At 38.2% G+C, this 281,935-nt stretch overlaps 18 protein-coding genes across 32 annotated transcripts; 9 read left to right on the top strand and 9 right to left on the bottom strand.

The window, feature by feature from the left end:
- Positions 1-569: 569 nt before the first annotated feature.
- On the bottom strand, positions 570-7,928 carry RB195_000100 (uncharacterized protein; the record flags this gene model as incomplete). Of its 3 annotated transcripts, XM_064196251.1 has the most annotated exons (5): positions 570-676; positions 954-1,050; positions 1,155-1,241; positions 1,830-1,940; positions 2,018-2,020. In XM_064196251.1, the coding sequence occupies 5 exons, from the start codon at positions 2,018-2,020 to the stop codon at positions 570-572; spliced, it is 405 nt and encodes a 134-aa protein (XP_064052132.1). The 3 variants fall into 3 exon arrangements, with proteins under 3 accessions (XP_064052132.1, XP_064052133.1, XP_064052131.1); XM_064196252.1 differs by lacking the exon at positions 1,155-1,241; XM_064196250.1 differs by lacking the exons at positions 570-676; positions 2,018-2,020 and adding an exon at positions 7,896-7,928 and having other exon boundaries at positions 688-1,050.
- On the top strand, positions 5,480-11,544 carry RB195_000099 (uncharacterized protein; the record flags this gene model as incomplete). 2 transcript variants are annotated; one of them, XM_064196249.1, is made up of 10 exons in its annotated part: positions 5,480-5,640; positions 6,650-6,683; positions 8,808-8,927; positions 9,961-10,075; positions 10,138-10,250; positions 10,659-10,750; positions 10,848-10,910; positions 11,045-11,118; positions 11,228-11,323; positions 11,414-11,544. In XM_064196249.1, the coding sequence occupies 10 exons, from the start codon at positions 5,480-5,482 to the stop codon at positions 11,542-11,544; spliced, it is 999 nt and encodes a 332-aa protein (XP_064052129.1). The 2 variants fall into 2 exon arrangements, with proteins under 2 accessions (XP_064052129.1, XP_064052130.1); XM_064196248.1 differs by lacking the exons at positions 5,480-5,640; positions 6,650-6,683 and adding an exon at positions 8,420-8,521.
- Positions 11,545-13,233: 1,689 nt separating this feature from the next.
- RB195_000098 (uncharacterized protein) lies at positions 13,234-13,522 on the bottom strand (the record flags this gene model as incomplete). The annotated part of the gene is made up of 2 exons (XM_064196247.1): positions 13,234-13,392; positions 13,454-13,522. The coding sequence occupies 2 exons, from the start codon at positions 13,520-13,522 to the stop codon at positions 13,234-13,236; spliced, it is 228 nt and encodes a 75-aa protein (XP_064052128.1).
- A 10,854-nt stretch (positions 13,523-24,376) lies between these two features.
- Positions 24,377-55,351, bottom strand: RB195_000097 (uncharacterized protein; the record flags this gene model as incomplete). 2 transcript variants are annotated; one of them, XM_064196246.1, is made up of 9 exons in its annotated part: positions 24,377-24,925; positions 25,024-25,131; positions 26,426-26,632; positions 29,527-29,615; positions 29,861-29,987; positions 35,071-35,210; positions 37,016-37,136; positions 47,133-47,278; positions 55,303-55,351. In XM_064196246.1, 9 exons carry the CDS (start codon positions 55,349-55,351, stop codon positions 24,377-24,379), a joined length of 1,536 nt encoding a protein of 511 aa, XP_064052126.1. The 2 variants fall into 2 exon arrangements, with proteins under 2 accessions (XP_064052126.1, XP_064052127.1); XM_064196245.1 differs by lacking the exons at positions 29,861-29,987; positions 35,071-35,210.
- Positions 55,352-76,249: 20,898 nt separating this feature from the next.
- RB195_000096 (uncharacterized protein) lies at positions 76,250-99,920 on the bottom strand (the record flags this gene model as incomplete). The annotated part of the gene is made up of 10 exons (XM_013443763.2): positions 76,250-76,339; positions 76,401-76,454; positions 76,733-76,950; positions 77,142-77,242; positions 78,450-78,617; positions 78,684-78,793; positions 79,230-79,303; positions 80,862-80,984; positions 82,043-82,184; positions 99,852-99,920. 10 exons carry the CDS (start codon positions 99,918-99,920, stop codon positions 76,250-76,252), a joined length of 1,149 nt encoding a protein of 382 aa, XP_013299217.2.
- A 4,449-nt stretch (positions 99,921-104,369) lies between these two features.
- Positions 104,370-107,350, top strand: RB195_000095 (uncharacterized protein; the record flags this gene model as incomplete). The annotated part of the gene is made up of 6 exons (XM_064196244.1): positions 104,370-104,400; positions 105,586-105,701; positions 106,305-106,382; positions 106,443-106,504; positions 107,061-107,135; positions 107,341-107,350. 6 exons carry the CDS (start codon positions 104,370-104,372, stop codon positions 107,348-107,350), a joined length of 372 nt encoding a protein of 123 aa, XP_064052125.1.
- RB195_000094 (uncharacterized protein) lies at positions 106,379-113,589 on the top strand (the record flags this gene model as incomplete). 3 transcript variants are annotated; one of them, XM_064196241.1, is made up of 12 exons in its annotated part: positions 106,379-106,504; positions 107,061-107,135; positions 107,341-107,574; positions 107,637-107,739; positions 107,834-107,908; positions 109,882-110,015; positions 110,084-110,236; positions 110,290-110,422; positions 110,524-110,614; positions 110,668-110,821; positions 113,100-113,187; positions 113,411-113,523. In XM_064196241.1, 12 exons carry the CDS (start codon positions 106,379-106,381, stop codon positions 113,521-113,523), a joined length of 1,479 nt encoding a protein of 492 aa, XP_064052124.1. The 3 variants fall into 3 exon arrangements, with proteins under 3 accessions (XP_064052124.1, XP_064052122.1, XP_064052123.1); XM_064196243.1 differs by lacking the exons at positions 106,379-106,504; positions 107,061-107,135 and adding an exon at positions 113,529-113,589 and having other exon boundaries at positions 107,545-107,574; positions 110,084-110,145; positions 110,226-110,236; positions 110,306-110,422; positions 113,411-113,459; XM_064196242.1 differs by lacking the exons at positions 106,379-106,504; positions 107,061-107,135 and adding an exon at positions 113,529-113,589 and having other exon boundaries at positions 107,545-107,574; positions 113,411-113,459.
- Positions 113,590-114,293: 704 nt separating this feature from the next.
- RB195_000093 (uncharacterized protein) lies at positions 114,294-119,427 on the bottom strand (the record flags this gene model as incomplete). Its single annotated transcript, XM_064196240.1, has 2 exons — positions 114,294-114,438; positions 119,339-119,427. 2 exons carry the CDS (start codon positions 119,425-119,427, stop codon positions 114,294-114,296), a joined length of 234 nt encoding a protein of 77 aa, XP_064052121.1.
- Positions 119,428-120,879: 1,452 nt separating this feature from the next.
- Positions 120,880-132,970, top strand: RB195_000091 (uncharacterized protein; the record flags this gene model as incomplete). 2 transcript variants are annotated; one of them, XM_064196237.1, is made up of 22 exons in its annotated part: positions 120,880-120,892; positions 123,255-123,389; positions 126,599-126,780; positions 127,576-127,778; positions 127,833-128,000; positions 128,595-128,724; positions 128,783-128,955; positions 129,068-129,240; positions 129,300-129,373; positions 129,440-129,591; positions 129,782-129,890; positions 129,947-130,057; positions 130,122-130,370; positions 130,432-130,562; positions 130,759-130,868; positions 130,934-131,116; positions 131,199-131,298; positions 131,951-132,113; positions 132,193-132,321; positions 132,376-132,567; positions 132,625-132,810; positions 132,932-132,970. In XM_064196237.1, the coding sequence occupies 22 exons, from the start codon at positions 120,880-120,882 to the stop codon at positions 132,968-132,970; spliced, it is 3,105 nt and encodes a 1,034-aa protein (XP_064052118.1). The 2 variants fall into 2 exon arrangements, with proteins under 2 accessions (XP_064052118.1, XP_064052119.1); XM_064196238.1 differs by lacking the exon at positions 120,880-120,892 and having other exon boundaries at positions 123,377-123,389.
- RB195_000092 (uncharacterized protein) lies at positions 121,636-123,357 on the top strand (the record flags this gene model as incomplete). The annotated part of the gene is made up of 5 exons (XM_064196239.1): positions 121,636-121,701; positions 121,998-122,101; positions 122,814-122,848; positions 122,902-122,956; positions 123,255-123,357. 5 exons carry the CDS (start codon positions 121,636-121,638, stop codon positions 123,355-123,357), a joined length of 363 nt encoding a protein of 120 aa, XP_064052120.1.
- Positions 132,971-141,690: 8,720 nt separating the features above from the next.
- Positions 141,691-145,728, bottom strand: RB195_000090 (uncharacterized protein; the record flags this gene model as incomplete). The annotated part of the gene is made up of 7 exons (XM_064196236.1): positions 141,691-141,844; positions 141,922-142,037; positions 142,463-142,584; positions 143,098-143,238; positions 144,929-145,026; positions 145,324-145,481; positions 145,537-145,728. The coding sequence occupies 7 exons, from the start codon at positions 145,726-145,728 to the stop codon at positions 141,691-141,693; spliced, it is 981 nt and encodes a 326-aa protein (XP_064052117.1).
- A 4,255-nt stretch (positions 145,729-149,983) lies between these two features.
- Positions 149,984-155,659, top strand: RB195_000089 (uncharacterized protein; the record flags this gene model as incomplete). Its single annotated transcript, XM_064196235.1, has 2 exons — positions 149,984-150,080; positions 155,547-155,659. The coding sequence occupies 2 exons, from the start codon at positions 149,984-149,986 to the stop codon at positions 155,657-155,659; spliced, it is 210 nt and encodes a 69-aa protein (XP_064052116.1).
- Positions 155,660-165,287: 9,628 nt separating this feature from the next.
- On the top strand, positions 165,288-189,607 carry RB195_000088 (uncharacterized protein; the record flags this gene model as incomplete). The annotated part of the gene is made up of 38 exons (XM_064196234.1): positions 165,288-165,307; positions 165,671-165,833; positions 171,399-171,533; positions 172,648-172,801; positions 173,259-173,286; positions 173,361-173,598; positions 173,693-173,756; positions 173,822-174,030; positions 174,346-174,484; positions 174,562-174,680; positions 174,793-174,895; positions 177,254-177,318; positions 177,570-177,740; positions 178,507-178,637; positions 178,814-178,974; positions 180,258-180,325; positions 180,430-180,554; positions 180,615-180,730; positions 180,795-180,895; positions 181,003-181,109; positions 181,388-181,490; positions 182,145-182,243; positions 182,301-182,375; positions 182,938-183,051; positions 184,353-184,439; positions 184,501-184,646; positions 185,065-185,155; positions 185,224-185,367; positions 185,428-185,594; positions 186,272-186,351; positions 186,485-186,535; positions 186,722-186,857; positions 187,569-187,692; positions 187,769-187,840; positions 188,480-188,676; positions 188,811-188,988; positions 189,053-189,182; positions 189,534-189,607. 38 exons carry the CDS (start codon positions 165,288-165,290, stop codon positions 189,605-189,607), a joined length of 4,485 nt encoding a protein of 1,494 aa, XP_064052115.1.
- A 2,199-nt stretch (positions 189,608-191,806) lies between these two features.
- On the bottom strand, positions 191,807-197,500 carry RB195_000087 (uncharacterized protein; the record flags this gene model as incomplete). Of its 2 annotated transcripts, XM_064196233.1 has the most annotated exons (15): positions 191,807-191,883; positions 191,952-191,973; positions 192,030-192,048; positions 192,197-192,285; positions 192,346-192,407; positions 192,980-193,143; positions 193,197-193,313; positions 194,049-194,139; positions 194,207-194,289; positions 194,385-194,477; positions 195,654-195,832; positions 196,044-196,180; positions 196,966-197,069; positions 197,298-197,351; positions 197,484-197,500. In XM_064196233.1, 15 exons carry the CDS (start codon positions 197,498-197,500, stop codon positions 191,807-191,809), a joined length of 1,308 nt encoding a protein of 435 aa, XP_064052114.1. The 2 variants fall into 2 exon arrangements, with proteins under 2 accessions (XP_064052114.1, XP_013299207.2); XM_013443753.2 differs by lacking the exons at positions 191,807-191,883; positions 191,952-191,973; positions 197,298-197,351; positions 197,484-197,500 and having other exon boundaries at positions 191,976-192,048; positions 196,966-197,068.
- Positions 197,501-197,573: 73 nt separating this feature from the next.
- On the top strand, positions 197,574-208,308 carry RB195_000086 (uncharacterized protein; the record flags this gene model as incomplete). 3 transcript variants are annotated; one of them, XM_064196230.1, is made up of 24 exons in its annotated part: positions 197,960-198,187; positions 199,320-199,402; positions 199,632-199,782; positions 199,843-199,935; positions 199,998-200,059; positions 200,469-200,576; positions 200,634-200,811; positions 201,066-201,146; positions 201,263-201,373; positions 201,672-201,849; positions 201,906-201,997; positions 202,054-202,118; positions 202,176-202,294; positions 203,385-203,484; positions 203,719-203,788; positions 204,428-204,553; positions 204,651-204,725; positions 206,057-206,179; positions 206,230-206,335; positions 206,394-206,557; positions 207,482-207,593; positions 207,827-207,919; positions 208,032-208,102; positions 208,183-208,308. In XM_064196230.1, the coding sequence occupies 24 exons, from the start codon at positions 197,960-197,962 to the stop codon at positions 208,306-208,308; spliced, it is 2,715 nt and encodes a 904-aa protein (XP_064052111.1). The 3 variants fall into 3 exon arrangements, with proteins under 3 accessions (XP_064052113.1, XP_064052111.1, XP_064052112.1); XM_064196232.1 differs by lacking the exons at positions 203,719-203,788; positions 204,428-204,553; positions 204,651-204,725; ... (5 more) ...; positions 208,032-208,102; positions 208,183-208,308 and adding exons at positions 197,574-197,590; positions 200,867-201,010; positions 204,143-204,212; positions 204,271-204,310 and having other exon boundaries at positions 197,953-198,187; positions 203,385-203,480; XM_064196231.1 differs by lacking the exons at positions 197,960-198,187; positions 199,320-199,402; positions 199,632-199,782; ... (10 more) ...; positions 203,385-203,484; positions 203,719-203,788 and adding an exon at positions 204,365-204,367.
- Positions 208,309-208,908: 600 nt separating this feature from the next.
- On the bottom strand, positions 208,909-226,922 carry RB195_000085 (uncharacterized protein; the record flags this gene model as incomplete). Of its 3 annotated transcripts, XM_064196229.1 has the most annotated exons (18): positions 208,909-209,027; positions 210,059-210,132; positions 210,204-210,266; positions 210,414-210,505; positions 210,590-210,643; positions 211,029-211,141; positions 211,398-211,506; positions 211,665-211,781; positions 211,848-211,989; positions 212,165-212,244; positions 216,763-216,854; positions 216,925-217,020; positions 217,823-217,896; positions 217,957-218,019; positions 218,104-218,195; positions 222,853-222,969; positions 223,051-223,192; positions 224,158-224,336. In XM_064196229.1, the coding sequence occupies 18 exons, from the start codon at positions 224,334-224,336 to the stop codon at positions 208,909-208,911; spliced, it is 1,818 nt and encodes a 605-aa protein (XP_064052109.1). The 3 variants fall into 3 exon arrangements, with proteins under 3 accessions (XP_064052109.1, XP_064052110.1, XP_064052108.1); XM_064196228.1 differs by lacking the exons at positions 210,590-210,643; positions 216,763-216,854; positions 216,925-217,020; ... (4 more) ...; positions 223,051-223,192; positions 224,158-224,336 and adding exons at positions 209,110-209,205; positions 213,183-213,241 and having other exon boundaries at positions 212,165-212,263; XM_064196227.1 differs by lacking the exons at positions 208,909-209,027; positions 210,059-210,132; positions 210,204-210,266; ... (5 more) ...; positions 211,848-211,989; positions 212,165-212,244 and adding exons at positions 226,676-226,781; positions 226,832-226,922 and having other exon boundaries at positions 216,736-216,854; positions 224,158-224,250.
- Positions 226,923-242,849: 15,927 nt separating this feature from the next.
- RB195_000084 (uncharacterized protein) lies at positions 242,850-257,293 on the bottom strand (the record flags this gene model as incomplete). 2 transcript variants are annotated; one of them, XM_064196225.1, is made up of 3 exons in its annotated part: positions 242,850-243,023; positions 244,885-245,037; positions 257,129-257,293. In XM_064196225.1, 3 exons carry the CDS (start codon positions 257,291-257,293, stop codon positions 242,850-242,852), a joined length of 492 nt encoding a protein of 163 aa, XP_064052106.1. The 2 variants fall into 2 exon arrangements, with proteins under 2 accessions (XP_064052106.1, XP_064052107.1); XM_064196226.1 differs by lacking the exons at positions 242,850-243,023; positions 244,885-245,037 and adding an exon at positions 256,931-257,065.
- Positions 257,294-270,580: 13,287 nt separating this feature from the next.
- Positions 270,581-278,349, top strand: RB195_000083 (uncharacterized protein; the record flags this gene model as incomplete). 2 transcript variants are annotated; one of them, XM_064196223.1, is made up of 7 exons in its annotated part: positions 270,581-270,748; positions 270,894-271,013; positions 273,179-273,371; positions 274,041-274,152; positions 276,961-277,105; positions 277,175-277,401; positions 278,118-278,349. In XM_064196223.1, 7 exons carry the CDS (start codon positions 270,581-270,583, stop codon positions 278,347-278,349), a joined length of 1,197 nt encoding a protein of 398 aa, XP_064052104.1. The 2 variants fall into 2 exon arrangements, with proteins under 2 accessions (XP_064052104.1, XP_064052105.1); XM_064196224.1 differs by having other exon boundaries at positions 270,593-270,748.
- Positions 278,350-281,935: the final 3,586 nt, after the last annotated feature.

Below are 281,935 nucleotides of genomic sequence, written 5' to 3'. Positions count from 1 at the left end.
TTCCTAATTGCCTTTAAAAAAACGGCCCAGAAGATACGGCTTCAGGCGTACTGGCGCATTTTTTTCTGCAGGGAGTTCGACTGGAGCGCGCCAGCCTTGTGCGGCGCATCATCCCGTATACGAATACTCCACCTGAAATCCGTACCACCTCAGATTCGTGGAGTGATGTCTTTAAATAACAAAAAAAGCCACGAATAGCAATGATAGAAGAGCTACATATGTAATGAGGGAAAGGGGGTAAAAATATGTATACACGATAAGAAAGAAAAATGTGATGGTAGTCTCTCGAATCATCGAATTTCCAGAAATTTTTGTCTTTTTCGTTTTTTTCCGTTTTTTTCCTCAAATTTCGCATCCGAAGTTTGAGTGCGTCGCATTTGTAGAATGTTTAATTATGATTGCATAAACAAGGTTTTGTAGTAGGTTTTGGTACGTTTGCATAACCGTTTTTTTGTAATAATTTTGTTCTCGAAGAAATTTTGCAAAAATTAAAGTATTCGCTTGGGCTCTTAAGATCAAGATGACCACAATAACACATAGAACACTCTCAGTTAAATTTATTTACAATTTCACAACAGATGACAAGATACCGACAAAGACAATCGTTGATTTTTTTTTCTTTTTGGATAAAAAGTTTTCTTTTTTTCTGTGAGGACAACTCGATCCAATATCATCTCTTCAAAAAATCTATTTGTTATAAGTGTATTCATTGCTTTGCGTAGCACAACTTCTAATGGAAGAAGTTTTTTTGTGAAAATTATGCAAATCTTTGGGTTGACGGTATGTCTTATCAGTGAAATTATGGATTTCTGCTTCGCCGTTTGATGGATCCTCACTGTAGTATGTTTCTAATGTTGTACTTAAAAATTTCCTACTATCACCGTCTGGATTTCTTAATCGAGGAGTACGCGCGTATTTCGAATTACTCTCCGCAACTCCAGGTAGAGTGTCACCTTCTGTGAAGAGTACTCTTGATTGGAAGCAGTAATCCGTCAACACGACCTCCTCATCCTCATATTCATCCATGTACGGTTGTAGAACTTCCATTACCTTAAATTTAGAACTCGTAAAGAAGAACTTAACTAATTAATTTAATTTAATTTAAAAGAACTATTTAAGAATTTAAGAAAAGGTGTAATGATTCGAATTCTTACTTTTATAGCTGTGCTTTTGCTTAGATGTAGTACGTAGATAAGAAAATCAACACAACAGAAATCTTTCACCACACAACCCTTTATGTCCTGAAGTTTCGTATAGCTTGTTCTATGGATTAAAAAGTGGAGCGGCGTGGCGTTTTTTTTTTCACCTACTGCAGAAAAACTGTAAGTTACACGAGAAAATATAGGTTCCTGGTGAATATCTGGATATATCATGAGATAAGTGTATTTCCAATGGTTTCAGGGTTTTACTGGACATCAATACCTCCAGAAACTAACATACGTCTTATAGTAATTGTGTAAACACGATTTATATCCTAAGCTTCCGCCTTAACCATTGGTGACTTTATAGAGCGGTCGGCTGTTGAACTTACAAAGGTTCAGCTGTATTTTGTTAATATTGGTAAATTAATACAGTAACCTGCAGCATAACTCAATCTTGGCATAGCGTGACATTTTCTGGAATGAGCGTTTCCCTGCCAATTTATTTCCCGACAAGAAAAAGCGCTCGGAAAAACGCGATGCTTATCAAATGAAAAATTTTCAGGATTATTCCCGATTGTTGTAGTCATTGTGTAGAACATTTAATACGCCCAGTCGAAATCATGGTCAAGGGTAATATTTTTCCCCCGATGTCAACGTTGAATAGGAGATTCCTGGATGATGTCTTACATTGTGTAGCATCCGCTGTTCTTCATCCTGTGTAATAACTCCATTTAATACGCCGGTGACTTCTTCGGCAGTCCATTGCCTGAATGGTTTCTTCAGCACTTCGAGTTCCACCTTGAAAGCTAATTCTTGAGATTTTTTAGAACATTTTTATAGGATTTTGTATGTTCCTATGAAAAATAGTGGGTTACCATAGTGTATATCGAGTAATGAGATTAGTACTTTGTCGAATAAATGACCTTCCCGGAGGCGAGCTGTTTTATTTATACGATTATCACAATCAATATGCATCAATATCAAGTAGGAGAATTTCTTTGGTCACCTCTCAGTCAGTTAGTACAATTTTTTTTCAGTCAGTGTATTCTTGATCTAAGTTATGCAACTAAAGTATAATTAGCATTTTATGTTGTTTACGTGCTTATGTGTACGAATGCATGTGTACGTTGACTCCATAAAAATCCATGCTTTCACATCCTTTTTTTTATTTAGCCCATAACCTCCCATTTTATTGAATCGAATATAAATAGACGAAGATAGCCAATGTTGTCAGAAATAAATGAGTCAACAATTCTTAGCAAAAGCAATCTCAAGGTTGGTTGCTCGTTTGTTCCTCAGGAATTCAAATGCTGCCCAAACTCATTGAGGTATTGGGATGCGTGAAAGAAGGGCTTGAATGTCACAGACAAATAGAGACGAAGTCGAGTGTTGTATTAACTTAACTCCACGAAAATACAATGCATCCACAGAAGTGAAGTGGTGACAGTGTCAGTGGCTCTCATTTCTCAGGAGGAAGGGAGAAGAAATTGGGCAGCTAAACACTAGGAGCTCGTTAGAAACTAAATTTAAATGTAATTGAAATAGATTTCTGAGTAACGGCTCATTTCAGCAACAAAGACGAGGTCAAGCTTGTGTTTTCACGGAAAGATACTGTAGGTGGTGCAATTTATTAAAGAGACTTCGACCATACAACAAAAAGGAAGTGATCGTCACGGAAACCGGCGGCTGTTAGCGAGTGCTCGCGATACAAATGGAAGGCAGATGGTAGCAGAGTAGTAGTCCTTCGACAAAGCGTGCGTGAGTTCTAGCCAAGGTCACCTATTCGGGAAGTGATTTCAGGCTTGGCTCAAATTTCCGTTTTTTCACGACACGTTTTTTTTCCAACATTGGTTTGATTGTTTCAAAAAAGTAAACCATCATCGCTCTCCCTCGTGCCACCGGTACGTTCTACCTCAGTGTGCTTTGCAATTTCAATCGGTATATTCATTCCTAACTGTCGATGCATGAATTCAAGGACAGCACCCTGATTGCTGCTTCAAGGAAATCAATCTTGCTCAGTGGAACTGACTAAAAAAACCGTACTCTCGATTCGCACAGGAAAAGAATTGGTAGAGATAGGATAGACAAATGAACTTTAACGGAGGTGTAGATTGGAATAGCAATCTGAAAAGGAAGAAGTTAAATAAATTTAGAAAAAAAATAAAAATATGTAAGATTCAGTGGTCAAAAGTTGCCCACGGAAGGAACTATGTACATGGAGCTTTTTTTTTCGGATTTTTGATTTAGTCAAAGAAATCATATAAGGGCGATTTAGGCAAACTTCGGCCGAGAAAAATTTTGGTTGTTTTACACCAATAACAGATTGCAGGTGGAAATATTTCACAAAAAATATACAGGAAAGTTGGAGTCTGAGGAATCCTGAGATTCCGCAAGTGTCGGGTAGTTGTCCTCAATAGAAGAGTGATGCTCGTAGTCAAGAGTACACAACATATCCACATATACAAGGATCAAACCACATCCTTCAGTGAAATCACTCACAGCTGTCTATTAATGTTTTTTTCTTTTTTCTTTCTTTCTTTTTCTGGCTTTCTGAACTTCACCCAGCTGAAAGTCAGATATAATCTGTAACTTCTTTTCTTCTATAACTTCGATCCTAAACCTTGAGACCTCGATGTTTTGGAATCCTAAAAAGTCTCTTCCAGCTTTACAATTTACTGAGAAGCTTGGCTAGCAAAATATTTACAAACATGGATCCTTTTTTTCGCTACCATCGCATCAGCTTGGCTATTTCGCCACAATGAGGTCATCGCTAAGTTCGTTCTCGTAGACTCTTGATCCAGAGGCCGATAGCGGTCTCAGGTGCCCTTTAGTACGTTTATACTACAACTCCACTGAAACGTTTTATTAGCGCAATCTATTTTCACACTATTTGCAAATAGAGAACCTTTTTGAAAATCTTTTTATCATTCATGTAATCTCCTGACCTCAAGCTTCTGAAATGAAAGAGAGTTATACTAAAAAAAAAGAAAACTATGCATAGTTGGAACCAAATGAAGCTGTGTAGAAATCTTTCATTCATTGTTTCTGCTGCTCGAGTAGATTTTTTCTTACAAACTTCTGTTTAACATTATTCTCTGAACTTGGTATTTTCTACAGAGCTCACAAAATTTTCTTTGAATTTTTAAGATGTTACCTATGATAACCAGCGCACTCATTTTTTCACTTTTCATTTTTCATTCTAATTTCACTCTTTTTTCAATTTCATTTTTTTTAATCTGACATTCTTTTGTGTATAGTTTTTCAGACGACATCCTGCGCATACTGTAATACTTCTCTAAATAACAAAAATACAATAGGAGATTGTAAATAGTCGCAGTCGGTTTGGATTATTCCCTTTAAAATGAAATTCTGTAAGCGTACGCGCTGTATGTCAAAATACAGTTCCCTTCAAAACCTACCTCACATCAAATGCTGCATTCACATGGATTCTATTCGTCCCGACTTGTATCCGAATCCCATGAGGATCATCGTTGCAAAACAATCGCTACCCTGCTATAATTTAAATTTAAAATTCAAAAAAAATTAAATGAAATCAATTCGAGTAGATATAAGATTTGTATTTTAATTTAAATTTTTGAGGAATTGAAACTAAACGCATAGGTTTACCGAAAATTCTGTACAAAGTTGATTAAAACTGTGTTATCAAAAACCGCAATTAATGAAGTGATGCTTTCTATATGTTCCTGACAGAAATCCTATCCATATCCTGAAGTTACTGCTATTTCCAAAAATTGGAAGTTCGCTGAATTGTTTATAGTAATGTTTACAAATTGACTGTATTGTTTGTATTATTGTTATCATATTCATATTGTTGATTTGCTCGACATTTTTTGGATTATTCGATTTAGGATTTTTCTTTTGGATTTTCGACACTTTTATATATAAAACGGACGGTGTGAACGGTTGAACTGTACGTAATACATTAGGATTTTTTCTCAGATAGCAATTTTCCATCGAATATTGTCATTTTTTCCAATTTGTGGTCATTTACAAGAATTTCTGAGTAATTTAAAAAAATATGCAAGTGAAATTGAAGAAATTCCTATAACTATGGATTTTTTTCTAGCCAACCTATGTCGTATTCATCCAGATTCGCAGTGCTGACAATTGCAGCATGGACGCTCATTCTTATCCTCAATTATTGGTAAATTATTGTAGACTTCATTCAGTACGTACGAAAATTTCAATCCTAAATATTTTTCATTTCAGGTCTCGTGAACGTGATCAAACTGAACTGTAACTATAAATTTTTAATGTTTTAAAATATATGTGCACAATTCCTTAATTTCTGTCCTTCTAGAAGAGTTAAAACAGCAATGGGTCGAGTCAAGTACAGTACACTGGCGGAACGTGTATTTTTTCCCAACTATTTCAAACTGATAACTGCTGCTCAACCCCTACCAGTGCTTGATTTTGTCAACCGGCCAACTTGTGAACAGGTCTACCTTTTTTTATTGAATAAATTGGAAGCATATGTGTATGCACGGGGGGATTGTAGAAGCATTAATATTAGTGAATAAATATATACATCCAGTAGAAACTTCTGAACTTCTCTTGGGTGGATTCGCTGCATTCCGGTTCAACTCTGCTTATAGTGGCTTTGCATGATATTTCTACTCCCGAATCATTCGTGAATTATTGCTCCTACGACTTTCAATAAGGGGCGGGTGTAGTGTAGCGGTTGGAGGTTCCGCTTCCGCTTGCACGATCGATCGGAGGTTCGAATCCGCCCTGGTGCTCATCAAGCCTTTCATCCTTCCGGGGTCGATAAATTGGTACCAGACTTGTCTCGGAGGATAAAACACTGACTTGACATATCGGCTAGCCCCATAAGTCATAGTTTAGGCCAGTTACACGTTCGTAAACCTCAAACGATTCTGAATTAAAGTGAACACGGGGGCGCATCCCAAGCGGATTGATTAACGCCAGAAACTTCAACTTTAAACCACTTTTAATAGACCTCGGAATGGTGATATTTCAGTATTTGCTTCCTTAAATCGAGCACAAAAACGAGCACGATCGAAATCGAGAACACGATGTTGTCCTTTATTATTAATCCTTATTTAATCCTTTATTCGTTCCCAACTTCTCGGCGAAATCGCCCTCCTCAGAACCTGAAATCGAATTTTATTTTATTTTATTTTTTATTTCATCCGATCAAACGATCTATCCTCCGAATTCGTGAACTATGGAAGGAGTACGTGTCTTAGATGCCATCGGTCCCCGTTGACTCCTTTATCAATTAGAGCGGGAAGTGGACTTGAGAAGGAGAAGGACAAATGATCTAACGGCACCTTTAATCTCATGATTTTTTCCTCATTTTGGCAAGAATAAGAGTCTAGACAGCGGCTGAGTTGACCTCTTACTCTACTCTCACCTCTAGTTTGAAAAATATATCAAAGAATTCCCAAATTTGTTTGGATGGGTGCTTCTTTGGAGATCAAGCGCAATCACTCACATCTCATTTGATCTCCGATTCGTTCAAGCGGGCATTACCCGTTCGTTCGTCGCTGTCGTGTGGTTGGTTTTTTTTTTTGTTTTTTTTTTCTCCATCGAGAAATATACGCATCTATATAACATATATTTTTTTAAAGAAATCCATGTGAAGATGCATGACCATGGACCATGGTGGTGGGATTCCCTTTCTTGCTCAAGGGTCTTGTTCAGGGAAAAACGTCAACGGTTCTTCCTTTGGCCTAATATCTCTCATCCCAAATCGTTGAAATTCTAAATCTTCGATCGTAGGATGGAACTTCAAATCTTTTCTTTCAAATCCATAGAACGGGACGGTCGTAATTTTACTCTTTTGAGGCATCGCCCCATGAGTGACTGGATTTTCATAATGCTGGCGAAGTGACCATGGTCCTAAGCCATAGGTTAAACGAGCGAGAACGGTAGTAGTGGAAGAGGGAACATCTGAAAAGAGAATTTAGAGTCCTACCCTATGTGAAGAGTTAGAAAGGTAAACTCAGAGGCGATCCTTTCTCATTTTTTCACTACATCTCTACCAAAAAAAGAGCCTCTGAGATGAATGTTATCCTTGAGAGGTTGTGAGTCTGATTGCCGAGGTGTCGCAGGATCCTATTTCCAAAGACATTGATCGTTCCATTTGGGTGCGCGAGACGGTCGCCATCGTTTTATCTGGGGGGAGGTGGTCGTCTTGATTTACTAGTGAGGACTTTTTATCTCATCGCGGGCTTCTCACGATTTTGGTGAGTTTCTGAGTTCATGCAGCTCCACCTCGTCTCCACAAGTTGCAGCTCCACCTTGTCTCCACCAGCTGCCAGCAGTTCGTGCAGCTCCACAGCGTCATATATGCTGGAGTCTGCTGAGACAGGTGCCTTTCGGCGAGTTCAAGACTCTCAAATTTTCCCGCCAATTTTTTTTTCTGGTGACAACTCTGGCCAATTTTATTTACGCTTTACATGTACATACATCACTCCTAGGCTTTGATGATTGGTTTTTGTGAATTTTTGTATGTGACGTTACTTCAAGGGAGTGTATTTAGGAAAAATTTATACTCTCAGTCCCAGCGAGCCCCTTTTTCGTTAGCACCATCGTCCTGTGATCCTTGGAGTCAGTCAGAGGCAAAGTCTCGTTCTTGCCTCCGTCGAGAATATAACAGAGCAGATCGACGCAATATGTTTGGTGGCATTTGTAAATGACCTCATTCGCTGCTAGCCAGTCTTCCTCAAAGTGACCTTAGTCAACTTATTTGTTCCTTCCTCCTACCTCTCTCTCGTTTGAACGCAATCTTCCTGCCATCTCAGTGTACAGGGAACAATCCTCACAAGTGCAACCGCAACGACGTAAGACATCACCCCACGAATTTGAGGTGGTGCGGTTTTCAGGTGGGTTATGCCTAAACAGGATCGTAGATTATGGGAAGGAGGGTGATTCCGTCCATTTCTTCCTAATTCCCGTAAAAAGTGGCACGGAAGATACGGCTTCGAGCATCCCGCGGCGCTATTTTCCACAACGAGTTCGATTGGAGCGCGCCAGCCTTCTGCACGCGCCGTATCTTCCGGGCCGTTTTTTCAATTAGGAGGGAATGAATGGGGTTACCCTCCTCTCCATAATCTACGACCCCGTATAGTCATATAGTTGGGTCAAAACGACATGAAGCACGGACCGTTGCGCAAGCGGCCGCGCTCGGAAGCGGTGCGGTGGAGACAGCGGTTGGAATCGAGGTGGGACCATGGCGAAATGCAGAGGTGTGTGGCGGTAGCGTGGATCCTTACACGATCCCAACCGGTATGCTCCACCGCTCCGCTTTGAGCGCAGCCGCTTGCGCAAATGCCCTTGCTTCATGTCGTTTTGATCCGACTATAATCCACTTTAAATCCGCGCCATCCCAGGTTCGTATGGTGATGCCTTCAAGGGTGAATGAGCACCACTACGCTCTAAAAGAAGTGCGAGTCAATCTTTTTTTTCTGCACCAGGATTAAGGAGTCCACCTCTTGGATGGACTGGGTTCTCGGAGGTAGCGGTTTTGTTTTGTCCTCAATAGCGATTCTTTGTGACGATAATCGCGAGTTTTCTTAACTTATCAAGAAAAATTACCTCGCAGCCAAGTGACTGGGATCACTCTAATGAGACAAAAGCGTAAAAAAGAAAATCGTTCACTGTTTTTTTCCACTCTAGGTCTTTGCCGATTGGCTTAAGATTGCCCATTCAAACAGCCATCCCGAAAAGCCTCCGAAAGAACTTGCTGAACCTCTACGAAGCGAGTTTCTCTTGAATGGTTACAGCACATTGATTGAGGTACGTTTTGGGAAAAGAAGATGCTTATCATCAGAAAATTATTATATTAATATATATTACATATTGTACATTATATTATTATATATTATTATATTGATATTATATTATATTATTGTCAGAAAACTATTCGAGATTGTCGCGACAAAAGGTCACAAATATTTTGGGTCACACCCTAGGAAAAGGAACTCTGGACTACCGCTATCAATGTTGCCTAAAAAGCGCTTGTACTGATTACCAATCTTTCACGAATTTATTGAAGCTAGGAATATTCCAGATTTTCCTTTCAGAAAGAGTTTGGTTGTGTAAATGGGATCAAAATTCACAGCATTCGAATCTGTCAGTGTATTGTTTATTGATTTTCATCGCACGACAAGAATGGTCATGATCCAAGAATGATCAATCGATTGTCTCACTGCAAAATGAGTTTTATTATTGAGGAGTTCAGCTCGTGGATTTCTCAACAACTAAAATTCTTGACGATCTTAGATTCGTTGATAATTTTCCTGTTTTTTTTTTGTCTTAATCAAACTGTCTTTATTTAAAGAAAGAAAAGAAGACGTGGGAATTTTGTTTTGCAGAATTTTACAGCAATTATTGCAATTTTTAACGGGAACTATGAAAAATCCATGGGTTCTTATGGAGCGGAAGGATCTGGGTTCGTCCAGGGCGAAACTTCACAAAGATGAATTGGAAATTTCAACCTTAAGATTAGTTTTGTTTGCTGAGACATTACGCCTTCTTGGTTTTGTTTATCATCCTGAGAACAAGTGTGATTAAATTTTCTATAATTAGTTGCGATTTTCCCAATTTTTACAAAGGAGCAAAATCAACAGTAGAAGTATTTTAGTGCAAGATTATTTTTAGCACTAATTTTTTTCCAGCAGTTCTTTTCTTGTCCTTTCCTTTCAGTATTCTTCTTCATTTGCAACTATGATCATACGTTATCTTTCTTCATTCTATTTTTCATTTTCATTTTTTTAAATTCCACTTTTTATCTTTAATGGTGACCATTGAAAGCCTTTATTGTGTTGAGGAGTACAGAGACAATCATGCCAAGGGAGTACCCAGCGAATGGAATCAAATCAACGAATGGATGAAGCTAACTGAACCCGAACTGGAAAAAATTAATCCTTACGGTAAACAAGGAAGTGAGTGTTACTACGTAGGACTATTATGGAATTTTTAGAGGGAATGCAAAAATAATTTTTAGTGGCTGTTTACCGTGCTTTGCAAGAATATCCACCGCAAGATATGAAAGGTCTCATTGTAGGATCTATTGAGCCGTGGGTCGAAGTATATGCGCTAAGAAATGGCGCCAAAGAGGTTTTCATTCTGGATTTCTGGATTTATTTGATAATGGGTTTCTCATTGAATGTCCGTTTTAAAATGTATCTAACCATCCAAAAGATCCAAATCCTAATCCATCCCGTGAATAACTATTCATTTATTCTCCAGGATTAAGGGAAATAAAACCTTTTAGGTCTAAGATTTGTCCTCCTTCATTTTCTTCAATACGTTCCCATTTTTCTGATCGATTTTCTATGCCACTTTATTCAAAAATCATTTGTCCATGACTGAGGAATAAGAAAAAAAACAGCCTTTCTCATCGGATAACTCAGTACCTCACTTTATCGTTGAGTTCTGCTTATCTAACGCGAAAAACTCATATTATTTAAAATAGAACATAACCATGGAATTCTAATTACGAAGAAAATTTCCTAATTATTCCAGGTTCTCACTGTCGACTATCAGAATATAACTATTACTGGAACAAATAAGGTTGAATACATCCATCCTCTTGATCTTGTTCATCGATGGCAAGAGTAAGTCGGAATTCTTCTTGAGACAAGAGTAAAAGTATTTTTCAGTCGCTTTTTTTACGAATTTTAGATTAGAATTTTGGATTTAAATAGGTTTTAGATTTGAAGGAGGATTCGATTTTGTCATTTCGTTCTCATCCATCGAGCACAGTGGTCTTGGAAGGTGAATGTTTTTGATTCTGATTTGAAACGATTTTTATGGAAAGTTTCTGAATTTCGCCGCTCTCTCACAATTCACTCGTTAATCCTAGCAATTTCACCTACAATTTTACATATTTCTATTCGTTTACACTTCAGATACGGAGATCCGCTGGATCCAATAGGTGATCTACGCGAGATATGGAAAATCACTTGTTTCCTGAAATCCAAAGGTACTTAGAACGGGGGAAACTAATATCAACACTTCGTGATAAGGATGATTGTTGAAAATCATACGACACAGTTATTTCTGACTTTTTCTGGCAATGATTTCACTTTCAGGATATTTTTATCTTGGAATCCCTCGAGGTCAAGATTCTGTTGTATTTAATCTACATCGTATTTATGGTGTAATGCGATTAGCGATGGTGATGACAGGTCAGATATTCCGCTGCCCTATTTTAAAGCTCTCAAAGGATTTTTAAACATGCTTAATTAATTTAAATTCTAATAATTTTATATATACAGGATTCGAATGGATAGCAACGTACAGAGGCGACTCACCAGTTGCGGTACAACTTACCCAAAACGATTTAGAATACTTCAGTAAAGATATTAGACTGGTACAACAAGATCTTTTTGTGTTAAGAAAACTTTGATTAAAACTCAGGAGTCAGTAGTGAGATAGAAATAGATCAATAGTAAGATGCTCGGTTGTAAAAAAAAACTTGATAATTTTCATGCCAAAAAACATTGTTTATTTGATCATTGTGTGCTGCTGAAATGTATAAAATTGTGAAAAAAAAAATAAATTTTGTGTACGGTTATCAGATGTACGGTACGGATTTCAAGTGGAATATTCGTATACGGGATCGTAGATTATGGAAAGGTGGGCGATTCCGTCCATTTCTTGCTAATTGGCGTAAAAAAATAGCCAGGAAGATGCGACGCGTGCACAAGGCTGGCGCGCTCCAATCAAACTCGTTGTGGGAAATAGCGCGCCGGAACGCTCGAAGCCGCATCTTCCGGGCCATTTTTTACGGAAATTAGGAAGAAATGAACGAAATCATCCTCGTACCCACAATCTACGACCTCGTATAAGTATGACCCACCTGAAACCCGCACTCCCTCCCAGATTCGTGTGGTGCTGCCTCGCAGTGACCCTGTTGATATGAAATGCATTTAGAGGTTTGAGTACACGTTTCGGGTACGGATTCCACCCGAAAAACTAGCGATGGAAATGTGGATTGCCGGATTAGGGGGTGGTTCCGCTCACCTTTCTCTATTTCCCCCTAAAAAACGACGTGGGATCCGCTTTTGTTCCTACGAGGAACATTTGAACGCTCCCTTATATGCGTATGCGTCCTGGTCCCCTCACTAACCTTTTCCTTGGATTCTCTTGGAAAGGGAGTCGTGGAGAACTCCAGCTGGCTGCCGACCGCTGCGCAACCGGATGCGGCGCGTAATTAACATAGATAAACATAAACAAAAACAACAAAAATAGTAGTAAAGGGTATATATACACATACGTTAGGGAATACAAGCGAAAAAACCACTAATTACTTTTTTTCCTTGAGGAATCCGCTTTGTTTACGGTGACTTTTTTACGATGTTTAATAAATACGCATCCTTACGCTATCCGGAAATTCCACATCGACTTCTTTTTTGACACATGAAGTTAGTTTGGGATTATTTGCTGGATATTGTGATGAATTACAATAACACCCCTGCATATCTCAAATTTCTGTGATTGTGTGGTCACGTCAAACCTTATTTGTTATCAGCAAAAGTGCAACACGTGATAGATGACTGCACGAAATACAATGGTATTTGGTACAGGAATTAAGCCATGAAAAAAAAAAATTCCACTGGAAGAAAATTCGAAAATTTCACCCAAACTCCTAAGCCTAAGCACTTCAGAAAATCTTTCCGAGAATAAAAAAATGCCAATTAAACAGTATTCTACTCTAAAGAAAATCTTCTGGAGAAATTCCTCTAAAGAATGAAAGGAATAAAATTGATTTTTGGTGATAAAAAGAAAAGCAACGACAACAATCCGGCGATCGCACTAAACGTCCGGAACGAGCGAAGATTTTTCCATTAAGCAGTGAGGTCACCCTCCGCCGAGCTCAATTATAGATGTAAATAAAAGTTTATGGAAAAAGGATTTTGCAAAAAGAAAAACCATCGTTCCAGGATCTTTTTGCGAAGAAAGCAATAAAATTTTCTGGTTCCTGGTGATAAAAAGGAAAAGAATGATAACAATCCGACACGACCGCACTAAACGTCCGGAACGAGCGAAAGGAGACCACTACGAAGACGTGGAGCCTCGGCAGCACTGTGAGAGATCAATCAGTTCGAGGAATGTTTGATACGTTCGATTCGAAAAGAGTTTGATCGATTTGAGGTTGATCTAGGAGATAATTTACGACGTGTTCCTCTGTTTCAGTGTAAAGGAATGAGTCACACGGGAAAAGTTGGAGGATACCACCGTCCTTCTTGAACTGCTAGATATCCGGAATAATCAGGGAGAAGTTTGACCAGAATTGTGCAGGAGAAAACCCGAACCTGATTGACACCACCTTGATCAATTGATTCCCGTTGTCCTTTTCGAGCCGAAGCCAGTAATTCCTCCATTCGTGCTGATCGCCGGTGAGAGGATTCCGATCCTAATGGTTTCCCCGTTCGCGTGGGCCACGAAGAGCATTAGGTTTTTTTTTCTTTGAAGAACCCAATTCTACCCAGGGTAGGGGGGGGGGGCTGTCGGGTCCATGCCGTAGTTACAGGGAGATGGTTGGAACAGAGTAATTCCATATGACCTTCACTGGAATACACCAGTAGATAGAAAGGAGCCAGTTTGAAAAGTAGCTACATATTTCCGGATGACTGGCGACATTTTTTTTTTTCGCCTGAAATCCACTATGCTACAGGGTTTTTATTTATCATTTGTATTTCTTGGACGAGTGTAGCGAAGTCGGTTTCACCTAAATCTAGTGATTATCCCAATGATGCCGAAAATAAATAAAAAATCTCGCTCATATAGGGTTCGGATATGTGAAATGGGCAGCCTAGTGTTAAGAGGCCCTGAGGCCCTACATACTTCTTCCGCCCGCCCCTGCTTGGAGACTCTCCAAAGCCAAATCTTTAGTCAGATGAAAATCAGAGAAATAAAACAAGGACTTTTTGCTGGTGTTTGCTCAACTTTGTACAATTTTTTTTCTCCTAGCTGAACCCTTTCCTCCTAAATCTTTAGTCCATCCGGGCTTGATAAACCTCGATACTCGAGGTTTCTGCAAGAGAATAAGGACACTCATGGAATATATGGATTGGACCAGGATTCTGCAGACCTCAAATATGCTTACAAGTTTGAGTTAATTCAATTTGAAGCCGGAGATGTTGGTGAATCCCTCCGTGACTGATTGATCATCACCCGAACACTTTATCTGTTTTGTGTTTAAAGACAGTTGGAACAGTTGACGTCATTCCTCTTATAACATTATCAGCACCAGTGCAGAACAGAACAGTAAACAGATTTTCGATTCCCACATGAGACAGAGAAATTAGATTCAAAACATGTACTTTGTAATGCAAAAAAAGGTATTTCTCTTCATTTTTAATTTTAAGGTAATTTAAAAGCACTGACAATATTCCCTCTATAGGCAAATATAGAGATATACGGATTACGAGTTTGAGGGCAACCATGCCATCAGTTCCTCCATAATATCGTGTAAAACGGCAGCGTGGGAAATGGGGTTTCTTCTTACGGAGCACGTGAGAACGGCGTTGCATACGTTGTTTCGCAGTAGCGCGCCATTAGTTCTTTATAATTTTCCAATTTCTCCTTTTTTTTCAATTCTGTTTTATGTTTAAAGGCATCACTCCACGAATCTGAGGTGGTACGGATTTCAGGTGGAGTATTCGTATACGGGATGGGAGACTATGGATTCTAGGGGGTGATTCCGTCCACTTCTTCCTAACTGCCGTAAAAAGCGGCCTGGAAGATACGGCTTCGAGCGTTCTGGCGCACTATTTTCTACAAGGAGGTCGATTGGAGCGCGCCAGCCTTGTGCGGCGCCGCATCTTCCGGTGGAATAACCTCCTCTCCATAATCTACGACCCCGTATAAGAATACTCCACCTGAAATCCGTACCACTTCAGATTCGTAGGTGCCTTTAAGCCTACCTGCAAAGTTAAGAGCCGCGCGGGCGGAGCGGTCTGGCGGATCTGCGGTTTGATGGTTATTGAGCGCGCACGGTTGTGAACACTCATCGAAGAGAAGAGCCGCCGAACCGCGCCGCCCGCGCGGCTCTGAACTCCGCAGGCAGCCTAAAGTCGTGAAAAATATGTCGTAATTTGAGCATTTTTCATATTAATTGTGTATGATCATTTTTTCGTTCAGACCTTACCAAAGAACCCAGAAATTATACAGAAAATCAAGCATTTCACAAAAAAAAAATGAATATCGATTACGAAGTGGTATGCAGTTAAATTCATAGAAAATTCCAAAAAAAAACCACATTCATCTCGATTTATTCATTCTTCGAAATAAATAGGTAATAAATAGAGAAAGGTCAATAGTCTCCAATGAAAGTGAACTAGAATTATCTGACAACCACGCATCCAATTAGAATTTAATCCAAATGTAGTGATTGCTCATTTAATTGTTTATTGTTTATTTGTGATTTATTTATTTCAGTGCTAACTGCAGCATTGCGCGAAAAAATGGTAAAAAATACTTTATTTTTATTTAGGCAAAACTTTTGACGTTATCAAATTAATCGGAGTATAAAATAAAGAAAAACAAGCAGGGCATCCTCCCAAAGACCACAACAACAGGAGGACAGGAGTCACAGCAGGAGTTACCACCACTCAATGGTAAAATGGATCAAGAACTGAACCAGAGGACTGTAGATCTTTAAAATTACCTGTAAATAAATAATAATAGTAAATAATTAAATATGGCTGTGGTGCTAGTGGTATGCAGTGGGAGTAGATTTGTCCCGCTAGTGGAGCGGACCATAGGCATAGATCAAAACTCGTGGATCAGGCTTATGGTGCAGGACCATCCTGTTGTTGATAAAGAAGTACCACGGCTCTTTTCAGTTAATTTATGAGATTTTGGCAGCTATCCAGAATGTTCAGCGAGCTACGATTTCGCGCTTTGCCATGCCGTATGGATGGCCCCTAGGCTGAACACAAGGTAGGCTTCCCAGTTTCTCTGATCTATTATCCTCAAATGCCTGATCAATGATGAGGTAGATTATGGACGAAATCGATCTACGCTCTCCACCGAATGGAAATCGAACAGAAAAATATTGCATATGACTTAAAGTACATTTAAACAAAATAGTAAATTCGAGACGATCGACACCATTTGGAGCTCGTCGCAGCGCGCCCGTGATGACCATCCGTTTGATCCGTAAGCAGTGGATCTCTGCCACCTATGACCTGACCGCGACCACTGCGAGTTTTCAGCAACGGGTTGAGAATTTGTGTGGCACGGATCTTACTAGTAACGGAACTAATATTAGTCAACAGCACGACTATCCGACTACACGATCTTGATGTGGACGCTAATTTAGTGCTCCGGTCCAGTTTCTTTCTTAATTTTTGTGCTAATTAACTTTTTTTTTTGTGATGAGATGCTTGGAAGGATGCGTTGCATGTGCCTCAAGGGCACTCTTCATGGCCTCAGCCTCCTCATTTCCTTCTCCAGGCTCTCAGGAGGAGGATGACACCAAAATGTTCGCTAAAATTAAGAATCATTAACAATCCTTGCCCTCTGCTCCGATGAAAAAAACAATATCCATATTCCATAATTCCATTCCAAATCCATAACAATATTATCCAACTAAAGTCGAACTTTTTCATCCCCATGGGTTCATTGTGATTGTGGATCATTCCGTAAGGATCATCGTAAAAGATCACTGCCCTATGTGTGATCGCTTTCAATCGATGCCAAAGCGTTGAAAACCTTCCTACTCGCACACCTCAGCCAATCTCTGAGCAAACCCGCACGATATCTTGATTTTTCGATTTCGCTGTGCTCTGCTAGCCTTTCTAGGATTTTCCTTGTTTTTCGTAAGGATTTCGGGATTTTCTGAATATTCTAAGCGTCCTCAGCGAACAAACTTATACCTCTTCTTGCTGCAATTTTTTATAATATAGTCCGTCAAATCATTGGATCAAAGATATCCGCACATTGGCGCCAAATTGTCAACTTAACCCCTCTAGCGTTTGGGACGTATATATCCGTATCGTAGGAAAGTTGACGAAATATTAGGTTGGCAACTATGTTCCCGCCGTTTTTTTCTCAAATTTTAATATTCTGCATTGATTTCGTCCAAAATCTACCTCATCAATGGTCAGGCATTTGAGGATAATACGTCAGAGAAGCTGGGAGCGTCGTTAAATATTTGTGGCATAAGGTTTTATGTTAACCTAATACTATGGATAGTGCCGCATTTGTTCGCCTTTGGGGTTTTATATGTGAATTGGCTCCTTTCCAATCGGACCAGTGTACGCGTTCCTGGAGGGTAACATGCACTAATTTTCCTCATCTTTCTATGCACCGGGCACGTGTTTACTCGCACAACATCACAACACAACATAGCGCCACTGTGGAGTGTAGCTTGTGGTCGGGCACGCCGCCGCGCCACTTAAAGGCATCACTCCACGAATCTGAGGTGATCTATGGATTTCAGGTGGAGCACGGACAGTTGCGTAGAGGCGGCTGCACTCGAAGCGGTGTGGTGGAGCGCGTAGCTGTTGGAATTGAGGTGGGACCATGGTGAACTGCAGAGATGGGCGACGGCGGGCGAGGATCCTTACACGATCCGAACCGCTGCGCTCCATCGCGCTGCTTCAGGCGCAGCCGCTTGCGCAACTGCCCGTTGTTCATGTCGTTATGACTGGACTTCACATACTTTGCCACCACCACCACAAGCACATGTCAGAAATTCTACAATATTTAGAAAAATAATTTTTTTTCACGAATTCCGTTACATGTCGTTTTCTTCCCACTATTGAACAAAGTTCCAGCTTTGAGATATTACAACAAAAATAAGAAACACAATCTTTAGATCCAGATTCAGATTGATCATAATCCTTGATCAGTTTATGGTTTATCCGGTGTTTACGTCCGTGGAAGTGACGGTATGAAGGAACGATGATAACTGGAGGTTCATTATTTCATTACTAATCAAGTTTACGTTACTTTATTCCTACTTTCGTAAAGGTGTAAAGAGTCGCAACGTCGGGGAACATCAGGTATTTCGTTCTGATGTTCCTTAACCATCTAATTTCTGGATTTTTTTTGCGAGTGTTTTCCATCTTTGTCCAGAAACTTACATTGGCAAGAACACAACACATCTAAAATTTCTCCGAACATCACCTTCAAAAAATCGACCTTTAAAAAATACAGCCACTTTAAATACTTTAAAAACAAAAAAAAACAACTATACAAAAAACTTTTTTAACTATAAAAAAGAGTAGTAAATGTTAAAAACAAAGCATTCTCGTGCAAGGTATACTAAAGTAAAGTAAATGCACCTTAAACACTATTTTTAATGTCTTACATGAAATCCGATAACATGTTTACTACAATTCTGGACTAATGTTGTAAATATCAAAGGCGAAATGATGTCAAGTGCTTCGACGAGGTATTTAAAGTTGTACTTCTTCAACGATTATTTCAGAGTCATAAAAGAAACATCATCCGAAAGTTTATGTTCAATGGTCACGAAATTGTTCGGTATCAGGAGCGCAGTATTTTTCTCGTTTACTTACCCGAAACAACAATTTTTTCCTCTCAATTTTCAACTCAATTGATTCACTGGTTTTCAAAAGTGCACTTTTTTTGTGAGCCCCATCCGTACACTAACTCGAATAAAAAACTAGTAACGGTAGATCCCATACCAATAACGTAGGAGGAATTGTTATTATGGGAGGGTATTCCATGGGCGTCTCTGTCCCAATGAGAAGGAATGTGTCAAAGGATTGAAAATAATAAGAAATAGTGTTTTTGAAACCCCTTCCTTGCTGAACACCGTAGTTTCCAAGGTATACTTATGATTTCTATCCATTTCTAGTCACTCTTAGAAAAAAGGAGGTCCCTCTACCACCGATAGCTAAGAGAATTACGAGAATTTTCTCAAAACTTCTTGAGCTCTCGCAGTAATTTCTCAACAGTTAACTTCTCTTCCCAAATCATATAGGATGGATGCAGTGTAGTGGTAAAAGGTCGTCACTTCGTCTAATTGATGGTTCGACTGCGGCCATAACCAAATACTACCTCTCATCTCTGCGAGGATAACAAATTGGCACAAAATTTGTCCAGAACGGTAGGTACTTTGAAATAATACATCGGCTGGGCCTCGAAAACCACAACGTGACCCAAGCACGGTCATGAAAGTCATGAGGGCCATTTCGAATTCGAGTTGAAAACTGGATAAATTCGTCAACAACAAACTGTTTATTATTAGTTTATGTTTGAATAGATTGCACTAGAAGATTTAAAAAAAAATCGAAATACAATCTAAGAAGACAAAATGGTGTTTTTTTTTTAAAAAATACTAAGATAGTACACATCTACCTGCCTTACTAATCTACCTTTAATGGTGATGTTCTTAGAGACAAATAAAAATTTTTAATGTTATCCAAATTTTAGCACCCGCTCTGTTTTATACTTTTATTAATTTTGTTATTTTTTATTATATTTATTATATTTTTTTATTTCTTTTTATTTTATAAGAAATTTTTTGTTGCCTCAGCAAAAAAAGAAAAAAGATGCGAAGATTTTTATGAAGTCGTAAAATGTAAATATGTTTGAATCGACTGTAGGCCGAGCTTCGAGAAATTTTTTCGATTTTTTTCCACTTCTAGTCATCGTTGGGCTTCTCTTAGGAAGAAGAGGAACGGAAAAGAATTCTTTCAAAGTGGAGCCAGGAAATCTATGATACACATGAAGTCGTGTGACATGTTCTTCTCATCCGTTCATCGTTTCTTTAATTCATTAGTTATGCAAAATAAGCACATCTACAAAGAGAAAACGTACAAAAATGTCACATCGAAAGCAATTTTCAAATCACGTGTTTTTCGGTCACCCGGAAAGCAGACGAACGTAACATAAAAACCTTCATTTTCTCCGAGGCTTCGTGTATCTCTAAGACATGCACTTATTTTCATTTGTCGTCTTCAAGAACGGCACGTCTTGTAGAAGAAAAAAAAAAAAGAAAATGAAAAAAGGAGAGATTAGGGCTAGACGTGGTGGATATTCGACTCTTTTTTCCCTGAAGCGATTTAAAGCACAGAGAGAATCCATTTTGTTTTGTCGCTATGGTGCTAATTTAGCGAGCATATATTTAAAAAAGAGTAAAATTTTAAATATTATTATAAACAAAAATATTATTAAATATTATTATAAATAAATATTATAATACTAAAAGAGTAAAAATAAGTTAAATAGAACATTTCTACAGGAAATATAAGAAATAGTGCAATGAATGGAATCGGATTCTCCTAACAGCAAAGCGCATTCAACTATTTTATGCCAAATAATATTGTATCATTATGGGACATATCACAATACAATTTAAAGCGTAGGAAAAACTGATGAATTTCCAACTAATATAGACTTTTCTGGAATTTATCACGTTGAATGTATATGAACAGAGATTTTATGAAAACAATACAATGTTCTTGTCAATGTGTTCGCAAATAGACAAACAAAGTTCTTTTTTCCCCCGTTCGATGAAAGATTGTAGTTTAAAACAACAACAACAACATTCGTTTTTTTGTGGCAGAGACAAGGTTCCCTCTGGAATTCTTGAACGATGTTAGGTAACCATTAAAAACAGTAACTAACAGTATGTACAGGGTATTTAGAGCGTTCGAGGGATTATTTTTTTGCATATCGCATACGGTAAGAAGCGATTGTAGGGGAAGGTTCGAGGAGGTTATAACTCTGCCGATGTGGTGGATTCCTACGCGGAATAATCGCTACGGTGCCATTCATCCCGCCCGTAGCGAATAAATTACAATGATACTCAATTGAGAGGATAAATAAATTGACTTGTTATAGCGGTTAGACCCCAGCACATCTTTCCATGGACCGCGTATACGCGTTGGTATAAGGCTTATACATCCTTAAAGGCATCATTCCACCAATCTGAGGTGGTACGGATTTCAGGTGGAGTATGCGGTCGTAGATTATGAAGATCGGGGTGATTCCGCTCATCTTTCCCTGAATCACTGCAAGCAGCCGGCCCCTGAATGCTGTTTTGTACGATGCCTTCTATTGCAGCGCGCCACCCTTGCACGCGCTGCGTCCGTTACCACCTATCAGGGCAGTTCGAATTGATTTTCGACGAATCGCAGGGCGGAGGCGGGGCAAGGGGTGGGGCCACAGCAATAGATGGCGTCTGACACAAAACAGCATTCTGGAGGCGACTATTTGCAGTGATGCAGGGAGAGATGAGCGGAACCACCCCCATCTCCATAATCTACGACCCCGTATACGGATATTCCACCTGAAATCCGTACCACCTCAGATTCGTGGGGTGATGCCATTAAAGTAAAGTCGAATTGTGTCTCGGGAATTGATCGACATCGAACACTTCATCTCCCGTCACAGTTTTCTGTCAGTCTTATTCCCACTCCCACGCCCATCTTGTGATTTCCGTTGGCCTTTTCGAGACTCTGAGACTGTATATAAGGATATTTCTGGATTTACACTGCTTCCAATACCAATCAAACCCCTCAAATATACTTCCAGAATCGTGCAAAGGAGTGCATAGAAATACGGTAAGTAATAGGCATTCAATTTTCATAACAACTTCATACACCACATAAACAAACACTTAAAAAGAATCTTATGACTTCCCCACTCCCACGCCCATCTTGTGATTTCCGTTGTCCTTCTCGAGTTGTTGTTGTTACTAAACAACACAGGAGGGAGAGAGAGGCAAAAGAACATTGTATGTACAGTAAGAAAAAAAAGTAGCTAGTGATGAGATATAATAATAATAATAATAATATAATAATAATAATAATATAATAGTAAAAAATAATATAATAATTAGATATAATAATATAGATATAATAATATAGATATAATAATAATAGATATAATAATATAATCCTGCACATTGTGAACGTATCGAGGATGTATACCCTTCATTTTGTACATACATACATACATCAATATGAACTGTACCCGAACAAAACAGTAATCGTTCAGCAAACATCCGCAAATGTTTTTCCTGTACATATTAAACTCTGCTGATTCCAGTCGATGAACGCGTTTGAAAGTTATTTTCATTCATTCTTCTGGATCATTTCGTTTCATTTCGGGAACATTTACAACATATTTCCTGATAATCCTCATAAGACAAGAGTTTTTTCTACGTTGAAAAAAAGAAAAGTTACAATGATAGGTTTTTTGCCCATGTTCGACTGTCTTTGAATCAAGAAGAGATCAAAAGACGATCAATACCAATCTTGGCTACAGCTCAAGGAAATCAATTAAAACTAAGATATGTTTTTTTTTCCAAACTACGGAGAAAAATCGTACATAAGGGAAAGCCGGGTGAATAAAATTGGAAAGGAAACAAGGAATGATTACTATTGATTGATAATTTCGCGTGGCTGCATTTCTTTGATATCCTGATCCTGGATTTGCTGACAATGCGGAAGTTTGGGGTTTCGGAAAGGTCTCTTCCATCGATCACCTCAGGCTATGCTAACTAGAAACTAGAAATTATCTACTAGATAGATTTTTGGCGACATTTCGCAGTGTTCGTAACAAAATAGCAGATGTTAGAAAAGATTTCAAAGAAACGAGTCCAGTAATTTATGAACTGTTGGGAAAATTTCTGTGCCACATCGTCACTCATCGTCGCCTTCACCATATCCATGGGAAAAGGAAAAAAAGTATAGAAGACTGAAAAATCGCCAACATCTTCGACTTTACCCTTATCAGATTCATCGCGTCTAAATTCATGGACTATGGAAGTGATAAATTTTTATGTGTTTTTTTGTGGTGTGTGGGTTTCATGTAAAAATGATTATTTCGGGAAGTATTGTATTCCTTAACTTCCTTAACTATCATTATAATCGTCTTCTAACAACCGATATTAGTCATTTTTTCCTACCTTGTTTATTATTTTTATTATTTTCCTTCCTGGAACGAATCGCCTTTGCCTTGTAGAGAAAAAATAAGAGACATCACAGCACTGAAACCGTGGATGTACACAGAGTAAACATGACCAGTAGTTCAATTTTTCATAAAACATTTTTGATTTCATCAATTTATTTCTTTACACAATTTGCACAACAGAAAACAACAGATCCCATATATGAATTGAAAAATCAACGACGAATCAAATGGGAAAAGTGTGCACATTCAAAAAAAATCAAATCAAATCAAATCAAGAAGTTTGCTTTGACATGAACAAAAAAAAATTTCTCGAACAGATCGATACGGGGAACGTATGTAGCACGTGCGACGTAGAACGTACGCTGTACGCTGCGTGCTACGTTGCGGTGTACTTTTGTCGATTCTCGATGAGGACGCAACAGCTACTACACAACCGCAAATGCAAATGTTCTCACGGGGACCGCATTGCGTCGAAAGTTGTGTAGATCACATCACAGTCACAAAAATCGAGTACATCCAGAAAAGAATTTTACTTACAATTATTGAACGAGTATTTTCGTTACAACACTACGACTACGGTAACATTTACATACATATATATTCACGTTATCAGAGCTTCAACGAAGCTCATCATTGAAAGGATCAAAAATCGAACAGTTATTACGGGAAACAATGAATTTGCTATGTGTTTATGTAAAGAGAAAAAATATGAAAAGAGAAAAAAAAACAAAAACCTGACTTCGCATTAACAGTTATGAAAGAATGTATTGGAATTCACATCGAAAACACTGGAAAAAAAATGTAGGAAAACGTACACACAAACACACACAAAGCTTTGACCAATAAAGTGACAGCACATCAGGGACGTAAACAAATAATGAAGCCAGTTGTGTGGTGATGAGTTTACATCTAGCTTCTCTAACGCATGGTATACCCGTATATTTAAGAAAAAAAAAACACATACACACATACATATATGTAGGAAGTGATAGAGGCGACCATTTCAATGATGGGCATGAACGGTGATGTCGTCGGTGATGGTTTTTTTGCTTTTTTTTATTTTTACAGAAATGACTGAAAAATTTCTAGACTTATTTCCATGATTGCATCGATATTCCACACTACACCGACCGACACAGCAGTCAAGCGCAAGGACCCTGTGCGCTGCTCTAGTTGTAGTAATCCGTCAACGATGCATCCATGTCCCATCCCATCATTGATCTGGGAAAACCGGGAATTATTCAATCAGGGTCAGAGCAGAAGATATACGGCCAGAAATTATTCTCTGTGCACCCTTTATTATGGTGAACTCATTCGAGTGAGTTGAGCAGCTCTTAAAGACTATGAGAAAAAATTGGCTGCCTGGTTTGTGCGAGTAGTGATTGTATAAGGTCATCCGGGGTGCTTGAGGGAAGTAATGAGTTTTTGGCAGGAGCAGCCAACGCGGCTGCCAATTGTGCCGATTGTTGAGCTCGCAACAACGCTAAAACATCACTGGCACAGGATGTTGGCGGTGGAGCAAGAGCTGGCGCGGCGGCTAATCCCAGCAAACCGGCCAGCGCATTTTGCTGGAGTAGTCCAGCGTTCTGAAGTAGCATACTGGATGGGAGAAGGCTTGCGAGTAGTTGGTCGGCGGTAAGACCGGCACCGAAAGCCGAAGTGGTTGAAGTGGGAGCAACTGGCGCCACAGGCGTCACATTCGACAGATGGTTGAAGAAGTTCGGAGCGGTGACAGCTATTGGACTCGGACGCGGAAGAGTGTTTTGAAGAGGCAGAGTTGGAGCCACGGAAAGTGCTGGGACGGTGGTTGGAGCTGCCGTGGTTGAAACGGATGTCTCAAGTGGGATACTGGAAGGTTCGGTGGGCACTATGGCAGGAGCATCCTGAAATCATGCGTTGATCAGTGTACCACATTTCGATGGAAGTTGTAGCAGTTATCTGCTTTCATATCTTCCTATTTCTAACAAAATAAGTTATTTACCTCTCCAACAAAAACTTTCACAGCCGGGATAGTGGGCAGAAGTATGTAGCGCCCCTTCTTCTCCTTTGCATTCGGAGGTGACACTTTTGGAATTTCTTTAGGTTCATCCTGTAACAAAAAAGGTTTAACTTTCGCGGGATGACATCATGGTATGTTGACAGATACTCGGTGGCTGCCATCTTTTTTTTTGGAATGATTTAATTAGGGAGTCTCACTCACACAGTCTCATGGAATTTGTTTCGTTCCTCTCACAGTTTCTGCGTCTTTTGGCATGACCGAATGCACTGCGCTTGTGACCCTCGTGCTTCCGCGAACACTTTAACATTTCCGATAAGAACATCCTTAGATTTTATTTTTGTTTCTCATCGCAAACAGCACCCTGACACGAAACCTAAGCGAAAGTGTGCAAGGGAGGGAGTGTTGTTATCGTGGACTCTCACCGCTGCTGCTGCCGCCGCCGCCGTCTCGGCAGCAAAGTCCATGAGGAGTTTGCGTAAAGTGCAAAGCGCGTGTGTCTCGTTGGCGCGTCGCGCAGGCGGCTGCAAAAAGCGCCGCGTGCGGCACCGCCCGTCAAGATCAGCGAGTCCACGAAAACACACTGACGGAGTGTGAGGCCTGCGAGGCTGCGGCTGCGACGGCGACAGCGAAAAGTGCGCCGCACGCAAATAGTCGCATAAAAAGTGCACGCACACCACCACATCCACATACACACTTAATCCTAACGTTTTGTTGCCGATGCACTCCTGCATATGAATAGTGTCTCGATAGTCGAGCCACGGGGAAAAAAAAACGTCCTATGAACCCTCGATCGACCCCGGAGAGTCGGACGATTATCGGAATCGGCGACACCATCTGGACTTGAACCCGTTCGAGTGCTACGAGTAGAAAGAAAGAAATGGAAGTGAAGAGTAGCACGAATTGGACAGCTTACAGAATGTCGTCATTTCTTTTCCAGAGCTCCTGGATGCAGGGGACTTTGTTGTAGCGGAAAAAGTTTCTTTTAACAGAGAAAAAGCCAAAACGCTATTTGAAATTAACATTCTGTAGGCGGTGCTCGATGTTGAACGCGTAGCGCTTTTAGGATTTGAGGCCTCCGGCAATTATTGCATTCAGCTTAAGATCTGGATTGGCAAAAGTTGTTGTCGAAAGGAAGATGTTCTACAAGCGATTCGTTCTTGGGGCAAAAAGAAGTTTGCATTCAAAAAAAATTGATGCAACCTACATTTATTACAGTATTTTGATAACAGCATGACGTTTGATCGTCGTAAGTTTCACCCTTTACTTTTTCTAACACCACCTTACAACCCACTCTTTACTGCCTCCACAAGACATATAATTATCTACCGTTATATGAATCCTTGCCGTATTATTTCCGTATTTCAGAAAATGACGTGAAACTTACCCGAGCAACAAACGTATGGGCACGTTTACGAGCTGGCGGCGATGAACTGGGCTGGTCGTCGTCGATTTTCAGCTCACTGCTTTTCCCTTCCGCTTCAAGTCGTTTCTTTTCAGCCGCACATTTAGCTTTCCAAATATCGTACGACATTACGGTCATTGCTCCTAGCGACATGCTACGTCCCTCGAGGCCAGTACGTGTTGAAGAACTCTGAAAACAACAGAGAGATTATTCAAAGGCAAAAAGAAGTCCTGAAAGTGCATTCCAATGAATCCCGTTTCACGTGTTGTTTATGCATTTGCCGTGCACATAAATGAAAGTTCATTCGCTTTTCCCAGAAAAAAAAAAGAAGAAAATTTCGCAGACAACGACAATACGTTGTGTTGATGAAAATTCAAAGATTGTGTCATCGTGGTGGTACGGTAGATTTTGTGATTAAAAAGTTTGACATTGATATGGAGAACAACCCATGAACATTTCCATACTCTTAAGATCCCCCCTCCCCACTTAGACAAGTTTCTATCTCTTTGATTTTCTAACTGTTTGTATTCTTGCACTTTTGCAGGATTTTTGATCGCTTAGTGAGAGAGGAGAGATGCAGGCGAGTAGAACGTCAGAAAAACTCCGTAAAGCACGCGATCTCTTGTGCGGCGCCGCTCCATCTCTTCGTCAATTCTTCAGAATGCACTATAAACATCGCGTTTGTGTGCCGCTCTTGGAAGAGCGCGTTGCCGTTCAGCACGTGCGCACACTATTCTAGGTGTATTCGATAGGAGAGGGGAAGATGATGCCCGTGTAGCGCTTCTACCTCCCCACTGGCGACGGGAAATGGAAAACCACCTCCTCCTCGGGGATAAGATAGGATCTAACCCCCTGATCAAGTGATAGTTGGAGGTCATCGGGTGCATCATATCTAGGCGAATTCAGAAGATGAGCTCAGAAGCGATAGACGAGAGGAGAGCCTATGCAGATGCTCTTCTCGATGTCGAGGCATGGAGCTGTGCACTTTGAAAGCCGACCGTCTTTAAAGAGGACTGCCCTCCTCCGACTTTGAGTTTGAACTCATTTTTATTGTGTTTAAGGACATCAACGTGGACTTGGATTTATCGCTCTTCACTTCACTACCTTTAATCTATTGTGACGTGCAGGTGAAAATATGCGACAATGAGAAATTTAAGTGAATTTCGAATTGACCCCTTGGAATGGAGTGTACAGCCCGTTCGCTGTGTGTCTAAATTTATGGCGCTATGGGAGCGATGAGGAGTGTGGTGGAGTCGTTTAAATGGAGCCACAACGATTATAGAAGGTTCATTGCGATCGCTTGGAAGCGCTCGAATGGCGTATTCAGGGAACAAAAAAAAACACGCTCTCTCTTCATTTGAAAGAAGGGGGAGAAAAAAAAAACGCTGAGCGATCGTTTGCACTCTATGAATACATGACTGAACATAGATTTGTCCGCGGAGCGCTGGCGACAATTTTCGGTGGCAAAAATGGAGCTGTGGGATCGGCGGAGTAACAGTAAAACTATCAGAACACCGTACGCGATATGAAACGTAGCGTTCATCGTAGCGCCGAACGCCGACCGTATTATTTGGTAATATTTGATTTGCTAAAGTGCAACAAATTTTCTCTTTTTTTCCCCTGCGGCGACAAGTGAAACGTTACCACAAACTATTTGTTGACGGGGACTAACGACATCCACACATCCATACAGTACATCCATACAGTACTAACGTCTTCGAATGTGCATCGCTCTTTTCTGAGAATCTGATGCTACCACCACTGATCATGTCACCAATTTCTTCAAAAAAATTCCATCGATTCGCCTACTTTCTATAATCTTTGAATAAAAAAAGCTGGAAATACTTCAAAAATGAGAGTTTCTTTTCAGGATGTTTTATGGTGCCTTGTGGATGAATTCCCTCCTGAAATCAATTACAACTCAATACCCTTCGACGATTACTCGACATTAAGTGCATTCTGACAGTTAGTGCAAAACATTTTGATTACGGTGCACTCTCCTATCGTGCACGATGATGTTGTTCACTTTGAAGAGATCACCAGAAAAATCTCATATATATCTCGGCTGTATATGGTGCAAAAGAAAAACTGGATTCCCTTGAATAAATAAATGAAAAATATGCGCTTCCGGGTCCATTCGGAGATAGGCACGTATTCGAGAAGAGATCATTTCGATCATGCGTTCATGACAGCAAGTGAACTTTTAGTTGACTAAAACTTCAAAGCACAAATAAAAATGGTCATCAAAATAAATAAATCTCTTCACAGTCACTTTTTTTGTGGATTACGTATGTACGTCGTTGGTGGTATCCGAGGGTGATCTCACTTAAGCAAACACAAATTTTCCATTGAAAATTAGTCTTGAGACAAGCGATCAGGAAGTGAAATTGTCAAGTAAGGAACCATTTGGTCCTGAGGCGAATGTCCTTCGAGTTGAATGTGCACTTTTAGACCCAGGACAAAATCTATCTAGTAGATAATTTCTAGTTTTTTTTCTTTTCTCAGGCTATTGAGTATGAGTAGGATTAAAATCCACGAATTAAATTATTCAAGTCTATTTCTAAGCTATCACGCCCCTAATCGTTCCATTGAAAGAGGAAGTGGTAGTTGATTTTTGAACCTTCATTTCTGGAGAATAAATATAGCGCTCAGCAAAAATAATTGTTCTTGACGTTTCGTAACGTCAATCATGGAGCTGTTTAGCGACATGAAACCACATCAAAAAGACAATCCTCAGTCCCTGAACATGGGCATAAATCTGGCGACCTCAGTTGAACTTCAATGACAAAGGTACGAGTCAGCGGTTAGTCTTTTTTTTCTGCTCCTAATAAAAACTCGGGCCGTAATAGCATCGTTAGATTGAGAACATATTGGGGAAAAACGTTCGCAGAGATATGCCAGTTAGACAGAGCGATAACGGGATGAAAAATCAACCACAGTTCATTCGAACCATTACGTGTTGTTTGTTATTAGCGCTCCTCATCATATGACCGATATTTTACGGATGAATCCCCGAATGTTTACGAGCCGATGATAGCGAGAAGACTTTGCGAATGATGAAAATGAAAAGAAAGTACATTTACCTGTTTTCTTGCTGGTTCACCGTCCATACTAGCTGTAGAGGTGCCTGGAGAATCTGCACAGGAAGAGAATGAGGATCGTCGAGATCCTTCTGAAACAGAAACAGTTTGTAGTAGGAGTCATCGGTAGGAAAGAGAGGAAAAAAAGAGATGGTGCATCGCGTATTGATCGTTATTAGAATGATGTAATTTTTACGTGTGACGTGATGTTTGAAAAAAAAAGATCCGAAAAGAATTGAGCGTAGTGAACGAGTAAATTAGCCACTTCAGACTTTAAAAAAAACTCAAAACCAAAAAGTGTAATAGTATTAGGTAAAAGGACAGCATGTTATAAAACCTGAAGGGAAGTAGGTGCCGTGCGAATTCTTAGCCAAATCCCAGCAAGAGAATGAGTGCCGAGGAAGAAAGCGAGGATGGATCGTACGATTGAGCAGCAGCTTATAGAACGGGATTGATTTTATGAGCTAAGGTCATGCATGATCAGAAGAGATAGGTGAGCTGTGCGAGCTGGTCGCTCAGTTCCGACGTTCGTTCGTCCGTTGAACGCTGGCGAATGGGCGGGACGTTCGGGCTGTACGCGCTGCACTCGTCCCCCCGCTTGTACTATAAACAAGTCGCAATGAACCCAAAAACAGACGAGGAGGGGCGGGAGCGTCGATGACGTCGCACAGCTACCGTCTTCTTTGCGTACGAACACCACTTGTTGAGGAGGAGGAGGTGGGTGCGGTGTGGTGTAGAACAACAAACGAAGAGAAAATCATATTAGCATCCAAAACTCCTACAGCTCATAGAAAAGAGATAGTGAGGTGATAATTATCGAGGAGAGAAAAGTTAGTGAAGAACCTTAGCACATAAGATAACACCTAATGGGTCTGGATGTGCAAAAATTATCGATGATACGATCAATCCACGCTCCTCGATCGAGGATGATTCGACGAAATCACAAGACTTTAATTCAGCTAGTTCCTCAATCATTCGACATTCGTGTGTGTCATAAGACATATGTCATCTGGATGCGAAGCATCATCGAATTCGCCGCTTTCTTCTAACTATCAAACAAATATCTTATGCGGAAGGTGATGCAAACGTTTTCTGAATCAGATGACGTTCGCTGATACGATCATACGTCGTTCCTCTATGACAGTAATTATACATTTCGGTGCGTATGATGAATCGACAGCGTGGGGCGCTTCTTTCGGATTCTTTCCGAAAAGATGCTTCAAGAGCAGAATAGAATTCATTGCGGTTGGTTGCGGTATAGAAGAAACGTTAAATTCACTACTACTAATTGTTCTCATCTCGCATCGCCACAAGACATCTTTAAAAATGTCGGTAAATTGTGGATTTCTGCCATCCTAAGTCAAAATGACGTTGTAACGTTTTCCTCAAAGGTGAATCAAAAGTTAACAACAACAAACTTTGATGAATAGCCAGTAAGGATAACGTCTGCAGCCTTTGATAAACGATATCCGAATAAAGTAGAAAAAGAATTTGAGGTATAATGTTCGAGCCTGGAACCTCAATGAAGCTTCTTTGAGCTCTGTTGAACACGCACCAATAATCAAACGATAAATGTCTTGCCTCTCCTCTATCCCAGGAATATTATATTCGACGGGACCTTACCAAAACCCAGTTACATACATAGTTCGTTTCATTGAGTACCTGTGTCGGAGCTTCCCCATTCTCGGATTTTAGGAGAGAAGCACGGATTTTCAAGCTCAAGATGATAGAATGATTGTAGGATTCTGTGTAACGAGAAGCTGAGGTGCTCAGAAATGAATTCAGAATTTCAGATGAAATTTTACGAAGAAGAAAACTGTATTATAACCTTGAAAACGTCAAACGTCTAGAAAAGAGCCGCGTTGAAAGATAAACAACATGTTGATGGATACTAGGAAGAGTTCCCCTGAAAAATTACTGCGGTATAAAAAGAAATGAACTTCGACGCCGTGACGCTGCCCACCCAAACTGAGATCAACAACAGGTTCAATGGACAAAAGCTAGACGACCCTGATTGATGAGCAGGACGAAAAACAATGAAACCCCATTGCTGTTGCGGCTCTAAACACTATGGATGTGGACGAGAAGATCCCCGTTTCGGAATATGGTGTGGACGAGATGAAAATATGTCGAAACGGCTATCAAATGACGAGTACAGGATCTGGAGCATATGAATTTGTGGATGATGACTTAAAATTCAAAACAGCACCCGATCAATGCTCTATTGCCTAGGTACGAATATGTCGTTAGGATAAGCCGTAGGTAGCAGTGACAAGGAAGGACATTCGGAGAAGATTTCTATGACTTATACGAAGCAAACACCAACATTGTTAGCAGTTTTTATTAGGACTTTGTCCTCGACGAGGGCAGCTACCGTATTCGCGGAGAAATCGGAAGTAATTTGTGCCGACCAACTGTACAGTTACACAAGGATGTGGATAACCTGATCAAGGTGAATACCCTATAGTGCACTAACGAATCGCCCTCCGTCTGTTTCTAAGCAACCCTGCGATCAGTGACGAATACGATCCCGCCGATACCGTACGCTTCGAACACAGCGCAGCGCAGCACCACCGCCACCACCACCACCACCTCCTCCTATACGACTATCTGGCGAGCGCGCGGCGTTAGCGAATCGAAAAACCGGGTTGCACTTTGCGTCGCGTCGCCGACGATCGGTAGCCGCGCGTCGGCTCCGTCACGTCGCGACGCGACCACTTTTTCGACGGCGATTCGCAACGAACACCTCACTCCACCGAATTCGATCACTGAACTTTGCGTACGTGGCTGATTGGCTGCTGCTGCTGCATGCACTCCACAAACAGCACACGAAAATCAATCCTTAGACGTGTGTCTGCGCGCTCCGCACAGCACACGCTATTCTGGATTGCCCTTACTTTGAACTCTAGTCAACATTGACGGCGGTTTTTGCAAACCTTCAACGAGCGTACACGGAACCACATCGCCATCGCAACGAAATGAAAGAATCTAAGCACAACAACGAAATTGTTGCCATCCGAATTCTTTAGCCGCCTATTTCACGGGAAATTTCCGCAGATATAGTCTAAAACCTGACTGGATAACAGTAGGTGCGGAGATGGATTTGATTTGATGTTGCAACTGTTCAAACCTCCTCTGTTTTTGCGCTTTTGGTTTTCGTTCAAAAGTGCCTCATCTCAGAGGATTCTCTCCATCAATTCTCCGGTTGATCGCTGTGGAAGTGCAAAGCTACAGTAATCCATCCCCCGCCGCCACCCCAACAGAAAGAAGTGGGGCGGGAATGAGCAACGTGGTTGTGTGCTGCCAGACGCCGAACGCAAAAAAGCTGGCCGAACTCCAAAGTGCAGCGAAAAATCTCAACAACAACGACGAATCATGGCTTCAAACATTTGCACAACGATAGCGATAGGATAGACATTTCACTTTCAAAGGGAACTCACGCTAGACAGCTCGACAAATCACGAGCAGAGAAAGAGAAGACGAGGTGGCAGCAAAAAACAGGGGTGCATGGACTTGTTGTGGGGATAATCGGGACATCACGGAAGACATTGCAGCCTATCAATACCGACCAGAACTGACGGACACCACACGCGGACACAGAGGAGTTGTTTGGAGGAGGAGGAGTAGGTCAAAGAGCAGATCTGACGAACAGACGGGGCCCCAGCCACATCAGAAACGGAGAGGATTCGATCATGATACATCGACCAGAGGGAAGTGAAGCATGTGACGCTGTCGCAGAACAGAACTATTCTTTAAAATGCAGATAAGGAAGACTAATAATGTTGTCGTGCTGGTTGCTGAAGCAATGTATCACACGTACGTGAGTGCGGGGAAAGTTCATTTCAGAATCGCAAAAGGTCCAGCAAAATTCGTAAGGAATAGGCCTGAAAAAGGGGAAGAAGCAAGCCGAGTTAACAAACATCAGTTCTGCACAGACATCCGTAGCGTAAAATACTCTGCGAATAGACTCCGTAATATTTTCCACGACTATCAGTAACAGTATTGCAAATTCTGGATGTTCGTTGACATTTCCGAAGAAGCCATCGAATGATAGAACGAAAAAATTTCCCAACTTCAATACAGCACCAGAAAAAAAGGGCAAAGCAACGTGAAAATCATCCGAATCCTTAGCGGTAAACGTCTGCGGCGATGCGAGGATTTTGCGGGGATCGAGGGAACCAATATGTGAGCGACAGTGATCTGCTCAGTTCATGGAATCCATACCAATGTAAACGTAAGTTACTAAACATAAAAAACAGCGGAATGTGAAAAAATTGGGGAATGTGGTGTTCGATGTGACAGTGAAAAATTCAATTGTGGACGAGATCGTTCACATCGAGGTCACGTCAACCTCATTCCGACCGTGGTACAATTTTGATCCGCAATCAGATTTCGATACGCCTTCTATCGATCGGCGTTCGATTGACGAAAATTGCGATTCTCACATCACACATGTGACATCGCGAGCAAAGTACTAAGCGATTGTCATCACTGATTCACGCAAAAAGTCTGGCTGTATAGCGTTAAGCTCTGACGTGGTGAGTGGAGTTGAGAAACCAACGCCTAGACGTTCGATCTCTTAGCGAAACCAAACGAAAAACGAGTTACTTAAACAAATCCGCGTATTTCCACGTACACGGAAGTGTTCCTCAACCTGCACTGTTTGTGATAATTGAACTTCTCGAAAGTAAGTAATCTACGGGGAAACTCAGGAAATTCTCATCTTAGGACAGCGATAGGAAAGCGCTTATTGCTGGCAACGAAACTTGTACTTTCACGAGTTCCCGGAATGCAGTCCAGTCAGTCGATCGGCCGGGGCCGAATGTCGCAGACATCGCAATGCGTCATACTTTCGCATCGCAAGTAAGCAAGTACATTATTGAATAAGTGCATCTGTATGTGAATATGCCTGTGTGTGTGTGTGTGGAGAATTGTGCTCGTGCTCGTACATCGTGTCGCACATTTACTCTCGGCGAATCTCGTCGCTGAAGCGACACAAAGTGCTTGCAGAGCAGAAAGAAAAAAACGTATCGCGAAGTTGCAATCGTCGCAAAGAACTTATTGACAGCGCCGAGTTCTCGCAGACGTTGACGGAATCAAAAGTACAGCTTCTAGCGCTTAACGCTTCCAGACTCATTTAAAACCATGAGGATCATGTGATTTCGAGAGCCGATTTCTCATTACCCAAAACAGTTTAGCGTTCGCTTTCTCATCGCAAGCATTCGGTCGGTCAATAAGTAGACCATGTTCGGATGATAATAATTACAGTTTAGATAAGGCAGTCTAACATCGAACGACATGGAACGGTTTTTGTTATTACAAAAGGTCAATCAGATGGCTGTAACAACGGAAAAAGTGGACTGGGCACTACCGATTTGATAGGGAAACAGGGATCTACATACACATTCACATTTATCGGAGGGATAATAACGATAACGAAAAATAATAATAATAACGAATAAATAAAAAGGCGGGTGTAGCGCAGTTGGTTAGAGGTTCCGCTTCCTGAACGATCGATCGGAGGTTCAAATCCGCCCCAGTGCCCACCAAGCGCTTCATCCCTGCGGGGTCGATAAACTGGTCCTCCAAGACTTGTCTGGGAGGTGAAAAACAATGACTTGACACATTGGCTAGCCATCGCAAGTCACGGTATAGGCCAGTTACACGTTCGTAATACTCAAACGATTCTGAATCTTGAAGTGAACGTGGTGGCGCGGGTCCCAAGCGGATTGATTAACGACAGACACTTTATCCTTTAACCTTTAATAACGATATAAACATGTAACGGGTCGAATCCTCAAACACGCATCCATGCAGCTGCTATCGGTTTGTTCCTTTCTTCTTGCATTTCCGGGGATTTCGCTAAGGATTAGCTATCAAAGACGTATCTGCTTCTTTTTTTCCTCATGCGAATGTTCAGAGTTGTTTACATCATTCCATTTTCAATAAATCAGTAAAAAAAACTTTGTTGAACGTCCCAAAAAGTTTTAATATATTTCAAATTCTGTTATTCATTGGCGAACACATGAACTATAGTGTATAGGGTGGGAGTTAAAAATGAGGAGAAAGAAATTTAAGGAGCTGTAGTTCGTTCAGCCTCATTTAACTGCATTAGAATGGTCCATCTTAACGAAATGAGAAATTGGTTGCTGCTGGACGTCGGACGGTCAATGTTCGCCTAAGGCAATTTGTATTTTCGCAAAGTTCGAACGAAGAGGTACTATTTTTCTGGTTGGTTAGGATTTCAGCTGATCTGGCTGGCTACCTTGTGAAGCGAAACAATCGTGTTTCTACGTGGGAAGAAGGTTTTCCACTTAGGAATGCACACGAAAGGAAGAGGTGAAGTTAAAGATGTTGGGAAGAATGTAGAAATGACTCAGTACGATTAGTCAGTTCAAACTGTCTCCGTCAGCTCTCCAGCTTCGTATTCTTCGAAACAGTGACTTTCGCTTCGGAAACGCATTTCCGGCACCGGATCTCACGTACCGCCGGCGCTGCCTTACAGCCCTATCCCCCAGTAAGAAAAGAGCATTCTAGACGTCCTCACCGCACGCCGTATCTGGTTACCGCACCTCACATCCTTAAGTCAACCGAATCCTGCACATTTTCTTGCGTTTAATAGCAGAAACATGTCCGACGGGTCGCCCGGTGACTGCTAGCAGCACTCGTGCATTGGAATGTGTTTTTCGATAAAGTCCAATGTTTACGTAGTGCTGTTGATGTGCGTGTGACCAATGAGCTCTGTACGATCTCGATCTTAGCTGCCGTCCGTTTGTTTTTTTTTTCGTGCCCGACTGATTCAAAAAAAAGGTGAACGTTCTCAATGATGAACGACAGCACTCAACGCGCCTAGTGTTCACCGACGCAGTACGTCGTTATTGGTTTCGTGAACATGTGCAGTCGCTCAGCATGAAAAGTTGCGTGTTTTTTTTGTTCGCCTGCCACCAAAAAACCACAGAAAAAGGAGAGCGCCTGAGAAAAGGCGAGGTTTTTTTTCCCATCTCTCTCTGCATAAAGAAAACCGAATGCCGTCACGTGTGGAGGCTTTTTCAAGGAAGATAAAATAACAGAAAGTGCATTCGACGAGAAAACGGCGAATGTGAGGGAATGTCAGCGCATTGGAAACCTTAACACCAACAATATGTCAAATATCAATCATATGCTATAATATTAAGGAGAACTTATGGATGCTGTAAGGTTAGGATCGTATCCAGACGTCAAAAAAATTACTAAAAGTTCTTCGTAAAAATACTGAAGGACAGGGAGGGGGTGCTGCTAACGATGAAAAGTACAGGGATACAACTAATTGATTAGGTTTGCAATATTTCGAAAAAAAATCTATTGTTTCTCATTTTCTTTTTTTTGGTTTTTCTTTTCAATTTTGAATCGATTTAAATTTCTCATTATTTCCCAAAAATCTAAAAAAATATTTGACAACTGCTTTTGTCACTAAAATCTTTTAAAAGTATTAAAATCCACATGAATCACGTACCTTCCTCAGTCAATTCTCCACTTTCGGCACGACGTTGAGCGTTTAGCGCCGCGGCAAGTTCCAATTTCTCCTTGTTACGTTTGTTGAATGACTTCAGACGTTTGTAGTTCAATTTTTCGCACTAAAATTTAAAAGATCTCTCAGTATATACCCCATAGGATGCTAGAAGAGATTTTATAATATATCTCTTGTTATTTAACGTTCCTTCAATAAATAAAGAAAGATTCTCTCTCTCTCCTGTTGGTCAGGCTCTGCCAGATTTGTTTATGAATCAATGACAGAAGAATCGCAGCACTTTCCTTTGACCAAATTAAAAATTTACAAAAAAAAAATCCTTTCGAAACAGCAATCTGAAACCATCAGCGAATGTGTGTTGAATCAATGCAGAGGCTAACACTGCCATTCATTCACGGATTTTGTGTTCTTTTTCGGTCGGATTCCAGGAAAAAAAGCTTGGATAAAACCTCTACAGCCGAGAAATCCATTTGAGAAACTCTTCATCCGAGGGGATTTGAGGCAGTTGGCATCGGATCAGGTATAAAACATTGTTTTTCATACAAATTCCTCCCTACAAAAGAGTTCATCTACGTGACTTCCACGTACTATCAGAACGGCTCAGAATCCAGGGATTCAAACCAGAACATGATCTCCTCATACATCCGTGAATTTGGCTCTTCAACGAAAACACAGTTGATAAAGTGCACATTTGCGATGCACGCGAATCGGTTAGGCAATCTTTTTCAAGCGCCACGCGAGGAAAACGCAGCAGAAACGAGGGGAAAAAATGAGGAAATCGACAGAATGCTGTTCATTAGTGGACCGATTGTGCCGAACGACAGCGCGCCATGAAAAAAAAAACGAGAGAGAGAGAGAGGACAGCCATTCGAGAAGGACGTTCATCAAACCCCAACTAGACGTACAACCACGCTAGAATATGTATAGAATCATGGATTTATAGAAAAATTATTCCAGCCAAGCATATCTAACGAACGTGTTCAGTGGAAGCAAAGGAAAAAAAAGGAAATCTGGTCTTTTTCTCATAGGCAGCGTACTATAAAATTGCTGGAATCTTACCAGAAATAAATAAGAATGGAAGTTTATCATATGATCATCGTCAATCCAGAAATACAAGTGTGAAGCAGTCTTGGTTGCGTCACCCCCATATTTCCAACGATACAACTTTTTTACGGCTGTTAGAACTATTCCCTTTCGCTCAGCGCGCCGCTGTGATCGTACAGGTTGGGAAGCTTCTGGTGTTTATTCTTGAATTTAATGCGAAATTAAATGGATTGCGGACATTTAAGGGGGACAGAGCATCGCCCGCATTCTATCGCGTAACGAGTTGCATCGTGAGATGGAACCGGTGCAATCGAGACTGTTTCTCACGGGTCAGTAACAATTCCTGTGCTGCTATCCAGGAATTTTTACAGGTAGATTTCTTTAGATTTCTTTACATAAGATAAGAATTTGTAAGATTTGTTGTTGCTTTGTTGTTTTCTGGATTTCAAATTGGAATCGGCTGCGGTCACGCTCACACAGTCGTGAACTATACGGCTACTTTTGTGTATTTGCTGAGCAAGATTTCGCGTGATCTATGCTTTGAAGAATCCTGAAATTCCAATAAAGAACGGAACAGATGGGAGGAATACCGCGTAAAACACATTTCAGAAGCCTGAACTGGTCGGAGAGAGAGTCGACGCAGCAAGACGCAAACGAACTGGTCCCAGTAATGCGCGTACGCAACGCTGACTTTTTTCTCAGGTGCTCAGCAAAGATCTACGTACGTTTCGATTTTGTGTCTCGACTTGAATCCAAACGACTTGTTGGGAGAATTTCCGGAATTTAAGAAGTTGTTTACTATTTGCGATAAGTGTTAGTTGTTCAATATAAAATCTACGAATACAGAGATCTAAAAGCTCGTTTTCAAGCTCTGGAAAATAGGAGTGCGAAAAGAAAACAACTGAAAAGTTGCTGAGAAAAATGCTATATTTTTCACTACTGACACTACAAAAATATGAGAAAAATTGGTGCAGCAGCTTGAAAGCTTTTAATAGTACTTCCAACTTTTAATAGTTTTAATACCACTTTATTAACTTTACTTAACTTCTTACTTTCCTTTATTACTAATACTTTCGATAGTACTTTAACAGAATTTATTGCTTTTAATAGTACTTTTAATAGTACTAATACTTCCACCTCCTAAAAAAATTGGTTTTCCCCGTACTAACGAAAAATTAGGTAATTTTTTAAATTGCATTTTTGATGACATACTGATATTTCTTGTTGTAAACAACGTTTGAAGCTGCACCTTAAGAAATTTTGTGTCATGTAGCTAGCTAGGTTTACTTTCCAATCCAGAAAATGGTATTCATAACGATTCTTGGTTAGATATACCATCTTCGTCCACCTGGTCCCCTTACGCAGACGCAGACAAAAAAAAAAACTGAGAAAGGGAAATATTAGGAAGTATTAATGCCACAAATTTCTTTATACATTTTTCAGGATTTCACATCGATTTAACGCCAGAGATATCTCGATCAACGAAGTAGTAAACAAAGTAGCCAAAAACTTCAGTCAGTTATCGATCGAGTAGATTTTCTACACATTTGGCTTAAAACTCAGATAACCGAAGAGATAGAAATAAAAGAAGAATAGAATCTATAGGTATTAAGAATGTTGACGATCCTTTAAAAAACTTAGAAAGAAAGGCAATACCAAGGGAGAGACACCGCAACAGGGCGCTTTCTGCAGATGTGAGCGTCAGGATGTTTCGATTCAGGTACGAGATAAAAAGAAGCACAGCCTTCGTGAGCTTCATTTATCATTTGAGCACAACCTCCTCGTTATTTACTAATTTGAAATTAAATTATCATTATTTTGGAAAGTCCTGAAACTATCGCAGAACCCTCCGGATAAACTCTGCACTCCGGTAGCGTTTCAGAAGAGTACAAGGATGCGGAGAACATACATATGGATGATATGTCTTCCTGGAAGACCACATAGAACTCCCGAAAGGGACCGGAGTCCGGCTTTCCCTCTTCTTTTAACATCGAGGCCTTATCCAGCGCTTGTATGACCTGGACTCTAACCGAAATCCCGTAAATCGACAGTGACTTAGGTTGACGATCTAAGGATCTAAGGATAAAGAATTGGGAAGGGAGCTTGTGTTACAGTCCGATCGGAACACGATGATTTATGGTGCAATATCGCGCACGAGCGATTACGTACAACGCGACTCGGTTCCCATACGTTCATATACGACTGCGACATCGTATTACTGTAACGCAGCCAGCGTTCACGCGCATCGCTTGAGTTGATTGATGACAACATCGTGCAGACTTCTAGTATGCTACTTCGCCGGAAGTACAGAGGGACGAAACATGGATGTCGTGAAAATTTCTGTCGAATATTCTAGAAGAAATGGTAGTCCTGAATGTTCCAGAAATATGCCGAATTGCTCTAACGGTAAATAATAGAAGGATAAAGTGTCTGACGTGGATCAATCCGCTCGCGATCCACGACACCACGTTCACTTCAATTCAAAATAGTTTGAGGTTTACGAACCTGTAACTACCCTAAGGTAATGGCATCCGGGGGCTGGGGCCGATGTGTCAAATCAGTGTTTTTATCTTTCCAGAAAAATCTAGAACCAATTTATCGAATTGCCGGAGGAATGAAAAGCTTGGTCAGCACCAGGCCAGGATCGATCCTTCGATCGATCATGCTGCAGATACCAGACACTCTACCGATACCAACATATTTTTGGTGATAACTTTTCCTGAACCTTTCGAAAGCAGGTCATCCCATAGTCCATGCGAAACATTTTGATTTGTGATCCAACGTAAACGTCTTGCAAGGCGTAAATGCTTACGCAATTTTCCAACATAAACACAAACTCTTACGTTACCTGCGCTCATTTACTTAAAAATCCAATCAATGGGCTCAAAATCGCGTATTTTTCGATCATCAAACAAAAAACTGTCGCTGTCGGCTCAATAAATAAAAAAGCAAAATAAATGCTGCGTAGATCCGTGATGGGTTCAGAATTTTCCAATAGATTGGGGATTTTTCAAAGATATAAAGAAATCCATTAATTTGGCAGTTACGATACGATGGCTCGACAAGGTAGGCGTTCACCGCGTGATCTTTGCGAAAGAGATATTATTTATTTAATTGATTATTGATTTATTTCCTGTAAAATTACGTGCTAGTCTCGTATTGATCTTTCTATTCATGTTCACTGGATATGTTAATTTCAACAACAACAACAAAAAAAAACTGCTATACATTCGCTGACGTAATAAAAATAGAAATTGTATTATATTCTGAATGGATATTCACATATGTTTTCAAATATTACATACAGCTACCAGAGCCTCATCACTTTTGTGATTCGAAGCGGAAATGTGAATGTGTTGAAAATTTTCGATTCTTCTAAGAGGTTCCTAAGGCTGTGAATACGAAGAAGTAAGTCAAGTTAATCCTGAGTTTCTACGCATTCCTTGAGTTAAGGTTATCATTATTAAGGTCTCCTCCTTAAGGTTATTATTATTATTATTATTATTCTAGTGAGTATTGGTTCTATTTCTGGAACAATTCTTTGGGACGAATTTTTTCCTAACAATTTTTTCCTCGAGAGTATGGTATGGAAAATTTTGTAAGGGAGATGTCAAAAACTTCAGAAAATTAGGTCTGATCTGGTGTGACCTGGGGTCATTTCGAAGAAAAAAAAACCCTATTGAATGATCCTTAAATTCTAGCCCTGGAACTTTCCACCTGTCATCCCAATGTGAAACTTAGGCAATTATTTCCCTGCAATTTCTTTTTTCACTCTTTCTTTCTTTCTTTCTTTCTTAACTTCGATTCACTCCAGTTGATGAGAAAATGCAACCACATTGAAAACTTGTACCGTAAGTCACACTTGTTTGGTGGATCCCATGCGGATTATTGTGGATTTTGTCGTGTTTTCAATCCACAACGCACATCACGATGCTAGGATTTTTCTATCTCCGGGTCAACGGATGTGCTGTAGGATAACCTCAGCCCCATAAGAATAACATCAACCGCATGTTACGTCAAGCTGTTACCAGCAGAGTGTGTGGGAGCTTTTTTGTAGCTCTCGTGATTTCAGGAAATATGTAGATCAAGCAGCATGATCTGGAGATGCTAAAACTTCAGAATCCTTGATCGACCCCACCCAGAACAACATCGTAAACAAAGAGGAGCAATGACTGCGCCGTATACTCTGCTGGTAAGCGAATAATTTTTATTTGTTTGTCTGAAGCTGTGTACTGAAGGTTTTTCAAAATCACTTCTATTTCAAAATAGTCTAAAGGTTTTATACCTTTTATGATAGTGGAAAATGTGGGTTTAAAAAACAGTTCACCATTCAAAACAACAAGTAAACAATTAGGATGGTTCGTTACTTTCTGATAGCAGAAGTGAGACCTTCGCCCCAACGTCAAGATCAAGAATATTTTGGAATTTTCAGAAAATTTCAAGTTGCGAAGGGATATAATCCTAGAAAAAAAAGGAGTCTGAAAATAGTTATCGTTCGGAGAGACATCACTATTCACTTGTGATTCATTAGAAGCTTAAAGATGGAGCTGAATTGAAAACTTGGGTATTTTTCCTATTTTGAACGAAAGCGCTGTGTTTAATAAAAACTTTCGAGTGTCTAAAATGTTGCAATGGCAGGTGGAAACGTCCTGAAAAAAACTCCCTTACTAGGCCGTTAAGCTACCCTACGACCCATATAAAGCTAACTAACATAATTCAGAGGCATTTTGAGGAGCTATTAGGTTGACATTTCAAAAATTTTCGAAATTCTTCGTAAGCTAGTGATATCAGAAGAGACTCTGATTGAAAAAAAAACAAATTTAACTTTTTTTCTTTCTCTTTCTTCTTTTTCTAATTTCTTCTTCTTCTAAATTTGTCTTCTAAATCTCTTCTTCTAAATCTCTTCTTCTAAATCTCTTCTTCTAAATTTCAATTTCTTCTAAATTTCTCTAAACTTTTAAATTTCTTAACGAGTTTTACTTCGTTAAGAATTTCGTATAGATACAAAAGTTGGGACATAAGATTGTGTTTGTGGTTTTCTAAAAATTCTCATGAGTTCTGTGTTAGGAAAGTAATGATTGCGCGCGCGTTGGACGTGATGTAGTCTGATTTTTTCTTTCTAAAATACCATAAAAAATAGCTCGAAAGTGCATATACGCTGAAGTGCAACTCTTCTAAAAAAAATCGCATTCCGAGGATCAATGCAGCGCCATCGTGATGCTGCTATGTGGGGGATGGGAAATAGTTCCAAAAAAAAAACAACTCATTAAAACCTTTAGAAAAGTTATTCACCAGGATCAATACCCGATTCGAAGGATAGGGATCTTATTTCAATTTTATTTTTATATGTCTGAAAGCAGCAAAAAAGAATAGCCGTAGAGAGAACATAAGCCGTGAGTTCCGCTCTTCTTTTTCGCTGAAAAATATTTGTAAATTTTTTAATGTAAGTTTGATAGGTTAATTGGCATGTGGCGGTTGACTCTATTTGCTTATAGGGACGGGAAAGAAAGAAAAAGGAAATTTGGGGTTTCTCTCGAGTTTTGCTAAAAAAAAAAATGGTGCCGGTACGCTGGGCGTAAAAGAGGAGTGAAATATAGTTGACGTCGACTATGTTCAACCGGGTAGGCGCGACTTGTCTGCTCGCGACAAAACACGCTCATCCTCTGTTCGGCACGCGTTCTCACCTCACTCTTTCCTCCCTGAACGAATCCCTGGAGACCAATTTTTATTATTTTCAGATGAAAACAGCCCCGCCTAAATAATTTTCAGCCTCTAACAAACGCAAATAATTCAAAAACTCTCAAAAACGCTATCGTAGTCCAATTCAAGGTGTATTTAAATCTTTTGCCGTTCCCATTGAACTATAAACGAACGAATGAAAGTCGTGATTTCCCCGAACGATTACAAAGTATTCGGTCGATTCATTCATGAGTCATTCGAAAGACAAACACATTGCTATGAATAATTGCATACCATTTGTTTTGAAGCGATGACTTTATTCCCCGCCCACACACTTTTGCATCCAAATTTGTTTGTAGTTCATTCGATAAGACTATCAAACTATGCAATGTAGGTACAGGGTACATACAGTAACTTCTAAGAGATAAATACAAAATTCAGAGACAAAGAATAATTTTTAATAGATTTTTTTGAATAGAGAAGAAAGAATTTTCAAGGATTTCCAGCATGATCCAAAAGCAAAAAACTGATTCATGATTCTAGGCATTTTTTGCTAAGAGAAAAAGAGTCCCAGTTAGCCAACTTCTTATTTAAAATGTCAAGGAAAAACGTTAGTTTTGTATTCTTCTCCATATTTTCATTCATGGACATCAGAAGTTCAGCTTTGAGCTACAGATTCAGATAGCAGTCTACTGCAGAATCGTTTAAGAGAAGCTTAAGTTTTGTACCGCCGATTTTTGGATGAAGAGATCAATTATTGACCACAAGTTCATGAAATCGTGGGACCTGGGACCTTTTCCAGAAACCAGAAACTTTTCAACAAAGATCTGGTATGGAAAAAGAGAATTCACTCCTGCGCTGGGAACGCTGAAATTGTTCGACGATATAGATTTCAATTTGATCGCTGTTGATTGATCAAACCTAAATAAGCAGCCAAGGGATCTGCAAAACCCGATTTTCAGGCAGGTGCCAAGTCTGTACTGTATGGTCAGTTTTCACAGGAATCAAATTTTCACAGTAAATGAACTTTCTTGGATCAGAAAATGATTGACGCTACTCTGAATGAACTCAAAGTTTGTCAAAGTTGTCGGATTAGCCACTAAAAGACTGTAATTATATAGAAATTCGGCGGATTTTTTTTACAATTAAGAAAACCTAATTTATAATTAAATTAAAAGATTTTTTTTTTGCAATTAAGAGAATGGAATGCCTACATTGGATCTATAAAGAAAATATAAAGGTAAATTCCTGAGTTTTTTTTTTTTAAGTCTCTTCTATTTAGACACTGATTCCTTTTTTGCTATATACTATGCTACTATAAAAGAAGATTTAAACAAATATATTTTAAGAATTGATTTCCATGTCACTCCCAAATAGTAGAGATTAATATTTCCAAAAATAAAAACCCGATTTTCGACTGAAGATGGTGCACAAAAATATGCACAACGTCAATAAAATTACAAATAACTTGGCTTAGTTTAAAAACTGGATTCGACCAACAAAAATAAAACAAAATATTCCAATGGCTAGCGTGAACGCTGGAATATAGAACTGAAGTTCGAAAAATTAAGTCATCCTCTACAGTATCCACATAATTTTCAGAGATCTTTCGGCTCTTTGCATATTCTTGTGGGCAGTGACCAATTCATTAATTCTGGATTTTCATTACACTGCACCAGATTTTTTTTCGTAACTGAAACTGAAGAGAACATTTTTCTTACAATAAAATTTTTTTCGTAATAATTCATTCATTTTTTTTCTCATGACATAATTTTTTCCTGCTGTGACATTTAATCCTTGAAAAATAGTGGTCATCCGTTTATTTCTAAATTATCTACAGCTATAAGCCCAGTGTTTCTCGCTTCTTCTCAATTTTTATGCTAAAGCTATAGAATTTGGAAACCTTAACATCTTTCAAAAAACCAAAAAAAAATCCGTGAATTAGTTGTCCTCGCTTAATTTAGTTGAGGATTCCCCCTCACCTCCTCACATGAAATCTATGTTCCTTCGTCTGTCTCCGATACAAGAAAGACTCGCGGAAACTAAGTACATGTGCTTTTCCCAAGACAGACATGCTTTGGTGGATTAAGGTGAAAGAATGGGATCTTCGTACTTTCGTGTATTAACTAGCGCTAGGCTGTGATGTTGTCCTTTAAAGGATCGAAATGAGGAGAGAGAGAGGGGTGGCTGCAGAACTTCAGCTATTCTCTTAGCCAGACATTTTCGTAGAAGGACATTCGAACTCAGTACGCACACAACACACATGACTTCATAAACTCACATCTTTCAGGAGAACATGAGGGAAACGAGGGCACACGTACTTTTCGGAATATTCGTCGTCACTACGACTTGGCTGACGAATAATAAACAGAATGTGAAAACAAAAAGTGCATGCTAAGAATGTGAACAGCACAGACATGGATGGCCCTTTGCTGACTACATACATATGTACGATGTTCAAGTTCATATCTAGGAAATCCAAAAAAAAATCGCTAGGATTTACCTCAACGAGTCAAACTAGGAAAACCGGGCTCCATTTCCTATTTATGCAAGGAAAGGAGGAAGATCACTCGTTGGAATGGATGTGCTGTGATCTCGTCTTTGTAGAACTGCAGCACGAGACTAGGATCAGTTATATTTTAGTTAGTTAGTTAAATTTTAGTTAGTTATTTAGTAGTTACTTTTAGTTCCTTCAAATTAGAGTCTCTGTTTTACAAAACAAGTGGGAAAAACGGTGAGAATTTTTTTTTCTTTTTGCACATCCACAACCACAACGCTAAGCAAGCCGTTCTTTCGAAGAAAAAAAAATCAGTGTTGAAATCAGATTTGTCTGGAAGACAAGGACATCGGCTTAAAACGTTTGCGAGTACCACCAATTCATTGTATACGTCACATACACATTCCCAAATCTTTTCAATTCTAAGAAAAGCGAAACCATCCGCTTTATTTTTTGTCTTTATATTCTTAGCAACATTTTCCTTATGTATATAATTTGATTTTCAAATTTATTTTCATGCTTAGTTTTCTCTCCAAGAGGCAAAACACGAAGTATTTTTAAATGCAAACACCATATTTCTCGTTTTTGGACGGAATAAAAATAGCTGAAGTGTTTAGAATTCTTAGTTCTTATATGTGTACGTGAAGGAACGTGCAGTGTACGTACGTTAAAATATTCTTAATTTCATCTTCGAAAAAAAAATTCTGTAAAATCAAAAGAAGTTAGTCGTGATGAACTAAAAGTCTCAATGAGAATTTTTCCAACACAGTCTACTTTTTTCATCTCTCACCTCTTTTTTTCTGTCATCCTACAGCACTCGGTGCAAAATTTTCTCGTGTGTGTGTGTTTCTAGGAAAACGGATTTAAAATCTTCCGACTCACCGATCTGCAAGTGCAGAGTATATATGGACAATTTGGTGCATGGTTTTTCAGGATCACTTTTTCACCATGTCCTTCACATTTCCGGCAATACAACACACGTGATTTGGTTGGAGTCGGCATCGACGACGTGGGAGATGTGCCGAGTTCTGGAGAGGAAGCATCAAGAGTGATTATTGGCGGAAGCATTTGATCATATGGGGTCATCGTTATGGGTGGAGGATGTTTTCTAAAAAGAAACGAATATTTTCTGGATCCAACAGAATAACTGACTGAAAGCATGGGGAACGTAAAGAACTCGACACAGAAACACGAATAAAAATGCAACCATGCCCTAAGCGTAAAGAATTGAACACGTGCAACAGTTCGATACAGTAACTGAATGGTGAACTGTAGGAGACACCTTTCGAAAAAAAAAGCCTAAGATAACAGCTGTTATCAGTCGCAGGAGTCCGTAATAATACCGTAATAATTGTCACTTCTCGTATCGAACGGTTTTGACGTCAAAAAATTCCAGGGAATATCCAATGAAATTAGATTGTACTTTCAACAATGCATAACTCTTAACATAGGTCTTTTAGAAAATTGCTTCGTACGTAACATCCTTAAACGTTTTAGGGCACTAATATTCACTGACGTCAGTGTCTCACACATCAAAGAATGTTGTTATGATCTGTACATTCAGGAGAAAGAAAAATTCATCCTAAAAAATCACTTAAAAGTGAGAAAGAAGGAGGAAAAACGTAATGTTTGAAGAGGTGAATCCAACAAACCATTTGTTATCACATCACATGTCTGTGATTATGGATCACTTATTTTGCGGCGTACATCCAGAAACAAAAGAAAGACAGAAAGAAGAAAATCCACTAGTATCTTGGTTAGGATTCTCTCAATTCTTATCTCACACTCATTTCATGGCCTTGCAAAGAATTATTGTGTACTTCGGGGCTAAAGTGTGCTTGAGTGGCTTAATAAAATTCGAAAATTTTGCTCGGATATGAGGTCAGAAATGTCACGACGACGTCCATTCTTGGTTGAGGATATTTGAATTCAACACGTATGTCTCAGAGAGGGATTTTGGGATGGATTTTCATTCTTTTTGGGTAGATTCACTCGTTTCATGGCGAAATTCACTGAAATTTTTCACTATTTTTCCTGCATAGAGGATCAGCACGAGACAGATGGAGCAGGCGAATTTTAGACTGACAGCTGAACCTTTGAGATCCTACAAAATTCTATTACGCTATTATTTTGTAGTCGTATATTTTCCAATCGTTTTGTTTTTATTTACTATTTATTACGTTTTTAATGCTTTCCGCCCACGTCACTAAATTTTTAAAAATCATTTTGGGAGATTTTCAGAGAGAAAAAAAACGTCTGAAAATCACGCCCAGACCTGACGAAGGAGAATTCCACAAGAACTCCAACCTTACATCAACTGGTGAGTGCCGAGGCACGTTAAATAAGGCGAAAATAAAGCTGCTCGTTGTGTTGTAAGCGTGAAAAATTCACGATAGAAAAAAATTCACGATTTGCAAAAACCGTGGACCTCTTCCCTGGAACTCATGCAAAGCTGTGCAAAAGTCTACTCCGCCCACGTCACTATGTACTAACAACTGTGTAGCGACGCAAAAATGCTGTAAAAATTTTCTGATGACGACGTTCGACGTTTCACGTCAGACGCAGTCGATTAGAAAGTACTTTGTTGGGTTTCTCTGAATCTTATTATATGCACAACGATAAAATGTCTGATTAGTGCAGGAAAACACAAAAAGACAGGAAAACAAGCCAAGCGCTAGGATTTGTGATAGCACCTTGTCAAAATGTAAACCGTCTTAGATGGGATTTCTCCTGAACAAAAAAAAGCTATGTACTGCCTAAAACTGCCTAAAACTACGTACTAATAATTGCTGTTCCAGCACAGAATTCGTACTGTAGCTATCACTCAACTATAATTTATCCTCAAAAGGAAAGGCAATTGTTTCCCGCATGCCATGGAGTGGAGATAGGATCAGAGAAGGAAAGAAAAAAAAACAGAGAGAACACGGTCGAACCTTCCTTTAACCATGTGCGCAGTTGTGGATCTATGGATGGATTTATGAATTTATCTTTAATTTTCTTTTCTTATGGTATCCGTTGCCCGTAGAACACAACAAATAATCAGATACATCTATGTACCGTATTGGATTTAACTTTAATTGTACCACCTATGGAATTCCAAAAGTGAACACTAGTGGAAACTGGATCAAAAATTTTTTGTAAAAAAATCCACAAGTGCTTGTTTTTTTTCCAAAAAAAATGTTCTTAGCCTTGAATCTATCCATTTACGTAGGTGACTGTATGAAAGTTAGCTGTATCGAAGTAAAAGCTGTTTACAATTCAACAGAGCTACGAAAGCAATTGACCTTCTATTAGATTACCCGGATTACGTGGAAAGAAATGAATACGGGGAAGATTAAATGAATTGAAAAATTTTAAAAAATTTACTAGATTTATATTGATACGATCATGATGCAAAATATTAGAAACAGCTTATCTGCAGCAGAAAATGAAGCTATGTACTGCAGCTGTAACCATCCGTTAAGGTAATGAGTGGGTACTGTATAGATGTATGTTTGTTTTTTTTTTCATGAAATGACTTTGATGAATCTTCTGAGGTTGCAAGAGATTGCAACTCACTTCAGAAGTTCTTGAAACCAATAAAAATATCAAGAAAAGGTACTGAGACCTAAAAAAAATGGATGTAGATGTGAGTAAAAAAGACAGGGAACTAGTGGGACCTCATTCAAACGTCATCAGGGATGTGTATGATGCAGCTGTGGTGAAAGGCGAAAGCTTTGTTTTGTTTTCAGCAGCAGCAGTAGCAGCAGAATTTTTGTTTACCACATTTGCAGTATGCAGCCGTGACTACGTATGAAGCCGCCAACTAAGGCTACAATGAGCATGTATGTAGAAAACAGCGATTAATTCCAAATGTTTTCCTTACGCTGAACAACTTCGACGAACGACTAAAAAAAGGTTTCAACAATCGCCGCTAAAGCAGAGATCATTGGTTTTCTGGAACGATTTAGGTTTTATAGAAAAGCCGTATCTTCCGGGCCGTTTTTTGTGGGAATTAGGAAGAAATGGACGGATTCACCCCCCTCTCCATAGTCTCCCGTCCCGTATACGAATACTCCACCTGAAATCCGTACCACCTCAGATTCGTGGAGTGATGCATTTAAACTGTGAAGTTTCATCGAGTTAATGCATTTCTGCTTAGAAGTTACGCAAAACCTTTATTTTCTATTAGAGTAATCACTGAAATAATCTATTTAAATAGTTAATGTTGAAAAAAAAACTAAAAGAGCTGCAGAAAACTTAGGCCCAGCAAAAAATATGACCTCGAACCTTTTTGCACCCTCCCACCCCCTAAAATAAGAAATATTTTTTGTTGTGACTCTACAGATTTTTCTTGTTTTATTGAGTAGTTGAAAATGTTGTTTTGAGAGCATTACAATAGATTCTAAAACTTTCAAAGAAATTTGCCACTTAAAAGGAAAAGTGGGAAAATAAAGAAAAATTTATAAAATAAAAATGTCACAATAATTAATTGATGCCAATTATTGTTTTAAAAAAACAGCAACATGATGGTCTCTTTCTACATATAGTTAAAGGAATAAAAACTGCTGTTATTGTAGTTGTTGCCTTCCCAAAATCTCACAATATTGGATTTTCAGCTATGAACTCATTTAAATCCTCCTTCTAAATCGTCCTGAAAGGAACTTCACTTCACCCTCACATCATTTCTCTCAGAGAATGCACTTACAAATTAACATCTTCAGGAGGACAATCACATACGAAGCGCTTTCCAGAATTTCACGCGACAGGTGAAGGCATCACTTCACGAATCTGAGCTGGTACGGATTTCAAGTGGGGTATTCTTATAAGGGATAGTAGATTATGGAGAGAAGGATGATTCCGTACATTTCTTCCTAAGTTGCCGTAAAAAACGGCCCGGAAGATATGGCTTCGGGCGTTCCGGCGCACTATTTTCTACAATGAGTTCGATTGGAGCGCGGCAGCCGTGTGCACGCGCCGCGGAGGTATTGCATTTAAGTGAAGAAGTATTGGATGCCCAACGCCTGGAACTGCGCCGACAAACACCAATTCTCGTGAAAATCACGAGAATTTTCGTTTTGCATTTGCTCTGCAGTCTTTGTTGTGGTTAGTTGCTGCTGCTGCTGCTGGGGTTGCTGCCAGAAATCATAGTAAACAAATACGTAAGCATGCATTGTTGTTGTGATGGTATGCAATGGCGAACGAGCGTTCGTTCATTCGTTCATTCGTTGAAAATCATTAATTCGAAAATGTAAACAAGCACGCTGAGCAAGCGTAGCAAGCAAAACAATCAAAGCAAATACAGAATTTCTGACTCAAGAAGCCGTCGCTGTCCCCCCCCGGTATAAACAAAACCTTACGTATTAGCATAATAACAGAAAACAGAAAACATAATGCAATGGTTTGGACGATAAACAATTCACAAACTCAGATACATACATACGTTCCCTGAAAAGGCGGGAGTTAATTTGCAGGACTTGCATTGAGGGAACGAAACTACATACAACTGAATAAACAACGCTTCGAGTACGTTGTTATTCTGACGTTAATTCTGTAGCGGAACTTATGAAAAGGTCATGTTCCTCCGTAATGGAATCCCAATCGAAAACAATGAGATTCCCGTCTATTTATACTTGCAAAAATCTCTTTTTTTCGGAGCTAAAGTTTAGGAACAAAAAAAAATATGGATTGTGATCAGCTACGGCATCGTTATGCTGAAAAACTTCCACCACATGAGCATTACGATTCCAGGAGAACTGTATACGGATCTTTTCACATTCTAACAGATGTTTATACCTCGTAAAAAAGAGAGAAAAAAAAAAGAAATTCGCTCAACCGCAAAGTGTAAACCCAACGGCGCAATTTCAGTGGTGCTGATTAATCGCATTGTTCAAATAATGAACGAACATCAAGCAGAATCTGATAGTTGGAGAAGTTATAGAGTTCTGTCGAGTCAGCAACTGCACTCTCCACAGTCTTTGCCATTAAAATACCCTGAGGGGGTTTGAAAATCATTGAAAATCCAGTAAAAAAAAGCTGAAAGTGAAATGCAGCTATTTTCGCTTTAAGTTTGTTAAATAGGCTAGAAATTTTTGGAAATCTTTGTATTTTTTTTTGTTTTTTGATATTCTTATGCTTTTAAGCCAACAAAAGAAAAAAAGTTAATTTTTTTACAAGCAGCAATCACTGATCTACTACTTGATAGACGTTCGAAATATTCAGGTTCAATGATTCGGGACTAATTCTACTCAAAGAGACCTCCACACGTAGTTAGAAGCAACAATTTGAAATTAGTTTCAGATAAACTACACCAGGAACATTTCCTCAGTTCTTCAGAATTCTCCACGGGACCCAAATCTTTTCAAATGAAAAAATCCCATCAGCAAGCACACCTTCGTGAATTAAAGCATGAACAACTTTTTTTTAGTTGAAATGTTATTAAAAACTTAGTACTTTAAAAAACTAAAAAAACTTACTTCTTACACTTTTTTTTACTTTGAAAAACTTACAACTTTTAACAGCCTATCAAATTCGATACTACATCCAACTTTTTTTTAGTTTCCTATGTAGATTTTTCGGCTGTTCAAGTCAATGGAACGGAATTCAGATCGCTTTGACCCTGATTTACAGTCTTTGCATGCCATAAAACGTACATATTAGACAAAGCACGAGGTGACCATCTAACTCCACCAATAAACTTCAATCCTGACTTTATTCTTTCGTAATGAGACGTCCTAAATACATCACAATCTATCTAACGTCATGTACAATCTTCTTCTTCTTCACCTAAACAGATTCATCAGAGGAAACTAGGACAAAAAAAGAAAATTAGGGGAGTTTATGAGAAAAAAAAATAGCTTTCTTGTACTATTTTAGTGAAGATTTAGTGATTTTAGTGATAAAGATTCACGCTCTAACTTTTCCAATTGAAAATAAGATGTGGAAAATTTTCTTTATAATTAATTTTTTTGATTTGAATTTGAATTTTATTTCTTAATTTTAATTTTTCGATTTAATTTAATTTTTATTTTCATTTAATTTTTTAATTTAATTTAATTTCAATTTTTAATGACTTATTTCTATTATTTATTACGATTGATATTATGATTTATTTATGATTTTTTAATTTTTATGTTTCTCTAACGTGGTAGTAATGAGAGTTTGGAAAGAGATATATCTGTGATTAATGTTATTTAGCCACTCGAACCACTCAAAAACTAGACAAATGGATACAGTACCTTCTAAAATCTCTGGAAAAGATCCCGAACAACTAAAACTAAAAGAAAATCAAGTTAGCTTATGCTTATGGATTACTACAACAACAGAACAGACAGTGCTTTACCAGCTGCCCTACGTACGAACAGCCTAACAAAACACACACGCCCACGGACACAAAGACAGACAGATACACAAAATTTCAGATGAATCCGGAAAAGCGACGAGTATACGATATACGATCCAGCGAAGATCTCTCAAAATGAGGAACAACCTGTGCAAAGCTGTGAAGCAAAGCGAAAAACAGAGCAAACAGAGCGAGAACAAAGCGAAAATTAACTTTAAATTGAAATATCAACTTTAAATTAATTTGATTTTAATTTTTTTATTTTGATTTTGTTTGATAATTTTAATTAACTCGAATCTTTCTATTATCTTAGTATTGACAGAGCAAAAGTTTAAAAAAGAAATACATACATACAAATCACTAGCGATCTGTAGGGACTGAGCTGGGTTTCTGTAGAAATTTACAAAATATTCACATCTTCATTGGATTTTCGTTGTAAGTTGAACAGAAATTTGCTTATATTTAATTCATAATCCGCTATTATTCTTAACTGGCCGCTTTTCATTTTTTACGAAAATTATTTGATTTTGTTTTGGTTGAAAGAACTGGCAAAAATCCCATCCTCTCTCCTACTTCTCATCTTTGAAGAAAAATTTCCAACAGTTTCGTGTTCTTTTTCTTTTCATAGGGTCCTAGTATAAGGATAGTCCTGGATATTGCTAAGGTAGTGGTCACGATTAAGATCTTTATAGGATTTCGTGTTTAGTTATTACAGCTGGGAAAAATAAAAAAATATCTTGAAATAATTAGCAAAAAATAATCCTCCTGGAAATCTGAAATGACCATGCAAGGCTCAACTAAAAATTTGAAAAGAAAAAAAATTGAACAATCACTCAAAGCTCAACTAAAAGTTTTCTTGAAATAAATTATATAAGGAAGAGCAGTTCTGAGCTGTAGCTCTCGTAACTGAGAAAATACCTTTAAAGGCAAAAACAAAATCACTCGAATCGTCCTAGTCGTGTTCCTGGATCAAATCAGCCAGATAAGGCCAAGAGGGACAACATTGGAAGTCTGTCAAGGAGCTAGGAGATTCAAATAATTTTTGTAATTGAAAAATATAGAAGAAAGCAAATAAAATCTGCACAACGGTCACCATTTTTAGTTCATATACGGGAAGCGTTTTATTGTACAACGATCGTTGAAATAATCGGAATTTGTCAATTCAGTTCGGGATTGTAACTAATTCAACCTCAAAATACACATCCTACATTTTTTCGGTGCTTCCCGAAAATTTTCACCAAAATATCATTCTCTCAGCCAATCCACAACCATATTTGTACTACTAGTGAATTCATATGGAGCAGCTCTGAAGTACAGGATAACCCGGATCCAACGCATTCTCCTTAGCTCCACGTAAATCGTCTTACTACTGTACAGGTAACGATATATTAGGTTTTTTTTTGTTGGAATTTATTAAAGCCAATGTTTCAGCGTTTTCACTTTCATCAGAACTCTGGAAAACCAAGATCATAAGTTGCTATTCCTAAGAACGTCTCATCACCTTACGAGAAATATTCTGAAGCTTAGCGCACTCAAAAAATAACTTACAGGCTAACGATTACTTTATGACTTGAAATTGTTGATGTATCGAGCATCTTTGAAGTACAGGATAACCCGGATCCAACACATTCCCCGTACAAGTACGAATAAAAAAAATGTGCTTATGAAGGAGATCGTGGGACCGCTCCCATAGGTTGCTAATGCTATATAGCCGAATGAAAAACGTCTAACCTCCGTTCTTTAGCGTCAGCGACGTCATGCGGCTGTCCGAGTACAACATTCCGTCGTCATATGAGCGTCCCGCAACGAAAACGCTTCAGAGAACGTTCAATAGGAGGTCGTGGAAGCGATCAAAAAGGGTCCGGGAGATTCCCGAACTAAGCTAGCTGATCCTGGGATCTACAAAAGGTTCCGGAACATAACACGATCATGTATCGCGAAGGCAATGACCGTTTTGTGCTGGTGGTCCTGAGCAGCACGGACGTAGGTCCTAAAGAGCAGGAGGCTCTTTCCCATTTTCCCGACTTCTAGCACGATGTTGACGTTATGGTTTGAGCTGATTATACCCGTTCTTCGGGGGAACTGCTGGATTTTAGGATTTAGAAGAGTAATCATTAAGGAAGGCGAAGGAGCCATGTCGTATTTTTAGTGCATAGCACTAACCAAGACGTAGAGGAACCTTGTAAGAGAAAATCTTACCTCATACGTATATACCTTATGTACTTCCCTCATTAATCCGAAGTCCTACCAGCCATAAGTGGCTGGTATTTGGAGTAGCGTAGCGATAGTGAAGAGGTCGAGAGGTCCCAATCAGTCAAGTGACCCAACCAGTCAAGTGACCCAACAACAATTAAATTCAAAAAGTGAACGTTTCACTATTTGTCACTTGTTTGAACTTCTTGTAATATTTCAATGTACGTGAGAAAAGACCATTTATCTGCACGTTTTTCCCCGTTTCCTCACTGATAAACGCAATGCAACCTTTTGCGCAAAAACGTTAGGAACGTAAAATCACCAATTTCGAAATACGCATGTGACGCACGTAAGCGCAAACTGACACACGTATGTGTTTATTAGCTGCAGCTTAAAAAGAAAGTCAATGCTCGTGAAAAAATATCGAATGTACATATTTCTCTGGAAGGATCCTGGAAAAACCGCAGTTGATATCACGCAGCGCGTGTTTTAGAGGCAATGCCAGTAAAAATCCCGTTTTTTTATCCTCCCACCAGCAGGTAGGTAGGATTCCAGATACAGTTTTTAAGATTGGCAGCGATGACGAGACAGAATTTCTACAAATCCAGGAATCATTGGCCTCGCCAATGTGCCCTATAGGACAACTCTTCACACCCATACAGATAACAATATCCGTTCCATACGGTTTAGTTTCGGCGATAACTTCTATCCTTGGACAAACAAACAAAAAAAAAGATGGATTCCTGATTCCTCATTAATTCCATCCGCATAAAAAGACTGAAGGGATTTCCTTTGGATTTTTCGAGAAAATATTAAAATAAATTATTTAAATTCGGAAAAAAACTCTTCCTAAAATAAAAATAAGAATAAATTAAAAATTACAAATAAAATTAAAAGAAAACTCTTTCTAAAATGAGCTTATGCACTTTCTTTAAAAATAACAACTAAAAAAAAAGAAAAAAAAAGTTCCTCTTCCAAAATAATCATTTAGAAGCTAAAAGGACAACTTTGCGAAGAAAAAAGAAACTATTAAAAAATTAAATTACTAAAAAAAAAAAGAAACTGGCATACCTTCCAGTGCATGCAATTATAAAATTCCTAATTACTACAACCTATATATTACAATGCTCCAATGTTTTTTATCCTTGAATTCTACAATTTTGAACTTTGATTGAGGAAAAAAACTCTTTCTAAAATAAAAAAATTAAAAATAAAGTAAAAAAAAACTCTTTTTAAAATGAGCTTATGTACTTTCTTTAAAAGTATCGTTCCAAAACTGTGACATATGCCTATTACGCTGCCCTTGTGACGACGATATAAAACAGATTTTTCATTCCAATCACGTATACGTTTATTATAGAAATTATTGTTATCAGGGGACCGGCGATAAGCAAAAATTCTATTTCGGACACATTTCAAAACGTCATATTATTGTTCTGTTAGTTGTTAGATGTGCAGGAAACACATTGAATCATAAGATGGGGCGACTTCATGGCGAGGATGACATCATTCGTGTGCAAAATACGACCGGTTTCTGTCATCAACACGGGCCGCAGGCATTCAGGCAGGGAATCACGTTATTCTAACGATAGCCTTTCGAAGATCACACGCGCAAAAACACAGGGTCTACCCCTCCCCACTCGTTTATACTTCACAGATCAGTTGGCGATCAAAAATAAGCGATATATAGGAATGATCCAGGGTTTATGTGTGCTAAATACGGCGATAAAATCCCGCTAATCCTTCTGGTCTCTTCATTTATTTATTCGTCATACAGCTTGTCACACGGGGAATAAATTTAACACTCAACATCAGCCGAAACCGGTAGAAATGATTTTCGCAGCCCGAGTTTACAGCGAGCGAGTGAAAAGTGATGTTTCGTATCTGATCGCAATAGATGCGCAATAGTGCGTAAGATGACAGACAGAACGTAAAGCAAAGCGACATTGCGATTACGTATTCAATTTTTCACTGTATTTGTTAGTTTATTTATTGAAAACACCGGCATTTTTGCCATAAAACGAAGAAAAAAAAAACAGGATGGGACAGGCGCTCACTAGAATTTCACCTGAATTTTACTGAACATGACGATATATATGGTGATACAGGCTGTGAATTCGAGAAGAAACCTCAGGTACCGTAATCCTGACATCCATAACATCGGCACAACATCAACAACAACAAGAAGAGTTAGCGAGCGCGCGTGCGAAAAAAAAAATTGAAGCCGAACAATCAAGAGGTAAGCAGTGAATTTTCATCACAATAAATTGTTGTGTTGTGCATGTGTGTGTGGATGTGTGGATGTGTGTACGTGTGCGTGAAATTCGTCGCTGAAAAACATGGAATCGAAGCCGGAACGCGAAGCAGCGAATATTCGAATGCTACACATATGTAGTTGGGGTAAACAAAACATGAATAGTTCCAGTTTAGAATAGAATATTTGAAAATGATGAAAACACGAAAATATTCTAGTTAAAATTGTAAGCTATTGTAGCTATTTTTGTATTGTATTTTTAAAATTTATTTTAGATTTATTTCATTTGTAGATTTATTGAATTAAAATGAAATAGTCATCAAACAGGCAATTTATACGAATAATAATTTAATAACCTGAAAAATATAATGTGTCAATAGGAAAATATCACATATTTAGCTCTGGACTCGTAACCAAATCCTTTTTAGAACCTAAGATTTTAAGAAAAAGAGAGATTTAAGAAGAGTTTTTTTTTTTAAGAAGAGATTTTTTTTAGGAAATTTCAGAAAGTATACAAAATATTTTAGCGTGTTTACACATCCTCCAAAGCTTCTACTTCAATTCTGTGGAAGTGTAGATCACGTAAAAAAACCGTCAACGACATATACAAGCTTCTCTTTTTTCCATAAATATTAAATTCGGACTTTCTCAATTGTTTTTGCTTCCGATAATTTCCTCCGATTGATGATTAAGACACACCAGCAACCGTCTAAGGAAAATTAACGACTCCCAGATAAGGAAATCATGGACTCAACGGTGAAATCAATTCGTCATAGTCTTCAAAGAAAACGTTATGAGCTTCTTTTTGTAATAGTAATGTGATAATTTAGCTTACTCATAAGATTTTTCAGATAAAAGGGTTGTCATTTTATAAGCTAAAAAAAGCGCTTGGACGTTGAGTAATAAGAATAATGAAAGAAAAGTAAACAGAAAATTTAATCAGCAAGTAAGCCGGATCCTGAAGTTAAGGGAAACGAAGCATAATTTACACAGCACAGCTTTTTTTTTCTCTAGCACATGTAGGAAATTTTTTCCTCTACCAAGGTCTCATGAGTTATTTAAAGTTTAGGTTGGATAATTTTGAAGATTGCACCATTACAACGTCAAATAAATGAGATTTTCGAAAAAAAAACTCTATAATTGGACTCATTTGATACTGACGATTTGTTCTGGATACATATATTAAATGTACACAGTTGTGATTGCACATTGCACAGTCACAGCTTCCAATCGTCGACGAGTTTTTCAGGTAATGAACATTTTTTGCGGAATCCTGACGTCATTCCACATATCACAATCTGCATCTCTCAGTTCTAAGCGAAAATAACTCGCAAAGAAAAGCTACCCGGGAAATTTGGGGAAATTTTGAAGTATGTCGCGGTGACTCTGTGAATGTGATTAATTCGTATTCAAGAAAAACAAGGGGTTTATAACGAGAATCATCGCTAGAACGAAACGAAAAAAAACTTCTCTTCCAGAAAAAAACAACTATGAGTTGAGGAAAGCTCAACAAAAAATCTAAGCAAATAAGGTTACCAAGAATTTTTTTTTTCTTTTCAATGAACAACAGCGCCACAAAATTTCAAATCGACATCTATAAAACAGATGAGCAAAACGTCCATCGAATGACAGTGGATACGACGTAGGGTTCAGAATCTCATGAATATAAAAATAAGTGTCTTTCGTTATAAATGGTCAGATACCTCCCAAGAATTGAGCCAAAAGCCGAGCAGAAAGTAGAAAAAAGAAAGATAAAATAATGATTAAGAATAGCAAAAAGAAGAAAATCGTTGGCAAGGAAAAAATTGTCCCAGAAAAATATTCAAAAAAACATTAATAATATTAAAAATAGAAAAGGATTCGAAACCTGGACATATTTGAAAGGAAAAGAGAACTAGAGAAGTAAATAAGGAGGAAAAGGAAGGCGTTCCATTACCCAAACATTTCTCTAAATTATATTTTGGAAGGCGAGCGGCAAAACATTGAAAAATATTAAACAAAAATGTAACAAGTAATAAAACAACGATAGTTAATTATTTTATAAAAAGTAGACCCCGAAATGTAATGCGACTCGTCATCAAAATGAAACAAAATTATTATTTTTTCATTCGCAGTCAATTATGTAGTCATTCTTATTAATGTCCTTGTTTAATGGGCCAATTTTCAGCGCTGGATCTGATTCATCCATGATGGTTTTCTCCTCGATGCGAACCGCGATCGCATTCGATCGCGTGCAATGACGGAATTTAGGAGAGAAAGTCCAAAAGATCAAAAATTAAAAGATCGCCGGCGCCGAATGCGACAACAGATAACGGCAACGATAACAAAACGACAGAAATGTGTGGATCACAAGGAAAAAAACGAACCAACCAGAAAAAGAAAACATCGAAGAAAACTAGTGATGAAACAGTTGCGAGGAGGAATGTTTTTCACAGGGAGTAACCGGTTACGTGGGTTCCTTTTTTTTTCGTGGAAGTGTTGTCGAAAAAGTCCCGCCTACTTTCGCTCCCGAACGACGAAAACGTCCCCGGCAACTTTTAGAGGAGCGCTATGAGAGCGTTATTTGAAGACATAACGGTACACAGGAAGGATGACTGATTGGACGCTGAGAGGACCTACGATCCATAAAAAAAAAACTCTGCAATAATTATCTGCAGCCAGTAAATAAATCACAACTCTAAAAATATACCTACCATATATATATATGTGTGTATGTGTGTGTGATGTGTGAGAGCAAACGATTATTTACAGCGATTTATCATCACTCCTGGCATGCAGTAAACAACATGCAAAATAATCCGTAAGCTCGACAAACAACTAGTATTTTTCACGACGCCGGGCACGATGCTGAAGTGGCTATTGCATGCAAAAAAAATAAGCAACACGATAAACAACAATTACGGAATTCACAGCAGCAAACGAGGAAAATACATTCCCATACCACATCCGAAGGCAATAATAGGAACTTTAAAGACAACCACAAAGCACATAGGCGAGGAATAGTACTTAAAAGTTTCTTTTCCTAAAAGTTATAGTTTCTTAAAAAGTTCTTAAAAGTCTTAGAAGTCTTAAAAGTTTTCCTGAAAGTTAAGAACAGTTTCTTAAAAATATCTATAAACTATATGATATGTATTTTTTGAAAAGCTTTTTTAAGGCATTTATGCAAAGGATACTTTCAAAATGATTAAAAAATATACTTCCGGCTACGCAGTGACAGTTCCTCCACCTCCTGAAGTGACCCTTCCAAGGCAAGAATCGAAGAAATTTTGATATTCGATTCTTTCCGCGAGTACATGGGATTCTGGATATTTTTTATATTTTATATTTTATTATACTATGGAATTTTGCGATTATTATTCTTTACTACAACGAAAAAGCAAAATGCTCCTATAAATCCAACAATCAGAGGCGTTAGAACCACCATAGACCTTATTCAATCCAACGACGCAACTCTTTACAATCGTAGGTTCTACGTAATGAGAACATAAAGGGTGTGTGAAACCATACAAAGTGGGTTACAATTAGATTACCCGATAAGGTAAATCTGTACTTTCGTATGAGTTATAAGATCCACCTTGAAGAGTTTCGATGCATCACTCTTGCAGGTGTAAAGAGTAGTCTCGTTGCGTAAACTGATTCATTGGGTATTAACGTAACGTAGGATCGTGGAGGATCGGAGATGTCGTGGATTCGGTGCGGAGGGCGCTTTGATATCTTTGGTGGATAATTTCAGCTACGGTAGAATAGTACTACCATGCTGAACATTTCCCATTCCGTTATGTCTTTTTGCCCCGTGGATACGCAGACGCTATTACAGTTGATGTTCTTTCTCATTTAGTTCTGGATTCCAGAAAAGTTTCCGTTTTCGAACATCATCGGATATCGATGTTGAAAAATACGATCTACTGATCTGCGTTACGCGATACTCCGCCGCGAAAGACCGTGAAGTCATCAGCCAGGCGATTCCGAGTTTTTCGAAACTGTAGCTACAAAATCCAGGCAGCCGACAATGTTGTGTAGAAAACATTGCAATTGTAATATGACTCGGCGCTATCCACAATAGAATTCAAAGAATTCTTTTGTGCTGAAATGGTGATGTCTGTCTCACATTCTGACAAACGAACGAGGAAAAAAAAACAGCAGAATTGGAGAACGGGGAAATTATTATTATTATTATTACTATGTTATTTTATTATTAAATCACTATTTTGCTATTGTTTTTTTTTACTATTATTTTTCTCTACTACTATTAATTTATTGTTTTAACATTATTATATTATATTTTTTCTGATTATTCATACAATCCCCAAGCTACAGCTATTTCCGACGCCGTCAAAGTGGTCAACTAAAAAACTTTAGTCGTTCTTCCAAAGAACCATTTAACCAAATACGTTCTGTCTCTTCATACATTGAATGATCAAATCGATTATTCGAACTATCCTAGTGTCGTTAATGATACCGTAGTTGTGAGCAAAATATGAGATGGACGGGTTAGAGATCCTGGATGAAATCGTATGGAAATCTAACAAATTGTGAAGAGAAAAGATTGTGTGAAGAAACTTTGTAGATTAAATTGTAGCAACCGAATTTTCAGTACGAATGTAGGCGAATAAAATATTTATATAACAATAATAATATAATTATATTTATTAGAAATAGTAAAGTGTGAATAATATTTAAAAAAAAACGAGAAAGAGTCCAGAAAGTGCTCTCAATTCCATCTGCGACTCTGCGATTCTTTTCAGCTGTTGGGGGGAAGCATGTTATTGTTTTACGCTACTGTAATTAAGAAAAGAGAATAATGGAATAAATAAATAAATAAATAAATAAAAGAGAATAATTGAATAATAGAATAACCGTAATCGAGAGAAAACAAAAATTCAAGATATTTATTCTCAAATCACTTCCAGAAAAATCCAAAGCGGAGCAAGAGGACTGAGTCGGACCAGAATTTCCGACGTTTGACCTGTGCTGATCAATTTTGAATGAGTAACGTAATAACATGGATAATATCTACAAGGGACTATTTTTTAAGATCTTTTCCATTCTTTCTTTTCTTGGATCTCAGAAGAAATATACTATTTTTTATAATTTGAAATTTTTGCGGAAAATTGTTCAAAAGCATACAGTATTAGTTCAGAGGAAAAAATGTTGGAAATGTTCATCGTGCTATAGGGGAGAAAGAAAAAGAAGGGATTTTGTAGTTTAAAAAGTAAGCTTTAAAAAGTAAAGTTAAAATAAAGTCAAAAAGTTAAAAAGAATTCCTCATGCCTAGAAATGAAGAGGAGACGAAGGCCGTGAGTCCAGGAACAAAGAGAGATCAGCCGGAGCAAGTAGTGGTGATGATCACGTCGCATCATACGTGATCGTTCGGGTCCCGCCGGTGCCGCAGGTGCGATCGGGGTGGCCCGACGCCCAACGTTTGGTTTTCTGATCTTCGAACTGCTATCACACTGCGAGGGATCGTAGCCGCAACGGAAACAACAGACACCATGCGATCAAATAATACGTTCCGTAGAGATCAACCGACGCATGACTTTTGGAGATCATTCATCCGAGCGCCAGGTGCAAGACTGCCGCTATCGACCGGTTGTTTACGTGCATCTTGTGATCTGATCGGACCGATGGATTGCACGTCACATAATCCGCTAATAGCGCCAGATTGTTTGGGGGCTAAGCTTATTGGCAGGGGTTGTGACTCGAAAATATCATGGAATTCGTCACCTGTGCGTTTAGGAATTTCCGCTGTTCCTGAGTCCTTCAGATATTTCTTATTCATTATCTTCTCATTATTTCTCACTATTTATTATTCGTTATTAATATTTTCATCTATTATTTTTATTGCCATTGTTTATTATTATTGTATATGCTTCTTGACAGGAGTGATGAGGTTAGGAAATGTTTAAAATTTCGCATGAGCTCAAAAACGATTGATTATTCAAATTTAAAACCGCTACTTTGTTATACGTGTGGGATTTTACCGGAAAAAAACGAGAATTTTCTTGAAAGAATACAATGAAATACAGCGGATAGAAAAAAAAGATATTCTATCTGTTTTTTTCTCTTTATTTGATAAAAGATTCATTTATACCTTAAAAATGTGTAAATATAGAGTGGATCAGAATCAAAATTCAAATCAAACAAAACTAATCACTGTCCCTATAAGAACTTGTTTTTTGAGTTAAATTTTTCAAATTTTTAGACTTTTTTAAAAAAATTTCCCCACTCAATCCCTCTTAATCGTCCTAAAAAAACAGCGTTTGCTCCTACGAGGTGCGTTACAGCGCACCTCGCTTGCACATGCGCTGCGTCCGAAAGCGAGCGGTTGACGATCGATGAGGTCTCCTCGACAGCCTGTTCCAGTAAAACCAATAATTAGAGCTCCTAAGGGAATCGGAACGTGTAGAGTGGTGGCGCATTCTTGCAATCCTCGTAGGAACAAAAGAGATCCCACGTCGTTTTCTTTAGGAACATTAAGGGAAACTCACTTCAATGACAAGAAAAAATCGTTTCTCAGGACTTACTTTGTTCTAATTAAAAAGTCAAAAATAGCATGCTTAACGTTATTTAATTTGCTTGGAATGCGCTTCAACTCGTTCAAGTCATATGAGGGTCTGACGGTGTTTTAAAGTTTTTTTTAAAGTCGATGTTTTTTATGATTTCAGATAAATCTTGTACCAGTTTAATAACGGTGGAGGGATGAAAAGCCTAGTCACCCTAACGCGGTTACTAACCATCAACCACACAGACGCTGCCAGACGCTGCGAAACCTATTATCACTACGCTACAACGATTTTAAAAGGATAAAAAAGGATAAAGTCACTGGCGTATCAATCCGCTGGAGATGCGCAAACGCGTTTTACTGGAATTCGTAATCGTTGAGATTTTGGAACACGTATTGGCCTATACAATGACTTCGTTGCCGAACCCAGAAATCCAAATTCAGATCACCATATCCAGAATAACTTTTTAAAAAAAAAGTATAAAATATTTTAAAGTAAATTGAATTATTTTAAAAATAGTATAAAATTTTCGTCACACATTGAACAACAACAAATTATCTTTTTCAAGATTAATAGAGGTATTTTAGATTGTGGAGCAGAAGCAAAGGATATGGAAAGCGCAGTGGCAAAAAGCTGAAAAAGAATGGAGTGGCTCTGTTTGACTGATTCAAACTGGTTTTGCGAGCAACCGAGTACATATTCTCCTGAAAATTTGAGAACATCACTGACAATTAACCTTTTTTTCCGACTTTCAATTACTAGTTTCATCCGAATATGAATTGCTATTAGAGGTTGTTTGAAACGCTGTCAATTTTCTAGTTTTCACCACTACATAATCCTTGAAAAGTTTTAGATAAACACACAATCTTTTTTCAATTTTTTTGTGTGCAATTTTTTTCGAATTCCCAAGAATCATGACGGTTGTTCAATTCTGGATTGAAACATTTCTATGAGATAAGGAAAATGCAAAGCATGAGGTGGAGAGGAAGTATGTTTGAGAGCTGACGAGATTTTTTTTTGCAATTTTTTTTCGAATTCCAAAGAATCATGACGATATTCAATTCTGGCTCGAAACATTTCTGGAAGATGAGGAACATGGGAAACATGACGTAGGAAAAAAGTATGTCTAGGAGCTGACAAAAAAGTCACCAAACCATCATCAAGGTTTATTCTCGCAAAGAAATCCTGAGATCAGTCATCCCATAGGGACTTTGGCCCCTTCAAATTTACGAACAAACCTCAATACCAAACAATGTTCGTTGATATTTCAAGAAAAAAACTTGACATTCAAGATGAATGCAAAATGAAGAGAAACTAGATTCTTTTGGAAATGGAATATAACAAATAATCCAGGAAAACGATAATCTTCGCTATGATGTTCGACAGTGACTTATTTCTCAGTGATACGTGGGTATCAGTACGTAGGTTCAGCAAATAAAACGCGGAATAGTTCTTATGAATCATCCGACGAAGCAACTCTTTACACCTATACGGGCGGTGAAATCCAAAATGTTTTACTCGGTTTTGCTCCATTTATAATACGGGAGCAGAGGTCCACATCGGTTAGGTAAACATCAACATCAACGTCAGATAACGGTCAGGTCATCGTGGACAAACCAAACATCCTGGATGTGCAGCTGGATGTATTCCGAGTTTCCTCGGCTGATATATTCCTAAGAACCACGTTCCTATCTCCAGTCAGTACTTTAAGGAGCTTAAGAACTCTAATACTACTTCAAATAAGAAATAATTGGGGAACCAGTGTCCAGGAGACGGAAAAAATTCTAATCCGGAAAGTGGAACGTCGTAGGCGTCAACGTAAGAAGTAAGCACATCGGTAGGAGTATAGCCGTGTCCAATATACCCCCGTATCTTACATAAATATGCCATTTAAACCCTCATTTATAATCTGGATTTTTACAAAACGAGTCTGTTAATTTATGAGCGAATCCACAACGCACATAAACTTTAGAGTTTTTGTTTTTCGGAACACCATTGCGACAAATAAATCGACAACATTACGTGCATCGATGCGCTTTTGAATTCATCCTTCTCCTATCTCATTGTTGTCGTGAAATTTTTGTGATTTCTCGATTTTTGTTTACTAGAATTCGTTGCAAAACAAGTAATGGTATTAATTACTTTACTTTTATACAACCTGACAAAATGATTATCTTGTGAATTTTTGACTTCTTGATTCAGTTCCCTTCACATTCCCTTTTTTTTATATCACATGAAATTTTCTGATCTGATCGATGAAGAATCACTTGAGAGTTTGAACATTGAGTGATAAGGAAGGCGGGAGCGAAATGTGTTCCTGATACTGTATCTGCGTCTGATCGCCACAATCTTTGATCGTTATCGGATCGAGCGTGATTTTGCAGAAATAACGTGATTCCCAGCAACGCAGAGCCGCTTTGCCGAAAACGTAAACATTTATGTCTGAAATAATTACTGATTAAAAAAAGGCGATTTTATACAGAATCTCGGTTTGCAGCATAAAATAAAATAATCGCAGTATAGCGTTCCCCTTGTACAAACCATAATCTCAAAGGGTAGAAGGTTTTCACTCAAAACGATTTGGGGAAAACTATATAAAAATTTCTCATAAAAAAAGAAGAATAATTAGAGATAATTATTCAAAAATGTCTTAAAAAAGAAGGATAATTAGAGTAGAGAGAATAATTCTTTCTTTTTCTTCCATCTTTCTTTTTCTTCTTCTTTCTTTGTGAGAGCATCTAGAAAGTTTTTCAAGGAACAGCAGCTTTCCTTAAAAATGGAGATTTTTTAAGAATTTATTATTCATTTTTTAATTTTTCTAATTTTTGATTTTTTTTAATTTAATATTTTAAATTTTTTTAAATAATTTTTTTGTTCAACAGCGCTGTAAAGCCGATTGCGCGCCAGTGTCGTTGATATGCTGATGTCGTTTCCGAATCCAGAAATCACGTCGATCTCAAGTCAGCTGTAATCTTGCTCTCGTTGTTTGTTAGTATCCATCACTTTGCGCTTATATTGAGATTTTTCACTCCAAAACAACACAAAACCGTATGATTCAACAATTTGCGTAAATTCAAACGCAAAATTCAGAATACTGCATCATTTTCGTGGATCCACACTACTCAGGAACGAATCCAACGACATTGAGCGGGCGCAGAAACAACCACCTTGGACAACTGGGTTCTATAAAGGAATGCATAGGAATCGCCCAAAAATCCTGCATTTCCCATCTTTGGCGCTGCCGTTTAGGCTGAACTTAAAAAAAAAAGAAAAATAAAACTAAATAGAATACTTTCTTGACATTAACAAAGTAATAGAGATTTTAATACGTAAATGGAAGTATTATTATCAAAAATGCAGTTTTTTTCCCTGACCTGATGACTTTTGGAACAAAATCGTTGCGCTTACAGTGACGCGAACCTATTTTTAATGGATCACTAAAACCAACAACTACAAAACAACTACAACTACAGTCACCTATGACTTTTATCCAGAAATAATATATCTATTTTGGTATTAGTAATCTGTCAGTTTTTTTTCCTCTCAAAACGCAGTAATTCTATTCCGGTCCCATTTTAATCACGTTCTTTGCATCATGGATACAAAAATCCTGCACGGAATTGAGTTATGTGTGTAAGGAAATGATTTCTCTGACTTTTTCCTGAGACTGGTAAACTATCCGGAAGTAGTTAAAAACCCAACCACAATCGATCATACCACCAGTTGTGTGAAACCTGTCTGCATTATGATCAGTTGGACACAATTTGTAACAATATGACCAGGTTAGGGGCACAAAACAGGATTTAATAATTTACGGATTCAACTATTTATTGTTCACTAAATCATTACATTAGTCATGAAGTGTAATTTTGTACGTTGAGAGTTTGATCAGTTGAGCTCTGAGCGAAATGACGGCCGACCGCCCGGCCGTCCGTACACGTACGAGGTTACGTGACAACGTTTTACAGCCACGCTTATTTACAACCACGGAAACAATAAGCAGGATCGGTCAAAACAAAAAAAAAGGAGGGAAAAAACACAAAAAAAAAGATATAAAGTACGAAATAGGCACAGCGGTCTCAGTCAGTCAGTTTAAGGAAAATCTTGTGTAATAATAAATATTTGTCAAATTAAGTTTTTTTGTTTACTTTTTCAAATTTGAAATTTATTATTTTTAATTTTAATATAAAATACATATATATACGTATATGTATTTTATATTAAATTTTAATAGATTTAATATAATTTTAAAATAAAATACATATATATATATATATATATATATATACATATATGAAAAAATTACACTCCATGACTACTGCAATGATTTAGTGGATAATAAATAGTAGTTATCCGTAAATTATTAAATTCTGTTTTGTGTCCCTAAATTTTTATTTTCATAATTTAGTTTTTAGTATAGTTAACAAATTTTTATTTTTTAACTTAATTTTTAATATAATTAATAAATTTTTATTTTTATAATTTAAATTTTAATATAGTTAACAAAATTTTATTTTTATTGTTTTATTTTATTAAATTATTAAACTACTAATCAAAATATAAACAACTGTAAAACGAGAACAACACACCCCGATTGAGAAACACATAGAAACTTGGTGTTGTTGTTGGAAAATGTTGATAAAAACATAATCATTGAAAGAATTCAAAAAAAAGATGTTTACGAGTGGCTTAAAGAAGTCGAAAAAAAATAAGATAAAAAAGGAGAAATGAGAGAGGAACTTCGCGTTTAGACACCACAAATTGATAAGTGCACCTTCTTCTTCTTCTGGTTTCAGCTACAATTCACAACAAAAACCGTAATGTTGTCGTAATGTGTGTATTGTTTTCATAGACGGAAGGTGAAGAACAAAGCTGTCGCCATGAAAAGTTGGAAGAAACAAAAGAAACCAGAGGAGTTGAAGTTTGAACGAGAAACGGAACCTCAAGGAATTCACAAAATGGATTTAAATGAAGAAATAAAAAGAAAGTATTTAATAGCTGCAAATTTTGCAGAAAAACCTATGCATGTATCTATCCTTAGAAAGTATGGAAAAAAAGAACAAACTCTAATTTTTAACAGAATTCGTTTCATTGGGAATCAGAAAAAAAGGAAAAAAAATCATTCAAAGAGGCTTCTAGACGGCTCATAGTGAATAATCCATGCTTGTCCACGTGATTAATTTTGTCATAAACTTTGTTTCAACTGTTTACTATTGTTTACTTGACTGTTTATTATTGAAATGTGCACTACTTGATATTTTGAGCTGAACGTTTCTCTTGAACAATGGATTCCTCGATTTTTAGGGATCGTATCATCTTCACCAAGCCTAAATATTCCCTTCAGGATTCCTCTTATTTCAGTAATTTGTCTTTGATTTCATTTATTTATTTTGCTATTATTCTCCTCTAAATAGTCAGATCAACAGTAAGCTGTTGCAGAAAGAAATGCTACCTGCCATCCTACTACGATTCAGATCACGGATTTACAGCAATGACTGAAGAGAACTGGAGAATATTTTCTCTGCGTTTCTCAAAGTTTCCTCTTTTTTGCAAAAGTAAAGTAAGTAAGTTCTCGATAGGTAAAGTGAAGCAAAAGCCAAGCTATTGTTAACAAACTTTATTACGGCTAACCTTTCGGCATTGTCGCCTTCGTCAGAACTTAGAAAATCAGATCATTTGTGATATATCCTCTTAAATGTCTCATCCAGAACAAGTCATCATACCTAAGATGCTACTTAACAAACTTTATTACGGCTAACTGTAATTAAATGTAATCCAGTAATTTTCTCATCAAAATAGAAATCACGGAGTAAATATCCCGTAAACTGTGTAAACTACATAGAATAAGTTTCGGCGTCGTCGCTTTCTACGATGCAATTCCAGGAAGGACGAATTTTCGCGCTTCCAAAAAATAAGTTTTGCATAGAAGGTAACGTGTGACAACATGCGGTGGTGGTACAAAGACTTGTTTTCAATTTTAGAGTCGAAAAATCTTTGCATTATACATTAATCCGCTGACGTACTGTTGTCGCATTGATGGTTTTTTATTTGCAGCGTGCGTCCAACACAAATAGGAATGGACTTCTGTTTACTGGTTAATTTTTGGTGTGTCCAGATTTATGTGCACAATGGGACATGAGGAGGTAAATTCACCTTAAAGGAATCACCCCACGAATCTGAGGTGGTACGGATTTCAGGTGGAGTATTCGTATACGGAATTGCGGATTATGAAGAGGAGGCTGATTCCGTTAATTTCTTCCTAACTGCCGTAAAAAATGGTCCGGAAGATGCGGCGCGTGCACAAGGCTGGCGCGCTCCAATCGAACTCCTTGTGGAAAATAGTGCGCCGGAACGCTCGAGGCTGTATCTTACGGGCCAATTAGGAGGAAATGGACGGGATCACACTTCTCTCCATAATCTACGATCCCGTATACGAATACTCCACCGGAAATCCGTACCACCCCAGATTCGTGAGGTGATGCCTTCAACATTATGTGAGCCATAGTTAGTACATAGTGATTAGCGCAAAGGACTGCATTGTGATTCCAAGAAAAAACCGAACTTGATCCGCAAAGATACAATCTACGGTGGTTGCGCAGCTTAAGAAAGCATTCATCCGTCAGTTTCAGCTTCCTGAATAATATAGGAACTATTTCTTTTTCCTCATATTCATTTCCGACTTGCAAGGAGCAGAACTGTGGTCAGTGCAAAAATACTCACGTCGCAGAGCCTACAGAAAGAAGCGAGAGTTACTGAAATGGGATCCAAGAATTTCAGGTAACAACTGGCCACACATTCATTCGTATGACCGTTAGAACCCCTTGCTGATCGATTTATCCTTGCGATCGAGAGTTTGCTTCTTTGACCTTAGGAGTATTTTATAGTACGCGCCAATTATTAGCAAAAGAAAAAAGACCTAGACGGGATCCATGAAATCGAAATGTTCCAGGAAAATTAGAAAATGAAATCACAACGTGAAACCCCGTGGAATCCAACCGTACACACCGAATTCTGGAACCTGACATTCTTATCCTATAAGTCGAACTTTGAAGGAAGTAAAACGCTTGAAACGTGCAACGCACTCATCACTAACCAAAAATTCAAAAATAAATTTTACAAAAAAACAGGCTGCAAAACACATTATGATGACTAAAGATGTGTTTCTGTATCCAGAACAGAACGGGTTTTAATCAAAGAACTCATGATTTCTCTATTTAAACATTGAGGGTTCATAGTTTTGAGACAAAATAGAGTAAATAAAAAAATAAATAAATAGATAATATGTTATACATAGCAGAAAAAAGTTAGCACCGAAAACAAGCACTTCTTTTATCTGTAATTCCTAAGCACAGCCTTGTCTGGATGTACATCTTCTGGAGGATAACGAGGTGTTTTATAGGATAAATCATTTATGTATTTGGTATTGAAGCAAATGACGAAAAGCAAAATATCGAAAGTATTGAAAATTAAATTTGGTAACAGTAATTAAAATTAAAATTTCGGCTGTATCAACCCTCAAATTTGTCAAGAACAGAAACAGTGCAAAGAAATTTTCTTCCGGAAGGAAATAACAGGAAGGTTAGTCCTCGGATTTTGACGTTGTGACGTCGTCATTACAGGAATTTACTTAGTAGATTTTTATGAGCACATGCAGTTTGAGGTAGACATGAAAACAATCAAAAATATACGGGATCTAACCCCAATTCATGCCAACAACATACATTTTCGAAAAACTGACAGTAAAAGTTTGATGTGAGGCCGAAAACACTAGTTGATTATGCATTAAACTGATGTTTTCAAGGTAGTGAGTCAGAAAAAAGGATTCGAAAAGAAAAACATTCGGAACAAGAAGAAAATTAGACATAAAAATTTAATTCGAGGAATCTTCCACAGAGTATAAGGTTAGCATCGAAAAGAACTGGGATGTTCTGGAGTATTTGGGCCAACGTATGTGTGTGTTGGTGTGTGATTGTGATCTCTAATTGCTATCGACATATAACAACGCATTCGGCGTGACCATTTACGTCGAACATTCGATGGTTTGATCTTTTGCGCGTTTCGATCCGACCAGAAGGTTCAATCAGGGTCTAGTCCGTTCCCTATTCTCCTATAACTATCCGAATTCCCATTCGGAATTCTGATTAGGTGCAGCCAGAAAGAACAAAAAAAAAACTAGGTTTTTGGTGTGGTTATAATACGAGAATAGTATTCTAAAATTAATCAAAATTGAAAAAATGGTAGATAGACTAAAATAACCGCCAAAATTCAAATCAATCAATGTCGATCACAAATCTTTTTATCTTTCACAACATTTCACTCCTCAGCCATTCAAAAAGAAATCCGGATGGCGAAGACGAAAGAAACGACCGGTCGGAGAATCGCTACAAACATATTATCGTTTCACTTCCCTCAAATATTTTCAATGGATTTTTTAAAATTTTATTCATAACTTTGTTACATGTGTTATTTACACTAATTTGTAGTTTATTTATAATAGATGTATTATTTATACTAGTAATTTATAATTTATCATTCTAATAGATGTGTTATTTATGCAATTTATAATTTATTGATAATTTTAATAGATGTATTATTTACATTAGCTTATAATTTATATATATATAATTTCTAGCATTTTAGTGTTACATAATATTTCATGTGTTGCTACTATGATTAGTTTCTTTTTCGCATATTTAAAAATGTTAAGGCTGATTTTTAGTAAATTAGTAAACGACATGTGCAGAAAAAGCTTCCTCACGTGCATTTTTTCTGCTTCTTCGGATGATGACTTTTTAATCTTACAAATAAAAAGTTAAAGTAACTGGCGTATCAATCCATTTGGGATGCGTCAACGCGTTTTACTGTAATTTTTAATCGTTGAGGCTTTGGAACCCGAGTTGGCCTAAACAATGACTTACGGGGACCAGCCGATGATCAAGTCAGTGCTTTTATTCTCCCAGACAAGTCTGGAACCAATTTATCGACCCCGGAAGGATGAAAGGCTTGGTTGGCACTAGGGCGGTTTCGAACCATTGATCGTGCGGCCATAGCGGACCTCTAACCGATTGCGCCCCACCCGCTTCTATCTCACAAATAGCTTTTAACAAAATACTGGTAAAGATGGCAATCAGATTGCGAAAAAAATCTTATCTGGATTCCTTGGGACCTTCTATAAGCGCCTCTCTCCTATATGGGCTATTTTGAGAGCAACATTGTAGTGACCGACAAAATAATTTCTGTTCGTCTAGCGGTCTAACGCTACAACACCGACGTCTTCTTTCTTCAGAATATACCCACACTTTTGTCACGAAAGGATACTCGAAAGGAAGATGGTGCTCAAAGCGAATGTTTGTGTTAACGCTTGTACATTCTGAATTCTGCGCAAGTACTGCGTCATCGCATAAATAATGCGGTTTTATCAATCTCTGGAAAAGCTCTGGAAAAGGGTTTCTCGCCACGGATAAGCGAATTCTGTAGGCTGAACACTGTAAGTAAATCAAAAGATGTAAGAGAATCCTAGAAAATTCCGGATGATGTATTGTACATTGAGAAAAATTGTGTTTATTTCAATTTAAAAAAAAAACAAAAAGATTACAGTATCAATTGTAAGATGGTACAATAATGTGGACAAGAAAATGTTTGCAAAAAAAGTTGATGGGAACCAGACTTCAATAAATTCACCTGCATAAATGAATAAAAAAGAAATAGGCAAAGGTTTTGAATGACTTGATTTCACCGATTGGAACTATTTATGAAGGAGACGTGTAGCCGCTTAGTCACCACCAAAGGGCACCCGGAAGGGGTCCCGGAACAGAGATCATTGTTTTTGAAAACGAAAGCCGATCGAAGGTCATTTATCTGCCAACACACAAAGTGTGATCTCTGTCACAAGTGACTGCGATTACTGTTTCGTGCATGATTTTATCTAAAAATAGTCAGCATGTTTTAATTACGATACGGAAACCAACACGCACGTCGTATTGTTGCTGCTCCGCTTAGCATACATAATATAATAGCTGTTATTCAGAAGTTCAAATTAACAAAAAATTAGTTCAGAGATCAGTCATCCACTAATCCAGATGAACGTGATTGTTTTAGTTTAAAAATTACTCTTCCTTGTATCAATTCTTGTAAGTCCTCTTTATACTATTTATTATGGTACTAATTCTTACAATTCACTTGTTTGGAAAATAATGTGCTCTAATGACAATTTTTAAAAGACATGTCTAGGCTGCGCAACTGAGTATCAAAAATATTAAATTATGATTTGGACTCTTATTTGTATTAATTGGATTTTTTAATATATTTTTATATTGTTTTATTAGTTTGATTTGTTTATACATTGTTTGGTTAGGATCAGCCTTCCTCACCTACTGAGGAGCCTCAAGGAAGGCTAGTTCTAAAATGGATCGTCTAGGTAGAGGCGAAACGATCCATTTTAATTTTGTCCTCTATTTTTATTTATTTTACCTTTAGTGCCAATGAATAGGAGCAGGGTAACTGTTTGATGTTCTACAGTCCGTCAAAAGTCCACTATTTTCGTTCTCGTTGCCTTCTGACAGATCAAATATTAGAAATCTGAGTGGCATGACTTTTTCCTAACTTTCTTCGGAAGCTAAAGCTATCGTTTAATTTTAGGGAAAAACTGTAATCATTTTGTGAAATCTCGCTTTTCCCTCTTCTAAAACCTACAAAATTACGAAAAAAAAAATTGCCCCGCTCGAAATACCTCGGTGGGACCCGGTTTCATCTGTTCTGCAACACTGTGGGCATTAGTGAGCGTCCCACAACAAACGCAAATCCCACAATAATTCCACTACAAATCACAAGTACTTCTGATCCGACTGTAAACTCACAGTTCCACAACGAGTTTGCGTTCAAAGTTGTTTTTTTTTTTGAAACATAACCTATCAAAGCCTCCTATCCGATTTTAATCCTAACTCTTTTTTTGAATTATCAAAAAAATTAAAGGAGGACGGGTACGGAATCCAGTTCTGCCTCCGACAAAGATGCCGTCGAATAGGGCAGAATGCAGGTTTTTGTTCTATGGTCAGTGCGGTTAAGATGAAAGGCTTGCACTGAGCACTAGGGAGGATTCGAACCTCCGATCGATCATGAACACACAGTAGAACCTCTTACCGACTGCGCTATCCCTGCCATCCATCCTAACATGTGTAGAATATTTGTTGGGTTAGTCTCAGTAAAGCCTTTGTCAGTGATGTGAGGCAAATAATCACAGATGCGATGTAACTATTTTCTAGAGGCTCTTTAACGCCCTTAACCTCGGCCGCCGTACGGCAGAGGAATGAAACTTTGTGAAATTACACTGAAAGAATAATTAGCCTGATTTTTTTCCCAACTGGGGGACAATACGTGATTAATTCAGTGTTACTCTCAGACGAAAAACGTGTCATGAGCAAAGTGCACGTTCGGTGGCTACACTTTCAGTAATTTTTCATGTGAGATGAATTTTTTTTTGATTTTGATACTCTAAAATTGCTAGACTCTTGACAGTTCACGAAATACAGTACAAAACAGTTAAATAACAACACTAGTACATGGATCATGCCTGGCTGCTGCAGATATGCCATATCACCTAAAAATCAAAGAAACTAACACATTTAGAATAGTTCTAATGTTTTATTGTGTATATTATACATAACCTATCAATTATTCCTTTTATATTTGCAGTGACACTGCCACATGAGAAGCCTGTTAACATCAAAGATTAAAAACTTTGATTCGATAGCGCTATCAAAACCACTCCAACGATACCCACTCCAATTGCTCCAGTAAGGAAAAGTAAGTTGCTACGACCCTATAATGAAAGGAATTAAAAAAAAACGAACGAAGAACACCAGGAGAACTGTAAAACTTGCCGTAATAGACTTGAAAATTAAGACATCAACTGAAGCGCTGATAATAGCGGGCAACTAAAATAGATGATTAAGATAAATTATCACCGAAATTGAAGAAAATTAGTATAGCCAGGGCAGCCGCTTTGCCTTTGACAGACAAGTACAGTATTTCGGACTAATACAGTTTCTTTTTCTTTCTAAAGACCAGGTTATTAGAAGATCTACAGTAGTCTTGTCGAAAAGAAAAATCATTCAATCATGCTGACACTCGGCGGAGCCTACAATCGGGCCCATAGACATCCCCGTGGCCAGAACCAGCACAACTTAAGGAACATAAGGATCAAATCTCTTACCCGTGTGGTTATCGGGTAGGCGACCACTTGCGACAATTTATGACTGGATACGAACCAGAACGTCATCCCGGAGGACCACAGTAACCCGTAAAGCGCTGCCGGTATCACCAGTTGTCGATCCACATACGCTTTTTCGCGACGTACTAAGCAGTACAGAAAGAAGTAGATTGTTGAGAAAAAGAATACTGTGGAGTAGAATGACCAGATGTAGTCGAACACTGTAATGGAAATTTTTCAGTAGCACCTAGGAAAGAGTAAGTGTGTGTATTTACCTACAATAATCCTCAAATTTTAAGAGGAAGCTAGAAAAATTCAAGAGAAGAATGTCAAGAGAATCAAACGAACGAATGATACAAATGAAAAAATCAAGTGATCAGAGAAAAACAAATCAGCAAGAACTTGACTAAACCTTTGTACTCATCGTGTGAAGGATGGCGTTGTTCAAGGATTGAAATCGGAGTCATCATTAGCCCATGAAGTATAGCAAGCACACATGTCATTAGGATGTAACTGAAAATCAACTGAAAGTGCAGAATCTACAAATATCCCTAAATAGAATTCTCTACGATATTTTTTTCTTGGTGGCTCGGAAGAAAGTGATTTTGAATTAATTATTAAATTATTAAATTAATTTAATTATCAGACAGGCTCTGAATTCTTCAATTAATCGTTTAACGGAATCACACCACGAAATTGACAATGTTGGCATCTCCTTACGCTACTATTGATTTGATGATGTTGATATGAGCGTGATCACGCTCAATTCCCTCTAATTCTCAAGAGAAACGGTATAGGAAAAGATCTTGACGATCCAAATTTTCCTACGATGCACAAGCGTACGCTCTTTGTCTGCCATGCTGTCTCCTCCTGTCCGCTAGCAGACGAAAAGCGTAGTTTTCTCGCAGCCGTGGAACGTTAATAGTTACTAGTAACGTCACTTACATTGCAACGTTACTAGTATTCATTCAATAGGATCGATAGGACCTTTCCCACACCGCCCTATTGGGAAAATAGAGGGAATTGGGCGTGATGGCGTTCACTCGTGACACTTCTGACCCTATTTTTTCGTGGAGAGGTCCTAACATTGTCAGTTTTGTGATATAGTGTCGTTAAGCGGTGCAAGATGTTTTCCAATCGCTTGCGAAGATTTTTTGTTGCGCATCCACCAGCTGGCATGTAGCCCAAGAGTAAAGCTAATCAAGGGTCCCACCATTCAGACGTCTACTTTGGATCCTTTAAACACCACAGAGCTCATCAAGGGGGTCAGAAATTTCCGAAACGGAGCTTATCGTACTCAGAACAAAAGACGTTTGCATAGTTTCATTTAAAAAAAAGGCAGAGGGCATCGAGGGTTGGAGAGCAAATGCAAAAATTTTGACGTTTTCCAACACAATTTTCAACCCTTCGTGCCTGATTAGTAGTTTTCTGCGCTGTTAGAAACTCATAAATCAAATCTGAAATATAGTAGGACAGGACACACGGTGCAGTTGCGTAAGCGTTTGCGCTCGAAGCGGTGCGACGGAGCGTAGCGGTTACACAATCTAGTGGGGACCCTTGCTGACACGACTCTTCGCTAGAATTTGCTCTGGTCCCACCTTGATTCCAATCGCTTTCCTCACAGAGTCGGTTCGAACGCGCAGGCGCTTACGCAACCGCATACTGCGTTTTATGTCGTTTTGACCCTAATGTATCTGGTTTTAAGCGTGAAAAAACTTACGGAATTTTCCGTAACAACTCTGCCTTATCGATTGCTGGTTTCGTCGAGTTATAAGGAGGAGGGCTTGGCGGTGCTTCGAGGTTCAAATTCATGTCTTGGTCTCCATCATATGAAATAGTGGGCTTGGATTCGTGATTTCCGTGTTTGACAAATATGAATAAAACACCACTAAAATGATAATTATTATAATAGAAACCTTAAAATAAGACGTATTTTGATTGATTTTTGTCCTACCTTATAAGGGTGATCACCATTCCCACGTAGTTCAATAAATTGTGCTTAACATGGGTGGCAGCAAGCCAACCAAATAATCCAAAACGAGCTACCGACCATCCTACGATGATCTGAACTTGTGATACATTTAAAATCAAACGGATAGGAATGGAATTAAAGGGATCGACCCACAAATCTGACGCGGTATGGATTTCCGACGGCCAAAGACTATACGGAGGCGTAGGATCTCGCTCATCTCTCCCTCCGTGACTGTGAACAGTCGGCTTCGGAATGCGTCCTCTATTGCGAAAATCCATTTGGACACACCGATAGGCATTTCAGGTCGAATTCGACGAATCGCAGGCGGGGGCGGGGAGCAACGGTGGCGCGTTGCAGTAGAGGACGTCGTACGGAACCGCATTCCGAAGCAGTCTGTTTACAGTCACGGAGGGAGGAATTAGCGAAATCCCACCCGTTTTTGCAATCTACGCCCCCGTATAGTCTTCGGCCCCAGGAAATCCATCCCACGTCAGATTCGTGGAGTGACGCATTTGGACAAAAACAAACCTGCATGGATCCCCATATGAGAAAACCGATACCCATACCAAGTCCATTAACTATCGGCACACACAATACGTTACCTAGAAGAGCATTTTTCAGACTAGCGTGTTTATTTAGAAATTCCATAAACACAGCTTTCAGGAAAGATAAGCTACGAAAAATCCTGGATTTGAGAGAATTCAGTATATCGAGCTGTAACTGTTTCATTTCATACATTTTTCCCAAGTAGTCAAAAAAATCAACGCTTCCTATAGAAATTGTAAGGTGTCATCGAGAAAAAAAAGCGATCATCTCTAGAATTTTGCCTTCGAAGTTTTGATAAAATGAGGACCGCCAGGCCATAATAAAACTCATCCTCCTACATCCGCCACTTCCAGTATTGTTGCTGTGTTGCAAATAAATTTCGTCGGGCTTGAAAGCTTGGACAAAAAATACCAATCAAAAAAAATCAATACCAATCTTGTCTACAGCTCGAAAATATCAATTAAAAATTAGACAAAAAATTGAGAATCACACATAGTACTTTCTACAAAACGTAGGAACGCTCCAACATTTCTGCTTTTCCCACGGATGATGCCAGAATATAGGAAAAATTTAGTGACATACATGGAGAAGGACCTGTTAGTGGAAGAACTGTTCAAAGGTGGTTTTCTTGTTTTTCTACTTGGATTTTTTTTGGATCTTCTCATTCTTCAGAGATTCAATGATAATAAGAGAACAGGTTACTGTTACAAAATAGTATTATTACTGCTATTATTACTGTAACTATTACCTACTGAAGGCTTCCTTTTGAATTTTCACGCAATGGAAAGGCATGTCTAATTATTGCACCAGATCTTTCTTAGATTGTTGTTCATTTTTTAAAAGATAAGAAAAGATAAAAGATAAGGTCCGGCATTAACCGATCTGCTTTGGCCAATGCCTTCAATTTCAATCCAGAATAGTTCGAGATTTATGGAATCTCGTGCTCTTTTTATCCTCCAAAGCAAATTTGGCACCTAACGTGAGGTGAAAAGTCTGATCTCGAGCAGTTTTGAACCATTGACTGTGCAGTCGAAAGCTATTCGATCCTCTTACCAATTGCACTTCGGCCACGCTCAACTGGCAAATTAATTTTTAAAGATTAAAAAAAATTAAAAAATTAAAAATTAAAAATTAAAAAAGAATAAGAAAGGACGCGACGACGCCCAAACGTTAGCCAGAATAAAGATCAATAACAATCTTGGTTCTGCTCAAAAAGTATTGCACAATCAAACTCTACGATGCCAAGATTCAAAGAAGGTCAAATTTGGAAATTTGGAAAAAAAAAATTGTTGAAGGCTATACATCGGGCCTATACTTTCTATAAAAGAACTTCTTTCATGATAGTGATGCATTTTAGGTAAAAAAAAACATTAGCAACCGAATAAGTGCACACTTTCTTGTCTAATTTATGATTATTGACGAATGTGCAACTGAATGCTTCTGAGTCCGTAACCGATCGTCGCTCGTTTTCTGTTCCTTCTTTTTTCTTTCTATTTGCCAAACTGGTGTTAAGGAGGAAAAAATAGCGGTGCAATAAAAGAGTGTAAACGACATCTTCCGTTCACAGGAATGTTGATTCTGTAGCGGAAAAAAACACACACAGATGGGACCTACCAGTTGCGTAAAGTACTCCACCGATTGCGGCTACCCATTCGAATGGAGGGAATCCTCTAATGATGTTGATCACAAATCCAACACATAGTACTACACTGCACTCTACCCATTGTACGAAAAACCCTAGAAAAATAAGGAATTTTTTACACACACCAACAAAAAATTATACAGCAAAAAGAGAAATCAGAAAGAAAGGATGTTATTCCTCTTGATCATCTCTTCTATTTCTCTTCTGGACATTATTTTTTTCCCTCCAACACGGATTACAGTTCCACTTTAGATCACACAGACCGCAGCAGACCGTTATCAAGTGGGAAAGTTTATATCACCACATTTGATTCAACTCTTTGATAAAAATTCTACTTACAACATATTTATATTTAAATTATATCTAAATATAATTTTATATTTATTTATATGGCTACATACATTTATATAAATGGCTTCTATCAGGTGTTTTTAGCGCAAAATACCGTGAAATAAAGTCGCTAAGTGGACAGCTGAGTTATATTTCGAATTGATATCCCAGAATCCCAAATATATGATAATCTCAGAATCCTCAAAAATACGATAAAGATCGTTAAACTCTTTTATAAAACAGTTGTTTAGTATTTTTTACATTTTATTATTTAAAATTTCTATTCGACCCTTTTCTTTTCTGTCCCGTTCTGGTTGTTATGATGCAGTCAATCTGTGCTCCTAACATACAATTTTAGTTTTACTAACCCGACTGAACGGTTAGGACTGGGACTTTTTGAATATTTTTCGAAAGATAAATCAGGAAAACCCGTAAGTGTTCCGTGAATACGAAAGTGATTTAATCAGTTCCAACCATCCTTTTTACATAGTTTTTTGTAGGGTTGAAGGACAACAAGTTTCCCATTTGTTCCCATTTGTTTAACGCAAGAGGACGAAGTTAGAAATACAGCCAGCAAAAAGGCCTGACACTGATCTAGTTCTCTGTGCGCTACTCGTCGTTTTCGGTAAGTTGTTTATTATTTTATTTACCGTTCCTCAATCATCCGCACCTACCATCATCCGCTAACGGCACCTAACAAAGACATTCCATTATTTTCATTTCTCACATCACTATACAGAGTTTTTATAAATAATCCTCTCATAACCTATTCAGCTACGTTTAAAATAACTCTCATCTCACACACATTTAAAAAAAAACTAACCATCTTTAGTGTCTCGCCGTTTCAACGGAGTGAACATGGTGCCGAAGGAGGTGCAGGAGATCAACAACACCACATAGCCTATCACCATACTGCCGGTGGACTGTCCATCGTCAGGCAGAACCGTTGAGTTGGTGGCGGACATCTGGCGATGGAAAAAAACATCAAGGACACTCACAAAGATTCGAGAAAAATGCGGAACAAAAAAATGTTTGTACAAATGATTGTACGCTCACGGAACTAATCTTGAAAGCACCTCGATACCGCGAGGAATGGAAGAAAAGGATCACACACGCGCTAGAAATTCCGGGAAGAGTGAGTAAAATAAATATGTAGGACATGATATGTATGTAGGGGCGGGTGTAGTGTAGCGGTTAGAGGTTCCGCTTACTGCACAATCGATCGAAGGTTCGAATCCGCCCTAGTGCTCACCAAGCCTTTCATCCCTCCGGGGTCGATAAATTGGTACCAGACTTGTCTGGGAGGATAAAAGCACTGACTTGACCCATCGGCTAGCCACCGCAAGTCATTGTATAGGCCAGATACACGTTCGTTAACCTCAAACGATTCTGAATTGAAGTGAACGTGGGGGCGCATCCCAAGCGGATTGATTAACGCCAGAAACTTTATCCTTTATCCTTTATGATATGTAGGATAATAAATAATATAAATATGTAGGATAAATAAACAATAAATAGAACAGTCAAGACCATATATTATAATGATATTTTCGCAAAAGTGTTCCTCTTCTATTTCCGCAAGAAGCGTAGCTATGGGTATGAAAATGAAAACAAAATTAAGTTGAAAAAATTGAAAATGTTGGCAAATGCGAAGTCTGATGTCCACATATGGGCATAACACAAAGTGAAAACTTCTGGAACAGAAAATAGCGGAAAAAAAACAAATTCATCCACTGTTAAGGGCCAAACCTCATCAAATATACCGCAACAAAACAAGGATAAGTTTTCTGGATTTCTTTGAATGCAAAGATATTTCTCTGTGTCTATTGTAAAAAATATCTTTCTCCAGGTCTTCTAGTGCTACTTTTTCTTCGTCCCATACTTGTAATCATTTATAAATGTGGAATCAATACGGCGAGAAGGCGAAAATAAGCGGTCTTTCATCCCCTACCTAATTAAATATCAGGAAATTGCAGGCGTAAACATTAATTTCCACCTGCTACTGTTAGATAACCGAGTTTGTAAATGATTACACATTCATTGAACGAACTCGAATAGTCGAATTAGCAGTGAAAATCGCAAAAAAAGAGTATTTTTATGAAGTTAGCTATGTCAAAACACTGATATCATAACCGTGGTGGAATGTGGAGAGAAAAAAAAGAAAAGGAAATAAAGAAGGGGAAAAACCCAGAATGAGATAAATCAGGTCTCGTTTCATTATATATGCATGTACTGTGTCTCTCTTCTGTCAATGTTTCGAGTTTTTAGGGAACTATACTTAATTGTGTTCTTAAAAAAACTCTGAATTTTTCAGGATCAGAATTAAACAAATATCCAGAGAATATCCGGACAAATAACACTCTCTGGTGTTGAACAGGCATTTAATAAGAGGATTACCAAAAATCTAAAATTAAAAACAAAATAAAATAAAATAAAAAACAAAAATAATAACTAACCACGTGGCTCCATTTGTTTTTAAAACTACTTCCTTCAATTTGTGATTTTTAATACGATATGATATTTTTTAATGATACTTGGCAGGAATTAGGGGCTAAGCACACAAGTCTGATTGTTTCGTGCTCGTGGGGATCGCAGGGATCTCAAATTATACACACAAGCATAGACTATCCTAGATCTTCGAAAACAAAAAAAAATAGAAAATAATCGAAATAATAAAATAATTGAAAATAAAAATAAAGAAAAAAATATTGATATAATAATGCCATTTCTATTAATTACCCTAGATCACCTCAGCCGTAGTATCTACCGTTGGGACCGTGTACACGAGTCTGATTGCTATCTACTCGCGGTAGCCCTACTTATACTACTAGATCCAATCAAGGATTTGAATACACCTTCTGAGGATCTACGGGTCATGTAATTCGCACAATTATATGGCGAAAGTTACTCAGATATTTCAAAAAAGTGCTCATGTCCAGCACATCACCAAAACCCTAACCCAAATAGGTTAAATCCCTAGAGGGAGCGTGGAATCCTTAGCACAAACTCTCCACTTTTTCTCTCTCTCTGTTACACTGAACTGTCGGATACTGTCCATCTGAGGTACGCAGGTCACTCGGTATCCATAAGCAGTTTAGGCGAGGCCCCAGGTCTAGCAGATCATGGAAAAGTGGGGAATGATTGAATTCTATGGGAGCTCCTGCTCCGAATCGAGAAAATTGGGTAGAGCTGTGCTCAAGGACGACGCGGTTTGGCGAAGGTGGGAGCAACTGTGTCGGGAGATAATACCACAGTTACCGCCGATTGAGTTAAAAACAAGTGAAAACTACGAAATAACGTTTCCCTTAACTTCCCGAGTTCTCCTAATTGCTTTACTGAACAGTCATTAGAATAGGATTTTTACAGTCATCAACAAAGGAACAATGCGATCTTTCCAGGTTCGCCGACAAAGGAAAAACTCTAATTGAGTTACCAAAGTAAACAAAAATGCATAGCATAGCAGCTTAACCAAAGTCAGTATTGAATTTAGTGCAAATTCTTAGAGTCTCATCACTGAATCCATGAAAATAAATGTCCAACCACTCAAACAAAACTACAGGAGTTAAAAAAAAAGGATTTGGATTTCTCTCACTCAAACAAAGCCAGTCTATCAGAAAATTGACGACGTTGGGATCTTTAACATACAATTGAAGACTCGTAGCGGCTTACCATTGTGTCTACTACGCCTTTTTCTGGATTATGAGACGGAATTGAGCATGATCACGGTCACAGCCGTGAACCACACCCTTATCCCTCCTATTCATTCATTGAAAGGTCCTAACACAATAACACATACAACAACTGTCAATTTTGCGCCACGTGCACAAGGTTGGCGCGCTCCAATCGAGCTCGTTATGGAAAATAGCTCGCTGAAACGCCAGAAGCCGTATCTTCCGGGCCGTTTTTTTTGCGGCAATTAGGAAGAAATAGACGGAATCACCCCTCTCTCCATAATCTACGATTCCGTATACGAATACTCCACCTGAAATCCGTGCCATCTCAGATTCATGGAGTGATGCCTTTAAGCGAAAATTAGCATGGTATCCATAAACATGGTATAAACAAAACACAGCATGGTACAAACAAAAACAACTAAATGAGGAATATCAAACACCAAGTTAAATGAAACGAGGATACCACTCCACTATGTACTATCGTATACGAGACAGAAACAGTGCAAATGATCAGCAATGAACTTTAAATTGCATACCATTGTTTTATTTCTTTGTCAGAGATTAGAAGTCTGAGGAAAAAAAACTGAGTACAATGGAGCAGTTAAATAGATAAGAAACTACAGATGTACATATTTACATAGCTTACACCGACAAAAGATAACATGCAAATACAACACTTTCTAGATCCTTCTGCGATAAACTCAAGAAAAAAAAAAGATTATGACCATGAAAAGGTTCAAACAACATTCAATTTCACAAACATTTCATGTATTGTATGTAGTTTTAAATTAACATCACGAAAAGAATGTTCGGAAAACCTGGAATGTATGATGTATTGAAATAAGCGACAGCGATTAAAATAGCTAAGCGCTTTTTAGCTGCAATCATTCTTCCATGCGACACGTTCCACAGAAAAAAAATCATTCGAAAGAAAAGCAAACACATTGCTGCACTTGTGTGCAAAAACGTGATTTTTTTTTCATTCAAAATATTCAAACAATCCCAAGTTCCGCTGATAGGAAAGATTTTTCGGGTGTCGGTTAAGTAATAGCTGGAATTCTCGGAGTTAAAAACAGAAAGAGGGTCCTACCGTTGGTGAAATAAAAAGAAAAGTAAAGCTTCACTCTGTGTTGCTTCCATTATTTGGTTACTGTAGCAAAGAATTGAACTAAGGAAAATTGTCATACGTAACTACGCATTAGAAGAAAAATTTCTCAATTAATTAGTTAATGGGAGGCATAAGATAAATTGTTTGTGCTTTTTAACTCAAAGAAAAATTGTTGTTACACATAATTTTGGAAAAAAAGAGGAGTACGCCGTATTCACAATAGAAAAAAAAAAGTTTTCTTGAGGGAAACCTAACAACTGAACAATTTCTGAACAATGGAAGAAGTGATACAGGAATTAGGGATTAACTATCGATTCAGACACATTTACCGCCACCTTTCACTAGCAAATACGTAAAGTGCAAAGAAAAAAAACAGATTTTTTTCCTGAGTGCCAACTATTTGTCGCCATATTTGAATGGGATTCATTTGCAGGCATCTGAAGTGTCAAATAAAAACACAAGGCCGGGAAAAAGGATGAATATAACCAGGTACTGCAAATGACTGGCATCTTATCCATGCAACCACTCTATTAAACATGGAAAAAGAATAATTGTATGTCTGCCACGAATACCGTAACTCTGACTTGTTTTTAAAGAAAGCATACCACAAATCTGACATAGCGAGGGAATCCGCGGGAAAAGCTATAGATGGGATTGTAGATTACGGGATCCTGGCTGGTTTTGGTCACCGCTCCCTAATCGTCGTAAAAAAAGACAGCGTGGGAACCGCTTTAATTCCTACGAAGTACGTTAGAACGCTCCTTTATGCACACGTTCTGGTCCTCTCAGTGGGCCTTGATCTTGATCTTTCAGCTAACACATCAATTGAAATAAGGCAGGGGCAAATTGAAGACTGAGTTTCGCGTTAAGAATCAATAATTTTAATTTTTATGATAAAGGATAAAGGGTAAAGTCACTGGCGTATCAATCCACTTGGGATGCGCCAAAGCGTTTTACTGGAATTCGTAATCGTTGAGGTTTTGGAACGCGTGTTGGCCTATACAATGACTTGCGGGGGCCAGCCGATGTGTCAAGTCAGTGTTTTTATCCTTCCAGTCTGCTACCAATTTATCGACTCCGGAGGGATGAAAGGCTTGGTTTGCACTAGGGCGGTTTCGAACCCCCGACCGTGTGGCTGCAACGGACCTCTAACCGACTGCGCCACACCCGCCCTACTTTTTTTTATGATATAACAGATGAAAATGGAAATTTTTATTCATCTTGGGGTCATAAAAGGTATTTTCTTTCTAGAAAAGCATAGCGAAGTCAATAAGTTACGTGCAAGTCAAATTCTTTCTTAGAGGAATGAACCGGACCGCCTGAATGTCGAGAACATCCAGAATGCATTGTGCCCTGCTACGATTGTGCAAACGATTGCTCCTTGCAGACGGAATCATTTCTCCGACGCTAACCACAAATCCACCGCGAGTACAAGTCGAAAAAAAAGAGAAAGGCGCAATTCTGCAGAGAATACATTGAAACGGTACACTCACAAAACATTTGCAGGCTTTTCCTTTACAGTTTACATAACTCCAACAACTAGTTTACCAAGCCGAAAACGTGAAAAATCGAATAACACGGGGCGGTGGTGGGTAGGAATCGTTGAGGCAGGGAAAAAGTGTCCCAATGGCAGTCTTAGCAGCTACCTGTACAGAGAACTGGTATAGAAACACGTCGATGATGTCGGCGGAGATACTTTGGTCGTTACAGGACAGTGTGGATCAGCACACCAGGAATAAGTATCTTTGTCCTTACGTACAGTTATGTGAAGCCATTTAGTTCACTTAAGCTGAGCTCTCTGCTAAGAAGTAAAGAGATTATTTGAGCTCTTAACAAAAACTGGATAGGGATAGAGTGTGAATATTCTATGATTGAAAAATTCTGCCTGACATGCGACATCGTTTCTTTTACTCGTTTCTTTTTACTGTGAAACATCCTTGAAAGCGACCTCCAACTGAATGGAATAATCTGCTTGCAGCAGAGATGGAGCAGATGAGCGCACTGCTGGGCTCGAGAACCTCATCAACATCACTTGGAAGCCCTTCCAACTCCTTGGATGACGATTGTGAAGTAAGGGAATCTACGTAACTCGTGCACGATAACCTTCACAGCAGAATTTTTCCACATAGGGTGTCTGGAAAATGAAAAACTTCATGGAAAAGTGTTCTAGAGTTTTTCCTTTCAAATTAAATTTCAAACGGTATGCGCCATCTTTCAAAGCTTCCGCACCACTGTCGGCGATTCTCGTTGTTATTTCTTTATTGATTGAAGTTTTGCGAAGATGCAGCACAGAAATAAAAACTTGATATTCTTATGAAACATTTTCAAAGTGTGGTTTCAAGCACACATACTACAAATCTGAAAGAATTTTAGTGATGATTGCGTTTGATTTTACTTAAATCTAGTGATTCTTTAGCTTGGAATAAGTTTATGTATTTATGACAAAGGGAAGGGTTTCAAACAATGCATTTTCGTCGCAGAGAATATCACGGATATTTCTGTGGGCCACTGCTGAACATTTTAGTGATGTTTGATCCGTTGAAGGGTACGTTGACGAACAGTCAAAGATGTAGCAAAGAATCGAAACCATGAAAAAACATGAAAATAATCCAGATGACAAGGAGGACATTATATTATATTATTATTAGGCTAATTATATTTTCTAGATGATCAAAAAGATCAAGTATGTCATCCTTAACTTTTCTCATGGGCAATCACAGTCGAAAATAACATGAAGAAATAAAAGAATGATGATGATTTAACGAAAAAGAAAGTGCTGTATCGATTTGCAAACACAGGAAAGAGAGCCTTAATCATTATTCACCGTTTAAAAAGCGTTTAAATTCTTTCAATGGAGTGGGACGTAGACGCCGTGTTCAATACAGAAAATGTTTGAGATAATTCTCGATGAGATGCGACGTACTTCACAAAAATAAAGGGGAAAAGCAAAAAAAAAACCCTGCAAGTGCAGAAATCAGATGCACAGAAGCATCAGACCGATCCATTTGCATCGAACGAAGCAACTCCTTACACTAGTGCGATAATATTGAAATGAATGAGAAAAAGTATCAAGTGGATAAATTTTTTTCATTCATTTTGATAATTGCCAAAAAAAAACCTAAAATTTGTAAACATTCTATACTACGCAACTAGATTTTGGATTTCTGAAAATATCAACCTGAATTAACTCGAATTGCTGTGGTATTAGTTGATAGCAACTGTAAATGTAACGGTTAAGCAGTTCTCTCGGATGTCTCGTGTAAAATACAGAAAGTTTGCGTTTAGTAGAGAAATAAATAATACAAAACCTTAGAGAATAATGATAAAAAAATAATGAATAAATACAAGCTAATAATAATAATGCTAATAATAATAATATAACAATGATAATAGAATAAATGATAAAGTATAATATAATAATACAAAAGCTTAATATATATTTTTCCCCATCAAATGATTCAACCTATGTGTACAAGTTCAAATCTCTACGTAACTTGGAGCAGTGCTACTCTTAAGACATTTCCATGATGGAATGATCGAAAGGACTCTTATCAACGTATTTTTTCATGGCAAAAATGTGAACATTTACTGCACTAAATGATGGTGTCCATGGAATTCAGACAGGACTCTTTTTTTTGCAATCCTCGAAATTAACCTTTTATCAGGAGCAACTTTTTTATGTTACATTTGACACCCTATGAAGTAGCATTTGATTTGTCAAAAGAATGTCAAATGATGCAAAAAGTAATGCATACGCCTCGAACGAACAAGAAATACTTTTTGCAAAAAAAAAGAATGATGGATTCCTCCTAATTGACATTATGGAAACTGGATTCTTTTTTCGTATGATTCGTTTAGAATTTGCCAAGTACTAATGGAAATGGAAATGGGAACAGGAACGAGATGAACTAATTTGTTCGAAGTATGCATGGACTACAAGCTGAGAGCTCACCTGGATACGGCCCCACGACCTCATCACTCACAAATCTTGGATTAAGACTGCGAAGGAATCGAACAAAGGGAAATAGTGGTGGATTCCGCAGAACACATTATTCCGGACCATATTAGTATCTAAGCAACTAAGCAAGGAAGGAATAAACACGAAAAAAATCAAAATCAATCAATCAAGAAAAAATATTAAGAAAAATTTAATTAAATTAGTTCTATCCTGGTTCACAGATCACAAGTGTTCCGCACCTTCCCCAATTTACACAATGTTGGGGCGTCGGGTGAGATTTGAGGGGAATTACATACGCATTGAGGTAGTCAACATAATCGGATGATAAGGTGCGAAAAAATGTTCAAATCGATTGAGTTAAACTTGAAAAAAAAAATAAAATTAAGCACAATGTTATAATTCAATTATTCAGTTGTTTAATGATTCAGCTTTCCAGTCATTTTATGGTAAAAAGCAAAATGCGATAAACTATCTTAATTGGAAATACTTTCTATTTTTTCACTTTCTTTCTCTTTTTTTCCTTTTTTTTTCTTTTTTTTTTCCACGCGAAGCCGTTACCAATTGATTGTGATAGAGATGTGTGTATAAGAAATAGTGTATATTCTCAATTTCACTAAATATTAATGTAACTATAAAATTATATGTTGTTTAAAATAGGCATTCTTCTTAGCTAAAATTCTCTACTAAAATTTCGAAACAACGAACTACATTGGTTCTCTACGGGTGGATATTTTGAGGGATATTTAATACATCCAGGGATAGATGAACAAAGAACAGTTGTTCTCCGTTGCACCGATCAATTCGTATGTGAAAAATCCACTCAAAATTGTTTTTCTGCACCTCTACAAATTAACTTCAAAGTGAATCCTAACCGTGAATTCTTAATTCCTTACATTGTAAACTGTTGTATTTGCTAAGATGTTACTAATTTCTTCAGAAGAAAAATAAAGAAACAAAATAAATATCTTCTAGGTAACAAAGGATTTTCTGGACTTTCAATGCGCGGGACACAATTTTATAGCAGCAATGTATGATTCAACTCAGAATTTTGTTCCTTTAAACGAATTTGTTTCTTTTTCCTTTCTTCTATTTTTTATATTTGTCTTATATTCTGCTTTTGTCATTTTGTCATTTGATGAGAGTAGCAACTAAAAACCTGGTCACATTTTAAAATAGAGACTCTTCAGTTTGCGAACGCCTTAATTTCATATTCTAGTTGAAATAATTTAAAGGGGAAAGATGCTAAGAGTGTATCGATTTTGAATAAATGGAAAGGAGATGAACGTTGGAAATGACTGGATGAAGATGACGAATTGTATAATCAGAGATTTCGCTTCCCCTCATCCCAGCAATGATCGCAACGTTACACAAAAAGAAACATAGAATGGGGACTATCACAGCGATGAAATCGGAAAGAAACAATCCGAAAACAACAAACTGAACAGAATGAATGGAAGAGAATGAAAATTTCCTCGATTAGTGTATACCTTCTATATTATACTACGCTTGAATAATATTTTATCGATTAAATCAAGAGCACAACTAATCAGTATAGATCGAGTATGTAACAGTGAATAAGTGCATGAATAAGTAACAGTTATAAAATTAACGACACTAAGAAAGTTTCACGACACAAAAAAAATTATTAGATGTAATGCGATCCCTCGTTTTACAACAAGGAACGGTTAAGTGAAGTGCAAACAGAAAACTAAAATGTCCACGAAGCAATTCGATTTACTTCCTGATCCTTGTGAATAGAGATGGACCTTTTCAAAAAAAATCCCTATTCAAATATACGTGAGGTAAAAGAAAAGGGAGTGAATTGCGATTGCGAAAAGATTTGCATGCCGAATTGATGCGCGATTACAGGGATTTTCGTAAACAGCCTCCCATTCCCGTATGTTCGAGGTATAATGGGACATATGAACGTACATAAGTCCCGACTACGAGGTTAACTCCAAACAAGAGGGCGGAGTCCGAGACCCCCACGGGGGTCTCCGCACCTTCGGGGTGTGGTCTCGTGCGCTGGTCAGTACGAGTTCATCACCTGGTCCATAAATTTTTTAAACAATGCATTGGCACGAATTAGACTTTATTCAAACCGGTTCAGAGACTTTGTGGCTGGAAGGGGAACCAGCGAAAACAGGTGATAAACGCAATGAATACGACCTCGAACTTTCTTATCGATCGAACGGTGAACAGTGAACATAATCGTGGAATATTTCATTGATTTCATTCCTGCTTGCTTTCTTTACGACAACTTTCTTTCTTTACGATATATTTAGGGACAAGATTCAACTGGAACTACCCTCTTCCCGGAAGAAAATCTTTATCCGGATCACAGCGGAAAAGGAACGAAAATCGTGGCAACAATCAAATTGAAGTATAAGTCAAGGAACTTTGCAGGTGATGTGAGTTGATGTCCAGAGAGACCTCATGGAAATTGCTAGATTTTTTTTAAGAGTAATTGATAAGGGAAGTTTAACGGTAGCTAGTAAAGAGATCTACAAAATTTCTGGTTTTTTCCACTCAAAAGCTGTCCAGTTTTTATTTTTTTTTTGAGAAGTATTTGCGTGTGATCTTCGCTAAGTTTAACGGTCGCTAGTAAAGAGGTCCACAAAATTTTCTGTGAGATTTTCAGTGCGTGTAGATGAAACAAAAATTGCAGCGCAGTTACTAGGCAGTATTCCAGTCTAAGTCCGGAGGGTCCTACCGATCCCAGGACGCATCCATCTACTGTAGGTCCATGAACAATACAAGACTACTGTAGTGAATTCTGACAAACTTTTTAGCTGTTTTTGTTTAGTTAGAAGTTTTATATAGTGGCTGACGGTTCTCCTCCACCCGAAAAGCCGCAGATCTTTGTGCATATATTTTACAACTAGTCGTACCATTCCCTTATGAAGCAAACAATAACAGTAAAATAATAACCGAAGGCAGAATACACAAATAGAGAGTGGTACGAGAACGTAGTGCACCCCGTGCAGTTCGCGACGGATTAACGGATTACACTGCCAAAAGCAAATCAAAAACTCCATGCCATCTACTAATAATACGGAATAAATTTGTTTAACATGTGTTGATAGTGTAAACGTCCACTCATTAAACCGTCACGAACGATTATTTTTCTCGAGTTATAGGGGTCTTCAAATTTAGTAACCATGCTAGAAATTATATATGACTATCGTCTCGGTTGTAAATCTACCAGTCGACGTCACGAAGGGATTAAAGGGGAGGGGGAGCCGTTTTATCTACTTGTCTATGTCTCTTACTTTCCAGAATTTTTCACGTAGAACCGTGTGATCCAATGGTAGATTATTGCTTTACAGTTAGTGAGGTCACAGTGAGGTCAAGACCTGTATGAGAATATTAAGGTCATACTTAACGGAATCGATTTGCTCCCTCTCGATCAAGGTTTTGAGGAGTTCAGTGTTGAAAAAATAATATCATATTATTAATATCAACATAATATTATTCAACAATATCAGAGTAAAATCAAAATTAACTGAATACTAACTTGAGCTAGTTAATTTCAAGCATTAAAATGGTGGTTATATTGCGGTCCCTACAAATAACTACTGCGAAATAAATATAGGCAGAGAATCTTAAACGACACTCAAAAGCTGATAACGCTCAAAATTTTCATGGTAAACACTTCTATGTTAACTCCACGCAACAAAGAACGGCCTTAAGCACCCAAGGATTAATGATGAAATCAAAATAAATTCGATTATAGTAATCTTGAGTGTGAGCTGAGGTGTTTACTTGTACGCTGATTAGATTTTATTTGTATCTCCCAACGGAGTTTTCATCTACAGATCTTTTAACTCGATTGACCAGGATGCAAAGCGGTCGTGATTCAGGATACCAAGTCGACCTGAGAGAATGGATATCAGGCACAGAAAATGCACGAGTTATAAGGCAGCGCTGCGGTTGGCCGTGTGAACACGAGCACTTTTCTTAGCCCGAAGTTGTCAAATGATCCTAATTTGAAGATCTCATTAGAAAAATTTAGTATTATTTATTAATTTCATTTTTCTAAAATGGGTACTACGGAAGATCTTTGAGCGCTGATCGGTTGCAGCCTCTAGCTGCTATCAATCTAAAAACGATTATAAAGCTAACTAATGCTATCTACTTACTTTATAGGTAATAACAACGAAGAAACCCTTAAAAAAATAGTGGCGTTGACATATGTACATTTACAGACACAACGTAAATGTCAGAAAGCACATAAAAATAAGAATGAATGAAAAAAAAAACACAAAGAAAAACGTAAGGTAATGCACTTTGTGATAAGAGAACATAAAGATAGCTTGTAACGATGTCTATTATTGCAAAAGATGCGAAAACACCTGTGTACAAAAAAAAAATGGGCAAACTGACACTTTATTTATTCTTTACTTTTTTCTAAAACTTACTTTATTTTATTTACTTTACAATTATCTACGCTAATAGGGATGTATCTAAACATTGAATTCTGGTCTCTACAAGGAAGAAAAATCGCTAGAGAGGTGGTTTTAGGCAAAAACTAATCAGCTGCGATGTGTATGTATTTGTTAACTATTGATTACTTGTACCCGAACCATTTTGTTCTTCCTCTAGTAAAAATACTAGGGATGTCGGAAATTTTCTCCAGTACATCAATCCTAAGTAATAACGCGTTTGACTGTAATTCGGAACAGATTGAGGTTTTATGAACGCGTGTCTTGCCTACAATGACTTGCGGGGGCTAGCCGGTGTATCAAATCAGTGTTTTTATCCTCAAGGTTTTTATCCTGGTACTAATTTATCGACTCCAGAGGGAGGAAAGGTTTGTTTGGCTATGGATAAAATAAAACACAACGATGTAGTAGCGGATTTATGCGTCGATTCTTGGAAAAAAAGGCATCCGGTCTGTTCGTTTTGAACTGAAACTAAATGCACTCCATGCACACAGTTTAAAACAGAAACCAGTTTTGAGAAGTTTCCATTATGCACAACTATTCAAATGCAACAGTGAACTTTGACGTTTGGAAACTGTTTAGATCCAAAAACCCAGAAAGCACAAAAATCTTTGACTGAACACGAATTGAGAATAAAGGGAAAGGAGAAGTGAGAACGTCGTACATGAAACAAAATGGGAAAAACAGAAAGCCGAAACCAGGAAAAATTGATATTTAAACGCACGTTAGAAAAGTACAGTAGGCCGTGAAACGGTTCATCCTTCATCCTTCACCGCCTATAGCCGGCAACGAGAACTTAGAAAGAAGCGGATGTTTGTGTAGGCCCTACTCGAACAGGAGCAACTTTATTCAAGGACGCAAATTTTTTCACTGATCCCGCTCCTCGTTCTTCGCTCAGTCGTCATCAATAAAAAAGTGTATCTCCAACTACTGGTTCTAGATGTGCTTCCCTTGAAAGTAGCGGTTCAAACTAGGATCTATTAAAAAAAATTCACTGAAAGCGGGTTCGGCGTACTTGGTAAGAGGTTCGACCGCGACTGTACAGCGGAATGAAGCCAGCCTACGTTGAACGTGCTTTACATCCTCCCGGTGTCCATAAATTGGGGTCAGAGTTGCTTGAGAGGATGAATACACTGATTATTCCCCCCTGCTCATTGTATACACCAGACACGCTTTCATAACGCGCCAATTTTTAATTTTTTCCCAAATTTTTTAGATTCTAAACCTAAGTCAAACGTCCTAGGGCGACCCAAGCGGATTAACGCCACAAAAAAATCAATTAAAAACTACAGATCAGGATTTCCTAGTACATACGATGTCGCATTGGGACCTTCCGCTTGCCCTTTGCGAATTTTGCGAAGCGTCTCTGAGCATTACCGAGACCAAAAAGACCCTCGTTCATCTTTAAATCTAGAAGGGTCGAGTAAGGGCTCCATTTAAGATGGAACTATTTGGATTTTTACCTCAAGAAAAAGGAAACTTTTAAAGGAAATATTGAACAACTTCTGAACAAAGATTAGCTAAAGTAATGTCAAGAAAATCATTCAGAAAAAGTTTAAATGAATGCCCCTGGCACCTCTTCACTTGAGAATTTTCATTTTTCACGCCTGCAAAGTGTGCTTTCAATAAGAAGGCAATAGCTCAGACAAAGTTAACAGTTGCTTTTACAGTCAGGACAAGGTCAAACAGATAGGATAACTGATCAAATATTCCGTGTTTTTCAGGCCTTAAACACAAGGAGAGTTCGTAGATTTGTAGGTCATACATTCGTCAGCTTTGCTAGGTATTGAACACCCTCCTAACTACGCTTTCGGACTGGATGTTAGCTTTTAGTTGCGCCGTAACGATACCTTCCGCCACATCCCTACGCGATCGCTTACACAGTATTACACCATGCGGTTGAAACACCGTAACGGAACCAAATATAGTTGCAAAAAGTTTGTCCCCGGTGTAATTTCTTAGTAAATCTACGTTCTTTTCCGCTTCAAAATCCCAACATTTTTTTTTTATTTGGATTTTTGTGCGATAGTTATGTGCCTGTGATGTAAGTATCTCAATATGGAAGGATTCCAATCCCTTTACTCGATCTTATAATTTATCGGAATTGGAGAACATGAGGATCAAAGGTAGTACAAAAATATTCTCAATGTAACCTGCGAATAGTGCAGGCCAAGTGTGGCTTTGTTAAATTCAAAATGAAATTGGCTTCGTTTTTGGAAGGAAGTGTTCCAATTTTTAAGTACAAAAAATAATTTTTAATATATTTCTCAGATAAAAAAGTGTACACAAGACTTCCATTCGATTCATTCGATCACTTTATACGGGGTATTTTTGGATTACTAATAAAGCGCATCACCTGATTTACTGGAAAAGTGAAGTGTGCAGTGGAAATGTGGCTGCTATTAAGTGAGAAACATTTAAAAAAACATTATGCTGTTCTTATACACTTCCTTCTAACATTTCCTCCTAAAAATAAAAAGTAGAATATAGTATGCACTTAAAAAATTGTTGCATTCAAGTTTGATACGATCTACATGTTATTTTTCGATAATAAATTCCTTTTGAAGATGAGTACAAGAAATTTTGGGTGAACATATTAACCCATCACTTATGGCTATGATTTCACGTGTTGAGCATTCCACTGTTTAACGGTTTTTTTCTTCGGAAGAGAGACAAGGATTTGAATTCCTGTCTGCTACTTTCCTCTCGAATTTGGAGGAGCTCAGTTAAGCCCAAAGCCCAGTACGTAACCAAAGCGTACCGTTCTCTGCACACGATCGTTTGCAAAAGAGATCGGCAAACAGCGAAGAACGAAATGCAAACAGTGAAAGAAGAAATTATTCGAGGGACAATAAACAAAATAAGAATTGTGTTGTGTGTAAATAAGTAGGAAGATATGTGACAACACTGTAAAAAAAAATTAGTTTCACACAAAAAAGGCAACATCAAGAAGAAAAACATTAAGCTACTTCTAAACGAAGGTTAAACAAAACATAGTCTAGCAACTGACGTTAAAATTTATTAGATATCATTTATTTTATTTATATCATGTATTATATTTTTATTATTTATTTGTTAGATATTATCATTTTTCAAATTTATATATTTACTGCAGAAATTTATTCCAGGCAAAATTACCCTGTATCTCTTTAGTTAAAAAATTTCATTTTTCACGAACAATTCAAATAAAGAAATGGAAATAGGAAAAAACAAATCGATAACTGCTTCAAGAGAGTTGTTCACACAGGTTTTATGCATCTTTTTCCCAAGAAAGTAATGACCGTGAAAGTAACACCAAAAATCTTCATAGAATATCGGTAAGTTCATTTCACATTTGGTGGGACGAAATAGAGAAGAGAACAGAAGAAAATAAGAAAGAAAGAAAGAAAGGAAAATTAGAGGAAAAAGTAGCCGTTTTGTATTGAGAAAAGAAATCTCTACAGGGGACCTTCTCTAAGTTAGACCTGGTACCACAGACTACAATTTAATACTGAACAGTAACGTGAGCGTGAGTGAACACATGAACGCACAATCGTTCGTTCGAATAAACTGTGGCCAAGAATCAATGGCGATGATAAGACGCCTTGTTTTAGTACAAAAAGTGAAGTCACACTCACTTTCACAGTCATGTGCTATTTGGTGAATTAAGTTCCTTATATTATCTTAATTTTTCCTATCTAACCCATATCCAAGATCTATCTACCTATCTATCTACATCTATAATATCTATATTCTTTTTTCTATCTCTATTTATCTTTTTCTTGGCAGGATCCGAGATGTAGTTTTCGAGAACTGTAACGATTCAGCAAAACGCAAAACACTTCCAGTAAATCCAAGAACCAGAGGCTTTGGATTCTCTGACTAAGCATCTCTTTAAATCTGTACGAGCGAAAACGTATAAGGTGGAGTTCATCACTGTTCAGGTTGTAAGGAATTGGGTTTTTTTTTTTTGAAAACTGAAGGTTCGACTGCTTCTGAGGCCTCTGATTCCTGAAATGGAAGGACCCCATTCGACATTTTTGCTACCATACCTACAAAGTTTCTTTCGAACAACATCCGCTACTGAAGGTATCACAACAAGGAAATCTACTAATTAAAACCTCTTTACGGGAGTAATTGTAATAGTAATTATAATAGTAATAATTGGCTGAGATAAACGGATAATCAGGAAATATGGAGTGGTAGGAAATGTGAAATGGTATCAAAAGATATACGTGCTGTAAAATCTTTGACAAACGTATACAAATAATTGTGATCTAAATATCGATCAGCACAGCATAATATTGAAGCTCAAAAGTCTTCATCAAAAGACCTCACTATAAAATTAAAAAACGTAAAAATATAAACACAAAAAAACCAGGGGAAAGGATGGACGACGATTGTATACAGGAAAGGCGATACACGCTTGTGTTGTGGTTGCCGCCTGGAGAAAATACCATCACAACGTTATTCATCACTCCGATTTACAACCGTGAGCGTGACGACTGTGAAAGGTGCGTATGAACTTCAAACCATCGATGTTCTACATCTACTACTCTCTATCTACCAAAGTACTCTTCGATTTCCTTGGAAATCTAATAAAAGTTTCATAAGTGCACTTCTTGTTGTTATAGACAGAGATAAAAAAGGATAAATATAAAGTGGAGTTTTTTTTTCAAATTTTTCAAACTTTTCACCTCAAACGAATCTGAATTTCATTCCAATGCGTCAAGTCAGTGTTTTGTCCTCACAGACGAGTTTGGTATCTGGTCAATTTAACGACCCAGAAGTGATGAAAGGCTTGGTGAGCACTAGGACGGATTCGAAATTCCGATCGGTCGTGCAGGCAGCTGAACCTCTAACCGACTGCGCTACAACCGTCCATATATTGACAGAGTTATTGCGTTTTTTTCCTCGAAAACTAGACAATTGTCGTGAAGTTAATTCATTCGCGATTACTTGATGTTTTAGAACTTCTCAGGACTACTGGTGTTTCTAGACAGGATAATGCTGAATTAAGGTTGCAGGGAAGATAAAAATCTATGAAAGAAGAAGACCACACGTTGTAATTCTGAAGTTTTGAAAATATTAGGTTGGTCCGAAAATCTTGCACACTAAAATTTATTTCTCGATCCAGAACTTCAAAGGCCTCAAATTAAATTTGTTCAGTAATTTGCAGTGAGTGACTTGGCACCGCTCAAGTCTACTCTTCTCTGCTACAGAAATTGGAAGGTGCACTTCATCTAAACCGTAAAAAATTGACCATATTGCTCTTTTTCATAATAATTCCTAGCTTCATGTGGCAAAGCTCATACGAACAAAAAAATTGGTTTCGAAGTTCTATCGGAACCAGTTCATTCTCCTGAATTGGTGCCGTATGACTACCATTCGTTTCACACACTGAAGCTGTGTAAACAAGAGAAAACATACATACGATGATTACAAAAAAGCTGGAAAATGAGACTTACCTTCGACATCCAGCAGCCAGAGTTCTGGACCGTCAGAGGAATTGAATAGTCTAGTGAAGTGTTGAACATACGTAGTGAATCATTGTGGTCATTATTTTGTTGACTGACATCTATGAACAATAAAATAATAATTTTTTGAAAAAAGGTTTGAAATTTGTTGCAAGATCTAATACAAACGTTTATGATAGAGATTGATTATGACAACAATAGTAACCCTATTACACTATTACTGGAACCACTGGAAAAAAGCTCCAATTGCACTTATAGTGATATGTTTGGCTCCAATTATTAAAAAGTACATATAAAGTAAAGCAGAGATAGAAAACGCTAGATTTCGCTATCTTCTTGGAAGGCCTCCGTGTAGGCATAACCCACCTGAAACCCGCACCACCCCACGAATCTGGGGTGATGCGGGTTTCAGGTGGGTTATGCCTATAAGGAGTCGTAGATTATGGAGAAAAGGGTGATTCCGTCCATTTCTTCCTAATTGTCGTAAAAAAAGACGGCCCGGAAGATACGGTATCGAGCGTTCTGGCGCGCTATTTTCTACAACGAGTTCGATTGGAGCACCCCAGCCTTCTGCACGCGCCGCATCTTCCGCGCAGTTTCTTACGGCAACTAGGAAGAAATGGACGGAATCACCACTCTCTCCATAATCTAGGACCCCGTATAGGAACTCTCCACCTAAAATCCATATCACCTCAAATTCGTGGGGTGTTGCCTTTAAATTTTTAAAAGTGCAACCCAACCGAGCCAAAATGTATAACCCAACGTGGGCCACATGGTTCCCGTTGTTTGTTAACTGTCCTTGGTTTTAATTTAAAATCACTGTCTTTAAATAATATAATAATGTGTTTTTGAATAACATGGGGCAGAAGATAAGTGGATGCACTTACTCCATAGTCGACAACAATAGTATGTCCGTCTTCTGCTCGCTTTTCACATCCCTGGTTTGGCGGTCTTGACGTTCCCTTTAAAAATAGTTAAGCTTGGTTCCTAAAGATAGATAGGGATTGATAGATGATATTAGCATTATATTACTACTATTATTAGCTCACAACTTACAGTATCCATACATGGTCGATACAAACCCACATTATGGTTCAGGCATGATAATTAAGTGAAGAGGTAAGGATGATGGCACGGCCACAAACGTGAGGAGCAGAAGGTAAGAATGAAAAGGGTGGGGAAATTGTGGCGCCTCACGTCAGCCTCGTCCGCAACTCGATACGTTCGATGGATTGATTTTCGGTCAAAACTTTTGGATTAGCGGTGCAACATCGCAAGAATACATATTTGCGAGGAGGTTTTCGGCTTGCACGTGAGTGCGAACGTATCATTGTTCTTAAAGTAGTGGAAGCTTCAAATCTACCACCCAACATTTGAGTTGGACTAAGTTAGAATGCGATACCTATCCAGGATGTGAAAAACCGTTGATCTCCCTGTCGTGCACCGTTATTGAGCGTTTGCAACGTCTTGAAACTACGCGACCATGTAGCATCAAATGAAAGTTCCACAACGAAGACACAAATATATTCGATAAAAATGGACGTAGCACTGGATCCGGGGCTTCAAATGATGCATTGTTTGTGATTCCCACAATTTTTCTCCCTTATTCAATTATGCACCGATACTAGTAAAAAGCTCCTAGACAAATGGATTTCTAACGGACCAAAGTACAACTCGATTTTGACCTATTCGAAGCAAAGAAATGAACGTTTTTTAGCCTTGTGATTAACTTGATTTTTTAGATATGTTTTAGGTTATGTCCATGTCAGAATTTAATTAAGTAGATCCTTGTTAGCGAGGTTGTTTCATTACGCCTCAATGCAATTTTTATGGAACTTGCGGCTTCTAGCGTAATATCTCCAGAACAACGTATACTGGATTGCATCTCGAAGCACATGGTTATTCGAAGGAGTAAGGAGAAATTGATAAATATAATTAACTAACTGATAGTAATGGTTTAATACCAGTACTTATCTAAAGTAAAGCCCCTCGCAACTACTTTGCGACAATAATTATAATCGTGTTGTCCCAAAGCGAAAACAAAAAATAATAATAAAATAGAATTAAGAATATTAATAATGATATAATTAAATAATATAGTTTAAAAGATGAATCCTGCCCTGTTGTACAAGTAGAGGAAACTGTAATATCATTTAAGCATGACTATCAACAACGATGATGACTGCACGATTGACTGACTAATTGTATGTTTTAATAGTAAACAAATTATTTTGACTTTTTGTTGAGTGGAAAACAATTTTCTGAGCAACCCAGCGGTTTTTTTAAAGTAGAAAAACTTAGTTCATGACAATAATAGTGACAATAATTACAATAGTGTTCACCCAAGAGGGAAATGGCGAGGACCAATTATCTTTGCGTTATTTAACTGTCCCTCTCGAGGTAAACTGACATGATAGTGACGGAGGCATCATACAGGAACAAATTCTAATCGAACGGCGTTACTCATTCAGTTAAGGATCCCACGGAGGTGAAACGAATTACAAACGAACTACTACGGAGTGACAAACCGTGGAGATTTCTGCGCAATCAAATAGTTTGTTTACGGATCAGATTTCGCAGGTGCACATTGGAGTGTCCAGGCAAAATCGCAGCACAATCCATGTTTTTTTCAGTCTTTTAATTTCCCTGCCTCGATTCGGAGGATTTTTCTCCAATTCTACGTAATAATTCTTTTCTATCAATCATGACTCGAAATGGCGTAATGTAGCAAACATCACCACCTTATCGCAAGCATTACGGCTTCTTAAGTCACTTCATCAGCGTTTTTGCACGATTTATTGCCTCTATAATCGCACCAGTTCCAAACTTTTGAGAAGAAAAACCCTTTTAGAAATAAGCCACGGTTGTCTTTCTTCAGGAAATTCTAAATCCACCCGAATTATGTTGTGTGTCCTAGATAAAAATATATTTTTTATATTATTATTATTACTATTCTTATTATTATTATTATATTTCAAATATTAATATTATTATATTTTATATATTAGTATTATACTTTATGTATTTGTATATACTATATATTTTTTCAGAAAAATCCTTATATTTACCAATTTCTTTAAAGCGGTTTAGATATGATATGGTTTAGATACCAACTAGCAAAAAATCATAGCGCTGTTTGTGTTCCTTACTGTTTTTAACTAACTAGCTTTAATTTTAATTTTTAACTTTCCTTAGAGGAGTTTGTTTGGAATTTCTATTCCCAATCAAAATACTAAGTACTCCAAAACTCCAAAACTGCTGACAACTGACTGCTACGATCCGTGTCTTTTGATAAACACACAGCCGGGCGAGTGCTTTCTAATGATTACGCTGTCTCTTGATTAAATTTCTTGTGTCTGTAAAAGACTACAGCCAGGAAGAGCTACCATGTCATAGAAATATTTATTGTGGATTTTGAGTTTGTAGACAGGATATTGAGATCGCCTAAATGTTCTGGCTAGTGGATTCCTTTGTATCACGTTTAACTCGATGATTTCATTAATTTTCTCTCTAAAACATCTTTACCAAAAAAATATCAAATTAGAAATTCATCTTTTGTAGCCGTGTTGCATTTTACTTTTTACTTTTCACAGTTAATGAGGAATTTCCCTAGACAGTGTTCTTTTATCAGACAATATCTCTTAGGGTTATAAACAGCTCTGAACAGTTGCGAAACGATCAAAATGTGTTAAAAGCAGCTTCAGTAGTCGATTTGTTCTTTAGTTTTTCCACAAATTGATAAAGTTCGGGACTAAGGTTTCGAGAAGACATCGAAAATTTCCCTCACAAATCCAGACACCAAAGATCTTGACTTATTCGACTAGAAGACTTTTTACATGCACTGGACTGGAAAAATAAAACGGCGTGCAGTGGAAATTACTCTGAAGCACCAGAAATAAGTCCACTATAGAAAGTTTCATTTCTTTGGTCCTATGGTGGCAAGAACTTGCTCCATCCGGTTCGTTGAGATTCCTGATTAACTAAACTAAAGATTGATTATGCTGCATTCAAATTAACGGTGATCACAAACTCACTTTAAGACTTTACTAGGATTTTAATCTCCGTGTTTGCTTGTTTCTTCCTCACAGTTCGCACAATTGCTAAGTACGAAGATATTACAGAAATTGCGACATCAGAATTTTTTAATCTTGTCACAGTAGTTCTGGTTGCTTTATTTACTGCAAACGTCATGATATGTGCTTCAAAAAATTGAAAAGTTCAAAATAAAAAAAAATTATTTATTTATGTCGCAAAAACTAACCGGAGAAATATCTACTCATTAAGCATCGCGTTCAGACAGTTTAAATGAACATGGTCTTCTCCAAACTTATCATTTCTATATATTTTATTTATTTCAATTCTCGCATCACAGATTTAATACACCTTATTAGAAAAATTCAAAATCCAAACGCTATTATTCAGTGTTATTATTAAAAAAAATTCTTGTACTTATTTGGAGCTCCTCACAAAGCTTTATTTAGGTTACTATTACCCTTTAGACTCCAAATTATGTCGGTCAAGGATGTGGCGAAGAAATCTCGTGAGTGACAATTTCTCCGACCATTATTTTTTCTTTTTCCTCATTATCATATGCTACTACATTAAGAGAAGTTTATATATGATTTGAGATTTGAAAAATTTCCGTCACAGTACACGGACGAATCAAAACGCCGTTGCTCTCACGATGTGATATGTATTTGCTAGTTCCAATCCGCTGGTCTGCGAAAAGTGAGGGTCCCATTTACAATGCAGTCGAGTCTCTATCCTTGACACTGGCCCACTTGTTTATTATTCCCCTGAACAACCACTCATAGGACTACACCAAAATTCATTTCTTTTTTATCTAACTGAACTCTCTTGTTGTTTGGAGATAATTAACATTTGTGGAGTGGTTTATTACATGACCATTACGCGTATTTGGAAGGGATTCACATAAAATCACTCGTAATTATTTACTATTAGTCATTCATTTATATTTGTCCATTTCTTATTCCTGATTCAATGACCTTTGTGAATCGAAATGCAATCCAGTATAAGTTGTCCTGAAACCAATAGAAACCATTGAAACCAGTAGAAGCTGTAAGTTCCATAAAAATTGCATTGAGGCGTAATGAAACAACCTTGCTAACAAGGATCTACTTAATGAAATTCTCACATGGACATAACCTAAAACATATCTAAAAAATCAAGTTAATCACAAGGCTAAAAAACGTTCATTTCTTTGCTTCGAATAGGTCAAAATCGAGTTGTACTTTGGTCCGTTAGAAATCCATTTGTCTAGGAGCTTTTTACTAGTATCGGTGCATAATTGAATAAGGGAGAAAAATTGTGGGAATCACAAACAATGCATCATTTGAAGCCCCAGATCCAGTGCTACGTCCATTTTTATCGAATATATTTGTGTCTTCGTTGTGGAACTTCCATTTGATGCTACATGGTCGCGTTTCAAGACGTTGCAAACGCTCAATAACGGTGCACGACAGGGAGATCAACGGTTTTTCACCTCCTGGATAGGTATCGCATTCTAACTTAGTCCAACTCAAATGCTGGGTGGTAGATTTGAAGCTACCCATTACTTGAGGTACGATGATACGTTCGCATTCACGTTCAAGCCGGAAACCTCCTCGTAAATATCTATTCTTGCGACGTTGCACCGCTAATCAAAAAGTTTTGACCGAAAATCAATCCATCGAACGTATCGAATCGTGGGCGAGCCTGACGTGAGGCGCCAACGTTTCCCCACCCCTTTCATTCTTACCCTCTGCTCCTCACGTTTGTGGCCGTGCCATCATCCTGCCTATCTTGATTATCCTAACCTTATTATATTGTGTGAAGCATAATGTGGGTTTTCATGGAATATGTCTCGAAATTGCTCAAGTCATGGACTTTAATGTGGTGCTGACTCTATCATTCAATCCCACGCACTGGTGCGAAACTTACAAATTGTTCGACTTTTGTCAAACAACACAACTCCACGAAAGCTTTTCTTTCGGCCAGTGATCCCTAAACAACTTCTCAGTCAACAACGCAAAAAACAAAGAATGGGAACCCTCTGGATCTTATAAAGGAAGTTTAAGGGGACTTTCCCTTGACTTCTTGAATGCTCCCTGTTTCATCCACCGAAAGTCGCTTTTTTCCTCATTGAAGGCACTTTTTCAGCGGAATCCTGAAACACTAACCTCCTACTTATCTAGTTGGATAATTACTTACTTCCAAACCAATACTAATGAATCTAAGTAATGAAATTGTTGTAAAATTCGTAGCATGCCCGTTTTATACTATAATAGAACTAGAAGCATCTGTAGACGAATAGAACCAAGACAGGCTAATCAATTTACAAATCAAAATTTACTTACTTTATTAACTTTACGGAAATTTTTTAGGTAGAATGTTTTTCTTTTGGAAATTTTGCAGTTGAACACTGAAACAGAAATGAGATTTCAGCCTTATTCCACCCATGTTCTCGTCGATTTCACCTCATTCTGTTACTGGGACTGGGATTCTGTTGTACAACGTTCATGCGTATGCATCTTGCAATTACAATGACATGTATGGTTAACTCGACGGCTGTATCACTTCTAGAGGAGGAAATCTACTATCCTGAGCATTTTAACAGCTCCTCAAACTACAATCTCATCGAGCAGGTGATTTCCCTTTGTTTTTATATAACTGAAGATTAATTGTGGTAGCTGGATCTTTTTTGTTATAGATCCTTCCCTTTCAGCCAAATGTTTCCATAATTATAAAGAAACTGAACCCTAATGGGTAAAGTGATACTTTTTGAGCAAATACCTAAGTTTGTGTCGATCTTTACATCGGTTAACGATTCGATTCCGTCGCCTTTTAGTTCCAACCATCTGGCTATCATGGTGAGCGGTATGGTGATCTAATTCTCAGGTGTTGTCTTTAAGTTATTTGTTCCTGTCTTCTGGAATGACTCCTTAAATCCTGTCTTCTGGAATGACAGGATTCAAGGAGTTGTTCTATGATGCGTTAAATTACAAATGTCCTTAATTCTCCAGCCTCTCAAATAGTGACAGCAGCGAAATAAAGATCGACAATAACTTCCTTGTCTACTAAAAAATCAATTCACCCATCAACTACACGATATCAAATTAGAAAAAAAAGTTGAACTGGGATTGAATGAGAATAATAGTTTTATTCATCACCTTGTGGAAACAAGCTTATCTATTTTTAAAGGAAACGTCAAGACCACCAAACCAGGAATGTGAAAAGCGAGCAGAAGACGGACATACTATTGTTGTCGATTATGGAGTAAGTGCATCCACTTATCTTCTGCCTCACGTTATTCAAAAACACTTTATTATATTATTTAAAGACAGTGATTTTAAATTAAAACCAAAGACGGTTAGCAAACCACGGCAACCATGTGGCCCACGTTGGGTTATACATTTTGGCTCGCTTGGGTTCCACTTTTCAGATCGCAAAAAATTGAACATTCAACAACTGTTCCGTTCAGGGCACATTGATATGGTCTCATCAAATGCAAAATTTCATTTTTTCTGGGACCTTCTGGGGCGCACTACTCGTTGTTGGTCCATCAACTCTGGTATACCATCGCTGCTCACCTCGCCTTCTTCTCATTGCAGCTGTAGGACTGTATATAGTGAGTACAGTTGTGACGCCTCTTCTAGCAAAACGCACTGGACCAACCTCCGTTTTCATGGCACGTGTTTTCATGGGTTTTGGAGAGGTCAGTTCCCTTTATCATTGTACTACTAGAATCACAAGGATTTTCCAAAACAGTCATTTCAGGGTTTTGTAATACCCTCAATTAACGCCTTAATTGCTAATTGGTTCCCCGTTGAGGAGAAAAGTACCGTACTCGCATTGTACACAACCGGAAATCAGTTCGCTGGTATGAACTTATTTTTCATGAATTCAAATGTAGTAATGGCATTAATGTTATTTTGCATTACGAGGATGAGCTTCATCTATTGAGTCACATTAAGGTGCTATCGGGAATCCAATTGCTGCTGCATTCTGCGCGTCATCGTTTGGATGGCCAGCTGTTTTCTACTTCATTGGTGAGAGATACAGAAATAGCTGTACAGTTTTTGTTGTCTGTTATTCGCCTTCATATATCAACAATAGTACAAGTAATGGTTTGCAATAGAAAACAGTCCAAACGATTATTAAGTTTTGATTTAAAGGCATCACCCCACGAATCTGGGGTGGTACGGATTTCACGTGGAGAGTTCCCATACGGTGTCGTAGATTATGGAGAGAAGGCTGATTCCGTCCATTTTTTTCCCTTCTGCCGTAAGAAACTGTCCGGAAGATGCGGTGCGTGCAGAAGGCTGGCGCGCTCCAATCGAAGTCGTTGTAGAAAATAGCGCGCCGGAGCGCTCGAAGCCGTTTCTTCCAGGCTGTTTTTCTACAGCAATTAGGAAAAAATGGACGGAATCACCCTTCTCTCCATAATTTACGACTCCGTATAGGCACAACCCACCTGAAACCCGCACTAAACCAGATTCGTGGGGTGATGCCTTTAAGTCATTTCAACAGTTTTTTTTTCGCAGCAATGCATTATAATGCCTTCCAAGAAGATAACGGAATCTAGCGTATTTTATTTCTACTCTACTTTATATGTACTTCTTAATAATTGGTCTCAAACATATCACTATAAGTGCATTTGGAGCTTTTTTCCAGTGCTAATAAGTGTACCAGTAATAGTGTAATAGGGTTTGAAACAGTACCCTGACGAGAACTCCTGCAGAGAATTACGTCTTGAAGTCTTAGCTTGCACCTTCAATATTATTCTACCTACCTGTATCCATAAAAAGCAGAAAATCTGTGTCGTATAGAAATCTCAGCGGATGAAACGATCCAACCTCGCACATGAACACTTAGGACAGAGGACACATTACAAACTTTTGAATGGAAGTATTGTTTCATTATCGCGGTGTTCCTGATTCAAGCGTGGTTTTGCTTTAGATGCAGTGAAAAATTTCTAGCTAATAATGTGATGTATGTTTACCACAAATGTGATGAACATTTCGATCAAAATTATCGGTTTTATGATTATTCGTGTTCTTCTTTATGTCTCCCCATGCTTGCTGAGACTTCACTAATGGTACTTCGCACATTCTCCATTTTCGGATATGCTTACCGTTTTAGGAAATATAATTGACTTACACTTACCAGCACTGCAAAGATGTCATCCGAAAATTGCAGTAAGCTTTGCTTTATTTATGAGCGAAGTGATGTACTGGATATTGTGGGAATAGTCTGTTTGTTTCTGATTAAAAAAAAAATTGAACGAAAACAAGCTAAACAATTGTTTGTAATACGAGGTGCCAATCAGCGTTTCTTTGCTGATATCAGTACCCTACTGAACAACTGGGTTCAGATAGTAAGCGTTCGAGCAGTTGAAGCGACCTTTGACCCCTGGATCTCGCCCAATACTTACCATGTTGTGGGTTGCGTTCCCGTCGGAAGTATCCAAGGCAGAATCGGGCTCGGGAGTGGTTGTGTCGGGGGTTGTTGTTTTCGTGGTGTGTGGTGTTTCGTGGTCGTTCATGTACCTTAGCGAGTGTCGTTGTGAGCAGGGACTTCCTCGAGAGATCTACCTCATGGGCTCTAATGAGCCTACCCGGCTGCCCACTGCTCCTCCACCGCCGCTAGGCAACTCCGTTCCTGAAATATTTTATAAATTCTATCGGAATTCGTTCGCTAATATCAAAAGTTATCGAGTATGCTGCTTCCTAACGATGCTCTCGTGGAAAGTGAAGGAATATTTTTGTAGTTTAGGCTTTTGCTAGGACATATTGTGGTGTCAGATCTTCCTTCCCCTCTCTATTTTCTAAATGCCTTGGGAGACCAGATCCCATGTTGCTGTTTCCTACAGACTTTAAGAAATCCGTTCAGAACCTTAGACACGTTTCAAAAGTACTTGTTAAAATCACCATCATCTTCCAATTTGCTTTAAATAGCATCTATATTTATCTATATATCTATCAAACTACCTCTCTCCTGTTACAATTTGTTCCTCTTCTAGCGATAGTGGCGACTATTTGGTGTGTGTTGTGGATTTTCTCCTCGTCGGACCAACCAAGAAAATGCAAGTGGATGACCGTTAGAGAACGTGAATATCTCACTGAAAAAGTCGTTCACCGTTCTAATCGTGCCAATGTGAGGTCTTTACACAAACATTCTCAATAATAGGAATTTTTGAGTTCAAAATATCGTTTTTGTTTCAGAAGGCTTCTTCTGTTCCTTATGCGAAAATGGTAACGTCGCCAGCTTTTCTTGCGCAGCTGCTGTGCTTTTTCATCACTAATGTGACCATGACATTATTCCACTTCTATGTGCCTTCTTTTTTAAAGGATGTTCTCTATCTAGGCGTGATCGCTGTAGGTTTTCTGGCCACTACAGGCGAAGTGTTTATTGTTTCTAAATTGTTTAGAATGGAACTTTCTCAGCCTTACCTAATGTTATCAATTTCGTGTGCAAAATATTCTGGAGTATGCTTATGGACAAGCTGAAAGTGAAAAAAGTTATTACGCCCACATTTGCTGTTCGTCTCTCTCAAAGTGTAGGTGGGTGTATGTCACATTTCTTTTTTTTTCATATTTACTCATTGTTAAAGTCATGCTAGAGTTGCTCCGGATCCTTTATAATCCTCTGCTTTTTGCTTCAGCAAGTTTTGGATGCGCGGGATCGTTCCTCCTAATAGCATTATTGGTGGACTGCACACAAACTGTACTTGCACTCGTCCTATTTTGTATCATGTGAGTTTCAAGTTATGCGTCTCGATAATATTTATGTAATGCTAAATACTTAGGTATGGTACCATGAGCGGATTCACTAGCGGCTTCTATACGTCGCTGCTTTCACTTGCCCCACGTTACACTGGAGCGATGTCTGCGCTCTCCTTATTCGCTGGAATGCTAGGAAGACTGGTTACTCCCGTCATTGTTGGATTTGTCAAGAAAACGGTAGTAGAAAACTATAAACCACACTTCGCCAAGATTTGAAAGATTTAGATGTCTAATTTGTCATGGTAGGACCAAGATGACCTGAAAACTGGTGTAGTTGCGTAAGCGCAAGAAGCGGCGAGATGGAGTTAGCTGTTACGATCGAGTTCGGAACATCCATAAGTTCCGCTGGTTTTTGCGGTCCGAATGGAGCCAGCGAGAGTCCCAACTCGATCACAACCGCTCACGCAACTGCACCAGTTTTCGAGTCGTTTTGACTCGATTGTGGCAACTGCCAAACGTCAGGAAATCTTCCTTTTGGGTTACAAATGTGAAGCAAGAACAAGAGCAACAAAATCTTTATTACGGCTAACGTTTCGGTGTCGTTGCCTTTGTCAGAGCATGGGAAGTAAGGACATTTGTAACATATCCTCTCAAATGCTTCATCTTGAACAATTCATCACCCCGTGAGATATTACATTCAAAATCGTTGTGTTTGTCTAAGCAGTTGCATTGGTATTTTGTCGAATTTCCGTATTCATACGATAGTATCGTGGCAGCAACGCAGAAAGTAACATTTTCATGTAATTCATGTCACTTCATGTGCGATGAGCTTCGTGTGAGGTAGCTGCGTTCGAGTGGTTCGTGATGTTCCTTCACACATCACACTCAAGATGAGATGGTTAATTGTTGATAGCTCCTAAGTCGCCAGTCCTCTTACATACGGTTCTCACAGGAGAAACTCAAACGTCTTCGATTGCCCTTCCCTAACATAGAAACATAGGGTGGTCCACATGAAATGTGTCGAGTCATGGAAAATCCAGAGATGCGGTGATTCTTTAACCCAAAGAAACCTGTATCTGGACTTACCTGCATCAGACGCCTGCCCACAATGCAGACACTGGAGTGGACTCGTGCGATCTCAATCTTCTAGATTTTGCTGTCGAGTCGATTCGAAAGCAAAACAAAGCTACTCTTCTAAATGTAGGTCAGTGGATTCGCTGAAAGAAGCGTGGATGAAGCATGGAGCATGGAACTCATCGCGCGCATCCTCAAGAAGACAGATTCTTCCGGGACAGACTTTAAATGCTTGTATTGAAAGTAAAGACAGTCGTTCTGTATTTGATGTGTGAAAACTCACGTAGGAGTTCCTGAATATTGAACTTGAGAAAATATTTCTTATTTGGATCAATTGGTGCAAAGTTGTGGGTAGTTGTTTGTGTTACATTTCGCAGAAGCCACCTTGTATATTGTCTAACTATGAATGGAAGGCACAATTGTTTCAAAAACCTAGTAATATAAACATATTAGTCTACATTCTTTCCGATCATCTCTCGAAAACCGAGAAATCAGTCATTGGAAGCGTTTAGGACGACCGTAAGGTTAGCATTTCGTGCCCAGGAGCGGATCAATGTGGTTAAGCCAGCGCAACGGAACACAAATTCTGATGGTTTCTGATGCACTGCATAGGTCATGGTCTTATTGTGTAGCGAGATGATGCCGCAGTGGATGACTCGAAAAATTGTGGAGACCTCCCAGAAGTCTCAAGAAGCAGTTAATCCGATGCGTGGTCTCTGTGTCTTTCGAATTTCCTGCAAGACATGTGAGGAACAACACTTTGACAAAACAGGACGATCACTTTGTGTTTGCCTGAAAGTACATCTAAATGGAATGAAGCAGTCGAATGCAGCGACCTCGATCGGAGCTCATCGCAGGAATGAAAATGCTCCTTTCTGCATAACTGCCACAACCCTATCGCACGAACCCGAAATTGTGACTCGCATAACTTCAAAGGGTTTTGGACGAACGTTAAAGGTGGAAAAATGATTAGAGAGGAAGACTTCTTAGCCGTGACAAGAGCTGGCTCACTCGCGAGACCTTTGCGTGTTTTGATCTACAGGGCGATAGCGAGTCGCAACCTTATTGGTATTAGCGGAGCGATCCTTCAACACGGAGGTCGGCTAAGATCACAGCAACGCGGTTATTTGAGTAAGCACAACGATTCCGGCTCTTTTCGTTCCTCCTTTCTGATGTTATATCTTATGGGAAGATGGATTATTCTGGACGAAGCGTTTGGGAGGATATATTACAAATGTTCTGACTTTCCAGAGGCTCTGACGAAGACAACGTCGCCGAAACGGTACAAGTAATAAAGACTTAGCAATCTTAGCTCCTGCTTAACATTTACAACCGACAAGTCGCAGTCATTATATTACGCCAATATTCAAGGAAGGTCGAACTTTCACGCTTTACCTTTCCCTCTTCCGATTGAAACCGCATCATTGCTTTTTGCATTTAGGGATCTCTCTCAGAATGGCGTATATTGTTCTGTACGGTAGCTACACTTAACATAGTCGCGGGGATAATTTTCCTAATATTCGGATCAGGTAAGTTGACCTTTTCGTGACCGTGACGAACATAAACGCTCAAAAAAAAAAGTGAACATGTGTATTACTTTTTTTTGTCTCCGTCTGTGTAGGAGCAGTCTAGGCTTTACTGCAAGCATTCATCGAGCAGCGAACATAAGATGGTCTTATTCGCTCCTTCAGTTGAAAACTTATTATTTATTATCCATCATTAATACTTTATCATTTTCCACTTTTTTTTTAGGGGAAGTTCAAGAATGGGGTAAGGACGACGTCAAAGAAGAGAGGAAGAAGTCAGTTGAGGGTGGCGATATCGCTCTTATCGAAGATAAACGCACTGATTCTCTTTGTTTGTAATTTAGGCAGGGCGTTGTTAGGATACATCACTTTGAAGTTTTACTTGATGGAAAATTCTCTTCTTAGGTTTCTCACCTATTTCAGCTGGACACAGAAGTTCACTGTTTTTAATTGTAGTAGATAATTTCGAAGCTCTTTTCTAACTAATGCTGAGAAAGCGTAGTTGTAACGATAATAATGCCGGATACTCATCTTTGATTTTTCATTTCAATTAGTACAGGCCTGTAGAATTTCAAGAATTTGAGTGGTCACAGTTAGGTGATGAACTGTTTGAGTTGTGATGCAACTGAGTAAGAGATTGTGCTCGCGGTGGTACCCTTGCTGGATCCAATTTTCATGTGGAGCTAAGCGAAGGTCCCACCTATCCACTTCGAGTGCACCCGCATACGGAATTGCGCCACAGTTCAGGACATTTTGACTGTACCTTTGTTGTGGCGCATGTTTACATCCACGTTCTTGTAAGAGTATGTGATGCTTGTTTATAAGGACCTCATGGAAAGTATTTTTTAAAATGCAAACAGATAACTATCTCCTTTTATTTCTTTATTTTTCTTGAATTTATTTCTTGTTTCCTTTTTTTCTTTTGTTGACATTTAGATTCTTGAGTCGATCTCTGTAATATTCAGTTATTGTTGTCATGATTCTCGTGTGACATTCCCAATCCACTTGTTAACTCACGATTTCATCCCAAACGGCTTTTCTAACCTCACTTTTTTCACAATTGTTAACTGTTGTCTGTTATGTGCCGATCCAAATCCTTAGATTTTCTGTTATTTAACAAGTAGCATTTCCGTCGTTTTCATCGCTTTTCTCGCTACCTGAGTCTGTCTAGACCCGCCCGAGACAATTTTTGTTCCGACCGAGCAATACTTGGTCATGAAACACGTAATTATTGCAGCAATTATCACCGAGAGTCTAAAGATACCGCGCGTGCAAGTCTGATTGCTACCTGCTCGTGTTGGCCCTGCTGTAACCTGAAAGGCAGCGCGAGAACGGTGCTTGTTCCCTCGAATTACGTTAGGTTTTCCATCAGGTTTCGATCCTACGTCAATTTTTTGTTTCGCTACGATTTAAAGAAGGCGTTGCCATCAGAAACAAAATTAAGAAACACAAAAAAAATATAGGAATCAAACAACGTACGTAAAATCAGCGCCGAATGTGCCCATCCGGGCAACGGGTCTGCCTCTGTTCATTTACCTCACCCACACCCTCCCTCTCCCTCAACTTTACAGTTGAACACATTCGGTCTCGATTGTATTTTTGTGTTATTCTGACAAATAAGGTGGGGCACTTTTGCCAAGCAATACGAGAAAAGCTCTTTTACTGTGATTGCCTCAATTCTTAAGAAGCAGTTGAATTGAGAAATTAAAAGTTTTGCAAGCAAAGTAGGTTTTCAATTTAAAGGCATCACCACACGAATTTGAGGTGGTACGAATTTCAGATAGACTATTCGTATACGGGATCGTAGATTATGGAGAGAAGAGTGATTCCGAGTCCATTTCTTTTCAATTGCCGTAGGAAACGACCCGGAAGGTACGGCTTCGAGCGTTCCGGCGCGCTACTTTCCACAACGAGTTCGATTGGAGCGCGCCAGCCCCCGCATCTTCTGGGCCGTCTTTTCTTTTACGATAATTAGAAGAAAAAGGACGGAATCACCCTTCTCTCCATAATCTACGATCCCGTATACGAATACTCTACCTGAAATCCGTACCACCTCAGATTCTTGGGGTGATGCCTTTAAACAATACGGATGATGACTATCAGTGAAACTAGTCGCGAGGCTATAGTAACTTGGGATCTGAATCCGCTTTTTAATCACGATCTGGATGTTAGCAACAGTTGTGCAGTTGTGGAACCTATCAGCAGCGGCATCTGCATAGATTCTGTGTTTGTGTGACCTCACACAAGCTATACAAGCTGTATACCCGCTTTTTCCACAAGAATTTAGTTGTTGATGGAATGAGCTTAAGGGGATAAGCAGGTCGGGTCTTTTTGCCCTTTCTTTAGCATTATTTTTAAAAAATAATTCACAGCATCATATGGAGTAACAACCATCTTTACTCTTAGCAACTATTGAGTTGGAATATTCCAACAGACTGAGGCCAAGTTAGTTTGACTGAAGGTCTCTGACCCTTTCAAAATCAAGAACCTAAACATCATGAAAAGCCGAAGTTGACTTCTCGCAGTGTCAGCGACGTGCGGATTACTTTACGACGACAACCATCTCAGAAGAGCACCAGGATAGAGGGAACTACATGAAACAGCAGAATACAGCCTGCATTTTTACATGATTATTAAGAAACTTTGAAATTATGCTGGTACCAGTCCAGATCAGACCTTGAATTATTCCGATAACTTTTAACCTTGGGAAGTGTCAAAAAAAAAGAAAGAAAAGAATTATTCGCTGAAAAGAAAGATGATGAACGATGAGCAGTAGACTGCCCTTACCTTGCGTGACAGGAATGTTAACAGTGACAATTTATGACAATTGTATGTTCAAACAACTGGAAAATGCGTAAATCTTCGAGCACTACAACTGACTGCATAGTACTGTCACTAATCACTAAAAGGTTGCACAGTGGAACGACGTCGTCAACATTGTTCCATTGGACAACGTTTTATATCGGAAAATTATGTAGAGGGAAACGGAGGTATCGTTTGTTGTCCTCGATTGCCAGTTTTCGAGTTCACGTTAAAAAATAAAACGAATTTCGCTTACGTCAACAATTTAAGTAGTGGCGGAAGTCTGACCGATGTGGTTCCTTTTGTGTCCGTCCAAATAAGGCCGGAACTGGGACCAAAGTGAAACTTATTGGTGTATTTGTCAAAATTTTGTAGCTAGAATGCGCTCAAATCAGCTCGAGGATGAGGGAATTTTCGCAATATCACCAGCAGCAGTCGTTAACTACCGATGTTTCTCTTCATATTATATCTTATGGTGTTCCGTCTACATAAATATTTCAGTCCTTCTGACATTTCCTTTCTTTCTGTTCTGCTGCCGTCGTAGCAATTGGGAGAATTTTCGTATTACATTAAACAAGTGGTTCTGCGTTGTAACGTTAGAATTAATCGTTTACGATCAAGGCCGGCCTTTTCCCAAAGCAAGTGTTTAATCACAAACACATTGACAACCGCACGTACTTTGAAGGCAACACACCACGAAATCTACGACGATGGGGTTATAGTCGAGTCATAACGGCGTGAAGCTGGGTGCAGTTGCGTAAGCGGCTGCGCTCGAAGCGGCGCGATGGAACTAACGATAGTGATCGTGAAGGGACCATCGCCAACTGCAGCTATGAGTGCTGCTACTAAAGGTCCCCCTTCAATTCTAACCGCTGGTTCCACCACGCCGCTTCGAGCGCATTCGCTTACGCAACTGCCCCGAGCTTCATTTTCAGTTTCGTTTTAACCGGACTATGAATGGTTGGTGTATGTTTGAGCGCATGCACGTGCGACTCGTCCATGAGCAAGTGGTGTGCAGTCAATGAGGTCTTCTAGGCAGGCTACTCAAGTAAAACCAATAAATAGGCTGCTCTGGAATCCGGAAGAGGGTGGTACGTCCCAACGTTCCTTGTTGGAAATAAGACAGTTTAGACGACGGGCGAAGCCACGCTCATACTCTTGGTCAACACTCCGAAGTCTCGAACTCCATATTTCCTCACAGAGACCCCAACACGTCACTTCCATGATACACTGCCTTTAAAGACATCACCCCACGAATCTGAGGTGGTACGGATTTCAGGTGAAGTATTCGTACAAGGCATGGGAGAGGGGGGGTGATTCCGTTCATTTCTTCCTAATTGCCGTAAAAAACGGCCCGGAAGATACGGCTTCAGGCGTACTGGCGCACTATTTTCTACAGGGAGTTCGACTGGAGCGCGCCAGCCTTGTGCGGCGCTGCATCTTCCGGCCATTTTTTACGGCAATTAGGAAGAAATGGACGGAAGATGGGTCGTAAAGTCAGCTCAAAGTCAAAACGAGTGCTCGGTGCAGTTGCGCAAGCGGCTGCACTGAAAACGGCCCACTGGAGTTAGCGGTTCCGGATGAGGTGGGACTCTCGTCCACGTATTTCTGCACTCCGAGTGGACCGTGAATGGAGAGTAACAAAAATTTGCTCAACACAACTCAGCTCATGCGGAAAGCTGAAGTACTTCAACACAAGTTTTTCGACAACATAAACAAGAGGAGAATGCAGTATCGAGTTTGATAAGAAGAGAATGTTCAAGTTGACCAAGGAAACACCCCTCCAGAGACAGTACTTCGTTTTTTTTTCTACTGATTCTATCAAGCCATCGTTTGACCAGTACATATCTAGATTCAAAGCTAACTTGATGAACAGTTGCAAAGCGATGTGTCTAACGAACAATCCCCGCTAAGTTTACCTTAGAAATCCCTTTAATTCCAGCAGTTAGACGCACTCACCCTCTTTTGTTATGAATCCTTGTTGCACTTCTCTAAAAAAAAAATTCTAGGAACCCAATAGGAATAATCAGCAGAAGCAATATCCGGCACCTGATCCTTGCAGTCTCTCCAAACAGAAAATCTTTTGCTATCCGAAGCACTGAGTCCTTCTAAAGGACGCAGGCATCCCCTCCACGGCGGTCTCAAGGCGACATCCACAGGCGTGGTTACCACGCGCGACGCGACCGCTTCGCAACTGGCCGCCAACAGCCGAGATTCAACGATCGATGGATGCTCTTTTCGTTGTGATACACGCCGGCAAAGATTGTTCTGCACTGGCTGCTGTCGCTACACTGGCGTCCCTTCCTCTCCAACTTTTAAAACCACCTAGATGTTCGGAAGATGCGGGAATCTGAGTTATTTCCGGTCCACCTGCTTTCTTCCGAAAATTCGTGGGCGTCCAGCGGCAGGTGTCGGTGTTCGCGTTTGCATCAGTTTGTCGGTGTAATATCTATTTATTTAGCTTTTCTTTTTCCCCTGTTTCTTAAATGTTTCGAGGAAAGTGACATTACATGAAGTGGAATGCTTGGCAAAGTCAAGCATCCATGTTTCTTGAACTTTATCTCGCTTCGAATACATCTTCGCAGTTTGGATTGTGCCTACAAGTCTTATCGGCAACGTCGTGCAGTTGGTGTGTCCTAACCACCGGGTCTGTGCTGGGAATGAAACTGGATTGTTTTTTAATTGTTGGTCTAAATCATTATTTGTGTACCCTCCGGGTCTCCTTTTTTCTTTGTTCTGGGACAGAAGTAGCAATGAAAGCGGTTTTATAAGTTCTCCTGATAATAGTATTCCCGAACTTGTCTTTACTTTTGTTTCCTTTAAGGGGTTTGCTCAGAATTACTTTTGCGGGCTGTGTACAACGCAGCGATCACACGTGCATCAGAAAAAGTCGAACACGTGCCTATAGTTCGCTAGGATATAGCCTGGTCGCTGAAGATTTCCTTGACATATTTCCCCAATCCAAACCGACCATCCCTAATGCTATTTCAGCTAAGGTGTCTCCGAAAAAAAAACATCCTTTTCATATGTGGAACTTTATTTGTTTAAAAGTTCGGAGCCCAGCTGTACGCAAGTGATCCCATAGAAGTTTTTAAGTTCTCTTGACTCACTGAGGTAGGGACCACTTGTGTGATAGTTATTGCACACATAGTTTGCTGATCATTGTCATCCGGTACTGAAAAAGTTCGCTGCATTGTCATCGGATATTGATCCAATTTTGCGAGGGTTCCACACGTCTTAGTTTCTCCACTCGTGCGTCACCCTCTCAGTTCAGAGAAGCTGAAGTACACAAAAGAATTTTTGAGAGTGCTGATAGAAAATGTGGTATACTCCAAAGATGATATGCACGAACCTTCTAATGAGCATGATCTGTAACCAAAAAGGTTCCTGAGCCTTATGCTCCGAAACCCCATTCTCGTCCACGATGAAAGTAGCATTCATTCCATCCCTTCGGAAAAGTCCTACCGTTACCTTCCTGAATGCTAAAAATCTTTCAAGGACCAGTTGAGGATCAGTTTCGGCATGAAACACTATCATGGACACTGCTTCGGGTCTTCTTTATCAAGTTTATTTCCTCTACTATGGTTTCTTTTGAATTTTGTAAGGATGTGATGTTTCTCTATTATGGGGATCGGCGTTGTTCCCATGCGGAACAGTTACCATATGTGTGATTTAGCACTTCTATAGTCGGTATGTGCAGGTTTCTAGTGCGAATTAGGAGAAATTGTAGTTGTGGAGGGGGCACTCAGCCGCGCTCTTATTTCTTACTATTATCTTACTTCTTTACCTTAATAACTTTGGATGACTTCATGTCATTGATCCCCTAAGGCTAATGCTTAGGTCTTATGTCCCCGACTTATTTGGTTATTTACTTCCAGAAGTCAGAGCGTGAGCGCCGTGAATGGTTTTTCTTTAAAGGTATTTGCTGAGTTGCTAAATCTTTTGTACTGCTTCAAATGAAAGCTTTGCAGTAACCTAACAATGGGTGGTAAAGAGCATAAAATCTCTTCTTGAAAGTCATAATTTCTTCCTCTAACTTTCTTGTTCCTTATCTCGTAGGAAAAATTACTTTTATTTCATACTGATTCTCTATTATAGTTTTTTTTTTGCAACGTCTGCTGATCTGATCCTCATTGCAGTTAAATTTTTAGGAGAAGCGCAACTTGTTTGCTCCAATAAAAACAATTTCTTGTTGATTTCAAGATGACCAGTAGATCAGAGGCCCCAAGTGAGGTTTCTCTCTTTGAAATTTTAGTTGCATGACTCATGGCCTCACCAGCATAGATACAAAAAAGCAACACTAGACAATTATTGATCGATTAATCATGTACCTTCATATTTGGTCAGTCATTAACCAGCAAGGAAAGAAAAATTTGCTCAAAATGAATTAGATCCAGTAGCTTGAGTGCGTGGTTTCCCCTAGAATTTCTTCGAATTTTGTCGTCAGCAGTCATCTAGTCTGTTGTGCCTTTTTAAATGAATGTCTAATACGTTTCTTTGTGTGCGATTTAGGTACAAAGTGATTTTATCCGCTGATAGTGTAAAGTTTAAAATCACCTAAAAGGTTTCGCCGCGACTCAGCAGTCGATGGTTCGAAGCGTCTTTTCGTTTCTGATCCGCTTATTCTGTCACGAGGATTGTATCTCAAGACTATTTAGAATCATCAGGCTAAAATGACATTGTTTCCTCTAAGTTTAAATGAAATTTAACGTGTTTAGAGTTATTCAGCCCGCATAGCCAACGTGCGAACGCATTCGATGTCAATTGAGAATCGTTTGAGGTTTGCAAATGCATTCATGGCCCATAGAGTCACCTGCGACAAAAGCCCAGCTATCAGCTTAGTGTCTCTGCCCTCTTAGACAATTCTGGTGTTAGTTTATCGATCCAAGAGCGATGAAGCCCTTAGGTTTGGCCGTGCAATTTTGAACCATAGACCGTGCACTCGCAGCAGAGTTCCTTACCGCTCTACACTCGCCCTTACTTTCATTTCAGTTGCCAGAGTTCACAGCTGCCACATTGCGGCCCAACGAATTTGGTGATTATCGACGGCACAAACCGGCGATTAACCGTGTATATGAATAATGGCATAGTGTATATAACAGTATAGCACGTATATAGTTGTCACCAATTCGTAGAGCCGCATGAACATGCCGGACTCTGACTGCAAACTCTGATGGGCTCAGTTTGCTGGAACTCCCACATTTCGCTTTTTCTTTCTACTTAAGATGTCGAGACCAATAGCGAATTCTTCTTCTGCGAACCAAAAAGAAAAATAATAAATCTCATTACATGGTTGCTATTACATTCAAATCGTCTTGCTGTACATACTTAGCAGGTGTTGCTAGATTCTGAATTAAAGTTCTGCAGTAAAAGCGCTTAGCTAGAACGTTAACTCCATTCAAATCCACCCCCTCCTCTTCATTTTTACTTTTTACTTACTTTTTTCGCCTTTTCTTGGCATTTGTATGCGTGATTTTCTAAACCTTTCTCGGTGTTCTCATTGGTCATTGGTCGTGATAGTTGTAGCTTTCGCGAAAGTGCAAGGGGAAAAGTCGGATAGAGCCTGCTGCCCTTTTTGCAACCATGGAACGGGAAGGCACCTCTCGGCGGCGTCGAATGCGATGCCCTCAATGATTATCGATTTTTTACATGGGTTGGCGCAAGATGCGCGCGAATTCCCCGAATGAGTTCTCCGGTTTATTCCGAAGTCTGCAGGTGCAGTTAACGGATTTTGCACTTTATTACTTCTCCATATTGATCGCTCTGCCCTGTGGGACTTCACGGCACGAAAGGAGCCTCATGCGAGGAGGTGGGGAAGCAATTGTAGTTTCTTTTGTCTGATCGTTAGGTGTGCGGTGTGTCAGTGTCCCTGTTTGTTTCACTATTGATTCGTATTGTTCGGCTATTCGTTCGTATTGTTAGGCTTGAGTATAGTTTTGAACAGAAACTTGGAATTGACTGAAGGATTGATTTTCTTGGGAAATTTTTCCAAATTCTACGCTGCTTCTTAGGTAGAATCGAGAGCCAAGATCAGAAGCTGGCGAGTTGAGATCTCACCAGGATCATCTGACACCACACAGACAGAGCATTTTCTACTTCTATTCGGGGCTGTAAGGTGAAGTATTTGAGCTTTTCTAGCAAGAGGTTAACAGAGCTTAAGTAATTCACTTCATACTTACCTCATTTCCGCTTGTAAATTATTTTAAGATATGTGGTACGCACTTTAGTGTAAAATTGTGTTGATTTCTCTTCTAAGACTGCTTTGGAGGAAACCTGGATGCTGAAAAAGCAGTAACATAAGATATCATGATGTGATGCTTTTCTTCTGACTTCGTCTCGGTTACTCCTCATGGTGCGCAGCGTGGTTGTGGTACCAACAAATGCTGGCGTCCGATTTACTTACTTTAGAAACTTCTCCATTGCGTCATATGTTGTTTCTTTTTCATTTTCTCGTGTTCATTTCTTCGTGGAAAATTTGACGTAGGAGCATATTTCTTCCTCATTTATGTCCATTGAAATCATATCGGACTGTATGGTGCCGGACTTTGCAAAGTCGGAAGGAGGGGGTCACTCAATACGTATCTCACAGTTTACGTCTTGGTTAGCACAAGTAACCAACCTGTCGATCGATGTCACTATGACGCGACCTCGGGCTCCTATGACTATTCGCTTACGATTCGTCCCTTTTGAGTGAAGAGAATCGTTTTCGAATTCCAGCACATCGCAACCCAGTGTAGATGACTACGTGCATTTTACGCTCCGTCAGGCTACGGCCGAGTTTGCCAGCGAAATTTTTGAGCATCGCATTGCTTTATTTTTTTTTCCAGAGCAGCTAGCGCTGGCGATGTACTGACACCATCAAGTGCGTGCTAGTCGTCTTAAACGTATTTCTGTGATATTTTGTCGACTTGGGAGTAGTAAACAAGATCTCCCATCGACAATTGATCTCATCTGCCTATCTAGTAAATAGGTTTGTTTTAAATCATTTTTTTTTCGTTCTTGTGTGTATATCAATGGTAGTAACTTTTAACTCGGTGTTGACAATCTGCTCAAACCTCGAAATTCAAGCTTTCTTCCATTTATTGGCGTAGAACTTGTTTTGCTTTAATAGGTTCATAGCGCTTCACTTTTGTTGTTGTTTTAGCGAGAGTTGTTAAGAACATGCAGTCTTATTGCTGTTACATTACTTCGAAGATTATAACTGAAATGAACCAAATAATCAACACTAATTTGCATAGCGAAATCATCTTATTAGAATTTATTTTCAGGTCAGTACAAACGTACCTCGTGTTTCGTGCTCACATTTTGCGCCTTTGTTCGTGTTCGTCTCGCTGCCCTCTTTCACGTCGTCATAATGGCCGCTGGGATTGATCAGCAACAACAGCAGGTTATGAGTATGTTAGGTTGGTTGCTTGCCATTTCTAATATGTTTTCTTTTTACACGTCTGCGATGTCCATTTCCGATATTAATGATGGAAGAATGAACTAAAATACCAGGGTAAAATGCAGTTGGAGGGGGGCACTCAGTGTCGCCCTTATTTCTGGAAGTAAATAACTAAATTAATCGGGGCTTAGATCTAACAATTAGTCTTATAGGATCTATGACATATAAGCTAAAGTTACTAAGAGAAAAAAGTAAAACAGAGGGTCCAGAAATAAGGGCGCCAGCGAGTGCCCATCCCCCCAAGCTACATTTTCCCCAAATACCAAAGTGGAGTAAAGATTTAGGAACTAACCATGAAACTGGGAAAATGTAGTGATGTACGAGGCGTGTACGACGAGAGATGTGACAAACTATAAGTATGAGTAACTCAAGAAATGCTGATTTTGATGTTTATTCTAGTTTTTTCTTGAAGCACTGACTTTTCTCTTTGTTATGACAGAAAATATAGATAAGGTTGATGAATTAAAGAAGCATGAATAGAGAGAAGTAGATATTCAGGTTGGAAATATCCAGAACTTTTATGTCTGGAAACAACCAACATGGTTGATACTACATTTCAAAGAGCAAACGTGAGCCAATAAAACGACAGTCATTATCAGTAAGAAATTACTTTTTTTCAAGTAATCAACTATTTTTTTCCAGCGCAGTGATATTTTTCACATATTTTTACACTCACATTCCATATGTTTATTGTATTATTGCCTTCAAAAATCGCAGTTATTTGAAAATCACACATAAAAATACATGCTAATATTCTGTGTCCGTTAAGAAAGGCAGCTGTGAGGATAAAGTATTTACGTGGAATCGTTATCGAACGAAAGCGCACATTCGTGTATACACCTCGAGTCGAGAAATTAAGATGCATATTCTGTTTTTTTTTTTAATTAAAACGCATTAACTGTGCAGTTGATTATGTTAAGATGCTTTGTTTTTGATTGGGAACAACTAATACTCAGTTTGTGATCATTACATCAACCATTAGTTTTTTTTTGGCTCGGCTATGGTGAGAAGGGAGTCTGGGGAGGGGTGGACACCACAAAAAGTGCTCTGATCGCTACCTAAGCAGGTTTGTTGAAGTCTTAGCCACCAAACAGAGTTGGTAGTTTCAGTAATTACATTAATTTGCATAGTTACCTTGCATTTGTGTTTGCAGCCATTCGAAGTTCCAGTGCACATCTTCACCGTTTTCTTTCGCCTGCTTCTTGAGGATTTTTACTGCTGTGGTAGGGTCGATCCTCCCTTAGCAATCCACAATCAGCAAGCTAATTGTCGAAATTAGCAGCAACCATTTTTGCCGTTATGCAAGCGGGAGGCGGAATCTTGTTAATTCGACCTTACGTAGGATGATTTTTTGAAATATTTCGCTGTCAATCTCCAACCAAAAAGAAGACACAACGAATGACTTGACAATAAAAAAGATAATTAGTCGATTAAGGTAATTATGTTAGTTAGCGTAGTAATTAAAGAATTCAAACCTGTTTAGTGGCTAAAACCTCAAGAAACCTGCTTAGGTAGTGATTAGAACACTTTTTGGGGTGACCTTCAACTCCCTTTTACCCGACTATATTAAATTGTTTTACATAACTATTTGGAGAACGTTTCATACTTCTCGAAATTATCTCCTTTTTCCTATACTCTTCTGGAACACTCCATTTTTCAGCTAAGGCCGTGCATAAGGAACTATCAATTTTAACGCTATTTTCTGCATTAGGTAGGCACGATCGCCACATTATGAGGATGTATCTGAATATAAACTATCTGAATCGTCTGCAAATTAAATCGCAGTGTGCAAAAATGGAGAGCAAAGAGAGTTCCAAGCCTTTTTAATGTAATAGATTAGTCCTGCCACATTTACTTGTTCCAATTGTTAGTGTTAGATAGTGTTTAGTTAAGTCTTCAAAACCTTGGTTAGGGGGTAATTTTCATTCATTCCTGATTACTATCATTCCTAATATATTTTATTTTAATTGTACTTACGATTATTAATACTCAGTTATAACTAGTCGAGTCTCCTCACCAGTTTATTTGTAACTAAAAACATGTATTTGGTTTTTAACCTTCCTTTGTTCGTTTTCAACGTACATGAAAGTAGTTTAGAACAAATAAAATTTCGTGAAAAAAATCATTTTCCGGAGTCAGTGTTTTGAGCGGATATACCGATTATTTACTACATAACTTGAAGTAACGTTAAGCAACATCTGTTGGACGTAAACGTGTAAATTACAATAAGTCGATTTTTGTCGGAAACGACACGAACTGTTTTTATAAAGGTTTGAACAACACCATTTGCGAGAATGGTTTCTGACCCGTTCTCGCAAACGGTGCTGAGGTGTATCCTGTGATCAAATGAAGATTATAATAGCAACCCAAACCGAACAAAGGAAGTTCCCCATTAATAATTTTCTACTATTCGTAGGAATACTCTTCGATTTTGTGTCATAATCTGTAAACTGCAGGTTTTAATCAACAGAGGTATGAAGTAAATTTACCAGCAGTGAAATTACCTTTGAGTGGTTGGCTTGCGGCGTTTTTTCGTCGTCACTCCGCCCTGTATGTCGTGCCAGGTGTGGAAGGCGGCACGATGCATATCGTACGATAGCAATATCGTGTTAGTCACCATCAACTCCTTCATCAGTTCCAGTCATTTTGTTTTCTTTAAAGATTTTTTATAAAAAGGAATATTTTGTAGTATGGCGCAGATAGCTTGGTGTTGCTCAACAAATACCTTTTTTCATTTATCGTCATATTTCAGTTTTCTAATATTAACTACGTCGAAGAATCTTCAAATTACAGAGTAATTATTAGCATGTAGGAAAGTTCAACAAGTGACTATAGACAAATTCTTCCATTCCAATAGCAAAAATCTACTGATTCTACTAATCTACATTTTTCACTGTGATTGAAGTAGAATCTTTTTCTGTACAATACCACGCCTAAGTTTCACATCTTTTCTGCTCATTTTCTTGCATAGTTTCTCTGGAGAAATTGTGTTTTGCACTTTTTTCTTCCTTGGAGTGAGTCCTTTTTGTTGTCGGCATTGTCATTAACCATGTAGTTCGATGACTGCTTGTAAGTATTGCACGCACATCGTGTCACTTTTTCGTTACTTTCTTCACAGCCGAACATGGTGGCTTATTCTTCTGTCATCTATTTCTGATTTATTTTCAGATAGTTTCTCATTCAACGAGCCAGTAAGCATGCTAGGTGCTGGCGGTGGAGCTGGCGGGAATGCTCCGCAACCGCAGCAGTACATGCCTGGTATTCTGGGTGGGCACATTCCAGGAATGCCAGGTCCATTTATGGGAGGTCCACATTTCCCACATCCTGCGCAACAGCAACCGCCCCTTCAGGTTTGTGTTTGTGTTTATTTGTTATGTTATGCTGAATTGTTCCTATCAGATACATGCAGTAGTTTTAGTGCTAACAAGCACATAATTAAGCACATTCAACAATATTTATCCCATTATAAGCGAAAGGAACCAGTAGTAGGAACGAAATATCTGTGTTTGATAGCATGTACAGTCGCTGAAAAAACCCAACATAATGCTTCTTGTTCGGTGGTTGCAATTCTAAACCGCTGATTTATTAAATTAGATATAAATGTTCTTTTTGAATAGAATCTTTTTTCTAATAGAAAGTGGTGTTGTAAACATTGGTTTACTAAATCGATAAGTTACGGCACCACATCCTGTCATCCACCATTGAGGTTAAAGACCAAAGACGAGCATAGGATAGGAAACTGTACAATTGTTGTTAAAACTTTAGATCAGTTGCAATTGTTATTAATATTTAGAATATGCATGCTACTTTGGGATTACCTCTTTTACCAATAAATCGATATAATTTGACTTTGGACGTATTGTTACTTGTATGTCACTAATGCAAAATAGTTGTTTTTGAAGAGATTATCTCTTTTCTTTTTTTTTTTTGAAAAAATCCACATACTATATGAATTTATACAGAAAACAATGAAATCATGTTAGGAATTTATCGTTAGGTATAGAACGACGTCAAGTCAGTTGGGCTTGCGAGTTTTCAGTTATAGTTATAGTTCGAGATCATTTACGAGTTACATGAGTTCAGCGAGCGAGTTGCTCTTTTAAATGTCTACTATCCTCCTCAATTTAACCTCCAAGAATTTTTAGGACATGTTCTCCGCAGCTCAAACTACCGCGTCTATGCTTTCCGCATCAGGTGTGCTGTCGTACTCAGATGCGCCATCGCGCCAGGGTGGAAGTTTGGCACCAGGAGCACCTATAGGCGTTCCACCGGGTCAGACAGACACATCTCAGGGAGGTGCTGGATCACAACAAGCGGCACTGCCATCTAGTGGTAGCGGACTTCCTGCGTAAGCAAAGAAAACGACTCGTTTGGTTCAGGGAATATAGTAGTTTCTGTTCAGACTTTCTGGTGGCGTGCAGTTCCAGTGCCCACGGCGACCGAATCATGGTCTCGAAGGACGTTCAATTCTTCTGCGAGCGAACCACTTTGCAGTACGTATGCCCGGTGGTACCATTCAACACTATCATGTGGACGTTTCTCCAGACAAATGTCCACGCAGGGTGAACAGGTGAATGGTTGTAAAACCAACTGCATCATTTATTTATTTGCCAATATATTCTTAGTGTAATATACAGAATCAAAATGGGGAAGAGCCGGTTTATTTAAGACCAGAACACCTCAACACTTACGTTATTGAAAATGGTCAAAAAGTTTGCGTTTGCGTAAATGAGGTGCGAATTTATCGCAATCTTCTTCAGCCTGAAAAACTGCGCAAGATCGCGAGGGAAGATTCCGTGAAGAGAGTAGAGAAAGGAAGATTAGATAAATATATTTGTATATGGAATTTCCTATGTGCTCAAAATATGTTGAACATTTTAAAAATTGGACTCTTCATTGACAACAGGTATGTTAATGAAGTGATTTGATTGGTTCGACAATCAAGTTTCCAGCTTCCATAAAGTGATTACTGATTGACATATCACCAAGCATTGGGAGTTCTGGATAGAGCATTCCTGTTGTTATAATATCAGCCGTGTACAACTAAAAACTAAACTAAAGCCGTGTAAAACTGACTTCGAAAACTGGAACGAAGAACCGCTTCGACCTTAATGTAGAAAGGATTATGCAAGCTTTCTGATGGATTTTCAAATTTGTTTTTCAGAGAGATCATCCTTTGCATGATCCGGTCGTTTGGCAAGTACTTTAGCTCGACAAGGCCAGTGTACGATGGGAAGAGGAACATGTATACGCGTGAACCGTTGCCTATTGGCAGAGAAAAGATGGAATTTGAAGTAAGCAGGTGCTACAGTTGCAGTCTACAATTTCTAGGTAAACTTCTTCCTTTGTTAGGTAACCCTTCCTGGTGATTCGGCCGTGGAACGGCAATTTACGGTTACGGTAAAGTGGGCAGGTCAAGTGTCGTTGTCCACGTTAGAGGACGCAATGGAGGGCCGCGTTCGTCAGGTGCCTTTCGAAGCTGTTCAGGCTATGGATGTGATCCTGAGACATCTGCCAAGTCTGAAGTGAGTAACATTTATGTGTCTAGCAGCGTTTCATTTCAAGAAATTTGTATTTATGTTCTGTTTAGTTATATTTTGTGATGAAGAGTTTCGTTGCATGAGCTTCATCGTTTAGGTACACTCCTGTGGGGCGCTCCTTTTTCTCTCCACCAGCGCAGCCTCACCAGCCACCGCAACAACATGGGCAAATTCATATGGAGAGCAAGTTAGGAGGGGGTCGTGAAGTTTGGTTTGGATTCCACCAATCAGTCAGGCCATCACAATGGAAAATGATGCTTAATATCGATGGTATGTTCTTTCTTTCGATACTGGTGTCTTTGTTGCTCCTCTAAATTCTGTTTCTATAGTATCCGCTACGGCTTTCTATCGATCAATGCCAGTGATTGAATTCGTGGCAGAAGTTCTTGAGCTCCCTGTTCAGGTGCTTTTTTATTTGAACATTGGTTTCCATTTTATCATGCACATACTCGAATTTTGTGCATTTCAGGCACTCACTGAACGCCGTGCTCTCTCGGATGCCCAGCGAGTAAAGTTCACCAAGGAAATCCGTGGTCTCAAAATTGAGATCACTCACTGCGGCACCATGCGTCGTAAATACCGTGTATGCAACGTGACGAGGCGACCTGCGCAAACACAGACGTGAGTTTTGAGTTCTTTTAGTATTTCAAGCTGTCTTTGAAGAGAATAGTTCACCCAATCTCAACTTGGTGTGTCCCACTGCAAATGCACTGTAGTACAGTGCATCTATTTGTTATAGTTTCTCTATGAGATTTGGTGTTTTGAATTTTGAAACAGTTTTTAATTTGTTCCTCGAAACTTTGTTGTTCAGCTTTCCTCTTCAATTGGAGACTGGACAAACAATTGAGTGCACTGTTGCCAAGTATTTTTACGACAAGTATCGTATTCAGCTGAAATATCCACACTTGCCTTGTCTTCAGGTAAGCGGTTCTTGTTTGCTACAAGGTTTTAAGCAGTGCATAATTAGTGGTTACAGGTGGGACAGGAGCAGAAGCACACTTATTTGCCACCAGAAGTATGTCATGTTGTCCCCGGACAGCGTTGTATCAAGAAGTTGACTGATACACAGACGTCAACGATGATTAAGGTTTTTTTTTTTGTTTTCCTAAGTACTGCTTTCTTCATATGCTCTTGAACGGTATCACTTGCAGGCTACCGCAAGGTCCGCTCCCGAGCGAGAGCGAGAAATTGCCAGTTTGGTTAGAAAAGCCGAGTTTTCGGCAGATCCATTTGCCCACGAGTTCGGTATTGCAATCAACTCAGCCATGACTGAGGTGAAAGGGCGGGTTCTATCAGCTCCTAAGTTACAGTATGGGGGTAGGAATAAAGCAACCGCACTGCCAAATCAGGGCGTTTGGGATATGCGTGGGAAACAGTTCCATACTGGTATTGATGTCAAAGTATGTTTACTTTTAGGATTTTTATTTTGATTATAGTACATGCGCTGAAGTTTATTTTTAGGTTTGGGCAATAGCATGTTTTGCACAACAACAACATGTGAAGGAGAACGATTTGCGTAACTTTACTGCACAACTTCAACGTATTTCAAATGACGCCGGTATGCCTATCGTTGGACAACCGTGCTTCTGCAAGTAAGCGAATGTCTTGTTTTCTTTAGAAATGTTTTAGTATGTTATCAAAAGTTGTTTTTCTGTTTTTCCGCTATGCGACTATTAATTTTTGATTACTGCCACTGGGAAGAAGATATATGCTTTTTTTTATAAAGTTTTTTTTTCTTTTTTTTGTGAGTAACTGCTTTGCGTTTAGTACAATATTGCAACATTACAGATACGCAATGGGAGTAGATCAAGTGGAACCGATGTTTAAGTACTTGAAACAAACATTTTCGGGCATCCAACTGGTTGTCGTTATCTTGCCTGGAAAGACACCTGTATACGGTAATGTTCTTTTTGTTAAGTTTGCAATAAAGTGAAGTCTATTTCAATCTTATTTATTGCTTCAGCTGAGGTGAAACGCGTCGGAGATACTGTGCTCGGAATTGCTACTCAATGCGTACAAGCGAAAAACGTCATCAAAACTACGCCACAAACGTTGTCAAATCTGTGTTTGAAAATGAACGTGAAACTGGGAGGTGTAAATAGCATTCTTCTCCCCGCAGTCCGTCCACGTATCTTCAACGAACCAGGTTTGTGGTCGCTATTTTATTTTGCTTAAAAGGATTTGCTTTTTTATATTATTTTTTGTTGATGATCGTGTCCCTGTTCCAGTAATATTCTTTGGATGCGATATCACTCATCCACCTGCTGGTGATTCCCGGAAACCGTCTATTGCTGCAGTTGTTGCGAGTATGGATGCGCATCCAAGCAGGTGACACATTTGAAATTTTTTTCTGTGTGAAGGATTCGCCCAAATTGTAAAGAAATACGTTGCCAAACACTTAATTTAAAGGACGCGAGTTCTTGCCACGTTTCAGCAAGGGGTTGAAAAGCTCGATTTCTATCAAGTTTTTTTTTTCTGTGGAGACACTGCTCTATCTTGCTTGAAGCCATGGGTGCGTTACGGAAGAGCTGGACCTTCTTCAGATGAAGGAGGTCTAGCTCATGGAGTGCAGCTCAAGTATTGAGGTTCTCTTCGCCAACCGTCCAAAAGTGTAGAGGCTCGGAGCACTGGCCCCGACTAACGCAACTATGCATGGAACGTTAATGATGATACTGAATGATTTAATTTTTTCAACATTTGAAATTATACTCTAAATGAAAAAGTCTGAAATTCTACTCTTCACGTGTTGTAACAGTGAAAAACTAACAGGATTAATGATCTACAGGATTAATGGAGTAGAGTAAGTGTTCTCTGAAGTATATACAGAGTACGAAGATTCTAGTAACAGTTGAATAAAATCTAGGAAAAAAGATGTTTATGTTGTTGTTCATTTTTCTCAAATGCAGTGAGTACTCTCTATCAGACTTCCATTGCACCATTAACATTGATACTAATCATGCATAAATCGCTTCTCGTTGAGATATGCTGCTACGGTACGCGTGCAACAACATCGTCAAGAGATCATTTCGGACCTCACATATATGGTTCGTGAGTTGTTGGTCCAGTTCTATCGTAACACGCGGTTCAAGCCTACTCGCATTGTTGTATATCGAGATGGTGTGTCGGAAGGACAGTTTTTCAATGTAAGTGTTTTTTTTTTTCAACCGGAGCTAACTAACCAACAGCGGAACGTCTTCAACAGTTTTCATTGTACTGTCTCAGGTTTTACAATACGAGCTTCGTGCAATGCGAGAAGCGTGCATGATGTTGGAAAGTGGATATCAACCGGGCATTACGTTCATTGCTGTGCAAAAGCGCCATCACACAAGGTTGTTCGCTGTTGATAAGAAGGTAAGTTCCTTTTGTTTCTTCAACCTACGATTGTGGATGCTATCGATTCTTTAGGATCAAGTTGGCAAGGCGTTCAACATTCCACCGGGAACAACTGTAGACGTCGGAATTACTCACCCAACAGAGTTTGACTTCTACCTATGTTCTCATGCAGGTATCCAAGGGACATCCCGACCGTCACACTACCATGTTCTCTGGGATGACAATGAACTCACTGCTGATGAACTACAACAACTTACATATCAGGTGAGCTCTGTTAGACTTAAAATGATCTCATGATGCTAAGGACATCTTTTCTTACAGATGTGCCACACTTACGTACGATGTACGCGTTCTGTTTCGATACCAGCTCCAGCTTACTATGCTCATCTCGTGGCTTTTCGGGCACGTTATCATCTGGTTGACAGAGAACACGATTCCGGAGAAGGTAGTCAGCCATCTGGCACCTCTGAAGACACTACTTTGTCAAACATGGCAAGGGCTGTACAGGTGTGCACTGATTTCTCTGATTTAATTGTTCTTTTGAACTTCGTCCTTAAGAGTAGTCATATCGTACTAAAGTTTTGGTAGTTTGAACGATTAAGTGTCCTAAAAAAATTAGATGTTTCAGGTTCACCCCGATGCGAACAACGTGATGTACTTCGCGTAAATGCGTGGACAGTCGGTATCGGCCGGCTTGATGCTGCTACGAACGACCGCCGCGTGCCTCTGCGGTCGACCGCCGTCCCTCGCCCCGCTCTGCGCGCCACCACGGCGGCCTAGGCCCTCACCTAATGGTCGCCGCGTCCTGTCCGGCGCGGTGTCCAGCCGGCGTGGTCCCAATTTTCCCGCTCTTACGCAGTCATTCGTTTACGTATCGCTGGATTTCACTAGTATAATCATATATGTAGTCAAAAAATTCGAAATATTCTCTTTTGCATATGTTGTGATCCAATCATTTAGCATACGTTTTAGAATACGTATACCTCTGTTCACTATCGAATTGCCGATTTCACTGACTGAATAGGGTATAGCTGTCGTCTTTTCTCGAAGTATTATAGAGTCTCGTGGACTTTGCAGTCCTTCGCTCCTATTTGTGCGCTTTCACATGTTATCAAGTAGTGTGATGTAAGTATGTGTGGTGGTGGTTCTACATCCACGCACCGCCCGTCTTTCGGCGCGATCCAGGCCCAGTGTTGTTTTGATAGGTTGTTCTACTGCCTTCCTCACAATACTCTCTTCCTACCGCATCATAGTTGCCGTTATCTCCTTGCATTCTCTTTCATTACAAACGACGTACGTAATTGCGGACCCAAGTTGCGCTTTATATTTCCGCCTATTTTATGGTGTATTCATGAGATTCATATGGACACGTTGGCCTTTCTTTTGATACAGTATCACTATTCAAATGCTATCTCTTCACTGTATTCGGCACTGAGTTGAGCCATTTATGTGCCAAATGCAATGAAACAAGCATTCCTTGTGTATTGGAAATGTCTCATTGATTTATGTTGGCTTGCGTTAGTACACAGATGTATTGACTGCAGTGACTTTTAGTGGTATGACGCAAGCGAAAGTTCAGATGTTCGTAGGAGAGGATTTTCTTACTTAAAGTGCTCGAAAGAAGATAGAAGGTATTTCAGTGAAGGTGCATCTACTATCCTGCTTATTTTACTAAGAGGCATTGTACTATGGCGAGTCACATAATTTGTGGAGGCTGACATACTAGATTTTCATATTTTCCTCTTTCTGGTTCGATCGCGCATTTTAACACATTGCTCCATGTTTCGTAATTCGATATGCGATACTCTGTCAAAGTGGTGGTATTTGGTGTTTATTTCTCATATATATTTTCCTTCTTCAAGATCATTTTTTCTCGTATTTTTTGTTGCTTATTAGGTTCTCTCCGCTACATGTGATTGAAATGTTATATCTGTTAGGAACTTATGATGTTATCGATCTTACCCGAGATTTCGACCGAACTGCTGCACAACTATTTGTGTGTGGTTTTGTCGAAATTGCGGCCATGCAGATGTGCTACTACGGACCCCACTTCGGATCAGATGACCACCTCCGTCTTCCCTACTATGAGTCTCTTCACTCTCGTGCTTGTCATTAGGATTACGTGCTAAACTGATGCACTTGTTATGTCAGTGTTCCAAACGTACGTTCATATATGTCTGTTTATGTTTGCTTCATTCGTTAATCCAACCTACATCATCGTATCACGTCGATTGATATTAATTGGTTATGGCAAGCTGTTTCTATATACCCATCCTCTCTTCTCTCTCTCTTTGTGTGGTCACCACTGCCTCGTTGTTATGTGTTTCAATGGCAGGCAACAGGCACTAATCAACTGTAAGTTGCCAATTTATGTTAGACGTGCTGATTCTGTTTTAGCAATAAACACGTTTACTGATTTCATCTGATCTACACTTAGTCGACCTGTGTCACTTTCAAGTCGACCCTATATCGAGAGGCGCAAGCAGTATCAGATTTCCTTCAGTTGATTTCAATCTGATTGCTAGAACGCTTAGAAGCCTTGCTACCCCTTCCTGAAAATGAGTGGACGGCAGTATTTCCTTTTTTTTTGAGGTTATAACATTGCTTAGTTTCGAAGTCCATAGTTTAATTTACGGAATCGGTGTTAAGTAGCGGTACTGTAAAAACGTTTAGATATAAGATAAAGACGGCTCTTGTTGATATAGTTTAGGTTTTGTCTCGTTCTGAATACAGAAAATGCTGGAATCACTCCATCTTGAATGTGAAACTGAAATTCTCTGAGTGACACTTCAGACGGAACTCGATGCCGTTAGGATTCGTTTCGCAAATGCTGCACACTTGTGATTTAGGGATAATGAATAGAAAATAAGCTTTAATAGTTTATTGGTGGGTATTTGGAAAACCATTAGATACATGTAAATTCAGTTGGAGGAAGCAGAGATTCACGCTGTGATTTGTGGATAATATTGGCTTTTTTGAAATTAAGCAAATTAAGGAAAATTGAATTTAAAAATTTGTTAAGCACACAGCAGTAGTGTAACTTTAGTTTTTTCGTCTCCTTCTGAGAAAAAAAAACCTTTAAGTAAGTACCAGTTGCAAGAAACTATTCAAAAGGAGAATTTTGTAAGTTCAACAAAAAAGGGAACAAGGAAGGACGTCGACGCCAAAATAACAAGTGGGCGCGTTTACCACACGTTAGAGGTTCGGCTTTGACTGCCCGGTCGATAGTTCGAAAGTGCCCTCGATAAAACCAAACTTTTGGTTCTTCTGTGGTGGTAGATTTGTCTTGGACGGTAAAACTACCGGAGTGGGATATATGGTGACCTTCAAAAATTATTGTTCAAGTTGCATATACGCTAATAAACCTTAAACGATTCTGAGTTCAAATCGAATGCGTGAGATCATCGATTTATTTGGAGCAGGGGGATTTCGAATCGTAGAGAGTGCGCAGTCGCGGCCGAATCTCTTCGCAACCACGCTACGCCCGCCCAGACGCATTACAATCACAGGGGAAATGATGTCCGTGCGTTCAGAAATGGTGCAATAAATATACATTTGTTGATGATCTATTCTAATAGTATTCTGATCAAGACGACTTTTCAAAAGTCCATTCAATTATTCCATCTATCCCGTTTGGAAAAATTTCAAAATCCGGTGAGGATAGCACTCTTCAGGAACCCTGTCATTGGAGAAATGAAAACGAAAGTGAAATGTGTGTTATGTCTTAGTTTGGTACTTTTATTGTACTATGTAATCACTTGAAGCGTTGTTTCGAATCGTGAAGCTTCGCCAGCACAAGCGGTAACAGGCACCAGTTGGTGCGGACGCACTTTTTGTCCGCTACGACGGCCAATGCATCGCTTTTTTTCCGTCTCTTTTGTCGTTGGTTCAGCAGGTTTGGGGGTTAGCAGCGTCATTGCTAGGCCGGCGGGGAATCTTTGTCTTATTTGCAACGTATAAATATTAAGGGATACAGAAATGAGGAGATGTGATCAGAGCGTTCTATCGGCAATACTTATTCTTATTTCAATTTTCAATTCCTATTACTATGACCTTTGATGCCCTCCTCATTAGAATAATTTCTCTTCTAGAAAATTCTAGAACGCTAATTCATTTTTCTTCTAAAAAATTTAATAAATCTCCACAGCGCATCGTACCTTACATAAAGGCCTTACTATCCCTAAAACATCTCAAAGAAGAAGATAGAGGCTTTGAAGTTAAAAAGGTGGATCGTTTTTCCTTTACTTAGACGATCTACATCCATGGATTAGCATCCTCTGAGGCTTATCCCCTAAGTCCTCTTTTAGGCAGTACTTTTTCGTGAACAGTGAACAAGGCTTGTTCGAACTATTTGATAATGACCAAAAGATTTTGTGCTCTCGTTAGATTTTCAATTTCTAGAAGAAAAAAAAACTAGAATCACTCGCATACGTGCTGCTATGTAAACCACAGATAAATTATCTGCACCCTGCAGATAATTTAGAGATTTTTAGAGGGTTAAAACATGACTTTATACTTACTTGGTAGCCATAATGTCTCCGAAAATGAAGCGAACAATATAAGAAACACGAAGCAGCGGAGCAATATGCGAAAGAAATAATACTAATGATAGAAATAATAATAAATGAATTGTAGTAGCTAAGGACGACCTAAGAGAATGCTGTGCAGTAAAAAGTGCAAAATGTTCTTCTAACACTAGCGGGAAACACTATGATGAGTTTCCGCTGAATGAATGAAACAACAGCGTGAATTATAAAAGCTTCCCAAGTCTAAAAAACCCTAAAGTAAAGTTTAAAAATTTCCAGAGAAAACATTTTGTTCACTATAAAATTGTCAAGGGTTCCGAACCATATCTGAGCTATGCAGGATGTTGTTAAAGAATGATTTTCTCCGTGATTTTTTTTTGTTTTCCCTTTTCTCTTCTTTTGAATAGCAGTAACAGAACTTCTTAAGCTTTCAGTTAATTTTTCCATTTAAGAAAAAAGAAAACTTTTCGAACACTATCAAAATGGTCATTTTCAAATGTTCATTTTTCTTGTTATTCTAGAAAACTCTGCCTTCACAATTGAACATTTCACCGGCAGAAATTTTTAGCACAATTTTACAACACTTAGAAAAAAAAAAGCTTCTCGATGAAACGAATGTTATTATCGTGTCCTCAATTCAGTGAACTCTGGATAGAAACTTTCAGTTTTCCTCCAAAAAAAGGCATGAAGTGAACAGATGTGCAAGTAAACGAAAGACAATTCACGAAATTACTGCATAAACACTCTTTCAAACCTCCAGTTTTTAATTTTTTTGAACGTAAGAGGTATGTCTTTAAAAATTAATAAATTGATGAAGTCCATATATCTTCGTGTCAAATGATCACCATATTAGTAGTCAGCGTGTTCTACAGTTCTGGTTTTCAAAGGTTTCTGCGGCATTTACAGTAGTAAAGTCAATGAAATTGATACGACCGGATAAGCCATACTAATTCGAACGGTTTTGCTATCAATAATCGGATTTCAATCAATATTTGCATTTGAAGAGTAGCCTATTATAATCTGCGCTCGGTGTTCACCCAATCGTCTGCGGATAAAGTTTGGTCCGAATCCATTGACCGCGGAACATTATTTGAGGAACAGTGAGGAAAGAAAAAAAAATCGCTGAAAACAACGCAAAAAAAGACGATTAGTGCATTGCTCTCGTTGCAGGCTGAAACAAGCTCAGAAATTCTATTATTTGGGATATTCAGCACTTATTTGGCATATAGGGCTTGGGCTTTCATAAATATTGGGTCATTCCATAAATATTGGAATATTCTATACTTGCTTTATCCAACAGAATTAACGCTAAAAACATTTTTGAGGTCTAAAACGGCCTCTACTTCATCTTCCACAATCCTCTTCCATCTTTCTGTCACTTTCATTGCACGTCTGCTATTCCTCTCAGACTTTAATTAATGCAAATGGATAGATCGTTTCATTTATGGGATAACCGAACATTTCTTCTTTTTCCACTAATAAATCCCCTCGGGAATAGAAAAATTCAGCAGTCGGAACTCACTATGAATCCAATGTGTGTTCCATCAAATTTTGTAGACCCTTAGATTGTCCGAATCATTCAGGATTTGAGTGCATAGGAAAAAGTTTGAAATGCTTGGCGGCTTGCAAGAAAAAAATCGCAAAATTGTGCATCAGATGCATCGCACACCATGTTCGTGCTCAGCACACCAAATTACTCCCATGCGCTCAGAAAGGAACTGGAAACGCAAACAACCTCACAGTAACTGCATGGCTCATCGCGCGAAAGCTGAATGGGTCAAGATTCAGGATAGGGAAACTTTCCGCTGCACCCTTCCAGGCTCTCAGCGCTTTGGCGGCATGCGCGCTTCAAAGTGTGATAGCTAAATGTCAGCTTAAAGGTATCACCCCACGAATTTGACGTGATATGGATTTCTAACGGTCAAAGACTATGCAGGATCGCAGATTGCAGAAACGGGATTCCGCTCATTTCTTCTTAATCGCCGTGAAAAAAGGCCCGGAAGAGGCGGCTTCATGCGTTTCCGGGCGCTGTTTTCTACAATGAGTTCGATTGGAGCGCGTCAGCCTTGTACACGCGCCGCATCTCCCGGGCCGTTCATTTTACTGCAATTAGGAAGAAATGGACGGAATCACCCTCCTCCCCGTAATCTACGATCCCGTATACAAATAGTCCACCTGAAATCCGTACCACCTCTGATTCCTTGGGTGATGCCTTTAAAAAAGTTGTTCAACCGCACACTCACTACGTTCCCCGAGCAGTAGTGGTCGGTCACGATGTCCAGTGTCAACCTGCCATCGGTCAGGCACCCGTCGAAGCATGCAATCAATGACGAATGGTCATGTTGCCTCGTCTCAGTCAACATCTGTGCATCAGGCTGCTAAGTCTCATATAAACCGTGACTGTAAAATCATGTTTCCAAATGGTTATCCATGGACCAAAGCTGTGACATCGTTTTCATGACAATTTCCTCGTCAACATTCACTTTATTGAGAATAAGGCAGCTAGACAACTCCTCTCCTTATTTCGAGCAGCTTTTTCCGGAGCTGTTTTAAAAAGTCTCAAACTGTTAATACTGCCTCTTCTTTCAGCATTCGGTTCAACAAAACTCACCTATGTTGTTCTATTCTTTGAATAATACCGATGGTATACTGTACACCTTGCCTCTGATGAAAAAAATGACAGAAATAATAGAGTGTGTCACTTCATAAAAAATCATTAAGCGATAGTATTAGGGCCTAAGAGCAGGGTGTCACGAAATTGACGTATTTTTAAAACTTGAAGAAAAACGTTGAGGTCAAGGTGTGGAGACAGGAGGCCACGATCACGATGAAAACCGTCTTAGTTTCTAGGTTAGTACTCCACCTCCTGTACTCCTGTACACGCTGCGCTCCTCTTAGCAGCCCATTCACTGGTTTCACTTGAATAGGCTCCTGAAAACACCTCAGTAGTCCTCGACCATTCGCCTGTAGGACGAGGACTCGTAGATCAAAATCTTTGACGACTCATAGATCAGAAATTGATGGCATTGATAGCAAACATAACTTCATTCCGATTTTGATCCTTTGTCGAAGGATCTTCACTTTCTCCTCAGTTCCAATCTGTACATAGTTGCTCTTAGATCTACGATTTTCGTCAAGTTTGTTTGGCGCAGGGTGCAGTGGAACTGAGAGAAGCGGTGGTCACCCCAGACCATCGTCCACATCACGGGCTATGGATAGTTCTGATCAATACGGTCGAACACCATAAAACTCAGGTTTTGCGTGAACTGTGGGGAAATGTGAGGAGAAAGGAAAGCAGGAGGCGAAATCAAAAACGAAAAACGAAAAAAGCTTCATCGAAAAACGCCTGACGGCATTTTCCATGAAGCTTCGATTGCCGGAGAGTTGAAAAACGTCAGTTTCCTTCAAACTAGGTGCTCCGACAAAGGAATAACGAAGCAGAGAAGTAAGCGCTGAAGAAGTAGAAACGAGCTCTCAAGAAACACGGAACAGTGATACGCTTTGCCCACCATGGCATTCGATTGAGATCATCCTAGTCACAATGATTTCCGGAAGGTCATATTGATTAGAATTTTCTCGCGGTTTGGAATTTTCTATGTGTTTAAGATAATGCCTCGAGCAAGGCTCAATAAACGCTTGAATGGTCAAAACACCAATCTGTAAACGGATTGAAATTGTCTGCATTATGTCATTTAATTTAAACTTTTAAACTATAAATCGAATACACGTCCATGAACATCCACGAATTACAAAATAGTACATCCAAGGGCCGGGTAAACTCCAAGGACTTTGTACTTCTTGACTCTTTGTTCTACTTCCACTACTAATAGAAAGAAATAAGAAAACTGAAAGAAATGGCGACCAAATGTCCCAAAACCAAAAGTCGAGTGTGGCGCAGTCACTTAGACACTGTCCATTTTCATCAGCCCAGCGATCAATCAACGTGTTTCAACTATCTGGAAACTTCAACTATTCACGAAAATTTCCGTAGAGGAACAAGGTGAAATCCTTGCAAAGTAGTGCGTCCTGGGTTTACCGATTGATTTCAGAAATGCAGAACAAAACATTAGTTGGTTTTATCAGCTTATTTATTATGCTATTTTATGGTGAGCGAGTGTTTTATTGTCATGAAACCATGGATAATGGGGAAAATCCTTGTTTCGTTTTTCCTTTTAAATGTAACTGCCCTTTTCCTGATTTCTGTATCTGTCTTTCTCATAGAACAGAACGGAATGTTGTAGTGATTGATAGAGGATCGTTGAGGATGTAGTGATTTCCCGATTCTCATCCAGATGTCGAAATCCGTTTCTCAGCTTTGCTCAGGATTTAATTTCTGGTGAGTTATTGTGGATGGTGATGATCTTTTAGAACCAGAAGTTGATTATAACTTTCTCAACAGAAATCCTGAGTTTATTTGTTGTGTCTGAAGCGCTCTGATAGATGTGATCAGAATTTTTCTTCTTGAATAAAATACAATCCAAACAACAAAATACAAGGAATGGTACAGAGCTAAACAGTCAGAAAGCAGTTCAATGAAATTGCTTAGCTACATTAATAGGTTAAAAACTTTAGCATTTAATAGAAGAGCTCCAGTTTTGAAGAATTTATTTTATGTCACCTGCTCAAAATGGTAAATGTAGTAAATTGAAACCCTGTACATTTTTAACATGTATGAATTTTTGCACCATATAGAATTTTTTCTGCACCAATTTGGCCAAAATTTTAAAACAGAACCGGTTCCGAGAATTTCTTCTGGTAAAACAAAACAATAAACAAACATAAGCACATATTATGCAAATGTCTTATCGTAGACTTCACTCTTAATTATAATTCAGTTTCTAGGATTATTATTTTTTTTTTATTAATGGTCATCACTATTTACACAGTTTGCAAAACGTTTACTGATGATCGGTCGCTTTACGATGACTGTTTTAGCGCTCTTCATACTGAATGATTGAAGATCTGTAGTTAATTTCTTCTTGTAGGTTGGACATAATAAGTATAGAACGGCTTTTCTGGAATGGAAATTCTTTGAGCACATTCGAACGTGTGTTACTCGATGATTCCCATTGATCAGAGAATGAGACTGTACCTGTACTCGGGTGCTCTCCACATGTAAATAAAAAAGTTCGTTGAAGCATTAATAATTACCAACCATCCAAGTTGTTGATTTATTTCCCCTATTAACGAGGGTGAAAGTGAGAAAAGCTGAAACAAATAGTTTGTTATGTGCCTAAACACAGTTTCTAGTCCTTGAATGAAAGAGCTTAAAGGCATCACCCCACTAATCGGAGGTGGTATGGATTTCAGGTGGAGTATTCTTATACGGGGTAGTAGATTATGGAAAGGGAGGCGATCCATTTCTCCCTAATTGCCGTAAAAAACGCCCCGGAAGATGCGGCGCGTGCACAAGGCTGGCGCGCTCCAATCGAACTCGTAGGAAGTAACGCGCCGGAACGCTCGAAGCCGCATCTTCCGGGCCGTTTTTTACGACAGTTAGGAAGAAATGGAAGGAATTACCCCCTCTCCGTAGTCTCCCATCCCGTATAGGAAATCCACCCGAAATCCGTACCACCTCACATTCGTGGGGTGATGCCTTTAATTTGAAAAATTTTAAATTTGAATCTCTTCACCTGTGTAACGAGTAGCGCTATGACTGTAAGGAACCACGTTGATGTGTATACACCCATAACAATCGAAAGGGAGTACAGAAGTCGACGAATACGCTCAACACTCTGTTCGTGTGTATTTTGTGCTGTAAATAACAAACCTTCTTATCGTTTAATGGTAAAATTGATTTGATATATCTTCTAACTAATCAATTAAAGGTATTACTCCACAAATCTGGAGTGGTACGGGTTTCAGGCATCTAATACTTATACGGGGTCGTAGATTGTGGGGAAGAGAGTGATTCCGTTCATCTCTCCCTGTATCAGTGTAAACGGAAGACTGGAACGCTGTTTCTTACGACGGCTTCTGTTGCAATGCGCGATCATTGCGCCCCGCCCCGCCCACGATTCGTCGAAAACCCAATCGGACGAATCGCAGACGGGGGCGGGGCACAACAATTGCGTATTGCAACAGAAGCCGTAGTAGCGGAAATAGCGTTCCGGGGGCGTCCGTTTACACTGATACAGGGAGAGATGAACGGAATCACCCTCTTCCCCGTAATCTACGACCTTGTGTAGGGATTACCTGCCGGAAACTCGTACCACCCCAGATTCGTGGAGTGATGCCTTTCAGGGAAATTTCCAAAAAAAAAAATCACCTCTCATCACGCGACATTTCATATGAGCAGCACCGTATACGAATATGACCATGATTGCAATTAGGAAGTTCGAACCGATCCATACTAGCCTCGATGATTTGTTATAAGCGGTAGGAGGAAGACAAATCGGTACGCGAACATCTGAAATTCACGGTTACGGAGATCCCGAACAAGCGTAATTACCACCAACAACAAAACTGCCTTCTAAAACGATTAGAATTAGTTGCAAATGGGCTGAAGAGGGTAACAGGTACGTGATTGAGTATTTGGCTGCATTAAATATTGAGAATCCTGAGAAAATTTTCCCTTAAGAATCTGCTCAAATACAGGTAGGAATTGAAATGGTAAAAGTTGATGCCCCAAGTACTTTCGTGTCCTTGATGACATCATTTTGACAGTCGTCAGGCATAAATGAGGCGGAACGGATGATCACCGAAAAGTACAAAAAGTGTTGAAGTCATCTTCAAGTCCACTCTTCTTGAAACCCCGGTATTTGAGGGTGTATTTATGTTTTCTTGTTATGCCAACGAGGTTTTGGTGAAACTTTTTTTAACGTTTCGACAAACTCGTCTTTTTCAAAGGCCTGAAAATGGTTCGAGGTCTTTGATACTATGCATATCCCATCAAACTCCTCCTCTCTCCTCGCCAAGCCTCGATATTGTTCCAAATACACCACGCAAGACCTTCAAAAGAAAAACAACTGACCAGTTCCACCGACTCGGGGTTGGTAAACCACCGCGTTCTTTAAGATTGTCACCAAGGCGAATGAGATCTACGCACTGTGCAGTATCCTTATGTATTGGTGTCTGGATAACGTTAAGGAACTGCATGTGGGACAGCTCACAGAGTGTTACGAACGGCAAGAAGTCATTGGTAATTATTCATGGACGGATTCCTGACTGAAACCGAGAATGCTTCCAATGCCTTCCTAGCAGATATCATGTATGTTGAGGTCATCTTGTCCTCCAAAACCCTTAAAAAACGATCCAGATGAGGAACGGATGCGTTTCTGATGTTCCAGTCAAGCTCAGCTGAATGAATATATCCGAATGTTCCAGTTATGCGTATCCAAATGGGGAAATAAAAATGACGAACGATTCCTGAGCATTTGATTTCTGAGCACGGGAGGTGGAAACGAGCGGCTTAAGGAGTACAAAAGATCATTGATTATGTATTAGGGCGTTCGGAAAGTATCTGCCGAAAATTTCGCAGAAGCACAGATTTTTTGAGATGTCCTGGAAGTTCCTGGAAGACTGAAGAAATCCGGCTCCATGCTCACCTCGTCAAAACCTTCGTTCTTCCTACTTTGACGCGAAAAGCAGAACGAAAATATGGTTAGCGTCATAGAAAGCTGAATTGAAAAGGTTTCCGCTTTATGCGAATATTTTTTCAAGAAATTGAATTCAAAGTTCAATTCTTCTACAATGGATCGAAAAATAGACAGAAGCTACCGCATTTGCCTCAGGGAAAGTAAACTTACGAGGGCCAAACACGAAATGTCTTATTTTACTCAGTGGTCTATGAAGTATTACTCCCGCTGGAGACGACGAATCGACGAAGAACGGAAGCACAGGTGATGCAGGTGACAAATGAACGTAATGATTCTTGGAAATCTAGAGTATTTCAAGTTTTCCTATGGAAATTACATCACACTTTTCTCCTGTAATTGTACCGTCACGTCAGAATAAAATGCAGCTTCTAGGTCCTAAGTTATTACCCTCACTAGAGTTTGAATCTTGTCCGGAAAAGAATATGGTGTCTTTTCAGCTTTTTCAGAAATGTCACAACGTCTTTCTGCAAACTTTCACCTGCTAAAAAATGTCTCACAAACCTGATGAGTCTAAATAACCGTAGAATGTCATTAAAGCAGCATAGCTCAATACGAACATCATCATTACAAAGTATAAACGCTTCGGAAGGCGTGAGTACCTAGAAATTAAGAAAAAATAAAAATTAAAAAAAATTAAAAATGAGAACTCGTTGTATTCACAAATGAGAAAAGTGGGAAAAAAATTGGAAAGTAGATCCAAACTATCAAGAGTGGTAAGAAAGAATGGAAAATAGATTCAAGCCATTTAAAGTGAAATGTAAATGGAAACACAAATATTTTTATAATTTCCCGACGAAGATTGCAGTAACTGTGAGGAAATAACTCAGGAAAAGCGTTCCAATGAGATTTCGTGTGACTACTCTCCCTACGAATTCTTTGATGTCACAAAAACTAACCTCACGGATAAAGTAACAGCAAAGAGCCGATCGATTCCTAGTATAAGACCCATTCCAGCTTGAATATTTAGCGCAAAAAGACCGTAGATACTGTGAGCGAAGCATTCACTATTCTTTTGAAAATACCAGTTTTTGAGCATTTGTATACGTAGTTGAATCTAAAAAACAACGACTGAATGACTTTTCAAAGTTTTCGAGGAAGAAAACACTCACCAAGTATCCACATACAACAAAATCTGCGGTCGCTAATATGCAAATAAGAATATTGCAGCGATTTTTCAAACTAGGCGACGCAAAAGTCGCTAGCACTATAATTCCATTTCCAAGGAAGCCAACAATCGAAAATGCCAACGTAGTGAACACCATCGGCATTGGGACCATCTCCATCACCGTTTGATTGGACATTTGAAAATTTGAGGTGTTTTTTATCCACAAGGAATAAGACGGTTACTTGGAGGACGACGAGAATACTAAGGACAATATCTCTGGGAAAAAAAATAGGTTGCTCAACAATTCGGTAGTGGAAACTTATGAATATAATACCGCCATTTATTTCAGTCATTTTTTGATACCGCCATTTATTTCAGTCATTTTTTTTTCAAAGAAGATGTTCCAGAATGTTCTTACGTACGGTCTGTTAAAATTCATTTAAAAACAGTTCATTGTTTCTAGGCCGCTTTACCACTTTGATTTGTGCACACTCAGATCTTGACAATCTCCTTTTCCACCTCTTTGACATAAAAACCCCTAAATGCGAAAGTTAAATTCAGTTTAGTAGCAATGATTTTAAAATAGTATATTGTTAAAATTAAAATTTGTTAAATTAAAATGTTATTGAGAAAATTTGAGCTAGTATTTCAATCAATTTGGTGGAGTATTTCGCTACACAGAATTGGAAGCGGAAGAAGAGTTCTGTATGGAATACTGTGTATGATATATATGATATATGTACTCATTGTGCGGTTACGAAGTAACCTCTGAGATTGAGATTTATTTTTGGCTAAGAATATAAGACAATTTCTACGATTTTCTCTCTTTTCTTCTTATTTTCACAAGAAAGCGAGCTAATAATATGCTTCTTCCATTATAAATGCTTCTTCCATAAATATTAGATATGCTTCTTTCGTCTCCTTTTCACTGAATTTTTTCAATAAATAAAGTGATGGTGTAAGAAAAAAAGAACAAAAATAAATCAGTTAAAGGTAGGAAAAGCGAAAATTTTCAACCTAATGCTCATCTCCAAAGATTTAGCTTAGAAACATGCAAATAGGAATTATTTCACTAAAGTTATTCAGTGCTATTAAATAAATAATAAATTAAATAAAACTCTCATCATAAAGAAAATCATAAAGAACTCTCATCGAAATATCCACGGACAAGAGTAGTTCGTGGGAGGATAAGGAAATCAACGACAAATCTCTATACGGATATTTAGTGGTCGTATCTTAGTTGAATAAACTCATGAATTCTTTCACTGAAACCTCCACTTCATCTTTTCTAAACGTCAAGTTAGCTTGAACAGAACAGTAGCAGGATGTTTAGTGCACTACATGCTCTAGAACTGACTGGAAAAGTTCAGCTAGAACGCACTGAGAACATTAAATGAAAGAATGACTAGGTAATGTTGCAGGCGAAAACAAATTTAATCTCAGGAAAATATGACGTCTTTCAAATACGATGAAAAAGGTACAAACTGTGTTGTTAGTTGCCGATACACTGAACAATGTAAACATCTGTTCTGCTAGAATGGAAATCAACAAAGCGGCTAACTAAATGTTGCAATGAACGTAAAATTGTGATTCATTCGAACTATGCAGCGGGAAATCGTCAGAGGTGGTCAAATATTCTACTAGGTTTTGAGTCTGCATTACGCGAGATACGGATATTGTATATATTTAGGATAATTGACCAGCCCAAGAGATTCTCAATGGTAGCTTCTGATGCCCGCGTACGTGTGTCGCGTGTAAGAGTCGTTATCCTGGGGTCCTTCTCTCCTTTTCGATATCCTAGACAGCTCTTTTGGTGCTCTGCCCTTTCTTAATGCTACCCCCATGGGGATTCGCCCGGCAGTCAGTAGAGTCTTTCTTGTTACTGTAATGAGCGATGATCGTTCTTATTACTGTAACTCAGAAACTCTCAGGCTCAGGTTGCTAGCCTTTAATCCCACCGATTATAAGTAACGGGGAATCCTAGATGGTTCAGCTGGAGCTGGAGTCCGTAAATGGAATTCACATGCTTCTGAACTTGCGCAAAAGGTAGCTTTCATCCCTTTTTAGCACCTCAGCCACCAGCTCGGAAAGCGCTACACGCGACGAAATACCTTTGACTCGCTTGGATTCTTCTAGTGAAGGATATCTGTGATGTAAAAATATAGTCAACTTCATCAAAATTCAAAGGATACAACAATAGAAGAGAATTTCTGATACGGTTAATTGTGAATTTTTTACATTTTTGGGCCTTTAGTTTGAAGAAAAAAAAGAATTTTATGACGATAAATTGTGAAAGCTCATGCACGGATTAGAATTGTATTATCCTAGCAATCCTAACAAAAAATCTTTACATATGAAATATCTGCAAGATAAAATGAATAGAAACCTAAGTTTTGCGATGATGTGATGAAAATAGGATAGGCAGTAAGAAGGTGGAATATTAATGGTGCGGTCAAGGAAGGCGGATGTCTTGCCGCCATTGTTCATTCTGCGCCCATATTAACTCTTCATGCTTCATTAAATACTGTGCATAACAGAGAAAAAAATAACAAAATAACATTCATGAACGTCGTATGTATGTGATCGATAATAGAATAATCGGGAAATGTTAAATAAATTGTACTTAGAATAAAAAGAATGCTCCGCAGAGCACAATAAAAATCACAAAAGGATCGGAAAACTTTGAGGACACGAAGAGATTTCTTTCATGGAACTGAGGAATGGGAGAGTGTTTATTTGCACTTGTACCTTTTCAACTTACCATCACATTATACTATTATTAAAAAGGACCGGTGTAGCGCAGTTGGTTAGAGGTTATTCCACTTCGTGCACGATCGATCGGAGGTACGAATCCGCCGGTAGTGCTCACCAAGCCTTTCCTCCCCGTCGGGGTCAATAAATTGGTACCAGACTCGTCTGAGAGGATAAAAACACTGACTTGACATATCGGCTGAGCCCCGCAAGTCATTGAATAGACCAGTTACACGTTCGTAAACCTCAAACGATTCTGAATTGAAGTGAACGTGGTGGCGTGGGTCCGAAGCGGATTGATTAACGCCAGACACTTTATCCGTTACACTTTATGCTATTGTCTGCCTGTCTGTCTTTTTGTACGTTCAATGTGATTTGCCATTAACATTAAGAACTCAAATGTGTCTCATTCTTGGATAATTAAGCTGTTTTATTGTGGAATTGCCTGTACTTACAATGTACTTCACATAGGCGGAATATCCAGGTAGAAAGTGCAAAAATTTCAGGCGCAAAATTTATACGAGAATACGGAGTAGCATTTTCAATAGCTCAGGGACACGAACCGATGACGAGTTACAAAGAATTCGACATTTGCATAATTTTTCATGTTTACAATAAATTATGGAAATGTGCCTTTTCATTACGATAATGATGTCGTGCTGCATGAAACAAACTCAAAAGAAAACAACGGAAATGTCAATGGGTATAGAAATTTCATTATTGCAAGACACGTTCATGCTATTTCCTGGTTCCCAGAAACTTTATAACATCAAAGTTACATAGTTCTGTTAAGAACTGGAGATGTAAATGTTATTAAATGTTATTAAAAATAATTAATGAATAGTTTAAAGATAGAACTTTCCTCCTTTCCGTTTTATTGCTTCCCTTCATATAATTCTTTGTCTTTGCGGTAATATGTTGTAGTGAAAAAATTATCCAGCAACTCGAAAAAAAAATCGTGAAATATTTACCTTTATCAGATAAAGGTATTCACATAAATACAGTACAGTACGGTACGGTAAAATGTACACAATACGGTAAAATGTTCACAATAATTCAATGTTTAACGTGAACACTTATAGGTTAACAACCTCCAAGACTTTCTAAGAATGCTCTCTTGTGTCGACAATTACCTACATATATTGGTAATTGTAACCTACATGTGTTCCACTCCACTTGAACACCAGGTAAATAAGTAAATTACATAGATTACTGTATAGGAGAAAAGTCTAAATATCATTACATGGTGCATTTCTAAGAAATGATCAAAGTCGCATGAGTCCAAGAGGTGAACTTTGTCAAATAATTGGATCTTATTCAAGCAAACTTTTCTCAAATTATATCCTAAGAGGATTTTCGAGTCTGATTGCCGCCTATCCGTGTGGTGGAGGTGCTTCTCCCGTATGTAATGAGGGATTCGAGTGTACTCCTTGGTAACGTGCGAGCACAGTATAATATATAAGTATAATATACACAGTCATATGGCGGGAATTACCCAGGTAATGGAAAAATATGTTGTTGTCCAGGAAACTGCCAGAAACCATGTCCTGATAAGTGAAATCCTTAGGGGTAGCGTAGAATCCTGGACAACAATTCTCCGTTTCGTTATGCTGAACCGCCGAAGATTGTCAACCTGAGGCGAGTAGAGGGGGACTCGGTGTTGAAAGAGAGTTTACGTGAGACGCTAAGTCTCTCAGGACATGGAACGAGATGAATGGATGGATTCTGTGAGAGCTGTGGATCCAGAAGATTGTGCAGAGCCGGGTTCAAGGACGACACCGCCAGGAAAAGATGCAGGTAAACCCGTCAGGTGGTAACAGCAGCCCGTTGATAACAATTAAGCCCTTGGATTAAGTCATGTAAATCATATCTCAAAGCTAGAGGCCCTCTCCAGTACTAGGTAAGGTTTATGACTTGCAAGTACCACAGAAGACATACAGGACAGTCCTAGAGATCCACAAATCAGATGTACAGAAACCTCCTGTTCTGTGAAGAAAGAAATTCTGTGAAGACACATTAATCCCTCCCATGCTGATAATTTTACACGAAGAGGTAACTTTGCTGATTCGTACGCGAGATGAAAGGATTACTCGAATCTTTTAATTCGACTGATTATACGAATTTTGTGAAGACACATTGATGAAATTGAAGCTATAGTGAAAAAAAGCAGGAGTAACTAAATAACCTGAAAACACAGAAAGCAACGTTGAGTACGATAAGGGCATTAAAAGCTCTACTAGCTTCGATTGTTTAAATAGGATGGCGATAAAACGCATAGTACGAACTATATCTATAGGTTGGTAATAAAATAAATTGCTTACAAGGCCATGTATACGCAGAGACCAAAAAACCAACACTGAACGTTCCTAAGATCGCTTCAGAATTCAGAATTCAGTATGAAGAAGTGAAAAAAAAATTCCGTGAACAGGCGAAACTCTCAGAGTAACGTGATATTTTATGATAGTGGAAACAGATAGCAGTATACTATAATTAGTTTATTTATTTTTCCTAAAATATCCTCAGGACTTCGACAAAAATAAGAGAAAATTAGAGAAAAATTAAGCAGGTAAGTGGAGAAAAATAAAAAATTAGGCACATAAGTACAATTTTTGACTAGGACCGAGGCCAGTATTACGCTACTACTCAAATAGTGGAATCATCAGTGATTTTTTTTTTTGTGTTTGTACTGATACGAGAGTATTTTTTTTACCACTTTGACTAGAAGTATCGAGAAAACACGAATATTCTACGGAGCACTTAGAATAAAAAGCTTGTAAAACGTTTCTAGTGTAGGAAAATTCTAAAGGTGCATTGAAGGGAAGATTTTCATATGTTTCAATAAATTGAGAGAATTAATTTCGCGGTTTATGAAAACTGAATGGTTCATTTCCTGTAGGATTTCCAGCAAAAACAGCATTTAGTGGAAAACATTGCAGTCAAGGAATGTGTGATATATAAGGATAATGCTAATTTCTTAAAAGTAAGACTCAAGCGAACCTTTAGAATTTATTTTGTTCTTTTTTTCACTGAAATGGACTGCTGTTATCCCGGTGAAATTACACCAATATAAATCTATAAATAATATATTATATATATAAACAAATAATAATTATATAAATATAATATAAATATATGAAATGTTTGCAGGAAGGCCAAGAATTTTTACTTTTCTTGGTTCGATTATTCTGAAAATAATTTCTATCTTGGTTCCGTGCTCCGTTCATAAAAAATTAATATTAAAGGGAACAATACCGTCAAAAAAAATACACTTAAGCCACTAGTTTAACACTTTCTTTTGTAGTAAAAATGGAATCTAGAGTGTTTCTTTACTAGTAACAGTGACAGTACCTATGTGAAATGTAAGCCAGACTTAAACTAAACATTACCTATATGAAACGTAGTGAAATATGTTGTGAATTATATGTTATCCGACGGGGTTTTCGACCAATGACCAAGTTTTATCGCCAATTATGATTTCTGAAGTCAGCAGTTCAATTTCTTGTTCCGTCTAGAGTCAACATTTATTCTCAGCTTCACAATAACAACGGAGACTTCGAATATCGGAGAACCTACGAAAACGAAAAATCGACGTTTCTCCCTTTTTTTCTCAGGATCAGATTTCAGAGAACCCAATGAAGAATCACAAAACAGAGGAAAAAAAGAGAAGATCATTAAGGAGAAAAAATTTGTTCACAAACGCAATGACTTTTCATCATCCACTCTACAGGTGGATCGAAAAATCGGACTTTTAGTGCAATTGCGTAAACGTATGCGTTTGCGAAATGGTGTGGCCCACGTCCAAATCCGAAGGCAGCCAGAGGAGCTACGTAGGGTCCCAGTGCGAAAGCAACTGGGATTGCACTCAGGTGGTTTTAATTTTACAGTGGTTTTTAGGCTGTGGATGCTGACCACTCGTTTATAGTTTGTGACAATTAAAGTTTTGAATGTATTTGTCGTATCAAATCTTAAGATCCAAAGAATTCACTACGTCTTATGCATCATTTGATTGAGTAATTGTTACCCTGATGTATTTATTTATTAACATTGACCTTAGAACGCATATTCCTGAAAAAAAAAACGTTTTAATTTATGGAACAGTGTGGCGTAAGCAGTTACACAAACAACTAGAATAATTCTAGATAACATCAATGTGATTATGCGAGGTTTTTTATTATATTGTTTTTATATTATTATATTTTTATTATATTTTTATTATATTGCGAGATTATTAAACGTAAGCGATTTGGAGTTGTGGTGTAGAGTTAAACGCTATGCCAGGCTACAATCTCCTCGAGGTTAAAGTCTACTGAGGATCCGTGAGAAGAACGAAGGATCACCGCATTGCGATCTTCGGTTTCTGATAGAATTACAAGTTTTGTTAAGGACACTTTGTACATACATGAAGCACTTTATTCCTTAGTAATACTTCTTAGTGACAAAATTCCGGTCTTCTCAGTTTTATGTAACTTTAAGCTATTTAAACTGCTTTTTTTAACGATTACCTTACACTTAAATTGTATAAAGTTTTCCTTGACTGAACACAACCAAACTTACAGAATAACTTTTTCAGCGACTACGGCTTTTAGGAAACCCAAAGATCAATTACGTATTTAAATGTGGAGGACGGCGCCGTTACCAATAATTATTTACGCAGCTGCCCGTATAATCAAAGAATGACCTCGAGTCTAGACTAGTAAAGAAGTGACCATTGCGAGATATGATCCCTTAATTGTGAATTACAAAAAAAAAAAACGATACACAGTTTAGGATTTCATTCATTCGATAAACAAGCACAAATAAATGTATTTTGTTCGGAATTTTGGTTGGTTTTTGTTCGAAAAATTTGGTTAGTTGGTTGGTTGGTTGGTTTGGTGGTTTTTTGTTTGGAAGGTGACGCAATGTCACAAGATGTGAGAATTTTGTAGTCGAGTGCTGAGAAAATGAAGTAATCAAGATGTGAACACCGCCATAAGAAATAACATTTACACCAAAGATCTAAATCAAAGTAAAATTCTCAGATACTTCAGAACAACAGCAGGATATGCTAAAGATTGAGATTTAGAAGCATCAGTAAATTCTTCATTTCTTTTTTTTCGAAAATCACCAGAAAAAAAAAGTTCCAATCCTAACGCTTAGCAATTATCTAAAGCTAGTAGTTACGGTAACATTCTCTTAATTTCCTGATTCACATCCGGAAAAATGAAATTTTTGCGAATAATTATCAGATAAGCACGTTCTCTCTATGACTCAGTATGTCACCTCAGTGCCCATGCTCCTCCTACTGTTGAGATTCTGGAAGAGCAGCACAGCCAACACGGCATTTGTTGTTCTGGTATTTGCAAATTTAGAGTAAATGCTGCAATTTTCAGCATTTTTTCGTCAAATTTTTAGCGACTATATATATCCGAATGGAAATCTGTAGATTGTCTTCTCTGCGCCTCAAAAGTTGCTGAAATTTCATTGGATTTCAAATTTATATTTGATTCGAACTACGCAGTTCGCTTTTCACCAACAAAGCTTGGTATTTTTTTTTTGAATATTCGAAATAACTTGAAATAATTTTTCTCATATGAATCCATTGAAAAAAAAAACAAACTGATCAACACATAGAGGGTACACATTGCTCGCTATGATGGTTAAAGGCAGATTTTAGCGACAAGTATCGTTTCTAGGCATTCTGCCCGTGCTGGAGGAATCCTAACGACTAAACTAACAAGTCACGTCTCTTTTGGTACCAGAACCTATCGTAGGGTTTTTTTTCTCATGGAAAGAATTCATCCATTTTGAAGAATGGAATTTCTTCCCCCACCAGTTTGCGTTAAGACTTCGGAATAGACTGAACTGATATCTACTGATTCGTAGTGGTTACCGTTAAATCATAAAATACTGAATTCGCACTTTTCATAAAATTTTGGTACAATTAGTTTCGGACTATAACATAACTTTTTTTCTGAAGAACATTTAAATATGTAGTTACAAGGTTTTTCCACCTCTGACCAGTATTTATGTTAATCGGAGCAGCACGACCATAATTCTTCCCTTTTTTAAAAACGATTTCTAAAATACAGCTGGAAAAGTGAAGAACTGCGCCATCATATATTTGTATGATGTTTGAGGCTAAAAATGGCTACTGCGTATGTAGCAGTAACATTCAGCAAAAAAGAATAGTAAAAGGATGAAACGGATTAATATTAGGAGGACAATAACGAGGTTCTACGAAACAATCAATCTAAAAAGAGATAATGAGACAATGAGCGAGGAATTTAATCAGAAATCTTGAGAAAAAAGAAAGAAATGTATATAGTAGACACCGAATATGTTCACTGAGGCGAGTTGGACTCGATGCGTCTTCACCTGTGGCATGATGGGGGAGTGTGCATGGGAAGAAGAGGATGGTGGTGTGCTGTGCCTGGATGCGTCAAGTTCCTCGGATTGAACCGATTCGGTCCCGAAAGTCTATCTGCTATCATCGTACTGTTAACTACATCATCATCATGGTTCCTAGACATCCACTACGCGCGGCCACTGATTATACGAGCGTTTTCTTTTTCTTTTAAAGGCATCACACCACAAATCTGAGGTGGTACGGATTTCCGGTGGAGTATTCGTATACGGTATCGTAGATTATGGAGAGGGAGGTGATTCCGTCCATTTCTTTCAAATTCCCGTAAAAAACGACCCGGAAGATGCGGCGTGTGCGCACGGCTGACGCGCTCCAATCGAACTCCTTGTGGAAAATAGCGCGCCTGAACGCTCGAAGCCGCTTATTCCGAGTGAATGATGTGAACTATGGGTGCAGTGGTGACATGTGGCAAATGTTAAGGAGGAAACCGCAGTAAGACCTGGTTGACCGGTAACGTATGAAACTCTAGGAGGTGTGGTCTCGTGATGACTACACCCGGCATAAAACGACGTACACGTCGACCCGATACATTTTCGCCGAAGGCGTGCATTGAGCTGAGTTCTCCGCACGATTTGCGGGAAACCCCAAAACGCTTCCTTTTGTATTTCCTTAGTTTTCCACTATTTTCCCCTGTAGCAATGGAGCTTAAATGGAGCTTACGTGGTCTTAAGAAAGTCTATTTCCTTTAGCTTTACCGTTTAATTTGCTCCTAGGAAGCCTCTTCTACCTTACAGAGATTTGTAGACTTTGTAGCAGTAGTTATAGCTTAAGAGATTAGTTCCTTAGTTAGAAAATTAGTTTGCAGAGATTAAATCTTCATTGTTTTTTGTGTAATTTTGCGTGATTGGCGTTTTTTGTAGTCGGAGTCATAGCGAAGTCTCAAAATTCGTTGTGGAAGAAGGTTAATTGGGCACAGCTATACAAAAAGGAACAGAAACGCCTGGAAACGGTCGTTTCCGAGGATGCACCTTGAAATCAGAAGAAACTAATGATTTATCGAAAAAAAAAAGTTTCCTTGGAAGTATAACTACAAAAGATAAAAATTGTGCACATTTGCAAAAAAAAAAATTGAGACGGAATGTAAATCACAACAAAGTAAGGTCTTAGAGGTATCAAAGGATAGTAGAAACAATGGAATAAGATTTTATAAAAACTTTTAATCCTACTCATACACTAATGCACAAAGGAAATTATAAAAAAAAAACTCTAAGAAGCAGGAAGAAAGGAGGTCTGGGAGTTTTTCGGATACCGAAGAAAGAACTCAGTTGTCAGTGTTTCGTGTAGCAAACAGAATGCAGGAGGGGAGTTGGAACACTGACAACTGTGAGTTTTGTTTACGCCTTGTTTACGATTGTATATATTTATTTCCAACATGCCCTGGATAGGCATAATCGGTGTTTACATGCGTTAGACATAGCCTTCGAGAACAGTTTAGCTGAATTGTTTCAGAGAAAGACCGAGAATTTAATTTTTAATGGAACTTTTGGATCCATGATATTCCGCAGTGATATTTTAACTTTTAATGGAACTATGCAAGATTTTGTCTTCATGGTTATACCAGGATTTTTTTCAGCGAAAAATGTGGAAATTTTTTTGAAAATTATAATATTATAAAGGATTTGTAGGTTTCTAAAAACCTGATGACTAAAACTAAAACTAAAAAAAGAAGACTAGAGGGGAATTGTCCTGCTTGAATTATTTCCTACGTATCAGTATTGATGTCTTCTTAATTGAACATATTAGGGAAGAATTATGAGTCACTGACGTAAATGTTGAATGACGGAAAATAAAAAAAAACCATAGATTTTATTGTCTTCTAAAACAGAAGTTTAGTCGTCACTGCATCACTCTTCAGTTAGTGCCGTATAAATGGAAATTTTCCAGACGATATGGGGAAAAAATGAAACGCCTCGTCGGAAAAACCGTTTCGCGTCAACCTTACGTATGGGCGAAAATACCTAACATACCTAATACCTAAAATATTACCTAAAATACCTAATTCGAAAACACCCTAAGGGAAATCAAACAGAAGGAAACCTAACTCATGAACTGAATAGGGACCACTGCTCAAGGTACATTAACGATCAGCATCGATATCAGGATTACGAGTAAAGACTCCCCTTCTACCAGCTGGGGACATAGATGCTTGTATTTTGCTATTCTGAGAAATAGTACAATAATTCCAAATGAGGGCACTTTTTTCGCGAATATAATTACACTTTAATGGGAAAAAACTCGACTACAGTATGCTAATACGCCGACAAGGCTGAGCAGCAGCAAAATTTCCAATCAGCCCCAAGCATTTGCTCTTTTATTGCTTGGTTTTATTGTTGACTGCTGTTAATACTTCTATTTCAAGTTGGAAATATAATCGAATACAGTCCAGACAATTTCTTAGCATGAAGCAAAATGGTTCCGTAGAGGTTTGCAGGAAAATAGGATTATTTTCACTGTGGCGATAAACGTGTTATATTGCGATTCCTATTTGTGGTATGAGGAGATTATTAACGTAGGGGTATATCCAACTGGCTCTTATAGATTACTTTAAGAAATGATTTATCCTAATCGCTTCCGACTTCCTTTTTCCTGAACAACAGTACAAGTACAGTAAACGAACTACAGTAAGCTATTCTTGCTCGTTTGGCAGTCAGCCCCTGTTTGGCCAAGCAGGCGTACATTTATACTCTAATTACGAATTATTGTTGTTTTTGCCAGAAAATATCACTTTTTTTCCACTGCACCCTTTTCTGCTAAATTATTCTCAGGCCGATCCCTGATTTCCCTGATTTATTTCTATATGTTTTTTTTTTTTAGAGCGGCACGGAAAACTATTTAGGTCGGAAGATCTTAAACACTTATAATTATATTAAAAAACAAAGAAAAGAAAGAACTGTAATGACTGGGGACGGTTTCAGAGTACCCTATAAAACATTTTTACAGGAGTCAATTGTCTATCCATGCACAGCACAAACATCTTTCCTCTAAAAAAAAAACAGAAAGGGGTCCTTTTTTAATTGCTGTCATCATGACGACAATCTCACTCCCTATTATATGAATTTCATCTCCGTAAAATTATTACTGTATCACTAAATAAAAATGAAAGTAAAATAAAAGTAGATTTTCAAAAACAACTGAATTTTTCAGATAGCAAAACTTGCTTTTGGTATTTGAAGCTATGAAAATGTTTTTCAACAGGAAGGGGTGTTTCCAATCTGAGAAATGAGGTAGAGAACTAAATAATTTAAATTCGCTGCTCTCTGGAAAAAAAAAGCCTAGCAGTAATTTCTGATTAAGTAGGACGTGCGGAGGTAATGAACGACCGTCCCCGCATCCAGTCGACATTTAAGATTGAACTAGGGATTGCTAAGAAGTTATACAAAGTTACAACGTATATACTCCATTGAAAAAATACAAAAATGTACAGTGCAACCTAATACTTATACAAAATACATCAGATCAGATGAATGCTTGATTTATTTTTAGCTTTCTAACGTGATTTAAGCGTTTTTTTTTTGCACTTTTCCAAGAAAAAATACTATGTCGGTGTCTACAGTGGGGAAATAGCGACTTTGAAGCGATTTTGCAAAAATGTATCCGTGCGGATTACTTCCATATGAAACTAATTGATAGATCCAAATTCAAAATTTTTCTTGAAAAATAATTGCACGTTGTGCAAAGCAAATTGTTCTCGCTCGTATCCTAGACTTAATCTATTCTAAGAAATCGCAATGTGCAGTACATAATTATTTTCAATTAATGATAATGTGGTTCATACGGAGGTATATCATTAAAAATCAAATTAGTCTGCCCCGTCGAAAAAATTACTACTGGTGTTCCTTTTCAAAAGATCAGAAACCACATAGGATTTTCGGGAAAGGTCACATTTTCTAATTAGTTTGGTACATTAAAAGAATCGACGATAAAGTCACTGGCGTACCAATTTACTTGGGATGCGCCAACGGGTTTTCCGAAAACCCCGGGGGGAAGGGAAGAGGGACAGGCGATCACCAAGTCAGTGGTTTTACCCTCCCAGACAGGTCTCTCAGGAGGAATGAAGAGCCTAGTTGGGGCTAATGCTGTTTCGAAGCCTCGACTGTGTGGCTAAAACGGATCTCTAACGGACCGCGCCACACCGGCCATTGAATTAGGCACATTTGATCAATTTTGATCATTTGATCATTTTTTTCACTTTTCTTATTCCTTTGTATTAGTAGTGGAAGTAGAACAAAGAGTCAAGCACAAAGTCCTTAGACTTTAGCCGGCCCTTGGATGTAATATTTCTAATTCGTAGATGTTCATGGACTTTTACTCGACATAATAAATGGCATAAAGTTTAAAGTTTATAAGTTTAAATTAAATGACATAATGCAGACAATTTCAATCCGTTTACCCATTGATGTTTTGACCATTCAAGCGTTTGTTGAGCCTTGCTCGAGGCATTTTCTTAAACACATAGAAAATTTCAAACCGCGAGAAAATTCTAATCATGACCTTCCGGAAATCATTGTGACAAGGATGATCTCAATCGAATGCCATGGTGGGCAAAGCGTATCGCTGTTCCGTGTTTCTCGAGAGCTCGCTTCTACTTCTTCTGCGCTTACTTCTCTGCTTTGTTATTCCTTTGTCAAAGCACCTAGTTTGAAGGAAACTGACGTTTCTCAACTCTCCGGCAATCGATGCTTCATGGAAAATGCCTTCGGGCGTTTTTGAATTCGCCTCCTGCTTTCTTTCTCCCCACATTTCCCCAGAGTTCACGCAAAACCTGAGTTTTATGGTGTTCGACTATATTGATCAGAACTATCCGTAGCCCATGATGTGGACGATGGTCTGTTGTGACCACCGCTTTTCTCAGTTCTACTACATTCTGCACCAAACAAACTTGACGAAAATCTTAGATCAAGGGGCAATTATGTGGAAATTGGAGCTGAGAAAAAATTCAAGATCCCTCGACAAAGGATCAAAATCGGAATAAAGTTATGTTTGGTATCAATTCTATCAATATCTGATCTATGAGTCGTCAAAGATTTTGATCCACGAGTCCTCGTCCTAAGGCGAATGGTCGAGGACTAGTGAGGTGTTTTCACGAGCCTATTCAAGTGAAACCAGCGAATTGGCTGCTAAGAGGAGCGCAGCGTGTACAGGAGTACAGGAGGTGGAGTACTAACCTAGAAACTAAGGCGGTTTTCACGCTATTTTTTTCAGAGCGATTAGGGGAAATTGATCGTGGCCTCCTGTCTCTACACCTCGATCTCAACGTTTTTCTTCAAGTTTTAAAACTAATTTCGTGACACGCTGCCCTCGAGCCTTAATACTATCGCTTAATGATTTCTTACGAAGTGACACACTTTATTATTTCTGTCATTTTTTTCATCAGAGGCAAAATGTACAGTATGACATCGGTATTATTCAAAGAATAGCACAAAATAGGTGAACTTTGTTGGACCGAATACTGAAAGAAGAGACAGCTTTAACAGTTTGAGGCTTTTAAAATGGCTCCGGCAGAAGCTGCTCAAAATAAGGAGAGGAGCTGTCTAGCTGCCTTATTCTCAATAAAGTGAATGTTGACGAGGAAGAATGAGAGAAGCATGACTCAGAACGGATCTAAAAAAATACTGCCCGATAAAAATTGTCATGAAAACGATGTCACAGCTTTGGTCCATGGATAACCATTTGGATACATGATTTTACAGTCACGGTTTATATGAGACTTAGCAGCCAGATGCACAGATGTTGACTGAGACGAGGCAACTTGACCATTCGTCATTGATTGCATGCCTCGACGTATGTCTGACCGACCGCAGGTTGACACTGGACATGGTGACCGACCACTACTGGTCAGGGGGAACGTAGTGAGTGTGCGGTTGAACAACTTCTTTAAAGGCCTCAGCTCAGGAATCTGAGGTGGTACGGATTTTAGGTGGAGTATTCGTATACGGGGTCGTAGATTATGGGTGGGAGGGTAATTCCGTGAATTTCTTCCTAATTGCCGTAAAATGAACGGCCTGGGAGATGCGGCGTGTCCACAAGGTTGGCGCGCTCCAATCGAACTCGTTGTAGAAAACAGTGCCCCGGAACGTTCGAAACCGGGCCGTTTTTTACGGCTATTAGGGAGAAATGAACGGTATCACCCTCCCACCCATAATCTACTTTGACGGTGGTCGCTTCAACTGTTTGAGTCTCATCGGTCTTAGTTGATTCAACAACAGGAGCGTTTTGGGATCTGCCTGCAGCATGTCCTTTTGAAAAAGTTTTGGGAGGATGATGAGATCCATCTTTGATCTACGAGGCCGATATCGACGCCTTATCCTATCCTACGAGAACTATATCCTTCGAGAACTGTGAAAATGACGAAAAGAGGGAAAGTCGGTTAATTCGTTGATGTTCAAAAGAAAGAACGATTACAAAAAAAAAAAAAACTAAGTAGAATTAAACTGAAATTATGGAATATGTGGCGGTGAAGAAAATATAAGAAGAAAGATTGAAAAGTTAAAATTAAAAGAGTTAGTCCTTAGAAAAAACCAGAGAATGAGGCGATAACGCAGCCGCACACTGACCCATCAACCTGATTTTTTACATATGATCTGAAGGAGAACATACATAAATACACAAAAATACCATACATACAAATATTTAGTTTATTGGACAAAAGAAAGATCTTCACGAACTTATTATTAGCACAGAAACTATTGGAAACACAGGAGGAAAACGCAAAATCGCATTGTTCTGGATTGCAGCAACATATTACGTTGATCTGCATTGATCAGCAACGTTGATCAACGGGAAATCCATACAACCAACTGCCCAAAAAGATACCTGCCATAATTTACTTAGTTATTTACCTTCATACGGTTCTTCTCGCCTTTCATTCCAGATAATGTAGTATTCCGTGGTTTTTATCAACTGTCTTTAACTCCTGTAATCAGAATCATATAGTACAGTTAATTTTCTTGGACCTTTAGACCCTCGTTGAATATTTTTTCATGTTGCTTCACCTGCAGTCAAAATTGGTGATGACTTTTATTAACAGCTAGTAATTTGAGGTCATTGCCTTTCTTTGTTGGAAAAATCCGTCGTGAATGTGATCTAGGGTCTACTCAGGGAAGGTGAATTAAAGGCATCACCCCACGAATCTGAGGTGGTGCAGATTTCAGGTGGAGTATTTTTATAACGGATAGTAGATTACGGAGAAGAGGGTGATTCCGTCCATTTCTTCCTAATTGCCGTAAAAAGCGGCCCGGAAGATGCGGCGCCGCACAGGGCTGGCGCGCTCCAGTCGAACTCCTTGTAGAAAAATGTGCGCCAGAACGCCTGAAGCCGTATCTTCCGGGCCCTTTTTTTTACGGCAATTAGGAAGGAATGCACGGAATCACGCCCCTTTCCTTAATCTACGATCCCGTATACGAATACTCCACCTGAAATCCGTACCACCTTAGATTCGTGGAGGGATGCCTTTAAGGGATGACCGCAGGAATGCGAGGATCGTGTGATTGGGGTCGTGGGCCGATGCAGGGAGGAATGAATCCGAACACTTCAATGGGTGTGAGATTCAAAAATATTGGAACCTTTCTGTGCACTCCATCCCAGATTTCCAGACTCAAAAACTATAAGCGTAAGAAATTTATGTCCATTTTCATACCTTTGTAAATTTGCTGGATTCTGGAAGAAGATTTCTCCAATGATTCTCTGCATATGTGCTGAAAGTGTGTAATTGCTATGTTGTTACGTTCAGCTGGTCATCTTTTTACGATATATGGATAAAATATTAGAATATATTTGCAAAATAAACCTGTTTGTGTCCATCAACCTATGAATTATTTAGATTTTAAGATTCTTTGCCTAGATTTGAAGCTTAGACGAAGCGAACGATAACGTATTTTAATGTCGCATCCAGATTTTACGACGAAATCCTGTAAGCAACAGTGCCCATGTTCCTTGAATCTTTGTAAGATTTAATATGTAGTATTGATTGATTTGCTTGAGCTGCTTAGCCAAGATTGGTACCAATCCTTCTTATTAACTAAAAGTTAACGTTTCGGCGTTATCGCCTTATCGTCAGAGCCTGGAAAAATCAAAGCCATCAGTGACCTCTCCTCTCATGCGCCTCATCACTCCACGGAAGGTATTCAAACGATTAAAAAATTTAAGGGACAGCACATCGGCATGCGCTTACTTCATTTGGTGAAATTTGCTAGCGTAACAGACCACAACGTACCAAAACTATGAATTACAAAGGTTTTTATAGGGTCCCATAGATAAAAACCCTAAACAACTCTACACCAACTCTCAGTAAGTGAGAATTTTAAAGAGAAGAGATCAGAAAAAGAAACCGATTGTTTCTAATTAGTTGTCTAATTAACTGTTTATAATTTTTACCAATTTCCTTGATTAGCTGATTCTAATTAGCTTAACTTGATCCTAATTTGTGGTCGATCATTCAGCGGTAACTACTAATCTTCTCCGATCCTAAACGATCTGATATAATAAAGCAACTAATAGAAGTCCCGCCCATTTGCAACAAAAATTCCTCGGCAAAACGTACTTTTGAGTGGGCAAGATGGATTGTAAGAGGAATCGCTTAGATCGGGTTTCGCACGCCAACAACAAAAAGGAGAATTCGTCGTTGTAGTCTGGCGGAGGTTCAAGTTTGCACAGCAGTTTCTGGTTGATCTACTTGTGAGATGCCTTATGGATTAATAACGTGCGGGTCCCATTCCTACAAGAATAGTAGTAACCTTTACAAGTATCGGGCACATTCCTGTTACCAAGAATTCAACAATTTCTACGATTAGCTCGCTAGCTTCTTCAGAAGTTCCGAAACCAAATACCGGATAATCCAGGGGTTTTGTATGACCGCTTTAAGAAATACACGGACAAATCTCTGAAGTTGTAAAAGTATTTGACTGATGTAATGCGGAAATCTCGGAAAGTATTTGCACATTCTTGCACAATACAATAATTTGTGGACGACTTATTGTGATTTCCTTGAATTTGAACTACCAACAATGTGAGGATTTTTCTGGCCCTAAATATTGAAACTTTTATACTTGAATGATTGTGAGTAGCGAAAATCGGCTCCCTATGAAAAAAAAAATACAGCGTTCCAGTTTTTTACTGCTAATCTGAAATTATTGGTATGGAAAGGTCATTACGTGCTTCACTCAAATAATCATTGGTGGTTAGTTTGGAATTGACCAAATTTTTTCCATAGTTTTTTAAGCATTAATAAGAGAACTGGTCGCAATTATTTAGATTTTTTTAGAAAATAATTTTTTGGTTTTGTTAACAAAATAGGGGCTCTTTCACCTTTTTTGTGGACATCCTATCGGAGAGCAATCGCTGCTTTAGTTGTGGCTATGTTTGTACACTATAAAAAGTTCTTAATGGAGCTCCTCAAATTATCATCAACTCGAAAAAAACCAGAATTATTTCAAGTACAAGCGCACTGAAAGAACCAGAGTTATGTATCCTTTCGAGGACGACTTCTGTACAGTACATGCTTCATTTCTCTTCTGTTGATTGTGTTGATAATTTTCTGGATCAATGAACATTCGGAAACGTTATGAGAGGTCGCGGTTTTTTATTGGGAAATCTTCCAATAAAATCCAACAATTACTTTCACTTTTTGACAAACTTTTACTTTACTTTGACTTTTACTTTCGCTTTCCTTGACAAACTAACACAAATAACAAACATAGAATTTCTCGTACTAAATCAAGAGAATAGATCTTTCTTTGAAATTTTCTTGAGAAAACGTTTACGTTACGATTTCTCCAAGGAAAGAATCCCAGGAATTGTGGGAAACAGGTGACCGTTTCTTCTACCAGAGCAACCCACGTGCACACATCGTTGTTAATGTTCAGGATTTTTTTTCTGACTTAAAGCAGCATGATCTTAATGTGCCAACTTTCCCATCCATTAGCCTTCACCTCCATTAGTGCTCTTTGGTTCCTCCTAATATGAGGGAATTCTCAAAGCAAAAAAATTCCCTTAATATGAAAAAAATAGGAGAAAGCATTGAAAAAGCTAGACAAACTCATTAACGCTAACAAATCAAGATCAAATAATCTAAAAGAATTATGCCAAAATTTTTTCAGCATTCAAATTTAAATATTTAATGGTAAACACACGTTATTAGTAAACAACATGTAATTCCCCTCTTTAGGATATTCTCCTCATACTCACAATCGCTTTGTGTACTCAGTAATGAATACATATGTCCACCGCTTCGTTCATGAACACCGTCAATCAATCAATCAGTCAATTAATCGATTAATCAGTGATTTCCCCGGAAACCATTGCAAAGAAGTCGCAGGAGGTATAGAGCTGAAATGCTAACCCTAGTAGTAATTTTCAAGAGTTACTGGTGGCAAAAATGTTCAGCGCTGGTCTTCCGTTCGTATTCCATCGAGGATCATCCTCGATAAGTGAAGCTGAAGTAATTATTCTAAGAGTCTTGGTCAATTAGAGTGACAATTACGTGATTTCACAGATTTCACACGATGATCTAATAACAACAACGTTTTCGAAAATTTGGGCGTGGTGCCTGGCGTCGCGTGTTGCTGTGTAATCCACGGTCACTCGTTGCCTCGTTGACTCCCCTCATGGACGTCGCCGTACTCAGGTAAATTAGTCATAACTCATTCGCACATTCCTATTACCAAGATTCGCACATTCCTATTATTTCCACGATTAGCTCGCTAGCTTCTTTAGAAGTACCAAAACCAGGGATTCGAATAATCCAGGGTTCTTTTCTATTTCAGAAATACACGGAGAAATCTCCGAAGTTGTGAAAATATTTGACTGGGGAATTCTCGAAAATAATGAGGAATTCTCGGAATTTTCTTGCACATCCTTTTATCCACTGTCAGCAAAAAACTAAGTTTTCTCCTACTTTTCAAATAGCAGGACAATTTCCCCACACGAAAACGAAATAACCAACAATTAAAAAAACAACAACAGTAATATAAGGGGCGCCCCCATTAAGGTATCTCGAGCCGTCCAAATCGAACCACGAAGAGGACCAGCTGTTCGAGAACCGCATATGGATTCCAGATGAAGAACTCGGATACAGACTAGCATCTGTACTCGACGAAGGTCTTTCAGATATATTGGTCGGATTTCGTGATGAGCAAGGATTTTTTGAAAAGGTTCTTTATGATTTTATTTTCAGATTTCATGACTTCACTAACCTAATATTGTTTCCATTTGTGTTAAACCACGATTTTTACGATTGTGATTCGTTTTGACGACAAAAATTGTCTACTACTTAACAGCTGGTAAACATGACCGTTGTAGCGTGCGTTATATACAGTTGTATAACGGCTACATAACCATTGTAAGAACATGCCATGCATACGCGTTTCTCGAACGATCCAGAAAAAAAAAGTGTTTATGCTGAGCAGTTTCGCTGCAAAATGGCATCTAGAAGTGGGAACAAAGCGCTATTCGCTGAAAGAAATGATCACATATAAAATATTGTAGAAATTACTTTATTGAGTAATCCTGAAGTGAGACTGCCGATATTTTGTGATTAAGCGACAATGTGAAATCAACATCGCTCATGCCATGGCTTTATTGTCAGTTTTTCGTGGAATATCGATGTTGTATAGTACAATTATATGTAAATATAGCTATTTTTCTGGAATTTGCTCCGATTATTCCGTCTTTTCATTGTAGTCCTAAAAGTAATAGAAGAAATCACAATCCACAACGAACGAAGCAGAGGTCAGTTGTCCGTAAAATGTCCACTGAATATGATAAATTGCGTAACAGCACCGTCATTTACGTACGATACTACGAGTTTTCGCCTCCGTTTTGAATTTCTTGATCTTCTGATTCTCGATTTCATCCTCGTTTTCCTCCCAGTTTACTGTCGGCTTTGAGTTCCTCTTTTACAGCTTCATAAGTGTCATATTCTCTGCATCTTTACGGCTAACGTTTCGTTTTCCGAAAATTTCCCGCTGGTTTCCCCCAGTGCTCAGAACAGATCGGCTTAGTCGAATTGAATTGAGGAATACTCGCTTGACTCACTTTTTTTTTCGCCCATTTGATCAGTGTTCTTTTTTGATTAACATCAGAACGCTGGGTGCCGTCGCGCTACGTTGTGTTGAACCGGAACAACAGTTGTCGATCCTGTGCTGGGCCCCGGAAAATCACTCCCTACGAAAAGTGGTGTAATCCTTTGGGAATTCGTGGCTATCCCGTTAAGTATTGCGGACGACTAAGTTCTCAGACGATGATAATGGAATCCGAGTGAAGCGTGGAATCGAACCTCCGGTTCGGGATCAACTCAAGATTTGAGCAGTTACTGTTGAATAATTCTATTTATTTATTTATTTATTTATTCGCATACACAGAAAGTGCACCAAAAAGAAAAAAAACACATTTGTCTATGTCAGGATAGTTAGGAAAAAGTCGGCAAACTCATTGTCAGTGGGGCCTGACGCAGTCCTTTTCGTGACGGAAACACATCTACATGTCTTACTCCAAAAAGTGAAGAGTCCTCTCATGACATCTATTCCCCCAATCCAGAACGCTGGATTATATTATAATTAGATGTGCAGGTTAGGTATAGGTTAAGTAGTAGGTTCGATGTAAGTTTAGTTACTCATGGGGTGTCATTTGCAAACCAGACGCCCTTCGTGTCTGCCCTTCAACCACATCCAACAGAAAAAAAATTGTAAACTTCTCTTACAACACATTTCTGCAGCTGTACTTACTTCATCATTGAACCACCTTTTTCTTTTCGTTCCATCGCTTTCTTTGAATTTTTGTGTTACTTTCGAAATATGAGAAATAAAATAGAACGTGAAGTAAAATTAAATCACACCAACGTGCAGAAAGTCTCTAGAAGCGAGTCAAGCAATATGGCGTCAAGTATGGCGTTGATGGAAATGAATGACTTTCGTGGACACTAAATCTACACCAAATTTGTGTAGTTTTTCCTGGATTGTTCCCATGAAAAGCCATTAAAACCTTTAGAATGATCTTTATGGCACTCTTGCTGTGTAGTAATTTTCGTATTAGCCCTAATAGTCTTAGTAAAAGTATCCTGTACAAAAGCATAACTGCGAACATACTACTGTTACTATTGTACTGTAAAAATTATATTACTATTATATATATATATATTATTATTGTTATTATTATATTATTATATATATTATTATTGTATTATACTACTGCAAAAATAAAAGTAATTTTGTGATAAACTAGTAGTAAGATACACAAATGTTCAACGAAGGGGAAAAATGATTTCGACTATCATCTTTTTTTTTAGAGATTTGTTCTTTTTTTCTTTTAAAAATCTTTTGTTTTTTCTTTCAACCATGCGACCAGGAAGAAACAAAAAAAAAGTTCTTTGCTGATTGCGCCCTAAGATACGCTAACGTGCACGATCAGAATCGGAGTGGCCTCTGAAGGTCCCATCACCGGAGAACACCGAAACACCGACACCTCATCCCTGTAGACAAATTTCCCATCGATTTGTTTGAAAACGATGAAATATTCAATTGGTCCTGGACGATATCGAACACATTCGGCATAGTTGTGACATCTTACGACTGTACTACCTACCCCATCATACATAGCTTGTGACGTTTAAAATATGACTGAAGTACTTGTAAAAATTTCGAAAAAAATTTGAAAAATAGTAAATAATATAGTAATAAATAATAGAAGTAATATAATGTTTAAATAAATATAATAATATAATATAATATATAAGTAAATAATAAATAATAGAAATAATAAAGTAAAACAGGATCGTCATTGTTGTTTGTGTTAATGGTAGATTATCGTTTTCTTCTAAAAACTCTTGAATTTTTTGTATCTGATTATGATTTTTTGCGCTGGACGTGAAGCACTTATTTTTAACGATGCAAACCATGTGAAAGTAAATTCCACCTTAGCGTGCTAAATCAGAATTTTTTTCTCAATACTTGAAGAAATTTCTCTTTTTTTTCAAAGGATGACATTATTCAAAAAGTTTGGTCGAATACGCACTGCGGAAACCTAACCAAGTTTCAGATGGTTACTGACGTTCTAGGGACCACCTAAAATTTTGCTTGATAAGATTTTTTGTATATGATTTTGATTTTTCGCGCTGAAACATCATTTTTTGGGGTATAAAACATTTGAAAGTGAATTTATTCACATTTGAAGAACTGTGGGCAAAAAAAAACAACAGATTTTGTTAGTTTGTGGCACCCATGGGGCGCATATCAAAATAAATTCTATCGCGGCAGAAATTTTGGATCTGCCATCCGATGGTGATACTGTAGAGAGGAAACGAAGTGATATTAATAAGGTACTCACGTAACTGAGGGAATGTTGAGATTTTGAGGGGTGTAATACATTGCAATACGGCAGACACTAGAAGCGGTTTTTTTTTTCGGAAAGACGTGTTGCAGAAAAAAACGGGTCGGTGTGAAGTAAAAGAAAAGGCGTGACTTTTTAAAAATTAGGTTATCAAGGATGGGAACGTGCAAGTCCTGTGACTAATCCAGAAATATGAGACGTTAGTAAGAAGAAAGATAACCGATCCACACGCCTTCCTCGAAAAAAAAAAAACGTCCAAAACGTCCAACAAAATGAGGAGAATTCTTTCGAGCGTATTGTGAATAGTATAATATATGAATATTGTAGATGTGTTTAAGGTAAAAAGTAGAATTATGAGCCATGGAGGATAATATCTACAACCGTCGTGTACGTAACGGTTCGTTAGGGGTTTATAATTGTGGGAATTGCGGCAGGGCAGCGGAAAGGAAGAGTTTGTATCAAAGGGACATACATTGTGCTGGACCAGTTATGGTTGTCGCGTCGCGGTCACCCGGTTGAACACGCTTGCGGTCGGCTATACATACATGGTAAGCACCTCGAGGAACCCCAACACCCAAAGTTTTCGCCGATGAAATCATTGAATTTCTGCTGCAAGGACTTTAAAACTGTACTCGTTCCAATGCAAACTTTTTTTTTACAAACTTGATATACCTGAAATCAAGTACATACGTATTTTCAGTCTTGGATAAAAAAAAAGAGAAGAACGAGAATGCATTTAGAATATGTGTGGGTTCGTTTTTTTCCACTCAAGAGTTGATTGTTTTCCTTTCCTTTCCACAGAACATTTTCATAAAATTCCAGTTACACAATATTCTAACAGACTTAATTTCTTGCTCCAATTTCCTCTGTGATCAGCTAAAGTTTTTTTTTCCCACGTTTTGGAGCTGAGCATTCTTGTTTCGTTGGTGAAGAAATTTTTAAAAATATTTTGTTGCATTCATGCTTAAAGCAACTAATATTTGATTACTGGAGAAATTTTGTGCGTAATTTACTGCAAATTGAAAAGAAACTGATTTCTTCGACTTTTTTTCCGGCACTCATCACTTTTAATTGATATAGGTGGTTCTTACATTCAAGAATTCGAATTCAAGAATTTTATTGTTATGTTCTGCTTACTAGTACCTTTCAAAAAAATATTCAATCTCTTTTCTTGTCGTTAGTTGTTTATTATTATGTACATTGTAAAGTCTTCAACTTTCTTTCAACATTCCTTACTTCCATCATCCCATTTTCCTTAAATATTATCTTTACCATTTTATTTTAGTGAATAATTAACAAAAAGATCACGTTCAACAACCAGATAAATTGCAACCGTAATCAAATTTAAAAATTGTCACTCTTTTTTTCTTTAAATTTTTTCATTCAATCTTCAATGACTAAGCACCGAACAATGGGTAGATTATTCTTTCCACAGCACTTACCAATACTCTGCAGATCCACTGTGGTGTATTTTACACCAATCCTCGAGAGTATTGTGATGTGACTCAACCTGCTTGTTACTAATTATGTTTGCGATGCAGCTCGCGATAACATTTTCTCGTTTTCGTGGAAATTTTCAGATTTTCCAGCAAAATCACTCATTGTTCACATCGAACATCTGGACATATGTTGACTTTTCGAATAAAAGAATTCTAAATAGAAGGAAGAATTGTTGATAGTGCTTAAATGATATTACTGCTTCCTCTACTTGTACAACAGGACAAACTTATGGCTTTATTCATTTTTTAAATCATATCATTTAATTAGATTACTGGGGCGGGTATGGCGCAGTCGGTTAGAGGTCCGTTATAGCCACATGGTCGAGGGTTCGAATCCGCCCTAGTGCTCACCAAGCCTTTCATTCCTCCGGGGTCGATAAATTGCTACCAGACTTGTCTGGGAGGATAAAAACACTGTGTTGATCATCGGCTAGCCACCGCAAGTCATTGTATAGGCCAGATACACGTTCGTAAACCTCAAACAATTCTGAATTGAAGTGAACGTGGGGGCGCATCCCAAGTGGATTGACTAACGCCAGTGACTTTATCCTGACTTTATTCTTTTATTGAGTGGTATGATTAGTTGCAGCACAAGGTTTTCTTTACACTTTTCCTTCAAGTTGCTTTAAAGCTTACATAAGAATTTCTAATTGCCTGCAAAATGTATTTATTACTATTGTTTTACGAGTATAAACATCCGTAATGGATCACATGACTCGCCAGTGAATTTTTAGCCAACAATTGGCAGCCAGCCGCATGCGTATGCTCCCCCGCTATGTGTACTCTTTCCGTGTCATGCATGATCAGAGCTCATCGCCCCGAAATGACAAGGAACACGGATAACGGGTTGTGTCGGGAGGGAATCGAATTTTTCTGATCAGTCTGTAATTGCAGAAACGTATCGCCAGAGATGAATGTGAAGCTCCAACGCTGAATTCACAAGCGTCCGACCTCTGTCAGCTCACCGAACCGAATGCTGCAACGGTGCTGGACGCGCTGAAAAGACGTTATCTTCAGAATGTGATTCATGTGAGTTTATTCAATTATTTATTTATTCAATGAAATGTTTCAGGCCCAATGAAGGAAAATAAAAAGCAAATCGTGTATATTTACTTCGTTTCTGTACAAAATTATCCTTGGAAAGGCGTGCACGTCCGTCTACGACACACCAATGCTCCAGTTTATTTTTGTAGGCACTTTGCTTCACCGTCAACGTGCCCAGAATTAGCGTTCATCCGGGGGGAAAATTCTGGACGTGAAGCCTTGATCTTTTCAGCAAGGAAGTTCTTCAAAATTTCTGGTGCACTGAGTTTCAAGTCCGTGAAGTTCACAGAAAGCCGCTTATTTTAATCTTGTAAAGAGTTAGGAACTCTTCCGACACACTCCGGGTTGCAATTTCTTCCTCTCATGACAGAAAATGCGACATTTTTAAAAATACCGCTATGAAAAGAACTCAAAGTAGATCTCTTTGAAAGTTTGGATAATCGTGATTCAGTTTGCTTCAGGAGGGACTAATTAAAATTTAAGTGGGTGATGTGTAAATCAAGCTACGTTGAAATGGAGCTCCATGCACCGTTAATAACGAACGCGAAGAAAAAAAACTTCAGCTCTTCCTGTTTTACACTTTTCATTTATTCTTTATCGATAAATCCGAATCTCGTGGATCCATTCAGATGTAACAACTCATTTCGCACTTTTCGCAATTGGATTGCTAGCATCCGATATTTTTTTTTTGCAGAACAATCAATTTTCTTGATGAATCCGTAAAAGTTTCTTCGTCATGCGCCAGTGTAAGAGACAGAAACGTATCATTGCAAAGACCGCTATCGTTTCTTTACAAGCGGAACAGGCGTTGAGTGCATTAGAAGAGAAGTTTTTCCCCTCAAAATGTTTTATGCGGCGGAAAGAGGGCAAAAAGCGCCGCGCTGTTGTTGCGTTCTGGTCGAGCGAAAGGATCAGTGACGAATCATATATCTTAGTGCTTTTCAGCAAGGTTAGAATATGATGAGGGATTAATTCGGGGGATATGGTTGTGTGCACCTTTCCTTACTGGATACATTTCAATCACAATTTTCGGCGATGCAAAACGCCTGGATCTCGGTATTTTTCCGGAAAGTTTTCTCATAGAATCTCTATTTTTCAGACAAACTGTGGTCTATTTTGCGTTGTACTGAATCCATGGCGTGCGTTACCAATATACACTACGGATCTGATGTCCACATATCGAACAGGGGTCGGCGATATGTATCCTCATATCTACACGGTGGCACAAAGTGCATATGATGGAATTCTAAGAGGTTTGCATATTTTCTTTCATTTTCAAGGGAAAATTGAAACGAATCCGCTTCCATTCACGCTCTTCTAAGGGCTGAACTCACAACTTTTTAGAAAATTACTTGTTTCCCAAATATCGCCTTATCCTATAAATTCTAAGGAAAATAGCACTGATGAGAAAAATTAGCGGTTGCCAAATCCAATAATTAAGTTCTTCAAGGCTTTGGATGGAATTTTTCTTACACTATTGGAATCATAAAATTTTTAAAAATCAACACAGAAGCAGAAAAAAATTCTGCTCTGCCCGCAAAAAAAGGTCTTCTGGACAAAGTTCGCACTTTCCTTTTGTAACACCGTCAGAATTTTGTAGCATTAGTGATAGATTTCCTGATCATCCCCCAATATTCGTTGAAAGGTTATTAGGGATATGTGGATTTGTTGTTCAGATCCCAGGAGTTAATCTAAATTTGATCGTTTCAGGTGGTCGTGATCAATCAATACTTATCACGTAAGTTCTGTCGTTCAGTAGAATTTTTTGCTGGATTTTTTTTTGTAAATTTGGCGAATCTCTGGATGTTACAGTGGAGAATCTGGTGCTGGGAAAACAGAAAACACGAAAAGAATCATTGAATATATCCTGGAATGCTGCGGTAGTGCTCCAAGTGATTCGAGGCATCATCATCATTTAAACAACAACAACACTACGAACGGATATACCGATTACGGTAGCTCAATCGGTAGCGATGTGGTGTCATCTGGAGTGCTTTTGGAAGCATTCGGAAATGCGAGGACAACACACAACAATAATAGTTCACGATTTGTACGAGTTTTACAGTTCCCTAGCTTTTTCCTTTTTCTTTTTTGTTCTTTCCTTCGTTTTGTTCCTAACCTGAAATATTTTTTTCTCGTTGCAGGGAAAATTTATTCGAATTGAATTCAATGAACATGGAAAATTGCAATCTGCACAAATAGAATGCTGTAAGCAAATCTTTGCCTTTTTTTAGTTTATTAAAGATGTGACTGGACAAGTCGTCTTCTTCCAGATCTTTTGGAAAAATCACGTGTGGTCAATCAGAATCAAGGAAATCGAAATTTTCATGTGTTCTACCAATTACTATCAAACGCGTTTTCGGATGAGACACGACAGCAATTATTGCTAACAAAATCTGCCAATCAATACAAATTCCTGAATCAAGGTAATGTGTCGATCGATAGGGATATTGACGATGCAGCTGACGGAGTTCTCACTAATGTGAGTTGAACTGGAGTTCAGTATGTACTGTACTCCATTCTTTTCTGTTTTTCTAAACTGAAAAATTTCCCACAATTTCTCCCACATTTTCTTCACTTTAACGAGATCCATGAATTTCTAATTTGATGGATTTTGCAAGTGGGACAGTAAAAAGAACTATTAATATGGTGTTTGAGTACTGTAACCAAACTATGGCAAGCTTAGCCCAAAAAAAAGAGAAAAAAGAAAATGAGAAATTGAGAAAATAATCAAACTGGTTTTTTGCTTCGAACTCGTGTTTACTCTTCCAACTGAACACGTCTTCCATAATTTTAGCGGGCAATGGATAGGCTTGGGATAACGAGCAGCGAAAAAATGGATGTGTACCGGATGCTGGCTGCATGCTTGCTAATTGGAGAGATCAAATTTGGTGAACGTAGTGGTCTCGATATGAGTTACGTGGATGGAAACGCAGGTGATAGCGCAGTTTTTATTAGCGAAACTATAAACAGCACTAGTCAATGACATTGAGGAAAACGGGACGATTTCCAGAAATTGATGCCGTCACGAAGCTGTTATCCGTAAAATCATCACGTCTTGTCGAGGCACTTACGCAACCGAGTATAAAAATCGGTGACAAGGTGATACGAAAGAATCAAAACATGCAAAAGGTCAGAATTCTTGGATTATCTGAGTCTCTCGGAGACTCAGAAGAACATTTTTTTGTGATTTTCGATTATTCAATCGTTATTCGGAATGTTCCCGCTGTAATCGATGTTTTAGTCGGTGTTTTCCGCTGCAGCACTTGCAAAAGTGCTCTATGAACGTATATTCCGATGGCTTCTGGAGAAGTGTAACGAGGCGATCAGCGAAAGCACAAATATGCGCAAGTTTTAATCCTTGTCATTCATCATTATTTATGATATTAGTTATTACTGGGATGACATCCTTAACTACGTATATTACACTATCCTCATAACTTCCCGGAACTCATTTCTGAGAATTAAGAGGTACGAATGAAGTGAACACCCAGCAAATATTGAATAAACCTCAGCCCTGAGAGGGTTCCGAGAAGCGGCCAATCTGTAAAAAGAAAAGAAAGGAAAAGTCCTACCGACACGTTGGGACATCCATGAATCAAAGATAACATAAAAATTTGCTGAGTGCGATTGAAACTAGTAATCTTAGTCAATTTCGGAGTTCCTTTAGAAAATCCAACTGAAAAAGGTCACGTTTTATCCTAAGATATTTATGGATTTCCCTAGCTAGAGAAACGTGAGACTACATAGAAGTAGCGTAAGAATTCCATCAACAGCCTATGGCTACATGTGAGAGGTTGTATTTATTCACACCGCCTAAGGGTTGTTTTCAATTTTCTTGCGTACGTACGTAAAAAATCCTACGATGGTCAAAAATTAGAACCTTATCGTATTCCTGACACAATTTTCTACTCCACTTTAACACACAATCAAGCTTAAAGGCATCGCCAAACGAATCTGAGGTGGTACGGATTTCAGATGGAGTATTGCATTCTTCCTAATTGCCGTAAAAAATGGCCTGTAAGATGCGGCGCCGCACAAGGCTGGCGCGCTTGAGTCGAACTTCCTGCAGAAAATAGCGCGCCGGACCGCTCGAAGCCGTATCGTCCGGGCCGTTTTTTTTTAGGGAATTAGGAAGAAATGGACGGAATCGCCCCCCTTTCCATAATCTACGATCCCGTATACGAATACTTCACCTGAAATCCGTACCACCTCAGATTCGTGGGGCAATGCCTTTAATTCCCATTCTGCAACTATTTTCCTTCCATTTTTCTTCATTTTTTTGTTCCACCCCAATCTGAGCCAAAATTTACGGTTGGAACTTATTTTCATCGCTAAAATAAAGTCGAACTTCCTTTTCGAAGGGTCCACAGTTTATATTTGGGTTTAGAAGAATGTTTGTATTGGAACTTGGCTGGAGTTTGCACGTATATCTTAAACGCAATGAAAGCGCAGCTGCTAACCCAACCCTGTGGGCGCTTTCACAAAAACAAAGAGCAGGTTTAAAGTGAAGATTTGTGAACGGTGGAAGCACAAAGAGATCTACGTGTTATGCACTAAAGTAAAACAGTGACGCAGCTAAGAAGTAATCCGGAAAAATGCAAAATTTTCAAAAAGTTCCGGAATGTTAAAAGACGTATAGTATAGAGCTCCGAAAAATTTCCCAGTTATTTAGAACAGTGCAAGACTTACAACACTTGTAATAATTCCAATTTTAGAAAATTTTGATCAGTTCGTGTGGGGAAGAAAATTACAAATTTTTGTTCTATGTTCGAAGAGCTTTAACATCCTTACGCTATCGTCATTTCACCTTTATTATGAAATAAATATTTATCTTTTGGTTGCAGAGCAATACAAACTGTTTATTTGAAAAAAGCTCACAGTGAAGAGTTAAAAATCTATTTTACGCCGAAGTCACTTTTTTGATGGAATTTTAAATATGAAAATTTCGCAAAATTCTCCTTAATGCGGACGAGCAGCTAAGGAATTACCCCTTTAAGATTTTCTCAGTACGTATACTCGTGCATATGTATATCCTTATTTTCTCATATAGCACTCCGAAGAATTAGTTTCATTCGAATTTTGCAGGAAAAATTCTAAAATCGAAAAATAAAATCCAAGCAGCTCATAGATAAAATAGATAGATAAAATCCAAGAAGCTACATATTGTTTGGAAAACAAATTTTAATCTTTTTCATTTTTGAATGCTGATTAGAATGTTTAAAACTTTTTTTTTTTGTTCTAAGAAGAGGAAGATATGTTTTATCGCTGCAAACCAGAAGGTATTAGTTCCAGCACGTATTTTATTTTCCCAGCACGTTCCACTCGATATGATTTTATCTATTACGCGTGCACATACAACCAATCCTTACGACCCTCACCAATTTATGGAGTGCAAACTGTTATTTGAGATTCTTCCCTCGTTTTTTTTTTTTGTAGGCAATCAAACTCTTCCCGATATTTTATGTGCAGCTGTTGTATGTGCGCTAGGACTGGATATATAAATAGAAAAGAAATAAGAAATAAAAGAAGTTCTTCGAAGAATGTTAGGCATCATAGACTTCAATATGTATTTATTTATTATATTATTACTTATACTTATTTTTATTATTATTTATTATTTATTATTTATTATATTTTCATATTTATTTGTTTATTTAATTGAAATGTATAGTAGTAAACGCTTCACATACATTCCTTTACAGTAACCGGATCTGTTCTTAGTCGATTCATTGGTGTGCTCGACATTGCTGGCTTTGAAATTGTACAAGTATGCATTAATGTAATTCTTTTATATGGTTAAGAGCGGGATTTATTAAATAAAATAAATAAAAGTAGATAAAACATCTCACATTTTTATAAAATCTATGTAATTAGCTCTTTTTTGAAGTAAATATGTCGTGAATTCCCACCCAAAACCTGGAAATCCATGGAAGGATGACGCTTTTAAATTGTGTTCCGCTCTTAGCCATAAAAAACCGTAAGCTCCAACGGGTTACCCTGATTTTTTTCAATTTTCAGAAGAATTCCTTTGAACAGCTATGCATTAACTATACAAATGAAAAACTTCAAGCTTTTTTCAATCACTTTATGTTTGTCCGAGAACAAAGTGAATATCTTGATGAAGGAATTCTATGGATCCAGAATGATTTCGCGCACGATCTCCAGCCAACAATAGATATTATCGAAAAGGTAGGGCTTTCAGTACACTTCAGCTTTTTTTCAATACATAAACACTAGAATTTTTCATGGATTTCTTGGAGAGTCTGCAACTATATAATGTTTATTTGTTTATTTAGATACTTATTAATTTATTTATTTATACGTGCGTGTAGCAAGGGCACCAAAAAAAATGAGAACAATATTGTGGTCAAGCTAGAACAAAATTTCTGCAGCTTATTTTTTTCAGAAGTAGATAACATTTAACAATTAGTAAAACTCATCGCAAATAGAACAAGGACGTTGCTAGTAGATGAAAGTCCCCTTGCGAGATTTTTTCCTCGAAATCCAGAACCTATGAGTGATTTTCCACCGAGGGTTAAATGAACTCGGAATCAACTTGATCGAGATGGCGATAATATGATTTTTCATGCTCTTTTTCCTTTTTTGCATGATGACGTATCAAATTGATTGCAAATTGGGATTAATTATTGGATTGAGAAGCAGAATTCTTTTTTTTTTTTTGGAATTTAAATCCTATCATTGTAGGTACGACAAGAAAGATATGTGCCATTATTCTGGTTTTGAAGAAAACTAGAAACCAATAACATCGCTCTGTGATTTTTTTCTTCCAAGGAGATAAAGTCATGCACCTTCTTAAATTTTTGTAATAAGTGTAATTTTTTCTCAAATCTTCCCTCGTAAACAATGAATTCAACACATTATTTGCTGTGGAAAACTAATATTTTCGATGAATAATTAGTTCCTCCGATTTTAAACAATTCCTGGACTATTTAAGCCTCTCGGATTGTTATCGCTACTGGAAGAGGAATGTGTGGTACCAAATGGATCCGATCAGTCGCTTTTACAAAAACTCTGCACAAATCTCGAAAAATATCCGGGATTTAAGAAAGCCAAACAATCACAAAGGTATTATAGCACTCTTTGATTTAGGTGTTGTGGACACTTTCCCGTGGTTATTTTGATGAACCTTTTTGAGTTCTGGGTCCAATAAAGAGATAACAACAACAATAAATAAATGTAATATGAGCAAAGAGGTACTACAGTAACCGCTTCCCCTGTCAGAAGATTTATTTTCACTTTAGATGTCTAGCAGTGAGACATTTCACCATCAAACACTATGCTGGATGTGTGGATTACAATATTGATTCATGGGTGGAGAAGAATCGGGATGTTGTCGAAAACGCTGTGTTAGAAGTAATGGGCGAATCGACGAATACGCTCGTAAAAACACTTTTTCCACCAGGTAATAAAACATCCAGCATTTCACTGGATCACAGCTTTTTTTTCTATTTTCGATAACAATTTCCTCTTCAATCCTCATTAGTTATGTAGGACTGGTCGTACCAGTCCCAGTCTACGCGTCGATAAGTTTATGACGCATGTTCCGCCGGCGTTTACCCGCAGGGATTTGTTGACCGGTAAACGACAGCCACCTGGTTGTTGGCTTGTGATTTGTGAGGTGTCTGAGCTGCTTGATCGTTAAACTCGATGAACGGTCTAAAAAACGTCTTCTATCAGAGGATTCTGTTAATTTCACGAAGAATTTTTTCAGCACTTCAGGCATTTTTCGTTCTAGTCGAAAAATTCCCCCTTTCTTTTTTTCGTTTCCCCTTTCTTTTGTTTGAAATATTTCATAACTTTGGTGGTACATGGACTCATTCAACGTGTAGGTTTCCAGCAAGACTCAGGTTTCAATTAAAAAAAAACGTTGTTTGTTGTTCCGATTCTTCTGGGAAGGGCAGGTGTAGCGCTGTGGGTAGGAGACCTGACAGTGAGTCCAGGCACCATCGTTGGTTCGAAACCATTCAAGTGCCAACCAAATCTTTCAGCTTTCGACAAATTAATAGCAGACTTGTCCGGAAGGACAAAAGCAAGAACTGGTTAGGTCGGCCGGCCTGTAAATAGATGTATTACGAATTTTTAGGAACTTTTTGTTTCGACACTATGCAGCTAGCGCAAAGTACCGGCCCTCTCCTGTAAAAAAATCTGAAGAAAATGATAAGAATAATAATCAGAGATTTGCAAAAATAATAATGATAATAATGATAATAATAATAATAATAATAATAATAATAATACGGAATCTGTAAAAGAAAGGCTATTTTTGCCCTAGAAATTATAAGTGGATTAAGATTCGATCCCGCATTTTTCTGTGAGCGCCAAAATTCCACTGCATGCAAAAAAATAAATATCTGTCTGAGTCATCATTTTCAGGAAGGAATCAGCAATCATCTTAAGTGCCCGCACAAATGGGTAAAGAATAAAGTGTTTGACGTTGATAATGTTTTCTTTGGGATGTGCCAACACATCCGGCTTCAGCCCAGAATCGTAGAGATTTTTCGATCGCGTTCGTAGCTTATACAATAATCCGTGAAAACCAATAACCAAGTCGTTCTTCTTATCCTCTCGGAGAAGTCGGGCACCTGTCTGCTGAATCCGGATACATCAAACACTTAGTCGGCCTCAGTCATTTCCAAAAATCCAGGAACATAATCAAGTGGATCACTTAGCAGTCCATATTTTCAGTATGCACTGATCTTACACGTTCACGTCGTGGAACGCTGTGTCAGTCAACGGTGTCGTTCCTTTATAAGGTAGAGGATTTTTTTTTTAAATTAATTATTCTTTTTTAATACAAACTACTCTTTTATTCAAAAATTCTGCTCTTATTAACCACTCTCAAGATTTTTATGTCTAGAATCAGCTAACGAGTTTGCTAGAAACATTGTCCTCCTCTTCGGCACATTTTATTCGTTGCGTAGTTCCGAACTACGAACGAATTCCGAATAAAATTGACGGTCCACTTGTCCTTAATCAATTACGGTAAGTTGCAGTGATTTTAACTTTAACACTTTTAAAAATTAATTACCAATGAAATTCCAGGTGCAATGGGGTGTTTGAAGGAATACGTATATGTCGTGAAGGTTATCCGTCACGGCTTCCATTCGCCGAATTCGTCACCAGATATCACATCCTGAACAAAAATGCGCCACTAAACGGTAATTAACCTTCCACGGATCTTTAGCCGCTGCAATCTTAGTCCTCCTCCAATGATTTGCTTAGGTCGTGGTGCTGAGGAGATCTGTAAAACGGCAGGAATTGACTCAACCCGATATCAGATAGGAAACACTAAGATTTTCTGTAAAATTGGAGTGATTTCTGACGTAGGTCTCATTTGTAGATTATTCATATATTCGTAATAGGCAAATAATGAAAATAATTTGAAAAAAAAATTCCATCCAGAGTTTCTGAAAAAAAAGAAGTTGTTCAGATGGAAGCGAAGAGACGCGATCATATTAATGGAATTATTGTCAATCTTCAAGCTAGGATTCGTTGGGTTCACATGCAACGAGACTGCCGCATGCGAGAGAAAAGATTGTACGTTCCGTGAAAATTACTTTTTTTTTGGAAAAATTTCCTGTTTCACAAACCACTTATCCGCCCCCTGAATGTTCCGAAACCATTCGTCATCAACATTCAGTTTTGATCAGTTCAAATGAAAGTCCTACACTCCAGAAAATAATTTAATTAGTAATCGAATAGTGAAGTAATTTTCATTTCTTGAAAAGTATTTCCTAAGCAACCTTTTAGAGCTGTTATCCCTCACGTACATACGCTCTATTATTTTTTCCATAATTTTTCTCACAAACTTCCAGGAAAGCCCTAAGCACCATACAAAACAACGTGCGGATTTTCGCTGATATAGCCGAATGGCCATGGTATCGTCTACTGTGGCTTGTACGTCCTCTAATACCCAAGGTATTCCTGCCTTTCTCCATTTGAATTTCTCCGGATATAGATCTATTTGTAATAAATATGTATGTATACACCGTGTTAGGTGAACAACAACCTCTGGATAACAGATTTTTCACACCTGCTCGCCGCCCTCTCACCTAGATTGTCCGAAGTGACGCGGGGGCGGAGGCAGTTCTTGTGGACATATTCGCTTCACTTTAAATCAGATAATTAGATCAATTTGCTCTCGATCTTCGACAATTGCCCTGTTTTTGATTTTTGAAAAAAAAGTGAAAAACTTCAGTAGAAACTGTTTCACCTCACAATATCCTAACTTTTTTCCAAATCCGTTCAAGAACCAACCATTTTGCAAAGTTTTCATTTCCTCAATAACACAGTTTGTACAGTAACGGTTTCTTGCCGCAAAAAGTTCTTGGGTGCGGTAAGTAAATAAATAAATTAATAATGATAATAATAATAATTCCACTTCCTCAATAACAAAGTTTCTTCAGTGGTTCTTCGTTTTTTTCTGCCACAGTTTTGAGTGCAATAAATAAAGAAATAAGCAGATAAAAACTTTCCGTAATTCCTCCGTTCCAGTGTTGGAAAACACTTGATTTATGTATAGGTAATTTTCGCAATGTAATCCCTTACTTTTCCACAGAATTCAGTTTTCAGGAAAGAGATAAAGAACGCATCCAAGAGTTGGAACAACTTAATGAAGAACTTCAAAGTGAAAACGATCAACTTCGTCATGAAAACATGAAGCTGTCCACGGTACATGTACAAAAATTTCCTGGACAGAGAAGTAGTGATACTCAAAAAGTATTCTAGAACTGTGATCTCCTTCAAGAAAAAGTGGAAGAGGCGGAGCAAAGTGCTGAAGAAGCTCGAAGACTTATTGAAAAGGTAAGGATGATACCAATCGGTTTTTGAGTATCTTGATGGGAAATGTTTAACTCATTAGAAGATCAGAATAGTCTGGAGGATAGATTGGGCCAAAAAGGAAGTAAAAATAAATGTGCCGAAAAATAGTAATGCACGCTCTCTGAACGAAACGGTTGTCCTTTCGTAGATGGATAAACATGCCGGCCTCTCCTTGCCTATTTTTGTTATCCAAGGAAGTTATTTTTGCATAGGAGGCTGGAAAAAGCATTTTTTCAGCAGAAGGTGGAACTACATATTTATTTGTAGTCTACCCTCCGTCATAAATTACCTCAGCTGATTTTTTTTTTGAGGTCGAAGACGGAATCTTTGAAGAGATAAAAAGGTGAAATAAGGTGAAGATAAGGTGAAATTGTCTAAAGATTAGATCGATATGATAGAAAACAACAAAAAACATCTATTTGTCAACATTTCTAACTTTTATAAAATGCATTTGAATGAATAAATGAAATAAAACTGAAGGCATGTAGTAACAGTCTCATATTTTTTGTAATTTTCGTTTTTTTTTGATAGATTTGATTTTTAGGAAGTTGCTGAGAAGAACAAAGAAATTGAAAAAGTACGCATAGAAATGCAACAGAACGAGGATGTTTTTGAACTACTGGAAAAGAAATACAACGATCAGCACAACAAAGTTATGGTGAGCAGTTTCTTCTATCCATTGTCTGATTTGAATCACAAACTAAATTAATTCAGAGAACTAAATTAGTCTAATTTTTTTTAGAAATTCTAAAAATCAATTTACACTGAATAAAATTAAAAATTAAATTAAATTAAATTAAATTAAACTAATTAAATTAAAGAATTAAATTAAAAATTAGATTAGATGCGAGAGTACAGAAAAAACACTTTTCATTCTATTCGATTAATTTCTTTAATAATAAATATATAATACAGCAGATTGTATACTTAGGTATTCATTGCAAAATTTAAAACATCATCTTAGAAAGAAATACTACGATTGAGAGAAAGTACAGAACCAGGAGATCCATACAATCAGAAAAAAAAAACTTGGAAAGCTTAGAATAATTTGTCTGAGATGATGAAAGATCGGCTTGATAGATCGCCTAGCTACCGCAAGTCATTTTAGTAGCCTTATATGTGTCCCTTAACTTCTACGATCCTAAGGGAAATCAAACACGACGGCATAAAAATCCTAAAGAGATTGATCAGAACCGAACACTTTATTCTTCATCCTCTTTATTTACACTTCATTCTTTTGCAACTGCAAGTGTTTCATTGAAAATGACACCTGTGAAATTTCTTCTTGTTTGCTTTTAGTTAGAATTTGTTTGCAAAAATGCACTTTGTGATGTTTCTGGTTCGAAAGTGTTGAGAATTGAACAAAATCCATGTTCATCTACCTATGATTTTCTACATCCACAGTGTTTTCATCTCTACCGTGGATGGAAACACAAGCGCTACAAAGACGCCACAATCAACAATGTGCTCCAAAAGTTTATGAAAGGATAAGGTGTTTGGTGTCGAACAGTCTCTGTGGTTTCCTTCGACTCAACCCTCGTTCGACCTTAATTCACAGTGGCTTGAGGTTTATGAACGCGTGTTCAGCCTATACAATGACTTTTCAGGACCAACTAATGTGTCGAGACTATGTTTCTGCCTTTCCAGATATGTTTGGTAGAAATTTCAAAAACCCTAGAGTAATGAAAGATCCGCTTAGCTTTGGATTTTGTAAATTTAGAACAATCGTCCAGTCGGAGCGTTACCATTTTCCTAGTGTACGGTACTGTGGCACCTTTTCCACCTGTGTCAAATCCGCTCAAGCAACGGTTTGATGCAGAAAAAAAATCTTATCAAAAAAAAGTGTAAAAATGGTATTTTCTGTGAACAATTGTGGAACTCCACACCGTAAAACAAAAAATCATGCATCAACAAAGTATTCGAACAAAAAATTTATGATAGTTAACACCATTTCCCTAGAAAATGAATGAGTCTTTGCGTGAATACGAAAGAAAACTGGACCAGATGGATATGGAGAAAGAAGAACTGCACAAGGAGATCAAAAAGGTCCGTTGTGTCTTCTTCATTCATTTTCTCGCAAGATTCTTAGAGAGTAATATCTTTTCAGTTGCGTGAATTGTTCGAGAGAGAAAAAACGCTCAGGGAAGCGAAAGAAATAGAATGTGAAGAGAATGCGGCACTTGTAGCAGAACTTGAAGGGAGAATCGCCAGATTAACAGAAGATGCTGATTCGTGGAAGACTAAACTTGAAAAGTGTGTTATTCATATGCTAAACTCCGCTCTTGACCACTTTTTATTTCATGAAGAGTGAAAAAAAATAACTGCCATTTGCGAGACATCCATAGTCGGCGCCAAATATGTTCATACGGGTGGACGCGGCGCGTCTGCCGCAACGCATGTTCTTCCTTCGCTTAACTCGCGCTCAACATTGTGGCCACGTATTTTAATATATTTGACGTCGACTATACGTGCTCACCTCATTACCTTATGTTCAGAAATTTGTGTTTTAATTCCAAAACAAAGAAAATTTACACGTTTCGAACTAAATTATGGAGATGAAGTATTATTTAAAGAAGAGGAAAATATTTAAAGAAATTAATATAATGAAAAACCAATTAAAGTAAGAAATGTGAATGAAATGACACTTCAAATCCCATCATTTTTTTTTCAGCGCAATATTAGAAGCAGAAACAGAGAAGTCACGAGCGAAAAAGCAGATCGATACCGTTGCTGAACTACAAAGAACGATATCGGAGTTGAACGTGAATTTTTTTTTTGTTTTTATTTTTGTAATAAACAAGATACGAGAAATGCTAATGCTCAATTTCAGGATCGTATAGCTAAACATGACTCGATTTTGTTGGAGGAGAAGAATTTGAGGCGTAAATTAGAAAGAGAACAGGAACGAGCTGTGGACGATCATGCACATGCGCAAGGAGCATTAGCAAAACTGCAGCAAAAATACGATGTTTTGGTGGGGAACGCGTGAAATTCACTTCATCCACCAAAAAAACTACGTTAATCCCGATTTTAGAAGGAAGAATGTCGTCGCAAGGACCATCAAATCAGTAAACTCGAAAAGAAACTCGTAGACAAGGAGGTGGTGATGGCCGAGTGCATGCGTGAACTGAAAGAACAACACAAGACTAGAGTGACAGAGCTTGAAGAAAAATTGGCAGAAATTAAGAAGAAAAACTTGAAGTATGGGAAATTTTCCCCTTTCTTTTATTAGATCAATTTTATGAGCTCGATTCCACAGTTGTTACGTTTGAAAATAGAGTTCAGAAAACTTCTCCATGTTTTCTGTAGTGGTAGATCGTACGAAGAGCGCAAATTTTGGGTATAACAGCAAAAACGCCAAATCCACTCTTATAAATCCTGGAATGTGAGGCCTCAGAGACACCTAAGACATCAGTTCACCCAACGAGACAACTCTTTACACCCTCAGCACTGACGGACAGAGGCCGCTTAAGGTAGGGAAAAGTAAAACTGACGAGGCAAAGCGATTCTTTGCACTCGTCCAGGTAAGGGAATCCGATTGCAGCTCCTGATTCCCCTAATCCTTAGATTTCTAGGCGATATTTAGCGTTTTCGCTATGATAATTGTAAATTTTTGTTTTGAACCCTACTTGTATAAAAATGGGAATAATCTAACATTGAAAATTCTGCGAAGCCTTATCTTCAAGGTTTTTTTTAATCGTGATTTCGCAGTCTTATTGTATCAAGTCTTACTATAAGAAAATCCTGGATTCCGAACTTCATCCATTCAAAAAACGACGCCACTACGTCGTACTTACAAGCACCGGCTACCAAATCCCCATGCCTATAGGTCCTACTGATTAAATCATAAGACTAGAAATAAGATAAAAAAATTTCAGGTTGGAATCTGAAAACAACATGCAAAAGTTGAAACTGGAGACGAACTTCGAGCGTGAATCATCTGTGGATTCTGACTACGGTATGCAAGTTTTTTTTTATAAAGTCTATTAGTTTATTCATGCAGTAGGAGTAGGATTCGAAAGTAGAAACTGAACTCTACTACTAAATCTATGTTTTATTTTTATTTTTATGTAATGAAAAACTTAGTACAGGCAGTCACAAGAGGTCACATTATTATCCAACGTCATATGATGGATGGAGAGGTGCGCCTAAGCAATGTAACACTATAACTGAAAAGGTTTCTAACCTGCGTATCCAAGTAGAAGATACAACTTTTTTTTCGTTCGATAGAACGCTTTCCGCCAAATGCTTTAATGCAAATGCTGCCCCTTGTTTTCTTAACATTGACGTGTTTTTCTGGATGAAGTAGTTGATCCGGTGGTTTTCAGGACGTAGCAGTTCCGGCCGTTTGTCCAATACTGGTCGTCAGTACTCACTCACATCACTGTCCTCATTTACCTCCGTAAGAACATTGAACAGACGAATGACGGATTCAGAAATGAGCAGCTCGTTGTATTCACAAAGGTGAGCTGACCACGTGTACACGAATCCGGACAGAATCCCTTCAATCGTGGCGCATCAGCGTGCAAGCGATTGCGTTCAAAGTCACGCCATTCCCAGTCGCTCGCAGGTTGGGCTGGACGTGTTTTTTTTTATTCTATTTGTGTAATTATTTATTTATTCACATACATGAATGGTGCACCAGAAAAGAAAGATAAAAAAAATGGAACACACTTTGTCTGAGTCAGAGAATCTTACGAACAAAAAGAAATTACAAACTTTACTAAAACCGGAACCAAATTTTTGTCAGAGAAGACTGGCGCTGTCTTTTTTTGCGGCAGATTATTATTTACCATTTTAACAAAGGTAACTCACTCCTAGAGCGAGGTGGGAGTGAAGAGAGGGTTTTCCGCGCTCACAACCTGCTTAGTCTGGCCAAGATGACCTGAAGCGGCACAGCGAATCTCGCGAGTAGATCGAGGTGGGACCCTCGCTGGCTCCTGTCATCAGGAAGTGTTGTTCACTCCGTAAATGTTTCTAGAGTGATAAACCTCTTCATTATCTCTACGAATGGCTGAGCCAGCCACTTCACAAATATTTTTCTATTCTCACAAAAACTTTTAACTACAGAAAAACTCCCAAAAAGATGAGAAAATTGTAAGCGATGAGCTGAGGCAAAGAGCTTTCAGGATTTATTACGCATGTTAGAATGGGACCTAGGCATAAATTTTTCAGACGCAGCGGTAGATTGGATTCACAGTACGATTTGTCAAATTGCGGTATACAACGTGCACCTTCTACAAGCAATTTGATGGAGAAAGAACGGAAAATTGCAGATCTGGAACGGCAACTTGCACAGGTTGTTCGATATCGAATATTTTCATTCGAAAAACTATTTTGACAAATATCCATAACAACTAATTAATAAAAATTAGGCGCATACTGAACAACAGCTTATGAAGAGGAACCTGGAAGCGTACAAGACTAATCTCGGATCAGTTGAACAAGTAAGCTAATTTTTCCTGGTATAAGGCTTTAAGTACACTAAATACTCAGACAATATAAGAAGAAATGTACTCATTTATTTGCATCATTTTCTTGGACAACTCGTACAAAGACGCTTCTTCACAGTATACTCAAATTCCGTACACAGAGGTTCTAGAAAAGTCAAATTTGAACTGCATGCAACTGTATGTACTGCATCGGCGGGAAGTGTATTTATTTATTTATTGATTTATTTATTTATTGAAACACCTGCAGGTGTGCTATAAAACAGAAAAAAGAACAAGATGGAACAGAGTTCACTAGAATTTCGCCTGAATTTTACATCACAAGGCTGACCCTTTAAAGCATGAGGAGTGGTGGGTTGGCAGGTCATTCTCCTGCTACAGAATGCTATATTCAATGTATTGTAAGAATAACGAACGATAAACTGTGGTAAAGAAGTTTTTTTTTCTAAATAAATTTCTGACCACTTGATTTTATTTATGGAGCCATCAATATACGAACTTCATCCTAGATGACAACCTAGACCATCGCTGAATAGTCTATATTGACTGAAGAACAATTTTTTTCAACCCGCTGACTCCACAAAAATGTAACGAGATCGAAAAATGTCCGACGGGGTTCATTGACTTTATGTTCAGGAGAAGGAATCGCTCATTAGACAACATCATAACGCTGTAGCAACTTCGGAAGAACTACGTAGACAATTGGAAGCCGCCGAATCAGCAGCTGATGGGTTGGCTGAACGACTCAAACGAGCACAAGCCGATGCAGAAATTTGGAAACGAAAACATGAGGAAGCGGTGCAAGAGGCAAAGAGTGACATTCTGAACGAAAGGTACTGTTGTTGGAATTCTAGAAAAGTCAATTTTGGACGATATAGTACTGTATAGGTCGAGAAATATATTAAATGCATAGTATGAATTGGTTGAGAAACTCTCTTTTCTTATTAAAAAATTTTGCTGCATTCAGGAAACGTACAGCCGAAAAGCTTGCTGCTGTTCAAGCGAGTAGCGCCAAACTCGCAGAGAAGCGTGGAGTTAGCGAAACCGAGCGTGAGCAGTTGCGATCAGATTTGGCACGAACTCAAGTTCAACTGGATCGAGCGCTGAACACTATTCGAGAACTCGAGGGAAGTGTGCAATCACAGGTCAGCTTCTGCTTGATTTGATGTGAATTCCTCCTCATTCACTCATCTTAGGAACGATTTTCAGGAAGCACTAGGCGGTACACTAGAAGCTCAATATCGTAGTGCTTTGATGGAATTGGAAAATGCAAGGGATGAGAATTGTGCGCTTAAGGCAAAGATACGCAGGCAGTACAAACAGATAGAGTTACTGACACGTGAGTTCTTAAAGGCAAAGTTTCAATTCACGAAAAATTGCTATAAAGAGGGGACCCAGCTACGGTAATTGATCGTTCTTGTGCAATTTTCGATCAGAATCGGCCTTTCACGCGAACCTCATCCTCATCTATTCATACCACATCGAAATCTTTGCGTAGATAAGATTGATACTGTCACTGACATTTATTTACAATGCGCACCTTCTAAAAGTAGTTTGATGGGTCATTTATTATCTAACACTAATTTATTTATCATTTATTTTATTTATCTTCATTTACATCCATTTTCATGTCACACTCTTGAAGCTGGACCTCCACTAACGTCACTATCGTAAAATTGTGCAATTACAGAACAAGATGAGACGAACAGCGCGATGAACACGTTCAGTAACAAACTTGAGAAAATGGATATGAAGGAAGGGTAGCCGCAGTGCAGGGAATCTATGCGAAATTTTCTACACGGCAAGAATTCTTACTAGTTGTAACAGTTGTTGTCAATCAATCAATAATCTGTATTAGACTTTTCGTGTGATATAACTGGTAGTTGTTCACAGATCCACTTAAGGGGTTTAGTGCCCAATTTATTCGATCACTGTTGCGTGTTGTTATGTATTCGAGTATTCATACCGGTTCCATAAAGGTTTGTTAAATCCAATTACCGAACCACATACGCGTATCATGCCTAAAATGCCTAAATCCATGCCGAGCTGACAACATTGACTCCAGGAATAAAATAAAATCGACTTGCGAGACCATACTCCATCGATGAAAGGAAAACTGTTTCTTCTGTATACTACAAATAATTTATATACTGCAAATAAAATTAAAAAACAGAATCCCAAACAAATTTACTGTATCGTCACTGATGCAGCGAAATTACGGTACAAATAAGGAGTGAAGATCGTTCACACCCTAGCAAAAACACGTGAAATTGTACTACCGAACGTACCGTTCGTTTGTATCCGCAGAAAGTAATTAAAGTTGTTGACGAAACTGTGCACCCATTAACTAATGTACTGTGGACATTGTAGTCCCGCAAAGAAGGAGAAACGATCATCAGTTGAGTGGATCACGAGCACGACTGCCTCGATTCAGAGAGGAAATCTTCGAGGAAATCTTTCGAAAAACCAACCGGACGCCCCGACAGGCAGTTCATTTCATTCGATGAATCACAGGAGGGGGCGTGGCGCATGGGTGGCGCGTTGCAATTGGAGATGTCGTAAAGAAACGCATTACGAAGCCGTCCGTTTACAGGGAAATGCAGAGAGAGATGAGCGGAATCACTCCTGTATTCATAATCTACGACCAGATATAGGTATACTCCAACGAAAACCCATATAACGCCAAATTCGTGGCGTGGTGGCTTTAATATGAAAAACTAAGACGCTCTCGATGTTAATGGAAACTTCTAGTAATCAATTAGACTAAATCCATCAACTATCATTTTGTGTTCCTCTATGTAGGGATCTACTTGTTGCTCCAAAATCTAGTCTCTTCCAAAAGCTACCGAGAAAATCCAAAAACTAAAGCATCAACCTCTACTTTAGCACAACTCATGCTCGAGAGCTCATAATCGACTACACTTCTGTGCTCGTTTATGCACAGAATTGTTTGTTGTTTATGTAGCAGGATTCCTCCGCAACGAAATTCTCGACTATGACTGTAATGGATGCAAAAGTTTTCTGATACTATAAAATAACACTGTAACGAAATTTATGAAAGATCATTATTAAAACGTAGTTTTTAATCGATTTCCTTGAGCTGTAGCCAAGATTAGTATTGATCGTCTTTATTAAACAACGGCTAACGTTTCGGCGCCTTCGTCAGAGCCTGGAAAATTCATTAAAACTTTAATAAAGCTGACACTTCGTTCTAATGTCTTAATTCAAATTTTTATCTAATTATTGTACGTTTCAAATACCCAGTACTAAATAATACACACAATTGTGATTCTAGAAATTGAGCATTCTCTAATAAAAAGCTCTTTTTTTGCAGAAATTCAACATGCAAGTACAGTGTAATCATTCTTTTACAAAAACATATCACTCTAAAAATCGCAGTAGAAGCTATAAAGCATAGAAACCTAGCATAACGTAGTAAAAATAGAGTAAATTTGATATCAATCGTTCAGATATGAAAAGAATTCCTATGTGAGATACATGATAAAAATGGACAAGTAAAGAATCTATCTAAGTAAGGCCACACCAGAAAAATAGAAATAAGACACTATTATAAATCACATTCTTTGGCAAGAACTATAGCACTTTGAATTGTCCTACTGAGCAAATCAATTACATGTATGTACAATATTCAGGCACCTCAATATTAGAGCATTTCTATTAGGAAATAAAATTAGACGCTACTATGCCTTTTACATACAGAAAAAAAATGACTTGAAAATGCATTAATAATATCACAGAAAGCGTTTCTAGTACCTCGCAAAAAGATTCGGAGCACTTCTATGGATTGCAAAACTCTCTGTTGATAAAGTTTTTTTTTTTTCTAAGCCGAGCTACACTACACTTACACTAGAATTTGAGGGGGGAATTGAATTGAATATTACGTGTATCTATGGCATCCCCCTAGTTTGAAATGGTTCAACAAGTGGTGTTTAGGTTTTCAAGCTATGGTAGGGAGATTGCAATCATATTGATCGGGTTGCTTCTAACTGAATTGTGGTAGTAGCAGGCAAGGTGGATTGCTGTTTTGAAAAAAGAAAATCAAACGAAGTATCAGCAAAATTAATGTGAAAGCTGCTTTCACGCTAACCACTACGTAATTTACAAAACATCTTCACTCATTTCTCGGATGAGGCTGTGTCCGCCGAACAATTTCCTTGTTTAGTACCGTGCGCATTCTTTCATATCTAAAATAAACATCTATTGAAATTTTCCTCTAAAGCTCTTCCACTTCCATTCGTTAACATAACTGCTAGTGGGAGAATTCTACATGTAAACAGGAAAAAAGGACATTGTTATAACTTTTACAAAAAAAAAGGTAAAAATTGTAAGTACCTCCGAACTGTGTCAATTACTTCTTGCTTGTACAATTTCAGCATCATCTCTTCATATTGTTCCAGCTGCATTGTGTTGAAAAGATCCCACTAAACAATTCATTTGAAGGTAGAATATTTTCAGATAGAAATTCCAGAATGAGGACACACTTCTAGCAAATGATCCAGTGACGTGTCAGCTTGAGAGTACATCATTAACCATTCTGGTACTTCTGAACAAATTGAAATTTAACAGAAAAGAGAATACACGAACAATGAAAAAAAATCACAAAGCAGGGTTATGCTATGGATAATCGAGAAGTTGGGGGATCAGCTTCGCCCACAAATTTCAAAACAATTTTTACTCCCTTCTACTTCTACTTCTAATTCCTAAGCATTAAAATGCATTAAAATTCGCACAATTTCGCACATTATACTAGCAAAAAAGAATTAACATAGCGACCTTACATACACACGTCCTGCAACCAAAGTGCAACACTTTACAAGGAACAATCCAACAAAACTTGACTGGCGCTCCCAAAGTTAGGAAGAAACTTAGCAAAGCGAAAAGTGAAACAAAAAATTCATGTTTAAAATTCGGCTTCTGTCTGTAAGAACGGGTCCATATTATTGGAACTGTTCTTTTCATTCCTTTTCGTACGAATGGTATATTTTTTTTTTCAGTGGAAGGAATGAAAGAACGGTATCTAGATTATCATCAAGCGCGGTCTGAAGAAATGAAATGGGACGAGACCCAATTACGGGAACTCAACAAAGAAAAAAAAAACTGGATGGAGCTGACAACCTTCATGATGTATGATATTCAGATGTTCAACAGCACTTTCGGTACGTCGACTAGCGACCATCATAGACTCAGTCCGATTGATTGGTACAATGGGCTGATTAATGGATTGATTTAATGGTTGAGCTAGTCCTGGATGCTCCACTTGAGATCGACCGTCCATTTCGCTTAAAAAATGTTTTTGTACTATTCTCGAATTATAGAAAACGGTACCACTTACTTGTAGTAGATAACACCAGTACTAGGCTGGAATATTTTGTTCCATCCTGGAGGTAAGTTTTCTCTAGCTAAAGGATGGATCCAATGAGTTCGACATGTATTGTGATCGACGTAGTACCTGAAACACAACTGAGAAACAACTGCAAAAGAAATAAGAGGAAACCATTAGTTCGCTTCAAAAATAACGGTGACTCCTGCGAGCAGGTATCTAAACGTGCAATAAGGGAAGCGCCGCCAGTGAGAGTAATTTGATTATCCCATCCCTATGAGAGACCAAATTTCGGTTCCGGAGATAGACATAAATTCTCAATTTTTCTTAAATAACGAAAAGGTAATGTTACGATGAAAAATCTTAATTGTCAAAAATAACCTAAGCAAAAGAGATCTTCAGGACTATCCAACTTTTTTATATCTTACAGCGCTTAGCTATAGGCATAGGTGCGATAGGAAGGGGCCGGACCCTCCTCAGGTAGAACGGGTCTGGCCCATGGTGTTCAGGTCATGTAATGAAGATCGGTTCATTCGCCAACGGTCCAAAAGTGGAGGGGTGCTTTCGCCAGATGAATTAGGTTATTCGTTTGTTGGTTTCGTAGGAATATCTGGGAATGTGAAAGTGTGCACGAGTGCAGTCTACTGTACCGGCTGTCTTCCATAGCTTTCCTAGTGAACCCAACATACGAACACAACTACAGCATCTCTTCAGTTCAGCAAGGAATTTGAAACACATTAAAAGCTCTTAAACTGAACTTGAGCACAGAGTACTCCCAACCAAGTTTACCTACATTACAACTTGTAGCAGAGCAGCCAATGGTTGTAGAGTAATGCGTGCCCAACGGAAAAATGCAGTCTCTACCTGTATCCCTGAGGTGTTACCTCTATAGCCCAATTCGGTGGCAACGGAAGTTCGTCCTGTTGAGGAGTACCAGACACCAAGCAATTATCACCTACAACGCAGCCGATTAGGATTACAAAAATAAACTGTTTGATCGGTTGCAAAGCGCTCAAACTCGCCAATAATCGAAGAGCCGAACTGTCGACCTTGGCCTGGAAGACTCTGCAACGAAACAAATCGTTGCTGGACCGAGGAAGAATGACTGGAAAAATAATTCTCCTTATAACAATGCTAGCATATAGTGTAAAGAAGAGGAAAGGAATATTGCAGTGGAATTAAAGAAACAAAAAAGCTCACTCAGTGCCCAACTGGTCCATAAACGATTCGACATTTCCAATGCTGTGAGATGATGTGAGTGGTTTTCTTAGATGTTCTCTTTTGCTCGGATCACTGCAATGGAATTCTGTGAAAAAAGTTGAGGCAATCGATAGTCTCACATCAGTCCCACATGAAATACCAGATTTGCTGACGGATATTTGCCTAATGTCGCTGGGTGAAAAGACATTCGGGAAAGACTCTTTTTTTAATTTCATTTTCTTGCTGGTAAGTGTCAAAAGCACAAAAATTACGAGTAAATGTATGAATAAAAGAGGAGAAAGAGATGAAAGAAAAGCACAACATCTACAGTCCTCCAGAAAATAATGTAGTTTTTGTAGCTAAGACAATCACAAAAGACAACAACAACACTCGACAGGGAGATCACGGATCTCTTATTTCACAGCAATAAAAGAAGCTCCTACATCTTAAATATTTGATCTCCTTGAAATTCGATAAGGAGCAACATAACAATATCTAATGTTATCCTAATTGAGGTGTGAAGAAATCGTAAACGATAATACAGAAGTTTTTTCCCTAGGTTTTGCGGAATTAGAAGGCGGATAAATCAAAAAATTGCCAATAACACGAACAATGAATAATTCTTCAGATAGCAGCTGAACGTCACACAGTTCACCGCTTATAGACTCCTCAGGGAGACTTAGAAAGAAACGAAATATTATTCACGAAAAGGAAAAGTTCTCAAAGTCATCAGTGTAGTAATTCGAATCGTCTCCTAAAATGTGGAAAAGATTGGAATGTAATTCAGCAGCCTAATTGTGACTTTTGATAGAGTTCCGTTTTAAAAGCTCGGTTTAACGTTCTTCGTGTGCATTAACCACTATCTTATGGTAGGACCAAGAAAAAAGCGGTTGATATCGAGATGGGACCATCGCGAACTGCAGCGAAGGGTGGTTTTAGCAAGAGTCCTGTATCGTTCCTTCCGCTACGCTCAAACGCACCGCCTAGAGACCAGCCGTTTACGCTACTACGTCGTGCTTCATGGGGTTTCGAAGAACTTAGTGATTCATGAGATTAGATTAAATGCCTAAGGAATGTGTGAAACGTTGAATTTTCGGAAAAACAATGACAGATCTTTAAACGTTGGTGCCAAAAAACCACAAAGAGGACGGAAAATCTCTATATCTGGTCAGCTATCATTGCAAAACAGCTAAGACTGGTAAAGAAAGAGGAAAGTATTGATGAAAAAACTGCGATTACAAAGCACACGAAATTTAAAACAAAATCAACCTGAAGCTCTGCGAAGACAAATTTCCCATTGGACTCTTACGCCCATCCATAGCATCAATGTGGTTCACCACAAGATGACTATGTGATGGCGGAAGGGAATACGTAGAAGTCGCACTCAGAGCTGAGTCCGAATGGGGTCGAGCCGCTGAACTATCCGTGAAGAGCGCTGCTGATTCTGTCTGAAGCATATTGGATTTTTAAACACAATATAGTCCAGAAAAAAAAAACAAGAAAAAAGGAGATGGTGGTATAAAGTGTACAACGGATATATAGTGGGCATCATGGACAACAATTGGAAGCAAATACTGTAAACCATACAAATAAATATTGGTTGCAACATAGACACCTGTTTCCAAGAAGTATAAGGAAGAAATGAATAGAAAGACAAACCTTGAGTGCACGGGGCTCGATATGAGGTTTTTGGGAGATAGTAACTGACGTTTTCGGTGTACATGTCGTGCTGTTGTTCGATGCAGACACATCCACAGTGGTTGACAATACTTTTTTAGCCAAAGTGTGAGTGTGTGCTGCAGATAAAAAAAATGGATTTTATCTATGAAACGAAGTAGAGGCGAGATGAAATTAAACAAACAATGAGGTGGTAACGCGTCATTGATCTAGTATAGTTCTAGCAAAAAAAATCGAAGAACGGAAATTTCTTTGGACGGTCTCTTTACTGTAGTTTCGCTTGACAGTTTTTAACAATTAAAAATTAGAAAGTGCTGACACTGATAACGAATTTTGGCGACGATCAACTGTTTGAAGCCATCTAAACTTCTATTGCCAAAGAAAATATTTCATGTGTTGCAGGATAGGATTGTTCTTCGCAATTAATTATTTGATGATTCGTCATTTACTAAAATTACCATAAACAGGTACACAGTTTTCGTTTTCGATAGAAATCTTTCCAAACATTTATATTGAAATAACTCCAACCAAGATTCTCCCAAAAATTAGCATTTTCCAGACACAACTTTGCGGGAGAGTCTGGCTCTAGTTTTTTTCTACAATTTCTTGGTTTGCCAAAGATCACACCTTAAAGGTAAATTTTTGCCTTTGCCATATATTATTCCACTAATGAACGACGCACTAATAAACACAATTGACCATACAAAGAACCACACTTCAACTATATAAAGAAGGTATAATAAGAGCCTGTTATCAGAAGTAAAATCCTGGAATGGTATGCAGCAGTTTTTACGGAAGCTGAAAATCAAAAGTTGAACAACACCAGAAGGACAAAAGGCAAAACAACGTCCTTTCATCGTCAACAGAAAAAAAGTCAGCAATGGAGCTTAAAGACCGAACTTACAAGAAAGTGATGGCACTGGAGGTGGGCTAGCTCGTTTCACATATAGTCCCTGGGTCCCTTCAATGTACGATGGTAGCTGCTGCTTCTTACTTCTCGAAAACATCCTGTAAAGGTGGATGAAACACGTGGAAAAAGTAGTCCAAACCCGTTTGCAAAAAGTTAGGAAGGTTACCCACACAAGAGCAACAAGATTAGATTCGTTTTAAAACTATAAAAATGAGACTTTATGTAAGAGGAAAATAAATCCTTCGTTGCGCAACATCTCGATCTCTCCGGGCCTTTTCCAAACATCTTCAACTTCAAACACTTCAAAATCTAATATGTAAACTAACCAGCAGGATACTTCTCCACACAACAAGTGACCCGTTATAAATTTCAGCAGCAATCTTGCAAATTAACCTGTAAAAATTGCAGACTAACCAGTCGTAGAATTAGATATCGGAGCCGTTAGTGCACCACGCAGCAGCTACAATAAACTTCATTGATAATATCGAATCCACGTATAGTAAGTTACTAACTTCCGGACTGTTTGCATTTCAATTTCCAGTGCTCGTCAAGTTTGGTTGATTCTAAAACCACGTGGTTTTGAATTGATGAGTGAGGAACGAATGGGTGACGGTGATCTGTAGGTTTTGGCTATTGTGCTTTCCTCCATCATGATTTTTTTTGTTCTTTGTCATCTGGATGACATTTGCTGACTAATACGTTCTTAGATACTGGTTCTTTTTTTTCTGGGGTAAAGTGCCCTTGGGGGTCTCTCAGTGGCGCCCTTATTTCTCGATGTAAGTAATTAAATCAGTCGGGGCCCAAGGATCTAAGCATTAGTCTTAGAGGATCTATAACATGTAAACTTAAGTTACTAAGGGAAAAAAGTAAGTTAACGCCGCCGAGGTTCCCTCCAACGACATTTTCCCCTTTTTCTTCTCGTTACGACTTACTTTTTTTTTGTCGAATTTGTCCCATGTGATCGCGGTTTCCATGCTTCAGATCCCAAATGAACGCGTCGATATGGTGGCGCAAACTTATTCGTTTGTTACAAGACGTGGACATGGAGGAGATGCTTCAAACGATTAGTCGATACCCGAAGCGTAGATTGCTAGCCATCTTATGTGCAGTTATTTTTGTTCTTTATTACTTGGGAATTCCTGGTGGTGGCAGGCCTATTTCCCCTGCTGGAAAGTGTGTCATGGAGCGGTTCAAGAATTGGGAAGCAGCCGTTCAGGTGAGTTGTCGTGCTCTCTCGTTCTTTTTGTAATTTTCAAACCTATGTCTAACAGATAAGATCCGAGATAAGCTGAACCATTCTTGCAGAAGTCCAGTGTGTTCACTCAAATAATTTCATTTTTTGGTACGCTCAGTGGATTGAGTTTAAACTTTTCAGGAAATTTGAGTCATTCCACTTCTTGTCAGACGTGAGATTTATTAACTCCTCCTGATCTCCTTTCCTTGAGAATTCCCAAAACCTTAGGATTTAGGATGCACTCATGTCTCGTGCTCAAAAGCCGCCAAAAATTTTGCGTTCGCATGTACTTTTGTGCGGCGGTTGCTTGCTAACGTCCACATGTTGCCATTGTAGCGGTGGAAAAGATGGATAGGTCACATGTGGAGATCTAATTTTCAGTACTCGTAAGTGTACCGGTTGTTCAATCGTCCCTTTCTACCCCTGCAACAGCTTTTTTGAGTTCTGAGGCCACACCTCGGAACTCAAAAAAGCCCTCGCTTTCAGATTTTTTTCCTACCGATTACTTTTCAACATGCTTTTCACCAAAATGTGCAGTGTTTCATTCCGTCATCCTCACATATAGAGTACCGACGATGTGCCATCGTAATGAAATGAACTTTCGTTGTTTTTGTGGATCTTCGAGTTCGTCAGATGCATACAGATTGTATTTGAACTATTACTAGTATTAGATTAAGGTTTTATTAGGTATTATTCAAATAGGTTAGTATTCGAACTCATATGACAATTCTCATGGAAAGTAGTTCTTCTCCCACTCTCGAAACAATCAGGAATGAGGAGTAACGCGAACAAAGAACTGTGCACAATCTAACTCGGATGATTTCCTGATGAACCACCAAGTTAGAAGGGATTTTGAGTGTCACTGTAGCTCAGAATTGATACGCATGACCTCATTTTGACAGTACCTCTCACCGCATATCATTATTTCCGTGGAGCACATGGTTAGAATTTGAACTATCTTAGTTCAGGTTACTAAATCCCATGAAAATTCTAGAGCTTCCTGGAGTGAAGTGTTGAACATGTGTTTTTGCGAATGCTTAGCTATAATAGTACTTTCAAATGATCTTATTCTAGTTCTTATCAAAGTGAAGTGTCAATTCGATGTTCCTTTCAGGAGCAATCGATAGGTGCCGATGAGAACTCAGTTGTGTTCGTGGGAAATGGTCACATCGGGGTTGACGTGAACGAAGAATTGCGGTATGGTCTCTGTTTTCATGAACATTTTTTGAATTGTAGTTTCATTTGTGTAGGTATCAATTGTGCTGCTCTTTGTAACTTCTGAATTTTCTTCTACTGAGCCCATCACTCTTTTGCGTTAAGATGAACGAGGGATATTTTCATTACCTCTACAGACTAATGGTTCTTTCATTTCTATAATTAAATTTCAGTGATGCTCAATTTAAAAGCAATACCGGTCGTAATTTAGGCTCTCCTCAAATGGCTCGAAAATATTAGATTTCGCTGCCGGTTTCAAGCCATTTGTAAATTTGGAAGTCGCTGAATCCGGCTCACCTGCTGAAACCACTTTCACCGAGTTCAAAGAAGGCCGTGTTAAAAATATAAAGTGTTACGTTATGGTATGCAGAATTCCTGTTTTGCAGTCAATACTGCAAACTAACTAATGGGAATATGTTTAGGATGGTGATTGTATGTGCATAGAAAGGACTCGCTATGCTCATCGAACAAGAAAAGAGTTGTTAGTGGAAGAAGTAAAAGTAGTGAATCCAACGGTATATTTTCTCATCCGCTTTCTATTTTTTTCTCGCTTCCAAAATTGACCATTAAAACTCAGAAGTCATCAGTTACCTTGCGAATTGGTCGCACTGTGGCAGAAAACTGGGCTGCGAACAAAACGTAAGTTTCTTCATTGAAAATTCCCCACTTTTATTGTGCTTTGGCAAATTTTCTTTCCCGCCTCTTTCATGAGCTTCTGTGTCAACAAATATAAGAATACTATCTATACTAATATACTATAATATATTATCTATGCGCGTGTTCCGTACCCAGCTTTGTTACCACGTTTCTTCCCAAGTTCAGTAAAATCTGACCTGTAGTGATTCTCGCAAGCGCTATTTTTCAACACAGTAATAGTTTTGCATAGAACTCATATTTTTTTAGTCTGCTCATGTTTTGAGAAATTTTCTTGCATCTTTTAAGTGAGGAAAAACTTAGATCCATGCAGTTGTGATTAGTTTTGATTTGTATATCGTCTACTCTGTATAGTTCATCGTTTCATTCGAGAGATTTTTTTCTTAAATTGCAGTGGTGATGCTATTGTTTACACCAGAACGTTCCCAATGCATCTATTTTCTCTTACATCAGCTGTGATCTGTTCTAGTGCTCCTGGAGAGTATCAGGTAGCTAGAAAAAGGTTTGTTTTTTCCCTGTAGATTTTTTCATTTACTGCTGATCATTTACTTGCGTTCAGAGAAGAGACGCTACGATTTATTTGTGTTGTTGAGCAGCGGGAATTATCAAGTAATATGGCAATGGATACGAAACCTGTCCTACATGAATTAACTACAAAAGTTGTTTCGGAGTTCAGCCGCTTGTATAAAATGGCGCCATTAGCAATTGATACTGAGCATGAAAATGCATGGAAAAAGGTCAGTGTAAATACAACGCTTTGCTGAATTTATTCTTTCGACTTGCATATTTTAGCTGAATATGGTATCATTCTACTTATCTCCCTCAAAGGCACCAAATGTTCTGAATGGAGACCAAATCAATGCCACTAAATATATTCTAATGAGTAATACAAAAGCTCCTTTGTTGGAAGAATCGATCCCTGAGGACAAGCGGAAGGCAGGAAGTTATCTGTGGATGAATGTCTTTCTTTTCGATATATTTTCCATTGCAGGCGTTAGAGTTGTCGTCTAGAAGGAATGAGAGGTGTTACAGTGAGCATTCTACGCTTCTTTATCCCTCGAAATTGTGGCATGTAAGTTTCGGCTCTTCTTTTCAGTATTCAGATCACAGTTCCCTCAATTGTTTGTTGAAGTTACATTGGCTTTCTCACCTTCCTTCTTCTCACAAATTTGATTAGTTTCATCTCAGGATTGGACGCATGTGGAGGATTTACTGAGGATGGCAGACATTTGGATACTCACTCTCGAAAAAAGAGGATGTGCTGCAATGCTGAAATCAGGTGCAACCGGTCTTGCTCAGGTAGGACAATTGACGTTATCTTTCGTTACGTAATTGCTCTGAGTCGTTTATTTTCTCAAAAAGGTCATAACGATCGACTTCTTTTATGTTTCTACGGAAGAAACCAAATCATGAGATCCATAACGGACAGAAAAAGAAATACTGCAAGAATTACTTTCATCCTATGGACTATAAATTCACTTGTATAGGCAGATAACTAAAGTTTCGTTCTTTCATTTCCTTGAACTACACTTTTTCTCTCATTTCAGCTGAACAACTTGTAAACGAACATGGGAAGATAATTATACGTACGTTTAAGGCATTCACACTGTCTTTGTCTGGTGCATCGTACCATGACTCACATTTGGAGGTTGCACTATCAGTTTCGGATCTCCACCGGGAGATGGCTTTCAGCGGCTTGCCTATCGGTGTTGCTGTTGGCGATGCAAGTGCACGAGTCCGAATAGATGAGGAAAATACACCGTTCTTTGAGATGAGTCATTTGGCTGGAATTGCAGTAACGGATTTTTTGACAAATGGAGAATGATTTAAGTGTCAGCAACAGGGACTTTGTACGCATGTGGAGGCGGATGTTTAGGCGAGCCATTAACACTCGGAAAAACACCAACCAAACTGGAAATCAAGGTTCTAATCTTTTTTTATAACATTATTTAATATCTTTCGAGTAATAATGTTTACAGATTACGAAGCCAGAGACCGCTATTCTATACATAGCAACTAGCCGCAAACACTTGGAACAGCTGAGGTACTTATGATCTGCTTCTCATTGACATTCCTTGTGATCCGAGTTGTATTCGTTTAGGTCAACCATTCATGTGTCTGAGGTGATATCCGCACCTTCCCACGAAAGCCAGCTCCTGGCACTTCACCGCCATGGCTCAGCCATAGGTGGACTACCAATGTGGTTTTGGTTCTTCTTGGGTATGTTTCACATCGCTTGAAATAGGTTTGGTGGCGTTTCTTGTGAGCGTTTCCATTCACAAACAGCCGATGGGAAATTCCAGGTACTTGCTGTGCCGATCGTAACAGCGTGTGCCGCGTACTCTAGTTAGGAACTAACTAAAGCTGCATAATAAGAAAACGATAAAGATTTTGCGGTAGAAGTCGATTGAAAAGACTGGACATCTGACAAGCTTGCGGATTTCATTTCATTTTACACTCTGGTTGGATTAGTGCATAAGAAATAGTGAGAAGCGTGATTTTTGTTGTCAGTATTTTTGCATCGATGTTGTTTTACAAATTTTGGTAAATTTTTGCACTTAGTGGACACTAACAAAGCTACTAGGAAGGGCACTATTCAAGGGTGCTTTGACGATTATGTCAGTTGTCAAGCATCCTGCTTTTAGAGAGCAACAGATTCGTAGGAAAAGCATAATGAATACCGACAAAATCGACATCTACAATAGACATGTCTTTACGATCATTGGGGTGTATGATGGGAGCTCCTTTCTCTCCTTTTTCTCTGTAACAACATGATGAGAAGAAATGAGTAGCAAATGCATGAGATTTATAATGTCGGCATCTCTGATTTCAATGTTGAGGATTGTTCGCTATGTAAATATGACTGTACGCATGTGAAGAACTCCCAAGGCTCATGTGAATGCGAGATGATATGCTGGGTTCCTAATTACAAAGTTTTATGTGCTCTGAAGCTCTTTGAATTCTTTGTTGGCTCTCTACACCACCGCACGTCCCATAACCAAAAAAAAAGCAGCGTAGGTGGTTAGACTGCAGAACACATGAGCGTCCGTATTTCCGGGAAAAGAATTCCAGCACGTTAGCGTAGAAATTTCGTAATCAAGTGGTGATATCATAGAGTTGTGAATGAATGCACAGATTATGACGGGGTTATTACGTCTCTTACGTGTAGCGTATGACATGTAATAGTTTTTTTCTGCTCTTAAAAAAGCTCAGACTTTTTTTTTGCGGATATTCCCCCTTGCATCTTCACATTGACTTAAAACAGTTCGTCTCATTGTAATCTCAAGAAATCCATATTAGATTTTTTCAGTGGTTCTGCTAATCGCTTTCCATGCATTTTTGGCAAAACTTCTGTGGTCAGAATGGCGTAAAGGTGATATGACGCCGTATAATCCTTATCTGAGGAGTAGGTACAGTTCCAATCGCTCTCACTGATTTCGTACCATGCGGCAGACCTAACTAGTCACTGTCTTGGAGCATGTTGAGATGATATATTTGTTAATTGTGCGAGATGAGTGTCTGTATAGTTTTGTATGCACTGCACTTTGATCGGCGTAATTGATTCATGCCATTCTTTAATTGTTCACATATTTACATCGTTTTCGTGCAATTTTTCAACTTTCTTTCTAAGTATTGCTTTTAAGAGCACTTGGACTCATCTGTAATCTCTTATTGCTTCAAGCTGCGGAAAAAAATTATGTTGTTCTCTTACGAGTATGTACTTAAAAAAGCTATGTTTATTTCGTATGCCTTGCATTGGTTCGCTTCTACACATTTTTAACCAAATTGCCAAGAGAGACACTTGTTGTCGTTTTGTTTTTACGGTTATTCTCTTTTGTTGCGCAGACAATGATTTATTTTGTAATAAACAAATATCATTTGAGTACGTATGTCAGCAGAAAAGGCTTTTTCCTTACTTATTTTCGAAATACATAGTTGATGTGGGATTTACGACGAAGCTTTAGCTTGGAGGCGAATACGTAATCTCTCAGCAGCGATAAATACAGTCAATAAGTTAACAGAGAAGAGGTTTGAGTCCGAGAGGGAAATCGCTTCTCTTCCTCTTAGATGACTTGCAGCATAAGTCTAATTTCGTTGTGGGAACATTACGAAACCGTTCTCGCCTCCGCGAAAGGGTGTATGTCGATCAACAATTTGAATAGATACCTACTACCAAGTTCTCTGTGATACTTCAGGAGAAAGACTTCAGGAACCAACGGGGAGCCCATAAAGTGATACCTTCTGCTGCAGTCCCCTTCACCTTACGTTACTTTTATCTTTGGAATAGACATGGCGAGTTTCTTTTTTAACTACTGAAGTATGTATTCTGCTGATAGAAAATTAGGGTTTTAGTCGTTTGCTGGATTTTTGGATATAGCCAGAAAAGACGTAGATATTCCATCTACGGCACCCAAAGATCTGCTGACATCTCTTCACATCGAATTCATAGCCAATTATGAGAAGAATAAGGATTCATATGTGAGCTATAGCTACTTATGTTTATGGCTGTGCGATGATCGTTCTAGGCAAAGAAATCGCATGTGAAATAAATTTCTTTTCGATCGATAATATTCAGGAATATATTATGGCCGAACCGCTACGTCTGAGCGGCATTTATTGGTGTCTGAGCGCCGTCTCCATCCTTAAGAAGGTCGGGTTTGTATTGGTTTCTTAGAAATCTTATTCTCCTTAGTAGTGTTTATGACCCAGTAAGCATCTCTCAAGGATGTCATAATGCGGCGCTGCAGGCGCAACTTATCCAGCAAAACAAAGTGTCTTGCACTGCAACCCTTTATTTCCAGTTAAATCGACTTCTTGCCTATTACTATCTAAAGAATATGTAAATATCAGTCTTTAGGGATTAGGAATCAAACGTGAGAAAATAAGTGTGCGCTACGCAGTAGTAGTAATCATCCAGCGCGGAATTAGCATCAATCGTTACATCAGAGTGCATAGAATACGCTTAAATGAAACGAATTCGCTCTGCTTGAAGTCGATATAAATCTATACAGTACAAAATTAAATTGTAAACAGTTTGTATACAAATATCAGTATGTATCAGTATGAATTGATCTATCAACATTCGAGTTTTTTTTTCCTGGCGAGAATGAGATTTAATCTACCTCTATGTGATAAATCAAAAAAAAAGCCTCTCAAGTGCTTCGGATAGGTTTGGATGACTAGATTTGTAAAGATCCTGAACCGAGTTTTTTTTTCCCCTGGCGAGAATGAGATTTAATCTACCTGACTGATCTTGAAACCGATTTCTGGCTTGACTGTAAGAGATTTTTGGCGTGCTTCGTCAATACATTTGTACGTCAGCAGAAAAGGCTTTTTCCTTATTTATTTTCGAAATACATCGTTGATGTAGGACTTACGACGAAGCTTTAGCTTGGAGGCGAATACGTAGTCTCTCAACGGAGATAAATACGTCTATAAGTTAACGGTAAATTACAGTACAAATAAGTACACAACTCGTCTGCTTAACCGGCGATTACTCGGTTGAACAGTTAGGTGTCATACTTGAAGAAGGCCAAATATTCACAGTGCGTGACGAACTCCATGAATGCATCTTATTTAAACAATCAATGGAATCGTACAATTCTACGCAGAAAAAACGTCAGAAAATAAATTAGTGGTAGGACGGTTGAATGACGATTATGAAAAGAAGTCAAAATCTAGGTCCTTGGGAAACATCGTTGACGCGAAATTTAAAGGTCGCAAGGTACCGTAACTTAATAGCCGTCGGCGGCTAGGTGTTGTAAATTCTCGTAATTTTTGGTAATTCATGTTTTATTGGTAGAAAATACTGTTGAAGAGAGCTGGGTGGCACAACTCTGGACAGAACTCTGCGTAATTGATACCAAAAATTTTATAATGAGCAATAAGAATATGACATATTAGGCCAGGTCATGCGTAGCTCTTTCTGTAGAGATTGGAGTGCGTCAAATTGTGTGTTGACACTTTTTTTGGGTTTTTTAGGCCGACGCATTGAGCCGTGATGCAATCGTTCAGTATATCCGGGAATGCCAGCGCACGGACGGTGGCTTTGCGCCAGCCACTCATCATGACAGCCATCTTCTTCACACACTTAGTGCAGTACAGGTATGGTTCGTTCATAGTTTACGAATACAAACTCAGAAATTTTTTGCTAGATTCTAATCATATTCGAAGCGCTGGACAGTTTTGACCTAGATTCAATAGCTCAATATGTTCGAAGGTTGCAGAATGAGGATGGAAGTTTTGGTGGTGATGCATCGAGTATGCTTTTTTTTTTTGGTCCATCAGAAATTTGCCTCACGCATTAGTTTTTTTCCAGATGAAGTGGATACTAGATTTTCGTTTTGCGCAGTTGCCACTCTCTACCTCATTGACAGAATTCATGTGATTGATGTTGAAAAGGCCGTTAACTATGTTTTACGCTGTTACAATTTTGATGGAGGGTTCGGTACAAGGCCTGGTTCAGAAAGCCATGCTGGACAAGTGAGTTGGAAACGTAGAATCGTGAAAAGTTTTTTTTTTCCTTTAATATGACACAGTAATAGTTTCCGGGAACTCAACAGTGTTGCATTTACAACTGTCAAACATAGGGCATAGTTATAATACAGCATGTTTTTAGAGGTAGCTATCGAAATAAATTGACTCTCACAGGAAAATTATGAATTTGTATTAATTATGAATTATGAGTAAATATGATAATTGTAAGGGATGGAAAATAAGTCTTCGAGAGCTTATTTTGCAATATCAGAGAATTTTTTAAGCTGAGCATTTTCAACCATCATAAATCAGCAACCGTTGTTGTTGCGGTTTCTTCCATGTTTCGCTTAATGCTTTATTGCTGTATTGCTTTATTACGCAATGCTTTATTTCCTTATATTGTTTATTATTCCTGTTTAAGGTTATTCAGATATCATCATACTATTATATAAAACCCTTATTTTTCTCTCCGTTGCGAATTCTCATGCACACACTGAGAAATTATGTAAATCTCAATTACGGCGAAGACTAGTCCGGTCGGTATTTTCGATCTCGTCTTACTTTAGCGATGAAGACAATTTTTGCCATTTCCAGGTAACAATTTTCATGTACGCTAGAAACATTTATGTATTTCCGATTTGGAATGATAATTTGTAGGCTTCCTCCATGACTTGGTTGTGTAGTGTTTTCTAAGCACGCATTGCTTTCTCATATTAATATTTACGCCTTGTCATATTAATATTTACTCAAAAATTGTTATTGTGCGGGAAGAAAATTCTAGTTCATCCATGGAAATTTGGAGATTCTATTTCCACTGCAAAGAAGTTCCTCATATGTAGTATTCTATTTTATATTTTATAAAATTATATCATTATATTTACATGTTGTTATATTGTTGTTGTTTGTTTCTTTACATGTTTATATTTACAGGTGTATTGTTGTCTTGGGACCCTTTGCATAACGAAGCGGCTTGACTCGATTGATAGAGATCGAACAGCAGAGTGGTTGGCTCAGCGCCAATGTGCTAGTGGAGGTTTGAATGGTATGGAAGTTCTTTTAATTTGTCTTCATCATTCATTCATCTCTCCTTTTCCTATTTTTTGCTTATTATACTGAAAGTAACTAGAACACATTTTGCACTGCAAATTTTGATGCTGTTTTGGTTTTCTAAAGTAAATACATCTCATTTCACAATAGGAATAATATTGTCTTCCGCATTTCGGTAGTGTCCTCCCTACCTGTTCTGATTATGCAACTTTCTGGTAATTTATTAAGGGCGTCCTGAAAAATTGCCCGATGTTTGTTATTCTTGGTGGGTGCTTGCGTCATTAGCAATGTTGGGACGGTTGGATTGGGTGGATAAGGCAAGTATAAATTCTCGATGTTTTCTTTCATTTGTCTTTATTTGGGAACGAAAATTTGTTTTTGTTTCGTGATCCGCTTGCAATTTGTTTTCTCCAACTGGATTGTTTTCAGGAAGCATTGATAAAGTTCATTTACGCTTGTCAGGATGACGAGACAGGCGGGTTTTCAGACCGTCCTGGAGATTGCGTTAGTTTTTTTTTTCTGAATTTCGTAGTACTTTTCATCAAAATAATCCAAATATCTGATTTGAATTGCACAGATTTTAGGCTGATCCTTTCCACACACTGTTTGGAGTGGCTGGATTGTCTTTATTTGGGAACGAAAATTTAAGCCCAGTTGATGCCGTTTTTTGCATGCCTAAACACACACTCAAGGAGAAATCTCTCTGCTAACCATACAACATTTTCACTTCTCAATTGTTGAGCTTGTTTTACTTTGATGCAATATCTTCCTCTGTAAAAATTTGTTTATGTGATATTGAACAAGGACCAGTTTTTTGATAGTTCTGTGCTCGATGAGATCATATCGCTCAAGAACATATCCTTGAAACTGTAGAGTTCTGGAGATAGATAATTTGTGAGAAGCCTATTTGATTAAGTTGCAATAAAAATAATAAACTCAAAACGTAGCCGAAACGATAATATGAAAATCTAAGATATATTGGTCATACGGCCTTCCCAAAATTAGCTTATAAACACTTTGAGGGTGGATTTAAAGACGTAGCATCGACGGCATTAGGAACTACGGAATGCAGGAGGATTTTGTCTACCATCTCTCTAATAGAATGAGTTTACATCAGAGTATATAATTTGGATTTGGGAATTCTCTGTTTTGATTTAACGCACTTATCTGATGAGAAAAGATGTTGCTAAACAAACAGATTTTTATTTTTATGCAAACTTGAAATAATGACATGATATATGTTTTTTTCAAGAGTTTATTTTCGTGAACTTTCATGGACAACGTTTCTATATTACTATCATTAGTAAGATTTAAGGTTTTCTCAACACATAAAGCTCCTGTTCATGGTTAGTGAGAATTTCAAAGTCTTCTCTTCGAGGATATTGTGGATATGGACTATTTCCAGTGTACACTGCTATCAATTCAAATCCTTAAATCGCAGATGTTTGTAATTTTTGGAATTCAGATTAGCAGATTATATGTATTGGATAGATGTAGACATAGTTTAATACCTGCCATAATCATTGCGAGACGTATTCTTCCATATAATCGATGTAAATTATACAATATACCATCTCTACCACGTGGAAGACCAATGAAAAACAGGCCTAAAGTGTTTATTTATTAGTTTTTTTTTCCTCAAAAATTGTTTACACAAAGTGTCCGTATGTGTGCGAGTGTTGAAAAGTTGTAGATTGTGATTCCTATCTATTTATTTATTCCCATTTAGATTTGCATGTATTTGTTTAACCGCCTCAGGCTACCACAGCCTTCTACAATATATTCGATATACTTGTACCAGATGTTGATGCCTATCTATCTAAGAGCGATGAATGGAAGGCTGACATCGACTTTACATAGTGACTGATCCTGAAAGACTTCTGAAAGTCTGTCGAAACTCGTATTCGTACAGTTCTCTTCTGTTCGCGTACAGTAGTTATGCGAACATGCATTTCTTCACAAGACCTGCAGAAAATCAATTTCCAATTAAAGGCAGCATAACCACGAATCTATGGTGGTGCAGGTTTCAGGGGTTATCCTTATTCGGGGCCGTAGATTATGGGGAGAAGGGTGATTCCGTCCATTTCCTCCCATTTGCCGTAAAAAACGGCCCGGAAGATGCGGCGCGTGCACAAGGCTGGGACGCTCCAATCGGACTCGTTGTGGAAAATAGCGCCCCGGAACGCTTGAAGTCGCATCTTCTGGGATGTATTTTATGGTAATTAGGAAGAAATGGACGGAATCACCCTCCTCCCCATAATCTACGATCCCGTATAGGCATTACCCGGCTAAAACCCTCACCACCCCCGATTCGTGAGGTGATGCCTTTAAAATCTAACGAGAAGCAGTCTATAAAATTGATGAGATATCGAAGCTGTAGAAGTGTTGTTAGGGTTTGAAGTTTGTATTGTGAGTGTGGCATGAACTTTTTAAACCTCAATGAGGAATATTTTATCTCACCTCCTTTTTTAAGCAAGCAGAGCACTTTTTGAACTTCTCGCAGGTCACCGATGGGATCGGGAGGGTCCCCATATCTGTAAAAATTAAGCAAAGAGCTTTTTTGAACATCGTCCTCTTCATTTCTCTCAAATGGGGTTTCGCTCACCTTCCCAAGCCACTGTGCTCGATTGAAGAGAAAGAAATAGCAAAATCGAACTTATCCATATTACTATAAATAGGCAATTTTATAAAATATATATTGTAAATATATCAAATATGTGTGAAATTAGATTATAGAAGCAACGGAAGCACAATTGTGATCCTTTCTTCACATTTTGCGGGCTTGGGACATTCGGCGAATATCTTAGGAACTCACTCTTTCCATTGCTCAGCAAATGTGATCGGATTGATGTATATGATCTTCTCAGTCCCTACTATTTTTGTTTCTTGATATTCAACTGTGTATACCTGAAGAATAACAAACAGTTCTGATATGAAGATTTCCTGCCTTGCAAAAAAAATAATAATTAAACAATCAATAAAAAAAAGTACATGGCGTTGTGGTAAAGCAGTAGAACATTTCCTAATCAGGCGAAAAGTTGTGTCCTGGATGTTCGGGGAAATATTTCTCTGTGATGCCTTTCGATGGCATCTAAGTTATTTTGTCGGGAGTGATTTCGCAGTCGTCGGGCGGGCGGTCGGCTCTGAGAGCTTCAAATGTTTCAAATTCCTAGATTTGTGGAAATAGGCGTGGGGGTGAAGGGAAATGTTGGGGATGGGGAGGGGAGGTGAAGATTTTTACCGCAACACTTTTAAATTTCCAACCTTTACTCATCATTGTAAAATCACAATTTTGAAAGTTTCGAGATTAACGCTGCCTTTGACGCATTCTCCCACTTCCCACCGATGGCGGGTAGTTGCCAGCAGGCTACAGCCTTACGGCATTGGGTACACTAAGGTATAGAGAATCTACTTTACTCTCAAAACTTACTTTTGAGGCTCCACTACGTAGCGCTTGCACCTCTATCCAAGGACGTTGAGAGCCAATAACGAATCCAACCATATCTTTTACTGGATAGTCTCTCAGAGCGTAGTAAACGCTTACTAAAATTGAGTTGAGAAATAATTATTCTTCCTTTCTACGAACAGGATGGAACAATTTTAGTAAAGTTTAGTAAAGGTTTATTAAAGTTTGTGGATTTTTTTTCTTCGTAAGATTCTCTGACTCAGACAAAATGTGTTCCATTTCTTATCTTTCTTTTCTGGTGCGCCACTGGTGCATGTGAATAAATAAATAAATAAATAAATAAATAAATTTCTCGTTACCTCCAAGTTTCTGATGTACTAATCTTCAACTTACATCCTTGTGTCCCATATGCTGTCACCCATTTTCTTGGCATATTCATCATTATCCCGATTTTGTCCCATATAACTTTCGTAGGTTTTGCTTTTTCGTTCGAATACACGTTCTGTAATACGTTGACATCTAATTTTCGCTATTGGCATCTTTCAGGCGATATAATATATAATATAATAATATAATATGTAATAATATAATAATTTCAATATAATAATATAATATATAGATAGTCTTAGTCCTGTCCCATGTACTTATCTTTCAACTAACCCTGTGCTCAACGGAATATCCATTTAACAGATAAGCGTTTTTCTCGGAATTTCTAATTGTCCGGGGAGGTTCTTGTGGTGCTGGACCTTTTGCAATCTCTAGCCAGTCTTCGAAAACCTGAATACACACATACTTCAACAATAAATATTGAAATTAAAATGCAATAAAGGTAAACTGGGTGACCTTTTCGCATGTGGGTCTCGAAATGAAGTCAAGTTTTGGAATCGGGAATGACGGCTTCACTATCCTATAGTTGTTTGGATGAAATACGTTCCGATCAATTTCATCGTAAGTCACCAAACCTTTAGCCGTTGAAATAGTGTCTCTGAAAATAGTTCAATCATGTAATAACCCAGGAGAATTGTAATTAAAAATATACTTTTAATTGGTAAGTTCTACAAGGTCTTCATTAACTCAAATAGAGAAAAAAAAAACGAGTTACTTGAATTGAATTTGACAATTGTGGCTTTATATAGAAAATTAGGCGAAAAGAGATTCACCTGTACGGGATTCCGTCCTCATCAGTGACATTGCATAACGGATTATCCTCGAATGAACTCGAAATGTTCCCCGAAAGTAACTGGAATTGCAATGTCCACCTACAAGTAGGAGAAAATAGTTCACGTCAGATCTCAGCTTACTTTGATTTTCTTTCATTTTTCTTTTCTTTTCTTTTCTATAAATTTGTTGATGCTTTGAATGGATGAATTTGGATATAAAATTTAAAGGCACAGTTCCTTGAAAAGTGAATTTAAAGGAGCAGTTCCCTGGAAGATGAATCCTTGAAAAGTGCTTAGTTGAGGCTTTGTAGAGCATTTTAGTGTTGTAAACACATTGACACATGTTTATGGCCATCTGAGTCAAGGACTCTCTGGATTTTCTGGGGTAAAGCATGTGGGGAATTCAGATTTCCTATTACGGGACCATACAAGCTCCGTTGCTTGTGAGCTTCCGATTTTTGAAAGAGCCAGTTTGCTCGGACCACTTCATTTTGCTTGTTCCTACAAAATTTTTTGCTGCAATTTGCTGGTTCTTCTATTCGTTAAACGTATTCGTTTTTCTAAACTTTTTTTGCATTTTTAGATTGCGAAGAGATAGTCTCTAATTAATTCACCTTATTTGTTGTAAAAAAAAAAACTACTTTTGTTGCATATTGTCCTACTTAATGGTTTTCTAATGAAGATAATTATCATCAGGCTTCAAAAAAAAAAAAAAGAAAAAGAAACGGGAACCCTATTCCTTCTGTGGAAATAAGTCATTGCACTCCTCTTTCCAAATTTTGGTTTCGATATTTCGATATTTTCTCTAGCTTGTGAGTTTTGGTCTCCCAGAAATTTTAAATCCACCTCAATTCATAACTGCGATTCCACGCTTGGAACAGTTCCATGGGAAGAACCTTGTGTATTGATTTTATCACTTTTCTTCGCTAAAAAATCATAGAAAAATAGGCTGACCATAGTAAAAATGCTATTATATTTTTTTAAACGTTTAATCCCGGCGGAGAGTAGACGAAATTACCTTGTGTCTGGAATTGGACAGCAGCAAAAAGCAGCATAAGCGGCGTGTTTTATCGTCATTTCGAGAACAAGCGGACTACAAAATGCTATGGAGGAAAATTTTTCAAGTGTTACATGGTACCAATCAATGCTCCAAATAATCTCATCTTATAATCTATTAAAGACCATCTATACTCGGTGATGTTTGAGAAAAGATAAGTTGCTTGAAAAAAGTGTTATTTCAGTCGAAATCTACGTCGGGGGAATTGTCTGAAGAAGAAGTCTCAATTATCCCACTTTTGCTGAATGAATATATTTTTTAAAATTCGTTTTAGATGCATAATGCACTTTTGAAAATGACAGAATCGATCAATTTCTGGTTGTTGATGAAAAACTAACGAAGATACGGAATTACTGTGTTTTAAGCTCTTAGAAACTTCATAGACATTACAATTTTCCTCCCCAAAAATCGTTTAGTTTCATTGAGGATGAACCAATAAATTTCAATTTGATTTTATAAATCTTATAAGCATAATATAAAGCTAAAACTTTCCATGTATTAGGTTGGTGCAAAAGAAAGCTTGCAGATTTTTCTACCTAAAATCTAAATTAGTATAACTCAAATCTAACAAAATTTATTTAATCAAAGTAATCTCCATTACAATTAACGCACTTTTGCCAACGAGAAACGATTGGTTGGAATTTCAACGAATCCATGTAAAATGTGAGAGCTATGTACATATGTATGAGCTTCAATTCCTGGTCGAACAAAACATCCAATTTAGTCAAAACCTAGTTTTTGTAGGCTTAAACTAGGTTACAGAAACTTCTTAGGGTCGGATTTAGCTCTTAATTTTTGGGACAATGAATTTGGTGAGATTTGATGAAGAAACGATAGCTCTTCTGCATGTTTCTAGTCCTTCTCCGCTTCAAGGAAATGCTATTTGTGGAATAAAATTGTTAACTTGTTCTATGAGGAGATTACAAAAAGGAAAATCATAGAATTACCATTGTTTTCCAGTTTTGGAAATAAAAAAGCCACTGAGAAGAACAGCAAATAGTAATGACATCGATAAGGGACCCAGAAGACGTTTTGTTGGGTAGTATTTAACATAGAAACATAAGGAGAGAAGTCGCTTTTCCATTTCGTAGCAGAGAGCGGCTAAAATGAAGGAACTGTTGAAGTCCTTTTACTTCCCTATCCACCATTTTTCATCGGCTTTTTTAGTCCGATTGGCTAGAGAATGGACAGATTCAAGAAGAAACACTAAAATTCATCTAAACCTCTGGCTAACTGACTGTAACCAGAGAGGAGAAATATAGAAACTTTTGTGAGCTAAAGAGTATTTCTTTGATGGCAGATGGAAACATAACAGAATGAAGTGAACAGAAGAAAAAAAAACGTGGTGACGTCGCCCTTTTTTTAGTGCAAAGATGACGAGCACAGATAAATTTCCTCTCAAAGGACCGTTCGATCGAGAGAACCGGTCAAGAGGTCCGGCTCGTTTGATGTGACGTTGCGTATCCGGAAGGTTAATGAGAGTGGATTACCGTGATGCGCGCTACTTTTGCGCAGGGTCGTTACTGCCTCGACGAATTAACGCTCTTCTGGGCGCTGTGTGAGAGGTTCAAGCTTCCTCGACTTTGCGCTCGCTGCTCAATTCGTCGCAGTTGTCGCAGTCTTACGCTGCTTGCGCTGGTAGTAGCGAACAAGGAACAAAGGTCCATGATGACCCGATGAAGTTGTTCAAGACTTTGTAGTAGAAATAAATAAATAAATAAATACGCAGTACTTAATAATAGGATACGTAAATGTAGAATAGAAATAAGGATGACAGCGTTTATTCTTCGGCTTCCCATTGTAAGGTGTTGATTTCTTCCGTAGCGAACTGGAGGACCATGTGCTTATGTATGGGAGGGATAACGAGAGATCGTTCACGAAATCATCCGTATGACCGTTGTTTTATTATTTTCCTTTACACTTTATTTATTTGTTTATTCACAAACACCAGTGGTACATCAAAAAAGCGAAAGAAAAGGAAAATATATTATTATTATTATTATTATTATTATTATTATTATTATTATTATTATTATTATTATTATTATTATCATTTTGTATATTATTCAAAAAATATATTATATTATATTATTGCTATCATTTTAGTTATATTTTAATATATATATACATATTTTTGTCTGAGTCAGAGCAAAAAGAAAAAATAAATAAAAAGAAGCGAAAAACTTGTTCTTAATTTATTGTCAATGGAGCGTGGCTCCTCCTTGAGGCAGATGAACGCATCGTCACTTTTCGTTTTCTAATCCTGGCTTTGAACAATTATCCTTAAATATCTAATAAATAAATAAATAAATAAATAACAACTATCCTTATCTGCATTTAAGGATCGAACGCCTTCATCTCTTCTCATGCACTCATCGCGCAATTCCCTTACACATAGAATTTTCTCCTCTCGAAGTTGGTAGGAAATAATCAGTAGTCACCGCAGAAGGAGTTAATATTATTGGATGGTTACGGGGATCAATAAAAAGCACATATTTTCCATTTCATCGAAAAACAGGACAACTTTTTTTGTCTTGCTAAAGGCATGATTTTTATTTTCTAAACGAAGCAACTTATGAGCAATGAGAAAGTTCAAAAAAAAAATCAAAGCTGCTGAATGCTCATGTCCCACTGCTTCATCAGTGTGTTTTAAGTGCGTTAAATAAATTTAAGGTAATTTCAACTTAAGGTTTTCTTGTGCTTTTTCCACCTATTTCGTTATCAACCGGTAGATGAAACTATAGCGCCACAGTGTTGCAAAATCACTAATGTTCTATAAATATATGTAAAATAATTAAACACAAACGGCCAGTTGGAGTTCATCAGATTGGATCCACGCGTATCAAGGACACAGGTGCAGTCGGTGTGGTTGGCTTTGCCGAAAAAACTAGGACACATCTGGTTACCGCTGAAATGTTTCTAATTCCTTGTTTCCATACGTTCGAGAATTAATATTTTCTGTTTGGTTTGGTTTCTTGAAAATTACCATCTGAAAACGATTCCAGGTAATAGATAAATCCAGCCGAAAATTCCCATCCATAAACTCTTCAATATTTTTATTCTAAGAACTCGAAATCATTTTTTAAGAACTTAAAAAGCGTCTAAATCCAAAAACTGAAGAAATATCTGGGGAAATGTCGAACTATCGCCACCATCACTCTAACGATCCTGCCCTGACCCAATGTATAAAGTATTTTAAAGATATAGAAACACAAATAAACACACACCAACCAAAACTATTATTATTAACTATTAAAAAATGGTTGTTTAACAAGTGGTGGTGAAATATTAACTTTGTTTGAAATATTAACTCTTAATTGTATCTAAGGAATGTTTATAAAATACGCAGGTAAGCAGCAACGTATCCACATTCAATGGAAATGTACGAATTGCGAAAAAAACGTCCTGATAGCATTCACCATGTGATCGTCTCTTCAGTACCTTTACAATAATGGTTCTAATCTTGATTTTATAAAAAAACAACCGAACTAACACAAATTTCCAGAGAGAGAAGTCAAATTTTCCTTAATACGTAGATCACTTGTTTGCTTTTTTTAAATTTCTCAAAATCTTCTCGTATTGGATCATGTGAATATGGACACTCTCCATGATATGTGGCTAACCATTCAAAACCTTAAAAGAAAATTGTTACTTCTTGGGAGAATTCCAAGAAAAAATAAACAAGTTGATTGCGCTCTCATACCAGTCATAATCATGGCTGTTCGAATTCTACCATAGTAACGGTGGGCGTTGTACAGTATCGCGTCTTGTCCTGTCGGAAAACCGATAAAAAATAGTCCTAAACCATTTTTAGCAATATTTTATAAAGTTGAATTTAAAGAAAACTAGTAGAACTGAAGCGACACTTTACTGGTGTCCTTCAAAGACGTTTTCCATTCTCATTATCTAAATCCTTATTTATTTACTATTAATTAGTATCCTTAATTACTATTAATCACTTAATTTAAGAACAACTGAAAACGAAACCAGGCATTATGACCTACCTAAGGCAGCAAAGGTACTACTTAAAGGCATCAATCCACAAATTTGGGGTTGTGCGGGTTTCAGGTGGCCAATGCCTATACGGGTTCGTAAATTATGTGGAGGAGGGTGATTCCGTCCATTTCTTCTTAATTGCCGTAAAAAACGGTCCGGAAGATGCGGCGCGTGCACAAGGCTGGCGCGCTCTAATCGAACTCGTTGTATAGAACAGCGCCCCGGAACGCTCGAAGGCTCATGTTCCGTGCCGTTTTTTACGGAACTTAGGAAGAAATGGATGGAATCACCCTTCTCTCCGTACTTCTCTCCATACGAATACTCCACCTGAAATCCGTACCACTTCAGATTCGTGGGGTGATATCTTTAAACTTAACCACCTAATTCTACCCATAAATTTTTTAGCGCAGTAGATTTTTTCGTTCTCAAACCTTGCCAATCTGTATTTTTGTGTCAACTGAATACAGCCATCAGATGCTGATATCCACACGATTGACGTCGGTCCTAATATTACTTCTATATCTTTGACACCATTTTCATTCACCTGCTTTTTTTTCTGTCTAAAATGACCCATTCAAAGCAATGATTGGCACCAGTAAACGTACCTCCTTGTTTGAGTAAACACATAACTTTCAGGACTTCACGCAAGTCACCAATAGGATCTATCGGATCTCCATACCTTTAAAGAACACTGTGAGATAAATTACCGTAAAACTCTACTGTCCACATTAAAGCTAACCTTCCCAGCCCACTGTGTTCAATGGAAGAGAAAGATATGGCAAAGTCGAACTTCCCCAAATTCCTGGAAAAAAAGCAGAGAAAACAGTGAACAAATTAAGCACTTAATGCAAAAATTGGATATATTTTTGAAGTCGAAGAAACACACTCTTTCCATTTTTCAGCAAAAGCGATGGGATGAATATATTTAATTTTTGTTGTGCCAATGATTTCCGTTTTTTGATATTCGACTGTGTATACCTAAAATATTTCGCATAAGTTACGAATTTAAAAAGAGCTTTAAATTCACAATCCAGTTCTGATTCCGAAAACATCACAGGATATTTAAATTCTGCTTTCTTATGCGTAATTTTAAATAAAATATTATTAGGTGAAATAAATGACTAATTCTTCATTCAGCTGCATTTCAGTACCATCCAAATCTTCGGTTACGGTAATAGGTAACAAAATAAAATATTAGGGTGATAGCTAGAACCTTTTAAGCCCCTTAAAAGCAGCATACCATGAATCTCACGTGGTAAAGGTTTCAGATGGAAAGTTTCTATTCAGGGTCACCTTCGAGGATTAATGAGATGTCCTCATGAGCCTATTTATGCTAAACTAATGAATAAACTACTGAGGAGAACGGAACGTACACATAGAGGCGCGTTCTAACGCATCTCGTAGGAACTAAAGTGCTTCCCACATCGTCTCTTACGATGTACACGGAAAGATAAGCGGAACCACGTGGTTTTCCGTAATCTACGACTCGGTATAGGAGTTTTCCATGAGAAATCCAGGATAGCAGGTCAGTTTCATGGTATGCTGGCTTTAAGTGCCTGACCACCAACTACACTCCACAGTGGCGCTGTGTGTTGTGTTGTGATGTTGTGACCGCGTGCGAGTAAACAGGTGCCCGGTGCAGGATGAGGAAAAAAAGAAAGATGAGGAAAATTAGTACATGTACCCTTCAAGAACGCGCATGCCGCACTGATCCGAGGAAAGGAAAGGAGCTAATTCACATGTAAAACCCCGAAGGCGAACACATACGGCATTATTCATAGTATTAGGTTGACATAAAACCTTATGCCACAAATATTTAACGACGCTCCCACCTTCTCTGACGTATTATCCTCAAATGCCTGACCATTGATGAGGTAGATTTTGGACGAAATCAATGAAGAATATTAAAATATGAAAAAAAAAACGGCAGGAACTTAGTTGCCAACCTAATATTTCGCCAACTTGTCTACGATACGGATATATACGTCATAAACGCTAGGGAGGTTAAGATGACAATTTGGCGCCAATGCACGCATATCTTTGACCCAATGATTTGACAGACTATATTATAAAAAAAAATTCCAACAAGAGGAGGTATAAATTTGTTTGTTGAGGACGACTAGAATACCTAAAAAAAAACCAAAAATCCCTACGAAAAACAAGGAAAATCCTAGAAAGGCTAGAAGAGCACAGTCAAGTCGAAAAATTAAGATATCATGCGGATTTGCTCGGGATCGGCAGAGGTGTGCGGGTAGGAAGGTTTTCGATGTCATGGTATCGATTGAAAGCGATCACACATATCGGGCAACGATCTTTTACGATGATCCTTACGGAATGATCCACAATCAGAATGATCCCATCGGAATGAAAAAGTTCGACTTTAGTTGGATAATATTGTTATGGGTATGGAATGGAATTATGGAATATGAATATTGTTTTGTTTTCATCGGAGCAGAGGGCCAGGATTGTTAATGATTCTTAATTTTAGCGAACATTTTGGTGTCATCCTCCTCCTGAGAACCTGGAGAAGGAAATGAGGAGGTTGAGGCCATGAAGAGTGCCTTTGAGGCACAAGCAATGCATCCTTCCAAGCATCTCATCGCAAAAAAAAAATTAATTAGCACAAAAATTAAGAAAGAAACTGGACCGGAGCACTAAATTAGCGTCCACATCAAGATCGTGTAGTCGGATAGTAGCGTTGTTGACTATGGTACACTAATATTAGTTCCGTTACTAGTAAAATCCGTGCTACACAAATTCTCAACCCGTTGCTGAAGACTCGCAGTGGTCGTGGTCAGGTCATATGTGGCAGAGATCCACTGCTTACGGATCAAATGGATGGTCACCACGGGCGCGCTGCGACGAGCTCCAAATCGTGCCGATCGTCTCGAATTTGCTATTTTGTTTAAATGTACTTTAAGTCAAATGTTTTTCAATATTTTTCTGTTCGATTTCCATTCGGTGGAGAGCGTAGATCGATTTCATCCATAATCTACCTCATCAATGATCTGACATCTGAGGATAGTAAATAGATAGATCAGAGAAGCTGGAGAGCCTACCTTGTGTTCAGCCTAGGAGCCATCCATACAACATGGGAAAGCACGAATCGTAGCTCGCTGAACATTTTGTGAAGCGGCCAAAATCTCATAAATTAACTGAAAGGAGCCGTGGTGTTTTTTTTTCAACAACAGGATGGTCCTGCACCATAAGCCTGATCAACGAGTTTTGATCTACGCCCATGGCCCGTTCCACTAGCGCAACAAATGTACTCCCACTGCACACCACTAGCGCCACAGTCATAGATGTATAAGGTAATTTTAACAGTTCGTCAGTTCTCTGGTTCAGTTCTTGATCCATTTTACCATGGAGTGGTGGTAACTCCTGTTGTGACTCCTGTCCTCCTGTTGTTGTGGTCTTTGGAAGGATGCCTTGCTTGTTTTTCTATTTTATACTCCGATTAATTTGATAACGTCAAAAATTTTGCTTAAATAAAAATAAAGCAGTTTTACCATTTTTTGGCTCAATGCAGCAGTTAGCACTGAAAGAAATAAATCACAAATAAACAATAAACAATTAAATGAGCAATCACTACATTTGGATTAAATTCTAATTGGATGCATGGTTGTCAGATAATTCTAGTTCACTTTTCATAGGAAACTATTGAATTTTCCCTATTTATTACCTGTTTATTGATTGATGAATAAATCAAGATGAATGATGGTTTTTTTCTGGAATTTTCTATGAGTTTTGCTGCATACCACTTCGCAATCGATATTCATTTTTTGTGAAATGTTTGATTTTCTGCATAATTTCCGGGTTCTTTAGAAAGCTCGGAAAACGGAAAAATGAAATTACACGACTAGAATGAAAAATGCTTGAATTACGTCGTAGTTTTCACGACTTCAGGCTGCCTGCAAAATTCAGAGCCGCGCGGGCGGCGCGGCTCTTCTCTTCGATGGTTATTGAGTGTTCACAACCTGCGCATCAAGCCGTAGATCCGCCAGACCGCGCCGGCCGCCCGCGCGGCTCTGAACTTTGTAGGCAGGCTTAATGGCAAGTTCCTGGAACTTAGTTATTGAAGGATTCCTGGCATACATCTGAAATTTTGAACGTAGTCAGCATTTGCTACGTTATTAATTGAGTAAAAAAGCAAATCATCCGGAGAATGAATCGATAAAATCAAAAATCCCACCAATGCAGCACCACTGCGTAGTGCTTGTACTTCTATCCACGGAATCTGTGATCCAACAACGAAACCAGTCATCCCTAATATCGGATAATCTCTTAAAGCGTAGTAAACCGACACTGCAAATAATTGTTTTTGCTTTATTTTTTTGTTTTTTCGTTCAATCACAAGCATCCCGTATCCGTAAATTTTAGCGCTTACGGCCTTCTTTTCCGTAATTTGTTACTTGTTTTCGTGGTGTTCTCATTAGTTTGCGAATATTGTTCCAAATTACTGCTTTCTCAACTGATTTCTCATTGAAATATCTAGGCTGCAAAAAAAAATATTTGGTACTAAATATATTTAAAAACTACATAAATACATTAATTGAACAATTTGATAATACAAGTTATAAAGTTATTGTTTATAGATATCTTACGGATAATAACCGTAAGACAAATAAAATGGACTTAAGGACATAACTCAATTGTGAGAACAACAATAAATTACGAGGCTGAAATTTTCTTTCAGAATTGCACGAGGAGAGGTGGATTTTAGGAAGTTATGGAAGTAATTTATAAATAATATATAAATAAATATAAATGTGATGTTTTGAAAATAGAAGCTAAAGTGAGAATTTAAATTCTCTCCATGGTTCCTTCCAAACAACGCTGAAATTTGTAAACGAAAAAAATCTTTCATGTTTTCATGAGGTAAATGAGTTAGGTAATGCTTAATTAAAGACTGAAACGAGAGGAAATGAGGTGTAGGATAACCTCGATCGATATACGGAGACTTTTACTGAAATCAATAAAAAGTGTCAGGAAAAATCCATTTTATCTGATGCTACGCTTAAAAAGTAGCGCCAAAAAATTGGAAATAAATGACTACGAAAGTTTAGCTCCTACGAAAACGGTTCAGTACAGCTAAAGTGGTTTGCTGGGACGGAGATGTGGGACCCGAATACAATTAAGATTTGCTTTGAGATGAAAGGAAGCTGCTCCCTTTTCCGTTCTGCGGTTGACATATTCGGATTCAGTCACCCTTCCCTTGTGATATCCTTCAATAAGGTCCACGAGGGAGCAGTAGAATGAGGTAAGCCTCAAGGAGGAAAAAGAAAGGAAGGATCATACTCATCTCGTATCAAGGAAGGAAAGGAAGGAGGAAAAAGAGATGAAGGATCATAATTTCAAGCAAAATAATCATATTCAGACCAGACAAACACCTAAAGAGCTACTATTTACAAGTACGAGTCCAATCAATTAATCAATCACGTCAAAGTGTTCACGCGAAACAGTGTGATCCTCCAAATTGAGGTGAGCGTTCAGTGGAAAATGTCATTACTCCGAGAGTTCATTAGAAGGCAGATGTATTACCTCAGAGATGCGAATCTTGAATATTCTCGAAATTACTGTCATTTTTTTACAACTGTTACAATTAATTTTACAAATTACTTGTTTTTTTACACACCTTATGTAAAACTGAATATCCATTCAGAAGGAAGGCATTTTTCTCATTTTCCTCAATATTCCTGGGAGGAGAAGGCGGTGCTGTTCTATTCGCGATATGAAGCCAATCGACGAAGATCTGCAATCTGGCGAACCTCATGTTCTTGTTGACAACGAGAAAAAAACGTAAACAACGTAAACAAACTGTTCAAAGATACACCTTCTCACATGACGGTTTTGTAATGAAATCAAGCTTTGGAATCGGAAAAGATTTTTCCACGATTTTATAGTTATTGGGACGGAAAACCTTGGCATCAATTTCATCATACGATACAACTCCTTTCGCAGTTAGTATTGTGTCCCTAAACGAAGAAAAATATCGAAAAAAAAAAAGAGAAAAAAGTAGAAGAAAAAATATAATATAAAAATATATGTGGTTTTTCATGGTCATTGTAAATAGAAAGTGTAGAAAGATAGAAGTAAATAAGTTATAGTTATATGGATTTATATATATATATATATATATATATATCCATGGATATCCATAATTTTCAATTTTTTGAACCGATTATACTACTGAATTTCTTTTTTATAGTCACCTTAGTGACAAAATAAACAAAAAACAAAACAAAAGAAAACAACAAACAACACAAGCGAAGGATTGTATATACGTGACAATGCTTCGAGTTTTAGCTGTATTTTATTATCTGAGGATAATGTGTCGATATGGATCGAGAGAATTTTTTTTTTTGAGGATTTTAACAGGAGGATGAACTGTAAGGGACAAATTATGACACAATGTGAACCTGGCAAAAGTGGTAAGGATTTTACTGCGAAGATTTTCTCTTAGTAGAATTTCGTAGTGTCCCAGGGTTTTCTCAGGATCAAAAATGCAACTTAGCGGAAATATTCATAGTTGCTAGACTTTCACAGTTTCTCATTTCCAAAATTTCAAAAAATGTCACATGACGGTTTTGTAATAAAATCAGGCTTCGGAATCGTAGAAGATTTTTCCACAATTTTATAGATTTTATTAAATTATAAATTAAAATTAATTATCAATTAAAAGTATAAAATATATTTTTATATATTTATTTTTTATTTTATACATTTTTATTTTATTTTGCATTTGTTGGACAACACTCCTTCAATTGTCTTTTTTTTCAATAATTCAAATTCCTCCTAGATGAACTTTTAAAACATTTGAATAAAAAAAATAAAATAAAAACTACATTTTTTTTCAACTTACTTAGGAGTACAAATGATAGTTATGAATCTGCCTCTAAGAGAGAAAAAAAAGAATTTATTTCTAAGAATTCAACACTACCTTTCTGGAATACTCTCCTCGTCATTTTGTTGCGATGTGTCCGTCTCTTGATTTTCCAGAACGTTAAATTTGTCGAGGAACGGTGCTCCTAACCTGGAATCACTATACGTACATACATCACCCACGGAATAAACCATAAATAGTCGGAGTTCAGCAGAATTTGGAGGTTCACGTTGCATCCGAAAATCAAATCGATGTTAATTCTAAGATAGACTTTTACTGTAGGGAAAAAAAGAGTCAATTGACCTCATCATTCTTTTTTAGAATTAAAGGATAATCGTATAATGTCGATATTGTCTGGAAATATCCACCTAGGCCTCTTTTTCAACCCGAAGCGTGCTTGAAGTTAACCCTTCAAAGAATTATTGACGAAAATTCCGTTAAATTGACTAGACGTATAATCTCTCTTTAATTTTTTAATTTTTATTGTAATTGTGATTTTTCAATAGGTTTCCCTGATGTTGTGGCAAGTGATGTTAGAACTACATAATTTATCTAATAACTATATTTTTAAAAGCACGATATCGCTAGAAAATTGGAACGTATTATTGAAAAAAAAAACACAAAATTAGTTAACCTGTAGAATGGCAATACGATGACCCATAAAGCAAGAAGTATGGAAACCAGAAGAGATATCCTCCAAAGGAATGACTTCTTCCACTGAAACCGTAATTGCGTATAGGATCGTTGAATTTCCATCCTGGAGAGAAGAAATGTACCATTATTTTTTTTTTAAATTTGAACTTATCATGTCGGTATGAATAGTGTCGATTCAGCTACATACTCAGGGAAAATAGGAACTATTTAAAAATATACCAGGAGAATGTGTATATGTAGTATTTAACCTATTAGATAGATATTACGTCAGATAGATAAAGGATCCTGATCCTCATTAAATGCAATGAAGTTCGTGAAAAAAATGAAAATTTCTGAAATCTTAGACCTCAAAAAGAAAACCTCATTTGTAGCGGTGGAATGATTATATAGGATGAGGAGCATCAAACAGAAAGAAATGAAAGAAAAAAAGGAAAAAAGATGGAGCAGTTGGTAAAGGAGATTATTCCTTTATTTCATTCTCTAAACTCTAAAAACGGACCATTTACTCTTTTCCCTCTCTCTCTTTCTCTGGTGAACGTGATGAAAATTTATGCACAGTTTCAAAAAATGAGCCAGCATCTTTCATTTTCAATTCGGAGTCTCCTATGGCCTTACGAGATCCTACCTGCTACAATAAGATAATGAGAAAAAACAAATTAGGACAAATTTTATGGATAGAATTCTCGCATCTGGTTCAGAAAAAATTTAAAATTATTAAGTGTTAGTTTTTAAAATTATTTATTATCATTAAGTTTTAATTTTTAAAATTATTTATTAAAAAATTAGAAAAAATTAAGTTGGGAAATTTATTGAGATGTTTCTCTTTCTCTAAGCACGTCAGAAAAAATACAAAAACTATGCGACTGAGCCAATTCCCAACCTCAGCTTTTCGTCTGCTGTTATGGTGAACTGTTACGGTTTACTTTAATTAGTTACTTTAATTAGTTTAAGTTAATTACTTTAATTTAATTGCTCACTCAAAAAGTAAAGAACAAAAACTTCACAAAAACTCACAACAACATATTTACCCCGTTTGGTCCTCCCAAATGTGCACATCTATTCCTAGCGGTGACATACATACTTGTAAAAATACCAATAAATATAAATAAAATATAAATAATATTATAAATAAATATTCTTTCCAAACGATTAAAACGAAATGAAGTTCGTAGAGGCGGGTGGACATCTATGATCCTCTAATTATTTACATTGTTCAAAATTGATCATATCGGCAAAAATACTTTTTTCTGGATCGCCTTGTACAAAACGTGCTACCGTAAAAACGAAACAATTACATACATCAAGATGTCCTCGAATGGAACAATCCACAAAATCTAAATGCTTTTAGACCTAGTTTCTGGAAGATGAAACAAAAAGATTTACAAGTGGATCATTTAATTTGCGATGAGATGTGCGAACCCTTCTTCCGGGTTTTTTTTTACTTCATCTATTGGAGCTGAAGAGGAATTGACATATAGTTATAAGAGAATTACTACACAGATTTAAGGAAGGAATGAAATGTGCCTGCTACCGCAATTAGTGGACGGGAGTGCGTACGTTACGTTGCGGTACGTTTTAGAGGATAAAATCCAGATTTTCTACCGCCAAGAATAATCTCATCCAGTGCTTTCAAACACTTCTTCTCTATACATAACAACAAAATAACAACATGACCACCGAAATATAAGAATTAGAATATTTCTTAGAATAGAATAGTAATTATAACTTTAAAAGTCATGGAACCGTAATATTAAAGGGTTGCGGTACAGTAGAATTGTTGAGCTAGTAATAAGTAAGGTTGGGTTCGGATCTGACTTACGCCTGACCTCGTAGCTCCAAACCCACGGAGGTCTTGATAAAATGTTTGACTCGTTGGTCTTCGTGGTCCAATTTTATTTCCCGTTCATTTCTAGAGTTTTACCCGTTATCCATAACCCTTCCTACATTTCGCAAGGAACGATATTGGCACGACAAAGTCGAGAAAGCTATGCCAAATGTACGATAGTCATTAGTAACGACAGAACTTCCTCAAAATCCCTAGTTACAAAATATAGGAGGTATTGACTTAGTTGTGCACCTCTCCGTCGCTGATCTCGTCGATCCTTGGGCGGTTCTGTCATCTTGCATGGTAAGTCCTCGTTCCCGTCCTTTTCGCCAGAAAACGTCATCAACCGTTACTCACAATGTTAAGCAGCTGATCACAACCACCTCCTTCTATCAGGAGCCGGAGGATGTGATCCGAGAATCGAGAAGACTTTTCATAAATTCGTTTTCGGAGGAGAAGAAAGTCATTTCGGTGAGATGTTGTTGGGAAACAAATATAATTTCAATTTCTCTCGAAAAACTTTTCCTATGAGTTTTCAGCAACTAATTTTCGATTCAAATTCTTCTAATTTAATTCAAATTTTCGAAATCATGGGGAATAACAAGTGATATGGAAACTGACTGCTTGAGTTGCATAGGTTTAAAGGCGTCACTCCACGAATCTGAGGTGGTACGGATTTCAGTTGGAGAATTCGTATACGGGATGGGAGACACCGGAGAGGGGGGTGATTCCGTCCATTTCTTCCTAATTGCCGTAAAAAAACGGTCTGGAAGATGCGGCTTGTGCACAAGGCTGGCGCGCTCCAGTCGAACTCCCTGTAGAAAATAGTGCGCCAAAACGCCAGAAGCCGTATCTTCCGGGTCGTTTTTTACGGCAATTAGGAAGAAATGGACTGAATCACCCCCCTCTCCATAGTCTCCCATCTCGTATACGAATACTCCACCTGAAATCCGTACCACCTCAGATTCGTGGAGTGATGCCTTTAAAGAAAGTGGGAAGAAAAAGGAGCGAAAAAATACGAGTAAAATTTATAGTATTAAAATTAGAAAAAATTTTATAAGAAAATTGGAAGAAATTATTACAATTTAGGAGTAATATTAAAATTTTACATAATTTTTCACACAACACTATTCAAAATAGCACCGCGAACATCAACGCAAGTTTGAATACAGATCTAGTGTAAGAAATGTAAAAACCGAGACACATTTATCTGATCGTTGGAAATTTAGGCCAACGCTAATAAATATTGTGTTTTTTTTCGTACATTTTAGTCATAATTTTGCAACGATGCATCAAAGAACAGCGAACAGAAGTGCATCTGGATTTGTCTCTTCTAAATAATGGTTTGTCATTATGTTGAAAATTCAAAGATCTTTGAAAAAAAACCTACAAACATGTCATTTCAGTTTGTTCAAAATGGAAAATAAACACAATAAGGTGGGTAATCATGGTCACGCTCGCTCAATGGCAGACACAAAACACAGCTTGCGCTCTTATACGTGAGGTGTTGCTAGGTGTATCGTAGAAAGATTCCATCGACCACCGAAAAATCAGAATTAGAATATTTCTTCGTCCTGATTTCATCTCTATTAGATCAGTGATGGCCTGAATATAATGTTCAAGTGCAATTTTTATAAGAATACCAATTATTTCTTGCAGGAGGCAGGAAAGGAGCGAGAGCATGTTCTGGGTAAAAAAAAAGCTTGGATTGCCCTACATAGTTTTGAAAATTTAAGAAATTTATTAGGTTGTAACACAAAATTTCTCTCCACACTCTTCAACACTTTAAATCACTAAAAAATGAATTTTTGGCTAAGGAAATCAGCAGTCTACCACATTGATGGAAGAATACTATTGATAATTTTGTTGACTGTATTTTTATTTTATTTTTTCTAAGTGGATTAATTAGATTCGATTAATTATTTTCTATTTTTTAATTAGAGCATCTTCATTGTTGTATTTTCTTTTTTGAAAAAACTGTCTTAAAAGTAGGGAAGAAACGTTTCTGGGGCAACCTAAAAAAAGAATTCTCGATTATTTATGGCAGAGCTGAATATTATTCTAACGATTGGATAACGTGTTTTGAATGCTTAAAAGGTATCGATTGGCTATAATTGAAAATTCTCGCCACAACGTTCATCGTCACACGCGTTCACATCAAATCCTTGAGGCGCCTGTCTTTCCTATTGAACACCTGTCGATCACAGCCGCTACACGTGTATAAGTTCGAGGAGCTGAGGAGTTGATTCGATATGTTTATTGATTTGATTCGGATTCGTGAAGAATCCACAAAAATCCCTTCCTCTTCAACACTCATTCGCCTTCATATTCCTAAATAATTCCTAAAAATTCTAATAATTCTGCTGCTCACAAGTTGTATTCGGATTTGTTGATCACATAGCACGGAGACTGCTTTCGATCGGTGCTCCTTCATCGATTCGCGTGGCTTGCGATCTTTTTCCACTCAGTTTCGTCCAACCATAAAAGTTTCCAATTATTTTCTCTATTCTATTCCTTTTCTATTTCTCTATTCTTTTTTTTCGTCATATATGATCCATTACTCGCCATGATTTGTTATACTTTTGGTCTGAAACACGTCCGGATAACACTAGAAACCTAATGGATTCCGAATTTCGGATAATAACCTCCCTTTCTATAAGTATATGCACTTGAAACTTCTCTTCGTAAACAAAGAACTGCAATTTTATTTTCATTTTTAAACGACATTCGTAATTTTGTTCATTCATGTGCATTAATTTTTTTTTATAAAAAAAGATAAAAAGATAAATGATAGTCGAATATTTTGGGACCAATATAAATTGGTATTAATTTAACTCACCAATATAAATTATTATTATTATTATTGAGTTGATTAATATAAATTATTATAATATGTGCCAAAACGTTCGAATGGCACTTATTTTTTAAAATCTTTCTCTCACTTCTTTTGTTTTTCAGTTATTTTCCACTTAGAATTTGGATTTTTTGAAAGAGTTTCTGGAGTTTATAATGGTACGATGGTTTTTAATTAAGTTATTCTTTAATATCTGTTTATTCACCGATGCTGTACTATGTTATTATTAACGTTGTGAACAACATTCATAAAAACTTACAATGGTATGCTTGTGATCGATCGAACTACTGCCATTTAACTGAAATAATCGATATGAGAAATTTCTCCCATCTGATCTTTTTACGGTGCTTTGGTCTTTTACAGCTAAAAATCTCTTGAAAAAAGTTTTTATGTATGTTTTATTGTTTGAAAAAAGTGTAGATGCTAAAAGATTACATTCATATTTTTAATGTTGTTTTTCTTCAATGATAGTTTTTACGATAAAGCAAACTTTTCTGGATTCTTTTCAACGATTTTCAACTTAAAGTTGTGATGTGCATCACGTGAGGGGATGGATTGATATCCTTGAACCAAGAAACTTTAAAATTCACCAAATTTCCTTGAAACATCAGATCAGTCGATCAATCAACAAGCATCAGATCAATTTTCCATGACATTGAACACATAGTATGTATATTCTCGTATATCTTTTTCCTCTGTAAATGAAGAAAGATGTGAAACTGTGAACTCGTCAGCGTTGCTCAAAAATCTCACATATGATTCAAATTTGAACTCGACATCCTCTCCACTCCTTACTTTTAAGGATTTCAACGCTGAAATTCATTCTTACTCATTTCAAGGTATCCCTTTTAGAATCTTTGATGGTACCATCTGCTTCAATGTAATTCTGTCTTCAGGACACATAGCACTCGTTCCTTTGAGGTTAATTTATTTTTTTACTTTTTTCTTCCTTCTTTTTTTTTTGTTTCTGTGAATGTTTTTGTGAATGGAATACTGTTGGAAATGGTAGCAGATGATCTAAGAAATGGAATTTTGCCAGCAGATACGTAAAATTCCCCTGCAAATTAGGAACGAATGCTAAATAAATTAAGTGGCAATTAATTAGGATAAATGAATATTATTTCAAAGTTATTACAATAATAGTAATAATAGTTCAATAGTTTTTTGGCTGCCTGTTGTTAAAAAGGAAACAAAACTTGAACTATTCTTTAATTTTCGCGTTTTTATCGCCTTTACAATAATTCTCAAACTTTTAAAAGTACATAAGAATGGCCACTTCAAATTCTTTTAGGATTTTTCTCTAAGATTCGCATAAAGTTGATTTATTTCACACCTATATAATTAGGTTATTTTTATTACATGACTATTTATTCTCATTTGATGCCGTTTGATTTGCACTGTTATTATTTAATAATTTATTAAATTGTTTTGCAATCGTTTTTTATCTGTTTACATACTTGCATATTGTTCATTTCGCAGAATGATAAAAATTAAGAAAAAAATAAATCGCTCTCGAGGCAGTACAAATTTTTTCTCCATATTCTGATCACAGGTGTAACCGACCACGTTGAACGTTTCGCTCTTATCGATTTATCCACTTTGGCGCGCGATTTTCTCTGCTAAGGGAAACGTTCCCGGCTGGGGTTCCTGGATGCTCGGACTACGTATGTGATGATTACTTTGAAAGAGTACAAGCTTCATTGACTAATTGATTTCCCTTTGTTTTCTTTTAGGACCCTATGAAATTTATTCTAAAGTAGATTCCACACATCCACAATTATTCTGGATATGTTTGTTTTGCACACAATTTCTAATCCCGGCGGAGTAATGTCGGAAGTCTGTTAAGAGCAGACGACCTTTGCGCAAAGCTACTATTCACGAGCAAAAATTAAATATTTCAGCTATTAAAACGATAAAAATAAAGTAATAGTAAGTAAAAAATAATAAAAATAATAAAGCGGTAAAAATAAATAGCGATAAAAATAAAAGACAAAAGTTTAAAAAACTTTTAAAAACCTCAAAATAACTTCGACTATGTTATTTAGTTCGATCTCAGTGGAATTCAGTTCCAGATTTGTAGTAGAATCCATAAGAACATGGAATCGTGGTGCTTTACCGCACCGCTTTGAGCGCATCCGCCCACGCAACTGCACCTTACTTCATTTCGGTTTAACCCTACTTTAATTCACTTGATTTATCTACGAATACACTTGGTCTACTGTATATTTATTTATTTTCTTATTATTTTTATATTTATTTATTCTTATTTTCGTAGAAGACACTACTTCTCAAATAATAACTGAGGCACTGGATGTTTCGGCTCGGGTCGTTTGCATCTCGAAGGGAAGGGCCGGTGGAAGGATTCAATTCCCGTGGCATCGAGTTTCCATTTCCTGTGACTTATTGGATAATTAAATGATCGATTTAATCAATAATTAAATTAGATTATTGTTCTATCGTGATATCCTCCGCCTAATCAATTTCTCCCCTCATCCAAAGCACCAGTATACTGAACAGTTTGAGTGAGTGCAAAATTTGAGGAAATTTTCAATGTTCCGTTCTCATCGGCAGTGTAGAGGATTCGAAACGTAGCTGAGAAGTATTAGGGCGAAAAACGAGACATCCTCAGAAGTCCAAAGATTGGAGCAACAGATTGATCATTTTACCTGAGGGATTTCGTCACTCATTCGAGTGTACGGAGCTGTTTTGTGGAATGAACTGATCAGGTAAGGTGTCCTGAACCACGGGATTTCTCGATCGATAGCAAATATTTTATGTTTTCGCTTGAAGGCATCACCCCACGAATTTGGGATGGTGCGGGTTTCAGGTGGATTATGCCTATACGGGGTCGTATTCCGTCCATTTCTTTCTAACTGCCGCAAAAAAACGATCCGGAAGATGTGGCGCGCTCCAATCGAACTCGTTGTAGAAAATAGCGTCCCGGAACGCTCGAAGCCGCACCTTCCGGGCCGTTTTTTATGGCAGTTAAAACGATTACCGTCCTCCCCCTAATCTACGACCCAGTGTAGGCATAACCGACCTGAAATCTGCACCACTTCGGATTCGTGGGGTAATGTCTTTAAATATTTTCACGCTCCGTACGTCTCGAGTGCTATTTCCTACAGCTGAAGAGAACTGAACGTCGAAAATTCTTCCGAGTGCTATTTTTAAGGACACAGCTTTCCAGAAAGATGCCTTTAAAAAAAAAACAAGAAAGATGCCTTTAAGATACTTTTTTACCATGAATAGACCACGATCATAAGATCATTTTGTCCTGGTTCAGTTAGTCGCTTTAGGGGGATAAGGCTTTCTAATTGGGAGACTGCCTCTTAGATCCACTAATTCGATGGATAAAGTCTGTAATAGGTCTAGAATAGTTATTAGAAGCACCTGTGATTACGCCGAGAATTCATATGATTCTTAGATGCCCTAAGTATTCACGTTTCTTAACCCAACACGGTTTTGTTTCATTCATCATCCCTTAAATTCAATTTTTTTCATAATCAAAATCATTACATTACATTATTTCGTTCTAGTTTCACACGTAGTGGTAAATTTATTTGTTTTAAAGTCATCATCAGCTGTCATTCCCCTTCTGCTTCCCTTCGAGACAACCAGGGATTTTCCCTCTCAGTGATTTTCTCTCCCCTTCGTTCATCTGCTCTCTTCTTCAATCCTCTTATTCTTAGTAGATGCTAATTCCTTTTGTGTTATGCCGACTGGGCTTTGTTCAAGTTACTGTAATTGTGGTCGCTGAGCAGCGGGATTTACATTAGGGCTCGTATGGAAATATGATGACGGCAGCGCATTATCACGCATCAGCTGGAACTGCTCTTAGTAGGGTTGGATTGGAGAAATTCTGCGCAAAACGTAGAGAAACAGAGAATAGTTTCATGCTGAAGAAGGAAAAATCTTAAGTTACGTACTTGAATTTCATGAAGAAGCTATATTCATTCCCTATCCTCCAAGCGTATTTTTCTTAACTATATTATTTTATTCTTTTTACCCACCGTTATTGTCCAGAAATAAAACGTTCTGGTGGTGAAAATGTGGGAAAACGGAAATAAGAGCACTCAAAGCAAAATAATAAAATAAATAAAAGCAATAAGAGCACAATAAGGGCAGAAACAATCGGTTCCGAAGTCCCAACTTTCTGGCAACTCCCTCTACTGCTGCTGTGTTTTTACGTAACAAGTCTCTTACTCGGCGACAATTATAGCCGACGATTCGCTTCGGCAACGATTAGGCAAGTCAAAAGAGGTTCCGGAAGGTCATTTTGATGTGCGGTTAAACGTTGTCCTCTGAGCGCGTCCCACGTTCATGTCTTTTATGGTGCTACGTAAAATTAGCATCATTTAAAGCAGTTAAGCTCATTGACCTAGAGAAGAGCATTGTAAAAAAAAAACAAGGTAACAGGTTCCGATTCGCAAGGTTATCTGAAACGGGCGAAGTAAAGTTGAGGAGTTTTTTTTCCCCCACCTTTCCTTCCTTAGTCGAAGAATTCCTGACAAGTTCTGTTGCACTTCTTGGAGAGTTGTTCCGATGAAGCGTCTATCTTTGATGTTGCACACTGTTTTCACGGTAAATTTTGTAAATTTGAAATGTAAATTAATTTTGTAAATTTTGTTCGTCGATTATGTGTCAGTTTTTATTATTCGCTCGATTTAATGCTTCCTGAAGGTTCCTAGGATTATCACTTTTTATCACTTCAAACCGCAATTTTTTTTTGATTTATTACAAAGATCACCTGTCAGCTTTTGTGGTTAAGGAAGAGGTCAGGTATTCAAAAAAAAGTGTGGCTGATAATAAGATATTAATATTTGAATATGTAACATATTTTTGTTTTCGCCATATTACTAGAAATATCGGAGTTTCTCTTAATTTTTGCGCTATCCATACTCCCAGCAAAAAAGGAGCTAACTAGGTTTACTGTTAGATTACTTGCTTTATTATTCGCAAAAGTAATTTTAATGGTAAATACTAGAAATATTTATTCTATTTATTTATTAATATATATATATAAATTTGAAAGTGTGTCGTTTTTATCAGAGTTTTTTCAATATCGAAGATATTTGATATTATATTGTTATTATTGCTATTATTATTATTTGTTATTTTTATTTTTAAGATTGCAAACTGTTCACCAAATCTCCCATTCTTTGCTAATCTGACCATTCGACCCTGCTATTCGCATCCGCTTGTTGTTATTTTTTAGATTCCTTCTGAAACCTTTTCAGAAACCTCCATATATTCTGGCGTCTTACAGCCCGGACATTCTTTTCAAGGTTTTTTTTATCATTGTGTGTCATAAACGGTTAAGCAACAACATACAACAACTCCTGAAAACGTTTGGAAACTGTGAAAAAAAAAAACGCGACCAGATAAAGATGATGGTCCTTGAGCGGTCGAAAAATACATGGATTAAATTTTGAAAAAATAAACATCTAAATAAAATTATATTTCCACGCTCCTATCGTTTTTTTTTTCACTGCGAAGAATAAATTTCTCTCACGTTTCTACCATATGCCGTAATTTCAAGACGCCCCCGCATGTCCGGTTCCCTTACCGTGCTTCGCTGGTTCATTTTTAGAGTTCAGAGAACGTATATTTGAAAACTACCAAGAACCAGGCGATGAGTGGTATTCCTCTGGAACTGGGTTACTGTATAACTGAATGTAGTTTTAGTTTTACGCCTACCACTTCTGAGGATTATTTTTTCCCTTCTTATAGATTATTCTTATCAATTCTCTGGATAGTGGTGGGTGTAGCGCAGTCGGTAAGAGGTTTAGCTGAGACTGCACATAGTATCGATGGTTCTAAGCGGGCCCACCACCAATTCCTCACATATTTTCACTCCTCCAAGTTCGAATTGAATTGGTGCCAGGTTTCTGAGGGGGAAGGAAAGCACTCTCCTGACACATCGTCCTCACTTCTCGGTATTTAGGCTTGCACATACGTTTATAATTTATTTTATTTTATTTTTCTTCTATTTTTTTCAAACGATTTCTCTATTTTTTTTTCAAATGATTTTTAATACCTATCAACGACCTTATCACTTTTAATACCTATTTCTAAATTTTACTTAGAGAATGCCATAAAACAAAATCCAATTTATTTTATTTTATTATTATACCACTATATACTATTATTTTATATTTTATTTTATTATTTTATTTATTGTCAGTGTCATTATTTTATTTTATTTTATGTTATATGAAATTTTCAAGACTGTTACCTTGGTGAGAAAAGCATGAGAAAATTTTTTATCTAGTTTAGTTATCGTATAAGATTTGTACAAAAAATGAGAGCTAAGTCCTTCCTCAGTTACGATTACATTAGATTAGTTCAAAAATTAAATTTACTTTGTTAAAAATTAATCTTTATAGATTTATTTTCGCGTACCGTTGTGTTTGTGTTCCCGTCACCGACCGTCGTTCCCACTTCGACTCCGTCTGTCGCCAACTGCCTTTACGTCTTTGTTATTGTTTTTGCTCGAGCATGAATTGTGCAGTGGACGTATGGCGACCTCCGTTACGTCATCCATAAAGCGTGCCGCCAATGCGGGAAGGTCGAGCAGCGCGACCGACGTGCCGCCGGAGGATTTTAGGAGGCAGATTATCGTCTCGTATTTTGATTGAGCGCAATCAAATATCATTTGCTATGGATAGTTGTTCGGTGAGTTTGAGTTGTGCCACGGGACAGAATTCCACAAAATTTCCGGAAAACTGTGAAGGACGAATGTTTGATTTCTCAACTCTTTCGTCGATTTCTAATGTGAAGATTTTCGCCCGATTAATTACCGTTTACTGACCACTCGAACAAAGGTCATTTAGTACATTTTCAGGACCCATTTATGGAGCCGCAGACGGTTGCTAATTTTTGCTTAATTTTTTTTTCAAATTTTTCGTTTAAAATGGATTGCTCCTTTTAAGAGAGGGAACTGATGCCTGAGAAATTTAACCGTGTATATTCCTCCGCAGAATTTCTATGGTTCTTTACATAAACCCACCACATTAAACAGATGTTACTGTAAGTAATATAGGTCTCAATATGGCATTCAGTTCAAATTCTAGTCATAGAACCTTTACATATTTCCTGTACTAATAGAGGAAATTTTCCATAGGTCCTACTGAGAATAGCATTGATTCACAGGTGTCGTCAAGACAGGAAGAAGAAGGAAGTTTACGATTTCGATCTTTTTTTCACTACTGTATAACTGTTCGAAAGTTTTTTTTTTAAGAATAGCAACGAAGTCGTGAAATATTCTTTGCATACCAGCGGCTTGAACCCGTAAGAGATCCAGAGACATCAATTTATCTAACATAACAACTCTTTACGCTTGTAAAAGTGATAAAATGAAAACGCTAAAGTAGATTTTGTCACCTATACATGGGTAAAGAGTTACCTCTTCTAATAATTAACCACTAATATTTCTTATTTCTTTATTCCTGCTTTTTATTTGCTTTTTATTTATTCTTATTTTTTATTTTTCTATAGGCATAAAGGGTTGTATCGTTGGATAAAGTGAGGGTCTGGTGCTTCTGAGTCGTAGTCGGAGATTCTTGATTCTTCTTGAGGACCAAATGGAGTACTTCGCGTTTTCCCCGTTATCCATGACTCCACGTCCCGAACACTATCCACTAAAGTGTGAAGAACCCGACATCGAATATTTACGCGAACGCCGGCCGCTCTCTTAGGATCGGTCTTGCGCACCGCCGCCGGAGTTCTTCCCACGCTTTACATGCTGTCTTCATTGTTATAACGCGTACGCGCCCGTATGAGCTTCTGCCCATTCTGATGAAGTTCTCGTATTCGTCAGTGTTTCCCCGTACTGAAATTCTGAATAATATCGGATCTATTGCTGGGAGATTGTGTGCTTATAACGCTGAACTTCCTACGGAGTGAGCGAACTGCGTACGTTAATTTACGTTAAAATTACGCGAGCAACGCAACATTTTACGGTCACCCTATTATAACCAGCTTCTAACGAATTCTAATCACAATTCGCACATATTTGAACATATGCCCGTCGGCTACCGGCTTTTACTACCGCGTCGATGTGTGGTCAACCTGGATAAACGTTGCGGTCAGAGTCTAAAGCATACAGCGTTTATAGTTGCATACTCTATGACGTAAATGACCGCCGACGGCTAGGGGGATAGCCATTGTGGGCGCTTAAAGCATTGCCCATATTCGACTGTCTTCGAATCTCCTGAATTTTCCAGGCTCCGACGACGAAGGCGATAACGCCGAAACGTTAGCCGTTGTTTAATAAAGACGATTAATACCTATCTTTGGCCACAGTTCGAGGAAATCAATTTAAAGACTTTTAAAACGTTTATTAGTGGAATCGTAAGTTCCCGGACAAGTCTATCATTGAATTCTGCATCTGCACCGGGCCGAATACCTCTAAATTCTCCTTACCGAACCCAACAACGAGGTAGGAGGTTGAGCTCGAATCACTTCCGTTTTTAGTCTGCAATTACAGGATTAAGAACATTTACGGCATCTACCACCACCATAGTGACTTTCTTCCTGTAATATGGTGACAATTAAGTGCTAAAGCTGTCCACTAAGAATCTTTTTGAAGACACCGGTCCATTGTTACAAGTTCTTAGCGGTAATTACATGCTTCCGATAAATTACGGAGCTTAGCACCCGTGCGCGTGTGCTCACAGATAGTACTGTAGCTATTTCATCTGCGTCGCTAAGCCGATATTCTTTCCACATGCCTAGTTCACCTCACTCTGTACCTATAATAGTAATATTTCTCGAGAAAGATTTATTATTTTCTTTTTATCACTATCTTGATTCATATTATTTTACATTTTCTATGCCTAAACAGTTCATTTTGTATGTTTTCCTGCTTTCTTCATCTTTTTTTTTCAACCAAAATGTGGTCAGTCCCATTTTTCTCTTAGAATTTTAGGGATCCTGGTTATCACCGGTCTTTAGCGATCTAACGAGGTTTCACTGTCAATCTCTTTTTGCTTTTGGGTTATATTGAGGCAAAATATAGAGCTCGACATATTTTCTGCGAGCATTTTACTGCAATTTTTTTTTGCCTCAAAACGGATTTTTTTTTCATAGAAAGCAAGTTCAACTTCCACACTCCAAGGATCGAAGAGAAAATTTCATCGATAATTCAATTTTTTCTCTATAAACTTGGGATATTTTCCAGCAAAAAGCAGTCTAATTTCTAATTTCTAATTTTATCTAATTGCTTACCTGTCGAGTTTTCAGTACTTCGTACTGAATTTTTTTCAAATAAAAAAGTTGTAGAAGGACGGTGAACTAAAAGTTATACATAGTATAATATAAACTTAACTAATATTATGATATATTATAGCATTTTCGCCTTATTTCTAATATGATATTATGATATAAGACATAATACAATATAAAGTATGAATTTATATTGTTTATATATTTCTTACCATTATTGTTATTATTTGCATATTTATTTATAATAAAGAATATATTGGAAGAAATTACAGTAGCAGCTATCCGTGTACGCTTTTATAAACTCTCTCTGATGCTAGTTCATTTGTGTTCAGCTTCGGAAAGTTTATATTCGCATCTGTAATGGTGCACCATGTTGTGGTCAGGATAGTTTGTTGACTGTTTACGTACGTATATGCCGATGCCGATGCCGATGGATGAGACGGGATGGCCTCGTATACGCAATTTTGTTCACCACAGCAGCTTCGCCCCAGGAAGCAACACTAACTGACTGACTCTATCATTGGCCAAAAGTCAATTGTTACAGTATTTGTTCGGCCCAATTGCAATTTTCTTTCTTTTCTTTTTTTGGATTTGAACTACTTGTAATTTAACAGGAGATAAGGATTAGGGAAGACGTTTTATTCTACTTTCTCTCTTCCTACAACTCTATTCGTTTCTTTTGTTTTTCCTCGTTATTCCGACACATAAAAATGTTAAAATTTGTAACAGCTGTACGCCCCCTCAACGAATCTTTCCTAAACGATGACCTTATACAGAAGTGAGTTTACGGTAATGATAGGTTCGGCTTGTTATATGTGTATTGATATGCGCGAGATAGATGGCGGCGTAAGATGATCTCATATTGCTATAAAGGAGTGCTCCGCCAACGGAATCATCACAGCCGCTACGGTACGATCTTATCCACTATTCATTCATCATTTCCATGACTTTTCCAGAGAAACAGCTGTTGTGATTTCACGGACATCACAGAATTAGCCGAATTCTTGCGCCTTTGCTAGCCTTTTTCTTATACATGATGGTTATCACTAAATTTTCACCAAATATTTTCACGTTATTTCTAATATAATTATAAGTAATGATAAGTGTTGGAATTATAAATATTTTTTGAAACGCGTGCAATCATCAAAAGGATTTAAATTCGTTTTAATCTTCCAGCTTTCTGCAAGAACTAGACATTTTTTTCACTTGAAATCTGTGCTATTTTTGTGCGATTTCTATTTTGAAAACATTTTTTGTGTTTAATTTGCTGAGTGTCTTTTTTAATTTCTTTATATAGATTCTTATTGGATTTAATTTTATTGGATTATTAGTATTAATTATTTTATTGATTATTATTTTATTTTATTGGATTTATTTCTTTATATCGAACTTATCCTAATGTATATAGACCTATGAAACGTTTACTTGGAGACCTTAAGATATCCAGAAAAACTCCCTGATTTCCATAATTGCTACAGATCTGCTGGCGTTATGTTTGTACTAGGAATTATTCATTAAACCTCCAATTTCTTTGACAACAACCTTCCCGTACTCGTAAGCGATTTTCCCAGAGGCAAAATTTGCCGGAATTCTTAATGTTCAGTTCCCATTCTGAATAAATGAGATTAGGGACGTGGTTACAAAATATTGCAGTGAAAACGCGCAACAGTCCTACAATTTCAGGAATTAAACAAATTAGAATCTCCAGAATGATCAGTTTTCCCGACGAAGCAACTCCGCACACTTTGTACAGGTGACGAAATCCAAGTAAGTAAAGTGAATAAAATTACTCATGCGGGTGTAAATAGTTGCTTTGTTGAGAAAATTGATCCATCTGTGTGTTTTGATCCATCCAATTTTTTGATTACAGAAAGGTGCTCCTATTTCGACTACGGCAGTTGCAAGCTACGTACTGACTCTGATTCCACGTAAGGAGACACTAACAGTAAAAATCCCGCCGAATCTTCAATCATTAAGGATAACGCTTGAACCAGACGACATTCCTGTTTCAAAACATTCAAAAACAATTTCAAACTTTTCAACTTTTCAAAGAAAATTTGCGACCTTCGAACATTGTTGCTGACGACAGTATTCTGTAGAATTTTCTTCTCAAAAACCTGAATAATTTAGGAGCTACAGTAGCTCAGTTTTTGTTACTGTAAAATGAGTTGGAAGGAAACCTTTACATAATTCCTAGGTATAACAAGTAATGGGGCAATGAGGACTGGAAAATCTGTTCTCATTTTTTTTATTTGAATGCATGCAAGTGGAGATATTTTCTACGGTGACAAATATTTTTTTGTGTATTTGTTAGGGATCAGCATTATTTCTCGGCCACCTTTTTTTCCTCACTGATATGGTAAAAGAAGAAGTAATGTGATCACATAATACGTTTAACCGAGTTCCATCATTTGGTGCACCTTAAGGATGTCTGATAAATAAATAAATAATAATTTAATAATAATAAATAGATAAATAAATAATAATAAAGCTCTCGAAAACCCGAGCACCAGATATTTCTTTTTAATAATGATAAATAAATAAATAATCTAATTTATAACAATAATAATGATAAGTAAATAAATAATCTTATAATTTTTTAATAATGATAAACGAATAAATAATAATAATAGAGCTCTTGAAAACCTCAGCACCAGATATTTCTTTTCAAAGTCATTTTTAAAAATTTGTCTATAAGTGTATAATTTACAATTATATATAGTTATATCTGTGTTTTCTACTCTACGCCTCAAGGACAATACGTTTCTGGAAATGTTTCACGGTGGGAAACATAAACGTATTCATCCCTCTGAACGCGCCAGCCTGAAATGACGTCATACGGTCAGTCGGTGAGTATTTGTGCAGGTGTGACAATAATCACTAGCCACCTTTAGCGATCATTCAATGAATACTATGAAATTTTTCGGATCAATTCCTGATTTTTAGCTATTACAGAAAATTCCAAGTCCTTACATATAATCTTTTCAATATTGTACATAAGTTGTTATTTTTATTGATTTTACTATGTTTAAAAAAAATCTTACATCTACGAATCTTGAAATCGTTTTTAACATTTCTACATTAACTCTCTATGACAGTAATATAGAAATCTTTTTTATTACCTCAATAAAATTTTCCTCAAAACTCCTGTCTACTTTACTTCATCTCTAACAGAAACAGCTTCTCTGGAATTATTTCCATGATTTTCTAAAAAAAAAGCAAGTTTATTACTGGCTTAGCACGGTTGTAATGTATCGCAATAAATGCAACTGGAAATTGAAAATAGCTCCACACTAGCGCATTCCATCTTTTTGCAAAACTCCTGACCACTGAGCGGATCGAACGCCCAACCTTTCGATCTGGAGTCGAACGCGCTACCATTGCGCCAAGCGGTCATAATTCCCACGCCCCTGCAAAAGCTCCTTGTCGAGCATTTCTTAGTGGCAGAGAACTTCTTCTTGAACATGCATATTACCGAAAATTGACTAACGGACAAATTTGAAAAAGAAAAGAGAATGAAAATTAATCCGGAAACGTTATTTGTGGATTAGAACGAATGTAAGATAGGACTTGTAATTTCTAGATCCACTTACGAGGGTTTAGTGCATAAAAGACCGAAAGAAAGATGCAAAAATATTGTTTCTAGTCTAGCTTTTGTAGTTTCTTACTGCGTTTTCCTCCATTTACCTCACAAGAAAAGGGTTAATGTAATGGAGGAATCAGTTTTTACCAGGAATTTTCAATTCTTTGCATTTCTCCAGTCGATTTACATGTGAAGTCGCTTTCACTAGGTCTTCTTTTACATTCCACGGAAATTAAGGAAGCTATGACGTAATAAAACAGGTATTTATTTTATATATTTATATAGTATTTAGTTTTATTTTATTCATATATTATATATTTTTCAGAAAAAAACTAACTTTTACATTATATCATCTCCTTATCGTCGTGAGTTTTATTTTAAAAGGTGTCACTGGGAAAGTTACAGCAATTTTGCTGTGAAAAGATGCTCTTGGGATGCGTGCTCTTACTTTTACTTTCTAATGAACATTATTGTGTGGATTTTGTCAAAAACGTTTTCCTCTCCCGGTCAAAAACTTTTATTTGCTTGTCAACACTCTTCAACCTTTCCTACGCTGCACAAAAAACGACACAAACCTCGTCAAGGAGAACTTCTTCGCATCCAGCACATCAATCAAGCTGCTCTGGCGTCGTGCCATAGCCTTTCCAAGGAGGCGTGGCTACCGTAGCCATGCGGCGATCCATCAACCATTTGTGGCCGGCCGATGACCGCGGTAAGTTCTGCTCAATTCCGGGCGCCAGATGTCGTCCGTTGTAATCGTCGGTGTTGTGACACATCAATGCCTGTTGATTGCGTAATGTTGTAAGCTTCTAATCTGCTTTTCTTTTCTTCGCTGCCACCAGATTAATTGAGTAGATTTCCGATGTTTGTGGCGGCTGTTAACGCTTCCAAGTGCAATCCGTAATTCTATGTTCGCTCCGCTTTTCTTTCCTGTCGCGTGATAATCCTTCCAAACTGCTGGCTGGTGCCTTTTTCATTGCATTTGTTAGGTTTAGCTGAAGCTGAGCTGATATTGTTTTCCCTTTCAAATTCTTTCTAGTAGACCTTGATACCTCGCCGCTCCTCCTACTTGCTTAAAATGCAAACCTCTTGATCTCGCAAACTACGATAAGTGTCCACTTGACGTTTGACGGGGAAGAGTAGTAATTGTCCCAACGTGAATCAACTCTTTATACACTTTGAGCAGTTTCCTTGAACTTAGAGAAAAAAATTCTTACGGTGATCACTCTTCTCCTACTGTTCTCGTTTTAACACTACATAATAGAATCCACAGAGGAACACTCCCATCGTATTCTGGCTATTTCCAAAAAGGTAAAATAAATAAAAGTAGAGGACAAAATTAGAATGGATCGTTTCGCCTCTACCTAGACGATATTAAAGCAATATTAACATTAGCAATATCAAGCAATATTAAAAAGATTAGTTGTAAAGTAGTTGTGTGCACTATTTTGTGTAGCAACCAAAGTCTCAAGCATGATTTCTCAGAGACTTCGACGTTAATTTTTAGAAGAGTGCTCAATGGCTTACTAGGTCCACGAAAAAGGTGTCAGGAGAGTGGTAATAATATTACTTTTATTGAAAGTACAATGAGTACTACAGATGAATCGAAAGATTCGTCATTTTAGCTGTCAATCCTTGTCCTTTCACAGCGAATGGAATTGTTTTCTAAGGGGAAAGACATTATATTCTATTCTTATTCTTATTCTTATATTCTATTTTTTGGAGTCTCCACAAAACTTCAGAACTATGTATGACTTCCAACTTTCCTAAAAGTCGATTTCTTAATCTATCCCGGAACCGAGGATTGCTGAAGAGGTAGATATTATTATAATGAAGCACATAGAAGTAATATGACCAGAAAGAAAATTATTCGATACTAGAAATTCTTTTATTCTTGCGCTTTGCTTTAAAACGACAAGAAAAATAATGTTCTCGTTCTTGAATATTTCGGAAAGAGTAGCTATGAAAGCATAGAATGCTCAAATTCAACGTTTATTTCGGAAGGACAGCAGACAGAGGGAAAAATAAGGAACATTTTAAATCCACTGGTTCACCAAACCCCTTAGGAACGTGAGTAAACTTGAGTAAATAAATTAGTTTCATATTTTTAAATGCAAAATGACAGCTATCGGAATGCAAACCCTGAAGGGTTTTTAAACCACAAACCCTTTCGCCATCCGTATTTCATACCTGGCCTATCTGAAGGTCCAGTACCTCTTGAAAAATGCAGATCACTTAATCTTTGAATGCCCTCCCGCCGAGTTTTGCTGTTTCGCAGAGGTGAATCAGAAAGTGAGAGGAGTCTCAGTGATTAATTGTTTTCTTTGCTAAGTTTGAATTTTTGAGTCAGGAAGATTCATCCTTTCCGAACGTTGGAAAAGAACTAGAACACACACCGCTTTTGTAACAACTAGACAACGTCAGTGAATTCGACCCATCTGTAGGACTTCCTTAGAACAATTCTCCTAACCGAATTTCTGATCGTATTCAATACTTTTCGTGTACCGTAGTTTACCGTAATTACTTAGAAACTGCGATTGCTAAAGACCAAAATAATATACTAAATATTAGAATATTAAGAATAATTAAATATTAATAAGAATAATAAATATTAGAATTCATAACATATACTCCACATATTACCTGGTTTTTTGAAGGGTTCACTGCTCCATCATCCTTGATCTCCGGCTTAATGGCCATCCTCAAGTGTTTCGGAAACACTTGACCGCTGCGCGGCGTCCTTACTTTAGCGTTAAGGTTTCGTGAACGTAAACGACTTTGACTACGAGGAGGGGTCTAAGATTACACAGAGTTAGAGGCATTACCGTACGCCGTAAACAACTTACGGTAATGCCTCTAACTCTGTGTTTAAGCTTTTCATGAGCATAAACCTTAATCGAACCGTTGCCTGCCTCACTAACTGTTTTTCGTACCTATTTGACTTCGCCACTCTTTCATCGTGCCGCTGAAACGATGCGCTACTCGCGCCTTTTTTGCTCCGTTCACGAACGCGTACGAGTTGTCGGTCAGCAACTTTGATGAATGCGCGCAAATGTTTGGCTATGCTGAGGTTTTGAAAAAATCCGCAAAACAACGTCTGCGCACCACCAAAGGCGCGCCGCGCTCACCCGAACGCCGCTGATATCTAAAAACTACCGTAATCATGCGTATCGTGTTTTGTAAGACGTGCTTTCTGACGGTTTTTATATGTTTATTCTCTTCAATACGGTCCCGCTACAGTAGTGTTCGGTATGTTTTGCCTATATGAAATGAGGGAGTTTTCGGACTTGGAGTAGTCTGATCCTGTAAGGCCGCGGTTTTTCCTTAATGCTCGGACCTTATGACGCTTAGCAGTCAATGAGACATGAAAAGGTAGCCTATCTCGGATCAGTGCCATAGCGATGGAGCCAATGTTGCGGGAAAAGAACGATCTGGTTGCTTCCCACCGAAAAGCTGAACACATCATAGTTACAGGGATTTTTCGAGGATTACCTATTCTCGTTGTGGTAAATAGTAAGTAAACAAAGTATACAGAAAGCTATTTCCACAGTTTTTTTTTTCATTTCACCTGTACCAGCGTCATATCGATGGATCCAGCATTGTTGCCAAGATCTGAAGGGGTTTTTGAGCAGCAGGGATGTTTCTTCGGGACATTACTGCGCGAAATTGCCGTAAATTTTCGGAATTTTCCGTAATTCCATGAATATAACCCTCACCTAACTAACTAAAAGAAATTATTGTTGTCTTCTCACTCTTTTACAAAGAACACGCTCTGGATATTCTTGAACGGGATTGAGAAATTTTCAGGATAAAATTATTTTATGCCTTGCTTGGACAATTTACCAAAATGATGACCCGATGACAAACCAAACCATTCCAACCTTAATGGCGAGAGTCAAAATCAGTGAGAATCATGGAACCTATGGAAAAAGTCACTGTGATCCTTTTAAGGAGTAAATGCGTGTGTCGCACATCTTCATTATCCATGGTTTTTTTTTCGTCAGCTACTATTAGATAATGGACGTTAAGTGATGGTTCTACAAACAGAGAACATTCATATCATTAAAAACTAGTACAGTTCAGTTTCCCTGTTCTCAACTAATGTGATTTCAAACTGAAGCTATTTAGGTATCACTAAAAACCGATCTTATTACAACATTCTCTCCTCATCTTCTCTCTTCTCGTCCTCTTTTTGAAGTTTCTCCACCACAGCGATGTGTTGTAAAACGTGCAACGAACTCTTGACCTCGACAGTACGCCGTTTGTAAATGAATATCGATGATGTAGAGGTTTTTAGGGATAGGTTTATGGTCTTCCCCCGTTGAGTTCCGTATTGTCCTCGTGTCGTTTACGGCCGGTCATAAGTTATGCGCTTCGTTGGGCTCAGCTTGGCCGGGCCCGGCCCGGCCCGGACAACACAACCAGCAAAAGCGAGCTCTTTGTTCCACTAAGGCGCCCACTTACTCGGCTGAGAATTGGCCAGATGTGGAGTTCGGCTAGGTGCTTAGCAATTTTTTCTTTAACTTTCGAGGATAGGAGTACCATATTTAGCGCAATGATGGGCACTTGATAGCTGCTGCCCGTAACCTTTCCCCTGCGTTGCGTCGCATTTTCTGGGTTTGTTCTTCGTGCAATTACAAACTTTAATATTAGGAGGAAAAATTAAATTAATTCTACTTAATTCTAGTTGTCGTAACTTTGAACAGACACAGTTTTTCAGAAGAGAAGGCTTAAGTCAAGGTGGAAACATTTTCCTCGAGTCAAGAAAGTGCCAGGAAAATTAGTTGATTCAAAAGAGAAAATATACAGTTTTGATCAATACACAGTTTATTGATCGGATATCGTGGTAGGGGAATTTATCGTACAACTTTAATCCATCTAGTCCACCGTTCCCCATCAACAACGTATCATACGGGACTGAATCGTTGCGTTGCGCTGTGGTTACGAGATCTGCTCTCGGTAATAAATGGTTATCCAGCACAAGCGCCTTATTGAACCTTAAATTGACCGTGAGATTGCTGAAACCAAAGCTGGTGCCAAAGCGCATCAAGGAGAATTCACGCCACAATAAATTCCACAAATTCTATCAGCAAAGATTTGTGTATTTTAATTTTTGACGTTTTCCAGTTTAAAAAAACGTTACAGTACCATGAAACTCACTTTATATTTAAATTACTGGTTGAATTCTGCTCACTTAAGCTCTACTCCCGGAGGAGTACTGTAGTGTCTAGGGATACCCGGAAGAGATGAAGTAGAAATAAAATAGGATTTGACGGTCAGTGACATCCGTACGGTGGCTCCAGATCGCGGGAATTGGGCTCCTCTGCCACGAATCCAGATCCAAAGAAGTCGGGTTAGGTAGCTTAAAGACATTAGACTATTCTTCATTTCTTATCTTTTATGAACTTTTAGGAATATCTCAAGTCAGATCAGCATGATCTGTTTCTTGTTCCTACTACCTCGATCTCGTATATTCACTGTAATAACGTAATCCTTGTTCTGACCTGAACGCTAGTCTCACCCTCAATGTTTACCGAACAGCTGATCCATACGGATCCAATTAGGAGTACATAGCTGTACAATACCAGCTCTGATCGTCGTCATCACCCCCATATCCCATTAATGCATATTCTAACGTATAATTATTTTATTGCGCAAAAATTGGATGTTCTGCTTCTGTAAACTGAACGGTTGGATAGAATATCTTTAAAGGATCCATTTAAAAGCGTATCAAAAGCTTTGCTTACCTTAAACTTTTCTCCATACCTTACCGGAAATTTCGCTTTCTAAATACTAATAAAATAAATTCATAAAAAAATAATAAAATAATAAAAATAATAATAAACAAAAGATAAATAAAATAATAATAATGAAAATACTTTCTTATATATACCAAATGAAAACTTGTATGTAAAAATTTGTGAAAAGGATTTTTAGTTTGATCAATTTCTTTAGGTCTAAATTTTCTACCGCTTATCTTACTCCTACCAAACTACGAGAATTTTGAGTTTAGGATTGGTTATCCTGATATTCAGTTCAGGATTGTTCCCCGAGATTCCTTTTATAGTGTAGATTGTCATATATTGCTAAATGATTTGGATTTTTATTCGAAAATCCACGAAGAACTTAGCCCCGAGACAGAGACCGCGTTCCAAGAACTCATTCACACTTTACTTCTACCGTATAGAGAATTGCTTTCATTTATGGTTAATTATGGAATTTTAAGAACCTGAACTGCTATTTTTTTCTCGTGTGAATCGTTTTCAGCCGGTACCTAGCAGTTCAGGATGATGATCAGCGTAAGCGGATCTTCACTGCTCATCTCAGGTCATGTTATCTTTCATTCGCGTAATGTTGTCGCGTATGCTAGTCGTCGATAAGAAGAGCATTTCTCTTTGATCGCAAAGTCCAGCACGTCATTCGGATGATGTATCACCGGGAAAGTAGCTGAAGGACGATCCAGGAGCCCAGCAAAGTTTTATTGCATAACCTTGAGCATAATAACAATGACGAAATGAAGCAATGTTTACAGTTATAAGAAGATTTCGACGGGAACGTATTGATACGATTCTTTAACCATCAGAAACTAGCGGCGGGTCGGTCGGTCGGTCGACCAAAAGATCCGCTATGAATCCTTTTAGCAGCGATAAATTTGATGTACGCTAAGCGCAGCCCGGATGCGCTTAGCGCGCTTACGAGCAGCTCCTCTAAATTCCTCATATTCTCACTTTAATGTGGTTTTCTGTTAGCTTCGAGATTGCAAAGAGCTATTAGAAACATGATGAAGACCGGTTGTTCGTCGAAGAACTTCATGTCGTTTGTTCCATTTTCCACCATGGAAACTCACGATGCACTAGGATGTGGTTGAACTGAACGCATAACATTTCATGGCTGTTTTCCTAAATAAAAATTAAATTTCCCTTTTCTGGTTATTTCGTGTGTGCTTGATATTCCCGAATTACTTTCTACCGTGCGTCCCTGAATTCCTATGGGTCTGTTTTCGATCCTCTGAACTCTTCCTGCTCCTTTACGCTTCAACTTGAACCCATAAATCCTCTCTAAATCTCCTCTGCATTTCCCATACGTTTCCCATACATTTTCACTATTTTTTTTTGCATATTTACGAGTTTTATAAGTTAGAATACATCTGGAATTATATGTACGGTTATAAAATGGATAAAATAGATAAAAATTGTATTTTTATCCCATGCCTTTCACTTTTTTCTTATAGTACTCTTTTCTTTTTTCCGGATGAAACGCGCTCGCCTTGTCACCAACGTCGCTTTCGTTTTCGTTTTTTTTACCCAAAGATCTCAAAGATTTCTTATTTCAGAGTAACAAGACTGGAGAAATTAACGGACAACTCCGAACCTCCTAGAAGGGATTGCCAACATCTGAGGTTTTATGAACTTCTTTTTTTAAGCCTTCATTTAACGGACTAATTTAGCAACTCGACTAATGGCTGAACGCAGTTTTTCTTGGAGAACGTTCCACTTTCATATAAATAAGTATAGCATTTAGCAATTATTACAAACTAGGCACAGGTTGTTTTTATCTGATGGAAAAATACTGGTGGAATAAGGGTAATTGTTCTATGTGTCTCGTCATCGCTAGGATAATTGAATTTATTGAAATTTCTAAAGATTTCACCTTGCTTCTGTCCGTATATTCGTAGAAACGAATGTTCGTTGACGATCAATCTGATATTATTAAGAATTACTATGCTAGGTAGAAGGCGATTTTTTTTAACTGGTTTGAAATTTAGATCCGAGATCAGCTCATTGGTGTGCTCGCTAAATTTAACTCGCTGGTGGTGCAAGTCCCCTCTCATCCCCTGACCGCAACTGTGGCTCAAAAATACGATTTCCGCCTTCTTCAGCAATGATCGTCGAAACCTCGTGGAACGATCGTTGGCTGCAGCGCTTTTATCGCGGTTAATTGTGGGTTCGACGAGGTGACGAAATCGCGGCTGCTGATCGCTGAGCGATATAAAATCGCCCGGACGATAACATCTTTCTCCAAACGAAGGTCAGACGTTCACGTTTTGATTTCATGTCCGTTCCACACACAGATCATCAGCAGTGATATCGCAGCTATTCGATGAATCTTAGTTCCAAGTTGTGTTACCAAGAAGTTAAAACTACAGTAATCCGAAGAAGGCCATCCGTTGGCGGTTTCCCAGTTGTGTTCGCTGAGTGGTAGTGACTGTGAGGCTCGTTTTTCCGCGTCATTCAACTGCGCGACGACGATTTTTTAAAGGGCGGACAGTAATAGGCCCGCTATAGGCGACCGTCATTAGTTGGCATGCGATATGCCTGGGAACATACGGCGCAACCTGAACAGCAGACTTGAAGCCTGTCATCCAGCCGGTTGACTTCGTTGTAAGTTTCGTGGGGATCTGCTGCTACTCCCCTTTTGCATCTCATTTAACTTTCAGCATTTAAACGAAAAAAAAAAACTAAGCCAATACCCGGCCCAATAATTCAAAGCTTACTGTCACCTTACGGTTATCATCGTTGAGGAGAGGGACAAGCTTTTCCGGATCAGAATTAACACAATTATCAAGTTGTCAGTAATCAGGGATAGTTTAGAGTGGACTCGTTTATCGTTTAATCTTTAATTTGGATTATTTTACTTTATTGTTTTCGTTTTATTGTAAGAATAATTTTATTGTAATAGGAGCTAGACGATTTTTCTCCAACTGTAAACATAGAAAGCGGATACAGTAATTTCTCTTCCTCCTCGTACTCCCAAAATCATACTTAGACGATCCCGAAGACGTTGGTCGACCACAGCGACTTATATTTTAGGAGGATACGACTTTCCCTTATAGATATCACTGGATATTGGACATCGTCGCTCTATTTAGTTCGTACCTTTTCTTTTTTTCCTTGTGAAAGGGATCCCACACGAAACCTAAGCAGATGAAAGTGATTTTCTTACACTTATAAAAATTTTGCTCTACAATTTGCAATTGGAGCTGCAAACGACTATTTTATAATCCTTTAACCTTTGTTTGTTTGATTTTCGCTTTCTCGGACAGAAAAAAAATTAAGGATGTTATTTTGGTTGAAAATGTTGATTATATTCTCCTCGAAAGGACATCAGATCGTTCAAAACCAGAATGGGAAACCTTTCAGGGATTCTCGAGGTTCTGACTTATTTGAGTTTGGACTATCCCAAATTCGAATGGAGTTGGATGTTCTCGAAATTCCTTTCTCTTTTCTTTTTTTTCCTCGAAATTCGAAAGAAAGAGGCTGCCTTGTATGCATTAGAACTGCAAGGGTCCCATTAAATGTGACTTTTATATCGTTTGAATATCCTAATCAGCCGAAGCCTGGCAGTTCTTATCCCTGATACGGTTCGTGAGTACTAACGACATAGGTGTGAAGTCGATGGTTCCCAGCGATAAATCCTTGTCACCTAGAGAAGATGACCTTCGTTTCTAGTGGAGTGCGGCGCCTGATCACATTAGTCCACCTCTTGCTCATCTATTTAGGACGATTTGTTGTCGCACGTCGAAGCGACGACGACACCGATTTGCATAACAGTAGTGAGTCGTGTGCCTGAGCGAAGCGACAAATCCGTCGCGACGTCGTGGCGTGGCGGTTATCGGCGAACGGTCAAGATGGTATAAGCGCTCTATTCATAGAGTTCGTTGTACTCGTAGCGTAAACAGTCCGAGCGTGAAGGTTAGACGCGAATGATAGACGCCGTCGTCTGGCGTCCGTCCGTCTTTTGTTCTCCACTTTATTTGACACTTCAGTAGAGGTTTTCTAGATGGATTACGGTGTCTGGCAGTCAGCAGTGAATCGTAGGTTAATAGTCGCACATTTCATCCAGCGTTCTGTAACTGTCGACGAAAGATCACAGAAATCAGGCTAATTTTCCCGTTCTTATGAAGAAAGAAAGAAATGACTTCTCTGGAAGTGATTCCCAAGATCAGTAGAGTTTTAAAATATTACCCAGAACACGATGGTTTTTTTTTCAGAATTTTTTCGTGAAACAAAATTGCCTCTCAACAAATTTCCTTCACTAAATTAACATCAAATCTTAAACGATAAAATGATTCTCTAAAAGGTGATGGTTTTCAATTTTGATATTTTTCTTTCAGATGCACCCAAAAATGTTTAGGAACAGGTTCCTGAACAACTTATCTATTCCGTACTTATGATAGCGGCGATTATCCCCGTCCAACTTGTCATTAAACCTTATCGTGAGTTCGCATCACTCGCATGAATCAACACTTAGCAGTTTTCGCGTTGCTAAGATAAGGCGTCGAAACGTGACTGTGAGGTTTTTTTTTTTTAAGTGTTCCTAGCATTAAGACGGATTCTATTCGACAACCTAACGTATAGAGCGCACTTTTCCCGATTAATGATGATATGAAATTCCCTCATTTCCCCCCTCCCTCTCAACAGATTATTCTCCTTTCTAGCATTCTTTGGAAAAAACTCGTAGACGTGTGGAAACGAAGTTGATGACACTAGCAGCAGCATAATCGTTCTCGAATCCGGACGATTCATTCATTCATTCATTCATTCATTCATTCATTCATTCATGCAACACAGCTCATTTCGCCCGAGACCGCGTCAATCTGTCCACCGATCTACAAACGACGACGCTTCCGCGATGCTACTGCGATTCATGCGCGATTGTCGCTTCAGATAGCCCAAGGGCAGATAGCAGATGTTCTCGCCTGTTTTGTTCCGGTGTTCCAGGCAGGTTTTTAGCTCGCCTCCCTCCTAGTCAATATTTCCACGATAGAAAGTTTTTTCTCAGCTATAAATTTAATTCTACATCACTACCTATTTAATTTACTTCTGCAATTAAGTTTTTATTTTATTCCTTGCTCGTCATCGGATACTATATTTTTGCTGTAGAAATGCATATATTTCCTTTCACTTTTTTTGAACATTCGGAATATGTCCTTGGTCAAAAAAGCGGTTCTTTCTAGGGAAAAACGATTTTGAAACCATCATCAACTTTAACTTCACACTTCAACTTTCTGGTCTGTATTCCTCATTCAGAATATAAATAAATATCTACTTCCACAAAAGTGTGGAAATATCTTGCACTCTCCTACAACCACTTCATGGTTCGAGGTGACATTCACAATTTTTTCGAACATTTCAACAGCCTAAAACAATGCTAATTGACCTTTACACGCGCAAAACTACGGTAACGATCTCACATTTAGTCGCTCACTTCGTTCATGGTTTGATTTATCGCCTTGTCGAGCGTATCCATCACTGTGGAACCCTAAAGATCAGAAAAGTGTTCTCGCAAACGTATGCGAACGAAAAAATCTTCCTCGGCTATCTTTTTTTCCATTTTCTGATAAAGATCAAGCTATCGGTCCGCTATGTGGCCTTCCAGGGTATTTCATGGATGAGATACGTTTTCTCAAGGATTTCATCGAACTTCCGCTTTCCTCGTCCATAAGAAACTGTTTCCAGTTACGTCCAAGTGCATTCCGCCTGCGCTACGGCTCTTTCTCACGCAAGCGATTACGGGAACTATTGTGACCGTTTACCGCACTCACCTCCGGTCACAATACCACCGCATCAAGGAAGGATTTTGTGCGCCGGAGTTGCTCAGCTCTTCGGACAGAGGTCGCCGTTTCCTCTTACTTCACCGCCTCGTCTCCATTCCTTGTTTTTTTCCCCTGTGTGATCGGACCAGATGCTAAGTGTCCAGTGGCGGCAGTTCACACCGGATACAGAACGGGAAACAATGATTTTCGCAGAGTTATGAGAAGAAGAGGCCAGGTTCCTCCAGTGGATGTTTTCGACCCATCAGGACTGTTCTGTTTTTGGATTTGACTTTATTATGGAGCTAATGTTCGAATGTTTTGCAGCTTAAAATCTTTCTCTTTCGAAAACTCTGGAATATATCGTTTTCACTACGCCCTAGGCAAAATAATACCTTTCAGGTCACATAGTTCACAGAAGTATCCGCTTATTACTACATTTAGAACTAAATTTAAATGATAATTTTAAAAAATTAAACTAACTAACTAAATTAAACTAAAAATTTAACTAAGTTAACTAAATTGAAGCAAATTTTAGTGGTAATTTTCTGTTTGTTGATCCTAGAATATTTACTTACTTCCTTTCTATGAACTTTCCTTCCTGTATGTTTTGATAATCCGGATGGAATAGCACTCTGTTACAGTATGCGATTGCAAACCAGCATTAGCTGCGGGCACAGATCTCACTTGGAAATCTTCAAATATGTCTCAAATAATGAAAATTTTGAAAGATCGAAAAATATTTGGTGCCAGTTAAATATATGTATATCTGAGCTTATTTAAGCGGAAACACAAATAAGTGTTGTAAATTAATTTTTATTTCTCAACTACTAAAGCTGGAGTGGTACCAGCGTAGAGATTAAAAGGATTTGAATCATTGGAACCAGGAACCATGAGGATAATAATTAAAATGACCGTTGTTTAGAGGACGATCTCTTCGGCATCCATTTTTTCACATTAATAACTTAAAATAAGTCACTATAGCACAAATACACCTTTAAATCTTTAACATTTTAATCGTTTAAACAAAATTTTGAGTTTAGCGTTTTTTTTTATTTTTTAAAAAATACCTTAAATGATGTGCTTGACGCACAGTATTCTATCATTCTGAAGAGTGACTTTAAATGTTTTTCTTCACGTTCATGTTTCGTGTTTTCTTTTTGTCTTCAGTTTTTTTTCCAGAAATAGACGTTCACGTTTGTACCACAAGTGTTTCAAATGACTTCTGCCAGATTACCACAACATTTTTCAAGAAAAATTATCTCATAAATTTCTAGAATGTTCGAACTTCCCTTTTTCCTACTCAGACTGATTACCATGTAAAGGTTGTTATCCTAGGTGCGTTTTCTCCCGTTGATTACCGGTTAAGCACAGCAACAGACAACCGTATTCCGGTTTTTTTTTTGCCATCGACCGCACCTTTTCACATTCTCCAGCAGCGGATTTTTGAAGCAGACAACAGATCATTCGGTTGTGGCCCATGTTTAGGTCGATGACCTCTTAAAACTGCCGGTTACCTCCAACTGAACACTCGAATTGAGGTTTATTCGTTAGACTGGAAAATAAACTCCGCCTCTTCGGTGGGTGTAGAATGCCTGAAACGGCCGTAAAGAGGCGAGAAATGACTCATGGAAGATGCACGCCATGCGGATGCCGACGCCCGTTGCAGAGGCGGAGATCGTTAGAAATAGCGGACAGCCGGCCATGTTAATTGTTTTCAAACCGCGCAAGGTCGTTCTTGGTTCCCTCTTCCCAACCCAACCCCCTTTTCTCTGTTCATCCGTCCGATCACGCCCTACGCTCTCACGCATGCTTACGGACACACTCTCTTTGTTTCTCCGTCCGTTACGAAGTTAATTCCAGTAAAATCACTCCCTCTCTTCACTAATTCGCAAATAAGGAATTACTAGTAGCCTTTATTAACCTTAGAAACTATCCATTAAGATATTTACAGATCTTCTGGGTGTATGATATCCTTAAACGACAAACTTGATCACTTCGCTCCTGAATCTTTGGACGAAATACACCCTTTTTTCCTCAATAAATGCTCCGTAAGGTTTCTGCCTTGCGCTGATTCCTGTCACCATCGTTTTCGATCCTCTTTTCGTCCAAATCTGCTTTGCACTTATCAAATAAATTGTATCCAAGGTGTCTTTTTCTAATTCTTTTCTTGAAAAAATCTCTTTCTAGCTATTCTTAGGAAATTAGTAGAATTCGTTGTTCATTTTGTGCAACCTGAACAGATTATTTTTTGTTTAAAATTCAAAAATAACATTGAAATCGATCTCGGTCTGCAATGTTACTCCTCTTTTTTTTTATTCTCATCAGATTTCAATATTCAAATTACAAAATGGATTCTATGGGAACTTTTGTCAGAAACTATTCCTGGGATTTTCCTCGTGCCTCCTCTTCTTTTTCTTCCTTTTTCGTGCCTTTAACTACTTTTTTTCTTCCGTGACTTCGATGGTGGTGTTCCTTGAAGCTGCCCAGAGACTTCGTATTCTCTCGAGATCTTCCGTTTTTATTGGTTTATAATCAAATACGTCGCTCTGCGTAAACTTTTCTGGAATTGTAAATGTTGGGCGCATAGGAAGTAATCTTTGAGATGATCGTCCATATAATCACTGCATCTTCAGCTCCAACAACGAAGCCAAGCACCTTTTTTTGGAGGGCTACTGGAAAGCTGAGATCTTTTGTACCGTGCCAGAAGTACCGTTGACAATTCTGGTGATATTAAAACACTGTCGTTTATTTTCTCATGAAATCTACCAGCAATCTTTTGCGTCACCACTTTTTTGAAGAGAATAAGTCGAAATAACTACGACGGCTTTTATCTTTATATCTTTTGGATCATTTACAGATTCGTTTTTACTGAAGGAGGAGTGCAAACTCAACGACTTGTGAGCATTTGTTGCATTCTTGATCGCTTCTGTCGGAAACTCAGGAAAAAAAAAGAAAAGGGAATCCAGAAAAACTAAACCTCGAAAGTAAAGTATTTCAGAAGTCAGGTCGCTTCTGTTAATCGTGAAGACTCGATTCTTAATAGACCCCGTCAAGGTATTTAGCCTGTGCCTTAAACCAGTTGTCCACTTACAAGTCAGCTCGCCACTTTCTCGCCCCACGCGTTCTCCTCTTGAAAACTCGCTTACTAGCAGGCTATAGCGATCGCCTGTTTGGTCCCGGCTGTCCGTCCGGGATGTCAGCGGCTGGAGGTCGTCGTCGTCGCCGCTGTCTGTAAGCTTCTGGTCCGCATGCTAAGACACTCGAGCGCGGATGTTGTGAGGTTGCGCGCTAATTGCCCATTCGCGCAGTCGACGTATCCGTAAGCTACGCGACTCTTGCTTAGTGACTTACACGACCGCCGCCTTCTCCTCCTCCTCCTCCTCCTCCTTTATCCTCAACTGTGACTGTGAGATGAACACCAGCTTCTTCTCGTTCACTTTCGAACACGCGCGCACGCGGATCACCGTTCGCGTCCCGATCCCCGACTTTCTTACCTTCATTCTTCTTCAACAACATTCTAAGTGGAGTGGTGAGTTCCAAGGAGACCTCTCTCTCTCCTTAGATCTTTTTCTACTGATATAATGGTTCAACCAGGAACTTGTCCCGGTGCCTTAATGGCCTTCCGAGTTTCAGTACGAGTTTTATGGATTAAAAGGGTATTTGCAGTGCGTTTCAATCCGTTAGTCGGTCACATTAGCGTCGCGTTCGACTCATTTCTTTACATTTGAGATGTTTTGCGAATGTGAATTCATTCAGAACTTTGACCATGTGCTTAGAGTGGTTGTTCCATCTTCGTAATTACACGGATCCTCCAGCCTTAGGTGCACACTGGGCGGCTTGGAGCCAGCTTTATTTGTCCCTTAATCCTTAATTTGATCTCTCAATTGGAATTCCTCCTTCTTTATTTTCTCAATAATAACAATAGTAGTTTTTTCCAATAAACAATATTTTTCCAATAAAAAATTTTCAGCAACTATTTTTTAGCTTTTACATTCAATTTCCATAAATTTCACCATTCACCTGCTATTTTTTGCAATATCTCCGAGCACGTTTTAAAATCTCCTGAATGATAACAAAAAATTTTATATTAACTCTGAAAATCGATTTGAATTCCACACTTTTTTGTTTCTGTCCCACGTTTTGCTCTACCTCGGGCAGATTTTTTTTCGCCAATATCAAAAAAATTGTAACGTGGCGAAATAGTATGCTGTAGATCTTATACATATGTGAATGTTTTCCATTATTTCCGTAAATTCGATTATCCGGAACTTTATTCTCCTAGCAAACATCTACGAGTAATCTTATTTCTTTTTTTCTCTCATTCTAAGCATTATAGATCCATAGTTAGTAAAGTTTTAAGAAGTTTTGATTCGAACAACCATCCACTTTCTATTTCTTTCGGTCATGAAAAATTTTATTCTCTTTGAATACAAATGTGATCGTTCTTTTTATTATTTCGCTACCGGTTTATAAGAACTTTAGGGAATCATTTAAGTAATGATCGGTTACGTATTTACTTAAGAGCCTTTTTCTACTCGGAAAAAAATCTTATATACGAAATTATTACCTTTTTTTACTAAGTAAATAACTAGTTTCTCAACATTCCTGGTTCTACGCATGTAAACAGATCATTTCTTACTTACTAAATTATTACCTTTCTTCAATCAGTAACAAAGTAACCAATTATCTTCACAACTTGAGAAAAGACTACCTAGATTTTTGACAAACCGGTAGTGAAAAAATGAAAAGAACAGTTGCATTGCAATAAAAAAATAAATAAAATTTATCTCATTCCAGAAATGGAGCGGTCATGTATCTGATGTACAAAGGGTGCCTTTAAAAAAAAGTAAAAGTATGCGAGTTCTGGTCAGTTCAACAATATCAGTTTTTATAAAACTATCAAATATCACATTCTTTTTGTTGATTTATTACCGTAATCAAGTCTGTGCTGAGTAGAAGAAAACATTTTTATTCGATTTCTCCCAATAATTTTCTTGCTACTGTTTTACCGCAGCTTCTACAAGTCACAAACTTTCTAAAAAATATGGTCATAATCCAATCAAAAATATCCAAAGGACAAACTTGAGCGGACGCGTTCACAACTTTTGCCAGCGACACACACGGAAATTGAGTTTTTTTTCCTGATTTTTCCCACTGGGTCTACAAATTGAATCCTAGTAACAACAACAACTTCTAATATAGTAAAATAAAAATGTCTCTTTATATCAAGAAACAAAAAAGAAACGAATTGAAATTTTTAATTTCAAATTGATGTTTTTATTCAGAAATGCTACAGGAAATGATCCTATACAGCCGAAAAAAATTCCGATCTACTTTGTACGTAATCATTTTTCCTATATTATACGATAAATCAAAATTTGACAAATTTGATAATAAAATTACAAAATTGAATCGAACAATGAACCATTTGATAAAAAAGTTTGATAATTTGACTGACCTTAATTGTATTAGACGTTATTATTCTCCAAATTACAACAATTACTTATCTAAATTGTAAACTAAATCTAAAACTAATCTGAATTCTAAACGATCGCTTCAGCAAACATTTGAAAGAAAAATTTCGCTGCTCGACGTTTCTATAATTTTCTTTGTAGTTCTCGGAAAATTCTAAGTCATCCATCTATGTGTCCTTGCTAAAGAAAAGCATACTTACTACTATTTCAATTTGAAGACAACTTTCTTTCCAAAAAACGTGCTGTTCTTCCTGAATAACTAATTACTTAATTAATAGATCTACTAGTTTTGAATTGTAGACAAGGCGCAATAATGAGCTTTTTTTAAAACTTCTTTTTGGAATATTATTTTTTGTGGTTGAAATTGAAAGGAAAAATAAACGTTGCCTATACGGATTAATAATTGAAGATTTCCAAAAAGCATTTGAGCAGGAAAGCGGGTCAATAACGGAAGAATTCTTCCTTTTCTCGAATTTCCTCCTCTCGATCTTCCCGATTTCTGCAATAACCGTGTAGTGCTTTTTTTCCTTCCAGTTTATCGCGGATCTCGTCCATCGCACCAATAATAATGATAAACTGTCAAGATCTGTCCGTTTTGAGTAATCGATCATCGCGCATTTTACGAATTTCTCTAAAATGTACCGTTTCGTGCTACGCGTTAGATCCACCTCTTTTTTTCGGTTGTTGCTGATGCGGACGGTTCCGGAATTCCGTGCGGCGCACTTTTATCGCAATCGCGAATCACGTACTACGTAGCGTCCTCTCTAGTCGAGGTATCTGTTCCAGATCTTCTCACAATCGCGTACATCCGCTCATCGCTCCTCTTTACAGTAGTTTCTCAACAAATTAACGTCAAAACCTTGTGCTTTTTTTTTTCGTGCTTCGCAAAAATCTTTGGAATTTTGCGATTGGTGACCTTTTGTGTTCTCTTTTTCCAAGAATCTCGCTCGATCGCTAGGAACGTAGTTTGACTTCCTCACCTGGCCTTACTGTAGTTTTCATATCCCACTTAGAAGGGGTTCTTACATCGGCATCGAACACACTCCGATCCGTCGTCGTCGTCTTAGTGAAGTTGACGCTGGTTTCCGTACTCGTTACCAGTTCCCAACAAACAAGTTCATCACGAAGAACTATCGTCGCCCACATCTCGCCCTCGGTTTAGCGGCACTGATTATAGTTCTTCCACGGTTCATTCCGTCAAGTAGCTGTAGCTTCCGAATTGCGTATTCGTCACCTAACCGGGAATATCGTCAATGTGTCTGTTGTTTTCACACTTCACATTTGCGTAGTTTTCAAAATAAGCGGTTCTTTTTGCGATAATTTTCCCCGAGGGTGGTAGAATCCTTCCTAGTAGTGTCGTTAATCTTTATTTTACCCAAACATCCCAACATGAACGCTCAGAATTGAGGTTGAAATTGAAAGAAACTGCTGAAAATTAGAAAAATTAGAGCAGCGGACAACAGGTTTTCTGGAAAATACCGAAATATTCAACACGGTTTATCCATGATATCCATTAACTAAGGTGGAAAATCCAACAATATGCGAGGAGTATGTTAACTTGACATCAACGTTTTTCACTTCCCGTTGCATTTTTCTCTTTTTTTTTGCATCTTATTAATTTTTTTGCGCATCCACTTATCCTGTACTCTGTTTTCACTTCTTGACAGTGAAACCTAGAATACACTGGTAGAAATTGTGAGGAGTTCATTTTTTTTGACGATTTCGTCACGGATACCGAGTATGCTTCGAGAATTTCGTGAACACTGCTTCAAAAAACAACGTAATCGCTCTATCAGTATCGATCGTTCCAGCGTTAACGTCTTAACGTCACTAACAACTGCATTAAACTTCCACAACCTCATCCTTCCTCATCCTCTTGACATTCGTCGTCGTGACACGTCTGCAAACCTAATCAACACATCGCCGACGACGACGAGACTGGTGACAAACTGGACGATCGACACCTCAAACACTCTTCTCGCACATCTTTAATGTCCTTTCCCGACAACGTTGCTTCCGTCTCATCCGGCAGCCTCTTGTAGTTTTTCTCTTCGCTTATCGCGCGCGACAATCGCCGCTCCACAGGCCCTTTCCCAGCCAATCGCGATGATTTCGATTCACCTTCAAGCCCATAATTTGCAAGAATTTTGCTGACTTGATTTCTGCTGTTTGAAAAAAAAATCTGAAACCTTCAACATGGTGATTTAAGTTTAAAATACTGTTACATTATATTTTTTGAAGCAAAATCTACTAATGCAGGGTGTAACGAAAGAAGATCACGTCAAATTATTCTGCATTCTCTTCGTTTTCTTAATCTATGCAGTTTTTCCTTCATCGAAACAACAAGTACCGATAAGAACTCTCGTTCAACTAATAACTTCCGAGCAGAAAAATAAATAGCAAACAAATTCAATCAAGTATCTCCACCACAGAAAATGTTTTCCGGTCAAAGTCTCATTTTAACGCAAACCTCAAACCTCTGAGAAACTTTAACCTATGAAAAGTCGCGATATATAGTGGCAAGTTTATTTCGGAATTAGTTCTTTAAAAAGTTTTTTTCTTCTGCGTGGGAAAATAAAGCAAAATAACGAAATAAAAATAAATAATAATAATAAATATTGGTTTTATTACCATTGTGCGGTAGTGTTCCTCTACCTATGTATAGCAAAAGAAACCATTATGGAAAATTAGGTGGTATTTCGAGGAATTTGGATTTTGGGACAATCAATTAAGTTTTGACCTCAAATTTAAATTCAGGTGCTACGTGCCATTGGATTTTTTCGAAGAATTTAAAAAAAGAGAGAATCGTCCTTCAAATAATCCTCTTTTTTTGTTCAAAGATCAGAACTGAAGGAAACTGAAAATGAACGTTTCAGGTCATACTGTTCCCACTATGAATTTCGAATGATCTTCACAAAAATTTGAAAAGTACATGGACGAAAAATTCGATTGTTTTCCTATCATTCGATTAATTTAATTACTAATCGGTCATTTTTATGAACGTTAGAATACATTGGAAGCACGATAAAAAATACAATTCTTTTGTCCAATTGAATAAAAAAATGTTTAAGTATACTTTTATTCTCAGTGAATGGTACAATAACCGTCGCTCACAGTAATTTTACACCACTTTATGCGCAAACTTTCATTCCTAGATTCCTAAGATGTGGATGATTTTTGACTTCAAAAATTCAAAAAAAAAATGAAATCATTATCCGTGAAAGTTAGCATTTTTCTCACACCTCTCATGGATTGGGTCTCTTTTCTTTGTTTTGGTTGATGGATTTAATGTTTGAATTTGAAGTGCATGATAGGGCATTGCCGGGCACTGCCGAAGTTTTCATTCATCAACTTTCTCGGCCCATTCCTGCTAAACAGCAGCAGTTCATACCCGAAGTTCTTCCGATCACTTAACCGTCCTTTCTTGATTGGGTTCTCTCCTGCTCTTATTCTCATTCCCACCCTCCTAATACGATTTGACGGTTAATTTCAGCACCTGGAATGGTGGTGGTGGTGGTGGTGGAGATTTTCTAATTTTCTGACTTGTCTCACTTCTCCCACTCATATTATAGGTTTTGCTGTGAAACTAGTTTTCAGTTTGCAGCGGACACCATTGAAACAATTTTTTTCTTGGAACGAGCCCACACTTAGTCGCTTGAACTCTAAAAATTTAAAAGAGAATTTAAAACTTGTAATAAGTTGTTGGAAAAGTCATTAAAGAATAAAAATTTAGTGGATCCAATCTTTGTGCTTAGTCATTCGAGTGTTTCTGATCCAAACGAGTCTCTCACTCGCTATTTAAGCTACTTATCATTTTTTCCATAAACTCAATCTCCTTCTGTTTTCCCGAATGTGTGTTTTTGCCATTTCTTTGTCTATCTAACCAGTATTTCCAAGATACTCAGAGGAATTAAAGAAAAATTTAGAAAATAATACTTTATATAATAATAACAACATAATAATATAATAATTAATAATAATAATATTTCCAAAGAAATTAGGTCGATAACATATGTATCTCTTCCGTTTCGTTCCCATCGTTATTTTTGGAAACGAAATAAAATCCTTTCCTTCCAGTGAATGATAATGAAAGGAAACAAAATCAGCTGGATACGGTAGAATTTCGTAACCTGTGGTGTTACAATTTTTATCTGTTCACTAACGGTTGCCATTTTGCTACGCCTGAGGCGAGGATCATTGATTTTCAAGGATTTCTCAACATAAACAGTTTGGAGTCCTTCAATTTGTTCCAAATTCCGCGAGAATAATGAGTGTGACATGTGAGTGTGAGGTTTTTGTTCGATTCCTTAGGGCAGAAGAAAAAATAAGCTCCTCTCTTCAACGATCTGAGTTTTTTTTAATATTTCCACTTCTTTTCCACTTTGATACAGACAAATTACTTAAGTAACCGCTTCGTTCAAAAGTACGGTACTTAATGGATGACAAAGAAGTAGAAAAAGACAACCGACATATCTACGGGACACCTTATAACGAATCGGAATGCTTTCACGGTACAACCGCAGGTACCAATGTGAATTTATGCGATTGTGAGCGTATCGTGGACCCGCGGATACAGCACCTTAAAGAGACCCGCAATCGTCGTCGCCGTCGGTGCTGTGCGTTGCGTTTGAAGCCGTGACGGTGCCGGCGCCGGTGTAGCCTCCTCCGGTGTCACCACTACCGACACTTACGCCTACTATGACAATGTGTGTGTCCCGTTTATGCAAGCGTACAGCCTCATTGGTATTCCCGTAACGCCGCTTATGCATATTTCGCTTCGAACACTTCTGATCGCTACGATGATTTCAGGATGACTTTACAACTCGACCTTATCAAATTGAATAATTTGTAGTAGTTTGCTGTTTGATCGCAGATGGTGATTTTCCGGATTGATTGGCCTCCTGAATTGGTAACTGTGTCGCTGAGAGAAATATTTTTTCAATTTTCAACCCATATAACAGATATATATTTATATCCAATATTATTTGTACTATTTATTTTATTTTTTAAATTTATTTTGTATTATTGTTTTTATTTATTATTATTTATTCTTATTTATTTATATTTAAAGGTCTTTTTATCCAAACTGCTAGACCAGAAAATCCAAAGCATTTCTCCTTCATAATTCTCCATAGATACCCTGCACAAATTGTTGGAAGAAGTCAAAAAAGAGATACTGCCATTTCCTTTTCTCTTTCTCTTTTCGTTGGGGCTATCCACTTTTTTTAGTAGATATAAGACCTTCTAATTGGTGCCATTATATTTGACACTCACCGTGGACCTCTGGTAATCACTTGTTCCACTTTCAACCCGCATATCCATATCGTCTGTATTTGCTCGGATTTCATCCTCTCTTCGATTTCATCCAAAAATTTTTAATATGGACAAGAAAAAAGTATTTCGCCTTCTCTTCGGAACATATTAGAGGAGCTGATTAGCTCAGAATTTGCTTCATAATCATACTTATTACTTTCGTAATTGCAGGTATGTTATGCGGTAATCAAATAATAATAATAATAATAAAAAGTAATGTAAGTGATTGTGTACAATTTTAGAAAAATGTGATTTGCAATAATAATGTAATTTTCTGCATCTCTTCGCCAAAACTTCCTAAAAAGATAGATCAATGCCCTGAGCATTTTATCTTTTATTTCCAACAGATAAATATTTAATACAAAATTTAATAAAATTTAAGTTTTTCTTTATTTAAGTCTATCATTTTTTATTCATTTTTTCTGTGCTGTAGATCTAAATTTTGTGCCCACTACTCCTCTGCAAAACTTATCAATCTTCTCCTCCACTGCTTACTGCTTCGAGAGTGTCCCACAGAAACGTTTCGTATCCACTTCGACTTCCGGGAAACAATAACTTTTCCCGAGTTCTCGAAATGTTCTTTAAAAGAGTAGGTCCTCCTTTTTTTCGAGGCCTCCCTCTGGTGGTCAAATATTCCAAGTGAAGGCAAATTGCTGCCATCATCTCATCCCGCTGAATCTGCACCCACACCCATCACGTGGTGCTACGATGTTACTTCTTTTCTACTTCTTCGTAGTTTTATCTATGCGTAGGTGGTCCTTACCTTACACTTTTTTTCCGGTTTTTCTTCCCACTTCGGTCTTATCTTGTCCACATTCGGGAAGACATTATATAACCACGTCATTCCTCTTTAACTGCAGCTTCCTACCTTGTCACTTCATCAAACCTGCTTGTTATTTCTTACTCAGACCTCAGTCCTAAGTACAGCTTAGCGCCTATACCCTTTGTAACAAAGCACAGCGTATTTTCCCTGAAAAAAAGTCTACAGTGCACCAATTAATTATATGGGCCATATAGTGGAGCTTTGGAAAAATCCCCAATCAAAATCAGCTGCTATTTATCCAATGATTTTCTCTCTGATGCATGTACCGGAACTCCGTTCTGTCGTCTGGCGGAAATCGATACATTAGATCAGCGCATGTGTGTGGAGAAGAAGAAATGTTTTCGCTCCTTATCAGGGTCGCTGCTGTCGTCCCCGTCAGCCCGCCCCGACCGAGACCCGTTTCTCACCCCCCTTCCTCTTCTAGCCAGCCTGTAAGGCATCATTAGCATTTGACTGGCGTTAACGATAAAATAATGGATTTCTTAGTAATTCTAACAGTTATCGCAAAGATTACGCCTATAGCGCGACATTCTCCTCTCGTAACAACTTCTGCGAGAGTTTGCTCTCGACTGGGCGGAGTCGGTGCTATTTTATTCGAACAGGGAGGACAAAGAGGACACGAGGCGAATGTAGCGGTCATTTCTACTTTGCCGGAAACCGCGTGCAAACATTACGTCACATAAACATTCACGAGCGCATCAGCGCTCTCTTCATCGTTCACACTATCGCATGTCGCTGTCGCTTTGTGCTTAAGAAATCCTCTTTGCTCCTCTTCCATACTCGACGCGAACAACCTATGAAATTAAGTAAATTGAGAATGAATTGCTCCCGTTCACATACACAACCAGTCCGCTCAAAGTACGGGATTCCAAAATACGCTTTACACAGCAGCGGACACACGTTTCCTACGTTCCCTCCCGGTCGATTTTGCCCTTCTAATTGAATTGTATTTCGACAGAACATTTCAGCATGTTGACTAAATTATTACAGCCGCTACTCTTTGTTATGTCAACAATACATCAGAATATAATAGAGTTTTTTTTTGTTTTTTTTTTTCGCGAGCTGCTAACTGCGTACAAAATTCGCTTGCTATATTTGGTTGATGCGTCCAAAAGACTATTGGGGTTCTATTTTTCTTTCCTCACCTCAAGAAGCATCTCTTTTTTTTTACAAAGTTTTTACTTCTTTTTTTTTAAATTTGCAATTATTTTTTCATGATTGGGTGGAAGTGCATTCTTCTTCTTCTTCTTCTTCCTTCCTTCCTTCCTTCTCTTGAAAGTCATCTTTAACTTCTTCCATATGTTCAGATGTTTTCTCGCTTTTGCTCACTTCGGCATGTATTTGAACACAAAAAAAAGGTTGAAAAAAATCCCTTAATTTTTGTTGCAGAAACCAACAGATAAGATTTACTGAAGATTTATTGAATAATTTTAATTTTTCAACTGTAAAAGGTTAAAAAAATGGACTTTTCCATAAAATACAAAATAACAAATCATCTATCTTCATTATGGTTAAATTTCATTATGGTTTTGGTTTTTGGTTAACGAATTCCAACCAAAATTATGATCTCGTTGAACTCAAAAATCTCCTCCACATCTCGTTACAATTCCTAATAATTTTTAAATTTCTTCTTAAATAATATTCCTCACACTGTCGTACGTTAAAATATGTTCACAAGTGATATTAAATACACAAACTTTTACGGAATTCCTTTTTCCCTAACTTTAAAAGAGGATTAATTTTTCTATAGTTCGTGTATAAGACAAGGGTTTGATTAAATTTAGTGCTCCTATGAAAAACGTTCCTTGAGTAGGCGATTTAGTTTAAACATTCCAAAGTAACCCCCAGAAACGTCTTGAAAATTCTAAACTAAGCTTAAATATGAATCTGAAACCTTACTAAAGATAGCTATTCTTAAAAAAATATCAAAAAGGTGTTTTTTCCCGCAAGGTTGCCATAAACTCAGGGCAAATGACTCATCGATCCTCGTCTCTGTTCGTTCTTCTGTCTCGCACCGCTCGCCTTTCGTTTTATCATGTTTTCGTCCCGGATGTTGCTGATAGGAATAGGGGTTTCCTAGTCACCTAATCGATAGCCAATCATTTAGCATCGCTTGGATTTCTCGAATGCTTTCGGACGTCTTCGGAATATCCATCGGACCACCGGCGTTGAATCGCTGCCCCGTGCGTTCGATCTACCAGATCGATGCGCCGGTCCACCTGAACCTGGCTGAGGTGGTGGTGGTGCTGATTGACCAACTAGGCGTCTCATTCACGGACCCTATTGTATATTTGACGCCAAGCGGCTGACGATACTTGGCTGTTGTACAAGCGGAAGTGCGCTCGCATTCGAACATCCTCTTGAATCACCCGCTCTTCAGGTCGACGTATACGACCACTGTGACGTCATCGCTGTGCTACTTTGCTCTTTTTAGGTTTTCCTAGCGAGTAGAGGAACGTCTGAGATCTATGCGTGTTGTTTCCCCTCAACTAGTGACCAGGATAGTGTTTCCCTCCTCAAATTGCCTCAGACCACTACAAACTCTCATCGCTGCCCTATTTATCGTAGTGTTTGTACGGGTGGGGTGCTTCTGTCTTAGGATGCTTGTTTGTTTGTTGTGCATTTGTTCGTGTTCTGCATCGTCCCAAATGGTCTAAAGTGTCCGTTCGCTTTGTCAATGTTCAATTCGGGGCTAATTTTTTCAAACTGTCGTTTTTTTCACTACGGTTCCTCCCTTATTTAATAAAAACTATTCGATTGAACCTCAAAAACGTTGCCCGGAACTTCCTAAGAAATCCCGTTGAAATTTTGAAAAAGGACTCTTAATCAGTTATATTAGATTTGGTTTTTTTCTTTCATTCTCTAATCTATCCTCTTCCCCTATAAACAAGGCGTATTTCATTATCCATTCGCTTTTTTTCTGTACCGGATGCGTTCTTTGAAAAATGTTTTCGCAGCGTTCTCGACTATAACTATATCCAAAGAATTTTATTTATTTTTCTTTTGATTTTTTCTTACTTCTTAATAATAGACCTTGAAGGTCGCAAACTTCTCCTCTTCATCTCCTTATTCAAAAATATGAAGAAAAAAATCTTTGCTTCTTGAAAGTTGCTCTATATGGCATTTGTTTAATTGAGGTTTTCCCTTATCATTCTCCTCGTCTTTCGTGTCTTTCCTCTCTCTTATCGTTTTCATAAGAGTTCGAGAATTTTTCTAGATTAAGTGTGAAATTCTTAAGATATTTCTCGTGATTCTTGTGATTCTCTCGGAATTCCAAAGCAAATAGTGGATTGGAAACAGTTTTTTTTTGCTTCCTGCTTGGTACAGGCATCACCTCTCTTTTTACAAAAATTCTCCGGACACTTTCCATAGAAGCTAAGGTTAAATTATCTCTTGCACATGTGATAATTTTAATCGTTGCAATCACGCGAACGCGAACACTGCCAGGAGGAGATCCGCTTCCGACATCTCTTCCGGAACACGGTCGACATCGCTGCGGCTGTCAGCTCGTCATCACCAACAGCCGCCGCGCCTTCATGAACGGGTTCTTCCTTCCCGAGGCATCCGTCTAAACGTCATTTCTCGCAATGTCTTCCGTTCTCTGGCAGGGGAACTGATCGTGATATCGATCGCCGCTGGTTGTTGCCTAATCATCTCAACGGCTTGTCGTAAACTCATCAAATAGATGAGTGGTCGACATCCGTACGTGAACCACTAACAAAATTCAATTCCCATTTTCCCTCTGGGCGGAGCTTCAAGTTGACCCGGATAATTCCATCAATTTCGGGTAAATTCAGAGTGTTTCCGTGGTGTGGGAAGTTCTGGCAAAAAGTATTCATGACATAGCTGTTCAGTATCTAGCATATTTCTGTTTATGGAAAGCATTCCATATATTCTGATTGATTCCGGCACACAATTTTTGTCCGTCATAATTTCAGTTAATATTTGTATCTTTGTCGGCAATCGTCTTTGGTGGCAAACTGCCACACACAGCTATTTATTACCGTTGAAATAGCCCGTGAAAAGTGTGACACACACAGCGAATGCCATGAAAGAATCCTTAAAGGAAAATATTTTTCTTCGCATGAAAGGTATCCGCCTCCTACTGCCCCACCTTAACACCCTCGTCATACTTCATAGGTACACAATAAGTACGGGGCGGGTATATGAAAATAATTCCGGATAGTGTGACATTTGGGAAACTCAAAAAAACTAGTTTTCTATAACTATTTCTTTGGATCTCGTCCTCTCCTTCTCCCAGTTGTGAATCCTTGCGAATCCTTGCGTGAATGAGACAAATGGAATTGAAATTTCTGAATTATGAGCTTTTCATTGAATCCTTGAACTAAATTCTTGAGACAGAAAACGAATGAAAATTTTTGTTTTCGGGGAAAAAAATTCCCGGATCTTTTTTTTCGCAATTTCGCGCTGGCCATTAAATCGTTAATATTTATGAAAGCACATACATACGTTAAGCGTTAGATGCGATTTGCGTTACGTTAAACGTCGAGAACGTAAAAATCGGATGTGCAACGTCCTGGAACGAGTTGTCAGGGACCCAGTTAATCTCTTAAATATTTGTAATTTTTATTCTTCAGTATAATCCAATGTTTCTTAGTGATCCATTTTCACTTTTTTAAAATACAGCTTGACCAACCAATCTTCACAGGTAACCGCTATGATCATGGATTTTTTTTTCTCTGACGCTTGTTCACATGCATTCCATCCGACATTTGTTGTTCTCAAGCAGAGAGAAAAAAAAGCCGAGAAAAATCATAACATCGTCATTGTGAAAACATTTTGCTTCATTCTCCATCATGTTTCTTGAAGGTGGATTTTCCAAGATTTTTTTTTCTACCCGCCATGTTAAGCGTTTTTCCTTGTTCACATGTGTCATTTTACAAGTAGAACATGATTTGACACAACGAATCCTTAAAAAAAATAAGTATATAAGAGAACAATTGCTGTCGGTCATCCATGAACCCGCTGTCAGTCTCATCATCTCATCACACATCTCATTCCCTTCATTCCCACTCCATTGATCCCCATTTATTTCATTTCGCTCGTTTTTTTTCCGGATCGAGGAGTAATTTGTTGCATTAGTTGGCAGTTGAACTCTAAATACACTGTCACTGTCTTACAGAAGTCGTCGTACGAACACCTTCCGAAGATCCAGCAACAACGGCGACAACAATGATGGACACAATGCCTTCAGTAGGCATCGCACGACCAGAACCTGATTTCAGCACTAGGACTCCAGTGGACTCGAATATCACCCTATGGCAGTTCCTACTAGAATTGCTTGTACAAGGAGAACATCCACAACTAATCCAATGGACAAATCGTGAAGGAGAATTCAAGGTAACTAGAAACACCTTGAACCGAAAATTTTATTGATTCAGCTGAAAATCTGCAAATATTCACTGTGTTCAGCAAAGTTCATCCGCTTTTTTTCATGAGGACGTAGCACCACCCACTTCTCCGCCATTGATGTCATTATTTCCAGCTCTTGGATGCAGAAGCTGTTGCTCGACTTTGGGGACAACGTAAAGCGAAACCTCATATGAACTACGATAAACTATCCAGGGCACTCCGATACTATTACGACAAAAATATCATTAAAAAAGTAAGTGGGAATTATGTCAATTTTGTTCAACAGGGTTAACGTTCGTGTGGCTAAGGTAAATGCGCTATAATAATGACGAAGTAGGCAGTTAACCTAACTCTAAGGTTTTGTACTTCTCAATATGGTCTCTCTGGAAAAAGAGGAAGTCAGTTGAAGCTGGATAAAATCGTCCTCCGGATGATCCATTCGATTCTTAAGGTCAAAGTCTGCGATGCGGACCTCTACACCTTTAACTGCCGCAACCACATTGCATCCACCAACCAATCTTCCGTGGTTATTTCGGTCCCAATTCCACATCCACAGACACTCAAAAAAGTCTGTGGATGTGGAATTGGGACCCAGCCATGTAGACCCAGCCGGCGTAGCGATCTTTAAATAAACAACTCCATTTTCAATTAATATTAATTGTTAAGGAGCTAATACTCGTTCAAAACAACTTTATTCATTGTGCGATACGGCGTAGATGGGAGTATTGTATTCAAAAAAGTGCACTTTGGAACTGCATCCAGATTATGTCTGCATCGGTGTCACGGAGCGAGTGGCTAACCTCCAGTACCTGAGATTGTGATGAGGCGAGGGCCCTGCCGCGCAAACGTAAATGTGGGATACGTCGGAGGGATAGTGGAACATAGCACAAAAATCTCGAATTTTTGACAGGAGGCTCCGTTCCAGTCAAAAAATTGAACTGTTTGACGTGGTACTAATGTTAGAAATTAGGTAGCGATGAAAAACATCCGGATTTGAAGCCAATGATCCTTTCCACCGAATCCTTAAAATTATTTGATTCAACGATAATTTCCCCATATGAATAAAATAAACACCTCAATGAGATCTTGGTCGGAAATGTTAGTTTTCACCACCAATGAACCAACGCCGGAAAAAAATGCGTCAGTCTGAAAAAAAAACACTTGTTTATTGAAAATGTATGAGAAGGTCTGTTGTTTGTTCACGAACTCGCATCAGTCAAAAATTATTGGTCACACTTTTGTCGATGCAAAACACATAAACAGAAGAAAGTTCGTTCTCGTTGTTAATGATCTTCGCAACTGTAACCAGGCGAAGTTTAAACAAAGCTTGTAAACGAACTTTGACATTCTCCTCCTTGTATGAAATGAAATGTCGTTAAAAAAAAATCCAAGGTCATGTTATCGATCTGAATTTGACCATTAACAACAAAATGCTCCGACAGCTAAGAAATTTCTCAAAAATGTTCCAAACTTGATTTGCTTCCAAGCTTTTAATTATTTGAATTTTTATATGGCTTTGTAGATTTTCTCAGACTTGAAACAACTATGTATCATCTTGAGGTTCATGAACACGAACGCAACCCTAAAGTCATTGCGGGGGCGAACCGATGTGTTAACCCGGGGTTTTTGTCCTCTAAGACATGTCTGGTACCAATTTTTTGATCCATGGAACGAAATGAAAGGCTCGGTTGGCACTAGCGTGGTTTCGAGCCATCGATCGATCGCGCTGTCACAGCTGGATCTCTTACCGACTGCGCTATCTTTTAGAGCACATGACTACAGAAAAGAATTAAGCACATTGTGTAGTAAATATTATAAGAGTATTATAAATATTAATATAAGTGTTAGTACAAGTAGTATCACATAACATAACTAAAATTTTTGAGATGCTAATAACTCCTGAACCACGTTCTCTAACCAGGAATTTGCTTGTCCCGATCTTGTAAGATACAGAAATCGTAAAAATCTGACGGCGAGAGATCCGTGCTGTTTCGTTTTCGACTTCGTAATTCGTTCTTTAGTGGTTACCCCAGTGTAAAACTGTATCATAAAGAACAGAATTGATTTTTTTTTCTCGAAATTGTCTTCTTTTTCTAGCTAATTTTATTCATGAGTTTTCTCCATCTACGTTAATATTACAGTATCCTTCTCAAGTTATAAAATGGATTTGTTTATCGACCGTTGCGCTGCAGGGAAATTTAGGATCACAATTTCAAAATTTTAAACTTTTGAAACCATCCATCTATGTGAACAGTTCTTCTGGCTATTGAAAAATGATTGATGGAGGTTAACAGAGAACTGTAGTAATCTTCTGTAGTAAAGTATCTGTAGTAACTTCTTAAAGTTTATGATAAGACCTTGACATGGTTTCCATGTCGAAAGTTCTTAATTTTTAGATTTCTCAAGTTTTTTTTTCAGGTAATTGGTCAAAAATTCGTCTATCGCTTTGTTGAAGCGAACATCACCGAGCCAGTTACTTACAATATGAACCTTTGTCGTGCAATGAGCAACGCTGCAGCTCCCGTGAAGGTTGACCCACTGCCACCGCCTGCTCCAACGGCAACGTTGACACCAACAATTGTAAAGGAGGAGCCTTGCAAGCAGGAACTTGGTACGCTATGTAACAATGATAAACGAGCAATTTTTAACGGTAGCCATGACATTTCGTGTCGTTCACGATCAAATCAACGAAATTTCTCCTTCTTAGTCACACTATTTGCAAAAAAGAGGGAGACGGACGTGCATTCAGGTGGTTAGGATAGAACACGTTTGATTACGATTGTGATTTATTAGCGGTTTATGTAAAAAGCGCTTAACGCCGTATGCTTTTGAACGACCTGCACTGAATTTTCTTCGAGGGAGTTGTTAACGGTTAATTTCTATTAAATGAAGAACTCTTTAAGTGGACTTGCTTACGATCGTTTTGCTGGGATGTCGATGATTCATGGAACGCCCACGGAGCGTTTTTTTTTTTCGAGTAGAGCAGCTTTATTTTGTTGATTCAAACTTAGCAAAAACTGCAAACAAACAAATAAATAACTCAACTGTCACAGCACAGCTGAGACATTAATAAAGTTTCAACCATGTTCCAAAAGTTTCAAACACTTAATTGCGACTATCCAGGATGATGTCATAATCCCTTTCACTGTTGAATGCTGTTTTCTGCCCTTTCAGGAAAGTTTTTCACGTCAAAGTGATGCGATAGGAATAAATAGGTTTTAAATAGCTGCCTTTTAGATATGTAATTTTACGTTATCTTGCTAATCCTCAATTTTTATAGAGAAGTCTTCAATGCCCGTACTCACGAACTACGCTACGCAACCAGAATTAACGTCACTAAATGTGAGCGGAAGCAGCGGAACAAGTGCACCAACGCCTTCACCAACGGATAGGTATTGATTTTTATGTATACTAGTTTATTTATGAGCAGAATTTTATGATAGACCTGATAAAACTGATCATATTGCTATAGCGCAGCTGAATTTTAAAGGCATCACCCCACGAATCCGGGGTGGCTACGGGTTTCAGGCGTGTAATGCCTACACGGAGTCGCAGGATTCTCGGGAACAGGGTGATTCCGTTCATTTCTCCCTGTATCAGTGTAAACGGACGCCCCCTGATCGCTATTTCCTAATACGGCTTCTATTGCAATGCACAACTGTTCCGCCCCGCCCCCGTCTGCGATTCGTTGAAGATTCATTCGGACGAATCGCAGGCGTATCCCGGCTGAAACCCGTACCACCCCATATTCGTGGAGTGATGCCTTTAAGGGGACTTTTGCAGTATTTATTCTGTAAGAAGCACTTTCACTAGTATTATTGACGAATTTTCAACTTGAAGGGAATTTTGTAAGCCCTGGATGCAAATTTCTTTTAGCCGTCTTCGTGTTGTTCATTCATGTTTTATCTCTTCCACCTGCTGGTTCCCGTTTTTGCAGCTGAAGGGCACATTCCAAGCTTTTTTATGTCTATTTTCTCTCCGTTAATTTCTGGGTAGAAACTAATGTGAGGGGGACTAAGTGGCGTCCTTATTTCTGGAAGCTCTATCTTACTTTTTTCTCTCTTAGTGGCTTTAGTTTACATGTCATATATCCGTTAAGACTAATGCTTAGCTCTTAGGTCCCGATTGATTTAGTTCACTACTTCCAGAAATAAGGTCGCTACTGAGCCTCCCCTTTCCCAAATACATTTTACCCTAATTTTATACCAATGGTCGATATCCATTGAAGATATGTTGCTTGAAAATACTGAATTTAGCTTTTTTTTAAACTCGTGTTCCACATCTCACTCATTTCCTGTACACTTCTTCTTCACTTCCTCTTTCATTCGCTAAGCTCAAAAACTAAATCTGGATTGCTTGTCCGATCAGGAAGCAGTTTCTCTTCACTACAACACACTCCCATTTCTGTATATACGTGAACAATATAAGTCCTCGATGAGATTTTCCGAGGTGAACCCGTCCCATCCTGCAACTATTCCTTTTCGTCGTTTCGTTCACGGTATGTCTTCATCGGCTTTTCGCTTACCTCACTTCTCAAATTCCCTCTTTTCACTTTAATCGCTATCAGAAATCATATTCACTGCTTCCTGATAACTTTTCCAACACCATTTCTGGCTTAGTCTAATGATTGGAAGCACCGCTCGATAAAAGCAGGGGATATGGTAATAGGTCTATTAAAAATTTGGAATAATCCAGAGAAAAAACTTCAACACGCCTGTTACCTAGTCTCAGTCATCTTTTTCACACTAAAATTTTGGAATTACCAGGAAAATTTGCATTTGCAGTAGGTCGGGCTACAGCAGCTTGACCAGCGCCGGTACAGTAAATCGCCCATGAACAGTTCCTGGATACTTAGCTATTCTGGGTGCTGAGCTGTCCTAGGTACTCGTTTACTGAGCTGCGCGTTTAGCAGAGCATTTTGCCATCTATCGCCGAGAATTTATCGATATTAAAACGGCTGGATTTTTTTCCCAGCCAGAAGCTAAACCACTCGAATGGCTTCAATTTGACATGTATTAATCAGCTGTTCTATTTTTTCTTTTCATGAGCAGAATTTCATGAGAGACCCTGATAAAACTGATTGTGTAAGTGACAGTTGAACATTTCGACACGCGCGCTCCCCTTTTATTTATGACCGTTTCCTGATGGTACATATCAGCACCGTAAATGGAATGAGATAGGAACGTGTCTGTACATTTAGTGTATTACTTGTAATTAAATGTGGAATTGATATGAAAAAGTATCAGTTCTCGCTCATTTTCTGTAGGAAACGTATGAAAACTAACAAAATACTTTCCTGAAGATTCGCTCATAAAATATAAAATTAAAGTGAACAAAATGAAAGTAAATAAAAATAAAAAAATTAACGAGCATTTCTTCTAGTTAACACTCATTATTTTTTAATTTCTCTTGGGAATAAAAGTTTTTATTCACCATCTATTTGCTATATTGAGGTAGGACACTTTTTGTTGATGCTGGAATCTGTTTGATGTTGTCCGACCTTCAAACGCTGCCCCCGCAGATATTTCTTCTTCATTGGGTATTTTACATTGAAATGAAAAAAAAACAAAGGATAAGAAATAGAATCGAGTGTCGGATAGAAGGGATCTCTATTCATTACCATTTCTTAGAAACATTCTTTTAGTTAACAAAAGAAGTTTTCAAAGTTAAGTTACACGTTTAAAGTGAAGCCTAATTGAGTTCCTGGATCGTCCTAAAAGAGGTTCCACTCTACAACTCCTGAATTTATCTAAATTTTGTTATGACGCTACGTTCCATTCTAAGAAGCATCAACAAAAACGAGATAGTGCAGTATTGGGGTGTCACGGCACTGAATGTTTTCTCCAAGGTGAAAAAGACCGTCTGTCCACCAAAACAGATGCATGCGTTACGGCAGATGCGTTGCGCTCATCTAGCTGAACATATCGGGAACCGACTGTATATATTTGTATCCTTTGCGAATTTTTTCAACGTGAAAAAAACCGACTTTTTTAAAAAGTTTTGAACGGCAATGTTGTATTTTTTTGTCACTCACTACTTTAAAATGTACATAATGGCATTTTTGGCAACATTCAACTGCCGCAAATTGATCTGGTGTTTACTTTTCAGGATTCTATGTTCTCTAAAAGAATTATAAGGGTTTCAAAAGGAGTGATAATTACTACTTATTCCATAATTATCTCTGATTTCCGCTTTTTCAGCTCTTGTTCTCCGCACAGCGTCGGCTCGTCCTCGGGTGTGTCATCATTGCCGACGCTTAGTGTAACACCTCCAGGTCCATCCTCACGACCTGCATCAGTACACTCAGATTCTTCGAGGAAACGGCGTGCATCTCCTGCGGCGGAGGTGATTTCACTTCCTTAAAAATATTCCGAGCGACCTGTAACTTTAACTCAATATTAACTTTATTTCCAGGTTCCACGTCGTCCACGACCGGATCCGTTGAATTTGTCGGCAACCACACAATTGCTCTCTCCGAGTCTTCCACACGGTGCAATTTCACCGTATCATATGCAGCTTATGCAACAGATGTCGCCGCTGCTTCTACAACATCGGCTACAGTTGTACGCGTTGGCGTCAACGACGCCGATCTTTGCGCCAAATTCGCCGGTGCTTGCCGCCATGGCCACATCACCATTCCGGTTAGTTCTTACCTTATCGATTTGTGATTTAAGGAGCTGATTAAGTTCTAGGAAGTGCTTTTTATCCAGTAATTACTTTGCAACAAAACACTTATTTCCGGACATTTTTTCATCCATCGATAGCCAATGCTTACTCATAACGCGATGATAAGTATAACTTATCGCCATTTATGTTGAGTAGCTCGAGCAAATAAATGGAAAGTGATTGCTCTGTTCCACTACAGTTCCCATCCAGTGGAAAACACCGATCCTAATGAAATTGCACAATTCATTTTACATGCAAACATGAAAAAAGAACGGAAATACTAAAATAATTTGGAAATACTAAAATAATAATGCAAATAATAGTAATGCTGAGAAACTAATGAGGGTTTTTCTCCAATTTAAATCGTGAGAATGACGCAAAAATAAGCGCGAGAATTTTTTTTTTCGAACAGCCTTTATAATTGGAGTTCCTGTGCCCTTCTTATTCGGACTAATAGCACTATTTATGGATTTTTGAGAGCTGTCAATGCAGAGGAATTTTTTTGGGCTTAATAATCTTTTTGTGCTTAAAAAAATGAAAAAGTGATAAAAAAAATAAGTATTAAATACGCATAATTTTCTTTATGCGGTTCTATGTTCCCTTTGCTGAAAGACCAAAATTCTACTGTCATCGCTTCTTCTAAAATTTCAATTTTGGAAAAAAATTCTGGAATTCAATTTCTAAATTTCAGATCTCCACTCACGACGCCTACCGCAGCAGCTCCACATGTATTCCAATTCCCGCCAGTATCAGCGTCAGCGACAGGAGGAGCGAACTCGTTGGTGCACCCACTAGCCACCATGATGAGTCCGGCGAACGTATTGTCCTCGCTGAACAACAGCCTGTTCAAGTTCCCCTGCGATAGCCTGAAAACACCGACGTTGACGTTAAAAACACCGCTTCCAGTGAATAACGAATTGTAATGATCTCCCGCTAATCGAATGTATACGTGTGTTGCATATCTAGGATATCGGTATCGTACTGTGGGGTCGAATCTATGGGGGAAGTCGACCGCATCAAAGATCTTGGTCTTTTACTTCTCCCACGAGAGCGAATTGCACAAATTCATAACATGTAGCATGAGTTTTTCTTAGTTACAGAGCTTTTTTTCTCCTGTATACGGTTCCAAAAGGATATCTAATCCTGACATCTCCAATTCTCCACTCTGTAGTCTAAGAGTGATGTGTAGTCACTAGACGAGTTTACGCATTTATCGAATTTTCGGGAAGAATCACGTAGTTATTTAAAACTTCAATACTTCCCTCCATGAAACCACATCTCATATCGCAATTCCGCAGAAAAAAAATTAGTAGAATCCTCTCCGCAGTGGATATTTCACTTCCATTACCTTGCCAGTACTTAATTGCACAGTTTTGTTGTGGTAATTTGGGTATGGTATTTACGCCTTTTACGTTGTCTCTTCAGAAAAAGAAAAGCCAGCATTAGGCTAGCTTTAAACGAATCTATAGAAGCTGAATGTAGTGTGTTCCACTGGGTACGGTCGTTGTTACAATTTCCGTCACTTTAATAATGACTACAGTACCTCTGGTGATATCGATCAGAATCGTCTTCCTTTTTCTGCTCTCTCTCTTTTCGGTGGAGCTGTTTAGCGTTGCTGTAGTTGTTTGAATTGTAAATAACTTTTTTTTTCTCGTAGTTCATTTTTTTTACTTTATTGATTTTCCTCGCCTTTTTTCGAATATCGATTTTGTGCCTTTTTTTATACATGCATGCATGTCTTTGTACCGAAACACTTCACTACGGGCCCAAGGCGCACTCGTTCATACCGTATTCCGTGCCTAGCAATTGTGAGGGTTATGTGTTTCCTCTGCTTTTTTCTTTTTTTTTTCTTTTTTTTTTCTCTTCTTTTCATGTTGAGACTTCAAAAATCAGAGATCACCCAGTCTGCCTCCTCTACCAAGCATTTCGTGACCACCCCTAGCCAGTCGAATCCATTGACGCTTTGTGATGGTTGATAATACATCTATTTTATTATATATAATGATAAATATTGAAATTATATTCGCCTAAATGCATTCTGAGTTAAAATTTGTTTGAGGAAGTCTGCGAGGAGTTTGCTGTGCTCCAAATCCTTTCATGGTGACCACGTAGAGGTAGTTGTGTTGAATTGGTGCTGGAAATGCTGTTTTAATTTCTTACGTATTGATTTTTGAAATTTCGCCTAATCTTGGAAAAATTCTGAACTCGTCGAACCGGTTACCTTTATGTCGGATGTGAATATAAATTGGGAGCCGAGATTATCACTTAAAATAGCCAGCGTTCTGCAAAATATATGAATAGAGAAAGTGAAGTGATTGTGTGTAAATATAAACTAAGAAAAGAACTCCTTGATCAGAAAAAGCTTCCTGGAACTGTAAGACGTGATAGTGAAAGATTTATGAGATCGCTTATGATGACAGTAATAACTGGATGTAACTTCGAATTACTATCCATCTGCATCAAAAGGGGTGGATTTAGTGAGTTTACGACAAACTTTTCAATAAAAAATTACCTATGTCGTGGGTGCATTCTTTACTGTCACCTATGCCCTGAGTGATGTGGTGGGCGGTTGTTTCGAAGGAGATCTCGAAGACCTTTTTTTTAAATAATCTCTCCTGACAGAGCAATTTTTTTCGAGAATTTAAAGAATTTATCTGGGATTTCACTCTTCTTCTTAAGTCAAGTTTTACGGTTCTTGCTTGAGCTACATTCCTGTAGAATTGTCGTTCTAAACGTTACCGCATCACTCCTTGTACCGTCCCGGCACAGTCGACTGCAGAAGAGATTGGACTTTTCGGGGAAACGGAATATATTCACAGCTCAGAGTATACGCACGCTCCGATCGAGCCTTTTTTCACGTCAACTGACGTTCCATTCCTAAAATCAGGAAATTTTCTACTGTATTGGTGTATCCATACTTCAGCTGCTCCTTAAATAAACGGTGGCTAAATATGGTTCGTCCTCAGATGTGTCGATTGCTTTACCGATCAATAGCGGGGCCAACCGAAACTGAAAGAAGGAGATTAAAGACTAAATCACCTACTTTCGACGACATATGTAGTTTTCGAGTATTAGAGGCCTTCTCTCACAAATAAATTAGGGGTTGCGAGGAGTTTAATCGATGGTACTTTTTTTTTCCTGAACCGCTAACGACTGCATCACACAGAGTATAAGGCTAGTGACGATGAAGAATGTACCTAGAAAATGTGTAGTTTTTTTTTTGCCCTGTAGCTTGCTGTAAACAGCCTAAATCCACTTTTTCATGCAGATACTAGTAACTTGAAGTAAATCCATGTATACCTGTCGGTATAAGCGATTTAGTAAATATTTTGCCATTCAGATGTGATTGCACTCAATTTCCACTAGCTATTAAAAAAAAGAAATGTGATACGGCACGATTGCGACCGCGTTCGCAACGATACAACTTATTACAGACAGTAGAATGACGGCGACCCGCAACGTGTCCGCAATCGTGCAGGTTAAAGAGCTTCTGTTCCTTATTTAAATTACATTAGTAATTGCATTGCGGACGCTAGATGACAACGGATTCGCCAGCGTTTTATCGCGTAATAGGTTGCATCGTAAGTGGGATCGGTGCACTCAAAGCTGTTTCTCATAGATTTATCTGGATTACTAAGCGGAATCGAGTGCGATCCCGTATTTGTTCCTTCTAACTATCCTTTCCTACCCCTATCCTTTTGGAAAGAGATATCAGCACCGTTAAATTCGTGATGAGCTGCCGCCAACAATCTTACTTAGCTTATCTTAGCTTACGCTCCAAGCGATCCAATCAATCAATCAGCGATCAATCAAATATTTCATTATAGTTCTCACCATCGAGTAACTCACATATTCAGCGTAGAAGAGTTATAGAAATTGCGAGTTCTATGTGTAGTTGTGGTAGTCCTGATAAATCCAGTAAATCTCTCCCGTTTTTTGTTTTATTGTAAAACGCTAGGCCCAATTTGGTTCTGTCTCCTTGCTGTAAACCTCCGAAACCCAACCTTTCGTGTTGTTGTACTATCAATTGCTTTTCAGGCATAAAAAATCATTATTACTACTGTGTCAAACCATAAAACTTTAAGTGGTTTTAAGTAGCTGGTCGGCTACTACTTGAGTAAAGTGCGAACACATAGTTTGCAGGTCTTTTCCAAGTAAAATAAAGTAAGAGTAATAAAGTAATAAGTAAAAGGAGACACATAAACCACTGTCAGCAACATAAATTCAGAATTTTGGTTGGACTGATGTGCACGAAACAATCTGTATATTCGAAAACGCATGAACAAATACATCCATGAACACCCCTTGCCCCCACACGGTAGGTCTGTTTCAATCTTGTCACATAAGAAACAGGATTTTTGCCCTCTGAATCAATCTGTCCGACACGACACGCACATATGCGTTTTAGGGGGTTAATGGATTGTAAGTATTGTAGTGTTACTAAATTTTAAGTACTCTCTACAACTTCAAACGTTGGATCATAAATCAGGAGCATGAAGCTGATCGGTT

Source organism: Necator americanus, chromosome IV, assembly GCF_031761385.1.
Source record: "Necator americanus strain Aroian chromosome IV, whole genome shotgun sequence".
NCBI lineage: Eukaryota > Metazoa > Nematoda > Chromadorea > Rhabditida > Ancylostomatidae > Necator > Necator americanus.
The sequence above is the reverse complement of the archived record's forward strand: the minus strand, read 5'-3'. Positions and strand labels throughout refer to the sequence as shown.